The 240,385-nt window shown below is 43.5% G+C and overlaps 9 protein-coding genes and 1 long non-coding RNA gene across 27 annotated transcripts; 5 read left to right on the forward strand and 5 right to left on the reverse strand.

The window, feature by feature from the left end:
- Positions 1 to 30,675: 30,675 nt before the first annotated feature.
- On the forward strand, positions 30,676 to 38,475 carry NDUFA6 (NADH:ubiquinone oxidoreductase subunit A6). Its single transcript, XM_077339326.1, has 3 exons — positions 30,676 to 31,018; positions 35,638 to 35,753; positions 38,249 to 38,475. The coding sequence occupies exons 1-3, from the start codon at positions 30,781 to 30,783 to the stop codon at positions 38,378 to 38,380; spliced, it is 486 nt and encodes a 161-aa protein (XP_077195441.1). The 5' UTR covers positions 30,676 to 30,780; the 3' UTR covers positions 38,381 to 38,475.
- Positions 38,476 to 41,458: 2,983 nt separating this feature from the next.
- Positions 41,459 to 44,183, reverse strand: SMDT1 (single-pass membrane protein with aspartate rich tail 1). The gene is made up of 3 exons (XM_077339327.1): positions 43,931 to 44,183; positions 42,557 to 42,697; positions 41,459 to 41,727 (listed from the first exon to the last, which is right to left on the reverse strand). Exons 1-2 carry the CDS (start codon positions 44,072 to 44,074, stop codon positions 42,560 to 42,562), a joined length of 282 nt encoding a protein of 93 aa, XP_077195442.1. The 5' UTR covers positions 44,075 to 44,183; the 3' UTR covers positions 41,459 to 41,727; positions 42,557 to 42,559.
- A 2,634-nt stretch (positions 44,184 to 46,817) lies between these two features.
- On the reverse strand, positions 46,818 to 54,926 carry PHETA2 (PH domain containing endocytic trafficking adaptor 2). 2 transcript variants are annotated; one of them, XM_077339329.1, is made up of 3 exons: positions 54,227 to 54,926; positions 52,474 to 52,676; positions 46,818 to 51,844 (listed from the first exon to the last, which is right to left on the reverse strand). In XM_077339329.1, exon 3 carries the CDS (start codon positions 51,827 to 51,829, stop codon positions 51,038 to 51,040), a length of 792 nt encoding a protein of 263 aa, XP_077195444.1. In that variant the 5' UTR covers positions 51,830 to 51,844; positions 52,474 to 52,676; positions 54,227 to 54,926; the 3' UTR covers positions 46,818 to 51,037. The 2 variants fall into 2 exon arrangements, with proteins under 2 accessions (XP_077195444.1, XP_077195443.1); XM_077339328.1 differs by lacking the exon at positions 52,474 to 52,676 and having other exon boundaries at positions 46,819 to 51,844; positions 54,227 to 54,563.
- A 3,135-nt stretch (positions 54,927 to 58,061) lies between these two features.
- On the forward strand, positions 58,062 to 78,367 carry NAGA (alpha-N-acetylgalactosaminidase). 5 transcript variants are annotated; one of them, XM_077339333.1, is made up of 10 exons: positions 58,062 to 58,335; positions 60,795 to 60,932; positions 63,189 to 63,366; positions 65,060 to 65,234; positions 67,465 to 67,642; positions 69,794 to 69,888; positions 72,157 to 72,318; positions 73,942 to 74,139; positions 74,824 to 74,967; positions 76,279 to 78,367. In XM_077339333.1, exons 3-10 carry the CDS (start codon positions 63,212 to 63,214, stop codon positions 76,393 to 76,395), a joined length of 1,224 nt encoding a protein of 407 aa, XP_077195448.1. In that variant the 5' UTR covers positions 58,062 to 58,335; positions 60,795 to 60,932; positions 63,189 to 63,211; the 3' UTR covers positions 76,396 to 78,367. The 5 variants fall into 5 exon arrangements, with proteins under 5 accessions (XP_077195448.1, XP_077195449.1, XP_077195447.1 ...); XM_077339334.1 differs by having other exon boundaries at positions 63,192 to 63,366; XM_077339332.1 differs by lacking the exon at positions 60,795 to 60,932 and having other exon boundaries at positions 58,063 to 58,335.
- A 220-nt stretch (positions 78,368 to 78,587) lies between these two features.
- Positions 78,588 to 90,247, reverse strand: WBP2NL (WBP2 N-terminal like). 3 transcript variants are annotated; one of them, XM_077339336.1, is made up of 8 exons: positions 89,962 to 90,247; positions 87,488 to 87,596; positions 86,859 to 86,994; positions 85,737 to 85,829; positions 85,137 to 85,349; positions 83,496 to 83,606; positions 81,581 to 81,674; positions 78,588 to 80,178 (listed from the first exon to the last, which is right to left on the reverse strand). In XM_077339336.1, exons 1-8 carry the CDS (start codon positions 90,018 to 90,020, stop codon positions 80,079 to 80,081), a joined length of 915 nt encoding a protein of 304 aa, XP_077195451.1. In that variant the 5' UTR covers positions 90,021 to 90,247; the 3' UTR covers positions 78,588 to 80,078. The 3 variants fall into 3 exon arrangements, with proteins under 3 accessions (XP_077195451.1, XP_077195452.1, XP_077195453.1); XM_077339337.1 differs by having other exon boundaries at positions 81,598 to 81,674; positions 89,962 to 90,238; XM_077339338.1 differs by lacking the exon at positions 89,962 to 90,247 and adding an exon at positions 89,523 to 89,679.
- A 313-nt stretch (positions 90,248 to 90,560) lies between these two features.
- LOC143838270 (uncharacterized) lies at positions 90,561 to 91,003 on the forward strand. The gene is made up of 2 exons (XR_013231316.1): positions 90,561 to 90,676; positions 90,798 to 91,003. It is a non-coding gene; the product is annotated as an uncharacterized LOC143838270 (long non-coding RNA).
- Positions 91,004 to 92,854: 1,851 nt separating this feature from the next.
- SEPTIN3 (septin 3) lies at positions 92,855 to 119,235 on the reverse strand. 6 transcript variants are annotated; one of them, XM_077339341.1, is made up of 10 exons: positions 118,946 to 119,232; positions 110,608 to 110,799; positions 109,749 to 109,877; positions 108,755 to 108,836; positions 105,218 to 105,355; positions 103,483 to 103,600; positions 103,285 to 103,380; positions 102,402 to 102,498; positions 100,845 to 100,896; positions 92,855 to 98,717 (listed from the first exon to the last, which is right to left on the reverse strand). In XM_077339341.1, the coding sequence occupies exons 1-10, from the start codon at positions 119,148 to 119,150 to the stop codon at positions 98,582 to 98,584; spliced, it is 1,245 nt and encodes a 414-aa protein (XP_077195456.1). In that variant the 5' UTR covers positions 119,151 to 119,232; the 3' UTR covers positions 92,855 to 98,581. The 6 variants fall into 6 exon arrangements, with proteins under 6 accessions (XP_077195456.1, XP_077195454.1, XP_077195458.1 ...); XM_077339339.1 differs by having other exon boundaries at positions 102,402 to 102,501; positions 118,946 to 119,228; XM_077339343.1 differs by lacking the exon at positions 118,946 to 119,232 and adding an exon at positions 116,989 to 117,488 and having other exon boundaries at positions 102,402 to 102,501.
- Positions 119,236 to 127,916: 8,681 nt separating this feature from the next.
- On the reverse strand, positions 127,917 to 144,289 carry SMIM45 (small integral membrane protein 45). Of its 2 annotated transcripts, XM_077339346.1 has the most exons (3): positions 144,005 to 144,289; positions 137,729 to 137,798; positions 127,917 to 134,345 (listed from the first exon to the last, which is right to left on the reverse strand). In XM_077339346.1, the coding sequence occupies exon 3, from the start codon at positions 134,338 to 134,340 to the stop codon at positions 134,134 to 134,136; it is 207 nt and encodes a 68-aa protein (XP_077195461.1). In that variant the 5' UTR covers positions 134,341 to 134,345; positions 137,729 to 137,798; positions 144,005 to 144,289; the 3' UTR covers positions 127,917 to 134,133. The 2 variants fall into 2 exon arrangements, with proteins under 2 accessions (XP_077195461.1, XP_077195462.1); XM_077339347.1 differs by lacking the exon at positions 137,729 to 137,798.
- Positions 144,290 to 150,192: 5,903 nt separating this feature from the next.
- CENPM (centromere protein M) lies at positions 150,193 to 159,080 on the forward strand. Of its 5 annotated transcripts, XR_013231317.1 has the most exons (7): positions 150,206 to 150,458; positions 151,078 to 151,157; positions 152,318 to 152,416; positions 152,887 to 152,966; positions 153,336 to 153,427; positions 156,763 to 156,821; positions 158,333 to 158,406. XR_013231317.1 is itself a non-coding variant. In XM_077339351.1 (6 exons), the coding sequence occupies exons 1-6, from the start codon at positions 150,402 to 150,404 to the stop codon at positions 158,449 to 158,451; spliced, it is 516 nt and encodes a 171-aa protein (XP_077195466.1). In that variant the 5' UTR covers positions 150,193 to 150,401; the 3' UTR covers positions 158,452 to 159,080. The 5 variants fall into 5 exon arrangements, 4 of the variants coding, with proteins under 4 accessions (XP_077195466.1, XP_077195467.1, XP_077195463.1 ...); XM_077339351.1 differs by lacking the exon at positions 156,763 to 156,821 and having other exon boundaries at positions 150,193 to 150,458; positions 153,336 to 153,416; positions 158,333 to 159,080; XM_077339352.1 differs by lacking the exons at positions 156,763 to 156,821; positions 158,333 to 158,406 and adding an exon at positions 154,601 to 156,755 and having other exon boundaries at positions 150,197 to 150,458.
- A 27,034-nt stretch (positions 159,081 to 186,114) lies between these two features.
- Positions 186,115 to 196,298, forward strand: TNFRSF13C (TNF receptor superfamily member 13C). The gene is made up of 3 exons (XM_077340943.1): positions 186,115 to 186,297; positions 190,015 to 190,212; positions 191,841 to 196,298. The coding sequence occupies exons 1-3, from the start codon at positions 186,174 to 186,176 to the stop codon at positions 192,134 to 192,136; spliced, it is 618 nt and encodes a 205-aa protein (XP_077197058.1). The 5' UTR covers positions 186,115 to 186,173; the 3' UTR covers positions 192,137 to 196,298.
- Positions 196,299 to 240,385: the final 44,087 nt, after the last annotated feature.

The raw sequence follows: 240,385 nt of genomic DNA on the forward strand, positions 1-240,385 counted from the left end.
CTTGGCACAGGTGGTAGAACACTATCCAGGCTACTCTTGTGATTTGTGCCTCCATAGAGAGGGCACCCATGATCATGCCCAGATCCCTGGTGGAGTGAGCCACTGACAGAGGCACCCTATCCAGGCTGGGCAATCACTCTTCCTGCTTAGACCATTCCTGCCCAGCAATAGGACTTCTATCTTTGGAAGAGTTGAGCTTCAGGTGACTCAGCTTGAACCACCCTATCACTTCTTCAGATATCTGGCTAAAGATTCTGGGGGTGAATCTGGGCAGCCATCCATCAGGAGGAAGAGCTGGGTGTCATCTGCATATTGATAGCACCCAAGCCCGAACCTCCACATCAGTTGGGCAAGAGGGCGCATAAAGATGTTGAAGATGATTGGAGAGTGGACTGCTCCCTGTGGAACTCCACAATTTTTTGGTATCTTGTGGAACATACTCAGTTTCCATATATCTTGTTTATTATCATATTTATGCTAATTTGCTGCTGTTTAAATTTCTTTGGTGTTCTTTACTCTGCTCTGGTTCGGCCTCACTTGGAGTACTGTGTTCGGTTTTGCGCACCCCAGTTGAAGAGGGATGTAGACAAACTGGAGCGTGTCCAGACTGGGCAACAAAGATGGCGAGGGGTTTGGAAACCAAGACATATGAAGAAACGTTGGGGGAGCTTGATCTGTTTAGCTTGGAGAGGAGATGACTGAGAGGGGATTTGATAACCATCTTTAAGTATTTAAAAGGCTGCCATATAGAGGATGGAACAGAGTTGTTCTCTCTTGCTCCAGAGGGACGGACCAGATCCAATGGGATGAAATTAATTCAAAAGATTAATTCAATTCAAAACTTTAATTTAAAAGAAATTCTGTCTAAACATCAGGAAGAAATTCTTGACAGTTAGAGCAGTTTCTAAGTGGAACAGGCTTCCTCGGGAGGTGGTGGGTTCTCCATCTTTGGAAATTTTAAAACAGAAACTGGATAGCCACCTGACACAGAAGCTGATTCTGTGAAGGCTTAAGGGGGTGGCAGGTTACAGTGGACAAGCAATAGGGTTATGAGTGTCCTGCATAGTGCAGGGGGTTGGACTAGATGATCCACGAGTTCCCTTCCAACTCTATTATTCTATGATACTATGATTCTTACCAAATGTGCTATTCCAGTCTTAGCAGTATTTATTGCCTGCTTGCTTATGCATCTTTACAGGCCTTGGGGCTATCAAATGTCTGATTGTTAACTCTTGTTTTTGTATGTTGATTTATGGCCATTTACAACTGCCTCAATCCAGTCTCAGATATAATTGCCCTCTTAATTATTTCATCAGACTGGAGAGAGGTGAGTAGCGGGGTACCTCAGGGCTCGGTGCTCGGCCCGGTACTTTTTAACATATTTATTAATGATCTAGATGAGGGGGTGGAGGGACTACTCATCAAGTTTGCAGATGATACCAAATTGGGAGGACTGGCAAATACTCCGGAAAATAGAGACAGAGTTCAACGAGATCTGAACACAATGGAAAAATGGGCAAATGAGAACAAGATGCAATTTAATAAATATAAAAATGAAAAGCATGCCTACAGGATGGGGGATCCGCTTCTAGGTAACACTGTGTGTGAACGAGACCTTGGGGTACTTGTGGATTGTAAACTAAACATGAGCAGGCAGTGTGATGCAGCGGTAAAAAAGGCAAATGCCATTTTGGGCTGTATCAACAGGGGCATCACATCAAAATCACAAGATGTCATAGTCCCATTGTATACGGCACTGGTCAGACCACACCTGGAGTACTGTGTGCAGTTCTGGAGGCCTCACTTCAAGAAGGATGTAGATAAAATTGAAAGGGTACAGAGGAGAGCGACGAAGATGATCTGGGGCCAAGGGACCAAGCCCTATGAAGTTGAGGGACTTGGGAATGTTCATCCTGGAGAAAAGGAGGTTGAGAGGGGACATGATAGCCCTCTTTAAGTATTTGAAAGGTTGTCACTTGGAGGAGGGCAGGATGCTGTTTCAATTGGCTGCAGAGGAAATGACACACAGTAATGGGTTTAAACTTCAAGTACAACGATATAGGCTAGATATCAGGAAAAAAATTTCACAGTCAGAGTAGTTCAGCAGTGGAATAGGCTGCCTAAGAAGGTGGTGAGCTCCCCCTCACTGGCAGTCTTCAAGCAAAGGTTGGATACACACTTTTCTTGGATGCTTTAGTACAAGTGTATTTATTGCAGTAGATATATGTTGCCTTCCAGCCTCCATTTTACTTCACTCCCCATCCCTGTTAAAAGTCTGGGACCTGCTTTTCTTCTCCTTGTATTTGCCTGGTTTGATCCATTATTATAGCAAAATTAGGAGAGCCAACAGTATGAGTCAGATTATGATTAATCTCACCACACTTTAAACCAAGCCTTAACTAATTATCAACTATTACAAAAGATCCATCAGAGTGTTTTTAGTTATGAAAGGATCCTGATTTGGTAACACTCTGACAAAGAAAAAAACTATTTATTTATTTTATATTTATACGCCACCCCTATTGAGCTAGTCATCTTGGGGCGTCTGACAACAAATGTGTAATAAAACTATATAACATATAATTAAATTTTCAAAAAACAATATAATTAGTAGCACAATATTCATAGTAGCATTCCTCATGAACAGGTAAGACAATCCAGCTACTGCCCAGTTTCACATTTGGCGTTCCTGGGCAAGGCAGTTGAAAAGGTTGTAGCATTCTTGGATGAAACTTCGGCTCTTGACCCATATCAGTCTGACTTCCGTCCTGGCTACAGGGTGGAGACGGTGCTGGTTGCCCTGATGGATGACCTCTGTTGCCATAGGGATCGAGACGGGTCGGCCATGCTTGTTCTGTTAGATCTGTCAGCCACCTTTGATGTGGTCGACCATGAACTGCTGGCTCACTGCTTGCCAGGACAGGGATACAGGGCACAGCTCTTAGTTGGATATGCTCCTCTCTCCATAACCGAACCCCGAGGGTGGCTATGAGGAATGAGCTGTCACACTCCTATTGGCTCCCTTGTGGAGTTTCTCAGCTCTATCTCCTCATGGACAACCGCCTGTACTCCCCCCTGGACCCATTTGCCAGATGGTTGGAAGCCGCGGCTGAATAGTTTGAGCAGAGTCGTCTGAAAGTCGTCTCTGTCCCTTTAAGACAGAGGTCCTGTGGCTGGGAAATAGGAGGGAAGGGAAGGAAGTATGCTTATCCATCCTGACCAGGATGCAACTTATGGGCTGAACAATAAAAATAATGTAAAACTTGTTAATTATTTATTATAGTGCACAGTTAAAAACAGAATAAAAACATCTTAAAAACGATACCGGTCAAGCAACACATAGGACCAAATGCGTTTCAACCCTTCTGGGTCTTCCTCAGTGGTCAAAATTATACTAATACACTATATAGCACTCCCTATAATGTGTAGCTGAATGGTTTGAGTGGGGACTGTAACTTATGGCTCCAACCAATATGTATAAATTATATCCTTTTTGGAGACCAATTCCCATGTTATGTCCCTAAAGTCACCACTCTTCGCTATCATTAAGTTCTGTACTCAGTGTGTATTCTCATGTGCGTCAGAAAAAGCTTTTTCTGACACACATGAGAATACACTCTGAGTAGAGAACTTAATGATAGTGAAGAGTGGTGACTGAGGAAGACCCGGAAGGGTCGAAACGCATTTGGTCCTATGTGTTGTTAGTTCGGTATAGTTTTTAAGATGTTTTTATTCTGTTTTTAACTATGCACTATTAGAAATAATTAACAAGTTTTACATTATTTTTATTGTTCAGCTCAACTTTTGAGTTCCTACCTGTTAAGGTTGGGTTTTGTTCCTTTTTTGGTTTAGCACAGGATGCAACTTATGACCCTGCCCCAGGCCAGGAACCTGGGAATGACCATAGATGCCTCACTAACCTTACAGCCACAGGTCAAGAGGGTAGCCTGCCAGGCGTTTTTCCACCTTCACCAGGCTCAGCTACTAGCACCCTACCTGTCCTCTGAACACCTGGCCATGGTGATCCACGCAACGGTCACCTCCAGAATAGATTTCTGTAAATCGCTCTATATGGGCCTGCCCTTGTCCTTGACTTGGAAATTGCAGCTTCTGCAAAATGCGGCTGTTAGGGTCATCATAGGAACACCTTAGAGGGCCCACATCTAGCCTATGCTGAGGCAGCTACATTGGTTACCGGTTGCAGCCTGGATCCGGTTTAAGGTTTTGATCTTGATCTTCAAGGCCCTCTGCGGCCTGGAACCACATATCTAAGGGATTGTCTGTCACCCTATGCCCATCACAGAGCTCTGCGCTCTGTGGGTACCAATATGTTGGTCATTCCCAGCCCTAGAAAAGCTTGCCTTTTCAGTCCTGGCCCCTACCTGGTAGAATGAGCTCCCAGAAGTACTGCGGATCCTGTGGGAGCCTTCTGCATTCTGTAGGGCCTGCAAGATGGAGCTCTTCTGCCAGGTCTATGGTTGAGACCGAGGCCTGAGTGGAAGATCTGATTGGGCCTCCCTGGTGCTAAGCAATAGTATGCCAGGGTCCTCTATGGCAAGGGTTATGGCTTTCCTCTTCCATTTCCCCTATTAGACTGGATGTTGTTATGGGGGGGTTGGGTAGTGGATTATATCATGTCTTCTTATTCATATGTTGTAATTTTTATATCCTATTTTGATATTTTAATAGGGTTTTATTGGGTTTTTAAATTTTGGACTCTCTGCAACCTGCCATGAGCTTGTTCCAGGAGTGGCAGGTAATGAAAATCCAAAATAAATAAATAATGTAAATAAACAAATCTGAACTACCTACCACAATCCCAATTCAATAACAGCTTTCAACACACCCTTATGCATGTTCATGTGTGGGTTTAGGGACACAAAGGACACAAAATGGCATAAGAGGATAACAACATTTCTCCATGTTTAGATATCAGATGCATCTCCAAGGATGGTCCGCAGCTTCCTTTTTTGATTCTCAGTTTATGAACTTAAGCTTGGAAAATGAGTAGAAGTTCAGTCATATTGGCTGTCTCCCTTGAGAGCTTCAAACATTCCTAAACAATTTACTGTGCTGCTTAGTTTTTAGCATTCTTTTAGAATGCTAGAGAACCAAAGTTATGTATTTGGGGGCAACTGAAATCTCACATTTTGAAATGCTGGTAAGCAGATCTTTGAGCAAATGAGAAGTAGTGTTGAACTGCCTATCCTAAGGAATACAGATATGTAAGAGTTATACTCCAGTCAGGCAGTTATTATGCACGTGCATCTTATTGCAGATTTTGAGAGCAGTAAACCTTTTAAATCTTGACATCAGATTCTGTGCCTGCCTTACGCACCACTCTTTTTCCTCTGGTGTATTTATTCAGCATCTACAATTTTTAAAATGCACTTTTCTAAATTTGGGTGGAACATCACTTTGTGAAGAGTAGGGGATTGTGTCCAGTTTTTTAAAAAATGTATGCAATTCCCCAATTGTAACTGTACGGTAGTATCCAGCAAACACCTTCCATTTAAATACTGGTGGTTTGGGTTTTGTGCATGCATTTTAGAGTTAACTGAATGAAAGGAAACAGAAAGGAAGAGAGGGAACCCGATGTTGAAATTGACATTATTTTTCTTATTACCTTGCCAAGCAGCTGCAAAGCCTTTGTCTGTCACGAATCCTATTTGCCTCCCTAATGGCAACTTCTGATCTAAAGTATGATACTGGCTTGCTAGAAAACCTGCTGCTGCACTTCTTTCTTGCAGGATTACAGAGCGAAACTCTTAGGATCATTGCAGAGCCTTTTTTAAACGACAGCCAGGTGACAGATCATACATTATTTGAAAAGCTGGATTTGGTTGTCAGTTAAGAAAAAGAAGAACAAGAGAAATGGAGAAATGGGCAGAGACAGGGAAACAACCTGTTCTATGGCATTTGTTTGTAGAAGCACAGCATGGGACAAAAGCTGTCTCTTCATCTAAGACAGCCTTTCTCAACTTTTTCACCATCGGGAAACCCCTGAAACATCCTCCAGGCTTTCAGAAACCCCAGAAGTGATGTCAGCAGGTCACATCTCCCTGCCACACCCCAAGAAGTCATGTGTCACCAGAAGTGACATCACCTAGACCAGGGGTAGTCAAACTGCGGCCCTCCAGATGTCCATGGACTACAATTCCCATGAGCCCCTGCCAGCGTTTGCTGGTGGGGGCTCATGGGAATTGTAGTCCATGGACATCTGGAGGGCCGCAGTTTGACTACCCCTGACCTAGACTCTCCCACCAGATGTGACATCATACACCATTGCCCCCCTCCCCCCATACCTCCCCAATGCTGGAAACAGTCCAGCAGCTTACTGGAAAACAGCCAATCGTTGTTAATGGACATAAGAGAACTTAGCATTGAGATCTGCCAGCTCTCCGACATCGCCATTCCCCAGAATATCACATAGTTCTATCTTAAACTGGCAGTTGCATATAGACAAACATAAGAGGTATATGTGAAAAATGGAATTATAGGTGTGACAGGCTTTTGGGGAGAGCCAATTCAAATATCAGTGGACAAGTTTCTGATGCAAAAGAGAAGAAAGGCTATCATCATCATCATCATCATCATCATTATTATTATTATTATTTGATTTATTTCCCACCACTCCCTAGATAGGCTCATGGCGGGTAAAAGCAGTCTTAAACCCCAATTAAAACCCCTTAAAATACATTAAAAATTCCCAACATAGCGGCCACAATCCCATTCCAACCCCACTTACCAAGGCGATAGAGAAGGAGAGAGGTGATGTATGCTTCAGACCCCCCCCCCGGGGGGGCAACGTTCTACCTTGAGACCCCAGCCTCAACCATGGACCTGGCGGAAGAGCTCCATTTTACAGGCCCTGCAAAATGCTGACAAGTCCTGCAGGGCCCACAGCTCACCCAGGAGCTAATTCCACCAGGTAGGGACCAGGACAGAAAAAGCCCTGGCCCTGGTCGAGGCCAGGCGTGCTTCTCTAGGGCTGGGAACGACCAGTAGATCCCCCCCCCCCGCAGAGCACAAGGCACTGCAGGGGATATAGGGCAATAGGCGGTCCCTCAAGTATGTGGGTCCCAACCCACGTAAAGCCTTAAAGGTTAGAACCAAAACCTTGAACTGGATCCGGGCAGCAATTGGCAACCAGTGCAGCTGCCTCAGCATAGGCTGGATGTGGGTCCTCCAAGGTGTGCTGGTGAGGACCCTAGCAGCTGCATTTTGCACTAGCTGTAGTTTCCAGATCACAGACAAGGGTAGGCCCGCGTAGAGTGAGTTACAGAAATCTAGTCTGGAGTTGACCGTTGCATGGATCACTGTGGTCAAGTGATCAAAGGCCACCAACAGGTCTAAAAGGACCAACACAGCTGACCCGCCTCTATCCAGCTGGCAACAGAGGTCATCCAGCAGAGCGACTAACATCATCTCCACCCTGTGGCCAGGGTGGAAGCCCAACTGATTTGGATTGAGTGCCGCAGTTTCTTCCAAGAAGGCCAGGAGCTGGTCTGCCACGGCCCTTTCCACCACCTTACCCAGGAACGCTAAGTGCGACAGTAGGCAGTAGTTGGCAGGATCTCACAGATCCAGCGTAGATTTTTTCAAGAGAGGGCGAACCACTGCTTCCTTCAGCCTCTCAGGGAACTCCCCAGAACTCAAGGAGCAGTTAATAATGTCCCTGAGTTGGCCTCCTATCCCCTGGCCACCCCATTTGAGGAGCCAGAAAGGACAGAGGTCAAGGGGGCAGGTGGTCGCCCTAACCAACCCCAGCAACTTGTCCACTTTGGAAGAAGAGAGCTGCCTGAAACCATCAAACCTCACTGCCAAAGGCGGCCAACTGGCCTCCAGTTCATTTGCTCGCTAATACCTCACAGCCGAGTTCCAATTTACTAATATTCTGGCGCCCCTCAAGGGCGTTAAGGGGCAAAATACATTAAATATTAAATTGTCGCAATAGATATACATTGTGTACTGTCTCTTCAAGAGGCTGTCCCAGTAGTTGGGATGCCAGTCCCCAGAGTAAAGAGATCAGTTCCCCTGGAGAAAATGGCTGCTTTGGAGGGTGGACTCCATAGCATTATACTCCGCTGAGGTCCCTCCCCACCCCAGATGTTATAACCTCCCAGCTCCACCCCCAAAGTCTCTAGGTATTTCCCATCCCACAGCTGGTAACCCTACCCAGTAGCCCTCAGAGCAACCAGGAGAGAAGGAAGGATTTTGGGCTTGTCCTTTCAGACTCCCTCCTCGCAGCCTACCTGAAAGAGTACAGAACCCGATAAGAATCTGTTAAGAATATGGCCTAGAGCTCAGTTGTATTATTACAGCTGAGTTATTATTCTAACTAGGAGTGAAGTCCGCTTTAAAAGCAGGCTGGGAGCTGGTGGCAACCCCAATGCCAGATCTCATGGCATGAGGCTGGAGGGAGTGGAAAAAGTGGAACAAAGGATGTGGCAGCCCCCATCCAACCCACTGACAGGGAGCACATGATGAACAGTGGGGGCGTGTTCAGTGGAGGAGGCCCTGCCAGTGAGGGCCGTTTAGAGGTCCCCCAGTGCTTCTCAATGGTGCACCAACCCGTCTGAGTGGCCCCCCTTCAAGGGCCAATCAGAGGCCTGGTATGTTATTGGACGTATGCTTCATATTTTATGTGGTATAATAGCCATGTTACCTGCCCTACAGCTACTGTTAATAAAGAGGCCTTCAGCCAAACCAAACTGGGTGTTTGTTGTTTGCTCAACTACACTACACAAAAAATATCTTTTCAGGATCCAGGGTGATTCATAGTGATTCAAAAGGAGCACAGTAACAATTCCTAAATATGCTGGCTATAGCCATTAAAACTGCAGTCAGCAAACATTATCCAAAACAATACTAAATGAATGGTTGTAGGTTCTTATAAATAGTTCTTTAACAGAGTGAGTTCTTGATAAATTCCAAATGCTATTCTATAATTTTTGAGCCACTATTGAAAAAGTTCAAAACTCAGCAGTGGCAGAGTTATCCAACCTGTGTGAGAGGGTAGAAAGAATGAAATTATCCAGGGATCCAAGTATTTAATAATAGAGAGTTTAGACGGCTAAGCGTTTGATTTCATACTAGTACTAATATGAACAATATGGTTGCTTTGCTAGTGAATTGTTGGGGAGTTATTGTGAATATGCAGTTCTGTGTTCTCTTATTGCTGCTCCAATGTCTTCATTATTGTTGCCTTGCAAAAGGCTGGTGCTTCTAAGCTTCTCCAATTCCCAAGATCTGAAACCTTGTGCAGGAAAGTGTTCTACCAGTGTTGATTCACCCATATTAGGCCTCACTTTTATTCACCTGTGCTCTGGAATTATCGTCTCCCAGGTCTAGCTTCCCACCCCTAAGGAATGGAGGAGTCAGGGCTAGAAATGGAACTGATTGCAAACGAAGCAGTGCCATGGTCAAACCGCTATGCCCTAAAAACCCGGCTTCATATTCCATCCCCTTCTCTGATAGGCAGGTTTTTGCCCAACAGTGGAGGTTTATGGACTTAGAGGGATTCCTGAATGCTCTGTGGTAGCCAAGCCTCCTAATGACTCATTAGATGTGATGGTTGATGACTGGAAGAACCAGATGTCAAGAATCTTTGACAAGTTCTCTCCCCTCCCCAGTGTCCTCACCATTCCCGTCTCAAACCAGCTCCCTGGTATACAGAGGAGCTACATGAGAAAAAGAGGGAGCTGAGATGGCTAGAGCAAGGTTGGAGAAAGACTTGGGATGTAGCATTGAGAACATCTCCAAAATATGCTTACTTTACAGCTTTCATTGCATCTGCTAGCTCACACTCAGCAGAACTGATTTTATTGATTGATTGATTGATTGATTGATTGATTGATTGATTGGACTTGTATACTGCCACTCCCAGCAAGCTGTCTCTGTGATTGGTGGCTTATTGTGGAGTTGTTATGGGCACCGGTGCAGTTGTTATGCTCTCCACATCACATTGGAAGTGAACAATCACTTGCAGCAACCTCCCATCTTAAAACTAATATTCTAAAAAAATCTCCTCAAGGAATAGTGAGTTGCTGCTGGATGAGGAAAACTCACAAGTAAAATAGGTTTCAAAAGATACCACCAAGTTCGAAAAGGTTAAGTAACACTGCAGCATAATGTGGAATGAAACTCAGCCTTCAGTTTATCCAAAAAAAAGTACACACATGACTTTTTCATTCTTTCTTTTACAGTTTTTGTTCATCACACATACAAAGCTAAACTTCTAGAGTTCTCAAATCATGAGTTACACTGCATGGAAAGGCAGGATCAATCAGTAGGGGTGATATTAATTTGAGAGGCAGGGAAAACCAACAGAAAGAATTCTATCATAAATCCTGCTTCCCTTATCCCAAGCGATAGACTGGTTTGTGTGCCTGCGTGCGTGTGTGCGTGTGTGTATGTAGTTCCCTTGAAACTTGTCTAGTCTTGTGTTTTTGTTGCCATAATTTATACTTTGGATTAATTTAGATTTAATATAGACAAATTTTAGCTTTAGGCCTTTGATGTTGTCATATTTTTCTTGGCATTGTACAACAAGCATGCAACAATTACTCAGTGGCACAGGAGCTATATGTGGCTCTCTGACATGCCATCTAAGGGTCGGCTGAGCACTATTCCACAATGTGGCATGCACTCTATGTTCCAGGAAAATGCCTAAGGCTAGTGCCCTGTAGGGCTTCTGGTTTGCAGGTAGTTCACTCTTTGAAGCAGACAGTTTGGAGGGATTGGCGAATGAATAAGCTGCAAGCTTCCCTGAGCTGCTGGCTTTCTGCATTGGATACAAAAAATGTGCCCATCCTCCCCATCAGCCCCCTACCCTTCTATGCAGCCTCTGTACCTCTACTCCAAATCTGGGTGACAGAGAGATCACTACCATCACAAAAGTCACCCAGGAAAAATAACAAACCAGCCACAGAGAGGAGCTGGGGATTTTACTCCCCTTTCTCCAACGCTAGCTTATTCTACCCTGGATATCTTGACAATAACACTCCCTTGCCTGGCCTGCTGAATTTCATGCTGAGGAGAAAGCTGACAGGAAGCAAAGGAAGCTCTTCCCCCCACTTTGAGTTGACAACTTCAATGAGTGGCTGAAATTTCCTAGGATAACAATGGATCTCCAGGCAAAAGAGATTGATCCACCCTAAGAAGCCCCTCCTCATCCCAAACCCTACCATCCTCTGGCTTCGCCACAAAACCCTCCAGGGATTTCTGAACCCAGAGCTGGCAGCCCTACTCTCACTTCAGATAAACAAGGGCTAAAGTTTATTTATTTATTTTATTTATCTTTTCATTTCTATCCTGCTGCTCCCTCAAGGGCTCACGGCGGCTCACAATATAAAACCCCAATACATAAAATCCCAATGCCTAAAACCCCCAATAAAAACCAGTAATTAATCTAAACACAACAACCCAAGCACGGAGTAAAGCTCTGCAGGGGACATAGGGCGAAAGGCGGTCCCTAAGGTATATGGGTCCCAGACTGGAGAGGGCCTTGAAGGTAATAACCAGAACCTTAAACCGGATTCGGGCAGCAACCGGCAACCAATGCAGCTGCCTCAGCACCAGCTGGACGTGGGCCCTCCATGATGTCCTAGTGAGGACCCTAGCAGCTGCATTTTACACCAGCTGTAACTTCCGGATCAAGCCTAAGGGATCCTCAGGTGGCAACATTGGGTACCTCTCTGGCCTCCACCTGGTGGAAGAGCTCCATCTTGCAGGCCCTGTAGAAAGCTGACAACTCCGACAGGGTCCTTAGCTCTTCCAGGAGCTCATTCCACCACGTTGGGGCCAGGGCTGAAAAAACCCTGGGGAGCTGAGATAACCAGTATTCCGGGGAGCTGAGATAACCAGTAATTCATACCCGCAGAGCGAAAAGCCCTGCGGGGGGCATAAACAGATAAGCGGTCCCTCAGATAAAGCCTGTGTTTCATGGGGTGGGACACAGGGCATACAATAATCCTGTGGCTCATTTTATTGATGGTGTAAAATGTGGTTGTCTGTGAACCACCGAGTCTGAATTGTGTGACAGAAGAATGTGAATATTTGAAACAAAGGCTAATTTGTACAACATGATTTCCTAGTTATGATGTTCAAGAACTCATTCCATCTTGGGAATGCTGAACCCCTCATAGCTGAGGGGATTGAGTGGGGGGGAGGGAAGAAGGAGAGAGAGAGGGAACGCTAGAGGTAAAAGTTCAACCTTCTTCTCTGGAGAACTGCTGTGAGATAATGGAATTGTTGCTCTATAAGAATGTCATTTTGCATCTATCTATGTACTACCTGTGTATTTGTAAATGAATATTACAAGAAAAAATTGAAAGAAGGAAAGGTGCCAGCCAAACATGGAGGCAGGTGAGGGGGTGTTGCTATTTCATTACTTTGGAATTACATTGTAATGCAATCATAGAGAGAGAGACTAGATCTGAGCCTCAGATGGAGAAGCCCCTGGCTGGCTGCTCATTACTCTCAAAGAGTAGAGGACATACTTCACAGGATTCAAATCAGATTCTAATAAAAATATCTGTTGGAAATGCAGAACAAAGGTTGCTAACTACAAATATCTCTCATGAGTCAGCCCATACAGTCCCATTCCATACAGTGACCAGGGTGTAAACTGCATGGAGCTTTTATTCCAATCCCAGGTCGATTCAGTTCCTGCCGTCTACACAGAATGTGATTTCCATTTTGATTTTGGGCAATTTAAATTTTCCTTCTGCAACAAGCAGGATTGATCCAGAGTGACCCTACCTTTATTGTGTGATATCTTAGAGTGCTTTTAACCCTCAATATTTTAAGATTCAGATTGCGAAAGCAGGCTGTTTTGAATCTGGGCTCTGCTCCGTGGTAGAGAACCCCTGATTGGCCAAAGCTGCTCATGTGACAAGCTTGCCTTAAAGGAGACGCCCCTAATTTCTCTCAACTTCTGTCGGTCTTGTATTTTTTCTCCCTCCTCTGCCTTCTTTGATCCTCTCCCCCTCCCACACTTCAAGAAAAGAAAGAAAGAGGCTGTGCTTGGCTCCCCCTCCCCTTTTGAACTACCCTAACCACGTGCAGAACACTTTTCTGTTTCAGTGGGGAGGGGGGGGGAAGAGGAAGACCTGAATTCAAATCCATCTGAATTCGACAAGATTGACAATGGAATAAACAAAGTAAGTGCAGACTTTGCCCAGGGCCTCTTCTGCATGATGGATAAGCTGATGAAAACTCACTAAATACATTGTTGTTTTTCTGATCTCTGCACAGAAGAGTGAATTTACTCCACAAAACTGATTTTGCTTTGCATAGTGAACTGCCTCTTCGGTTCTTTAAGCGTTGTTTCTGACAGATGCTTTTCACCGATTCATTTGGCTCCGTGTAGAATACCTCCAGGTTTCACTTCCAGGAGAAGAAATAAGGAATTCTGGAGTTAATTTCCTCTTTGGCCACTGTAGGGGAAGACTATGTTGGAGCGGGAAATGGAATTTTGGAAAAATTGATGATTGGCTCCCTGTTTTGAATTAATGTAAACATGGTGGACCATTGTCATGCCATGTTCAAACATGTCATTACAAAGAAGGGACACATTTTGTCAGATGGAGGAGGTGGAGGCACTCCTGGACTTAGTCCCCCACCCTTTTCTCACCCCCTTAGCCAATAAGATCCTCCCTGTTGCACTCAAGCACACCATGAGCCACACATATTTTCCCTCCCACAAGGTGAATGGGTTGCTTCAGAAATAACAAAGTTAAGTTAAAGGTATCCCAAATACAAAACACTAACCCAGAATACTGAGTGTGGGCAGGAGGAAAGCTTGGGGGGGAGACAGGGATGGGGGGATGTGGTAGAGAGATACTGCAGAGAGGAGGGTGGACAGGAATATACAGGGGTGAACTGAGATGACAAAAATGAGTTGGGAACCACAGGCAGGGGAACATAGATATGAGGACAGAGATAGACACAGAAAGCAACAAATAGGAGGGGGGAAATATGAAAGAAGAAGTATTGACACCCTTTTGAGTGCATTCCTCTGTCTCTCCAGTTGCATGTCTGTAGATAATTCAGCAGGTGGCACCATGATGTTTCATCCTCCTCCCCTTCCACAGGTTTAGTATTCACTTGACAGGGAACAAGGAGGCACATGACATGGAAGGGTGAATGGCAAAGATGGAGAAGCCAAGGTTCAGATCATGGGGTGCTGTTGCTGTGGAGATTCACTGGTGCTACAAGGGCTATGGTGCGCTTAGCCTGCCTGGTTTGTAGAAGCCATCTCAAGCTGCTTGACATGAGACATGGCTGAAGATAGCATGACCTAAGATTTCTCCCACCACTCCTGTTTTTCCTTATACCCACATTTCTCTAGCACCATGCAAATTCCTAACAGTTAAGCTCCAAACCTAAAATTTTTTGTATGGTTAAATAGATGGAGAACCTAAAACGGACTATTGCATTAAGCGAATGTGAGTTATTGTGATGGGAAACTGTAAAACATACAAAATGTCAATTACTGAGATAAAATTGGTATAAAATGTTGTACAGATGGTATATAACACCAAAAATCATCAGTAAAGCATCTAAAGAACATGATTATAAATGCTGGAAATATGATAAGGTGTGTTATTTTTATCATATGTGGTAGAAAAAAAATCAGAAATTTTGGAGAAAAGTTCATAATATCTTAGAAGCAATGTTGAATATTAAATTTCCCATGTATCCTCATTATATGTTACTAAGTTTAATGCCAGATAATGTTCCCCAAAAAGCCAAGGACTTTTTTTCCCCATGCAATAACAGCAGCAAGAATAGTGATAGGAAAGCTCTGGAAACAACAGGTAATTCTGAAGGTAACAGACTGGTTAGATAAATTTGGAGAATTAGCCAAAAAGGCTAAGCTGACCAGTCTACTCAACAACAGGCCCAAAGAAATTTGGAGCGAGTGTACGGACTATATAGAAAGATAGCAAACAAATGTATTAGTTGAGCAGTAAGGCAACAATTATATAACCGCATCTTGTATAAGAGTATGCATTCTATTTTTTTTCCTGTTTAACTTTTTTTTAAAAACCAACTAAATAAAGCTGGTAACCCCAGCACCTTTAAAAAAAAAGCTAAAATTTTATGATATACCAGTAATCATGTTACTGCATAACAACGTTATTTCTCTCTCCCATTATTGATGAAATGTGTTGGTAAGGAGGCGATAGATAAAACCACCACCACCCAATTTCCCAAAGCTGTGGCAAAAACCTTTATAAGTTTATAAATTATAAAGTTCCGGAGGGCTTACAAGACTGGGCCTATGGTTGAGGCCAGCTTGGACAAGTGAATATACCAGCTGAAAGGCCTCCCTTGGTGTAAATCAGACAGCTGAATGACTCCATCCCAACTAATGTCCCTAGATGGTCCCCAGTTTTGCCTGACGAAGTAGAGGAACTAATTCTGAGCCTTAAGATAGGCAAAGCCCCAGGCCAGGATGCCCTATCAGCTGAACTTCTAAAAAACAACCCTAAATGGTGGGCTCCACCCTTGGCCAACTTATTTACCTTAATTGACTTACATGGGATTGTCCCAAGTTCTTGGTTGAATTCAATCGTTGTTCCCCTGTTTAAAAATGGTGACCATAACGACCCTAATAATTTTAGACCTATTAGTTTATAATCAATTATAGGTAAGATTTGCAATTTCTGCTCTGTGACAAAGACCCAGAGGTAACCATTTTAGTTGCCAGAGTTTTAACTAAGATGCTTTTATAATATGCTGCCTACCTTGTATTTTATCTTTTATAGTTTAATCATTTTATGATTAAATGGGGTTATGTAACCCCATGGCCTATTTTATTATTTTGTTGAAATTTTAAACCCGATTTTTATATGTCTTATACATATTTTATGCCAATAAAAGGTTACTGACTGACTGACTGAGAAAGGGAGGGAAGGTGCCGAACAAACACGATGGTGTGGGGAAAACCTATTTCATTAGGTTGGAATAGCATTGTAATGCAATCAGCCATTTTTTCTAAAGGGTGGGGGAAGGAAGGGAGCTTCACGATGGACATGATGCTACAGAGGGGGAGGAAACAATGATGGCCAAGACAGAGAAAGCCCAACAGCTATGCTTCTGCATTGGCCAGCCATAAAGTCAACTCCGTTAGACCCCACTTTAAAAAATGGAAACCGGTTTTCTGGGGATTCCTTTCCTATAGGGCAAGTAAGGAGGCAATTCAGGTTTGCACATGAAGAGGTGAATTTCAGTGCAGAAACTTGATTCTTTTAAAAAGCAAACCCTAATGATACCCCTAGTGTGAAAACAGTCTGTGTTGTTGGCCTCTGGCCAGGACTAAAAACAAGCACAGCTGGGAATTCTGCCAGCTCCAAAGCCGAAAAAAGGTCAAGTCCAGCCAGCATCTCCCGGCCTCCCTGGGGGACAGCCTGCAACTTTAGCCCAGCCAGGGAAAGGCCATCACAATATCTGAGTACCCTTTATGTCCCTTGAGGGGGACTGGGACACAATAATTGAAATGAAATGGATGTTGTTTTCCCACTTTTCTGAAGAACCAAATATTATTTTATTCTCAAGGCCAGTTACTTTCACTGGCCTTGAGAATAGAACATATCAGCCTTGGCAGGATACAGTCAAGAACAAGAACACGTTTCTGGGCCTTCTGTTACAAAACAGTCTGATACATTAAGCTTCTCTTTAAAGATTAAGGTAAAGGTAAAGGTATCCCCTGTGCAAGCACCAGGTCATGTCTGACCCTTGGGGTGACGCCCTCTAGCGTTTTCTTGGCAGACTCAATGCGGGGTGGTTTGCAAGTGCCTTCCCCAGTCATTACCGTTTTATGCCCCAGCAAGCTGGGTACTCATTTTATTGACCTCGGAAGGATGGAAGGCTGAGTCAACCTTGAGCCAGCTGCTGGGATCGAACTCCCAGCCTCATGGTCAAAGCTTCAGACAACATGTCGGCTGTCTTACCACCCTGCGCTGCAAAGCTTCTCTTTACAGAACAATAATTAAGAAAATATTATTTCACCCCCTTCTCCATCAAGTCTTTTAAGAAATTGTCATCCTGCACTACATAGTATGGTTTTAGGCAGCTTTACAGCAGCCAAGATTATTATTGACCATGGCAATTAAACTTAAACTATGCATCCACAAACTTAAACTATGTGTCCAATAGTTAAACTATTATTTTTAAAAAATCACCCAAACCCAGAAATGGTCCAGTTGAGACAGGAGACTAAAACACAATCCTTAAAAATAAGGGGGGGGGGAAATCTTTTTCTGAGTTCTGAATCCTGGAATGCTGGCTGCTTCCACACCCGGGTGGTTTTACACGGCATTCAGGTTGCTGACGGAAGTGTGTGTGTGAAATCAGTCTTCCAAAAGAGATTCTATCTAAATGGCAGGGGATAATCCATTTATCTTTATTGTTAGCCATAGTTTCCCTTCCATACCTGATGTACAATGCATCTGCCCACACATACACATTGTTTTCTCAGGTAACCCTCAAGATTCTCCACTTGCCCTGGGGGTTTTCTGTTCGTTGTTGTTTTCAAGGAGCATGGATTACACTGCATGGGAGTAATGCAATATACTGGAAACACAACAGAGTACAAGGGGCGGTATGCTACATGTTTTATGGACCAGAGTGGGCAGTTCATGGTTCTGAGAAAGCTTAGGGAGGAGTGGTATCTAGGCCAGGAGGAGGAGTATCTTGGACTAATCAGAGGAAAGGAGCTTAGATCTGTCGGAACATCTTTCTTTGAGAAATGCCAACGCAAGAGATTCTTTCTGTGCCACCGACGAATTACTAATGTTCTGATAGCCAGATAACTGAGCGTGGTGAAGCTTCTCACAGAGAAAGCCATTATATTCCAGTTAGGATGATGAAATTAGGCATGGTCTTGTTCCTGTGTTGTGGTAATACCCCAAAACAGTTTATTGGTTTAATGCAAGACAAAAATAAGTAAAGTTGGTATTGAAACTAGAGGGGTGTGTGTGTGTGTGAACATAAATGAAACCAGCTTTGTAACTGGCTTTTAGGGAAATGAAGATGAAAATATTCCCCCCACCCACTGCCTGACCTGTTGATGGGACCAGAATCGACCATGCACTTCTATTGACTTCACCTTCAATTGTCTATACAGAAGCTTCTTATGGAAGGATTTTATGTCTCTGCTTCTCTGTACATTTTCAAACTGTAGTGTAATGTAGCCTTTGTTTCTTCCTCTTTGAATTATTTGCTGCCCAAGCACCAGGACCGCTGGCCTGGGAATCAAACCTTCACTAAATGACCATGTATCTTTAGCCAGCTCAATCTTTATACCTGATGGACTTCTTCCCTTCTACCTGATGTTGAGTTACATGTTTGGAGTGACTGGTTCTTGATATGGGATTCTAGAACTGGATGTTACCATTGAATTCTTCTATTGATTTGAGTCCTTGAGATTATTAATTCCCCAGCCCAGACATTTGTATCAAAGTAATGTATTCTGATTGCTGCCTTCAGGAAGCCCTTAAGAAAAGATGTGAGGCACATCCACAGGTCTGGAAGATACACAAAGAGTATGGACAGGGTGTAATCAAAAATAAAGCTTCATGAGGGGATTATGTGCTACAGTACTTGTGTGCTATGAGCCTCTTGTGGCGCAGAGTGGTAAGGCAGCCACCTGAAAGCTTTGCTCATGAGGTTGGGAGTTCGATCCCAGCAGCCGGCTCAAGGTTGACTCAGCCTTCCATCCTTCCGAGGTCGGTAAAATGAGTACCCAGCTTGCTGCTGGGGGGTAAACGGTCATGACTGGGGAAGGCACTGGCAAACCACCCCGTATTGAGTCTGCCATGAAAACGCTAGAGGGCGTCACCCCAAGGGTCAGACATGACTCGGTGCTTGCACAGGGGATACCTTTACCTTTACCTTTACTTGTGTGCTACAGCAAATGGTGATTAATTCAGTTGTTGTCACATATCCTTTCTGCTGAAAGGATGTGGATTAGCATCCTAATCCACAAAATTAAACTGAGATCCAGTGGCACCTTAACATTAAAAAAACCCCTTTATTCCAGCATGTACTTTCATGAGTCAGAGCTGATTTCATTAACTGCACTAAGTGTATGTTACCCAAATTAGATATTAGATTGGGGAATGTAGCTAGCAAGAGGGTTAACAATGTGATTTCTACCTGTGTATACCAGGGTAATTCCCTTTTAGAAACTCCCAAAATGAACCAGTCCAGTTTAATGAAAGTAGTTTTATTTTCAAAGAATTTAGAAGTAATTTACAAACTTGCACACCACAGCAAATGAAACACACATACAAGAATTCAAACTAAGGAAAGCAAGGTTGAAAGGGAATACAAAAGGAAGCAGGGGAAGCTATAGTTACTGTCATAACATGAAGATGAATAATGCAATATCTTGAAAATAGAGCAGGGTACAAGATCCAAAAAAACAAGCAATATCTCAATGCAGAAATGGAATTAAAGAAATTAAATAATAATAATAATAATAATAATAAAGAATAACTGCCTACACACAAGCCCGCAGTGTATGTAAAATATCCAAGGAATACATACAGAGAGATGGATGCTAGATGTTCTACTTAAATAGGACATTTGTATCCTCAGGCTGCTATCTGGCACACTACCGCCTTCTGATGTTTTATTCCGGAATCCATATTTGCTGGTTAGTGTAATTGCAATACTAGTGCAATATCATTGAAGGGCATCTATGGGTTGATGACTAATGGCTACCCATCAAAGTGAGGAGGGGTTTGGCTACTAAACATGTACATTCACCAAGCAGATACATTTAAAGCTACTCTAATGGCCCCATCTACTTCCCTCCTCAGAAGCAATATTTTTCCTGTTTTTCTTTCCCTTTACTGACTAAGCCACCCTAGTAATATGTTTTCCTCTCTGCTGAAGAACTCTCAGGGCCATTCCGCAGTGTTAATGTTGCTGAAGTGTTACCATTGTGTAACACTATTTCTCGTTATCCACAACGTTGTACACAATCTGCAACACTCCTGCAACACTCCCACAAAAATTGCTTCGTTGTAGCGATTTTTGAGGAATCTACAAAAGTGGATTCCCCCTAAAAAAAAAAACCCGCTATACTCTTGAGAACAATCTGCAACACATCTGAAAATACATGTGCGTTCACAATACAGCATGTCCCTCCCTAAGCTCTCGCACCTGAGCTTCTGGCGTTGTGATCGCCATTTTCCCCCTTAAACCCACAAAACAACGAATAAGCGATGCTTCTTTGGCTGAAATCCCTCCACAAGCAATTGTCTGTAAAGCTTCCAAGCATAATACAGCCCCCCATTCGACACTGCTCATAATTTCAGCCAGAAATAGCACTGGGGGGAAGGTTTTTTTTTTTACTTTCAGAGCGTGTAAACAAATAAGCGCCAGCTCCTAAGCCAGAGAAAAAGGTCTTTCTGATACATCAAATGAACAAATATGCGTTGCTACTGGTGTTTTCATGTTTTTAAAAAACAGTTTTTAAAGGGAAGCACGAACACAACAGTTCATTGGCTGCTCTGTTTGATTGACGGCCAGGGGTGGGAGGAAGCGCGGAAATATATCGCCTCCTTTGTTGCGATTTTGGCAAGACAGGAAACTTGTGTGGTACGAGAACAGCACTAGTGGGAGAGCCTTTTTTTCCGATAGAACTGGCTGTGTGCGTTCCCGAGACCTGCCACTTTTGCTTGCAGCACTTTTCAATAGCACTCAGATTTAGCAACATTGCCCATTGTGCGGAATGGCCCTCACTGTCCCCTTTGTCACAGTATAATATTTTGGCTGTTGGCTCAGCCCAGGAACCTGAGAGATGAATCAGGAGCCACTTTTAATTTAAGTGATTTAAATGGCACACAAGGCATTTTGAAATTCAAAACTAATAAATAATTTTATCTTGGAGAGGCTTTTGTTCCAATGTGTTCCCAAACAGTCTAGTAAACATAGTTAGAGTATTCTCTGACTCTTTCAGTTTCCAGAAGGCTGGTACACTCTTTCCAGTACTCAAACCCCTTCTCGTGAAACACCAGTTCTTATCTTGAGTTTTTAACTGACTCAGAGTGTCTAAAGGCAGTTCCTAATAATACCAGATCAGGGATTTGAGAACTCTTCAGAGCTAAGTCCCTGTTTGACTGGGTAAAGAATTCTCTCTCTAGAAGATCTATCCCTTTTCTTGACCTGAATGGGCCTTTTCCTTGCCAACTTTCCCCCAGTTCTCCTGTCTGAGTTAAACTGCTCTCAATTAGGGCTGAATTCCAAAACTGTCAGCACTTGACTTTTCTTGGTTAGGGCTGAAATCAGACTGAATTCTCTCAGCATCCGATTCAGAAGTCTTTCTCTGCTCAGCTGATGCTAACAATCACATCTCTTGGAGCAGCCTATCACTCAAGGTTCTGGCTCTGTGAAAAATTAACCTTTCACAGTCCTTCAGTTGTTTATACAGTACTTCTTAGCCTCTTAAAAGTACATCCATCACAGCTACCATCAACAGGTGGGTGGGGAAAGGTGTTATGAAGCCAATACATCCAAGATCAAAGAGTAATTAATCCACTGATAATGTGTGTGGGACACTCCCACTGACAGATAGGCAAAGTGGGATTGTCATGAAATCTAATCCAGGAAAGTGCAGAATGAAACACAGGGAGTCAATCCAAGTAGGAAACTAGGGAGCATATAGCAATTTTGTTGAACTAATTAGCATCTGTAAATAGTGAATTATACTAAGATATTCATCTCTATAGCAAATGTGAAATTCCAAATTCTAATTCATGCCTGCAGTGGTGATAGTACTGATCTTTGTGATGAATCCTAATTTAGCATTTTCATGTTGGATTCTCACTTTGAACTTTTTTTGTACAGGTTTCCTTATTTCAGCAACAGGATACCTTGGAAGATTAAAATGTTCATCCACTGTTTTTTGAATATTGCAATATTTGTCAGATTTGTGTCCATACATTTTTGTATGTGCAGGAACTGACCTGTTTGTCAAAAGTAGAAAACCAAAAAGCATAGTTGACACATAATTACATATATTACATTGGGGAATGAACCCAGAATAGCACCGTCGATGGTACCAGGTCTTGTGGCTTGAGTGTACATGGTGACAAGTTGGCATCTTAATTTCCTGCAGGGTCTGTCTCTAAGGTTGGCATCTCTTGTCAGGTGTGGCACTCTCAGATCCTACAAACTATTCTCACACAAAACAAATTTCTGGATGCTGCTCAGACCTCAAGGGTCTGCTCTGATTATGACAATTTATATCCTGCTTTGCTTTCAGTCTAGAGGTCTCCTGTTCAATGAGACTTAAAACAACCTATTCAAAATCTTTTGCTAATTAGTATGGGTTCAAAATTCAAATTTGCCTGTATAACTGTATATAACTGTATATCCAAAAATGTTATTTATATCATTAAATATCAATTGGTCCACATGGGCATTTCATGCAGATGTTTAAAAGATTAGAATTAAGGAGCATATTTCCAAGATTTTGAACAAAATTAAGGAAGCACCAATTGTGGCACATTGGATTGAACAGAACCATTAATTAGAGAACTTAACTTTTTTGACATTCAAATCTTGGACAGTGGTCAATTTTGAGGCATTGATGTGTATCAATTAGTACAATGTGAATGTTATTACATCTTCAAATTGAATTTTGTTGTATCACATGGCTTGAACACTGCCTGGGGTCTATTGTGTTGTGAACATTCCTACATTAAGATGAAACTTTCTATGACATTTGCCTCTTTAATCTTCTTAGTTACACCTGTGTTGCTCCTGCTTGTTACCAGCAGACTTTGAAAGAGTGATGAGTAGGGTCACTGATTGGCTTTTAATAGAGGAGACTGTGAGAACTTTTGCCTATGTAATATTTGAAGGTATGTATAAATAATACAATTGTTTTGAATAGTAACTTTTTGAGAAGTAACTTTATTGTCCTATAAAAATGATGTAGACATTGTCACGTTTAGATATAGATTTGATTCAGTATGTTATACTTTCTGTTACAAATAATTGCTCATATTCTTAACTGAAGACTTTGCATAATAACCAATACTAAGGTATGTGGGATGTGAATAACACTATAATTTGGTTGAGTTTACATGAAAATAGATATTTTTATTATATATATTATATATAGGGGAAACCACTGAGGAAAGTTCCTATTGTGAAAACAAGAATTATACCTCAGAACTCATTCTGGTAATTCCTACTTGAAAAATAAATCAATAAAATATTGAAGATATTGACACTGTATATTGACTTTAATATTCAGCCATGTTGATTCTTATCTTTCCACTTCAATCTTGAAGAACTGGTTATTCTATTTTGTACTTCAAAAGTGCGCCAGTTATTGAAAAGCACATTAAATACTTTCAAAGGGGCTGCAATTTTGAGTTGATTCGCACAATTTTTCTTTTGCATGCCAGAGAATACTGCAAATGTTGAGAGAACATTTTCTTTAATGAACGCCCAGTAGATAGATGAAAGGAACAGATTTACCATTGAAGCGATAAAAGGTGTTCTGTTACTGCAAAATAACCTACATGACTATTCATGCTTTCAGTTATATAAACTGTACTTAGGGAGATATAATCTTACAGTAAATATACAGGTGGCACTTCATTATATGTATATAGGTACTGGTGTTGTAAGCATAGAAATGCTTAGTGATAGGTAGGGAGGGACATAAACCAAGAAAATGCGGTTCAGTCTGTGGTTCATGGCAGAACCATGAAACAAACCAGGAGGTTCGTTCAGCAAGTGTACTGGTTTGCAATACTGCAAATCCCATTGTAAAGAGACCACAGTCACTTTAAATGGGGTTTACAGAAAGCCCCCCAAAAAACTGAATACCGGGAGCAGCTTCTTCCCCAATACTCTGTTGCTTCAGGCTGTCTTCTACAGTCACTTTAAAGGGCTGCAATTCTGAGTTGCTTAAAATAGCACAATTTTAAAGGGATACCAAAAGATGCCATCTTTCACATGATGGATTAGGCCGCAATCACCGCTTGTTTATGTACGGGTCTAATTCCCACTTTCTCATGAAATCAGGGCCATCCTAGGTCTGGCCTGACTCAGGTCCGCGGTTGCCCCATTTTGTTGTGGCCCAAAACAGGATGTATGTTGGGCCTCGGCCATGCATAAGTGGTAAATTCGGGCTGTCTCCCACATAACGACCCTACAAAGGGAAACCTTTGCTGATTATGTATACATCCTTAACCATTCACCTGTTATCTTTTTTGTGTGTGCTTTCCAATTATACATGATTAATACCATGCTGCCAAGTCTGGTGGCCAGGCTGCAAGCATGTGGGGGAACTGGTGTTAAGAAGCGGTGTAAGACAGTGGTCCCCAACCTTTTTATCACCGGGGACCACTCAACGCCGGGGACCACTCACCGGGGACCACTCAATGCCTTTTACTGAGGCCCAGTGGGGGGGTAGTTTACTCCTCTACTCTCAACCACTGCCCTAACGCTCTCTGATCGCTATGGTAATGTTTAAACATCCCTTCAAAATAAGATACAGACACGCCACAACAATGAACATAAGGAACATTTTATTTTCATGGAAATTTTAACTCATGACAATGACAAATCAATGGGAACCCTGAGCTTGTTTCTCTGCAACGAGATAGTCCCAGCTGGGAGTGATGGGAGACAATGACGCCCGAAGTGTGTTGTAAAGGGCCGGGGGGGGGGGAGAAGGCGTCCTTCGGGGCCCACCTCCAATTAGTCGAAGGACCACATGTGGTCCGTGACCCACAGGTTGGGGATCGCTAGTGTAAGAGACCTTTCGATGAACATGGGTGTGAGTTTCCTCTACCCGGGACAGGAGGGATTTTGATTCAATAACACAGCAGCTTCAGAGACCGTCTCTCAAAAGAGCACTACGCTCTGCCACTGCTGGCCGCAAAGAAGCGAGTTGGTCCTCAACAAGGACCAAAGCTTTCTCTGTCCTGGCCCTCACCTGGTGGAACGAGCTCTCTGAAGAGATCAGGGAGATCAGGGCCCTGCCTGAATTTCCACAATTCTGCAGGGCCTGCAGAAGGGAGCTCCTCCACCAGGCATTTGCTTGAGTCTGACTGACCAAACAACATCAACTGCCCCCCCCCAGACACCCCATCCATGACTTGAACAGCCTGACCTCCCTGGGGTTTTGTCTAAGTTGTCATTCTTATTGTTAACTAAAGCCATTGAAATTCTGTAAATTTAGAACCACTGTTGGATTATTCTTTAGATATAAGGCCCATTTATAACTGCCCAGTTCATCTGCTTGGGCAGAGGCGGCCAGCAGCAGGACGCAAGGGAGGCCGAGGCCGAGGGTGCTCCCCGGTGCTAGGGAAGGGTGGTGGAAGTGTGCCGGGTGGCAGCGGCTCCGGTCGGTGGCAGGCAGTGGTGTGGGTAGGGCTGGGGGGCAGCGGGGGCGTGGGGGGACAAGGTGAACCATGCATGGTATTCAGCGCATACGTGATTTAGCGTAGTCGCGGTGGCAGGGGGTGGGGTGAGCGTGGCCAATGTAAACGACGCATGCTCTGAAGTCCACACATGTGTGGCTTAGTTGAGTGTCGTCGCGGAAGCCGTGCAAGTAGCGCGGCCTGTCTGCGGCGGTGGTAGGCCGCGGAGTGGCCGGGGGGGAAACAGGTCGACGTGCGGAAGGGTAAGTAGGGGCGCGAGGAAGGGTGGGTGGGTGAGTGGCTGGGCAAAGGTTCGGTTCAGGCTGGTTGGGGGGGAGCACAGTGGCATGGTTGGGGTTTGGTTGGGGGGTGGTTGGCCGGTGAAATGGGTGTGTCACGTGGCATGGGGCGTCGTCGGTTGGGGGTGGTGGGTAAGGAGCAGCGGAGAGGGAGATTTTGGGAAGGTCCCGGGGGTAGGAAGGTTTGGGGTAGGTGGGTGGGTTGGAGGTGGTTTGCGGCCGCCATCGCTTTACCTGGGTGGGTCCGGGGAGAGGTCGGCTGTGGAGGGGCGCAAGGTGCCCCTTCCCAGGCGGCGGGTCCAGTGGCTGTCGGGTCCAGGAGTCCAGCGCTCCTGGCATGGTCGTGGGAAGGCGTGGTGGGAGGTGGGGGATTCCTTCCCACCCTCCCCGGGCAAGTTGGGAGGCTGTGCGGCTGGAAAGGAGCAGGGCCGCCACGTCCTTTCCCCGCAGCGAGGCACAGAGTCTAGGATGGGGGAAGCAGGCCCTTGGTCCCCAAGTGAGTGACATTCAGATGGGCAAATCCGGGTTTTTATCACAGACGGCGCCCGACCCTTTTTCCTCCCAACTTGCCCGTAGCGCTTTATTTAATACCGCTCCGCAGGAGCAGTTACAGATGTTATTATATGTGTTATATGCTTAGACTGTTCTATGTATTACCCCTGTAATATTTTATGTGAACTGTTGAGCTGTATGGCTGGGTGGTATAAAAAATCTAATAGATATATAAATAAATAATAAAACACAACAAACTAATGGAAAAAAGACTCAAACAGCAAAGAACAAACAACAGTTAACTATTTACATTCCCACCAACCCCCACTCATTGCTCCTCCATCCTCCTCAGGGCCTCCTGGAGTTTTTCCAGTCTCAGGATTAGATGCTCTAACTCCTGCCATGATTTGCATTTGACCTGTGTGACTCCATCTTGGAATAATGTGTGCTGTTTTAGGAACCTTTGTATAACCCTGAGCTGTCTGCTTTGCTTTGATTTAGTCTCTGCACATATTTCTGTTAGGCTGTGTTTTATATAGGAGAGGAACTGTCTAACACCCAAGGCCACGATGGCCTCACTATCGTTTGGAATGGCGCCTGGGCTGGCACCTGTGGGAAGGGGGCTCCTACTCCCTGGAAACTGTGTAACTTTGGGCGGGAAAGGGAAAGAGTAAAAGTGCATGTTTGACATGTATTGAACAGAATCGACTATGATCGTTGAGGTGTGTTGAACTGCTATCAATAAAGCTTTCTATTAATCCAGATGCAAGTTGTTAGTCTGTCTGCCCTTGACATCCAGTTTGGAGGACAGGTCATGCTGTTGCCTGTCTATCCTGCTGTGCTGCTGCTCCAGGGAAGTAACCCTGTCATTCAGCCTGCAGACTGTGAAGGGAAAAAGAGGCTACAAACAACCACTGAGCTGCATATCATTATTGCCCCCCCATTGAACCCACATGAAAAACGGGTGAGCTGTTAGTGCGACTTTCACAGGACCATAAAGCAGGGTTTTAAAGGGAGTCCCTTTAAATTGCCCCTTTCTGCTCTCTTCACAAATCACATCAAATCACTCGTATAATTTCACAGACATTCACAACAGTGAACCCATCACAAATTTCTGTTTAATGTTTCAGTTTATGCCTGCTCCTAGCGATAGGTAAATTAGTATTGGGGGGGTGTCTTTTGTCATTTGCTTATTTTGTTATTTCTTTTCTGCTTCTGTAAAAATACGCCATTTCTATAAAAATAAGCAGTTATGTATATAAATTTATAACAATTTTTCTCTCTCTGTAAGCCCATTCCCATCCCATCTGCAATGGCTGGGTGAGTTATGCAACCTTCTTTCATTTGCCAACAAATAATTATTGTCTGGGCATCCATGAGACAAATCTTATTAGTGAGCAGTGTCCTCTTTTTGTCACTTGCAAATTCTGATAACCCTAGGCTGGAGTAAGGTTACCTGCTGTGTTCAAGATATGCTTGACTATGTTTTAACAAAGTCACAGCTAATAAAGTAACAAAAGAAAAACAATGCAGTTAATACGGCTATGTGATGCTTGACAAAATGAAACACTGGACAAAGTCATAATGGAAGAGTGCATAAAAGTATTACAGCCATGCACAGTAGAGCAGAACTCATACAGCTGAAGAAAATGGGGTAAAAAGTGAGACCTTGGCTGGCAAAACAGGGCAGGTGCCCTCCAGAAATCCCACTCCTTGTAGTTTTAAAGGAGTATTTATGTAGGGGGGGAGGGACACCCTCATAGCATAGCTAAACCAAAGAAAGTACCTTGTGCTCCCTGAGCCACAATCTTAAATTTAGCAAAGCTTGAGGCTCTTTGTTGTTATCCACATAACTCTTTTGGGGTATGGGGAAGGTAAAGCAGCTTAATCCTAACCTCTTTCATGCCTTGAATAAATCTTTTTTGGTCTTAAGTGTGCTGTTGGACTCAATTTTTGTTTTTCTCCCCCTTCACTGTTTACAGCTTGGCAATGCTGATGATTGGAGCTTTGGAACCCAAGCCTTGATGGTGAATGTGAGGGGAAGATAACAGCTTATACTCTTATAGCCTACCCCCAATAATCCCAACAGGAACCACACAGGCAATTACACTTAAACTGAAAAGTATCCATCCTTCTTCACAGGCAGAGTGGTGACTGTGCAAGTCTCATATAGACCGTTTACGCACTGGAGGTTTCATACCAGGCTGCAGGCTGGAGTTTTAGCTGTGGCAGTTTGCTCCACCTTTTCCTGCACCCACATGGGGGAACATTTGGCCCTGTGCACCTCATCCATCCCCAATTTGTGCTCCTGCACGGAAGCTGGGGCAGTGAAGTTCCCAGTGCATAAACGGTCATACTGAGGTTAGCTTACCCTCTTTCAAGAAGCTTGGAGTGGTCTGCATGGATCTGCCTCATCCTGTCTTCAAAACAGGCTGAGACATGGATAGACTAAAGCTATCCAATGAGCTTCACGGAAATGTAGGGATTTGAACCCAGATTTCTCAGGTCCTAATCTAATACCAATAAACTGCATGGACTTGTCCTTACTTTGTCTTCTTTTAGACGTTCCCTTCCCTTTTTACAGTCAATGAGGAAACTAAATTTAGCATATCTAAGTTATCTATATTGTTTCTGCTTTATGTGAACCGCCCTGAGCCTTCGGGGTAGGCAGTATATTAATGAATTAATTGGAGGACTCACTCTGCCAACTCTGCAAAAACCTTCCTCTTCTTGGCAACTAGCCCTCTTGTATGGCTTTCATGATTTAACCTGGCATGCAAGCAATGCATACACTGATACTTTGCATTGATTGTAGCACAGGGCAAACAAGATGCTGAACCCAAGCAACTACACAGGGAAGTGCTTAGAGTCTCCACAGCCTCGTGTTTAAATCACGTATCATAGGACCCCTGTTCTTGCTATGGTTAGACATCTGTTTGAATGAACTGTCCAGTTCTGAGCACTATACCATGGGACTCCTCCAAGGACCATATGATTCCTCTAGTGCCCTGTTCTTCAACTTCTCAGACACTGCCTTCTGCACTATGACCATGGCTTCCTTGGAAGAGGTTTCAGAGGCTCCTTCACTAGATCCCCTGTTGCAATATAGTGGTTGGTATGACTGGGGTTACTAAAAAAACAAAAGGATCTATACCTTTGTAAAGGTTTGGGAATGAACTGAAGTTGTTCAGCACGTTGAAGGGGAAATCATTCTTTCCACTCTTTCATTGCACACATCCCAAACAGGGCATCGTATCTGTGCTGGGTTTTAAGGGAGTTGAGATGCAAGAGCTGTATTTATCATGATTCATGCCAGCTTGATTTGATATGATGCAAGTGAGCTCTTTTTGCTCAACTATTGGGTACAGTTCCTGCCAGGTCTTAATTTACTGCACGATTCTTTCTGCTGAGGTTTGCGTTCCACTTTGGTTAGGGTGATACAGTGAGATAGACATTAAAGGGAGGGAAAGACCACACCTATTGAATCACATCCCTGGAAGAAGGCAGCCTGGGAAGAAGTGAGGCAATACCTCTACTACAAAGAGATATCCAGAGATTATTCAGTCCAGTAATTTCACCTGTGTCACTTTGTCATCATTAGTGGTTCATTTTGTTAGTTCATTTCGTCCACTAGTATGTCAGTTGTACATCATTTGCTTGCACACAGAATTTGTCCCAGCCTGTTTACGGTTCTGATTTACTCATGGGTCCAAGAATTCCTTGTTTTATCTCTCTGCACTGGCTGCTTGCTGATAACTGATGAAGTGTTCAGGCACACAAAAGCTTATAATGTTGCCACTTAACTAGATGCCGATTCTAAGCATCATGTTCCTTCATAAGATTATTATGCTCCAAGATGCAATTAGGATTAGACTCGATAGTCCTTTAGTCACAGGGCCAATGGAAGAAAATTTTGTTTTAAATTATACTATACATGTAGGCAAATGAGATAAGCAATGAGATTTAGCCCAAGATTTTTTGTTGTGAGTGGGAATTAAACTGTTCTTGCACAGGCAGGTACTCCATTCTAGATTCCAGATATACCACTCCATAAAATTCAGAGATTTTTTTTAACCTTCATTTTATAGTAAAGCATCGTTGGGTTTAAAACAACGTACGAGAAAAGGGTTTAATTTGCAAATATGCGTGACATATACGGATAAAACCAGGGTTGCCAACGTCCAGGTGTGGTCTTGAAATCTCCCAACACGCGTGAAATCGGTCTCGTGGAGAAAACGGAGGCTTTGGACAACACCCCCTAAGGTCACTCCCTCTCCCCAAATTCTACGCTCTCCAGGCTCCATCCCCCAAACCTCCAGGAATTGCCCAGCCCGGAGTCCGCAACCGCTAAACCTGCGCGGCCCCTTAGCCTTAGCGAAAGGCTCAGACCAGACGCTAGAGCCGATTCGCAGCCTAGATGCAACGGACGGCGGGCGCGCGACTGGCCCCCACTGCAGATTGCCGTGACTCTCCCGGCTTTAAGCCGCCCTCGAGCAGCGCGTCCTCAAGTCACCTCGTCAAGGAGAACCGCCGCGTCTGCCCGCATCTTCGACCAAGGCTCAATCGTGGGCTCGCCACTAATGAATGGCATTGCAACAACCAATACGAGACGAACAATCCTCAGAAATCCCGCCCAGCCCACATGGACAGCAACGGAAGTGCTAGGGAGCAGGGGGAGCAAAATGGCCGGCGCCGGGAAAGTGGCCGCCGCCGTCACTGGGACAGCGGTAAAGCCGATCTTCAGCCGGGACCTGGCCGAGGCTAAGCGGCGAGTGCGAGAACTGTACCGCGCTTGGTACCGAGAAATCCCAAATACAGGTAGAGGGGGCGCGAATAGGGCTGCGACCTCCGCGGCAAGGTCGCTTAAAGGGGCGGTGCCGCTGCTTTGGGGTCCGCCCGCGCCTGGTTGCGTCGGAAGGAAGCATCGCCCGCCGGCTTTGCGCTTCCGTTTCCCTTCAGTTCGCCGACCTTGGTCCCAAAGTTTGCTTTCCGCGCAGAAAGGGGGACAGGCACGCCTCTGGCTGAATTTCCGCTGCAGCTCGGCGCGCTTGCCGTGTTTCGAGGGCGGCAGCATAAGGGGGGGGGGGTGCTTTGTGGCCCTGGCGGCAAGCGTCCTTTCCGATTCTGGCAGGTATACGCCGTGGCAACCTACAGTGGGTTGTCATACCCATCAGTAGAAAACGGAGTAGTAGCAGCGGATTGGAATTCAGGAATACAAGAGTGCGATGCTGCCTGTATGATATAAATTTAAAAGAGTATTGCGGTAGTTCTAAAAGATAAACGGGCCTTTCCTGGAAAAGGTTTTTTTGCTTGCGTCACTGGATGGCATAATAAACCTGGCAGACTTTTGTTTACTTTGTTTATAGCCCACGTGTCTCATTGAGACTCAAGGTGGATTACAGTTAATAAAATGGATCAGGTAAATGAGCAAATAGAATTAGGATTGTAGAAATCTGAAACACGATATACTAAACAATGGTAAAATGGTATAACTTTGGTAAATGCAGTTTCGTAGGAGAAGGATAATTCGTACAGAGCAAACAGTACATAACTGCTCATAGTGGTTGAGCCCACAATTCTCTTCCCTTTATAAAAGCAACATTCTGAACCATTCCATTATAGTGTTAGGGGAGGGGCAGTATAAAACAGACATAATAAATATAGTTAAGAGTATAAAAAAATAATCAGTTCACGCCTAATAGTGGTGGATCCAGCATTAACCCCCCCCCCCAAGTAACAGGGAAAGGCCTGAGAATAGTTCTGCCTTACAGGCTCTGTGGAACTTAGGGAGGTCATTTCACCAGGATAGCACTAAAAAAAAAACAAAAAACACTCTCCCTGTTGAATACCAAGTGTATGACCAAGGGTTGGGCACCCCCAGTAGGTGGCAAGATAACAGATGTAAGTATGAAGGTCCCTGACCGTTTAGGGCTTTAAAGGCCAAAATCCGCCCCTTAAATTTGACCCAGAAACCAATAGGCAGCAAATGGAAGGCTGTATATGGAAAGACCAAGATGTTCCAGTCAGAAGTCTAGCAGCTGCATTTTGGACTACCTGAAGTCTCCAAAGGCAGCCCTGTCTAGAGTTAATTGCAGTCATCTATTCTGGAGGTCAAGGTTGACTCAGCCTTCCATCCTTCCGAGGTCGGTAAAATGAGTACCCAGCTTGCTGGGGGGTAAACGGTAATGACTGGGGAAGGCACTGGCAAACCACCCCGTATTGAGTCTGCCATGAAAACGCTAGAGGGCGTCACCCCAAGGGTCAGACATGACTCGGTGCTTGCACAGGGGATACCTTTACCTTTACCTTTATTCTGGAGGTGACCATAGTATGAATCACTGTGGATATATCTGACCAAGATAGATAGGGGGTCGGACATATATAGAAAAGAACCTTCTTTACAGTTGTTTGCCCAAATTGAGGTATCCAGCCAGACCCCCCAGGCTCTTCACAGTCCACTAATGAGAGCTGGACCCCATCCAAAGCTGGAATATGCAATCCCCACAGGCCCAGTCTTATCCAGCCATATTTAGTCTTGGATGGATTAAATTTCAATCAGCTCTGCTTCAACCATCCAAACATGGTTTCAGACACTGGATCCGATAAGAGGAGAACATTTTGAACATACATGATAAAATTACATTATAAAACATTTAAATCAAGCCCTTCCCAAAATGTATCATCAAAGTCAAAGTACATGCAAGACATACAAACAGCAATTAAAACATTGGTTAGGAAGGAGAAATCCTTCAGAAAATACCAAAGAAACAAAGTCTTCACCCTCTGTTAGATGGCAACCAAAGGGGATAAATGCCTCCTTCTCCATAACCTTCCCCATAACCAATCACCATCTCACTCTCTGTCATTCCTCTCCTTGACCCTACAACTCAACCACAACATATTCTTCTTCACATACTTTATTTTCTGACTCCGTATAGCAACCCTTCTCCATTCTGTAGTAGTTCTCCTTCAATTTCTTCCTCATCCTCTTCCCTTCCCATCAACCCTCAACTACCTATATGGAAATCCCATTTATTACCACCTACCTTTGTGTAGCTCTTTCCTTCCATCCTTCTCTCCTTCGGGCTCAAGATAACCCTCCCTCCTCTCAACGCACACCCCTCATTCCTTTAGCTTTTCACCCTCACCTTTCTTATTCCAGTCCAGGAATGCCACAGGTAGGAGGGAGAAATGGCAACACCATGACTTTGTCTCCATGTCCTGCTAGCACAGTCACTAGGTTCTTTTAGTTCTTAGGAACCAGTATCCTGTCTAGTGGAATGAACTCCCAAAAGGGATCAAGGCCCTGATGAAACTTACTAAGTTCGGCAGGGCCTGCAAGATGGAGCTATTCTGCCAGGTTTATTGTTAAGGCCAGTGGTAGCACAGATAACGGGTTGGGCCTCCCTCCCCTCTTCCTTTCTTTCCCCTATCTATATTGTCTTCTACTGAATGATTAACAACTGACCAGATTGTAACATTATTGGGGCTAGATTGGACAATTTAACTTTGCTCCAAGATGGTCTTTCAGGAAGGGCAATATAAAAATCGTTATAGATAAACAAATAAAATATCAGTATCTTTAACAGCCTGGAAGCTAATTGCGATCCAGTATAGAGGAAGGCTGGAATGATACGGTCCTTACAACTTACTCAGTTCACCAGCTAGGCTGTAACATATTGAACCACAGTTGAGGTTCCCAAGCAAAGAGTACATTACAGTAATCTAATCTAAACATGCACCACAGTGGCCAGCTATTTTCTGTCTAGGAAAGGCCACAACTGGCTAAGAGCAGAAGCTGGTTAAAAGGCACTCCTGACCACAGCTTCTACCTGCTTATCCAGCAGCAGGCCTGGTTACAAGAGCATCTAGACTACAAATCCGTTCCTTCAAGGCGAGTTCAATCCCATCCAGAATAAGTGACACCTTAAATCCCAAATCAGACCATCAGAAGCAATTCTGTCATGTTGGAATTATGCTTCAGTTTATTAGCCTGCTTCTGCTCCAAAACTACTTCCAGGCACTGCTTCGGAGTTTCTATAGCCTCCCTGGGTTAAGCTTGAAGTGGTAGAGCTGAGTGTCATCTACATATTGGTGACAACACAGCCCAAATCTCTGGATGACTTCACCTAGCAGTCCCCCAACACCCCCTTCCAGGTAGGACTAGAACCACCATACAATAGAGCTTCCACTCCCAGTCCTGCTAGGCAATCCAGAAGGATACGATGCTTGTGGATATCAAAAGCTGCTAAGAGGTCCATCAGCAATATTGTACTTCCTTTGTCCTTCTCCCAGTGCAAGTCATCAACCAGAGTGACCAAGGCTGTTTCAGTCCAGTAATCTGGCCTAAACCCAGTCTTGAAGAGATCTAAACCATTTCCTTCATCCAGGAAATATTGGAGTTTTTTAGCTACCAGCCATTCAATAACCTTGCTCAAGAACAGACTACTGATTGATAATTATTGAAATCTCCTGGAGTGTCAGTAGGCTTCCTTAGAAATGGGCGCATCACTGCCTGTTTCAAGGCTTGGACGAACACCTCATCTTTTAAGGAAGCATTAACTACCTCTCAATCCATGTCAGATTTAAGTAACCAGGAAGGGCAAGTGTCATAGAAGCAGGTGGTAGCCTTCAAACTTCCAAATTCCTTATCCACATCCTCAGACTAAAAAACCTGAGAAGTACCATCTGTTCTCATCACTGCTAACATGGAGTCCAAGTCAGAAGTGATGCGGGAGATCTTACCTGCAAGGTGCTGAGCAAAACGTTCTCAGTAAGCCACCTCCTCCTGGACGCCAGATCTCAACACACCTCTGATCACTCAGAACACCCCAATGGCCTGCACTGTGCCACACAATGGAGGTGGAAACGTGTTGTTTCTTTGTTGCCATCACTACCATGGACCGTGCTTTAAAAGCTTTGCACATGTCCTGTTGAATTTGGCCTGAGTCTTTCTTCGCTGGCACTCTAGGGGCTACCTAGGTTCTAACACCTAGGAATGGGTGGCTGGGAGCAATCAGGCCAGCTGCCTGATTCCTCATCTCCACATTTCAGAGGTCAGCCATGGCATCAACAGGAATACCATGCATATCAAAAGAAAAATCCCTTAGAGATCTTAGACAGTCATTTGGATCTATCAGTCTCTGGGGAGGGATCAGCTTAATAGAGCCCCTACCTCTGCAGAATCTTGGTATCCCTGCAACACTAACCTAAACGGGTGATCTCTCCATTGCGAAGGAACCATTATCAGTTCCTCCACCCTCAGCTCATTCCTCCTGCTCAGAACAAAATATCAAATAAAGAGGTGGACCTGCTCAATGAATAGGAACCCTTAATACCTGAGTTGTCATGGAGACTGTTAGGGTGGGCAATTGAAGCATGTTTGTGTCCTAATGTTCATTTTCTCACCTAAGGGGTTGTTGTTGTTCTTGATCTAGTGCACATGTACCAGCTGGACATCACGGTGAAACAGGGGCGTGACAAGGTCCGGGAGATGTTTATGAAGAACACCCATGTTACAGACCCCCGAATCATTGATATGCTAGTTATTAAGGTAAAACAAATAACACTTGTCTTATATCCACAGCAGGCATAGGTCAACTTCAAGATGCTTTCCTCCTTGTAAATCATCCTATATTGATGGATTTACTTTTCCTTTCCTCTTGTTCTGAATGTATACTGCTTTTATCTGTTCAATAGACATTTATATAAATGATCAAATTCAAAGGATTCTAGATGTGGCCAAGTATTTTGTATTCCAGATTAATTTGTCAATGGCATGTGCAGTACAAAAACGATCAATATTGCTAAATAATGATGTAAATGTTCTAGACTACAGAAACAAATGTTCAGGTATCAAAAGGAAGGAAGGAAGGGGCAAAATGTTAAAAAAAATTAATGGCTGCTTGTACATTTTCATATCCATAGATTGATTGCTAGTACTTGTCCCTGTCTACCCTTTCCAGCCCATTTCAATCTTTCATTTCCATTTGATCTCTGCTGCCTTTAGTCTCCTTCCTAAAATGTTTTCCTTTCCTCACCTGCTTTGCGTTCCCTCAAAATCTGCCTCCTTTCTCATAATCATTCACCAATCATCTCACTCTCTGTCATTCCTCTCGACTCTGCAATTCTTCATTTGCAACATGCTCTTCTTCACATGCTTTATTTTCTGACTCCCTATAGCAACCCTTCCTTCTTCATTCTGTACTAGTTCTCCTTTAATTTCTTCATCCTCTTCCTTTCCCATCACCCAACTACCTGTATGGAAATCCTGTTTATTACATCCCTTTGTGTTGCCCTTTCCCCCACAACTCCACCCCCTTCCATCCTTCAGGCTCGTTAACTCTCCTCTCAACACACAAACCTCATTCCTTTAGCTTTTCACCCTCACCTTTCCTATTCCAGCCAAGGGATTCCACAGGTACAAGGGGGAAATGGCAACATGACGATTGTCTTTGTCACCATGCCCTGCACAGCAGATTCGCTAGGTTCTTTGAGTTCTTGGGAACCACTTTTGATCGGATAGCTTACTTAGCTGGCTGGTTCCTAAAGCTGCTTCAGTAGTCCTCATGCACATGTTCAAATGATATTTCTCTGGATTCAAACCTGGCCTGCAGGACTTGTCCTGTTCTACTATATTTGTTATCTGCTTAGAGCCAGGACTCTGCAATTAGATATGGCAATGGATATAGCCGAGGATGGATACTGAAAGCAGATTTGGTTAGAAGATTGAGTGGAAAAATGATACAAAATTGACTTGCTAAGAAAATAGGGGCACTACAGAATCAGATGCTGCACAACTGTCTAAGTAGTAAGTCTAAGTTGTAAATGTTCTAAGCTTGTAAAACTGAAGTGACAGAACATTTGGAAACAGTTGCCCAATTTGATTACTTTTCATCTTCATAGAATCATAGAATCATAGAGTTGGAAGGGGCCATACAAGCCATCAACCCCCTGCTCAATGCAGGATCAGCCCTAAGCATCCTAAAGCATCCAAGAAAAGTGTGTATCCAACCTTTGCTTGAAGACTGCCAGTGAGGGGGAGCTCACCACCTCCTTAGGCAGCCTATTCCACTGCTGAACTACTCTGACTGTGAATTTTTTTTCCTGATATCTAGCCTATATCGTTGTACTTGTTGTTTAAACCCATTACTGCGTGTCCTCTCCTCTGCAGCCAACAGAAACAGCATCCTGCCCTCTTCCAAGTGACAACCATTCAAATACTTAAAGAGGGCTATCATGTCCCCTCTCAACCTCCTTTTCTCCAGGAATTCTATGAGGACATGGTCACTTCCCCCTAGGGTCCCCACCTCCTTCACCTCATCCACCAACTCTTGCCTGTTAAGTCCAGTATGGCTGAACCTCTTGTGAGTTCATCTACCATTTGATAAATGAAATTGTCAGCCAGGCAGGAAGTTGCATGACTGAGGACGCTTCGCAGAGTTTGTTTCCCAGCACCCATCTGGGAAATTGAAGTCACCGATGATGACAAGGTCCTGATGCTTGGATATTTTCTCAAGCTGCTCACAAAGTGCAGCATCCACATCCTCTCATTGGTCAGGCGGTCGGTAGCAGACACCAACCACCACACTGTTTGTTTTCCCCTCGCTTATTTTCACCCAGATGCTTTCCACTGTAGATATACTCTCCTTCACTAGAATTTCCTGACAGGTAAGCCCTTTCCTCACAGTGCCACTCCTCCACCTCTTTGATCTATTCTGTTTTTTCTGAACAGTTCATATCCATCTACCATTACATTCCAGTCATGAGAATCATTCCACCAATCTTCAAAAGCAACATGAGCTAGTGAAGGTGTGAGAATATATTTGGCATAGGAAGATCTTGCCTACAACTTATGATCTTTTGAGTGATCACATCTGACAAACTGGTATTTCACAGTGGACCCTAACTTGACAATTGATTGCTCAGAAGATACTCTGATTGCTATCACTGAATAAAATAGCCATGAATTTCTTACCCTGTATTACAGTAATGGATTGGAGCAGATGCCTGAGCATTTAAAATACTTTCCTCTTGTACCTGACACAGGGGAAAATGGAACTTCAGGAGACTATCCAAGTATGGAAACAGCGGACCCATATCATGAGGTACTTCCATGAGACAGAAACGCCACGGCCCAAGGATTTCCTATCCAAGTTTTATGCAGGTCATGATCCTTGAACCAAATAAACTTTGTAGAACCATAACTCTGTATTTCAGTTGCTTTTGTTGCAAATAAAGCACTGAATATTGAAGAGCCCTTCAGCCAGAAAGTATCCAACTGAGCACTATCTCTTCTGTACCGATTCTGAGATATACTCACCCCGATTCATCCTGTATACAACAAACTGGGTATATTCACTGCAGTTAATTCCTCAAGAAACTTCCTATTTGCATTGCAGTATGCCTTACTGAATACAATGGTACTTACAGATGAAGAAGAATTGTGCTGTAAATAGATGTTGGGGATTAGAAGTCTATGTGAGAGATTTTAACCAAACACAATCTGTTTTCTGCAAATAAGATGAGTGAAAATCACTCACTTTAGCAATAATGTCCATTTGACTGGAATTACATGCTTCATATCATCACACTGGCAATTCATTCACTTAAAAAAAAAACATTTTTAAGTGGTTTGGTTTCTGCACAATAACAGCCTTCACCATGAAGCAAATCAAAGCATGAAGCATGCAAGGTAGTTGCCATTGGCTCATCTACAGGATTGCAGGAAGCTGCACAAGAACAAAACATTTGTATTCCAATATAAAATTGTGATGAGCCTCTTGTGGCGCAGAGTGGTAAGGCAGCCGTCTGAAAGCTTTGCCCATGAGGTTGGGAGTTCGATCCCAGCAGCCGGCTCAAGGTCGACTCAGCCTTCCATCCTTCCGAGGTCGGTAAAATGAGTACCCAGCTTGCTGGGGGGTAAACAGTAATGACTGGGGAAGGCACTGGCAAACCACCCCGTATTGAGTCTGCCATGAAAACGCTAGAGGGCGTCACCCCAAGGGTCAGACATGACTCGGTGCTTGCACAGGGGATACCTTTACCTTTTCCTTTATAAAATTGTGATTAATACGCTCAGCTTTGGGCAGCAAAATAGTCAAGGCTAGAATATAGGAGACAAATGAAGCATCTTCTCTTCAATCAAAGCAAGCACCTCTTTTTATTCGAAGTCCTTCCCCCATCATATGTGTTGCAAAGAACCTCAGGGACAGCTCTAGGAAGGCAGTACAAAAGTACGTAACTGATATTTTTCACATACTACGTAGAATAATTTACACTTGAATTTTATTCAAACAGTTCACTTAGCAATTTATTTTAACAATGCTATGGATTCCATCAAATTAATATAAAGGATTCTTAAAATTTATTTATTATATTTATATACTTCCCTACCCTTGCAGCTTAGGTTGGTTTACAGAAAACTTGAGATATCATGATGCAGGTGAAAACATGGCTCAATAATACCAGCAGGATAACAACAATACTAACAGTAACATTTGGTGATAATGATTTTTCTTAATTAAAACATTAATATTAATAATTAACTGAATCCCATAAGTTGGTCAGTCCACGGTTGCCCTTTTCTTTGCTCCAGGGACACACAAGTGTGAGGGGGGTGTTCTCGGGGCCCCAGTGCGTCTTGTTTCTGTTGGATCTCAACAAGAGCTCCATTCGGCAGGCCCTGGGGAACTGTGGTAGCTGTGGTATATATATACAGGTATATCCTCCAGAAGCATTTTAGCTATATATAAAACCAGTTACCTAAAGTAATTTTTATTAGTATTGTTACGTAGATAGACATTTAATTGTAAATATCAAAGGATTTTTTGTCGTACACATTAAGCATCCACTTTATAGCCTAACTAAGCAGAGATGCACCCTTTTGATTTCATTAACTTCAATGGAGTTAAAGGATGTAACACCGTTGGGTTTGTCAGCTTCAGGTTTGGAAATATCTGGAGATCTTGGGGGGTAGAGCCTGAGAAGAGCAGGGTTTGGGGAGAGAAGGAACTTCAGCAGAGTATAATAGCACAGAGTCCCCCTTCCAAAGCAACCATTATATTCAGCTAAGCTGACCTTTGTTGTCTGGAGAACAAATGTAATAATAGATACCAGCTGGGAGCCGTACCCTATGGCCACCTGTAGACATGTTAACAGTTCTTACATGACAACAAACCCAGTTTCCTTTTAGTCATTGCATTCCATACCTCAAATTGGGATGTCCCTTTTATTTTGCCATGGTCATTGCTCCAGCATAATTCCCTTTTGTTCTCCTGCCTTGATTACTATCCTGTTGCTCCCAAATATAGACATTCTTGGGCTTTTTTCTTTCTATCACTAGTGTTATTAAGTTCTGCACTTCCTGGTGCCAAAAGGAAATTCACAAACTGGTCATTTGTGTCAAATTTGAAATGCATATATTTAACGAAACTGTACTGAAGAACTGATTGTATTTTGGTAGAATCTGCCAGGAGTCTCACCAAGAAAGGCAGGCCATAAATAAATACCAACTATGACGCATCAAGCTGTCAGATGCTACATACCACTTGTTGTTGTTGTCAGGTATGAAGTCATGTCCAACCCATCGCAACCCCATGGACAATGATCCTCGAGGCCTTCCTGTCCTCTACCATTCCCCAGAGTCCATTTACATACCGCTACATTACCAAAAGGAGCCTCTTGTGGTGCAGTGTGGTAAGGCAGCAGACATGAAGTTTGAAAGCTCTGCCCATGAGGCTGTGAGTTCAATCCCAGCAGCCGGCTCAAGGTTGACTCAGCCTTCTATCCTTCTGAGATTGGTAAAATGAGTACCCAGCTTGCTGGGGGGGGGTAAACAGTAATGACTGGGGAAGGCACTGGCAAACCACCCTGTATTGAGTCTGCCATGAAAACGCTAGAGGGCGTCACCCCAAGGGTCAGACATGACCCGGTGCTTGCACAGGGGATACCTTTACATTACCAAAATAGCTTTAACTTCAGTTCTCAAATGCAAATACTCAGCAAATATATTCTAGAAAGCAAAGCAGTTAAATTCTGGCTCAGATTAAATGAGGAACCTATATAATTTAAGCACAATTTTAACTTCCATAAACTGAAGATAAAACCCCAATTTGAGCTTTTCCCCTGCCCAATATTAACCGGTGTTGAGATTGTGTGCTTGCTTTCACTTTTGTTCATTTCAGTGAGTGAGCTTTGTTTGGCTAAGGAGCACATCAGTATTTATATTTCAATACTCAGTCAATGAAGAGACTTAACTCTTGATCTAGCTTTATTTGCAATCAAAGTACTTCCATATCCCCTGTATTCATTAGATCAGAAACTTCAAGCAGTCTTTTAAGATGATGTAAAGTGCAGGTGAATCAACATATATATCCACGCTAACCTCATTCTGACATGCACACACAGCACTTGCTGGAAAAACATGTTTTTCTGAACTGCCTTCTTTACAAAGTAAATAAAGGGCTTGTCCTTCAACAGAGTGGTATCAGAGTAAGTTATAACTATGTCGTTCTTCCAACACAATCCTATAACAAAACAAAAACAAGATTAGTTTATACTGTGGAAAGCTGGTTTTGCAGCTTAAAATGAGATAGCAGTACTACAACATGTATATCTTAAAAAACTTTTCTTTCCCATAGCTCATTCTCCTAAGAAACAAAGTTCACTGCGCCTTTAGCAAATATTCAGCAAGCAGTATACTTTGATTTGTATGCTGCAAAGCTGTCACTGTTGGAGACTTAAGTTGTGTCCTATTTTTCATTCACTTCTTGTTATACTTAAAATGGAGATACCAAAGATAATAACTAATATATTTTTGAAACTTGTCTTACAGGCAAGTTTATTTGTGCTTCAGAACTGGATAGAGAATAAAACTGGGAGGGAACAGAAATGGGTACTTATGATGGGGATGGTGAACAGAATTAAACATACTATGAGAAGGTGGACATGGGGAGTGCCAGACATACTAATAAGCTTCTTCTATTGGCTGCTGCAAAATCCAGCGTTGGCCAGTCCAGTGAGGAAATACTGTTAGGTGCATGCACCGCCTTATTGTTCCTAGACACATCCTGATCTTGCACTGCATCCACTATGCCTTGCTAAGTTTTACAGATTAAAGGATATATAATTTGACTACACATGCTCATTCATAAAGCTTTGTGGGGGAGGAGAGAAGGATGTCTTCTTATTTTGATGCTGTAGCAGGGCCCCCTATTTACAGGTCCCCCACTGAACAACTAAACAAATCCTTAATGGGAGGATTTGGCTACAAAATCCACTTTTGTTTAGGAGACTATTTCCCAAAAAGAATAGGAAAAATGGAATTGAAATATCCGCTTTTATCAGCGATCATACCTATTAATCATCATCATCATCATCCTCTGGCACGAAGATATCATGCTCCTCAAGCAAAGCTGCAAAGCTCTTGCTAATCTGCGTCCCGACATAGAGGAACGGAATTACAACGGAAAATACACGGAGAAGACCAAAGGGCATCTATAGGGATAAATATATGTTAGTATGTTTCAGACGACAAGTGTTGCCAAACAAGATAGCCATCAGCAATTTTCATGTAGTTGCTAAAATAAGTAAATCTAGAATTCATGGAAATGTTTAAATAGCATTCTACCAAGAGAGTCTGGGACTGGTATATCTACAAGACCGCATTTTCCCACTATGTTCCCCAAAGGTCATTAAGATCATCTGACCAGAACCTGCTCAGGGTCCCAGGCCCAGAGGAGGTGAGACTGGTCTCAACCAGTGACAGGGCCTTTTTGGCCTTGGCCCCGGCCTGGTGAACAGGACCTCAGCCAGTTCAGCAGGGCCTGCAAAACAGAACTATTCCACCACAGTCAAGGCCCTGATGTACCACAAAGAAGTGCTGGCCTCAGTCTGCATACTGAGATTATCTGGGGGGGGAACCAATTAGTTAGGGGCTACTGACATAGATTTTATTGAATGTATATATTATTTTATATTTTAGTTACTCTTAATCCATGTTATCATCTGCTTTGAGTGTGCACAAAAGCTTGCAATGATGACTTCAAGATAGCAAATTTATACCAATAAAATAAAGTCTAAAGATCAAATACATGATTCAATTTAGGATGATCCCACAGAAAACAAATCTGTACAATAGTAAGGAAGAAAGGCTACAGTACCGAATTTTCTGGGAAAAGGCATTTTGCTAATGTTTTAGTTATAGGACTCAGTACAGCATTGCACTCCATGGCCAGCAACACGTAGAAAACTCCAAGACTTTTAATATAGTATATCTGAACACAAGAATTGGACTGGGACCGGAGAGATTCCAATCGAACTATCCGCGAGGCGCATTGAGTCCATCATTCTCCCACAACATAGTCCACCGGATAAAACGTCGGCGGGAGTGACCACGACCTTGAGCTATAAACCGAACAAGGGGCAGCAATAAATGGAGAGGGGCCGTCCGAGCTTAAGCAGGGCCACTAGCAAAGCAGCCCGCCCCTCCCATTCATTTTCCCTACGAGAAACCCTTTCAAGGGGAGCTTCCGCATTCCGAGGTCTTCCCCTCGAGTTCTTTTTTTCATTGAGCCAACCTTCAGTCACTCAAACGCTAGTTCCGCCTTCCACGGTAACCTTATATTATTGGCCGGCAATACCAGCCAATAACACCAGACCGGCGGCGCGGATTGGTTAATACTCTCCCCGCCCCCGCTTCTCCTTTATGGCTTTCCCTCAGACACTCACTTTAACGGGCTTCGGCAAAATGGCGCCAGACGGGGTGGCGGTAACGCTGCGCGACGATGCCACGGTGCCGGAAGGGATTCGGTGGATCCTGGTGGGGTCCGCCCTCCTCCAAGGCCAACTCGCTGCTAGCAGGCGCCCGGCCATCTTCTTTCCGGAGCTGCTACCCTCGCGACGAGTATGGTCCCTACGTGCCCGGGGCTGCGAAAAGAGCAGGCGGTGCTTTCTTAAGTCTCGTGATACCGAGAAGGCGAGGGCACAGTGCGCATGCGGCTGACTTGCTGCTTTGGCGACGGGGTGAAGAGAAATTCGAGTGAGACGAGGGAATTTCCGTCATCGGAGGCTGGACTGGTTGGACAGACAGGTCTAATGGAGAGCCTGGGCCAGCCCTTCAGTTTACAGCATACCTACACCCACACAAAAATATGACAATAAAATGAGACTTATGAACTTATTTATCATACCGCATGTGTAGTGTAGCCAGGAAACCCAAGGATTGTCTGGCTCACAGGCAAATGATTTTCAGAGGTGGTTTGCCATTTCTTGAATCTGTGTCATTTCTCCCATCCAAATATTAGCTAGGGTCTGCGCTACTTGGCTTCCAAGATCTGACAGAATCAGGTTTGTCTGAGCTAGTCAGGTCAGGGTGACATATATAAATTAATATAGAAGTGGAAGTGTGAATTAGATTTAAACAAAGGTGGAGTAAAAATAAAACCTGGTGTAAGGAATATTAACAATTTGAGACAGGCAGATAACACTACCTTACAGGCAGAAAATAGTGAAGACAAAACGACTACTGATGAAAGTTAAAGCAAGAGGATTACAGCTTTTGTCAAGAAGAAAGGATTCTTAAATGTCAGGATGTGTCACTGGCAACCAAGATCAAGTTAATTCATGCCACAATTCCCTATTACTATGTCTGTGTGTAAAAGTTAAACAATGAAAAAAGCTGATGGGAACAAAGTATATTCCTTTGAAATATGGTGTTGGAGGAATTCTACGAATACTATTAGATCCGTGGGTTCAGAAACTAGGACACAGAGTTCATTTCAGCTCTTTTTTGTGACCCCAACTAGATAGTACAGGAAGCAAAAACTGAACTGAGAACCCACCAATAACCGCAACATATACAAATACATGTCAAAAGTTCTTCCCACCAGACCAGTGTGTGCTTTAGGTCAGTTTCACTTTAAGCTGATTGGATCTGGCAGACGGGATCCAAAGACATGCTGGCCAATTGCATTTACTGGATTACAATCTTGCCTTGGACCTCAAGCTCGGTCCTCTACAGACACAACAGATACTAGTAAAGGTAAAGGTATCCCTGTGCAAGCACTGGGTCATGTCTGACCCTTGGGGTGACGCCCTCTAGCGTTTTCATGGCTGACTGAATATGGGGAATATGGCCCTCAAGCATGCAAGACCTGAACAAGGTTGTTTTGGAGGTCATTGATCCATAGGTTTGCCAAAAGCCAGAAGCCACTTGATAGCACTTAACGAACATAACACAGTGCTGTGCAGTAATTTCATGGATTCAAAACTGAGATCTCCATTCTGAAATGGAAGCTTGCTGGGAACCAGCAACCTACAAGGTTGTGAGAATGCAGAATGCATGTCTGAAGGAGGCAACTTCAACTATTTCCCAGAACCTCAGTTTCTTTATGAAGTTATTTTATTTATCTATTTATTTATTTATTTGTAATCCATTTACATAATCCATTATTCATTACCATTCCTCTAACTAGAATATCTGTACGACTATGGAACCAAGCATTTTGTATGATTAGCTGGAGTGCGGTAATGACTGGGGAAGGCACTGGCAAACCACCCCATATTGAGTCTGCCATGAAAACGCTAGATGGCATCACCCCAAGGGTCAGACATGACCCGGTGCTTGCACAGGGGATACCTTTACCTTTACCTTTTTAGCTGGATAGCAATAGCTTTAGCTTGTATTCTGCAAGTGAATGCAGTACTTTATTTAGATGGAAGTAGAGTTCATTTGAAGGCAAGTTTTTTATATTCAGATATATAATAAAATATCAATAAAAGCAAACCTTGTGTGTCTAAATATTAAAAATCTTGCAAGTTGGGGGGGGGGGCAAAAAACACCCCAGAAAACACCATGTAACATTTTCTGTTGTGGTTAGATTATACAGGGGAGCAGAGGACACAGTTCTTTTGGGCCTGCAAAATTAAGACCGCTTTAGTCAGCTGGAGGAAAGAGCATGTGCCTGTTTTTGAAAATAGGTTGGTGAGGAGGTTGCTCTACCTTTGTTTCTCAGACAGACCAGAATGAATGGGATGAAATTAATTCAAAAGAAATTCCATCTAAACATCTGGAAGAAGTTCCTGACAGAGCGGTTTCTCAGTGGAACAGGCTTCCTCGGGAGGTGGTAGGTTCTCCATCTTTGGAAATTTTTAAACAGAGGCTAGATAGCCATCTGACAGAGAGGCTGATTCTGTGAAGGCAAAGGGGTGGCAGGTTACAGTAGATATGAGTGATAGGGATATGATTGTCCTGCTTAGTGCAGGGGTTGGACTAGATGACCCATGAGGTCCCTTCCAACTCTATTTTTCTATAATTCTAGATAGAGTTGGTTGTCCCTGATCTTCATTAACTAACCAAGATTTATTCAAGACGTGAGCTTTCGAGCGCAAGTACTCTTTGTCTGATGAAGAGTGCCCGCACTCGAAAGCTCACGCCTTGAATAAATCTTTGTTGGTTTAAAGGTGCTACTGGACTCTGATTTTATTATGCTACTTCAGACCAACACGGCTACTCATTTAAACATACACTAACCCTGAGAGTTTCAGAGTAGGCAGTGATGAATTTTACTTCACACAAGCTACAAGAGATTTTTTTAAAAATATTTTATTCAAATTAAGCATGAATAATAATGAAACATGAATGAAAAACATGAATAACTAATAACTGAAAAACAATACTAATTCCTTGTTCTATATGTAAAATTGCCCATGCAATTTTTTAAAAAGTAAGACTGTATTGTATACATTTCATGCAAAGTAAATTCAACATTGCAAGGGTGCTAAATCCCATTAAGTTCTGTATAAAGTTTGCAAATCTGTTAACTGCTGATATCAGTATTCCAGTCCAGCTGGAGGAAATGTTGTCTTTGGATTCTGATACAAAAGTTTAGTTTCATGTTATTCCATTTCTATCAGTTTCATAAGTGCTGCTTCACTTGCCTCAATGGCTTGATTTTTTTTTAAAGAATGATGATGCTTAGTTTTTCTTCAGTTAGAGCATTTACCCTATTTAGGTATTGCAATTGCCCCCATAAATAAACAGAAAAGATGTCTTATGGTTATCATCTGCATTAGCTTACACCTGATTGTTGTATATAATGGCTTTGTTGGCTCAATAGTTACAATTTAAAGTTATGTGCAAGTCCCGTAAAGAGATATCTGCAACTAAAAGATCAGAAGGCAATATTGGTATGCAAGAATTTGTATACAGCAAACAGCACCTCCAGCTCCTATTAACTCTTAACTAAACTATAGTTCTCTTATTTATAAAAGAAATCAAAACTCAGTGGTTGTGGTTGAGAAAAAATTAAAACCCATCTTCATTGGGTTTTTTTTTAACCACCTTTTATTGCTGCCTCGGTCCAGCCTGTGGGATAGTTTCATTCAAAAAATGAGAGTGGAATGGCAGTTCATATTGAATCCTTAGCTGTGCATATTTGAAACTGAGGGGTGTACGCAGTTGCAATATCAAAATAACCCACTTGAAATGTTGTTCTGAGCTTATTAGAAGTAACACAAATAGGTTACTTCTGCACAAAGGTGATTCACACAGGGATTTTCTCTTTACCGCTCACAGCAGCTATATTCCTCCCCCATCAAGGGCTTTTTACTTAAAAAAAAACAGTAGTAGGAATATTGCTAGTTTTAGGACATTATAGCAATATATTTAATATCAATATCAAAAGGCCTGCCAGGCTGAAGGAAACAGGACCAGAGGTGGGTAGGGCGTAGAAATGTATACCTTCTCACCTACACACTCAAAGCCCGCTCTGTCTTTCAGGAAAGATTATACCAAAGGAGAGCCAAGAAAAAAGCAAAAAGATAGGCAACAGTACAATGATGTCAAGTGGGAGGCTAAAAAAAAAAGTACTATCATAAAGGAAGCATGGAACAAGAGATCTATGAGAAAGTATCTTAGCCTTAAGCCTGACCTTGGAGTAAGGTTTTTTACTATGCTCATGTTCTGGCTGATTAAATGACATAGATAAGAAACTACCTTACATTGAGGCAGGCCATTGGTCAGTGTCAGTGTAACGGACTGTGCTATAAAAACTCCTAAATGCTGTGTAGCCATGTGAAGAGTTAATGCCTCACATAGACCGTTTATGCACTGGAGGTTTCATGCTGGGCTGCAGGCTGGAGTTTTAGTTGTGGCAGGTTGCCCCACCTCTTCCTGCACCCACATGGGGGAGCATTTGGCCTGGTGCACCCCATCCACCCCCGTTCTGTGCTCCTGACAGGGGGGTGGGACAGTGAAGGTCCCAGTGCATAAACGGTCATAGTCAAGAGAGCCTTGAGTGTCAGGCCACTCAAAGGGATTTGAATAGTTAGCATCAGTAGAGCAGAAGGAATTGGGAACTGACTGAAGATAAATCAGTTTAGCTCTGAGAATGAGAACAGTTTAGCCCTAACTAAAGAGTCTTTAGCAAAGTTTAACACTGACTGGGGACTGGGAAGCTTGGCAAGGAGGAATGGGAGAATTGATGAAGACCCCCATTCAGCCAGAAAAAAAGGAGAGATTGTCTAATTAAGAGAAGTGTTTCCTTGCCGAGTTGATAAGATAGCACAAAATTTGGAGTGATCACTGGTGCATTTAGAGAAAGAATTTGGGTAGTTGTAGCATATCCCAATCTTTTGAAACCTGGAGTCCATTAAACTCAAGAAGTGAACAGGATTGTTTAGAAAACACTGAAAAGCCTCTCATATCTAAGATTGCAAGGCTTTGTGAAAAGTTTTAAACTCTCACCTGCTGTAAACATATTAATGTGAAGTTGCTGTGATCTCAGAGTACATTATTGATTTACCTCAGACATTTTACCCTTGATTTCACCTGACCGTTACCTCTCCACATAACGTATTTCGTTTTTGAATTTTAAAAGGCCTCTTGCATGCTGCTTTGAGGGTGATCTTGTCTCTTGAGGAAGGAGACAAGAAGATCACCCTCAAAGCAGCATGCAAGAGGTCTTTTAAAAAGTTTCTGGACTTAGCCAGCATCAGACTATAATACTGAGACAAGGTGGGACAGCCATGAACCTTCACAAAAGAAGAAAATAGATAAAAAGAGCAGCTCATCCAGAAAGGATGTTAAATCTTGTATCTGAGTGAGGGAACAGAGCTAGGTCATCATATTTGGCTAAGAACTTCCTTGTTGAAATCTCACATTAGCTATGCACTCATTTGGTGGCATTATGAAAGCTACAATTCTCTCAGCTTTATTACAAGCTGCAGTATGGGGATTGTGCGGTATTGTATCATTTATTTCAAACTTTTTTGATTATTTGTTTCAAACTTTTTAAAATCCTGCACTCTGAACCAAAAGTATCTAAAATTTAAAATAGTATCCATAACCATAAAACATACTAACAATAAAGCAGTTAAATAAAATGTGCTTAAATAAAATCAAGGAACAAAAAGAAATGCAATTAAAAACAGATGAAGAAACTAGTGAAAAGCCTGAGTTTTTTTTTAAGTTTATCTTAGCACCTTAAGGCCTGTAGGTAATCTCAATAGGAAAGATCTTCTTGAGTGTTGGTGCCACAATAGAAAAGGCCCTGTTGCTGGTTCTTACCTACCACATCTCAGACTGAGGATACAGAGTAGAGGTTTTGATGACCTTTGTTGGCAGGCAGGCTCATATAGCTGAAGGCAATCCTTCAGGTACCCTAGTCTCAGGCCAGGTATGGGTTTATGAGGGATACCTGATTACTGTTGTATAAATGTATAAATGCTTTGAATATTTAATACATTCTATATAAAATTACTAAACATTTGTTTTAGTGAGTAGGAAAAGCATATATCTTACATGCTTTGTATTACTCTATCCAGCAGAAATACTAAAAACACTGAAATATACAGATTTAAATTTAAATGGGAGTAACAGTATTGTAGGAAGTCAGATATGATGCAACAGGGATATGTGCATTAAGAACCTGATAATTTGAGGAAACCTCTTTCAAGTCCTGTATCATATAGAGAACTTTCTCACTGGCCATTTAATCTGCATTCTGGCCTGCCCATTCAAAATGTATTCAACAATACAGGGCAAAAGCCCAGTGCAACTTATGACAGCTATAACATTTTAATCTTCAGCCACCAGAAGAAACCTGGTTAACAGCTGAGATGGAAGGAAATGCCTCTTCTCACACAATCCTGCCACCTACCATTGTGTAAATTCTTGCAAATCTTTTAATTCAATGTTTAAATTAACACATTGCTGGCAAAAAGTGCTGTCATGTCACATGGTGACCCTGTAGGGTTTTGAAGTCAAGAGACATTTAGAGGTGGTTTGCTGTTGCCTGCCTCTTGTCTTGAGCACCCAACTTTGACCCAACCCTAGAACTAAATTATGGAAGCCTGTTGTGGTTCTTGAGGTACATGTTGTTGAGTATAAGATTTGGGGACAGCAGCGCCATTTCTAGAGTCTCTGGGGATGCAAAGAACTGGTAGTCAGTATCCCAGCATATACACATGTAAGTCCTCTTTTGTGTGATAGTAAGAATGTTGCACTAGGATTGGGTAGACCTGGCTTCAAATACCCACTCAACTGCCCACTGGGTGCCCTTGGGCCAGGCGCTCTCCACAGACTATTTTCTATGGTTGCTGTGAGAAAAAGGTGGAGAAGAGGAGAATCATGTCCATTGGTCACTATGAGCTTTGCGGAGGAAGGGTGGAGTAAACTTTAAGAGATAGACTTGCAATCAGTCAAGGGGTTCCAGAAAGCAATATAGGCCATATTTGGTGATTCTCTTGGCTGAGAGATTAATCCAGAAAGTGCAGCAAGATCACTGTACATGTACTTGGCATGTATTGTTCTCTGCCTCTTAACAACCACTCTGTTCACATTTCCACTTTTTTCTGGCTTTCCAGCCATTCCCTCCTCACATCGGCAATCTCCTGGCCATACCAATCATGCAGCTTTGAGAAGCAGGCTGTCTCTGGAGACACAGGGCTTTCCTGCACAGCGGATGCAAAACCAGCAGTCAGCAGTCCACTGATGTTGCTGCCTGCTAGCCTTCGACGTGGTGGTAGGGGTGGAGGTTTTAAATATCCCCCATCGTGATCAAAAGGAGCTCCTCCGCCCACAGAAGAACTATCACCCCAGGTAGCATAGCCATTTTCCATGATGACAGGGTGCTCCTGGACAGGTATCATTGTGGGATTAGAGAAATGTCTCTTCCGGCCAGAAGATGGTTTCTTTGGAAATTTATGGCTGGCAACCAAGCTCTTCCGGGCCTCCTCCAGTTGTTTCTCTAGCTCCTTAACCACTAGCCTCATGTAATCAAAGCTGGCCCGTGAAAGTGCCTTCACCCAAGCTTCCATAGCCATTTGGCAGTCAGCAACCAGTACGTAGGCCTTGGCCCCAGCCCCGTCAAACCGGATGGCAAAGGCAAACTCCTCCGCAGCCTCGCATAGCTCCACAGTGCAGCCCTCTAACACAATGAGCCCCAGGGGGTCACGGCTCTCCCGCTCTTCAAAGCAGAACAGCAAGTTGCCCTTGAGGACAAACCAGCGGCGCTGGTAGGAGGCGGTGTGATGGTGGCGCTCCACACGCTTACATAAGAAGCCAGTGTGATCGGCTGGAGAGTTGCACGTGGCATAATGAGCCACACTGCGCTCATTCAGCTTCATAGTAATGCTGTCCCCCTGCAGAGAGAGAGAGAGAGGAAATGTTAGTGAATTATCCATTTGGCATAGACTGCTTAATTCAAATAACTAAATACAGGCCATTCCTGAGTCTTTTAAAATCTTCTGCAGCATCAGATCTCCCACTCCAGTCGGTGATACAAGGCTAAACCCTTACACCAGGGATAGTCAACCTGTGGTCCTCCAGATGTTCATGGACTACAATTCCCATGAGCCCCTGCCAGCGTTTGCTGGCAGGGGCTCATGGGAATTGTAGTCCATGGGCATCTGGAGGACCACAGGTTGACTACTCCTGCCTTACACCACTGAGATCCACTCTAAGGAATATTTATCAAACTATCCATAGCTAGGCCAGCCATTAGGTGTTACAGGAGCAAGAGGAGAGACTTCCATACTTAGTGACCTCAGCCTGCAGCAGCCAATAAATGAGGTGAGGTGTTAGACTAGGATCTGGGAGACCTAGGTTCCAATCCTCACTCTGCCATGGAAATTTCCTGGATGACCTTGGGCCAGACAAATTTTCTCAGCCTAACTATCCTCAGAGTTCTTGTGAGGACAAAATGGGAGGAGACAAGAACAATCTAACTGCTTTGGATGGGGGTATAAATAAAATTAATAAATACAATCACCTGCCCCTATTCATGGAGAAATGTGACTTTGACCTGGCCTCTGCAGTCATATAAATACATGTTTGGGTTAGAAGGCAGTGCTCTAGATGTTTCTCAGACCAAAACACTTGCTGGGCTTCATCTTTCTCCTTGCTACTGATGCCAATCAGTGCAAGGATGCTGAAGACAGGAATCCCAAATAGAAAATGATTCAACTGACATTTCTGCATAAACAGAACAGAACCAACAACTGTGAAGTATTGTAATCCTCCATGGTTTCTTGCCTTCAAAAGATTGTAGTATTCACAAAGGCAACATTTCACACATAAATACATTCAGCCTTTCTGGTTAGAAATTCTGTTAATGTTGATTCTTCTCCCATCCACACTGACAGCGCTGTTCCAGTGTCCTAGTGCATCAATAATATACACACCCATAAGCCTAGGGATTGCAACAGGCATCAGGCCAAATAAAGCACCAGAGAATGCAACTCATTCATAATTATTTTGCCACTGAAATGACTGTCGGCAATGAAAGTCCCAAGAAACTGGTGGAGGTTATAAGCTGTACTGCACAACCGCCCACAAAGCAGTGTGCCACAGAGAATGGGTCCAAGTGAGGCTACAAGCACAATAGCTGGGTGAGCTTTTGGTTTGTTTTTAAATTACAAGCTTAGATCAGACACAAATTCTTTACAGGTCCATCCCCTCTCCTTTATTTGCAACCACCATTCTCTCTCCCGTCTCCACTACGTCTCTGTCTTCTCCTAGCCCCTGTCACTAATAGAGTTGAGGAGACTTCCAGGTACAGATGATGCAAGTCCTTTCCTGACAGCCCCTGGGTATTCTGCACCTATTGCAGTCAAAGTGGCCCACTGACCTCCGTTCTCCCTGCGAAGTATTTATTATTTATTTATTTATTATATTTATATACCACCCTCACCTTGCAGCTCAGGGCGGTTTACAGAGAACTTTGAAGCCATGAGACAGGTACAATATGGGTTCAAAGACAGCATCAGGTAATACTAGTAGCAATAATAGTAATAATAACAACATGTAGTAATGATAACATCACTAATAATTGAAACTTTAACATATCAACTGCAACCCCATTGGTCAGTCAATGCAGAATTGCCCTTTGATGTGCTTAATGGGCACATCTGTATGGGAGGAGGGGTTCTGGGGCCCAGGAGCCAATGCTTATTCAGTTGACCTCAACCAAACGCCTGGCAGATTTTTGCAGGCCCTGTGGAACGGTGCTAGTTCCCGACATTTCACAAGGTGAGGGTCAGGACAGAGAATGATTTGGCCCTGGTTGAGGTCAAACATGCTTCCTTGGGGCCAGGGATCACCAGCCAGTTGGAGTTGACAGTGTAGTTGGCAGACGAGAAGTGCAGAAAACAACTGTTGAGTTTCAATGTAAAAGTTTTGCCCAGAAAAAAAGACCATTCCTTGAACATATTATTCATCTAACAGAACCACTAGTTCTCTTCTGATTCTGCCCTTGGGATGTATCCTTACCCCAGATGCACAAGACTGTTTTGCTACATTTGGAACCATGGATCTCCACGTTAAACATAACTGCCCTGTGGCCTACTTGAACTTGGTCCCTAGGGCCAAAAGCCTTCCAAGATACATTTATAACAAGAAAGGCGTTTGCAAAGCCCCACAGCGTCTGGGTATGTCTAAGTAAAATGCTTCGCCCGGTTAAAGGGATTTTTCGAAGTCAAGCCAAAAGCCTGCTCTAAAACGGAGGGGTAGATGATCCATCTTACCTCGTTTTAATTCAGGAATCAAATATCTGGGTCCTCTGTTACATCTGGCCGTTATCCCCACCCCGCTCCCTTTTTAAGAGCACTTTCCTCTTGGCGACCCTCTTCTTTTGTTAAACTCCGACTGCCACTCGTGCAGATTTCGCGGCGCAAAACCCGGAACGCACAATCCTCATTGCGGCACGAACTACGAGGATCGCCCGGGATAGCCCTCTGCAAGCCAGGTTTTCCAACAACCTCAAATCAATCCCGGAGAGGATGTTTCACTCTGTTTATTCCCCTATTCCTTTCTCTCCTTCCAGGTCCTGGAAGACACATATAAGAGAATTCCGAAATGTCCGCGACCATCGACGCTTCCTTTATTTTGCCATGGACATCCTTGCTGATTGAGGGTACATAAATGGTGTCCTTCATCTAATTACATGCAGCAAGCCAAGCATGTTCCTCTCAGAATGTGGAGGCAGCCACCCCCCACTCTCACACACGATTTGTCCCCTAAGATTTCATTGCTAATATTATTTTGTGAGAGTAGTTTATGCCAGCTGCTCTCATTTAGAATGTTCGTCGGATCTGATGCGGGAATGCTGCAGGCTGAATTCCTCCAGAAACCACCAACCTCGGTGCTCACGCACATTTTAAAATGCGTCCCATGCCATGAGCAAATCTCCACCTCCTGGGCAACTCCTGTACTATTCCTAGGATCTCCTTACCGAGGAAGAAATGGAGGATCACCCGAGGCTACAATATTAACAGGCGCTCTAAACATGATAGTGGGTGAAATTTGCACCGAGAAAAGTCAACGAGACGGCAGCGCCTGCAGGACCGCGCGAGGGCGCTCCGTTTCGAAAGCTGCGAAGGGGCCAAAACGAGTGCCGGGAGGAACCCTAATCACGTGGCCTGGGCCCAGGGCTTCGCAGAGTTCATATGAAACAAGAACAGAATACAAACCAGTCCAGATCTGATCGCTTCATTACGTCGGATTTTGGCAGCTAAGCAAAATCATCCGGGGGGGGGGCACCATGGACTACCAGGAGTGGGCAATGGCGAGCCACCTCTTTTGCCTTGACACCCATGCGGGTTGCCATAAATCAGCTGTGATTTGACCTTTTCCACATAATCACCAAATTAAACCAAATTAAAAACAGCAGAATTACCACAACAGAAAGTTAAAAACTGACTTTAACTGACACAGCTTTCACCAAAATGTTTGCAACTTCCAGAGTAATTTCAGGATTGCAGTCATCCAGTAAATGTTGACACACACTCGCCTGCAGAATTTCATCCACAGTCACTATCCCCTTGCTAAATAATTCTTCTAAAACTGCTTTGTTTCAGGGTCGTTGGCCTATGCTAAAAGCCCTCCTGGATAACTCAGTTTTGCATAGTTTGAGGGAAGACAGGAGGGTGGGAGCCTTCCAGACCTCCTTGAGCAGGCCATGCCACAAGATGGACACAACAGAGAATTCATTTGTATGGGCAGTTCCTGATTGTGCCTATTTGCAGTATGGCACCTACAGCAGATCTTGCTCCAATGAGCCAAATTGTTGTTGTGGAGCGGGAGGGGGGGGGCTCCCCACAGAGATGAGGGACTATGGCCATGAAGGGCTTTGCATATGATAGCCAATACCTTGAACTGACCCTTGTAACTGCAAAGTAGTAAATGGAGTGATAGCAAAATAGGAGTAACATGCATGCTCTTCCTAATTCCTGTGGTATGCTGATGAGACTACCCTCCAGTCAGAAACTAAGGAAGGCCTAGAACAGCTGATTACAAAGGTCAATGAAGTAAGTAAGAAATTTGGCCTTTTTGTAAACACTGAAAGACAAAAAAAATGATGCCCACTCCAAAAAAAAACAGACATGTCACAATAACAATTGATGGTGACAAGATTGAATGCATTCAATAATTCATTTTTCTTGTATCACAAATTTGAATGGCGATTGCAATTATGGAAATAAAACGTTGAATTACTCTGGGTTGCTCAGCAATGATGAGCTTGAACCGAACATGGAAAAGCAAGGACATTGCCCTAACTACCAAATGTAGATTAGTTAGATCTATCATATTTCCAATAGCCATTTATGGGCGTGAAAGTTGGACGATGAACAAATCAGACAAGAGAAGAGTCGATTTATTTGAACTCTGATGTTGGAGAAAGCTTCTGAGGGTTCTGTGGACAGCAAAAGTCACAAACAAGGAAATAATACCGTGCATAAAGTCTGATATATCTCTGGTAGGCAAAATCACAAAAATCGGGCTCACTTTGGCCATAACATGCAATCCAACTCAATGAAGAAAGTAATTATGCTAGGATTTGTCAGTGAAAAAAGGAAACCAGGCCAACAGAGGGTGTGGTGGTTGGATGTAATTGGAATGGAGATGGCCAGAACACTGTACAGCTGAGGGAGGTGGTGTAGGATCAAGGATCGTGGCAGTGGCTGTACCATAGGATCGCCAAGAGAAGAGTCGGACATGACTGAATGGCTGACAATAACAAGAAGTGTGCAAAGGATTGCAGCTTTTGGATCCTGTCACAGACCACTTTCAGGATGCAAGCCTACACACAGTTACTTGGGAATAAACCCTTACTGTGGCTTCTAAGTAAACTTGCATAGAATGGGACTGCAGGGCAACAAGCTTAAGTCCTTTCTTGAGGCAGTCAGACTGAAATCAATGAATGGGGCACTTACTGTTGCAGGGAGACAGCATGCTGCTCAACTCCTGCAGCTGGTATGAGCGCTATTAAATGTGGAGAAATTGTTTACTGCTGGAGCACACTAGACAATCTGTTGCATTTGAGATCCAATAGTATTCCAGAACGCCCCCCCCCCACCCCAATATAAAGTAATTCTTCACAGTGATCCAGGACGAGGCTCCATGGGAGAAGAATGCAGCTGTCTGGTTCTCAGTGCCTCATTCAAAGCAGAGGTGCAGAAGTGGCCAGAACTAAGCGTTGGAACACAGAATCTGGTCACGCCCCCACTTGTCTGTGGCATGTGACTCCCATTGCTGGAGTGAGGGGGCACCGGCAGGACAAAGGTGGGTGCCAAATCTCTTCGGCGCAGACTAGCCTGCGCCCGAAGCTATCCAGCCAGCCATGCACAAACGCAGCCAGGCTGGGACGAGCCTTGGGCTTCGCGGGTTTAAAAGGAGGGCCGGGACACATGCCAGGCCTCCTTTGCCTCCCACGCTGCCCAGGATTATTGCTGTCTTGCCACTCAGCGCAACTTTTGTGGCCTGCCTTTGTGTCATCTTCATGCCAAGCTAAACGCTATGTGTCTGTGCATCCTTTGGGTGCTGGTACTGTCCCTTCCCTACCCAGCAATGCATTTTTGGAAGGTGGGTCAACAGTTCAACCTGATCATTTCTCCAAAATAGTTTAGATGTTAAACTTGATAAGGCAAAAGCAGGCTGCACAGGAAGCTAAACACTCCCCATGAAAGTATTTTGCAAACCACAGCCAGACAGGTGTGAAAATGTATCTTCTTGGTTCTCCTACTTTTATGAAGGCATCAACTCACTTTAGGCAGGCGTGTAGATTGTAAACCCGTCTCTTAGACAATGAGGGCGGGGTGAGCAGAATGCGGAAGAATGTATATAAGGGGAAGATACATGTTCAGACTTTGAGCAGGCTTTGCTGACATGCTCCCATATATGATAAAGGAGCACTTGGCGTCCGACTCTGTCTCCAGCTACGGGGGTGTGGCCCTGGGATGCCAGGATCATTATTAAAATGCTCGGGCTGTCAGGCCGGAAAACGCGGGCTGGAAGCAGAGAGATCCCCCCCCCCCCTCGAGACTGAGCGGGGCCGCCCCGTCGACTGTCCTCGGCAGCCTGCACACAGCGGCGCGCTCCCTTCAGCCGTCTGAGTTCAAAGCGGCCAGCCTAGTCAGGTGACCGGGAGCAGGCGGGGAGCACGTGACTGGCCAAAGGGGGATTCCGGTTGCTATTTCCCCAATCCTAGCATTGCCTGCGGTTCTGCTGGGGGAGCGCGGCTTTTGCAGGCGCTCTGGTGGGGCCGCTACCCACCGGGGGTCTAGCAGGTTGTTTTGCGCAAAGCCTCCGAGAGGAACAGGAGACAGGAGACCAGCCGGGTGAGCTCCGCTCATTGGTGAGTTTTAGGAATGCAAGTCCGCTCGCTCCTTCAAATGCCGCCTTCACTGACGCCTGGAAAAGTTCTGCTAGCAATCGGGAGGTTGTTGAGCTGTTCCCTGTACTCTCTTAGGGTGCCTATATGGAGCTCACTCTGCATGTAGGACCCGATCTGGATAGGCCAGACATGGTCGGCCCTGGCTAGCCCTTGGAAGGGAGACTGCTAAGGAATACCAGGGTCGTGGCAGTCAGACAATGTTAGGATATCCCATCAGTATTACACACATGTCATTCGATAAATAAATAAATCTTCCTATAGGGTGACTATATAGGGAAATAGTCGCCTTTAGTCACCTGTTGTTGAAAGAGTGAAATAGTGCCTCTGGAAGATGGAAGATTTACATGTAATGTTACCCCACCCCTTTATTTTTGGTTGCCTTTCTCTCGAACGGTGGCATCCACCCATGATGCATCATGCTTTTATCCAGCAAACTGTTTGCTAACTTTTAGTTAGATATGGATTTTCAGGTAGGCTGCCTTGTTGCAATGGCAGCAGTCACTTCATGGAAGCCAGAGAAGCATGTTCTTTAGCTGGGTATCCATTTGCTTTGAATGGTGGCTGTAATTTGGTGAGTTATTCCAACACCCTGGAGAGTTCAGACAGTGTCACAGCCCCTGAGTGGAGTGGATCTCTGGTCTGTGCTTAGTCCCTCCCTGAAGGATGATAAAGTCAAATGTTTATGTTGAGGCACTTCATTCTCTCTCTCTCCCCCCCCCCCCCAGGACTCCTTCAGACATGCAGAATAAGCCAGTGTTTGTGTTTACTTCTAATTTGTTGTGTTAGTTTGTTTCTGGGGCACCTGGGTTCCTAGTCAAGAAAAAACTGTGGTTCAGAATCCTGATTACTAGGCAAGAATATCATCTCAGAGTATTAATGCAATTGGAGACCTGTCAGCAGCGTCAGAGAAGAAGTGTTTGCACCCAGCAAGTATCCTGGTCGCAACCAAATCTATTTTTGGTGTAAAGAGGCATGGGCTACTCTTTAGATTCCATCAAATTCCTAAGAATCCTGTTTCAGCAAGACGAGAGCATTCTAAGTAATAATGAGATCTCTTTCATCCCTTCCTGTTTTTAATAATTTCTGGCTAGTATTTCTTTCTAAAATAAATGTGTAAATGAAAATGTAAATAGGAAAAGCCCAGCTGGAGAAATGCATGGTTGGCAATTAATCGGAAAGATGCCCCTCCCACTAATTCTTTTTCCAAAACTGTTAAAAGTTCTGAGCCACCCATTTCAGAATGCACAGTGCAGGGGCTGGGTTAACAAAATACCTTTTGCTGGCAGGGAATGTAATGTTCTTGATAGTATTAAGATAAAGCTTACAAAAAAAAGATAATGTGGAAATCCCGTAGGCTGAAAACATTGCTCATATTCCTTCTTAGAATACTGATGGAACATACAGATTTTCCTAAGAAGCATATAAAGGTTTCCTCATTGTGTGCATTTTAAAGTGCATTCTCTGAGAAAGTAGCCATCATTCCATGTGCACATGTTGCTTGGAAGTGATTGGGCAAGGCAGATCCTGTACAGCAGGGGTAGTCAAACTGCAGCCCTCCAGATGTCCATGGACTACAATTCCCAGGAGCCCCTGCCAGCATTCGCTGGCAGGGGCTCCTGGGAATTGTAGTCCATGGACATCTGGAGGTCCACAGTTTGACTACCCCTGCTGTACACCATGGTGTAGAGCCACCTGGGATAAGCGTGGTGGCCTCTAATTGGAACCGGATTTAATTCCCCACTACTCCACCTGGAGCCAGTTGGGTGACCTTGGGCTAGTCACAGTTCTCTTAAGGCTGTTCTTGCAGAGCAGTTCTGTTAGAGCTCTCTCTGCCCCACCCACCTCACAGGGTCTATGCTATGGGGAGAGAAAGGGAAAGGGAATGTGTAAGCCACTTTGGGATTACTTTAGGTAGTGAAAAGCAGATTATTACAAAAAAACAGCTCTTGTTTATAATTTCCCTCCTTGCCCAATTGTATTATTTACCAAGATAGCAGAAGAAAGGACCATACTGTAAGGAAAGCTGGCTAATCTAAGCTGTCGGCAGTGAGGGAAAAATACATTCATGCCACCATTATGGTTATCTCTGCGGGAGGGCAGGTCACACATGCCAGAGTCTAGGCCCTCCTCACCATGAAACAAGCAGCCATCACTGAAGGAGAGAAGGCAGTGGCCATCACTGAAGGAGAGAAGGCACCCTTCCATCATACCTAGGCCCAAACCCAGTCAAAAAACCACATCCCCAGCATTAAATTGCCTGGAATGTAATTTAATTGCTGTTTACTACTTTGTGGCTGAAAGTCGGATGAACAATATAGCAAGCGTCTCTTTCCTACACCCTGGAAGTCTCTCTGTGTAGGTAAAAAGTACATGAAATGTTTGAATCCCTGATCTGTTGGTACTCAGCCACTTTTTTTCAGGATTTTGGATTTTGGCATCTGCTGTACTCACTGCTGTGAAAGTTGGACATTAAGGAAGGCCGAGCATCAAAGAACTGAGGCTTTTGAATTTTGGAGAAGACTCTTGCGAGTCCCTTGGACTGCAAGGCGAACAAACCGGTCAGTCCTAGAGGAGATCAGCCCTGACTGCTCCCTTAGAAGGCCAGAACCTGAAGATGAAACTCAAATACTTCGGCCACTTCATGAGAAGGAAGGACTCCCTGGAGAAGAGCCTAATGCTGGGAGCGATCGAGGGCAAAAGAAGAAGGGGACAACAGAGAATGAGGTGGCTGGATGGAGTCACTGAAGCAGTCGGTGCAAACTTAGATGGACTCCGGGGAATGGTAGAGGACAGGAAGGCCTGGAGGATCATTGTCCATGGGGTCACGATGGGTCGGACACGACTTCGCAGCTAACAAAAACATCGTACTCACTGCTGGTATCTTGGGAGGCATTTCCTTGGAGAAAGAGATCCTGGGTGACAGGGTCTTATGGCAGTGCTGTCAAAATGAAAGATGTTTGCCTGCACTGCTTGCTTTCCTGTGTCAATTGTAGGGATGAGATCAAGCCCAACTGCATAGGTGATCCAAGCACTTGCTTGAATCGACAGCATGTCTATCAAGTTGGGTGTCATATAAACTGTGTGCACGACGTTTCAGAGCATGCTGCAGCATAGCCTAAAAAATGTCTTATTTATTTATCTATTTATTTATTAATCTATTTATTTATTAATCTATTTATATATTTATTAATTTATTTATTTATTATATTTCTATACTGTCCTCCCCGGAGGCTCAGGGCGGTTTACATAAAACATATAAACAATACAATAAACAATCTATAACATATAAATGACTGTAACATTAATACTACGGAACTGTGGGAGTTCAGGCAGGGCTCTGATCTCTTTAGGGCGCTCATTCCACTAGGTGGGGGCCTGTACAGAGAAGGCTCTGGCCCTTGTTAAGGTCCGCCGTGCGTCTTTGGGGCCAAAAGCTGAGAATACACTTCCCCAGGCAGTGCTGGTGATGCTGATGAATCCACAGTGCCATAGGCCCTTGGATGAAAGCTCCTTCAGGCTCACAGGAGGGTCTCTCTTTGCCAGCATCAATAACAAGAAGAGAAGATCCATCACTGCACAAAAGCACGGCAACCAAATAAAGTGGTTTCAGTCCCTTGCTGATATTGGGAGTATTGGTCAGTTAGGGGAATTTGTCACCAAAGCGGCCTGGTTTGGGATGAAAAAAGAATGTAAAATGCCCTCATATCCACAATGGTAAATGCTGGCTTGCTTTGAGTATGTGCAGTGAGAAGGAGTTCCTATCTCTTGTTTTATGTTAGCTCAGTTCCTCAGCCCAGGCTTGAAACTGGTCTCCTTGTGCCTAATCACCTCTAAAGAGTAAGGATTGCCTTTATGTAACCAGGCAGAAGAAGCTTTTCTAAGAGCATACTTCTTAGGCCATAAATGACCAATTCTGGTATTGGAGAGAGCAGGAGGGTTAGTAAGCATGCTGTGGCCCAGTAACTTTGGTGTGTGTTTGTATCACTACCTGCATCCCGAGCCATCCCACTGCAGAGCACAAGTCACGAGCGAACTTGGGCACCTGGTCCACTTGGAGGTGTCTATTGAAAACACTTCCAAGTAACAGTGTCCACATACATTCAGAAGCCTGATGTAGCATTCTGAAATCAGGGTTACATTAGGCAGCAGCGAAGTTGCTTTGCTCCATTCCCACAACCTTTCTGAGCTCTCTCAGGACTGATGTCAAGAAAGGTACAGCGTGAGACAGATGGAAAGGAGATATCTGATGGAAAGGAGATATCCAGAGCAATGGTGGCCAACCTTTTGGGCAAGTGTGCCATTCTTACGCATGTTAGGCAACCCCTCTGCCTTGAAGTGGAATTGCCCATTCTCTGCCAAGGGAAGGAAAAGGCAGCTGTGCAGCTCAGGGTAGGCAGGCAGAAGAGTAAGTCTGCTTTTATGCTTCTGCTACTCCTGCAGACTAGCCTGCTCCTCCTGTTCAAATGGGCCATAAACACCTGTTGCCTGTGCCCACATTTTAGGCTGCCCATCCGTCCTACTGAGTTTCTGCAGTGTTTGCCTCTGTTACCTGTACGGAGATTAAAAATGGGAGAGGAGGAAGACTTAAGTATAGTGCCAAAAAATGGTGGTGGCAAGTGATGCCACTCTGATAGGAATTGAGTCCCTGGTTTCCGAATGCAATTTTGAAAAGTACTGAACAAAAGACTGGGCAGTGCAAGGGACTATGGAAGTGAATGGAAATAATGCCTAGCTTGTTACTTGAGTTATAGACAAGGCACGCTGGGAGATGGATCTCTTACTGGAAGGTACAGTTTTGTCACCTCTGTCTTCAGCAGCTATCCATCACTCTGTGGCCATGAAGCTGGTAGCCTCCGTCTTCGTACTGGCTCTAGCCTCCTTCTGCCAGGCTCTAGAGAATGGGCTCATGAGAACACCCCCAATGGGTTGGCTTGCATGGGAGCGATTTCGTTGTAATATTGACTGCAAGGATGATCCTCAGAATTGCATCAGGTAAGTAAAAGAATGATGAAGACAATGCAGCTCAAGCAAGTTCAGCTCTGTTGTGTGGAATGCTCAGTGTTACCTTTTCTCCTGCCAGGGGCTACAGGTCGGCTTTTCGCTTTTGAACTATCTGAATATCCTCCAGCTGTTTTCCATTCCTCAGAATGTTTTTTCTTCACAGCCCACTGCAGCTTCTCCTGCACAAAAATATCCTGGCCACAGTGAGCCATACTGTTGTAACATCTGGGCTGGATTGCTACAATGTACCCTTGAAAATTGTTCAGAAATGTCAACTGGTTGAGAATGTGGCCCCTAGATTACTAACGAGAGCATGTCAGTTTGTTTGCATCATACCAGGGTAAAAGATCTGCACTGACTGGCAGTACCTTCCCAAGTACAATTCAAGAAACAGATTTTGACCTGTGGAGCCTCAAAGGTCTTGGGGCCTCAGCAGTGGCAATTCACGTGACTTTGCTGATTAGAATCATAGAGTTGGAAGGGGCCATGCAGGCCATCTAGTCCAACCCCCTGCTCAACGCAGGATCAGCCCTAAGCATCCTAAAGCATCCAACAAAAGTGTGTATCCAACCTTTGCTTGAAGACTGCCAGATTGAGACCACTGCTGCCCCTTCTCCACCCAGGAAGACAGAAAAGCTAATGCTTGTTGCCTCTTCATTTCTCCCCAAGCCTTTCTAAAACCAGCATGCACGAGCTGGCTAAGATTCACAAGAAGAAGGGATCACACAAGATTTTGGGAAGCCCTAAAGAGGTTGCTGTGCTGCCGAGACACTGGGGGCGGGGGGAGATTGGGAGTTAGTTCTTTCAGCTCCTAGTGCAGAGGCAGCAGCAAGGTAGGTACAAGGAACAGAGGGGTAGGGAAGAGGTTGCAGTCCCCCAAAATATCACCTCATGGATGAGCTGACTTGGACCACAGCACTTGAGGAGCCATCTTCTTTCTTGGATACTTCTCAGCCCGCTAAGATCTAGCTCGCAGCAATCAGTAGGAGGACTTTCCAAGCGGTGGTGCCCTCTTTCTTTTTTCCCTCCTTGAACAGCAGATCCTAAAAGGCAGTTTTTTGCTTCTTGTTGGGTTGCAGAATGCCTGGCTATGGAATGAGGGGGTGCCAAAATGGGCCCTTGCCTGGAACGTTCTGCACTAGGATCTTATAGCTGAGATCAGCAATTGCTGTTTGGGCCACTTCGTTCAGTTTTTAGCATGAACCTATATCGTTTGCACAAACATAATAGTATGTGTACCAGTACATGGGACATAGGTTATATGCACTGTTGTATACGCAAGGCAGATACAGGGTAGTTCTCAAATAATCATAGCTCCCTCTGGTTTGTTTCTGTACCAAAAGGTCTATGGATTTGCAGTGAAGCAGCCCCTAGTTAATGATTTCATTCCCTTATTAGTGCCATTGCTTAAACAAATGGGAACTTCTTGTGAATTTGCAGTGAGGGGGTTTCTGTGGGGAGGGAGGGAAAACAATTTCTAGGACACTTGGAAGCAGACTGCACTGGAAGGAGATAGGCTTGCCATCTTGAGGGAGAACTGGCAATAGCAAGTACCCGAAGTATATTTCAATACAGTGGGAAGCTCTGTAGGATCGCTGGGGTTGAACCTCTCATGTTTCATATTGCCTCAAATAGTTTAAGGTGACTTCAGCTTTAAAAACAAAAAAAACCTTTCTGTTTTCAGTGAAAAGCTGTTCATAGAAATGGCCAACTGCCTGGTGACCGATGGCTGGAAGGATTTGGGCTATGTGTATGTGAACATAGACGACTGCTGGATGGCAAAAGAGCGGGATGCCAAAGGACAACTGGTTCCAGATCCTGAGAGGTTTCCTAGTGGGATCAAAGCCTTAGCGGATTACGTGAGTGGACTCTTCTAGTGGAGAAGCCAGGTCTAGGTGGCCTCATCTTTGTGTGTGTGTTTTTAAAGTCTCTGTTGAGGCATGAGCCGGTGGGAGGATTAAGCAGTGCAAACACTGGGCTCCTAAAGAATGACTCCTTAAAGGATTAAGGGCTATAAGATACTTAATCCTTTAAGGAGTCATGCTTTAGGAGCCCAGTGTTTGCACTGCTATAAGGTATAAGGAATCACTGATTGGTTCAAAATTGAGAAAGGAGTTCGGCAAGGCTGTATACTGTCGCCTTGCCTATTTAACTTGTATGCAGAGCACATCATGAGAAAGGCGGGATTAGAGGAGTCACAAATTGGGATCAAGATTGCAGGGAGAAATATCAACAACCTCAGATATGCAGATGATACCACTCTAATGGCAGAAAGTGAAGAGGAACTAAAGAGCCTGTTGATGCGGGTGAAGGAGGAGAGTGCAAACGTTGGCATGAAACTCAACATCAAGAAAACAAAGATCATGGCATCCAGCCCTCTCAATTCCTGGCAAATAGATGGGGAAGAAATGGAGGTAGTGACAGATTTTATTTTCCTGGGCTCCAAGATCACTGCAGCTGGGGACTGCAGCAAAGAAATTAAAAGACGCTTGCTCCTGGGGAGGAAAGCTATGGCAAATCTAGACAGCATCCTAAAAAGCAGAGACATCACCCTGCCAACAAAAGTGCGTTTAGTCAAGGCTATGGTATTCCAAGTTGCAATGTATGGCTGCGAAAGTTGGACCATAAGGAAGGCCGAGCGTCAAAGAATTGAGGCTTTTGAACTCTGGTGCTGGAGAAGACTCTTGCGAGTCCCTTGGACTGCAAAGTGAACAAACCAGTCAGTTCTAGAGGAGATCAGCCCGGACTGCTCCTTAGAAGGCCAGATCCTGAAGATGAAACTCAAATACTTTGGCCACCTCATGAGAAGGAAGGACTCCCTGGAGAAGAGCCTAATGCTGGGAGCGATTGAGGGCAAAAGAAGTAGGGGACGACAGAGAATGAGGTGGCTGGATGGAGTCACTGAAGCAGTAGGTGCAAACTTAAATGGACTCCGGGGAATGGTAGAGGACAGGAAGGCCTGGGGGATCATTGTCCATGGGGTCGCGATGGGTCGGACACGATTTTGCACCTAACAACAACAACAACAAAGGTATAAGGTACTTAATTTGGAGTCTGAGCCAGTGGGTTGCTTGTGGAAAATTGACAAAGTGATTTCCTTTGCTTCGCCTCCATGTCCTCTACTGCTGCTCCAGGTGAGCTGGGGTCAGAGTCAACAATAGCACAGGAGGAAAAGGTAGACATTGTAGGAAGGTCTGGGAGGATTATTGGAGCTCGGTGGAGTTTTGGGGAATGGAGAGATATCCTCCACAAGGCAGGATTTTCGAAGTAAAGGAAACCACTCAAACCCATGTGCTCTCCTTCTGGAATTCAAGGCAAGAGTATTGGAGAAAGCGGACATCAAATGTCAGTTGTGTATTCGACAGTAGCCATGTAGTAGAAACATGGCTTGTATGAGAAAAAGTGTGCTTGGAATGGCAAATGAATTTTGGCCATTGGTAGGATGAGGCAGTTTGCCGTGCATGACCTGGGCTAGACAGTGTTTAGGGTTAGTGGCTGTGACAAACAGCATGACATCTGCATGTGTCCCATGCAACTAACCTTCAGAAATCATTGCTGATATAGTTCTGAAAGTGTGTATTATCCTGGATTGAAATCAACAAGATCGTTAAGATCTGGGTCCCAGAAAGGAGATAAAGCCCCACTGAGACCGGGTTCGTACGCAACATTTTTCCTTACACATAAGCACATGTAAAGAGAAGCAGAATGTAACAATGGCAGTAAAGCAGTACAATCAACAGAAATGCCCGTGACAATTAAAAAAATCAACAAAAATGCCATTGACTGAAAAGGACTGTCACATCTGTGGGCCCCTGGTTCTTTATTGTTTTTCCCCCACATAATTCTGGCAGCACACACCTTGTCTGCTTGTGAGCAAGATAAAAAGTCCTATGTGAACTTACTCTTGGAGAGCATTAGTTGTGTGGCTCATGAAGTATAAACCTGTGCCATGAACTTCCCCTCTTAGAAATGGACAAAAGTGCTTGGCATGTAATCTCAAGGATGGCAAAGTGTTGCCAAGTGTGGCTTAGTTATTCTTCTTGCCTTTGCAAATTGCTCTATCTCAGAAGTCACAATTTATTTTGGCAGGTGCACTCACTGGGGCTGAAGCTTGGCATTTATGGTGACCTGGGTACCCACACTTGTAGTGGGTACCCTGGCACTACATTGGATCAGATCGAACAGGATGCTTTAACGTTTGCAGAATGGGGGGTGGACATGCTGAAGCTAGACGGCTGCTATTCATCAGCAAAAGACCAGGCGAGGGGTAAGAGCCACGGCTTCCTGCTTGCTCCGGTGCATCCTCGTCTCTCACATTCTTCCATCCTGTTCTTCTCCCTCACCTCATCGTGGTCAAGTTGAATTACAATCTAGACAGTATAAACTACAAGCAAAGAAGTTGTTTTTAAAGATCAGATCTTTTATTTAAATTATTATAGTAACTGTTTAATAATGGTTTAAAATCAAATCTAAATTCCATCACACGTATAAATGAGCATGTCAACCTCAGTAGGTAAAACTGAATTATGATATGTTTATCATATGGTATGTGTGTTATGCAGCCAGGAGATCCTAAGATTGTCTGATGGTCAGGCAAGAGATGTTCAGGGGTGGTTTGCCATTGCCTCCCCATGCCACAACCCCGGTATTCTTTGGAGGTAGCCCTTCCAAGTGCTAGCCAGGGCCAACCTTGCTTAACTTCCGAAAACTGATGAGATTGGACTTTCCTGGCCTATCCAGGTTGAGTATAAACTAAGCTTGTTATTCCGGTTTGGTCCTTGAATCTGTTAAACATCTTACATTGTATACTAATTTGCTAGTCACCCTTCCATTTCTGTGTATCTAGTGAAGCCTGTGCACTAGGGCTGCCAGGTTCCACCTGGCCAATGACAGAGGATGCGGGGGGGGGGGGGGGCAGTAGGTTTGCCAGATCCAGATTGGGAGACTCCTGGAGATTTGGGGGTGGAGCCTGGAGAGTATGGTTCAGTGCCACAGAGTAAACCCTTCAAAGCATCCATTTTTTTGCATGGGAACTGATGTCTGTATTTTCAAGATGAGCTGTAATTCCATGGGACCCCCAGGTCCCACCTAAAGGTGGACATCCCTGTTGTACCAACAAAAGTGTATACTTTGAATAAAATTTTGTTGGTCTTAAAGGTGCCACAGGACTCAACATGGCTACCCACCAGAATCTATCTTCATAGGAATATAAAATGTCATAAAATCTGAACATGCAGTATTTAATAAAAAGCCACCATTGGTTAATATTTTTCTACTCATGCAGAGGGCTTTCCCTGTGCTGAAATCCTTTTGTATTAGAAACCAGAGTGGAAACCAGTTTGGTTTGTATCTGAAGTAACTGGTGGTGATTGTGTCCCTCTTTGATGCCGTAAAACCAATTAGAGTTTTTAGAATAAAGCTGCTGGTTCCCAGCAACCAGTCAGTGCATTTTCTGGCTAGTAGTCTGAGGTGAGGCATAAGCTATGTGCATTTCAAAGCTCCTAACTTTTGAAAGAGAGGGAAGTCTATTCTCTTTCCTTCCCCTGAGAGTCACTACCCCCTTTCCTAGACAACTGAGAAGGCTTTTATTTTACATTAACTAGACGAGATGGTATGAGAAAAGGACTATCTCCATCCTTAGGACTTGCAGTCACAGGACCTCCATTTGAGAATCCTTGTAGATTTAGACCAGGGTTTCCCAACCATGGTACTGAGATACCATATGGTACCATGTTAGCCCCTCAATGGCACTGTGCCATGGGGATTTTTAGAACGGCAGCTGTGAAGAGCCCTCCCACTCTGTGAAATTTTTAAAAATTCTATCTTTATTTGGGCAAGTTAACCTGCCCCCTCCCAAAGTGGCCAATGATGGGCCTGTAAGAGATAGGAAGGGGAGGGGCCCCAGCCATTTAAAACTTTGCAGCCTGAAGCTCCACTCACTTTGGCAGGGAGCATGTCAGGGAAGCATGGCCAGCTGACATCACTTCCTGGCACCTCGAAGCCTGAAAAGAATTTCAGCAGTACATCCATGGTCAAAAGGTAGAAAAAGACTGTTCTAGACTGTAAATCTTGGAAGGGAGGAGGTGGGTCTAGCTAAGAAGTGAAGCTGTCCCATAAACTGTTAGGGAGTTGTGACCTAGGGAGGGAGGAACTGTTATGAAACTTCTTCCTTTTAAAATACCAGATGTCCAGCAAAATGAATTAGTTTTGTACAAATATATGGTAGTGCATGCTATTGTTACTGGGAAAGTACTAGTAATGGAGATAGATTCTAGCCTTGGGTTAGAGAAGTACTCATGGGGTGAACAATGCCTTTGTTCTTATCACCATGCGCCCATCCTCCAGACGTCTATAAAGATCCCACAGCAACATACTTTGACAATTCTTTTAATGCTTTATCACTCTTTGTCCATAAAAGGTTATCCTCGAATGACCAAGGCTCTGAATACAACAGGCCGCCTTATTGCCTATTCCTGTAGTTGGCCGGCATATCAAGGGGGGCTTCCACCTCAGGTGAGGTATCACTGAGAAGGTATTTGGGTTGTATTTTCCCCCCTCAGTTTAAACTATGCTGCGCAGTGCTCTGTTGAATCATGTTCTGAATTCTGAACTGAAGCTTCTCAACCTACATTTTGATGATTGGGGCAGGGAATGAGCAGCAATATGGCAAGCATGTCCTTTTATATGGCAATTAGCAACGGTTCCTCTCTGATCTTGTACCAGCCGTTGGAAACCCTCAGAAGGCCATGAGATGTCTCATTGCCTCTGAATGTCTCTGAAGGTTGGCATTGTTTCAGAGACAATGCCTCCCCTTTCGTCTGTGTCAGTGATGGCAGACCTCTCAGTGTAAATCTTCAGAGCCCCTGAGCCTCCGGGGAGGGCGGTATATAAATATAAATAAATAAATAAAATAAAAAGTGAACACAAAAAAAATCGAGGAGGTAAATTATGGTACTGCTTTTTCTATAGCATTACTCCAGAAAAACACTCGCAGTCAATCACATTTGTCCTCTTCCACTCTACCACCTGGGATTAGTCCCTATAATCTCTCCTCTAATATCATTTTTTCTGAGGCTATCATACATTACTTTGGTCACGTTACAAGAAGACGACTGGAAAAGTCAATAATGCAGGAAACATTAAAGGCATCAGAATAAGAGGAAGACCCAACATGAGATGGATTGACTCTATAAAGGAATCTGTTTGCAAGACCTGAGCAAGGGTGTTCACAATAGGACATGCTGGAGGTCATTAAGTTACAGGGTTGCCATTAGTCAGAAGTGGCTGGACAGCACTTAACAGAAACATCTTTTCTTTCTTATTGGCACAGCTTTTTCCTAATGCCTTGGGCACAACGCCTTGTTTGTAATCTTCTAAGTGTTGGAATTTCCAGGTGCAAGTTCCTCAGGGCAAGGCTTGATCATCTGGGACTCTCTCTATACAGTGCCATAAAGGTAAAGGTATCCCCTGTGCAAGCACTGAGTTATGTCTGACCCTTGGGGTGACGCCATCTAGCGTTTTCATGGCAGACTCAATACGGGGTGGTTTGCCAGTGCCTTCCCCAGTCATTACCATTTTACCCCCCAGCAAGCTGAGTACTCATTTTACCAACCTCGGAAGGATGGAAGGCTGAGTCAACCTTGAGCCGGCCGCTGGGATTGAACTCCAAGCCTCATGGGCAGAGCTTTCAGACTGCATGTCTGCTGCCTTACCACTCTGCGCCACAAGAGGCTCTATATCAGGGGTAGTCAAACTGCGGCCCTCCAGATGTCCATGGACTACAATTCCCAGGAGCCCCCTGCCAGCATTCGCTGGCAGGGGGCTCCTGGGAATTGTAGTCCATGGACATCTGGAGGGCCGCAGTTTGACTACCCCTGCTCTATATAATAAAACATTCTCTAGAAGGTGGACCTCTCCATCATGTGTTTCTTTCAGGAGTATCCACGAGTGCTAGAATTATTGATTCGCTTGCCTGATGCAGCAGTGCTTTTCTTATCCATAGGATGGGAGCATAGTGCCAATCTGTTGAGTGCTGTAGCTTGTCTCATACCCCTTTTATAAATAACAGCTCAGGGGACACCATCACCCAATGAAATACATTTCCCCAAACTCTGTAATATTTATGCCTTGCAGAATCCCACAGTGTCTGGTATTTTAGCATAATCTCAAAGTTTATTTATTTATATTCCTTTGATTTATATGCCGCCCCTCATTGTGACATCTCAGGGCAGTACTGAAGTTGCTGTTCTGACACGCATGTTTCTCTTTGCCTTGGTGGCACTCTTTGGTCACCTTTCAAGTAGGATAGCCAAACCCATAAACTAAAAATTAAGCCTTTTTGGAGTGGTTTCCCAGGGCGGAGACTGGAGTCACCAAACTGAGGATCCCGCCCTACTTTTTTAACGATTAGGACCTCCGGGTTAACTTCGCCTAGGGTCATCTATATAAGGCCCAAAGGCAAGGAACAGCAGGATCGGGATTTAGGAGGGTTAAGGAATTGATTATGCCACCGTCAATTGGTATAAAGGTTTTATGTGTTTTTATCTATAATTTTATTGGTTTTATATTCTGTAAACTGCCACGAGAGTGGCGTTCTAGAAATCTATAAATAAATAAATTTGCTTCTCAGGAGCTAAATTAGCTGGTGATAAAGTGTTCTTCTCTGGTTTGCCGGGAGGGCAGTCTATAAATCAGATAAATAAACTGCTTCTTTAACCACATCATCTTAATGGGGCAAACAGTTCATCTCTGGAACATACCGTCTTACAAATCCTTATCCAGGTCAACTACACCCTCCTAACAGACATCTGCAATCTATGGCGAAACTACGGTGATATTCAAGACTCTTGGGATAGCGTCCTGTCCATTGTGGATTGGTTTGCAGAGAATCAGGATGTGCTTCAGCCACACGCCGGCCCTGGCCACTGGAATGATCCAGACATGGTAATGTTGAACCAAGGATGTTGAAATGAAAACTAGGACTTAACCGGGGAGGTTTCAAAGACAAAAAAAATGCAATTATATAGAATACAACAGGGTGCATGACTAAGTGAAATGACCTTCCTGGCACAGTCCTCGTGGGTATGGTTTTTAAAAATCATGCTGCTGCTGCAGCAGCTTTCTGAATCCAAGCAGGTCGCTTCTTGGATAGGAGAATTTTGGGAATTCTGTGTTGGGGTAGTGGTATAAATGTACAAGCATAAATAAATTGTAGTTTTTGAAAGGCCCATCCTTCTGTATAACCTGTATTTGAAAGAACAACAGCAATGTGTGCTGGTCTGTCTCAACTTTTTTACTGTTGAGAAGAAGACGAGTTGGCTCTTACATGCTGCTTTTCTCTACCCGAAGGAGGCTCAAAGCGGCTTACAATCGCCTTTCCTTTCCTCTCCCCACAACAGACACCCTGTGAGGTGGGTGAGGCTGAGAGAGCCCTGATATCACTGCTCAGTCAGATCAGTTTCATCAATGCTGTGGCAAGCCCAAGGTCACCCAGCTGGCTGCATGTGGGGGAGCGGGAAATCAAACCCGGCTCACCAGATTAGAAGTCGGTGCTCCTAACCACAACACCTAGCTGACCCCTGAAACATTCTTCAGGCTTTGAGAAACCCTAGAAGTGGTGTGATCATGCAGAACATGTTTGGGAAGCATAGGGCATACTCACCTGGCCCCCCTCCCTTTCCCACCTCCTCCAGGCCCTTCATTGGCCATGGAGGAGGGGGTCAACATGACCATATATGGTCATATCACCCAATATGTTTAACAAATTAAAAAATATATTATAGTTAATTAAGTTCCACCTATTTGGGAAAGCCTTCCAAGACTAGTTGAGAAAGCCTGATGTGTGTGCCATCAAAGCATTGCACCAAGAACCTGCTTTCAGTCACCTGCATGCAGATATGTTTATTGTGCTTTGAGTAGGTTTAGGTTAGCTGCTTAGAAAACAAGCTGTGATCCAGAAGGTCCTTTGTTCAGATCTTGCTTCTGATCTACCGTGGCCTTGGGCAAGCTGTTCTCCCTCACCCCCACATCAGTCAATGAGAAAAGTGCTGGCCTAAACAGGATTGTTGTAATCATTACAAGATGTTTGCGAAACACTGTCTGAATTATGAGCTGCTATTTAATTCAATGGTTTCTGTGGAGAGACAAAGGATATAGGAAACAAAGAGTGCCCCCCCCAAACACTGAAATGCAACTTATTCTCTCAAACATAACCTTTTCTATTTTCTGAAACTTCTTTGGGCTTGAAAAAAAACAGAGGATGTCTCTTTTTTCTTTATTTTTTGAGAGTTTAAGGATTAGGAGCTTGTATTTTAAATGAAAAAGTTGAGATACCTTGGATGCTGCACCTAGTGCTATTTTCTGTACTGGCAAGATGTGATCTAGGAATACACCCAATACTAATAAATACCTTCATAGAACGACACATCTTGGTTCTAGACATCCCAACCCCAGCGCAGTAAACTAACTTGTCCGTTTTCCATGTGATGCAGCTAGAGAGATCTCCAAGCTCAGCCACTTCTTCTGACTTTGTATCTTGCTTTTTTGCTTTCTACCTGTGTCCTTCAGCTAATCATTGGAAACTTTGGTCTCAGTGAAGAACAATCCCGGTCCCAGATGGCTTTATGGACAATCCTTGCTGCTCCTCTTTTACTATCCGCAGACCTCCGCACAATTTCACAAAGTTCCCAGGAGATTCTGCAGAACAAACTGATGATTAAAATCAACCAAGATCCCCTGGGGATCCAAGGACGCAGAATCCTTAAGGTAAGAGTGGCCTGGATCCTGTGACTGGCTGAGCAAGTTATGTGACTCCTTGGAGCCCAAATTTATATTCCTTCCCTAAGATTTTTTAACCTTAGAGGTTTCCTAGAGCAACCATTCTCAACGGGGATCATATGGCCCTCTGGGGGACTCTGGCACATTTGAAAGGGGTTACAGACTGGAAAATGTGAGAAGGGAAATCCAAAGGGTTTATGGGGGGCACGTAACTGAACCCATAAAATACCCTTTTTGTCACATATGGCATTATTAATTGCTAGAAAGTTCAACCTCTTCAACCTCTGTCAGGGGAAAGAAAAGGAAATAATGTAATCTATTCCTTTGTGTGTGCTTGAATTAATGTATTCAAGAAAAAAAAGAATGCACATACTTCTCTTGGCTGAATGTTCTAGAAATATGTCATATATACCTATATATACCTATACATACATACATACATACATATATGAATATGATGAGGTATGTTGAGTATAGTTAGTCCTCTTTTTTAGCCTAACTCATTTTGCAAGCAGCCAGTCTGCTGCAGGAACCAGAGATCTCCTAAAAGGGCTGTGCCCCCAAAATGGCTGTCCTAGGGGATTCAAAGGCCCCAGGCAAGTGGAGGGTATAGTGGAAGTGTGTGTTTATTGGGGGGACAGCATTTTTGCTAGTGACACATTGTTTTCCTAGGAGAAGTCTCTCATACACGTGTTCTTGAGGCCACTTTCCAACTCAGCCAGTGCGCTGGTTTTCTTCAGCCGGAGGACAGACATGCCTTATCGCTACACCACCTCCCTCGCCAACCTCAATTATACACAAAATGCCATATATGAGGTAAGGAAAAGACCCTTTGCATCTCTTAGCAGCTGCCATTCTAGCATGCTGGCTGTCAGGGTGGCTGCCCACTGTGGAATGAAGCCTCCAAGAACTCATGCTGTGTATACTGGGGATGCCATCTCAAAGGAGCCATCTGTGCATGTAGTGCTGCATTCTTAACATTATTCTTGGGGGAAATCTCCTTTCCACATCCCATTTATTGCCTTCAGACAGATTCTTGGCTTTGTGCTTTTTCTAGTTACCTTGCCTCAGATTCAGTGACTGCAGCTGAGCAAAAGTGTAGTAGGAACTTTAAATGAAGCCATGTTGGGTGCGTGCTTGGGATGATAATGGGGGAAATATGAGACAGAAAAGCCTTTAATTCAACTAAACATCTGTTAAATTCAGAGACAGAAAGAAAAGGGGCAGATCTAGCTAATTCAATAATATAGAACTTAGGCAATGCAATGAAAAAACAATCGAACACATATTGAATACAATGGAGAACAATTAAACAGTTGGTCACACATGACGTATGTACATGTGATGTGCCCTAAAGGAGGCAGGGAAAAAAGGAAGGATTGCAGATTGAAGAGGTAGGATAGGGCCTTAAGTAGAGTGCAGTGGCTAAGAGGAGAGGGAATATAATGCCCAGGAGCTAACAGGGAACAGAATCAAAAGGAAGGGTGCTGATGGGAGAAAAGGAGGAGTCAGAGAGCCCAGAAGGCAAGAATGCACTGGGAGTGAGGACAACAGGGGGCAAGATAGATGAGGGGAGATCTGCACTTTGGTTCATACTGAAGTATGAGCATAAGTTAAATTATGGGGGTGGCAGGATTTGGCCATGGGTGAAAGTGAAAAGAACTGTATCAAGAGTCACCATGATGAAGGCGAGCCCAAAATGCAAGAATAAAGTTGGGTCTACACACACTACACTTGATCTTAGCCAAAAAGCTAAGAAGCGAATTGGGTCTGTTTATATCCATATTCATTCCTTTTACTTACAATAATGGGAACAAGACAGAAAACAGGTGTTAGCCTGCTGATTTAAGGTTCACAAGGAAGGCCTACGATGTTTCTTGAGTGGAGTGGAATGTAAGCACAACTTGTTCCTTCTGGCCTGGATAAGGAGTAGCCCTTGGCAATGCACAAAACTTTGATACATGGCATAATAGCTTCCCTGAAAACCTGGCCGTCTCGTTGTAAGTTGGCATCTTATTACAGTCAGTTCCTCTCATGAGCCTCTGATTTGATTACTCTGATTTGAATCTGCTGGAACCTGAGAGGACAGGCGGACTGGGGCTGATGCTGCTTCTTTGTTTTTGGCAGGTGCAAGATGTCTACACTGATGAAATAATCAGTGGGTTGAAGATTGCTGACAATTTCACAGTAGTCATTAACCCCTCTGGGGTAGTAATGTGGTACGTCTACCCAACGACATACTAGACCAGCCATTCAGTTTATAAATTTGAAACCAAGAAGTTCCATCCTTCCCTATCAGGATATCAGAAGACCAAACGAATCCTGAGATGGTACAGCATCTTAGCTAACTTGGTGTAGCTGATAGTACCTACACTGAAAATAATCTATTTGTGGAATTTGGTATTTACGCATTGCTTCTAGGTATTAATGGAATCAATGTACATCTACCTCAATGGGCTGAGGGAAAGTTAATTACTGGGAGAATCACTGCCTTAATGATTGCCTGATGTTTCATCATGTATATATTAAAATATTCACAGTGTTATTTGGATAGCCTTAAACAGGAAATTTTAAAATCTTTGTACAATTCTGAATCAACTGCCCGGAGTTTTAATAACCAATGGGGAATATCTTCTCAGATCTGCTTGGTGTGGTGGCTAGGACCATAGACTTCTAATCTAAACCAATTTGATTCCTTGTCCCCCCCCCCCCCCACATGCAACTAGCTGGGTGGCCTTGGGCTTGCCGCAACACTGAGAAAGCTGTTCTGACCGAGCAGTGATATCAGGGCTCTCTCAGCCTCACCCACCCCACAGGGTGTCTGTTGTGGGGAGAGGAAAGGGAAGGCGATTGCAAGCCTCTTTGAGACTCCTTCGGGTAGAGAAAAGTGGCACATAAGAACCAACTTTTCTACTAGGGCTATATGCAAATTTTTCAAATGTGCAATAGTAGTGGGGAAATTACTTTTAATAGGCAGGCATGTTGGGGAAATGGCCCAATATGCTTTCTTCCACCTCTGTTCTATAAATCTGTTTGGGGGAGGCTGAATGATATTTTCAAATGCAGCATTGTACCAGACCAAAGGTCCTTCTGGTCTACTAGCAGCCTGTCATATTCCACTTGCAAGGTATCCCTATTTGTCCCCAAGATCAGGAATTTAAGGAGACAAAAATCCATGTTCAAAAATTGCGTCAAGCAGAAATCATGAGTATGATTTATACTGCTCACATTAAACTGTGATTGGCTGGAGTTCCCGACTGCAAATGTACATGGACAAGACTAGCCTATTGTAATCTAGGATCAGGGTTTAAATCTCACCAGAGAATCTTTTCTCCAGTGCAAGAGGTTTTCCCAAGTCAATATGAGCCTATTTGCCACATAGCACTTTCCCCCTCTTGTACCAGGGTGGCTGTTTGGCACAAGGAGAAAGCACCATTTCTAATGAAGCAGAGGGGCAGGAGCATTCCACAAGCAGGCCAGTATGGAAACAAATTTCCACACCTCAGGGAATCTCATTCACATGTTGTCCTGCAACTTAGTTTACTTGTCAATTGTTGAAACAGATGTGGAATAAAAGGATTGTTCTAGAAACTATCACAATCCAAAAGGTTCAGAATAGAAACCTGGAAGCCCAGCACGCCAGGCAGGAGGATGCATTTCAGGATGCTGTTGCACTAGAAAAGGCATGTCAACTTTGTTACTATCAAGGTTTCTATTCTTTGAACAGCAATAATAAATTACTAATATACCAGAATGTTTTTTAGAACACATGTTCTGCCTCTTAATGGAGGAGACCTCATTTTCACGTTCTAACTTTATAAGTTACCTTTCAAGTAGTAGCTTCTGGGGAATATATGTACCACCTTTGTTGCTATGAGGGGACAACAGTAACTCTAGATCCAAATGAACACACAACCCATTAACTCTGTTAGGATGCACTGCCATATAACAGGAGAACAGCTATGAATGTCACCAGGGAGTGGGGGAAATTTCAGTAGTGAAACAGTAGGGCAGAACTTTGTTAATGCTGTATGATACAGATGTTAGTAACAAATTGGTACAAACTGAGCATGTGCAAGCCAAAATCAAGATTAACTGTTATTGGAAGATGCTGGTATTTGTCAACCATTTGGTGCTACTTTTTGCTTGTTTTCTTGTAACTTTTATGCATTTGTTCTACATTTGTCTACAGAATAAAAAATAATGTGAGACACTCCTCTGTTTGCATTGATGACTACTGAGCTAAAGGTATCTTCCAACCCCTATCAAAGACTCACAGAAGCCAAAAAGATTGGTGGTACTTGTTGATGTACAAGCAGTGCAGTATTGTTGTTACTATAGACAGTTCCCACAACCAAGAAGTAATTCTCTCCCTCCCCCTCCAGCAACCATCTCTGCACCAAGTACATTGAGCAGTCAACATATCAAAGCAGACAAAAGATTTCAATACTTCTGTATTAAAGTGCAATCCAAAAATATTACAAACATGGCTAAATATTGTATTGTGGAAAGCTGTAAGCATCTTGGATTCTGGTTAAAAGGTTTTATTAGAAAAAGTTCCTCCCACATCTGTAACACTGAGCAACATGCTCGACTACTAGCAGGGGAAATTGATACCACAGTGTATCTTGCACTCTCGTGGAAAAAATAAGTTCTTGTCTGCTTAAGAAAATTCTCCAATTCCCCCCCCCCCACCAAAAGGAGCAAGAGTTCTTTTTAGCACTACATAAGTCAAGTTGCAGCTAAACCGGACTCCTCTTAGCGATAGCTCTGTTAAGAAAGGCATTCTAACATAGGTTTCCAGAAAGTAGCACAAAGCTAAAAAAATATTTTAAAAATCACAGTTCTTGCCTTCCTTACTCAAAGTTAAGCTAGTTCATCCAGTACTGTCCCTTGCTCACATAGTTGTGCAATGCTTCTCATTACATTCACGCCCAGCTCAGCCTGCACAAAGGCCAAGCTGGAGAAATGGCTTCAAGTGTTCATCTCTGACAAGACACCTGGCTGCTATTGTGGACAAAGGAATGCTGAGCAAGGAGGGGACTGGTTCCCAGAAGACTTTCTGCAAAGCTCCCAATTGCAGGATGTCAGAGTTTATTCTACACCCTCGGCTTCATTATGTTTTGCTCTATTCACCAGGCTTCTAGTTCCTCAATGCTGTCACTTGGTTCCAGTCCACAGAAACAGATCTTCTGTCTGCCAGAACTTGGCCTCATTGAGATTTGAGACCACTTACTATGTCCCACGTTCTGCAAAAAACAGGATATGCTTGAGATGCAGAGTCATAAGGAAAGCAACTGAGAATTCTAGTATATGGAATCTCTTAACATCTCAATACTTCTCTTTTACGAGTAATGAGAATCCAAAGAGCAAACAAAGCCTGTGTGTGATTTTGTGTGATTTCCCTCATGTAATTGAAGGTACAAGTAACAGCTACTGGTTATTTTCCTGTCTTTCCTTCCCCATCCACACCAATCCTGGCCTCTGTTCTAACTATCATGGCAGACTCCCCCCCCCCTTCCCAAGTCTACCAATGCCACCTACCCAGTAAGAAGCCTCCAACTTATTTTACAGGATTCCCTCTCATGCATTACACTGCACAGAATTAATATTTTTAAAACGCACTGCAATGATGCCAGTAGGCATAAGACTTCTTTTATATTCTTATCTGTGCATTGTTTCAAAAGTGTTCTGCTTCCTGCAGAGTGAGCAATTCACTACTCCTTCAAACTAAAAGGCTGAAACAGTCACAGCATCCCTATCCTGGCCCCAGGAGAAAACCCAAAACAGTCAGGAAAATGTTGCTAACACTGTCATTTTGTATTGCCATGACAAGAGTCTAAGAGCTGTTGATGTTAAATCATCCAACATGGGAAATGTTATTGACACGGTATGATCTAGTAACGGAGAGCCAGAGGTGGTCGCAATTATGTCTTCAAGGGCAAAAACACACGAGGGAGGATTGTTACTGGGTCCCCGCTAGTTGTTTTTTTTCTCGCCAGGTGGAGAATAAGGAGGCGGCTGATCCTAAAAAGCAAAGAAAACAAAACTGCATCATCTCATTTTAGGCCCAGAATATTTGAGGTTAGTCTGTTCTCATTCCTTCTGTCCTGGCTGCTATTTATTGAAATTATTTTCTGGCAATGTCCTTTGTGAGAGTCCTTCGTTACAGTTCCTTATTATGCTCCAAGACAGACAAAACATATCAAGGTGAGAGTACTGGAATCATAAAGTATCTTGCTATTTCCACATTATGCAAAAGTAGTCCAGTATTGCCCAGAAAAATGCTGCCAGAAAAAAACACCTGCTTTTTTTTACCCCAGTTTTCACTACCCAAAGGAGCCCTAAAGCAGTTTACAAACACCTTTTCTTTCTCCGCAACAGACACCGTTCTGACAGAAGTGCTATGCGAGAAGAGCTCTAAGAGAACTGTGTCTAGCCCAAGATTGGCCAGCTGGTTGCATGTGGAGAACTGGGGAATCAAACCCAGTTCTCCAGATTAGAGTTCACCACTCTAACCACCATACCACGCTGGCTCATTCAGGCCACATTACGCAATTTTATGTAATCTGTGTATGCTTGTTTTGAGAGTTCCAGTGTTATGTCTTAACATACCTCCTTCCTTTAAAGGGGGGAGGAATACATGGGAATACATCATTCAACTGCCAAGGGACTGTTTTTAAAACATACCCTAATGTTCTCAAGTTCTCTCACTCTTTGCACTAAGCGCCAATATCAGGTTGGCTTACAGCACTGTAAAAAGTTGGCTTGTATAACTTAACCATTTGTGCATTAGGCTCACCTTAGAAATATGAAAGGCTGGAAATGAAAGGGATTTTTCCTCTACAATTTAGGCATAAACAGGATTTTCAAGATACTTTTTGTTCAGATGTAAATTATTTGGCAATCAAAATGTATTCATGAACACACTGTGTTATCAGAGTCCTATAGTTGAGCTTAATATCCAACATGCAAGCTGTTTCTGTCTAAATAGTAAACTTTTTTAAAACTACAGCATTTGTTTTCTACCTTCAACTGTTCCCCCTTCCTCTCGGATGGCAGAAAATTAAAGATACATGTGCAATGGTAATACAGGGTGTAGAAGTTTACAACTCTTCTTTAAAATATTGGATACACTTGCAATTTTTCTTATAGAAAATTTATTTATATTTTTAAATTGTATAGATATGCCAAAATGTGCAATGTTTATAGGCTGTTTAGATTATAAGCAATGCATTTTATGTGTTCAATTAGTTTTGGATTCAATAGGAAATTTCCCCTGAGCAGGAGAACAGAAAGTGTGTTTCTCCCTTAGACTGCAAAATTTCCAGATATTTTGCATGTCTAGTTCAGGTGCTTATGAGGGCAATCAGAAACCTAGCTCTTTTGATGGCATTGTTTTCCCCACCTTCTCCACCCCAAAGCTTACCTCCAGAGATTCCTTACCATAGGCATGTAGACATTATGGGGATTGGCAGGGTTATAATATGCACTAGAAGTCTCAGGTGTTGCTTTGTTGCCACCTACAAAGTAAGGGAAGAATCAAGCAGAACATGTTCACAACTACATACACAGTTGAGACTCTTTGGTCTGTTTTGGCATCTTTTTCTGGATAAGACAAGAGAGGGCAGGTTCCTGCATTCTCTGTAGGAAGGAAACACAGCAAGTCTAGGCAGCCAGCACCATCAGAAGTTTGATTCTTAAACTGTGGTGACTTTGAGGGGCCGATAGGAGACTCTACAATGATCACAAGGTCCAAATGACATCAAGAAGCATGTTAACAAAGTGGTAGGAATCCACACACAAGCACACACAGTTCCAATGCAACCCTTCTCCAAGATGAGGTAGCTACAAGGACTGCAACCAAAGTCGCCATTCTTGTTAGCAAATATTATACATTTGATAACATTTTGAGATTGTGACCAGTCTTTTCCTCCACAATTCCTCAGAATTAGTTATATTTTTTTATTATTATTACTATTGATTAAATTTACATTTATATATGTCAAACCCTGCCATAAGGTCAAGTAACACAAGCAGCACTGACCCACCCCGATCCAACTGGCACCAGAGGTCATCCACCAGAGGTCATCCACCAGGGCAACCAGCACCGTTTCCATCCCATGGCCAAGCTGGAAGCCAGAATGGATCTAGGACTGAAGCTTCATCTAAGAAGGCTAGTAATTGGTCCACGGCAGCCCTTTCAACCACTTCATTCATTCATTCGATTTATTTCCTGCCATTCTCAGCTAGCCGGATTGTGGCAGGTTCCATGATAAAACCCCCATACAAAAAAACTCCCACTAAAACCCCCAATAAAATTAACAAAAACAGTAAATAACTGCATGGTGGTAAAGTAAGCCCACCTCTAGCCCAACCAATTTCCTGGAGGGTGCTGAAGACAAGATGCGCTGCCCCCATGGGTAATGGATCAACATAGTGGTACATCTTCCTCAGAAATGCAAGATGTGAGATGGGACAGTAGTTGGCTGGGTCACACAGATCCAATGATGGTTTCTTCAGTACTAGCCAGACCACTACCTCCTTCAGCTTACATATGAAACTGCCTTATACCAGGTCAGAGCACTGGTCCATCGAGTTTCATATTGTCTATTGAGACCACTAGTGGCTCTTCAGGTTCTCAGGTAGAGTTATTTCTCAAAATCGGACAGTTTGAATTATTTAAACAGAAGATGCCAAGGACCTTCCACATGCAAAGCATCTTCTCCAGTACTGAACTACAGTCCCTGCCCTTTATTGCTAGAGTAACGGGCTGAAAACATCACTGAGGAAATCAGAAGACTATATGTGGACAGTCCTTAACATATTCCCCTCCCAGCCCTTCCAGCCCTAAAAAGGTAAAGGTATCCCCTGTGCAAGCACCGAGTCATGTCTGACCCTTGGGGTGACGCCCTCCAGCGTTTTCATGGCAGACTCAATGCAGGGTGGTTTGCCAGTGCCTTCCCCAGTCATTACCGTTTACCCCCCAGCAAGCTGGGTACTCATTTTACCGACCTCGGAAGGATGGAAGGCTGAGTCAACCTTGAGCCGGCTGCTGGGATTGAACTCCCAGCCTCATGGGCAAAGCTTACAGACAGGTGCCTTACCACTCTGCGCCACAAGAGGCTCTTCCAGCCCTATTCCACCTCTTATTGAAGATTAGCAGAATGCAGTACAAGAATTGTAGGAAATATGACAGAACAGAAGACAATTACTTATTCTCAACAGCTTACTGCATATACCTCTTCAACTGAGCACTTCTTGCTCAAAATCTAGGAAATGGTATGTAGGCAAAACCTGATGTTAATTTTAAACAAAAAAAAAGCCCTCAAGGTTTGTCTTACCTGGCATTCCAGGCTCTGTCCAGGTTGTAGGAGCTGAAGGGCCTGCGGCAGAAGGGTTAGGGTATGGGGGAGGAGGTGCCATATACATCCCACCTGGTGGTGGATACATGCCTGAAGAAAGAAGATATTGGGTGCCACATCAGTCAACATAAATATTAAAGCAGTATGCAACTGGTAGCAATTCTACATTAAATGTTATTCACTTTCTCTTCCAGCAATAAGTCACCTTTTCCTAGAGCTGGAAGACCATTATACAAGATGCAAAGCCTACCCCAGTTCTGTCATTGTTTCCACTTAACTATAAAGCATGTGCAAAGTGAAGCATCCTGTACTGGTATACTGTGGGAAATGATACAGTAAATCAAAGCATTCTATAGCATAAAGGTTATATGGACAAGCCTTTGTAACTGCCACTGGAACCCTTTTTACTGTTCTTAGGATATATTAATGATATAGTTTTGTGTTTTTTTTTTACAAAACACAAATATTATTTTTCTATTTTCTAAATTTCTACTAGTAGCAAAACACTGAAAACAAACTTCTCATAATAAAATAATTTCAAAGGAAGACTTTTGACAACACAATAATAAAATTGTTATTTGTAAAATACTTCAGGAAAGAGTGAAATCAGAAGTTACCACTACAGCATTGGGACAACTAGCTATACTTGAACAAATAAGTCCATTGTATATTTTATACTGTTATTATTGCAGTGTTCTTTACTCTTGTAATCTAAGCTTTATTGCACTGTATTACTGTAATGTTGTATGTATTATACTGTTTTACTGCATCATTTTCCAGTTTTGCACTCCTGTCTTAGTGTGTTCTGCATTGTTTTTAATTATGTAACTCACCCCTTTAAATAATCCATCATCTCAGCAGGAAAGGTAAACTATAGAATGAATAAATGTTACTTGTCTGAATGAGAGTAAATCGTGTGATAATGTAAAACAAAGAAGTGTTCATTATTTATTTATTTATATTTAATATAATGTGGATTGGTTTTAATAGGTGTGGATTGGTTTTAACTATGGGTTTTATTGCAATTTTATCTTGCAAACTGCTGTGAGCCTAAGAGAACGGCGGCATAAAAGTTTAATAAAATAAGTATTATTTATATTTAATATTATTTATATTTAATATTTATTATTGCTTGCAATAGGATATTTGAGGGTAAAGACTATTCCTTTTGTAACTGTTAGTCAGCCTTCTTTTCATGATTTGTATTTCTATAAGATTTATATTATGAAAAGATAATAATTATTTGAAGTATAAGTAAGTAATTGTGTCAGTCATTTCCACTTCCAGGAATTTCTTTTTCTGTTTCCTCTCACTGGGGTGGGGTCATCCAATTACACTGAATGGGAGCAGGCAAAAGGAAGCACTTCTTACATCATGAAATTGGTTTACAGAATTCAATGAAAGTGGCTATGGGAGCTTAAAAGATGATAAGAAAATGGGATGCCCAGAAGCACAAGACTAGCGTTATACTAGATGCTAATATAGTTGCAGTCTTAGCTTAACCCAAGACTTAGCTTACATTTTTACATATTTTTCATACACTTCTACAGTAAACACTGGGGGGGGGTATAATATTGCCTGTATCAACATGATACTAAGAAGTCAGCTAAAAGCACTCACCCGGAGGAGGTGCATACGGATATCCCATAGGTTGTGGAGCAGGTCCATATCCATTCATCTGTGCATGCATATAAGGGTATGGTCCAGCAGGTGGTGGTGGATGAACGTAAGTCCCTGGTACGTAACCTCCGGGAACAGGTGGATGAGGGATGTAACCCCCAGCTATATAGGCAAACCCGAAGCCAAAGGTCTGGAATGGCACCCCTCTGGAAGCTAAACAGGATATGAAAGCAAGAATTAGAGGGGAAAATGTTTCCATTACATTTTGATAAGCAGTATGACTGTATCCATCATATTTGTCAGCTTAAGTCCTGAAATGGTTGCATAAACACCATATAACATATCAATTATTGTTGATTTTATGAAACCCCCACTACGTTGACAGATGTTTGTCATCAGTACTGCACCTGCTGCAAGAATAGAACTTGAACAGAACTTGAGAATGAGAAGAAATAAGTCAAAGAGTGCAAAAAACATAAGCATGAAGTGGTGCAGAGTTTGGTTCTATTGCAAGACTATTTAGAGCACAGGTGTCAATGTCTGCTACTTACACCAGAGAGCAGCTACCAAACAATTAGGATTAGAGGAAAAGAGTTTTACCATCACTGGCCCGTTTGAACATGGCTTGCCCAAATTCGATGGCACCACCACCGCAGAAGCTCATCTTAAATGATGCTTGACCTTCCCATCCACCTAAGGGATATAATTGTGAGTCACTCAAGACATACCGGAATATAATACATTTAATAAATAAATTTAAATCAAGGAAGGTTCTCAAGATAAATACTAGGATTGAATCTTCATGTTTCTTGACAAAACATTTAAAAGTGAGATAATTATGAAATTCAAATTTACAACTGGCGACGAACTACAATGTAAGCTCCAATGCACCCCAATGTCAAGTGTTGCTCCCACAAAACTAAGTTTCAATGAGATTTGTGCAAGGGCAGCACTTGGCCAATTGCTCTCCTCTTCTCCCAGCATCCAAAAAGTGCTCTCATAGACGCTGCTTCTTTGAAGAAGAAACTCAAAATGCTTATGCAGTGATAACCCATACCTCATCTGGAAAGACCTAGATGAGTAGCTACAGTCAAAGCCAGGTGTTTCCCACTTTTAAAAAACTTAATCAGAATCTGAAACTAACCACTGCGAGCAAAATATTTAATCCTATTTCAGCATGAAGCCAGGTGCAACGGAATGGCATAGGCCTGCTCTGGCCCTATTTCTGGCATTGGTGTGGGCATGGAAGCAACGGAGCAGCACAGACCTACCCCAGCCCCATTTCTGCAGGCTCCCTTTGGTGAATAAGAGCAAAAAAGTTCCCAGAGTACCAGTATAGTTCTGTTCACAAGTTATCTGAAAATATTCTGAGCTGTCACTTCCTGTGCTATAGGAGTGATGTCACATCTGGTGGGAGTGTCTGGGTGATGTCACTTATGGTGACATGTAACTTCCAGGGACATGGCATGAAGGTATGTTCTGCTGACATAACTTCCAGGTTTCTTGAAGCCTGAAGAATGTTTCAGGGGTTTCTCAAGAGTAAAAAGGTTTGCTAAACAGTCAATAAAAGCCTAGAGCAGGATGAAAGCTTTACAAGGAAATTCTCTCTCAAAGCCAAAGAGATTCTACTATATATTATCTGCGGAATCTGTTGTTGAAAAACTTAGTCCTCCAACAGGATATATACATACCTAGTACAATCATGCTTAAATGGTAACATACCTCCTGGTTCTGCTTGTATCACTCCTTTGATATAATTAGCAGAAAATACTGGCTGTTCAATAGAGCATCCTTTCATTAAGGTGAATGGCATCTGGAAGGACATCATTGGGTCTTTGCCCTTGGACAAAAAGATGACCTACAAGACAATACAAAACGGCACCTCAGTCAAAGAACTCATTGTGGAGAGGGACCTCAGTAAAGGAAAGATGCTACTATCCAAGGTATTCAAGGCCCAACCTTGTAGAAGATTTACAGGAAGTCATTTAGGAAATTGCTGCAAGTGCAGACTGAGAAAAAAACTGCTAAAATGTTCCCTTCTATACAAGTATTCAAGAGCATTATCCTCCATTGCACCTGGAAGAAAAGTCTCAGGTTGCAGATTAAAGGTGGGTATACAGCCTGAACATTTTGAAGACTATTAAGAACAAAGACTCAAGGTTAAAGGGGCAGAGATTACTAGCACCAAGCCCTTCATACCCCCCAGCTGATAAAAACACCATTGGCTACCTGCACGTATCAAACCAACGCTGGATCCAAGAGAGCTCATTTAGTCTTTCGAAGAATGAGTACTTAATAGTGCCTGGAGAAAAATAATAGATCGTATCCAGGCCAACCAGGCCAAGACTTACCCTGTAAGGGGTAAGCAACACCATCCCTTTCTTGGTGCCTTTGAAGATATCAGGTTTGCTGGTCACATCAGAGAAAGTCAATTCCACATCTTTACACTGCTTGATGATACTTTAAGAGAAGATAACAAAATACAGGTCTCAATTAGCATATTTCAGTGCAAATGGCACCAGAATAGAGCCACCTTTACAATATGAATAAAAAAAAAGAAATGCAAATAACAGATAATGCACTCCAATAAATGCCTTTAGGCATGAAACTGGAAATGCAATCCCCTGAGCACTAATCTCTAAAACTAATGATGGCAGGCCCTCATAGCATTTCTCATCAAATAACACTAGGAACTGACTGAAAAATTATCAAGCCCTGTGCCTCTACTGGACACATACTACTGGACATACATACACACACTACTGTTGCAGAATTTACTTAAATGAAATCCATCCAGACAACCAACTAACAGGATGGCATTTTAAGGTGAGGCACCTAGGCTAACACTTTCTTTTTGTGACACAAGTAATTTAGACGCGTTCTCCATCATTATACATTAAACCTTTTGTGCTTCTGAGGCTGTAGCTGCGGTCTTACACTTACTTAGGAGTAAGCTTTTGTTAAGCTCAAAACCTGCTTCTTAATAAACATGTAAGGCAAACAGCTATCCAGCCAACCTAAAAAAAGAAGAACAAATTCCTGTCTTAGAAATGTCTATTTCAATGAGATTTACTCCCAAGACAGTGTTCTTAGGAGCATGCCATTAATCTGCTGCCTGACACCTCTTAACCTTTGCAACCTGATTTCACTGTGCATCCCTCTAAATGAATCAAAAGGCCACATGAATCATTTTGCTTCATATTAACTTCCTATTTTTAAAGAATACTAAAAATCCATTAACAGCCAAGCCATCAGCTAGGTAACTCACTCTTTTTGCAAAGAGTTCTGAATATTCTCACCAGAACATTCCTATTTTTGCTTGAGGAAGTTTTACCAGTGATGTTCTGTTCAAAAATGTGCTACAAAAGAAGCATAATGCAGTCTGGTTCATCTCGCTCACCAACCAAACAGATATCACGTGACACCAGTTTAACTCTTCACATCCCGTCTCAATCCATATCAGCAAGTGAATGTTTTCTGGATCAACAGGCTCACCTACAACTAACTAGGAGGCTAAATCAAATGGAACTGATGTAGCATCAGATAATCAACATAGCTGAAACTTAAACTAGCTAAGAATTAAACTAAAGTGACTAAATAAATAGCTGATGCAATGCAAGAGGACAGGCTGCAGCAACACCTCCTATGTTTCCAATATGATTTATATTGCAAAAAATATAATTTCTAACACCCAGAGCAGAAAAGGTAATAAAGGTGATGCTGGCATAATAAACTGTATAAGAAATAACAAAGACAGAGTCCCCAGGACATCGCTGTCAGCAACCTTGAAGAACAAAAACAGGCTTAGTAGCAGACACTCTGTGATGGCCAATCTATTTCCAAATCACCCCTTATTTTGCAAATCCTGCTTGAAACATATAAAACCTGCAGCTCACATCTTCAGAAAAAAACTTTTAAGACCCTGTTCACTCACAAAAGCAGTGCATGTATGGCCATGTGAAATCATACAACTTTATTTATGGCGATATCTTTCCTACACAATTATGCCAATTTTCACTATTACTGATTTTTAAATGCACACATGGGGAACTACTTCAAATAAGGACAGCAATACGGATCAGGCCAGAACATCCTACTTTTAATTTAACTCCTGAGCTCATTAGAATAATGATGACAAAGGCTTTAATCTAGCAGAGTTCTCCACTCATGACGAAATGGGAAACCTCCCTAACCAGGACAAGATGAACTACAACCCCAAATCCTGCTGGCCATGCTGAGCCACTCAAAAAAAAAAATGCAACCTGGACAATTTTATAAATGCTTAGATTTTTGTCAGAGGCATGGGACCGGCCTGCCAGGGAAACATTAAGAGGTTTCTTATCCCGCACTGAATCCCCCATCCTCCTCTCCAGAAAGGGATTTTACCCGGGCAAAGCCTGATCCTTGTGTACTTCGGTGCCTGACTCATGACAGAAAGTGCAAGCCGTGGATTAGGGTCACGCTGCGGGAAAGGGTCGCCATAACTGGGCTGTGGGCCGAGAAGGCTCGTTCACGGGCGGGACTCGCTTCCCAGTCTCCGCTCCAAGAACGGGGAAGGGGACCAGAGCCTACAATGGCCGGGGGGGGGGGCACCCAGAGTGGGCCGTTCAGACGCGTCACAATCCCGCTGCAGGGACGGGCGGAGGGCTCGGGCGTCCTTCTCCGCCGAGAAACGGGGCGACTTTGCGAGGGGCCTCTCGAGGCTCACTAGACGAGTCGGCACACAACGCGCTCCCCAGTCGCTGCGGGCGGACCCCGCGGCCATCGCGGGCTCCCGTCCCCACACACTGTCCTCTCCCCCGCCGCCGCCGCCGCCCACGGTTACCATTCCCCGGGGGGCAAGACCACCCCGCCGCCCTCGGAGTGGTTCCTGTTCAGCGCCATCTTCGCGGCCAGCGACTCCGACTGGGGCGGTCCTCTTCTCGCATCCTTCCCCACTTCCCGCGAAGCCGCCCCGAAGGAGCCGAGACCTCACCGCGCTCCGGGCCGCCTCTTCGCGGGGCGGAGCAAGCGGCAGATTGGCCGGGAGGGGCCTCGGAGGCGGGGTCTCGCTTGTCACGTGAGGGGGCGGGGCCAGGCGGAGCGCGGCTGATTGGGCCAATGTGGAGGCCGGAGTAGCCCTTTCTGCGGCTCCGGCACCGGGAGCCCGTCTGCGTGGGAGGAGGCCGTGACGCCACATCGACGGCGGGAATCCGCCCCCTCCCTCCCCCCCGGAGAGAAAAGGAATTTGGGGGAATCCCACGTCTGCCGCTGTCAAGGCCATAATTATTGCGATGTTTTCCTTACAGGCATGGGCTGACTTTCGCGTTAGGGCTCAGGGCGTATTACCGAGGAAGAGCGCTTGCACTCGGAAGCTCACGCCTTGAATAAATCTTTGTTGGTCTTAAAGGTGCCACTAGACTCTGATTTTGTTGTGCTACTTCAGGCCAACACGGCCAACACGGCTACCCACTTGAACTCCACTTACTTGCTTCGGGTTCACGCATGTGCTGTAATTCAGCCCATTATCGTGATCCATGTGGAAGTAAAGTCCTTGCAAGGTAGGCTAGTTTCTCGTCTGGCACTCACTTGTTGGCCTGCAATGAGTTCTGAGGTCCCGGTCTTCACCGCCTCTGCAGCATTCTCTGGCTCCTCTGATTCACCTTCCGCTTTCTCTTCCAGTTGAACAACTGGCTGTTTCTGGGCAGTGACCACATCCATTGGCTCTGGACAATTCACCAGCAGCTGCTTGCTGTTGCCATCTCCCTCCAGTTGCTTCTTTGTCTGCATCACTATGATTGTAGTAATTTGGTTAGTTGTTGGGTCTAGAATTCTGCATCCCTTACTCTCTGGAGAATAGCCTATTAAAGATGCCTTCTTCAGCTCTGGGTTCTAGTTTGGATCTCTTTTCTTTTGGTATATTATGAGCATAGGCCTTGGCTATGAACATAATGTGTTCAACGCTTGGCTTTTTATTACACCATAATTTATAAGGAGTTTTCTCTGTGGTTTTGGTTGGCTGTCTGTCTTGCAAGTAAACTGCAGTCATTGTAGCTTCTCCCCAGTACCCGCGGGAAAGGCCTGAGTCAATTAACATGCATCTGACCATGTCCATTGTAGAGCAATTCTTGTGCTTAGGAACCTCATTCTGCTCTGGTGTGTGGGATACAGGAAGTCTGTGCTGGGCTGCTGCCTCTGGCAGGATGGTGACCAGTTACTGCAGCCGGCTGGGGTTCCTACCTGAGCTGTGCTAGGCAAGAGCATGGTCATGGGAGCCAAGTCAAAGCCAAAAGACTCCAAGCAAGCAGATAAGACAAATCCAGAAGCATAGTTTGAAAGTTTTAGGGAGATTTCCAACACAGAAGACTGACAGGAATCAGGCACAGCATCATGGCTGGATGTACAGTTGCTTCCAAACTGGCTTAGAGCTGTGTTTAAATAAGGCATCTTCTGCTAGTTCAGTCCTCATTACAAGAAGACTCATTTTTCTTGAAGCAACCAATGATGGGCTAAAAGCCATGTGCGCTGTGTCTTTTAGTTGTCAACTCCCTCTGAAGACCCTGCCTGTGATGACCTGCAGCTGTCTCTGGGGAGCTGTCAGTCTGATGCGATACAGCTGGTCTCAGCCAGTGCTGGCAGCTGGTCTGAGGAGCTTCTGCAGGCACTGCTAGCTCCGGGTCCTGAGCAGCCTTCTCTTCTGCTGGGCAGACAGGGCAGGCTGTTGTGTTTCTGCCGGAGAGTTCTGAGCTGCCTGCTCTTCCAACTACTCATGTTGGGGCTCTGACTATCTCCCTTCAGCACAGTTTACGCTCTGAGGCTGGCTCATGACATTGGATTTCATGCTCTGTTAGGAATGCCTAACTGATCTAGATGTATTCACTGTAGAGTTGCCAGACACACACTCGGGGGTGGAGGCAGGGATCTCCCACTGCCAGCCCCCCTCTCCCTGCTGCCAATCAGCTGGCCAGCAGGGGGGGAACTTACCCTGAAAAAGTGAAATCTATCCAACATGCAGCAACATGTCTACATCACTGGCCAAATGATGTGGAGGTGATGTTATCACATCTGAGATCTCAGTGCAATACTCTGGTATTTGGGCAAAAACTCTGTGGTAGAAGGCAAATTTATCAGAGTTTTTACCCAAATACCAGTGTCACCCCATCATGATGACATCACTTCTTGGTCACGTGAGCAGTGCTGTGGACATGTATCTGTATGTCAGATGGGCCTCCCTGCTGCTCCTGGTAAGCCCCCCCTCATCTCCCACCAGTTGCCAAGTCATACCTGGCAATACTAACAAAAATAATAATAAAAGAAGAGGTCAGAGGGCAGCTCCCAGGTTAGGACTAAGAGAGGCATTCAAAGTATGTATACCCCTTATGACTGTAGCATACCCTGATATCCAGGCATGCTGAATCACTCAGTCCAGCGCTAGCTTGGTGTCATAGTTATGACTGGCAGCCTCTGATCTGGTGAACCAGAATTTATTTCTCCTCCACACCCAGACTAACCTTGGGTTAGTCACAGTTCCCAGAGCTCTTTCACCCGCACCTACCACACAGGGTGTCTGTTGTGGGGAGAGGAAGGGAAGACGATTGTAAGTCGTGTTGAGACTCCAAGTAGTGAAAAGCAGGGTATAAAAACTAACTCTTCTCCAACAGTTCCATATGTTAACTCGGACCCAATGAAGAATTTATAGAAGACTGATGAAACAACTGACCAAATAAAGTAACGCACCATTTGTTCAAATGACACTCTGTTTAATCAGACAACAGAACACAATAGAAAGTTAAGTCTACTAACAAATCACTGGCATATGTCATTTTTTTCCTTAGGGCTAGACAGTTAACAAAGAACTTCAATAGGATTCTTTCGTGGGCTGGAGCTATCAGGAGGATCTAGGCTTCATTCATTCCTTCATGCTTGCAGATCTTGCTCTAAATTACCTTACAATAATCTACCAGTGTGCCCACGAAGGGTCTAGATTTCCAAAATGCTTGAGTATATCTTGATATGCACAATGAAAATGTGGAACTTACAGAGACCACAAGAGGATTCTACTGATACGTTCTAAATTGGCACTCTTTACCTCTCTTTATGGCCTCTTGCCCCTGTATTATCATACAGATCCATGCGTAGCATCAAAGACAGAAAAAAGGACAACCAAAATATTACCTTTCTAACATCACAATGTCGGCACTGCATAATGGTTGTAACACCAGTCATCCAAGAGACTGTTGTTTAGTCAGTTAAGTGTTGATGTTGGGGGGGGGGGAGAGATGGGAATAGAAAATAAGCATTTTCCTGGCTGCTGCAAAAGACTATGAACACCTGGAGATCCCATTGTTGGTTCCTGAAAGGCAAAGGTCTGTCCTGACAGTGGGTGCATGCAGATCACTGCTTTCCCCCACAATGGACTGCACTGACAGTAATCTTATATTGAGTATAACATAAACAGGACATTCTCTAGACTTGCTCAGTTTAGCATGAGAATAAGTTTCTAAATCTGATCTTATTACATTGCAAGTAAAGTAGCAAACAATTTTTTTTTGGGGGGGGGGTAATTTTTAGAGCAGGCAAGAAACCCATCAAGACTTCTCCCATTTGGGATGCCCAGGTCAGTCCAATCCAGACTTCTTTCATCAAAGAGAACAATTTCCATTCCCCAAATGCACTGCTGCCATATAGAATGGAAACAAAACATAGGCATGCAGTGCTAATTAGAGTTACAGCAAAAGGAAAAGTATGAGTGTCAGTGCCCTGTATATCTTACTGTGGGGAGAAGTTGGCTTTTGGTTATGATCATATCACTTCTTGCTTGTTTGTGCCAAAAGGACAGTGGCTTAAATAGATGGGTACTGCAACTTTGAAGATAAATCTTGCATTAGGACTGTGAATAAACTAGCGAGCATGTTGCAGCCAGTAAGTGGAGACTGACCTGCTTTAAACTGTTCCATATTACAGCATGGTGAGCTGTTTGTGTGTTGCAGTTCACAAAATGGATGGACTGCTTTTCTCCACAATGTACATTGCTTGAAAAAAGCTCTGTAGTGACATGGAGGGAAACAACGCTGGTCCCCTTAATAGCTGGTTGACAGATTGCACCCAAAGGGTTTGTCTCTTGTGGCTCTTCCCTGCATACCCAGGGAATTGCTGATCGCCACTGTGGGATGGGGGATGAATTTCCTCCAGGCTAGGCTGGATTCTGGAGATTGGGGGTGGGATCACTAGGACATGAAATTGGGGTCACTATGGGTAGGCAGGTAGTTGTGAATTCCTGCATTGTGCAGGGGGTTGGACTAGATGACCCTGGAGGCACCTTCCAACTATGATTCTGTGAAATCATGGGGCACAAACAATTCACCCTATGGAGGTTGCCATCTAGGGACGTGACAAATGCACCTTACTTTAATGGCCATCCTCATCAGGAGAGAGACAGTGCAATCCTTTTGCTTCTACAGGACCTCTCAATAGTTTTCAGTAGCACCAGCCATAATATCCTGGATTGGCTAACTGAAATGAGGTTTCAGGGACAAAACACTTTGGTGATTCCATTCCTGCTGGCTCACAGCTTCCAAAAGGTGGTGCTGTTGGACTGTTGCTCAACTACACTGCACTAGGGTAAGCTTTCTCAACTTTTTTTTACCATTGAGAAATCCCTGAAACATTCTTCGGCCTTTGAGAAGCCCCAGAAATGGCTTCTCATTTGGGACTATGGTTGGGAAGCATGGCTGTGTATACGCCCACCCAGGACCCCTTCCCACCGTCTCCACGCCCATCATTGAGCATGGGGGGGGGTGTTTCCCAACATGACCATATATGGTCATATCACCCAGTAAACGTTTTAACAAATTAAAAAAATATATTTAAATATATTTAAAATTAACTTCTACCCATTCAGGAAACCCTTCCACGGCCATCAAGAAACTCCAGGGTTTCATGAAACCTGGGTGTAAACTGCACGGAGCTTTTATTCCAACCCCAGATCGATTCAGTCCCAGCCCTCTACACAGAATGCGATTTCCGTTTGGATTTTGGGCAATTTAAATTTTCCTTCTGCAGCAAGAAGGATTGATCCAGAGTGACCCAACCTTTATTGTGCGATATCTTGGAGTGCTTTTAATGCTCAATATATTTTAAAATCTGGATTAGGAAACCAAGCTCCATGGTAGAGAACGTCTGATAGGCCACACCTGGTCATGTGACAAGCTTGCCTTAAAGGAGAAGCCCCTAATTTCTGTCGGTCCTGCATTTTTCCTCCCTCCTGGCTCTTCTCCCCCCCCCCCTTCAAGAAAAGAAAGAAAGTGGCTTGGCTCCCCCACCCCTTCTGAACTACCCTAATCACGTGCAGAAGACTTTCCTGTTTCAATGGGGGGGGGGGAGGAAGACCAGAGTTCAAAGCGATCTGAATTCAACAGGATTGACAATGGAATAAAGAAAGTAAGTGCAGACTCTGCCCTGGTTAAGAAAGTGTGCGCTAGGGAGTCCTGCAAACTTCCGTGCTGTGCCCCAAACCATTTGCCTATAATTGCTGGGAGAGGCTGCATTGTGATTTGGGAGTAAGCATCATAATGCCAGTGACGCAGTATTTTACTGCTCCTTTTCAGCCGAGCCTGAAGATATAGCCAATATTCTGAACAGGTGTATGGAGGCAGCAATGACAGGACTGAGGTGCTGATGCCTGATAATATGGCTAATAGGGGAGTAGTGATACAATTTATTCTGGAATGGGGATGCACTCCTCAAGAGTTGACCACTTGATAATGCCATTAGATAACATGCCTCAAAACTGATGTTCCAGGTTGCTCTGTGGCATATAGCATCTTTAACCAACTTCAATTAGTGCAGTGGTTATAGCCTTCCTTCAGCAGCAAGATCTGACCATAGCTATCCATGATCTGCTCTCATCTAGGTTAAGGGGGCTCCAGTACAGGCTGCCTTGGAGTTGCAATTAGACACTTTACTTGGTTCAAAGTGCAGCAACAAGATTGTAGTTGATGTCGATTTCAAGGAACACATCTCTTCAGCCTTGAGCGCTCCACTGCTTGCCTATTCATTTCACTCTGTCCTTAGCAGCCATGTGCCCAGCACTAGTGGAGGGAGATTCTTTTCCCAGGAATTTGGGGCTTAATATTGAAAGTGGTTGATTATAACTCTTTTAACTTAATCTTTAAAAAAATCAGTATGTTTTATTGCTGACTGTTGTTCTGCTTTATCGTTTAGAATTTCTTTGGCTTCTTGGCAATAGCAATTGTTATAATTTAGTTTGATGTTATTAAATGGTTAGTGTACCAGACTAGGACTGGGGAGACCGATCTTCGAAGCCCCAGCTCACTGGGTATTCTTGGGCCAACCACAGTCAGCCTAGCCTTCCATAGAGGAAATGTAGAGCAGGGAAAACCATATACACCACCTCCACTCTCAATTCCTTGGAGGAAGAATGGGATAAAAAGTGTAGCATTATAATGTTAGTTCTGTGCTGTGGCTTTATGCTGTAGCTTCATTGTTAATTTTTGCTACTGTTAATTTTTTAAAATTTATTTTAAAAACAAAATCTTCAAAAACTGCCTTGAATATGTTTTAGCAGGCTATGAAATTGTTTTAAATACATTTTAAAAGTAGTTGCTCTCTTGTGGAGAACAGCTTCTTGTATAAGTCTTCTCACATTGATTGAAAAGGGCTTACCTTGCCAGTTTGTAAACTGACACAGAATACACAATGGAGGTTTCTTTGTGACTCCCTGGCTCTATGGAATGTCCTACCTGCAGAGGCATTCCCCTGGCCAGATTAGATTAGGACATTATGGAAAGCGTTCTTTTATACTTTCTTTTTTAAGAATCTGTGTATTGACGTCAGACTTTTTCCTGTTGTTTACAACTGTGTATACCTTATGCAATTGTTAAGCTACCTTGGTTCCAACTAGAGATAGACTGGGAGTAATTTTTAAATAAATAACTATTGGGCAGAAGGGAATATTGAAGATATATCTATGTGCTGACATCTGAAAATGATCAAAGGCTGCTTATTCTTCTGAAAGATGGGGCAAAACTGATCTATATTTATGGCACTTTGGGAGGCAGTGTGAAACCGTGATGACAGAGGAGGGTTAATATGGAACCCATACAGTGTAATGCTGACCTCTTGACCATTGGAAGTTCTACCCTCATCCTAAACCTTCAGCAGGGACCACCGACACACTGTAGTATCTCTTCTCCATAGCCATGAGGGCCAGGCACTTGTTCTTTGTTTTAAAAAATACATGCTGGAATTTTGAGGACCAGCATGGAGCTGCCAGATTCCATTTTGGGATGTTAGCAACTGGCAGGTATCTGGATCAAGAGACCCAGGCCCTGAAAAATCTATAATGAGCACAGATCAGGGCAAGGAAGCCACCCAATGGAATCAAAAAAGAACATGCCCTTGCTAGTTATACTGGTCCTTCAAAGATTCTTTATGTTGATTTACACATTCTGGGGAATATTCCCAGCATAAGAGGACCTTTGCTTAGCAGAGAGTTCCCCTTCCATAGCCAAGGGATCAGCTGGAAGAAAGGCACAAGTGAGCCATGTTGCGCTTTTGCTGTTTTCAGTGAATGCAGCAATCCAAAGAGGATTGTTGTGATCATGAGTCTGTTAAAACATCTTGAATGCAAAATAACAAGAACGATCAATACAACGGAAGCATAACAGCGATTTAGGAGTGGCTTTTATACCCATGTCAAAAAAATTATTTGCATCATGATTGAAAAGAGATTCGTTTTTGAAAAATGCTGTCCCCCATCAAGAACTGTACTACTTCTGAATTAATTCTCAATTCTACTTTTCTCTCTACAAATGTACCTCCTTCCAAAGGAAACGAAATAACCCAAAGCCTGTCCATCTTCCCTATTCTGACACCTTGATTCTCTGTGAATTTAACTTGGTAATAAGTCCCTCTCCTTGATTTTACTGGAACTTACTTCCAAATGTTAGTTTTTCCTGCTTCCACACCAAGAAGTAGGCCTATAGAACAAGCCACCCAACACAACTGCATAGCAGCCCAATCTCTTCCAGCCCTATGTAACTCACGTCCAAAGTATGGCTCTGTAGTTCCTGTAGTGCGTTCAACATCTTTACACCAGTCTCACTTTTCCCTTGTAGACATTCCAAGTGACCCCAGAGATCAAATCACTTCCTTTCAATATTTCCCACAATCATGATGCCCAGTCGAAAATCTTGGAACATGTGACAACGGAAGACTAGTGTCTGCTGTGCAAAATACAAAATTCATATAATAAAAAACAGAACCAAATTGGGACATTTGGGGAAAGCTGGGGGCTGTGCTCCCGGTTCTTTCCTCATATGCACAACATAAAGGATATTTATTCCACATGCTTCAAAGAGAGGCCTGAATTCAAACCAAGGGTAAGGGTGGTATGGTGATTATAATTCAGAAACAGCAGAAGATAGCAAACCAGGATGGCTCATTCACAGATTGCTTTCGTGATTTTCTTCTATCTCTACGGTCACTGGCGGAAGCCCCCCATTGTCATTCAGTCGTTTAGCCCTGTAGGTTTCGTAGTGGATGTTGTGTGTTACCTCCTTTAGGTCTTGAAGGTGGGTCCTGAAGAATATATGTGAAAAGAGAAAGAAGAAACTTCACTATGGAAGTCATGTCATGTTCAAGTAGATATTTGCATTAAAGGACAACTACTACCCAACAGTGGTAGTTGGCCATTTTACCGCATTTTCATTTATTCATATGTTTTTCTCTCAAGGTTGCAGGTTTCCCCTCTGTTTTGAAATCCCAACAACTGGCATTCTGAAAAAGGAGGCTCCATTTAGGTAGCAGGGCATCCTCCATAAATGTAACCTTTTAAATTTACTTTTTATTGTCTGTGATCATAACCATATCTTATGGCAGTGGGTTCCAGAAGTGTATGCCCCAAGCAAATTCGTGAAAACAGTAAATCAGATTCACTGATGCACAAACAGTGCAATCCTTAACAGAGTTATACCCCTTTAAACCCATTGACTTCAATTGATGTAGAAGGATGTAACTGTGTAGGAGAGCATTGTGAATTCTGGTGTTGCGAAGCAAGGAGAAAAAACTTTCCATCAACTTTCTCTGCACAATTCATATTTTAATCAACTTTTCATGCCCTCCCTTTGGCTGTCATTTTTACTAAAAATTAAACATTGCTGAATATTTTATCCTTTTCAGACCAGTATGGTGTGCAAACCACTTAATCATTTTAACTGCTATTTTAGAACATTTTCACAGCTCAATAATATCTTTTATGCTACACCAAATCTATATGCAGTATTTGTGCAACTGTACCATAGATAGATATAATAACAAAATTATGCAGGTTGCTTTATTTTTCATTTTTTCCTAATACTTGCCCTTTTCACTGTCACTGGACTAATAAACTGATCCCTGTAGTGCATATGTGTTACATTAACTTAGGAAGTTTGACCCTCACATGTAATTACATTAATCTTATCTACCAGTTTCCCCTGATTTTTACCAAGTTTGGAAAGTTGCATAACATTGTCTTCCTAAATACATTGGTGTTATTCAAAAATACACAAATAGCTATTTTGCTCATTCTTGATTCCAAATTATTAATATTAAATAGCATTAGTCCTAATATAGACTGTAGGGGGCTCGCAATTTATTTCATTCAATTGGGAGTACTTTCTAAAGGTGATATGCATTTAACTAAGCACAAAAAAAGTTCTTGTAATGATTTCTAGTCTTTTAATATCTGATATTTTAACCTATCATTCTATTCTTGATATTCATTGTCCATAAAGATGTTGCCTTTGGTAAATAATTATGTTTCAAACAGACTGTCTTCTATAAGAAAGATCATCATTTGGATAAATGATTTCTGTACAATATGCAAATGTATGCTCTCTGTTTGATTTACCTCTAAGGTAGATGGAAAAGCAAATGAAGGATATTCTACTCAGAAACCTACTGAAGTATATTCAATGAGGCTTACTCCCAGTAAAGTGTTCTTAGGATTAAACTGTAACTTCACTGGACCAATAATGCAATAGGTCACTTATAGAACCATTCTTCACAGAGTTATATCCTTCTGAATCTATTGTCTTAAGTTGACAGAAGGATGTAACTTTACTTAGGGCAGCAGTGTTATAATGTTAGATTGGAACACCTCTGATGTCAATTCTGTTTTAGATCTTATTATTATTGTTATTGTTGTTGTTATTATTATCATTATTTTATTAATATTATTTCGATTTATTTCCCGCCACTCCCAAATGGCTCGTGGCGGCTTACAGTGTCTTAAAACCCCATTAAGAGTCCCATTAAAAGACTTTAAAATGTCACAACATGGCGGCACAATAATAAGATCCCCTTCCTACCCCCCTTCCTTAAAAAGGCAGGGTAGAGGAGAAGGAGGTCAACGATGTTCAAGAAGAAGCCCAGGGGAGAGCAGTCGATGTACCCCAGCAGCCCCAGCCTCAACCATAGACCTGGCGGAAGAGCTCCGTCTTGCAGGCCCTGCAGAACGTTGAAAGGTCCCAAAGGGCCCACAGCTCTCCCGGGAGCTCATTCCACCAGGTGGGGGCCAGGACCGAAAAGGCCCTGGCCCTGGTCGAGGCTAGGCTTGCTTCCCTAGGGCCGGGAACGACCAGAAGATTCTCACTCGCAGAGCGCAGATTAATTTTTCTTCATCTCAGTAGGCAATATTCTTTACTTCAGAACAAACAGACTTACCTAATGACAAAATCACGAAGTAGGGCAAATTCACAGTGATTGAGATTTTCCACTGTAAAGTAAGCAAAATATGTTAATCATGTTTGAATGTGGAATAAGACGTGAAAGAAATCCATCTAGCCCATCCCCTGTCTCAATCAGCATTGATGAAAGTAGGTATAATCTTTTTCTAGAACACCTATATAGTCGGATTGGTATTCTCTGATGGTTTTATTTTTTTCTTCAAAACTCCATTATATTTTGCTTATACTTCCTAGAAATTCTGATGTACTACCAAGCTCCTCAGCTGGCTGTCATGTGAAGGGACCAGAATATGCCGCCTATGTTCAGCAATATTTCATTACATTTATTGCATGTGGAAATGCCCTTAAAAATCCCCTCCCCTCCGTTTTTACCTTCTTGTACTTTAGGCTGATATGGTGCTTAACCTCAACATTTAGTATAAATTGTCCTTTTTTCTAATATTCCTTAGAACATGTGAAAACTGTCAACATATTTTACATTTACTTTTGTGATTTGCCTTATACATTATTTTTAAAAACCTCAATACTCTCTTCTGTCTCTTTTCCAATTTGTATGCTGTTTCCAGAAGAAAACAGCATTCCAGTCAAGTTTTTGCCAGTGCAGAGTAGCTCTATCACTTATAACAAATCTTCTGATTATAACAGCAAATAGTATGGTCCTGCTTTGACAAAACATTAGTTCCTAGAATTTCCTGGAATTATTATTATTATTAATCTAATTTATATACTGTTCCTCCCCACAATGGGCTTGGGGTGGTTCACAGCAATAAAAGCACATTCACAATAAAATACAATAATTAAAATGCACATTCACAATAAAATACAATAATTAAAATGCAGTAATAAGATACATTAAAATCAATCCTCCCTCCCAATCTCTCTATTCCCCCTGCCAGCTACCCAGACTGGGGATGGTATAAATAAAATAAATAGATGGGGAGCCAAGGAGAAGGAGGGAGGCCAGTGTAATTTCAAACAGCCCTGGTCTCAACCATGGGCCTGGCAGAAGACTGCTCTTTTATAGGCCCTGTGGAACTTTGACAGCTCCATTAGTGCTCAGATCTCAGCTGGCAACTTGTTCCACCAGGTTGGAGCCAGGTATTGAATATAATTATTAAAATCTCCAAATCCTTTCAGAAGTAGTACAAGCTAACAAGTTACTGTATGCCTACTGTCAAATATATGAAGTTCATTCTTCCTTTTTGTGATGTGATATTTCTTCATATGGTTTTCCATATTTTGCCTGGTCCCTAATATATAAGTAATCCATTCCAATTTTGCACCATTAGCAACTCTGGTAAACACATTCCTTGCTTCATGGAAATCATTAATGTTATCTCTTATCCCTCAATTAAAGGAGGGATAAGAAACAACAATGCCAATGGGACAAAGGCAACAGGAAAGTCTTCTTCCCAGGAACCTTCCTGGTACCATTTTAACATTTGCTGCTGGTATCAATGCTTTTGCCATTTTGCTATCTGCCTCTTACTGGTATTTATAAGTGAGACTCAAAAATAAAACAGCCACCGTTTACCTTCAATGACTCCCCAGGGTGTTTTCCTGCCCAGGACCCTTTTCCCATTCACTTGATATTCCTTGTCACTGCCCACCACTGCAAATGGCATACTTTCCTGCTGAGATCAGATAAATAGAGTTTAAATTAAGCTTGATCTTCCGTGCAACAGGTATTCCCACCTGGAAAGCTTCTTTCTGTCCTGATCATCACCACTGTCTCTTACTATATATTTATTTGCAGACCATGCTACAATTGCTAGCCAAAATATACCCATGTTCTCTTTAGGTCTTTCATATTCCTTTATCTCACTGAAATATTTTCATATTTTCTGTGCATTTTGTAGCTACCTGAAGGAACTCTCTTTGTTACATTAATACTTGCTTTATTTGGCCAGTTGCTTTCCAACTATGCACAAAATTCTCATATAAGGATTGAGAGACAAACCAAAAGTCATTTGAAGACATCAACTGTATTTAACACAGTGAGCTTGTTTACTTTACAGTTGTAATGTGGACTAGTTCCAAATGAAGTTGACTTAATAATGTACAGCTGGCCAAGAGTGTCCATGCTGAAAACTTCTGTAAATCCATTGTAAAGTGGAATTCAGTTAAAGATGTTTCAAGAGAAATGAATTTCCCTATGAGAATCTGTAAAATGCAAACGTGTGTAGACAGGAAGCCATATAAACTCTTGATTCAGCTACCAAAACATAAAGTCTAAATTTTCAGCTGAAGAACTGCTAAAAATAAATGCTTAGGAGCTGTATTCATAATAACTCATAACTTACTTCATATACAACTCTGTCCAGGTGAAGCAAAAAGTATGTACTTCATACTAATGCTTCCACTTTTTGCAGAATTGAACTCTCTTCAACAGTCAATCACAATCATGAGCATCCTACCCTAATTTTGTCATTTTCTGTCTTATCCTCAAGGTCTTCATCAAACTCTTTCTGGGGATAAAATTCAATTCCATGGACTTCTAGTTCTTTGCGGACCTGGATAGGAAAAACATTTCAAAATAAAAAGATACATGCAGAGAGAGTGTTCCTGTCACACAACACCAAAGTTTGTTTTTCCAGAAATAAGGAGACACTTACCCTCTGTTTGAACTCAATCTTCTCCTCCATAGTCATGGTGTCTGCTTTGGCAATAACTGGAATGATGTTTACTACTTTGCTCAAGTGCTTCATAAACTCTAGATCCAAGGGTCGCAAGCTATAGCCCAGGAGGAAGAATAAAGATAAAGGTAAAGGTGCAAGCACCGAGTCATGACTGACCCTTGGGGTGACGCCCTCTAGCATTTTCTTGGCTGACTCAATACAGGGTGGTTTGCCATTCCCTTCCCCAGTCATTACCATTTTACCCCCCAGCAAGCTGGGTACTCATTTTACCAACCTCAGAAGGATGGAAGGCTGAGTCAACCTTGAGCTGGCTGCTGGGATTGAACTCCCAGCCTCGTGATCAGAGCTTCAGACAGCATGTCGGCTGCCTTACAAGCAATCAACTGGACCCCCACAATGGGAGGGAAAGAAATAAAGAAGTAATAGGGAGACTGTAAAATCAACTACCAGAGGGGATAAGAAAGCATGTAGGAATACTGGTTGCCATACTACAATGTAGGAAAAGCACACAAGTGTTTGTTTTGCCAAGTGTACACTTGTTGGAAATCTATATCCTGTGGCAGGTTCCCACAAAGTGTACAGCTGGCATAGTAGTTTTTCTCTCATGACAAGCGACACGAGCTCACACAAATTCTTTCTTTTCTGAAACTCTGTACTCTAGGGCTGCCAGGCTGCAGCTAGCAACTACTGGGAGGAATTGGGGGCATTTCACTGCTGAAGCACCGGCAGGAGGGAATGGGGGTGGGAAAACAGCTTCGTGTAGTGGTTAAGAGTGGCAGCCTCTAATCTGTAGAACCATGTTTGATTCCCCACTCCTCTACATGTAGCCAGCAGGGTGACCCTGGGTCGCTCGGTTCTCTCAGAGCTCTATCAGCCTCACAGGGTGTCTGTTGTGGGGAGAGGAAGATAAGGTGATTGTAAGCAGCTGTGAGACTCCTTCAAGTAGTAAAAAGCAAGCACAAACCAACAGCTCCTCTTGTCATCACATGTTGGCATCATGCTGGCAAGCTGATATCATTTTCTGTAACAACCAGAAGTGATGTCATTAAATACTGTAGAATTTACAAAAACTATGGTTTTACCATAGAGGTTTGGTAAATTCTGCAGCGTCTACAATGATACTCCTAGTTTTTACTGGAAGGGGTGTCAGTGACTCAGCATGATGGCAACATGTATTCCACCACCACCACCACCACCCTTTTCCTCCTACCAGTATCTCAACAGCAGGATGCCTGGAGGTCTCTCACTATAATAGGTGGACAGGCATCCCTGGTATGTACCCATATATGAAGAACATTATGTGTAAAATAGCCTGAACAATATGCCACTATAGCAACTTCCTTCCATGAATGAAAGTGGGAAGGAATGAGCAGGCACTAACCACTATCAAAATAACACAGAACTCTAGAACACAAGTTTAACTCATATTTATCCCTAAGCTTAGAAGGTTTCTGGATGGGCGTGCAATTTATTATGCTTCTTGTACTCATACTGGGTCATTTTTGCACTTTGTTCTGAGGCAGGCTTTGCTACCTGTACTAGTGCTTAGGTCCCCTGGTCTGCCATGCAACTTACTGGGTGATTTATGTGCACTGCACATGGCTACCAAGCGGCTGGTGAGCATCATGCATCTATGATTCTTTTCTCAACTAGCTCAGCAGTGCTGCCCCCATCAGACTATCATACTCTAGGTCTACGGAGAGATACATACGAGTGACCTGTGGGAGAGATAAAGTAGATGCAACAGTGGACTCTTGTGTCCGGGATTCGTTTCTTTCTTGCAATATTCACTTCCTCCTTCAGAAATTTCTCATATTGCTCATTGATGTATTTCTCAATGGGCTCCCAGCTAAGAGACCAAGGAAGGAAGAAAGAGAGGAGAAAAAGAAGCAGATAAAATCTAGGAGATTCTGCAGGGGACAGTTGTGCTGGTACTGGTGTGTTAGGGCTGCCAACCTCCAGATAGGGCCTGGAGATCCTCCAGAATTACAACTGACCTCCAGGCAGCGTAGATCAGATTCCCAGGGGGAAAGGGCTGCTTTGGTGGGTGGACTCTGTGGCATTATACACTGCTGAGGCCCCTTCTCAAACTACGGCCTCCTGAAGCTCTTCTTCACAAATCTCCAGGAATTTTTCAACCTGGAACTGGCAACCCTAGCAACACGGTATGTCACTCCCAACACAAAAGCAGAAGTGAGGCCATCATGCCATGCCAACACACTTAAGATTGTGCCCAATGTTCCATGACATTTCCTCCAGTTGTGAGGAATAATCCCAGAAAGTCCCCCACTATATTCCCCCTGCACCAATTTGAGTAGTGAGGAAACAGATTAAGGAATTGTTAAAAGACCACTCTTTATTCTGTTCTACTGGATACCACAGATGCTTTAATATGTTCTGTCCTAGTGGATACTGTTAATCACTTCACCGCTCATGGAGATTCACATTCGCAGTTACCATCAGCTCAATAAGCTTTATTTACATCCATCCCTGGCATGAGGCCTGCACCTCAGGGAGGCTGGCAGCTTTCCTGTTTCTTTAGCAGCAGCTATTTCAAGGTGGAAGCCATCTGCCGACCACAGTCCCCACAAAGCAAGCTCCTTGCCCACTTTCCTGAAACCCACAATGAGTGCTACAGGAATGTCAACCTCTAGCTAATGGCTGAAGATTTCTTGAGATTACATCTGATATCCACAGCTCCAGTGGGGGAAAAATGGCCATTTTGGAAGCTTGCCTCTATGGCATTATACTGTGTTAAAGTCCCTGTCCTCCCCAAACCCTATCCCCAGGTTTCACTGCCCAAATATCCAGGTATTTTCCAATTGGAGCTGGCAATCCTACTGAAGGACTGTGTTCAGAAGTAGAGTTGCCAACTCTGGGTTTGGAAATCCCTGGGAATTTGGGGGTGGGACTGGGGAGGGTAGAATTTGAGGAGGAGAGGAACCTCAGCTGGATATAATGCCATACAGTCCATCCTCCAAAGCAGCCATTTTCTCCAGGGGTTCTCTGTATTTTGGAAATGAGCTGTAATTCTGGGAGATCTGCAGATCTCACCTGGAGGTTTGCAACTCTAAAGATAAAAACCGTAGGTGTCATGATTGCCAGCATCCAATTGGGGCCTGGAGATTTTCCAGAATTACAGAGATCAGTTACCCTGGAGAAAACGGCTAATTTGGAGGTTGGATTCAGAGACCTTCTCTTCCCTAAACACCATCCTCCCAAGGTTCCTCCCCCAAATCATCCCAGTTGCTAAACCCAAATATTTTATATGAAGATGAGTTTATTAATTGCATTTATTACCACCCAGTCATAGTACAAAATAAAGTAGTTGAACTGTTTCTGACATGACCTGAGTTTGACATAATCTACATTTTAGGTTGAGCCAGTGAATGCCCAGTGCTTAATAAGAATCCAGGAACTGTAAGACAAATAGATGACAGATTGACTATAAGTGTACAAGTAGGGTATTTGAAAGGACTTGGAAGGCATCTCTTAAAGCTACAAGCATTGTTGTAGGAAGGAGTTAATCCCCTGATTTTTTTTAATACCTGGGACTTCCTTAAATTTGTAAAAAAATTCATCCTTTCTGTCCCTAGCTCCATTTTGCAGGTCTATTGATCCTTTTTGCCCCGTTTGGTTGTATAATTGGTTGAATGGTTGTATAATTTGGAAAATTGACTCATGTTTTTGTGATGTTGAGGGATATATGTGACAAATATCTAATATTTGCAAGGTAGGTAATAACTGCCTCACTGAGGGAGGTGTAAACATGGCTGCTTTGAATGAAACAGTTGTGAGACCCTCTTGAAGGATTCCTTGACCTGAATAATCTAAATCATAACCAACCAGGGTCTAATATTCCATTACTGTTAAAGGGGGCCCTGCAGGGATTCATCTTATTCCCCATGCTATTTAACATTTATATGAAAAATAGATCATTGAGAGATTTGGACTGAGGTATCACCAAGAGCAGATGATACCCATTTCTACTTCTCTTTGAGTCAGGTGGATCTGTGGAAATCCTTAAGATTGGACTTCCACTAAACCAAAACTCAGTCCAAATAAGATTAAGGTATACTTGGTCAGTGAAGAAGCCTACCAAAGATTAAGAATGCCTGGAGAGGATTGTTCTGCCCCTGACTGAGCATGTTCATTGTTTGAGGAGATTTCTAGATCCTGGAACCCTGAGGTTGGAGGCTGAACAGGAGTGTCCTCCTAAATACATGTGTGTCTGAAACATATGTAGTCCTCTTGCCTACCACCTCTTGGCATAGTCACCCAGCTCACTGCCCCTGTGATTCATACTCAAGGTTGCTGTGATCCACTAGAAGATTTCACCTATGGGAACTTCTGGGCTACAGGAACCTTTACTGTTGTTGTTGCTAGGTGCGAAGTCGTGTCTGACCCATCGCGACCCCATGGACAATGATCCTCCAGGCCTTCCTGTCCTCTACCACTCCCCGGAGTCCGTTTAAGCTCACACCAACTGATTCAGTGACTCCATCCAGCCACCTCATTCTCTGTTGTCCCCTTCTTCTTTTGCCCTCGATCACTCCCAGCATTAGGCTCTTCTCCAGGGAGTCCTTCCTTCTCACGAGGTGGGCAAAGTATTTAAGTTTCATTTTCAGGATCTAGCCTTCTAAAGAGCTGTCAGGGCTGATCTCTTCTAGGACTGACCAGTTTGTTAGCCTTGCAGCCCAAGGGACTCAAAAGAGTCTTCTCCAGCACCAAAGTTCAAAAGCCTCAATTCTTTGATGCTCGGCCTTCCTTATGGTCCAACTTTCGCAGCCATACATTGCAACTGGGAATACCGTAGCCTTGACTAAACGCGCTTTTGTTGGCAGGGTGATGTCTTTGCTTTTTAGGATGCTGTCTAGATTTGCCATAGCTTTCCTGCCCAGGAGCAAGCGTCTTTTAATTTCTTTGCTGTAGTCCCCATCTGCACATGCGGTCAAAATGGCATTTTTATATATCATTTTAACCCTCATGCACTGAATATCCTTGATCAGCTCTCAAGTTAACTGTTCATTAATGCCATACTAATATCAACCTTGTAGTGCTAAATAACTGGACTTATGGGGCATATCATGTCTTTTACCATCCTTTGAGAGAGGACCCTTAGCGTAAGACAATTCTGATTCCTGGCTATATTAAGCACATGCAGTTCTGGCCATTGTGCTGATCATTCAGGAGATTTGGGGGGGGGGCAGGTGGAACAGAGAATCAGCGAAAGAAACAAAACACTCACCAGTTTTCATTGTTGATTTGGTCACCAAATCCAGGGGTATCAATAACTGTCAATTTCATTTTGACACCACCTTCTTCAATCACTAGGGGAGAAATGTTGCCATTATCAAAGACTCTTTTGTATGAAGCCCTTTCCCATCATTAAGCAGAAAAGGAAAACTCCCCTCCCGAATTAGAAGTCCCTGTGGCTCTTCTAGAAATAGTTATTCTTGTCCAGGGCAGAAATCACTTGTGTTTTATGAATATTGGAATGTAAGTATAAATCAAGCTTCCTGCATGACTATCAATTAAAAAAAAAAACTTATACAAGCATATTTAACACTCTGTTTTTTCATGTGTATATCATCTGCAGAGAGATGGTCAGAAAACACTTTCATGACAAATGTAAATTTGGCCTAAGACTTTATAGAATGGTCAATGTTGGATCCTTCACAAATGTTTAGGAGCATGAAACAATTTCCATCTTATTATGTCCTATAGATTCATGGCACTTCATCATCACTATATAAGTGAGTCTTCGGTTTTTAGGAAATATGTTATGTACCTGGGGGGGGGGCCGAGAAGGAGCAAATAATCTATAGGGAAAGGCCAAGGCGCAGGGCAGGGCCGAGCTCTAATGTGGCAAGTAGTGTGATCTTGGTTGAGGGGGGGGGAGAATTAGGTGCTGTGACCATCTTCCCTTCCCTATTCTGAGGCTTCGGGAGATCTGCCAGCAAGACAGCTGGGTGAATGAGTGCAGCTGGAGAGGGAGGAACCTCACAAAGCAGTCCACCACAGACTGCTATTTGAAGGCATGGTATGCAGTGCTCTTTCATGCAGTTCCTGTTACCTCCTTGCTGTGAGAGTCACACTGTGCAGATCTCACTGTTACTCATGGACCCTGGAGGGAGTGGTTTAAGAGCCTAATTTTATGCCCATAGGCATTGGTACAGTATTTGAGGACCTAGAAGGAAATTCAAACAACATGGATTGAGAATTACTGTCTTAAAACCTACCATGTCCAATTGCCTTGATTTCAACTGTTTTGGGGATCTTCTCTTCACGGCTCCAACCTGAAGATTTGCGGCTCACTTGAGATTTGAACAGAGTGTTCACGAGTGTTGATTTTCCCAGTCCACTTTGGCCTGGAAGGAGAAATGTATAGAATTGGCCACATCCTTTCTGTGGTGAGTCAGGAGAATCATTTATATCCTGATGGCTGGAAAGACATAAGGCACTGAGCTCATCAGGATTATGATTTTCTTTATTCCTCCCCCAACAATACACAGCTAGGTGTGCAAGCAAGGTCTGGAGAGATGCAGGGACATTTGTTTCCAGAGACACCCTTGTGAAGTATTCCCAATAATCCAAAACAATCAAGGACTTGTGTGACCTTGCTTTTCTTCTTAAAGACGATAAACCTTGGGCAAGTTTTCCCTGAGATGGTAAACCAATAACTGGACTGAACTGCTTCAGACTGCAGGTGGGAGTATGTGTCTAAACATTCCTGCACACACAGACACAAAACATATGTTCCCTATATACAAAAACACAATCCTAGCAGGGCAATGGTGAAGGTAGAACATTTCTTCCTGTCTTTCTTCTTTTCTGTGTGGAAAGGCTTTATCTATAGACTGATGCAGCCCAGACAGTTCCAACATCTCTGTGAGAACTAGCCCTATGAGTTGCACACAAGCACTAAAGCCTGGAACAGAAATCTTGACATTAATCCAGTTTCAACTCTGTATCCAGTCCTGGCATCCTGACCTTATTTTTCCCCACACACATATGACACCCAAAATGGCACTGTTGTCAGACTCTGGTTTTATAGCTGAACCTTGCTGCACAAGTCCCTTGGCCCTGACTCCTTCCTACCTACAACCATAATGTTGAAGTCAAATCCAGTTTTCATAGTCTTCTTGCGCATTTGCTCTATGATGGTATCAATCCCAATGTAGCCCAGCAGGTTAGAGTTAATACCAACGGGTTTCATTGGCACCACTGGTTTTGGCCGGGGCTCTGGCACCAGCTCAGACATGGCTGTTTCAGGCTTAATATCTGCTGGACCTACAAGAGTAGGAGAGAAATAAACAATTAACACAAGCAGTTCAACCACAGTTCTGTGAGCTGAAATTTTAAATCGCTCCACTGCTGTTTCAGTTTACACTGAAAAAGGGGGGAAGTAGTGACAAATTAAGACAAATTCTCTTTTTTGCAATGCTCTTTCTCCCAAGGCCAGTTTAAAACATACTGAGTCCCTCAGCCAGACTCAGTTCTGAGTCTGGGGGCACCTTTGGAATTCTGACACAGGTTGATGGACACAATCACAAAATGGCTGCCACAGGAGGCAGAGCCTACCCCCAAAAAAATTTCAGAAGGAGATGGTGCATAACGCTAGTAGTAAATCTTCAACATTTTACACAGACACTCTGTTTAACAGAGTATATATATTTTTAAATGATCATATAGTTCTAAAATATTTTCTTGCATATACACAGTTTACTTTCAGTGGCAGCTGCTGCCACAGCAATATTTTTGGAAATCTGCACAGCCAATCAGATCTCCGAGTGCCAATCCTGGGCAAAAGCCTCATCTGGCCCCTCCTACTTTCTAAAAATACTTGGTAGGCACAAGGAACGATGGCACACAAGGATAACTCATTGGGACCATTGCCCTAAGCTGTGTCAAGTTTCAGAGGCCCCAGAGCATTATAAAAATGTGTATCAAATAGGCTTGTCAACCTCTAGGTGGTAGCTGGAGATCTCCTGAGATTACAAGTCATCACCAAGCAACAGTGATCAATTCACTTGGAGTAAATGGCAGCTTTGGAAGGTGGACTCTATGGCATTAAACCCAAGTCGCTCCCCTTCCCAAACCTTGCCATCCTCAGGCTCCACCCCCAAAATCTCCAGATATTTCCCAACATGGAGCTGGCAACCCTGGTAACAAACAACTTGAAAATACTATTGTTGGAGACAGGATGTGCTGCATGGAATAGTTGCTTCATAATAGAGTAAGTTTGAATTGTCAAGTAATTAAAAGCATGCTGTTATCAGAACAGCTGAAATGGAACTTTGCAAATCTTGATAACAACATTCAGTTGACTGTAAGAACACACCCATTGGACCTGATGTTTGAGATAGATGTGTGGCCTGAAAATGGCCTCTCCAATATTATAATAACAAAATCATAAAGGAGTGATGGAATGCCAGCACAGAATGGTAATGAGTTCTTGAACTTCCCTATCTATGAGCTACCGAAGACATTGTTGGTCAAAGCAGTGGTCTTGAAATTGTTCCTGAAAATAAACTGGAAGCCAGTGGAGAGCTTTTATCACTGACAAAATATCTAGAGATATAGATTAATCTCTGTAATTATTCAGGATGATTTCAGGCGGCAATTTAGTAGCTATCAGACTAGGGTTGCCAACTTCTAGCGGAAAATTCCTGGAGTTTGGGATGTAGTGCCTGGGGAGGGCAGGATTTGGGCAGTGGAGGGAAACTTGTCTGAGTTGTTTCTGTAGTCCATATGCTAGACATCAGTTGACATTAATTTACCATTGAGGTGGCTGGAAGATAATAGGTAAAGGTAAAGGTATCCCCTGTGCAAGCACCGAGTCATGTCTGACCCTTGTGGTGACGCCCTCTAGCGTTTTCATGGCAGACTCAATACGGGGTGGTTTGCCAGTGCCTTCCCCAGTCATTACCGTTTACCCCCCAGCAGCAAGCTGGGTACTCATTTTACCGACCTTGGAAGGATGGAAGGCTGAGTCAACCTTGAGCCGGCTGCTGGGATTGAACTCCCAGCCTCATGGGCAAAACTTTCAGACAGCTGCCTTACCACTCTGCGCCACAAGAGGCTCTTGGAAGATAATAAGACAAATATAAATCCCTTCTTCCTGGTTCAAATGCTCTTCCCGGGAAGTGCTTACAGAGAGATCTGCTGCTACTAGCCAAGAAACCCAGACTATCTGACAAACCTTGCCTAGCAGCCAGCTCCCCAGTTCCTCTTGCTCATGCCTCCTCATTTTCCTTTTCCACTGTATTCTCCACAGTAGCTCAACTGGATTCTGCTCTAGGATAGCCCTGACACATATAGTCATTTATTATTTTTTATTTATTTAAATTTATATTGCTCCCTATCTCCACAGACTCAGGGCAGATTACAACCAGGATAAAATTATATATATAATATTCCAAATACAACAATAGAAATTTGAATTAACTTAAATTACATTTAAAAATGCAATAAAACAAATAATTAAATACAAAAAATGCCCATAGTGCTCTTGTCTCTCATGGGGGGGGGGTATACAGAGTGACCCTCACAAGGAGCTTTAGCTTGGTGGAATTCTCACAGAGAGGTCAGTGGATTCAGCTGTTACTTCAGGACTCAACCATAGGACTGGCAGAACACCTTCAACTTGCAAGCTCTGCGGAACTGTTTAAGGTCTTGCAGGGCTCTGATATAATTTTATATTATTAAGAAATTCAATCATTGTGAACCACTCCTTACAAAACATTGTGGGTGAATTTCATCCTTCATGCTGGTGCCTAGAACACAGCTCTTTGTTCTCCAGCTGTAGCATATCTTGGGTGAACAGATAACCCTTTAAGCTAGAAGAAGACTTATTTTGCATAACTGTTTTGTGCATCAATATAACTGGCCTCCCTATGCTCAAATGGACATATACAGATGGACATATTCAATAACATCTAGCTGCCACAGAAAAACGCCTTAACATTTTATCCCACACACACACACACACACTTTCTGAGAAAGGGAGGTCTGCTCCTCCTATGCTTCAATCAATAGCACCTGTAATATGTTGGTTTTAATAATTTAAATAATTTCAATTGAATTTCATGACTATGTCTTAACCACCCCTGGGAAAAGACAGTATAGAAATATCATTAATAAATAGCCATCTACAATTCTAGTCTATTTTATTTCAGCCATGATTTTTAACTTTGTCTCAAGGAATGCCTGGCCAAATATCTCCCCCTGCCCTAGAGTCAAAGGGGTATAAGGCAGCTCACTGCCACCTTCCATGCCTTCTTCCTTTTCAGTCAAAGGGCATCTTCCCCACTGCCCTGTGAAGCTACCCTAGCATTACAGTATGATTTGGCAGATAAAGAAAAAGTGAGGGGATCAGGGGAGTTCGGGCCTGTGGAAATGTATGTGGCAAAACTGCTGTCACCCTTGCTTTTGCACAGATGTGATGTAGAAAGGGGAGGAATGGGGATCGGGATGGCCGCAGCAGAGTAGGAACAGGGCCTACCTGCTAGTTGCTACTACCACTGAGGAGGGTCACATTTTCAGCACCCTTCTGGAAGCAGCCTTCAGCAAAGCAACGTATGAGCTGCAGGAGGCAACTACAGTGAGTTTCCTCCGTGAAAACCTCGAGTAGGGCCTGGCAAGGATGCGAACTCAACCATCTGGCAACAAATGACTGAACTGAGAGTTTTATGAAACGTATCCGTGCCTTGACATACTTCCAAATGTAAATCAGGGTAGTGCTGGCCATACTGTTAGACAGAGTGAAGCCTCCTGCCTCAAGGGGCTTCTTTGAGGTAAAAAGCCAATTTGATTACGTTTCCAAGAACTGAACAAGAGGAGTCTTCACAAACTGCAAATGTTAGAGAACTTAGAAAAAATTAGGGAGTGAGTCTTCACCGCTGACTGCTGCTGTGAATGGTCTCTGTCCTATATTACATTTGAATTTCACACAATTAAGATTCATCCTGTACTTCTTGAGTTACATGGCCCTTTAACTATGCCATCAGGCATTTCTGATACTATATTTTTGCCTATCCTCACCTGTGACCTGAACACATGGAGCTGCCTTCTATTGATTCACACCATCAGTCAATCATTGTCAGTGACTGGGAGTAGCTCTCCAGAGTCCCAGGCAGATGTTTCAGGGGGTAGCTGTATTGATCTGCAGTAGAACAGCTGGATTCAAGTCCAGAAGCACCTTAGAGACCAACAGGATTTGGGGGGGGGTATCAGCTGAGACTCAAAGTTCCCTTCATCGTATCTGATAAAGGGAACTTTGGCTCTCAAAGCTTATACCCCCAAAATCCTGTTGGTCTCTAAGGTGCTTCTGGACTTGAGTCTAGCTGATCAGGTAGATTCCTTACATATTACTGCTATCTGTTCCCTTTAAACTGGAGGCACCGGGACTGAACTTGTAGCCCCCTGCGTGCAAAGCAGATTCTCTGGGACTGTCACAATCCCCTCCCAGCATGTTTGGATTTTCTGCCCTTGGCACCCAAATAATCTTTTTCTGAAATTAAGTCACTTTTTTAATGAATCAAGCTGCAGCCTATGGGTGAAAATTGCCCTCTAAATGCTAAATTGGTGGTTACAATGTCATTTAGTAGATTATGAGATTTATTATCCATCTGATTGGTCACATTTTTTCATCCCAACCAGCTTCTTAAACCTTCAACCAGAGACCACCCTACAGCCAAATTAAATTCAGTATTTCATTTTATTTATCTGTTTTCACTTTCACAGATTGACATAAAGGGCCCTTTTTCTCTTTGCCTTCCAATTCTTTGTTTGAATATCATCATGGGGAGGGGGGGAGTGGGATGAATGAGTGAGCCTGAAACATTTAACTACACAGATGCCTCCCTTTGTTCACAAACTAATAATATACTGTAATAGGCAAGCAGTCAGTTCTCATTCAATACATCTCAAGTTTTACTGGATGCATCCTGCCATTCAGAGTCAAGTAAGATCCCACTTTAAACTAGTATTAGTGCTCACATTACACCAGTGTCTCAGAATAAAATACATTGAACATCAGATGTGGTAGTTGTGCTGTTGTTATGAAAATAGATTCCAAGTATCTTTTAAATTATTATTTTTTCTTTTTTAAAAGTGTACTAGGAAAATAAAGAGCAATAAAGGACAGATGCTGCTTCTAGAGCTGGGAACCTTTGCTCCAGGACATATTTATAATATTACACAGAAGTATATATTTCAGAAACAGCATCTATATCTTGTTTTACTTTATTTTGAGCCAAAACTCCCCAGACGTCAGACCTCAAATCAGACTTGAAGACCAAGCCTCCATTTTGCAATTGTGAAGACATAATAAAGAAGTACTTCTGAGCATGTGCAGTGTCTTGCCTTCAGAGGAAAATCACAGCCAGAATTCACATTTCTGGAATTTAATATTACATTATTAATATATATATAAAAAAATAATAAAATATGACTTTCAAGCAGGTTGGGATCCTAATTCCAAGGATGGACAGGCACAGTTTGGGGCTATCACAGGTCACGCCTAGCCCGCTTCACAATAGACTCTACAGCAGAGAGATCTATTTCAGCATCTTCCCCAACTATGGTGGGATTGTTTCTCCTCTGGAGTGCATTCATATTCAACACTAAATTGGAACGCTTCACCTGGGACGTGGAAAGCACTTGGCTTGACTCCCTGTATCTGATGAAGAAACTGTGTGCTACAAAAGCTTGCAATTTTTCTTTCAAATAACTAGAACAATCAATCCAAAAATAGCAGCATCTAACATGTGTCAGTCCTATACCCCGTTCTGACAGTTCCCTCCCAGCAACACTTCCCCCTTGTACTGCGCCCATTCATTCTGCCCTCCCATGCTACCCTGCCCCCTTTTCAGTTCACCACCTCCTGTGCCTGCTACCCCTCCCCCACTGAATCACACCCCCTCCTTCTCCTTTACCCCTTAACCTACATGAAACCAGACACAGTGTTCTTGCTGCACACCATCACAACAAAGCGTCGCACAGCCTGAGGCCCACCGACAATGGCATCCATCGCTCTCCTGCCCACTCAGGATTCCCTCCCCACCTCTGCCCTGCTCTGCCTCTCTCCAGAGCTCCTGGATTCATGTCACCAAACGAGAGCAGACTCTGCTCAGCGGCAGGCGAGCCAGTTGCAAAGCAGCTCACGCCCCTGGCCAGCAGCTGGGATTCTTCCTCTCCTTCCACACACGCCTTAGTGTGCAGCCACGGCCGCACAACTGTCCCGCTGCTTCCTTGACAGCAGATGGGAAAGAGGGGCGGGAAACGCCTCTTCCCTCGAGCACAGGCTGCCCTGGCCAGGCTCAGGCACACGCCAGTCTCCATTCCAGATGTCCATGTCCATGAACGGGGTGCTGAGCCCAGAACGGGCGCATTAGCATCCTTCTTGCACCTCTGAGCCGAGGGCAGCCTCCCCCCCCCCCCCGTGAGAGGGCAGACGCATCCGCGCAGACCACTTACCTTTGAACATGAATCTTTCTTTGTCTTTGGATGTGATTCTTCAGGGTGGGTTTCCTCCTTATTCTGCTCTGCCCCAAAGGTTGTCTAATGAGATTCTGGTTCTCCGTCTCTCTGCCCCCCCCCCACCTCTCTCTCTCCCTTTCTCTCCCTTTCTCTCTCTCTCTCTCTCTTCTTTTTCTTCTTCAATGGATATTTCAGATAAGCAGGGATGCTGCTGCCGCCACCGCTGCCATGGTCACATGACCTGAATATTAAACATCCCTGCAAAATCTCCCCCCACTCTGCTTCTTTCTCTCTGTTCCTTCCTAGCATTTAGGGCTATACCATTCAAGCATCTGGGAGACCTTGGCAGGATTGGTGGATCTGAAAATGTATGCTGGCTACTGGAGGGAGGTGTTGTGATCAATAGAAGAAATAAGATGGAGCCAGGAAATGTCCCCTCCCCATCACACAGACACAGTCTTTCTCCCTCGTCTCTCTGCCCTCCTTTCCTCTCTGCTCCCAGGCAGCTTTCATATGCTACTGTCTGCTGAGCATCTCTAGAGACAGCAGCTACTCATTAATGCAAAAGTATTCTTAACTCTTTCATCAGCCCCATTGACTAATAAAGAAGGAAATTATGGGTCTGCAGGTAACTGTTCTAGAATTTGGCCTTTATGCCTCCTTTCAGTCTTATTTGCCCTGGTGAACCTCAGGAGCTGATCTATTAACGCCCGTATGGTCTTTATGGGTGTGACTATGGCTTCACCAGCAGATTTCCATTTAAAATCTTCATTCTGAGTTTTTAGAAACTGCAAGAAGCAATAAAGCACTGTAGGGAAAAGACACAGAGTGTCTGCCAGCAATGGCCAAGGCAAAGAGAAATCTGCCTTTGTGTCAGTGTGCATAGTGTGTACATGGTGTTCTCTCATGTGCCTGTAGGCATCTACATCTGTGTGTGTCTTTCCACATTTATCAGAGCAAGTGCACATGCCTTGGAGAAGTGAGAACTAGAGGAGCATCTCCTTTGGAAGCACTTGCCTTGACGAATATGCAGAGACAGACCGTAGGCAAGATGTAAATTGAAAGCTAAAGCATGAAAACCATGTATAGACTGCATATATGGCAGCAACATACAAGAGACTTGCACTGTAAGTAATTTGACCCCATGCAGTGAAACTCACACTTAGGCAGTCTTCACATATTATGAATTGCACACGAGCTGCTTAACAGAGCTGCTTTCCAAATGCAAAATGGATACTGTCTGAACAAGTAGGATGGCAGTAAAGATTCCCCAAATAGTCTCACTCTAATATTGAATAGACTATGTTCAAAATCATGATGGTAGAGCACCACAAACATTGTGCCTATAGTCTCTACGTAGACAAGTGGAATGCACATAGTGTTGTCAAGAAGAGATCATTTGCATGTGTGTACATGTGGAGGCAATGTGAACAAGGGACATGCAATACAAAAGGGCAAGAGCAGGGCTGGCAGGCATAGTCCCACTCCTCCACAAACAAACACAGGGGTCATTGGCACAGCACTTTAAAAAGAGAGGTTGCACAGGACTTTTGTACAACACATCATTTGGACTATGCCATCATCCCCGGGTTTGTCTTTTGAACAGTAGACAGTACTGGGCAAGAAGGGGTGAATGTCTGGTTCCATAAGCCATCTTGATATAGTCACTAGTTCACCAGATTTTCTCTATGTGGTCCTGTTTACATGATGGATTACAGGTCAATAAACTAGTATGAACAGATGTTAACTGACCAAATTCTGGCAGAGCTTTTGGTAGAGTGACATTCACCAAGAGAAAGAACATGCAATCAGAGTGTTATCTCATGAACCATGAAATCTCAGGCTATCTCCTGCATGTTGCTCCATACTATTCAAAAGAGAAGTGTTTCCTCTCTCACACACACGCATGCACACATGCACACACATCTTGGCAAGCGCTCGTTTTTGGACTTACTTTCAGACATAGCTGTATTTTTCACAGAAGACATTGTGGAATCTGACATGAAAGGATGATTTGGGTCAGGCCACTCCTGTGGAAAAGAACGTAACAGCTTTCTATCTTCAGCTAAGTCCTCAGGTATGTTTATGGCCTCTGGGATGGCACATCTGTCATTGGAAGCAGGGTCCTCCTTGACAGCAATCTCCAGGGATGAATTCATGGGGTCTTTTTCTATTATTAGAGAATGTGGATGACGAGGTGGTGATGGAGAACTAGCAGGAGCCAAGTTTTCCTTAGAATCTGGCATTTCTGTATCTGATGTATGATTTTCACCCTCATGGCAAGGAATGGCCTGTGTATCTACACAGCTTTCAGCTACATTCTGGTGCAAGGTTTGTATTCCATTTGGTGATAGAGGGCTTGGTAGAAGTCCATGTCCTCCCCTCCCTTGTGCTTCTCTTTTTAGGGGCACTTTCTGGAATTCTTTCCTTGTCATAGAGTATGAGAGAAGCTTCCGACCAGATGTAGGGTTATTATTGTTCCGGCGGAAAGTAAATGAGAGAGAGCTTAAATTCTGTGGTGCCAAGCCATTGACTGTGGTCCACTGAAGAGACTGAGATGTAGAAGAAAGAGGACATGATGGGAGGAGTTCATGTCTACGCGTCTCTTTAGGTGGGCCTAGCCTGGAATTAGATCTGGGAATCCCTCTGGTCCTTGCCAAAGGTATTTGTTTGGTTGAGTCCTGCACAAAAGAGTCAAGACAGGCTTCTTTTTTAAAGATGGGGTTGAGAGCTGCCAGTCCACCAGCTCCAAGAGAGCGAGTTGAGAGTCCCGGGATGTGACTAGAGTTGGAAGAGGCCCTCAAGGTTGGAATGCATCTTCTGCTCCTATTTGGAGAAGGAGCAAAATCCTTATCCATCATGGTCTCTTGGTCTCTTTATTTCTCCTGGAGTAACAAAACCAGTGGAAGGATTAAAGCAAACTTGTCATCATCACTCAGTGCCAATAATACTGGTCCTGGATATTTTTTCTAGATAGCGCAATTTCCATTTCTTATGAGGAATGCAAAAGGACACTATATTTCCTCCATATATTATGAAGGCCTCTAAGTACTTCAAAAAGAATTGTATAATCACTACCTGAATACACCAAATGCCACCTCTAAAATACTAAAATACTATTCAATCTGTCCTAATGAAAAGAAACACACATGTGCTCCACTGAGCCTCCGGGGAGGGCGCTATATAAATAAATAAATAAATAAATAAATAAATAAATAAATAAATAAATAAATAAATAAATAAATAAATAAGTATATTTAAAAAAATGAACTGAAAGCTAAAAACTCCCCCACAGCACTCTTAACCATTGACAGAACTGTACAGTCTGAGAAAAAAAATGTGGTGCATCATTAGATATAACATTTTAAATTGTATGTTCATTAAGAAGGGGATGAGCCTGAACTGACAGAGACAGACAACAGGTTATTTTTAAAAGCTGAACATTGAAAGAGGAATAATTTATTTGTGATGTGTACACTAATTCTACGCATAATTCTTTACATAGAGAGTAATTAAAATGTGGGATTTGCAAGCAGTGGATGTAGTGGTGGCAGAGGAGTAGGTAGCTTAAAAGCTTTAGATAGCTCCATGGAGGATAGGTATCATCGCTACTAGCCATGGTAACTGGGAGGAACCTCCACACACAGAGGCACTAAACCACTAAAAGCCAGAAGACAACATCGGGGGAAGATCCTGACCTGTGTGCTGTGCTTTGGACCCTCCAGAGGAATTGGTTGGCCTTTGTGTGAGACTGGATGCCAGTCTAGATGGATCACTGGTCTGATCCAGCAGGGCTCTTCTTATGTTTTTATATTCTCAAAAAATGTCTCTCTCAAACAATTTTTATCTCTCTTAAAAAAACAAACTATTGTCCGTCTCTGGCTGACAGTGCTTCAAGAAAGAATGGGCTAATTGAGGTTTGGCTTTTTCTGATTGTTTGGCTTTCCTTTTAATAGCATATTTTTACATTGCAAGAAAGAGTTAAGACTTACCTACAAGAATTCAGGTGAGAAGTAGCCAGATTTCCCTTGTGAACAAAATTCTGAAGCCCTAAAGCCTGCGGCTGGTGAACAATCCAGATCTTTCCAAGGGCAGCCAGGCACCACCATGACCCCTCTCCTGGACTGCAGATTATCAAGCCAAAAGTTTCATCTTCACTTAGGAAGAACATTAACCACAAAATGACATCCAGACTTCATGGAGCTCATGGCGAATGGGTCAGACCCCTTAATCCTCTACCCGTTCTCTTTAGGTCCGTAATGTTTTCCCATCCTGCTCAAGAAATGAAGTGGGAGAGAGCGTTTGGGAGAACTTGAAGCTGAACACAGCTGGATGAAGACACAAAGAAGGAGTGGGTAGTGATTGAATGGGAGCACTCATACAGTGCCGTGATCAGGAAATGGAAAACAAGGACAAGTGGATCCAAAAGTTCACAGCGCGTAAGTGAATAACAACAACTAAAACATTGTACAATATTCCTTCCTAAGCACTTTACAGATAACAAATACCAAGTACTACAGAGAAACCTGATTATGGGAGACTAAGAAGAGTGCTCAGGGCACAGACATAGGGCTTTTATGCACTGCTGTTTCATTTGGTTTCACTGTGCATTCTTATCAGGATTATTTTTAAAATTCTGCTTTTCACCCTGCTCTCCCTGTGCACATGCATTAGGTTTATTTTTCATTCTGCATGGAGTGTCCTCCTTTCAGCACTCTGTTCACTTTCCCTTTGCCATTTGGGGGGGGGGTAGCATTGATAGTCCTTTTGCTATAGTTTTCCCCCTCTCTTAGCTTCCATCTCAAATTAATTCAAAAACATAAAGGTTCATTAATAGTTTTTCCTCCCCACACCCTTGCTTGTCCCTAGTGGGCCACCCCATTCCTCTGCCACCCACACTGAGATAGTTTATCTACTGCCCTGCAGTGGTCTCACAACATATGTCTCAGTCATCAGAGCAGCCTATTTGCAAGATCTGAAATGGTGGAGGCAAAGGAAGGGGGGGGGGTCAAGACCACCATCATTTCCATTCTATTGCTAAACAAATCCACAGCGATAAGTGTGGCAGTGGGTGCCCCATAGTATTCACTCTGGGTGTCTGCATTTGTGTGCATGTGTGTGCATGTGTCTGTTTGCAAAATAGTACAGAAAGCACTTTACTACACACACTATGTGTAGGCAGGCGTTTCTTTGCTGCAGCATGGGGTTTGAGATGATGGGCATCCCCGGTGTAGGCACCATGCCGTACCCTCCCCTCACTCGGCTACCCCTCTGCATGCTCTCAGGAACCCAAGTGGGGAACCCTGCCCAGAAGCCCCCCAGGATGGTGGCCGAGGCTAATCGTCACCATATCATGTCATTGCCCTGCAGAGCCAGCACAGTTGAGGGGTCTGTTGAGCGGGGGGAGGGAGAGAGAGAGAGGGGGGGGGGAGAGAGAGAGAGAGAGAGAGAGAGAGAGAGAGAGAGAGAGAGAGAGAGAGTGCAATAAAAGAGTGTCCCCCCACCCATATCCGAGGGCAGGGTACCTGGTACACTTTAGGATGGAGGATCAAGCACTCTGGTAGCCTAACAGCCCGCCCCTTCCACTCACAGCATGGTGAGTGGGCCATGAGGCTGTTGGGCCACTCAAGCACAGCTAATCCTACACAATTTTGTTGATAAAAATTGGATAAACAAAAAACATGCAGAAAGCATGCACAGCATTTGACTTAAAGCATTCCAATTCAAAGTCAGTGTTAACTGAGACTAAGCTATCCATGGAGAAAGGATCATAGGCAGAAAGAGAAAATTATGAAAATAACCATCCCTATACCTATCATAAAAGGTAAAGGTAAAGGTATCCCCTGTGCAAGCACCGGGTCATGTTTGACCCTTGGGGTGACGCCATCTAGCGTTTTCATGGCAGACTAAATACGGGGTGGTTTGCCAGTGCCTTCCTCAGTCATTACCGTTTACCCCCCAGCAAGCTGGGTACTCATTTTATTGACCTCGGAAGGATGGAAGGCTGAGTCAACCTTAAGCCAGCTGCTGGGATTGAACTCCCAGCCTCATGGGCAAAGCTTTCAGATGGCTGCCTTACCACTCTGCACCACAAGAGGCTCTACCTATCATACAGAGTAGCTATACACACCAGCCACTTCCCTCCTCAGGGCAAAAATTTATCTCCCTTTTTCTTTCCTTTTCTGATTGAGCAGTCCTAGTGGTCTGTTCTCTTCTTTCCTGAAGCATTTGTCAGTCCCACCCTGTGCCAGTATATTTTATTGTTGGTTTACTCCAGGAAGCCAAGGGAACGATCTAGATCAGTGGTCCCCAACCACCGGTCCAGAGACTGGGCCCAGTCTGTGGATCAGTCAGTACCAGGCCGCGGCACTTCCTTGTCCTCCTCCAAGGCTGCTGCCTCGGGGGCTGCCCTGCCACTCTGCCGCTGGCTCACCTTTGGTGCTCTCTGGCGGCTGCCATGGCTGGGGCTCCCCCTCGGTGTGGCACTGTGCAGCTGCTGCTAGCAGTGCCCCCCAGCGGGCAACGGGAAGTCAGGGGCGCCGGCGGGAAAGCAAGTGGAGTAGGGGCTCAGGCAGCAGTGGCAACGTCCCTCAGCAAAAGACTACCCCCTGGGCTTTCGTAAAATTGTCAAGCGTTGACTGGTCCCCAGTGATAAAAAGGTTGGGGACCACTGGTCTAGATCACCCTTTTACTTAAACAAATTAAATGGCACACAAGGCATTTTGAAAATCAAAAATAATAAAATATTTTATTTAAATGAGAAAGTAAAGGTAAGGTGAAATCAGAGGATGAAAATTTCTGAGATAATTCAATATAGATAACACTGAGGTAAGATCAGTACATGTTTCAGACTAATGAGAGTTTCTTAAGCTGTTCATAGTTACTTAAATCTTTATGTTAACAGACTTTTGTTTTAGTGTTTTCCCAAATACTCTAGTACACTTTATTTGAGTATTTTCTGACTCCTGTGGTTTCCAGAATGCTGGTACATTCTTTCCAGCATTTGTTACCTAAATCCCTTCTCTTGAAACACCAGTACTAGTCTTGAGTTTTTAACTGACTCCGAAGGTCTCTAAAGGCAGTTTCTAATCAAATCCGACAAGGGATCTCTACACTCGTCAGAGCTAACCCATGTATAACTAGGTAGGGAGATTCTTCTTTTACTAGAACATCTGTCCCCTTACTTTGACCTAAATTGGATCTAATTACCCACTCATCCTTGCCAACTTTCCCCAGTTCTCCTGTCTGTGTTAAACTGCTCTCAGTCAGAGATGAATTACAAAGGTGTCAGTACTTGACTTTTCTCAGCTAGAGCTGAAATCAGACTAAATTGTTCTCCTCAGCATTCAGTTGTAAAGTCTTTCTCTGCTCAACTGATATGAACTAATCAGATTGCTTGGAACAGCCTGTCACTCAAGGCTCTCTGTTTCTGTGATGAATTAACCCTTCAAAGCCCTTTAGCTGTTTATACAGCAATTCTTATTTTTTTTAATTGCAGTTTGTCACAGCAGCTGTTAATAGGATCAAATTATAACCCAATATGCCACTTCCTCCCCATGCTGCTAAATCTGCTTGGTGTCACTGGACAAGTTCCAAGAAAGATTATTCTGTTCCCAAAGGAAATCCTCACAATCAGCCCTTATGATTAACTAAGGGATCGGAGTAAATAATTTATAATGTACCAGAACACATAAATAAAACTTGAAAATCAATTTGGGAGCCATGGTGAGCTTTTTATTCAAACAAATAGAATAGAAGTGTATTTCATTTCACAAGGTTTGCTACTGAGCTGCCTCTCCGCACTGGGACTTGAGGGCACCATGACATTAGTTTTTTGGGGTATCAGAAGGTAGCACTGGGGGATTCCTGTTCTGTCCCATGACCACTGATCTGTGGTTCCTCTCGGTTCACTCTTATCCCTCATGCTATTTAATATCTGCATGAAGCTTCTGTGGTATATTGGCAATATTGGTATATTGCCAATATGTAGATGATACCCAGCTCTATCTTTCTTCCCCACCTAATTTCAAGGAAGTTGTTGATGTTCTGGAGTCAGTAATGTGCTGGATGAGGGTGAGCAAACTGAAACTTAGTTCTGACAAGACAGAGGTTCTCTGGGTTAGCTGAAAAGCAGACCAGGAAACTGAGATGTCTCCTGTCTTGAATGTGGTACACTCCTCTTGAAGAGCCAGGTTTGTACTTTGGGGGTAGTACTCAATTCAGCAGTCACCTCTGAAAACCATGTGGCTGCAGTGAGTGATTTGGAGTATCTTTGCTCAGCTTTAGCTGGTGTACCAATTGCACCCATTCCTGAGTCAATCAGATCTAGCCACAATGACTCATGCCTTAAGTTACATCTAGACTAGACTATTGCAATGTGCTTTACTTGGGGCTACCAGTGAAGAGAGTTCAGAAGGTGTGAGTACTGCAGAATTCTGCAGGTAGACTACTGATCAAGGTCAGCTATAAGGATAAGTGTGGGGGCTTCCGGAACTTCCACTCCAGCTGGCTGGCTCCGAATCAGCCGAGCTTCTTTGTGTTGGGGAATGTAGATAAAAACTTTTTAACCTGCAAATTAGAATTCTCCAGTACAAAGGAGAAATGCCAGAGGATCTCCAGTGCCTGATGAAAGTGAAAGCTGTGAAGGAGAAGCAGTTGTTGTGACTGTAACTTGAGAGCAGCGTCTCACCACAGCAGGAGAAAAAGAACTCCCTATCAACATGAAAGACCTTGAGGTCTTTCTAGATGTGATTTTTGACCATTAACAATCCTCTATGATTTGGGACCAGCATATCTGAAGGACCATCTTCTCACTCATGTTTCCGCTCAAGCATTAAGGGCTTCCTGACTGTCCCTTCAATCCAACAAGCTCATTTGGTGGGGGCTTTTTCAGTGGTAGCATCACAATTACATGGTCCTAAAGAAAACCATCTTCAACTACCTTTCAAAGATCAAAAGTGATGGGGCCAGGTGGGTCTCCCTGGGATACAGATATACTTGTGTTGTGATGTAATTTGGACAGATCTGAAGTTTCTGAAATTTGCTTCTAGCTTGTACAGAAAAACGATTTGAGTTTAATATCTTTTTTAAATCTTAAGGGAACCACTTAAGTGGTACATACTATTTCTATCAGTTCTGGTGGCATGCCTGACTGAAGAGCTGGATTAGCTATTAGAAAAATATACCTCCCCTTACACCAAGGAAAACGTATTGTTAATTTAAGCATACTTTATCATATAATATCTCACTTCCAAATAGCTACAACTGTTTAAAAATAATGTTAACAGTATATCTAATATATGCTATAAAATCAGAGAGGTCTTTGTTAAGTAAAATGGAGTATGTGGCACCAGTCCATTAGGTAAGCATTAGTATTCATTTCAAGTTGAATTCACCCCATCGTCTTGTATCAAGTAAAAATAAATAGCTATGTGAAGTATATGGAAGAGTAGATTACATTGGTCATAGACTTGATAGAGTATGTCTGAGGTTTCCAAATGCATTTATATATGTGTGTATGTGATAGTCTGCAGCTATTCAGAGGAGCATTCCCTAAAAAGTCAACTAACTACTAGCACAATAGGAAAAACAGGGTCAGGAGAAGAAATAGGACTCTAGTAGTTCCAGAACAGCCATATATCTGAACACCTGAAACTGCTTTACACAGAACCAGATCATCTGTCAAGGTCAATACTGTCTACTCTGACTGACAACTGCTAACCAGGTGGGGTATTTCATGTCACCTACCACCCCATTAAAAAAACCCAACAACAACCTCTCACCTTGTTGGCTCTAACTGGGTAGAAAGGCAGGACACAAAGGTTTTACATAAATATATAAATAAAACTGGAGAAGCCAGGGTTTAAATCTGGGACCTTCTACATACAAAGCAGGTGTTCTTGAGTCACTATTTCCCCTATATTCTCAGAACTAGAAGTACCTCTTCAGTGAAATACTTCCTGTTGTGGACCTTAGCTTTAATATTTTAGTTCCTCTCAAGATATTTTCCTGTAGCTTCACATTTTAAGTATGCATCATTGGAATGCTTTGGACTATCCAAAGTTTCTGACCTACTTACATTTATATATGGAGAGAACTATCCAGTCATCCTGCTTTCCCCCACCCTCATCTAGTGTTTGTTTACAGGGCACAAGAGTAGAAGGGGATGGAACAATACGCTTTCTGTCAAAGCCCTGAAGAGACTGGAATCCTAACATTACATCCATTCCGGACCTTTGACCCAATCACATTCTTGCCAGTCTAACCCTGTCATTCCTGGACAATACTGTAGTGCAACCCATAAGATTTTTTGACTCACCGCAGGCATCTCCTTGGCTAACTGCAGCACAGGAAGTCACAACAAGCCAGGCCAGGGTGGCCCTTCCACTGCTACACATATCCAGGCTGACACAGCACACTTTCCCATGGGTCTTAGTGGGTGGCCTAATAGCACAGCTGCATTCATAACAAGGTATCCAGCTATTTGTTCACCAATCCTCCCAGGTATCGTATGATTTTATTACTCTGTGGGTTTGAGCACCTTTTCTTCTTCATAGGTTCCTCTTTGAATTTTTATAGATTTGTATATGTTTGTATTAAATTGTGCATACTGTCTGATTACAATCAATGCAACATATTGGCAACTGGGAGTTTTTTGTGAATTAAACTCTGTTATTTGTTTTCATGTGAGAGGTTTGTGTGACACAGACCACATGAACAAGCTAATTATGTGAAAAAGTTCACCCAGGTGACCTTGCAATTCTACTTGTGACCTGTCATGCAATGGGAATTCATGCAGCTCATTTAGGACATGAAAAATCCTACAAGGACACAAACAAAACCCAACCCCAACAGCAGTTACATGAATTACCTCTTAGAAACATAACTTGCAAATATCTAGCACAATAACACACAAGGAAGCTTAGTTTGCATTAATAATTTATTTTTTTTCAAACCTATTTATAAGAAAGCAATAAATTACCATAGACATGGATTTAAAAAAAATCAGGAACAGTAGCAGCTACAATTGATCAGTGCAAAATATACAACAACAACAGACTCTGGAAAACATCATGTGAGGCTGGGGTTACTCTTCATTTTTCCTTAGCTCCTGGGGCAGATGAATTAAATGTACTATGCAGACAGATGGCAGAAAGGGGAAAGAGCCATATGTGAAGGAAGCTAAGGTCACAGCTTATTCACCCCTCTGTCCATATAAATATGTTCCCTACTACAACATGTACTACAATATTTTGTCCAGTCTAATACCTTCGTTGCTCAATATCAGAACGATACCATCCAATTCATGAGTGGATGCTCTCAAGATGATGTGACACTAAAGTGGCAGAGGAGACAGAAGGCGCTCCACTTGAGATGAAGAGCATTATCACCCCAAGACATTAACAGCATGGATATATGTCACCACATGGATATATGTCCCATTCTAGTCAGCAGGATGACTCTGGTTTCTTGAACTTGCCAGAGCACAAGATTTGTGTTCTATAAAATCACACAATCAATGTATTCAGAAAGAGCAAAATGTCATGGATCTCAATGCAAAGGATTGTGAACAAAAGTCAGGGCACACCTAGCCACCTGCAGTGCGCACAGGTTTCACACAACCATCAAGTCCGGAGTGTAAACCAGCTCACAGCTTCATGCACATGAGGTGGCTGCTGGGGAAAGAGGGGCTGGGCTTCAGTGAGCATTCCACTCAGCATTGTGGGAAGCTCCTTGAGGCCTCTTGGTTTCAAACTCTTCTCTGACCATGCCAGAGCAAGAGCCTAGAACATGTGGCTTCAGCCAACTTCAAAACTCAGCAGCTCAAAAATTTCAGATTATCGGATCCTAAAAGACACTTCTGACCATAATAGTTTGAAATATCAACATTTTACATTTCTAAAAATTGAATGGGCTTAAGATTTTGACATTTGTTTCACATTAGCCAGATTCTAAGTCAACTGTAAAAGAAACATTGTCTTGCAAAAGCCTGATGACATGAAGTAAGCAGCCGGATATTTCTGTCAACTCTGTATGGGTGAAAAGCCACGATTGGAACCATACAAGATTCTTATGACAGTTGCATGATGAAGACTTCAGGAGCAAGCCACAACAAACTTTAAAATGGCTAAAGTTCTGTTGATTATCCAAATGTAAATCACGCACACACGAAATTATTTATCAGTCGCAAGTTGTAAGCACTGAGATACATAGGATGGGGTAGATCAGAATGTCTGAGACATGCACACATCACAGCACCAGCCAGGAAGAGGGCTCTAGGCCTGGAGAGAAGGTGGGCAGGCCAGTGGTTATATTAATCCCTATATGTAGATGAATTAATCCCTATATTTAATCCCTTTTAGAAAATTCCAGCTCACTGCTGAAGAATGGGATCTGTCTGAGCAAAGCCAAGTTCAAATAAAGGACTAGCTTTTCTTCATGAAACAGTTTTGGCACACAAGTCACTTATTTATTGTTTTGTCTTATTCGTTTATTTTATAAAACTGTTTTATGCTGGTGATACTGGGGAAAAGGTGGTATTTTGTGTTGATGGCATGTGTAGAGATGACATTCCCCTTTCCCTCATGATAGAAACAGAAAGGTGCTAGTTTCCTTAACAGAACTGTTACTGATCAAATGCCAATGTAAATCAGTTCTGGATAGGGAAAAACATTAAAAGAGGGTTGACAAGCCTTTGTGGATGGACGTAATTTTTAATGTTCCTCTTGAAATTATTAGACATATCATCTTGGATGGCTAATCTCATGGCCAATGATTCTTAGATGGCAAGTTACAAACTGCATTTCTTTATCATATATACCAATACTAAGGATTGTATTTTTACTAAGGATTGTATTGATATATTTATCATATATACCAATACTAATCAATGACAGTGCATATCCATATAATTAATGCACCCATGGAAAGCAAAAGTAGCCACTGAATGATTCCCAGTAGAGATTCTGTTGACTTAAAGCAACTTTGTAAAAACACACATATGAAGCATGATCACAGCAAGGACACATGGTGCACATACTACAAAGTACAAACTCATTTTTTCTGTGTGTCCCATGAAGCAGGCCTGAGAATAGAGAGCTAGATCAGGAGGGTTTCTGCAGAATAAGTTTTATAAGATCACACAAACACACACCACAACCCCCTAAAATATAGTGCATTAGCAGTAAGGGAATGATACAGCATGTGCCTAGAGCTCCTGGCCTATAACAAAAGGATTCTTATTGCTGCCCCATTGCTCAGCCTGGGGTCCATGGATTTCCATTGGTAACCTAGCCTTTACAAAGAGAATCAAGGCGCAGAAAACAGGTCTCCAAAGGACTATGGCTTGGAGACTATGGCTATACTACTAGTAGTAACTCATTGGTCATGGATATAAGAAGGTGGCCATTTATTTACATTCATGTTGAAGATCAGAATGATGTTTTAGGAATAGGGATGGGTGTGAACCAGTTTATGACCCAAAATTCATCATGAATTTGGCCTGGTTCATGCCCCCAAAATGAGGTTCAGGGAGGAACCTCTCCTGAACATTTCGCAGACGTTTGTCAAGTTCAGTTTTGGGGGTTCTGTCTATTTAAACCTAGCAGCTGAGCACTGTCAGATGTTAGGTTTAAATGGTGCGAGCAATTTAAACCCTCTGTTTTTCTCCCCCTACTTCCAAGCAGGAGGAAATGAAATGGACCACCAAAATGGCTGGGAACCATTTCATCTATTGGTTTCACTTCTCCATGCTTAAAAGTAAAGTGGAATGAAATCAATGGCTAAAATAGCCTGTCAGCTTTTAGAAGCCATTTAAACTATCCACTTCATTCCCCCCCCTCTTTGAAGGGGGGAAAGCGAAATGGATTTCTGAAATGGTTGGCATTTAAACCTAACAGCTGATGGGCAGACTTAACTAGCTGCTAGGTTTAAATGGCTGGCAGTCATTTCAGCAATTGATTTTGAACCCCCTTCCCTGCTTCAAAGTGGAGGAACAAAACCAAACCATCAAATGAATGGATCCACCAGATTGTAAGGTTTACAATCGTATGAATAGACGTGGAGGGAAATCAAACAGATCACTGACATGGCTGCAAGCCATTTAAACCATCGTATGACACGTGTGTTATGTAGCCATGAAATCCTGAGATTGTCTGGCTGCCAGGCAAGATCATAGAATCATAGAGTTGGAAGGGACCTCCAGGGTAATCTAGTCCAACCCCCTCACAGTGCAGAAACTCACAACTATCTGCCTACCCACAATGACCTCAAGTTCACGCCCAAGTGATCCTCTCACCAAAAATCAAAAATCTTCAGAATCCGGCTTGGCCTGGAGGAAATTCACCTACCATCCCACAGTAGCGATCAGCAGTTCCTTGGGTATGCAAGGAAGGGCCATAAGAGACAAACACTGACATATCCCTTCCTGCTCACCCATTCACAATCTGCCTACGTTCATAAAACCAGCATTTCTGTTAGATGACTATCTAGCAGAAATGTTCAGAGATGTTCAGAGATGGTTTGCCATTACCTGCCCCTGTATCCCAACCCTGGTATTCCTTGGAGGTCACCCTACTACGTGCTAGCCTGGGACTACCCTGCTTTGCTTTCAAGACTGAGCTTGCCTGGGCTTTCTACACTGGGGCTACACAATAGCATGGCTAACTACTTTTTAAAAAACAGTCAAAGCCCATGCATGTTTGCTTAACAATATGTTCACATCAACATATATAGAGGGGAGGGGAATCACAGATTTCACAAATATGAGCAATACTTGGGATACCTAAAATGATACATGCGATTAGTCAAAATTCCTGGTGTAATACACATGACCCCACACCAAGATGCCATTCTGCTTTTTTTTTTCAACCTCATGAAATTGACAGTAAAACAAATCCCAGAGAAATTTTTGTGCAGGTGATAAGAACGTTATGTCTTTACAGCTGCACAGCTGAATGACTTGATAAGAGTTTCAGACATTCGTACAAAACTCATTTTACTCCCTCTATTATCATCACCAACATTAAGAGCGTCCTCAGATAGCCAGTCACAAGCTGCTCAAATTCAGCAGCTGATTAAAAATAAAAAACAAAGCCCACATCATTCATTTTAGGTGAAATTCATCACTGGCTGTGTGTTTTCATCCCAGAGGCAATTTGCTAAGAACTTCTTCAAAAATTATCTTTGCAACATGGTTTGGGTTCCTACTGTGCTAGACAGTTGTCATGGATCAGGACACTGAATAATACAATGGAAACTGTGGAATGTATTGAAATAGGTATGAAAAGGCATATGAGGTTGCTTTGGGACGGAGAGAAGAACTGTGCATTGTAAAGTGGCAGTAAATGCATTCTAATGTGGCATGGAATGTGCAGGCATGTCTTGGTAGCAGAAGACTGCTTGGGGATTGATGTGAAATGAAAAGCAGATAATTGTATGACGATAAGGTGCAGTCAGCAGTGGCTGAGCTACCTTAAAGTGGAATGTACACATGTGACCACAGTGCAGAAGTAGTATCACTTGTCCCTAGTATGGAATGTAAAAATATGGAACAAATGGATCACAGGACTGGAACTTCACAATTGCATAACAACAGCTGTATGCTTGCACAGAATTTGAGAATAACACTGAACAAAGGCATAAAACCTCCTCTGCCCCAATGAAATTCAGAGAGAATGAGGCATTAACTATGGGAATTGTTGTTATGCCACTAGTGTCAGATCCTGCCAATATTATTCATGTGCAATCAGCACACTACTAGCTATGAAGGCAGAGATGGGTAAAAACAATCCCAGGGCCCCATGCAGTTACATTTTCATACAGTATCTTGGTAACAAATCAGCCCTAGAGGGAGTGAAGACCTGACTGCAAACCACTCTGTATGTATAAAGGTAAAGGTAAAGGTATCCCCTGTGCAAGCACCGAGTCATGTCTGACCCTTGGGGTGACGCCCTCCAGCGTTTTCATGGCAGACTCAATACGGGGTGGTTTGCCAGTGCCTTCCCCAGTCATTACCGTTTACCCCCCAGCAAGCTGGGTACTCATTTTACCGACCTCAGAAGGATGGAAGGCTGAGTCAACCTTGAGCCGGCTGCTGGGATTGAACTCCCAGCCTCATGGGCAAAGCTTTCAGATGGCTGCCTTACCACTCTGCGCCACAAGAGGCTCGGTTCTGTATGTATACAGACCATATATACTGCATACTCACATACAGTGGACAGCCTAAAGAAAGCCTAGCCACTGGAGCTGCAGAATCACAGACTGTTCTGCTCAGAAGCAGGAAAGCAGAAGTGTGAAAGCATTTCACAGTTTGAAGAGCATCACCAGGTAGTGCATTCTGAATAGGCCTACTTCAAAGGACAGCAGAGGACTGAAGATGTGCCATTCCTCTCAACATAAGGGATCCCAGATGTTCTGAAAATCCTATCCCTAGTGACAAATTCTCCATTGACATTACTTCTCAGTGATTAATCTACATTGATTCTATGATTCTATGACTTTTTAGAATGAATTTTTCTTGACTGCATTTAGAGTTAGACAGATGCCTCTCAATATCAAATCTACTTGAAGTTCCGTAATGGCCACTTGAGGATCCTTCGTGCATGTGAGCTTGGCATTGGATGTAAGAAGGAAACATAGTCTGTGCAATCCATGTGGTTTCTGCCTCAGCAAAGAGGCTCTAAACAAAGTAACTCAATAATGTAATTAGTAAACTTTTCAAGAAGGCCACTTGTCCAAGAGGCACTGGACCAAATATTCAGGTCACATTTGTAGGGGGGGGGGAATCTATATGTCATTAAGAATCCAAACTGTACAGCCATACTCTTGTAGAAGCCTAAAGCTCATATACAGGTATAAGAAATCTCAGGAGGCTATTGAAGATCTCAGTAAATCCCAGCTGGCAATAATGAAGAAATGCCTTAGAATCAGGAGCTCTGAGCTGACAGCGTCCCACAAGCCTTGCTTTTAGAACTGGACAACAGGAGATGTTTCACCAACAGAGATCCTTGTTCTCAAAGATGAAATTATGGACTAATCATGTTACTTGAAGCCAGAAACTGACCTAAAACAGAGCATTTTGTTACTTCAACCAGAAAAGTGATTTTGTTCTGGGCACTTTCACAGGTCTGACTGAGCAGAGTATTAGACTTCAGGGACACCAAATGCCAGGTTGTCTCGTATCATCAAGGTTTTCCGGAGGTCTCGATCCATGATTGGCCTTTGGGTTCGCCATTTGTGTGCTTCCTGTAGTCCTGGCTCAAAGTAGTATATGCAGGCTCCAAAGCCCACCAAGATGAGAATGGAGATCATCAGATACACCGGCACGAACCAGTCCAAAAAATGAGGCATGTTTGCTGGAAAGAGGGAAAAAAATATTTTGTACTGGTTGAAAAGAAGAAAAATCATGATCAAGCTTCTTTTTATAAATATATAAAAGCCCTCACCTTCAGAAAATGTTTTTTAATATTTAAGGCACTTCTTTTAGTCCTTGGCCCATTCCGCACACATAAGGTAATGCACTTTCAGTGTGCTTTGGCAGCTGGATTTTCCTGTGCGGAACAGGAAAATCTACTTCTAAAGTGTATCTATTGTGGGCAGAATAGGCCCTTGTCTCTAAAGCTGCAGTAAACAAGTTGGGGCCCTCTTCAACACATCTATCTTTTACGTAGTTAAACAGAGCTGTCATATCATCCCTTGCCCTCCTCTTCTCCAAGCTCCACATACCCAACTTCCTCAACCTTTCCTCATAAGGCATGGATTCAAACCCCTCAACCATCCTAGTTGCCCTTCTGTGAACACATTCCAACTTGTCAATATCCTTCTTGAACTGCGGCCCCCAGAACTGGACATAATATTCCAGCTGAGATCTAACCAATGCAGACTAGCTCCCCTTACTCTAGATCAGGCTTTCTCAACCAGGGTTTCACGAAACCCTGGAGTTTCTTGACAGTCCTGGAAGGGTTTCCCAAATGGGTGGGAATTAATAAATGTTTATATATTTTTAAAATTTGTTAAACGTTTATTGGTGATATGGCCATATATGCTCATGTCGACCCCCCCATTATCAACAATGGGCCTGGAGGAGGTGGGGTAGGGTGGGGCCCCAGGTAAGCATGTACACAGCTATGCTTTCCAACCATAATGCTCATGCCATTTCTGGGGTTTCTTGAAACCTCAAGAATGTTTCAGGGGGTTCTCAATGGTTAAAAAGTTGAGAAAAGCTGCTCTAGATTCTATGGTTCTAGCAATGCAGCCTAATATTGTATTAGCCTTCGTAGCTACCATATTGCACTGTGGGCTCATATTCAATATTTTCCACCAGAACTCCTAAATCCCTTTCACATGTACTACTACCAAGCCAGGAATCTCCCATCTTATAGTTATGTAGTAAAGGGACTGGGTGTTTTTATCCAGTCCTGTTAGCAACCCTACCTCAGATGCAGGTAGATGGATGTTTAACGATGTGTGTATATGACCCATACTTTGTTATTTACTACAAGGAACACTGTTATTTGCTACAAGGAACACAGCAAACACATTTGTTATGTTAAAAATTAAGCTGTCCATGTTTGGAAAATCTCTTGTGCCCTTATTTATGATGCTCTTATAGCCTTATTCAGACATTCTTAAAGTGATTAAAATAAATTTGCATGGGAGAGTAATTATAGAATTTACAATTTAGAGATATTCCTTTAATTTAGTAACATTAAAGCAACTACAATTTGTAGACTGACTTTTTTTTTAGCTTAGTTTGTCAGGACAAGACATAGAAACCACTGTAGATGATGTGTTAGATACTGTTCATATTAAACTTTAGTCATTCTTCATTCTGTTAGTCTCTCTGTGGACCCAAACAGAAGTAGAGATGGAAGACTGCACTAGATTAAACTGAAAGCCATTTGTTTGCTAGACCAAAAGGTGAAGGAGGCAGGTGAGCCACACCCAAAGAAAGGGAGTGTAAGTACTAGTGGCAAACAGAAGGAACCTAAGTAAACTTGGATATGTTACAACTACTCAGGCTGCAGTTATCAAGGGATATTGCAGATAAGTGGAGAGAAATAGGCATAGGTTTGATGTCTTTGGCAGTTGTAGTATTAGAGGAGAAGGATGCTGTTGTTTTGGATATGTATTTATATGACTGTAAACTCTGAGAGCAGCAGTTATATAAATCCAAACATAAATAAAATAAATAAATAAATGCTAAATTAAAAACCACAATTTTTATCTTTGTTGCTAGAGAAGAGGCCTTGGGCATCTTCTTTATATAATAATTGAGTGCACACACTATCCAACAACATGCTGATCCCCTGATTGGCTCTCACTGAGGGACATGTCCCCAGTGGAGAGAGGGCACTCCATCACTGAGAGCCAGTCAGAGGCTCTTCCCTACCCCTGCTGTCGCCCTCCTCCTCTTCCACCTTCTCCTCCTCTGTGCTGCTTTCTGGCACTCGGAAGAGCCGGCAGGAGGTCAGCTGGAGAGCTGGGGGATGCCGTCTGGAAGCGCTCCACTGCGGATGCCCTGTGGTCCCACACCTCCTGGCTGTTAAGAGAGTGGGGGAGGCAGGTGCACACCATACTCCCATGCCTCTTGGCTGCCGGGAGAGCAGGGGAGGCCATCATGGTGCGCTCTGCTGCACCAGCACAGGCAGCCCAAGTTGCTGGCTGGTCTGCTCTGCAGGAGCCCATTTGCCCCCCCCCCCCCCTCTGTCTTTCCTCCTTGTTTGTTATAATTTAGGGGCTGCAGAAGGTGACAATACAAATCTAAAAGTAATAATAAGCATGTATGAAGAATACGTCATACCTAAGAAGAACAAAATTTGTGAAGGAAATTGGTTTTCACATGCATGTGAAAACTGATGAAGCTATACATTATAGAATTAAGAAGGCCAAGTACAAATTGTTCCTCTGGTGCCTTGAGAGAGTCTATGGTCAGGGACATAATTGTCTGTTGTATGAGTGACATTAGTGCATGATAAGACTGCCAGATCCAAGTTGAGAAACTCCTGGAGATTTAGGGATAGAGCCTGAGGAGGACAAGGACCTCAGCGGAGTCCATCCACCAGAGCATCCATGTTATCCAGGGATTTGATCTCTGTGTCTACGAATGAGCTGTAATTCCGGGGAATCACCAGGTCCCAGCTGGAGGCATCCCTAGTGCATAATGAACACATTATGTTTTCATTATGGATTTTAAATATGTATGATTTTATTTTAGTTATTTTTCTTTGCATAGAATTTAAGGGAGAGTTGATTAGATTTTCAGTGTGCATACAAAGTATATACACAGAGACCCTGTATCTGGACATTTCTCTTGGGTAGTTTCTGTACTAATAATTTGTACATGTGCAAGCTCTGTGCAAAGTCCTCTCTCCCATTCACACATTTATAACCAGTTGTTAAAAGTCTGCACAGAGTTTTTGCATTTAGCATTTCTTAGCCTTGTTTATCACCACCAGTCTCTTTCCTCTGGGCCTTTTTCTAATCTTTCAGCAATCAAAGATAACAGCTGTCAGAGGACAGGAACAAAGAATTACATTTATGGTTGAAGGTTTTGCTGTTGAATTGTTCTTATTGATTTGCTCATGATTGTAACTTTTGATTTTGACTTCCCCCCCCCCCTTTCCACTTTAATCTCTGCCTCTATTTTAAGAGGTTTTATCTGTTGGAATGTATGTATTTAATAGTTCTAAGGCTGTCAAAAATAATCTATAGCTGTTACTTTCTAGCAATGGCTTACCTTTAACAATTGATCTTTTTGTCTCTTGGACTGTGTATTACAAACTTCTTTTTCAAGTAACTATATATTCCTAGAAGGAGAAATATTTTTTAAAGTAAGACTTTACAGCAGAATAACTAGAACAAATTAGCATATTTTCCTTTAATTCATTTGAAGATCATTTTACTTTGAGCCAGTTCAGGCTTTTAGTTGCTCCTCTTTTATTCTATTCCCTTTCCCTAACTATTGACATACCTCTGGAACTCCAGAAAAAAGTTTCAGAGTACCTGGAATATAGGTATGCCAGCCTACAGCTGGGACCTGGGGTTCCCCTGGAATTACAGCTCATCTCCAGGCTACAGAGATCAGTTTCCTTGAAGAAAAGGGATGCTTTGGAGGGTAGACTCTACAGCATAATGCCCAACTGAGGTCCCTGTCCTCCCCAGGCTCCATTTTCATTTCCTATTTTGGATCTGGCCACCCTACCCATCATCTCCTATTTGTGGCCAGAGGGGCCTGGCAATGCTACTGGGCTGGAAAATTCCTGGAGGTCTGGGAGTGCAACCTGGATTTGGGAAGGCTCCTTTGGGTATAATGCTTCCTCCAAAGCAGCTATTTCTTCCAGGGGAACTGATCTCTGTAGTCTGGGGATCAATTATAATTTCAGGAGATCTCCAAGCCCCACCTGGAGATTAGCAAAATAATACTGAAAATGAAACTGAACACTTGGCTGCACTTATAACACTTTAATCTTCTTTTTCCAAAGTCTTGTCAAAACAAGCACCGGTTTGAACAATGTTTTCACCAATGCTTCTTCAATGACAAAACTATTAATAATAAATATGTTTTAACACAAAAACCTCCTGCCACCACGCAGCCATTTAATGAAGAGAACAGAGAATGCATTTTGGGAGAATTACCCCACATGGACATTGTATTGTTGCTTTAATTAGTATGTTGTAGGCACTACCCAAGGGGAGTATAATGTAACTATAATGTTATTATATTTTGATTGTTTTACAACTTTGTTACTCTTCATTGCTTGTCTTTAAAGAAGCTCCTGTAATGATTTGGAGGAAAGTTTGTCTTTATAACTGTAATTTCACATAAATTCCTAAAAGAACAATATACACTATTCATTTAATTTATAAACTTTGTTAATACATATTCATTCTTAATAGCCTTGCCACTGAAGAAACATGGGTGAACAATTACAGAATCTCTCCTCCCAAGCAGCCTTTTTTCCCTGGAGACCAGATCCTTATAGTCCGGTGATGAGCTGTAATTCTGGGAAATCTCCTTTAGGTTGCCAACCACAGGACTGGAAATACTCCTTGAGATCTGAAGGTGAGGCCTCAAAATGGCACACTGCCTCAAAGCCCCCCCTCAAAGCAGCCATTTTCACCTGAGAAGTGGGGGTAGGGTATCATGGCTGTGTCCCATCTGGGCAATAGCTTCTGGCCAGGCATTCACACCAACTGCTACCTGGAACCCATTCTCTTTTGCACACCATCAAACTAATAGCTAGCACTCATTGCATTTCAGCATGCAATGGCTTTCCTACTGGCAATGCCATAAAGTCCACTCCCCAAAGTAGCCATTTCCTCCAGGGAAACTGATCTCTGCAGTCTGGAGATCAATTGTCATTCTGGAGGATCTCTAGATCTCACTAGGAGATTGGTAACCCCAATGAAGACAGATATGGTGCCATAATCACATGTCTGAAGATTATTTAAAAAATTTTCTTAGTTGAGTGGTAAACCAGAGGTAATCTCTGCATTACTTTTTCTTCAGATGTTCATTTACAACACAGCGATCTTCATTTCTGAACTCTGTATTTTAAACATTTCTTTAAAAAATTAACTGGCAGCCAATACATTTGTGGGCCATATGGAAGTTTACTCTTTTGAATTTGAACAAAACATAAAGCCAAGGTAAGCCGGAAAGAAGGAAGGCATCCCATGTGACAGGAAGCAAAACTCAGGCTGTGGTCAGAAGGGTGACACAGGAGTGCTCTTACAGAGGATTTCATCATGTGGGCTGTGAGGAGTGCCATGTTCAGAGTTCCCAGAGTTTCTTTTTTTAATCACTATCATCATCACATGAAAGTTTTCTAAACGAGGCAATAACAGCTCCCTATGGCTATCTTGGATCAGGAAAATGACTCAAGCTCACACATTCCTTGTCCTTGCACTTTGGCCCTGATCCAAACCAGGCCACTGCATTGCTTGGTAAGTGATTTAACAAAATAAATCACTAGGAGCCTATAACATAAAAATCCCAGTGTGCTCTCTGGCAGTATCACACTTCTTTGTTTAGTAAATCTGTTTAGTAAATCCCAGGTTGATTCAGTCCCTGGGTGATTTAAATTTTTCATCTGCAATAAGCATGATTCATCCGGAGTGACCCTACCTTTCCCCCGCAATATCCTGGAGGGGATATAACCCTTGATATTTGAAAAATCAGCATGAGTAAAGGTGCAACTCTCTGCTTTTCCTGAACTAACTTGTTGCCTCCAGCCTCCAAGGCTGTAGGAAAGCCCTGATTGGCCAGAGCATCAATTCAAAGGCTTCCTTGTTCCCAGGTTGCAAGGCTTCCCTTAAAGGGGAAGCCCTAACTTCTCTCAGCAGAAGCTCCAGAAGCCCTATCTTCTCTTGGCAGAGATTTGCCTCTTGGATTTATTCCCCCTCCTCTGCTGTTTCCAATCCTCTCCCCTGCCCCTTCAAGAAAAGAGATTCCTGCTGCACTTGGCTCCCCCCCCCCTCTTTCTGAGCTTCCCTAATCATGTGCAGAACACTTGTCTGTTTCAGTTGGGGGGGGATAGAGGAAGACCTGAGTTCAAATTGATGTGAATTGAGCAGGATCCACAATGGGATAAATAAAGTAAGTGCAGAATCAGTCCAGTTATGGAGATAGGCATGCAGAGGCCGCTGTCCTTAGAATAGGAGCTTAGGTATCAGTGAATACCATGGAAATACTGGCAAATGATATCCAAGAAACTATGGACACTGGTGTTCCACATAAACCAGATGGAAGAAGGCAACTTCCAGATTCCTTCAGCTGACACATCCAGGAAAAGTAGGGAAGAGATACCACGTATCTAGAACTCTTCCTCCCATTTTTTATTAGAAACAATATGACAACAGTGTGATGTAGTAACTCTGTTACTATACAGTAAGACTACACAGAAATGATGGACAGCTATCACAAAAGCATAAATGACAACAATGGGATCTCTGTTTTTCGATGTGCAAAAAACCAATTTGATTCTTTAGTCATTGTCCAGTTTCTTTAACACCAGAAATGAAGGTGATCCACCTGAAAGTCATTTCCATTGCTTTCAGATTGAAATGATCAGGGACTGATCCTGATCATAACCTACATCTCCTTGGCAGAAAAGCATAGGGGAGATGTAACAAGTTTGGTGTGGTCATTTTTTATTTTACCTTTCCCAGGATCTGCTCTTGGGGGTGAGAGTGAGAGAATCTATTTTTTGAGAGTGGGGGAAAGGGAGCTACATCCTGAACCTCACTGTGCTGTAGTCCTTTCAGCATCCAAGTTTCCTACTGGGCTGTGCGTGTGTGTGAGGTGCTGTCAAGTTGTTTCTGACTTATAGTGACCTATGAATTAATATCCTCCAAAACATCCTGTTGTTGACAGCCTTTCTCAGAACTTCCAGAGTAAGGGCTGTGGCTTTCTCTATTGAGTCAATCCACTTCATGTTGGGTCTTCCTCTTTTCCTGCGGCCTTCAACTTTTCCCAGCATTATTGTTGTTTCTTGTGACTCTTGGCCAAAATTACAATTGCTACAGTTTGGTCATTTTAGTTTCTTGTTTGTTGTTTTGGTGGTCCACAGCAGTGGTCCCCAACCTTTTTCCGGCTGGGGACCGGCGGGGCAATTGCCCCGCCTGCGCAGCGCGCATGCGCAGCCAAGCCATGCATGCGTGCTGCGCGGCCCCGATTCCCTCTCCCCCCCTCCCACAGTAATAAGCTTCCCGGGCCGCAAGCTTGCGGCCCGGGGAAGGTTTTTACTGCGGAGGGGGGCGGGGAGAGGGAACCGCGGCCCGGCACCCTGGCCTTCGAGGCCCAGCAACGGGCCGCGGACCGCAGGTTGGGTACCACTGGTCCACAGTACCCATAAAACTCTCCTCTAGCACCGCATTTCAAATGAATCAACTTTCTTCCTGTCAGCTTTCCTCAGTGTCCAACTTTCACACCCTGATGTAGTAATGTAGTATGAATTACCTTGATCCTGGTCACCCTGTCCTTAAACTTAAGGATCTTACATCTTACATACCAGATGTAGCTGCTGAAATGTACCAAAAATAATATCTGGCACTTGTTTTCAGTCAACAAATCTAAGTCCAGAAACACCCTAAGCTTCAAAACTGCACTATTAGATGAACTAGGGGTGATCTAGCCATATAACATGCAGGGAAATTTTCCAGTAATCTGCTACTTTGGAGGGTCATGGGCTGCAAGCAGCAGAAAGAGCCAAGCCTCAGCTGCCTGGATCCTTCAGCAGTGACAACAATCACCATTAACTCCCCTCCTACATGACTGACAGTTTGCAGGAAATGGATGAGCCAGTGCCACAGAGACCACTCAACTTGGCTTTCCCCAAGGCTATTTTCACTTCCTTGTTCACCTCGGGATGAACAGATATGTCATCAAAATCCTGGGAAACTGGTCTCCCTAAGGCTCCTCATCAGCATCAATTCCATCCTCTCCAAATGCATTTTTAGCCTGTTCCTCCTTACACTAGACTACTTTGGTCTCCAGACACTGGCGTAGGATTGAGTTAGCAGCTCAAACAATATAGAACTGGGCTTCATCTGCATATTAAGGAATCTATTCCAAATCTCTGGACTATCTCCCTGCATTAGAGGCATACAAGTGGGGAGCAAGGAAAGACTTGCATGAGGTCTACTGTGAGGTAGATTATGCTGAAACTGTGTAACTGACCCATGCTCACCCAATGAGATGCCATGGCAGAATGGGGCTTGGAACCCAGTTCTCCCATATCATAATCTGAAACTCTAACTACTGCATCACACAGGCTGTCATGAGGTGGCTGCTGGGGAACAGCAGCAAGCAATCAACTTTGGTGAGTCATGCAAGACATGTATCAAGTCACCTGGTGGTTAATGCCAGCCATGGCCCCAATGAATCCTCCCTCTAATGCCAAAACAGCCCCAGAAAAAGGCCCTGTGCACTCTTAATCTTTCTTATTAAGAGAAACCAAGGTTGAAGGCTGGCATTATTGTTCTGGTCACCAAGGAATCCTCATAACTGCCACTGAAAGAGCAATTGTTTCTTAAAGCTAGAGGTGTTGCTTCTATTATTTTGGGAGTCTATCCCCCCCCCCATATTGTTGTTTTAAGATTTTTTGGGGTGGTGGTGGTGGTAGGTTTTTTGTTTGTTTTTGCAAATCTGAGCTTTTTTTCAGGTTTGTAGGAAGATCTGTCTGTCCATAGCTCCAATCTCTGGATTTCAGTATCCACAAATTTGGCCATGTTAAAAATTAGATATATTGATAAATGTAAGACAGTACAGATGTTAATGCTGACAGCAGAAAACCTCATGACAGTGTCTCTGGTTCAGAAACCCAGCATCTCCTAAATTCACACTCTAGCTAGGCTCAGAAAAGATTATCCCACAAATGCCAACAGGATTTGCCAACTGTTGCAATAGAATCCACAATGATAAATGCCTCTGAAAGATTTTTTTTAAGTTGTTATTCCTCTCGGTTGCCATCTGAAGACCTGGAAGTCACCCCAATGGTCCACATTTACAAGCCTTGGTCAACAAGGGCCTGGTTTTCATGAGGCGGCCCTAGGCATCCCCAAGGTGTGCTGTCTGAAAGCAACCTAAGCTTATACAACAGTTACATTTCAGGCCAGAGCAGACCATCAGATCCAAATAATTATATTTGTATCTCCTGTAAAGGCAACATAAACACTACTGTGCAAAAACCTGCCCAGTCCCTTCTGTTTTTTTGAGGTATTGAACATAGCTCTCTGGAAAGGGGACTAGGTCATTTTGAGCATCCAGCGGCACACTTAAAAAAAACAAATAAAAACACTTATCTCCTGTATCTTTCCTCAAAATCATATTTGGAGGCTTTCTGAATCAAGATTGGTCCTATGAATTGTTTTAGGTTGGCTGGGTTCCCGTCTGCGATTTGCAAAAGGCCTGGATCGTCCTAGCATGTGACAGCAGCTGGCCCAAGACCTGCAAGGGACACCAGTGCCAGACGCTGCTGCAAAGCAACACTACCAAGGATGCCTCACCTACCTTGATCCACATGTGTGCTTCATGCAGACTGCTGCTACTGCTGGACACTCAGTGGTGGTGGCCCAAGGTGGATGTGGGGGACTCCGGTGCCTTTCTGCTGGTGTGATGCTGCTGTCTACTGTATGTTTGGCTGGCAGCCCCAGGGCATCAAAGTGCTCAATGAGGCGAGATGCAGGAGAGGAGAGCGTCCCACTCTGCTCTGCTGGGAAGAGTGCTCATGGGGCAGGCAACCAGGCTGGATGCCTCAGCTGCTGCCGCCGAGTACAGCCCCCCCATCCTCTTTGAATTCTCTCCTCCTGCTCTACCCCCCCCCCCTTTGTCACCCTCAGTAAAGAGGCGAGACCGTCCCTGGCCAATCAGATGCCACAGCGGATGAGGACTATCAGCGGTTGTTATAGCAACAAGCCCAAAGAGCTCTTCGATGCACGTGGTGCAAAAAAAAGAGCAAGAGGAAGGGGGGGAGCAGAAACTGGGATGCAGTATCAGCGCTGGAAGTCTGTTTCCTCTTGGGTGACTGTGACTGTAACTGCTTCTTGTTACAAGCACCGATTAAATATTAACACATCCCCCCTCCCCCCCAATAGACTGAGCTAGAGGGTGGCCACATTTGGATCCAGGCGTTGTCAGAATCCATAAGCAGGTGCTCTCTAGTTGCATCTTCTTGTTTCCAGTAGGATGGGCATCTCAAGGGGCATCCCATCACAGTCCTGGTACAATTAGTCATGCATGAACGCCTTCTCAAAGGGTGATTAGAGTGAGCTGGGGCAAATAATAAGAGTTAGTATTTATACCCCGCTTTTCACTACCCAAAGGAGTCTCAAAGCAGCTTACAATCATCTTCCCTTCCCTCTCCCCACAGCAGACACCCTGTGAGGGAGGTGAGGCTGAGAGAGCCCTGATATTACTGTTTGGTCAGAACAGCTCTATCAGTGACCGTTTACGCACTGGAGGTTTCATGCAGGGCTGCAGACTGGAGTTTTAGTTGTGGCAGGTTAGCCACCTCTTCCTGCACCCATATGGGGGAGTATTTGGCCCAGTGCATCTCATCCGCCCCCAATCCGTGCTCCTGCGTGGGAAGTGGGGCAGTGAAGTTCCCAGTGCATAAACGGTCAGTGTGTGGAGAGTCCAAGGTCACTCAGCTGGCTGTATGTGGAGGAGGAGTGGGGAATACAGCTTGCCAGATAAGAACCATTATAGATATGACCTGCAGGCTCCTCCTGGAGGAACAGAAAACAAGTGAAAATGTAGGGATGGAGGGGAAAGGGCTGGAATGGAAAGGACTGGCTAGATCTGGAAGTGCCTCCTCCTTTTCCTTGACTGGTGTCAGACATGAAGTTCAAATATAGGGAGGGAGTTGTGGGCATGAAGCCTGTGGTGAGCTGCAGCAGGGCAAAGGAGAGGAGCAAATGGGTCCCTCCTGATATTACCTACCACGGGCCACACACACAGTTGTAAACATGAAGGCAAGACAAAAAGATTAAGGTGTTTGGTATTTAAAGTGTCATAAGCTTCACACTAGATGAGATGCTTTGACTATGGTCATCTCACAGTCACCTCTTACCTGCAGGAAATACATTTCCCAAACACTCCTGGACCCAGTTCAGACTGGAGTGTCAGTCTTAGTTGTTGGGATGTAGAAGCAAAATTATGAAAATCGTCACATGTTGTATGGAACAGATTTGCACATGCAATATGTGTCCCAGTCCCCTTTCCATTTTCCTGATATGGAGGTCTAGGATACTGCTGAAACTGAACAATAATCAGTATGCTGTTTGGATCAAGACCCATGTGTATAGGATAGAAAATGAAAGTTATAATTGTTTGAAAGGAAGAGGCCTGTTTCCATTAGAAAAGAGTAGTAAATTATGAATCTTGCAAACCCTGACAAATATTTAGATGATGGTTGTGAATTAAATTGGAATTAACTGTTCTCTTTAGCCAATGAAGACAGGAGACTGAACTTCATATATCAATAAATATGAATCTACTATGCAACCATATTTAAGCTGAAGGAGGAAAAATGCATGTTAAATGGAGGGAAGAATAATTTGGAGAGTGTGTTGAAGGGCAATAAATGATACCATGATAATTCCCACTTAAATCATTTCCAGGTTAGATTGCTGCAATTCACTCTGGGGCCAAACAAAATGCAGCAGAGATTTCTGGCTGACACAAATGTTAGGGAGTGTATCTTGCCGTCTTAAAAGAACTGAGCTGACAGCTATTTTGTTTTGGGGCTCACTTCACACTGCTGGTTATCAACAATGACTATAATGAATAGGCAAGCTTGTTTGGCAGCAGGCCAACACACTAGTCCCAAACACACTACTCCTAGATAGTTTAGGGTTTGAATACTGCAGTCCTGAGCAGAGTAACACTTTCCTATGTTCATTCAAGTCAACACAAGAGAATTTCTTGCCAGTATCTCTGTTAAACTATATAGACTTCCCATAAGCCAGTTTGGTGTAGTGGTTAGGAGTGCGGACTTCTAATCTGGCAAGGTGGGTTTCAATCTGCGCTCCCCCACATGCAGCTAGTTGGGTGACCTTGGGCACACCACAGCACTGATAAAGCTGTTCTGATCAAGCAGGAATATCAGGGCTTTCTCAACCTCACCCACCTCACAGGGTGTCTGTTGTGGGGAGAGGAAAGGGAAGGTGATTGCAAGCTACTTTGAGACTCATTCGGGTAGAGAAAAGTGGTATATAAGAACTAACTCCTCCTCCTCCTCCTCCTCCTCCTTCTTCATAATAACCTTCTGTAATAATGAATGGGTGGCCAATTTACAGGAATAATCCAGATAATCCAGTCATTATACAATAGCCATACATGCCTTCACTTTCTGACAACTCAGGTAGGCTACATTAAGTTGATGAAATGGATTCTTAATCCTGTATCCAGCAAAGCAGCAAGATGGATAGATCCATGTGACCTTCTTGCATCCCAAGCTTGTTGATGGGTGCATATATGGTGCCTCACTTGGCACCTATGTGGAACTCATGCTACTCCAAACTTCTTAAGTGCTTCACGTGAAAAAGAAATACATGTCATTGGGAAATACGTTCAAATGATTGATGAGTTTTTCCAGATGTTAGTCATGTTTCTGAAAATGGTATCAGAAAGCAATGTTCTCCATTATGTAGCATAAAAAGAACACAGAGAAGGTGAGTGATAGTGGCCTGAAACTGGGGGAAAGGGTTTTCTTTCCTGTTAGAAGCATGATTGTGTTATCTTTTCTTATGTCTTCATATCTCCAAAATATTTGTAACAGCTTCTCACTTCATTTTCACATCTAACAATTTCAACACCATTTTTCATTCTCATATCCCAGCACATGCTTATTTTGGATTCAGTCCCACAAGCACTGACTGAACCTGATGGGAGGCATAATGATTTCTAATTTCTTCTGCTTCAGCTGCTATTTGTCCCATGCTGGCCATGAACAGAGCTGTCTCTCTTTGTTAGGATCAAAGGATAAAGAATGATGTCAGACTACATTAACACTCACACACACAGAGTGCATTGCTCATGATTGCGGTTCTCAGAAAGAAGAAAACACAGGAAGGAAGCATCAAGGAAAGGGTTACTGTCCACAGTGCTGCCCATATTTTGTGTTAAACCATGAAATCATCCTGGAGCCTTCTCTTTCTCTCCTCTGTGTAACATACTATTATTAACAAAAACACATTCAAGCCCAGAAAGAATAATCTGGTCACAAGATTAAAACGGCTGTTAGACTGTGCTTTGTAGTCAGGCAGCAAACAGAACCAGATTTTGCCTGTCCTTGAAGCCAAGTGATTGGTTCTTGAAGGCATTGCTCCTCAGCTTTAGTATTTATTAGCCCATGACCTTTGCTGCTGTATAAACATTTATAATAATCAAATCAAATCAAATAAAGCACTTTAGCTCAGGCATAAGACAAAGAGAAGGGAGGATGCTTCAGGGGAAGAAAATAATCAGAATGTACAGGTTTTCATTTTTACACTTGCTTTTAAATGTTCATATATGTTCTGTGGGTAACTTCATAACTTCTAGGAGTAGATCCAAATCTCTCTGTAGATTACTTTTTGTCAGAAACCTAAGACCTATATCCAAAGTCTTGGATAAATTTAAATTATTTAAAGGGGTTAGACAGGGATGTCCCCATCTCAGACAGACAGACCAGGCAGACAGACATTTGTATAGGATATTAAACTTCTATTCATGTATGAGGGGACAAAACTCTAAGGCTAAAATTCTGCTTTATGCAGATTATGCTGTTTTTACAGTATAACTACAAAATCCACAGACATCTTTAGTGGCATTATTATTAAAATAAATAAATCTAAATCTAAGTTGCTAGGTTTCAGTCTGGATGAAAAAGAAAATACCCTTAACATAACATCCAGTTTCTCAGTGGTTGGATATTTAGGTATAGAGGCTTTAGATAATCTTACGGTTATTTTCCATTATAATCTGAATGAAATCATTAATAAAACTGAGTCAGATTTTAAAAGATGGACAAAGTGGAAGATCTCATGGCAAGAAAGGATTGCAATTTTAAAACTAAAATCTTAGGCTCACTTTTCTGTTTCAAAGATTCAAAGATTATTTGACAGATTTATTTAGAGGCAAAGAAAACCTAGTGTAAGAAGATGCATTATACAGGAGAAAAGTGGTTGAGCCACTACAAATATACAACATTATTATATGGCCTCTCATTTTAAATATTTATTAGAATGGTTTAGAAAGAAGGAAAATAGGATGGGTTGACAATAATGGGATGAATGTTCCTAGAGGCAATTCTAAGTGTTTGGGGAAAGCTTTGCTGTTCTTGCCACTGATGCCTGTTATTGACAAGCTTTTTTTTTTAACAGCTAGACTTCTGACTTGGCTGGGCAATGTATTTAATAAATGTACAGATTTCTGTGAAAATTGTGAGATGAAAACCTGAAGCAAAGTGAGTAAGATAGCAGGTTCTGAAATGATATGAAAATTCCAGTATGTGCAATTAAACTTTATTTGGTATATGAAAAGAGGGTAGAAAGATGGCATGGTAGAGGCTGATCTAGGATGCTAAGCAGGGTCCATAGAGAAAGTCTCCATAGCGGAAGGCAATGGCAAACAATGTTCTCACTTGCCTTGAAAGCCCCTTGATAGGTTGCTGTAAGTTGGTTGCAACTTGATACCCTTTACACACACATACAAACACATAGAAAATACATAGAGTATATTTAGACCTTTAAATAATTTAGAAATGTCGGTATATGAACCAATAAACCAACAAGCATCATTATGCAAACTATATAGTATGTTCAAGGAATGGGAAATAATAAATGAGGGATACAAAACGAGATAGAAAATAGATTTAAAGAGAGAAATAACCCCAAATAAATGGAATAGAAGTTTTAAAGGTTTTAAGAAGAAGAATGGTGGAATAGGAGAAAAGAACCTGAAATTATTTCGGATGGTACATGTGGCAGATCTTCAATACTTGCAGGTGGCATCTTATTTCTCCCTCCACAAATTTCCTCATCCCCTTTCCTGAAAGCCCCCATAGTCTCTTCCCTTTTCCTGCTTCCTTCCCATCCACCATTTTATGTCATAAAATTTTCCTGTAACTTTGGTGATTTTTGGAAATCTAGGCCAAGATCTTTGCTACATATAATTTATGTGTGGGCATTAATAACCCACAGCAGAAACAGCCACCCCCCCTATCTTTCAGCCCAGCTGTCCACATAGATTTGATATTACATGTGTGTGTGATTCTCAAGAAAGCAGAATGTTCCTTTTAACCCTGATCTGAATTTCCACTTTAAAAACAAATATAGACAGCAGTTTCTGGGGTCTAAACAGGTGGCCACGAATGTCCCTAACCCTTTCTTAACATGAGGGCAGCAGAATCCATGTATGAAATGAAACTGTGGCATGTCTCAAATACTGCTTCAAGGTGTTAAACACCTTAAAATAACAGAGCCCAGCCCTTTGGAAACTGGGTCATGATGGGGAGGATTTTATTCATAGGAGACCCGACTTCCGACACCTACGTCCATACACGCACTCACAAGCGCATCAGCAAGAAGCGGCAACTGCGCGCGCAACTTTCGGGTTTTTAAAAAATGAGGTACAAATGTGATCATAGAGATAAGCAAGCACCGTCGACGTCTTAATTGTACCGTCTTAAAGACTAATTAGCTTATTGCAGCACAAGTTCTCGTGAGCCACATCTAATTACTCACTCTCCTCGGGCGGCTTGTCCTATAGGAGCCTAGGCTCAAAACCCGCATGCGCAATAGGAACCGCAGTGACCTGCCCCTCCAGGATTCTAGAGGCCACGCCTCCCGTGTGACGTAAACGCGACGCGCCGAATGAGTGGCGGCAGTTTGAATCCGAGAGTGCGTCTTTTTAGGCCTTCAAGATGTCGACGTTGACGGCTTTTGGCAGACTCCCGACGTTGAATTCTGCTACCATTTTGGTATGTACTGGCGGACGGGCGGCGCCAACCGGCCTTTCCCCTGAGCGTCTTGCCCACGTCCCCCGCTCCTTTGGGGGTTCTGCTCTGGTACTTTGCTCAACAAAGGTGGGCGTCGACAGGACACTAGGCATGTAGCCCGCCTTCCCACCGCTCTGATTGGTTGCTACGTCCCGTCCTTGCTTTGCTATTTGCTCGCTAGGAATTTGGCGTGACGCTTGGCTTCTCGGGGCGGGGGGCGGGATTTGCGCTTGTTTTCGACTGGCGGCTCTCTCTTGAGGGAATGACGGCGCCCCTCTGAGCTTTTGACCCTAACGATTAGGAGTTTTTTAAAGAGACATAATGTTGTTAGAAATTGTATATGTGGGTACATTGACTCACCACCACCAATATTAAATTTGTACTAGTTTGAAATCGGGGAGTTTTAGAGTCTAAATTTTAGACCGACCAGAGGAGAGAGAGGAGCCGAGCTCGCTAATAAAGGAGAAATGAGGGTAGAGGGACCAGCTAAGAGGCAGGTCAGGAGAAGTGGATTTCTGAAAACCTTTACTAGTTTCATTCATCATCTCCCCTGACCCCCGTGTAGCGATTGGCCTAATTAGTTGTTGTTTTTCTTTAATAGTTGGTGGGCACAAATGAAATTTTCCAGCAGCAGTTTGCGGAGGCAATCCTCAAGGAAACGAAAGATTTAAAAATAAACATGTAAGTGAAAGAGAGCAGCCTTTCTCTTCTCAGTTTATATTGGAATATTATCTGAAATAATCAGCTATAGTTTTATTGTCTGTTTTCTCCAGCGCTTTAAAGTAATGAGCATTTTAATGTTATAAGGCTGTTTCATTCTGGGATAAAGGGTAAAAATGAGGAACATGCTATGTATCCTAGTTAATGTTATTTATAATCTGCCTTTTTCACTGAGACCCCTGACTTGGATAGTCCCTGGGTAGCCCAATACCATCTCAGATCTCAGAAGCTAAGCAGGGATGGTCTTGGCACTTGGAGCAGTGACCTCCAAGGAATACCAGGGTCATGATGTGGAGGCAGGCAATGGCAAACCACCTCTGAACATGTCTTGCCTGGCAGCCAGACAATCTTAGGATCTCCTGGCTATATTACATGCATGCCATACAATAAATAAATCTCATCGAGCCTCAAGGTGAATCGCAATCAATAGAGCAGGATGTCCAGAAGGCAATACAATAGGCATAGCATGAATATTAACATGATGAGATGTTTCTTAAAAAGCAAAACTTACATAGTGGGAGCTTGCCTACAGCAACAGACAGTACAAGTTCTACACAGTGGTATAGTCCACAGTCTCCCAGGCCTCTTTGAGCCACAAAATTATAGTGCAGCCATATTACATGTCCAAAAGGTAAACCCTTTTACTTGGCAATTTTCTTATAGTTCACTGTAGTTTTATGTGAAGAAAGCAGTGGAGCAATTCTGTAAGCATGGATTTGACTGTGCAGAGGGGTCTTGGCTCAGTGGTAGGGCATCTGATTTGCAAAGTTCCAGGTTCAATGGTATCTCCAGTTAAAAGTATCAATATAGGAGTAATATGAAGGACCTTGGAGAGCTGCTGCCTGTCTGAGTAGGTGGTACTGACCTTGATAATTCAGCGGCCTGATTCAGTGTATGGCAACTTTATATATGTATATATTTAGTAGTACTGCATTGGCCATGTTTCACCAGTGAAGAACAAACATTCATAGACGTAGTCAGTTAAAACTGAGAAATGAAGTTAAGTTCATTGTTCCTGATCTTCAAACCAACGTTCTGTTACAAGCCTGCTTTCATTGTTGTTCCCTTTTTTGCTAGTTTCTGAACTCTTGAGTAAACGTGTGTATTGGTTTGTCTTTCAGTCACTTGGCAGACTGTCTCCCTTTACCTCCAGAAAGAGATCACATTCGGCCTCGGATTGACTTGATTGTTTTTATGGTTAACATGCAAAGCAAGCACAGGTAAGGGTGGTGACTGTAAGTAAAAATAAGTTCATGCCAGTATAGCAACGCTGGGTTAAGACTCGAAAGAAAATATTTAGCAGGTAACTGAGTCTGTTGCCTTTGTTAAGGCAGATCATGCCATCTTGCTGAGCCAGGTGAAGACAGAAGTGCCAGAGGGCTTTGATGCTTTATTAAAGCCATTTACTTTGAGAGCCCTGGACTCAAGTTATGGTCTACACTTGGATTCATTTCAGTTTAAGGAATTATAATTTCCTGATCAAAATTTTAAAACGAGTCTTTGGCCTCAACTATTTAACTACCATTGAATTAATTAATGTACAGCTCTAATTATATAGAAAACTTGTGTGCATGAGTAGCATTACAATTTTTGATATGCCTTTTGATAGGTTGTAAAGCAGGTCTGACAATCAAATAATAACTCTCAGCCTTTTCTAACTAAGCTGTGTACTTTCTTCTTTTTTTACTAGTTACAGCAACATTGAAGCTTCTTTGGTCCATGTAGATGCCAACTTTTTTCTTGGGAAAGTGTGCTTTCTGGCTACAGGTGGTATGTATTAGGCATCTGTTCCTACCAATATACCTTATTCATTAGTAAATGCCTCGATGGTTACCATTGACATGAGACAGAGCATGGTGTAGTGGTTAGGATGTTGGGTTGATAGATGAAAAGCCCACAAAATTCACTGGGTGACTAGTCACACAGATTTGCCTAACCCTTCTCACAGGGTTGTTTTGAGGGGAGAACAATGTTGTCAGCCTCTTTGGGGAGAAAATGAGGTACAAATATTCAAATAAATAAAGTAGCAGCAAGTGTGTGGGGTACTAGGGATGTGGCCTGGGAACTAAGGGGGTGGGCACCCATAAAGGTTTGGAACCACTGATGTAAAGAGTTCTTTTCTGCTTTGTCTTTTTATAGCTGGTAGGTTAAATCAAATCAGCGTGGAAGTGAATGCTGTCTTAAAGCTGGCCGATCTTTACTGCAGCCCTGTTTTATTCTGTGAGTTGGAAGTAAGTGTCTCAACCTTTTAATGGAACATAGCCTGGTATCAGCCTATCCCCTTTGCCCCTGCATCAATAATACAAGAGCCCTTTTGCAATTGATGTCTTGGCACTGATATATTCAAATTACTAAAGCAAAATCATACCTAGACTTTTGTTCTATTTGGCTTTAAAAGGGGGTGGTGGGGATAACTAGAAAGTTATTAAACCATGGATCAGGATTACTCACATAGTTTGCTACTCTGGTATCTGAGCAGTAGGTTTAAAAGCCAGTTTTCATTCTTCTTTTTCTTTCTCCAGATTATATTTAAAGGTAAAGGTATCCCCCTGTGCAAGCACTGGGTCATGTCTGACCCTTGGGGTGACGCTCTCTAGCGTTTTCATGGCAGACTCAGTACGGGGTGGTTTGCCAGTGCCTTCCCCAGTCATTATCGTTTACCCCCCAGCAAGCTGGGTACTCATTTTACCGACCTCAGAAGGATGGAAGGCTGAGTCAACCTTGAGCCGGTTGCTGGGATTGAACTCCCAGCCTCATGGGCAGAACTTTCAGACTGCATGTCTGCTGCCTTTCCACTCTGCACTACAAGAAGCTCTTAGATTATATTTATGTATTAGTAAATTATTTATTTGTCCATTGGGTTTTCATGGCAAAGATACGGGAATGGTTTGCCATTTCCTTCTCCAGTCGATCACCTTTGATCAGAGCTCTCAGCTATGACCTGTCCGTCTTGGGTGGCCCTGCACAGCATAGTGAATGTTCAAAAATGTTTTATGTAAACCGCCCAGAGCCGTAGGGAAGGGCAGTATAAAAATATAAATTAAATAAATAAATAAATAAAATAGCTCATAGCTATGCAAGCCCCCTTGCCACGGCAAGGCAGCGATCCTTGAAGGGGCAAGGCAGCGATCCTTTGCTAGCAAAGTTATACTCAAAATTTTACAAGCTAGGCTCCAGCAATATGTGGATCGAGAACTTCCACAAGCAGGATTTCGAAGAGGCAGAGGAACTAGAGATCAAATTGCCAACATACGGTGGATCATGGAGAAAGCTAGGGAGTTCCAGAAGAACATCTACTTCTGCTTCATTGACTATGCTAAAGCCTTTGATTGTGTGGAGCACAACAAATTGTGGCAAGTTCTTAAAGAGATGGGAATACCAGAGCATGTTATTTGTCTCTTGAGAAACTTATATGCAGGTCAAGAAGCAACAGTGAGAAGTGAACATGGAATCACTGATTGGTTCAAAATTGAGAAAGGAGTTCAGCAAGGCTGTATGCTGTCGCCTTGCCTATTTAACTTGTATGCGGAGCACATCATGAGAAAGGTGGGATTAGAGGAGTCACAAATTGGGATCAAGATTGCAGGGAGAAATATCAACAACCTCAGATATGCAGATGATACCACTCTAATGGCAGAAAGTGAAGAGGAACTAAATATCCTGTTGATGCGGGTGAAGGAGGAGAGTGCAAAAGTTGGCTTGAAACTCAACATCAAGAAAACGAAGATCATATAGCTTAAGCGATGGGAATTGAGTACGTACTTTTCAAGATAAGAATGGATTGTGTTTTTATATAGATTAATGATTACTCTGCCAGCTGGCTGTTTCCTTTTTTTCTCTCTATTTTTCTGTAAACTTAAGAATGACAGCAGTAACTGTTAGGTTAGGACTAATATGCAATGGGAACTGACTACATATCGCTTGAGATAATATCAGACTATACTATGTATGGTATACATGCATAAACGATGTATAGACTATGTATTAATAATTACTTATTAGCTGGTAGTTTTTTTTCCTTTCTTTTTTACTTTTCTGTAAATGCTTTATATAACAATAAAGAATAAAATTTCATAATAAAAAAAAGAAAGAAAACGAAGATCATGGCATCCGACCCTCTCAATTCCTGGCAAATAGATGGGGAAGAAATGGAGATAGTAACAGATTTTATTTTCCTGGGCTCCAAGATCACTGCAGATGGGGACTGCAACAAAGAAATTAAAAGACGCTCCTGAGGAGGAACGCTATGGCAAATCTAGACAGCATCCTAAAAAGCAGAGACATCACCCTGCCAACAAAAGTGCGTTTAGTCAAGGCTATGGTATTCCCAGTTGCAATGTATGGCTGCAAAAGTTGGACCATAAGGAAGGCCGAGCATCAAAGAATTGAGGCTTTTGAACTCTGGTGCTGGAGAAGACTCTTGCGAGTCCCTTGGACTGCAAGGCGAACAAACCAGTCAGTCCTAGAGGAGATCAGCCCTGACTGCTCCTTAGAAGACCAGATCCTGAGGATGAAACTCAAATACTTTGGCCACCTCATGAGAAGGAAGGACTCCCTGGAGAAGAGCCTAATGCTGGGAGTGATCGAGGGCAAAAGAAGAACGGGACGACAGAGAATGAGGTGGCTGGATGGAGTCACTGAAGCAGTAGGTGCAAACTTAAATGGACTCCGGGGAATGGTAGAGGACAGGAAGGCCTGGAGGATCATTGTCCATGGGGTCGCGATGGGTCGGACACGACTTCGCACCTAACAAAATTATTTATTTATTGTATTTCTATACCGCCCTCCTGTAAGGCTCAGGATGGTTTACATAAAACATAGGGATATACATTGTAATCATAATAGCAATAATCATAACAGTAAGAACCAATATTGAGTAATGATATTATAACAGTTAAACAATACAATAGAACTTGGTAAACAGAACATGTAGGGAGGTCAGTTGGGTTCATTATGTGCAGGGATGTCTGGAGGGCCAACAGATGGTGTTAAGTCAGCCTCAACCAAATGCCTGGTGGAGGTGCTCCCTCTTACAGGCCCTGTGACATTTTTTTTGGGGGGGGGGGGCTGTTCTTACGTCAGTTGTTTTTAGGAGCCATGATGGGCATGGATCTAGTGGGCAAGTGTTTGGCCTTGTTGCTGTTAGCATTCTGTCCATTTCAGCTAATGAGAGTTGTCTGAAGTAATTAAATGTTCTCTTCAGAGATGGCCAAGGAGCTTCTAGTTCACTTTCTATGTCCAAGCTTGGGGGGAGGTCATGGTAGAGCGTCGAGATTTTGTTTGTGAAATGACTCATAAATGCCTCACAGCTAATATCTAATTGACTATTGTTTTAGTGCCTTTCATTGAGGGCAGTGAGGGACCGAACTATCCTAAATAATTGTGCTGGGCGTGAGTGTGCAGCCACAATGGAAGTCAAGTAAAAGTTGTGTTTTACTGACTTCACTGCTATCCCATAGGCTTTCATCTGCATTCTATAATATGTTCTCGATTCTTCGTCACAAGTCTTCCTCCAGACTTGCTGTAGTTATCTCAGTTCCCATTTCTTATTGCCCCTCAAATACAGTTATGAACTCAGCATTTGCAGATGTGAATTCATGGCTTCAGTCAACTTGTTCAATGCTAGTAAGTAGCGTGCAAGAACATTGCAAAGGAGATTTGGTTCAGGAATGGAAAGCTGGTTTTGTATGTATGGTTTCCAAGGCTTCAATCCATGAGATCTCCAGCTAAATAATTTTAAGTAGCAAATGTCATCATGGTCTGTATTGCAATAGCTAAAGCACTGATGATATCTCTGCATTGGATAAAGGTTAGTGGGAGTGAGGCCTGATCAAGACTTAGTGACATGGTTAGAAAAGGCCATGGGATGTATATTTTCTGACATTATATTACATGTAAAAATATGTAAAAAATAGGGATCAGGATCAATTTTTGGGTTAGGGTTAGCATTAGCTAAGGCATGGTTCAGGTTGGTTAGTTTTAAGGTTTAGAGCTGGGGAAGATTTAGTGATATGGTTAGGAAAGGCAGTGGGATGTATAAATATTTTTGACGTTATTTTACATGAAAAATATGTTAAAATAGGGATTTATATTTAGGCAAATTCACAGGTTAGGGTTAGCTTAGGTATGTTTTGGGTTGGGGTGTTTTTAGGTTTAATGGGAGAGTTAGGGCTGGGCAAGACTTAGGGATGTGGTTAGGGAAGGCCATGGGATGTATAAATATTTTTGACATTATTTTACATGTAAAAATATGTAAAAATAGGGATTAAGAGTGATCTTAGTCATAGTTCAGGTTGGGGAGTTTTTAGATTACTGAGAGTGTTAGGCCTGGGGAAGACTCAGTGGCATTGTTAGGAAAGGCCATGGGATGTATAATTTTTAAAATATTATTTTACATGTTAAAATATTTTTAAAAATAGGGATTTAGATCAGGGGTAAATGTTAGGGTTAGGGTGAGCTTAAGCATGGTCCAGGTTGGTGAGTTTTAGGTTTATTTGGAGCATTAGGACTAGGGAAGATTTAATAATCTGGCTTGGAAAGTCCATGGGATTTATAAATATATTTTTACATTGTTTTACATGTAAGAAACATGTCAACAAATATGAATATGAAATTTAGGGTTACTGTTAATTTAGGTATGTGTCAGGTTGGTGAGTTTTTAGGTTTAGAGTAGGGATTCCCAGTGTGGATAGTTTACCCCATCCCTCCCCCTCCCCCCCCCTGCCGGAACAGTGGAAGAATCCAGGGGGACAGTGAGAAATTTGGGGCAGTGAGGAATTTGGGAGTTGTACGGGACAACAGTCTGAATCTTCCTGCTGCAGCTGCCTTTTCCTAGCCTGAGACATTCCAAAGAGGCTTGCCATTGCCTCCCTCCAGGTAGTAATGATACTGGACATCCTTGGTAGTCTCCCATCCCATTGCTGACCAGGTGGCTTTTACAATAAATGGCTTTTTTCAGACTAAAAAAAATGGCCACTGCGCAACAATAAAAAACAAAATTTAGGCAGTACATTGTGTCAAACCAAAACTATTTGGGAACTACTGCTCTAAATGATCTTTTAATTCCTACCATGCAACACCTAGCATTTTGAAATCCTTTCTTTAACACTAATAGAACTTTTGCTCTCCTCTTCCAGTGCGAGAAGATCAGGACCGCCACTGCTCAACGACTGCTCCGGATGTTGCAAATATGTGCTGGTCACGTGTCAGGGGTTTCTGCCCTCTCCTTCAGTTCCTTAATGAAAAGCTCCATTGATGACTCCAGTTTCCTGGCATAGAAACTTTCCCTTTTTCAGTTTTGCTGTTAGTGTTTTTTTTGGGGGGGGGGGGAGGTAGGGGAAGAAGATGCAACATCACTCTTTCAGAAATGTATGCCTCATTTCCAAGCAAATGAACCAATGAGTCAAGAAAGTTCTGTTTATCCATCATGGTAACAGAATGAACTGAAATTTCAGGCTCCCCTGGCAGTTTGGTTTGCAGAGTTCTAGGAGGACAGGGGGGAGTGACCATCCTCTCTAAAGCCAGCACTGCCACTCCAGCCAGCCTGCCTTGCCAGCTCCTTTCCTAGTGCTCCCAACTCCCAAGTGCCAGTCACGGCCTGTGACGTCTTGCTGCTTGTCATCTTAGAGGTGCAACCATGATATCTGCCTTTGTGCCTCTGCTGAAAATGCTGTCCACAATGGATGGAAAAAAGAAGTGATGGTGAAACATATATTTCCCATGGAAATAAGAGGGAGAGTAATAACAATGGACATATGTAATGACTATGATAAAAACAAAATAAACTTTTAAAATTAATTCTAAGAGGGGGGAGTTTGTAATGCCACTGCCTTTTCGTGTGTGTGTGTGTAAATACATTTTAAATAAATGTTTTTTTAATAAGGAGTACGGGATAAATTTCTTCAAAACATTGTAATCGGTCTAAGATCATTTCTTGGCTTTTGGAGAGGGTGTCTTCTGGCCCTGTGTGCTTGACAATAATGGGAGGCCTCTAATGTCCTGCGTTCTGAAATTAAAGGCCTCCGCTGTACAGCAAGAATTCAGATGGCCATGATTTTGGGAGAGATTTTCCAGGATTGTCTATAATCTCATTCACTAGTTGAAGTAGATGTGGAGAGACAACATGACTCATCTTCTTGTAATATATTGCACTCAGTCCGTCCGGCCCTGGGGCTTTCTGGGCTTTTGTTGTCATTATTGCATCGTTTATTTCTTGCATTGTAATTCTTTGATTAAGAATTTTTCTGTGATGGTCTGTGAATTTGCTCATTGATATTTTTTGACAAAATGTTCCGGGGTCTATATTTTGTTCCTTTTTCGTAAATATGTTCTGGAAGAATTGGGTAAGACATGAGTGAATTTCTACTTCATTATTATAGTTCTGGCCTTCATGTGATAGCTTTGTGATGCTATGCTTCTGATAGCTCTTCCGCAGTCTTTGAGCCAGCCATCTCCCCGGTTTATCTGCCCATTCAAAGTTTTTTTGTTTGAGATAGTCGAGTTTCTTTCTCATTTCCTCCACCTCTAGGTTGTCTCTCTGTATTCTTAGTAATTTTATTTGTTTTGCTAATCCTCTAGTTTGATGTTCTTGATGTTGCTTTTCTGTCTGTTGCAATTTTTCTTTTATTTCACTCAGAGTCTTTTCTTTTCTTTTTCTTATTGTAGTATTAAGTCGTAAGAGTATGCCTCTCATATATGCTTTACTGGCATCCCACACCGTGGCCGATGAGGAGTCTGGAGTGACATTTAGTTTGAAGAACTCTTGTAGACTTGCTTCGCAGGTCTGCTGAACCTTTGGGTCCTCCAGAAGATAATTATTCATTTTCCACCTTCTTATTCCGACTCTTTTCACACAAAGCTCTATTTGTAATGGGTTGTGGTCTGCGAAGGTGTTTGGTAGTATCTCTGAAGTTCTCAGTTTGTGTAACATTTGTTTTGACGTCCAGCATTGATCCAGTCTTGAGTAGGCATCATGTCTGTTTGAATAGAAGGTATATTGGCGCAATTTTGGATGGTGTTCTCTCCATACGTCCACTAGAGCCAGGTGCTTAAAATTAGATCTTGCAGAAGGTGGAAATGTTGAACCTGATTTCCTTGAAGATTTATCCCAGTATGAATCTTGGACTGCATTAAAGTCTCCGATTATCATTACCTCATTTTCCAATGAGTCCGAGTTGGACAGGAAGAAATCCCTATAAAATGTCTCTTTGGCGTTGTTTGGCGCGTAAAGGTTCACCAAGACAAAGTTTTGCCCGTCAGGAAGCTTAATCCTAAGGATAGAAAAGCGTCCATCTGGGTCCTCGGATATAATCTTCGCATTTATATTGGGGTTTACAATATATGTCACCACCCCTCTTTTCTTTTCCTTTGCTGATGCAATCCATTCTTTTCCTAGGCTTTTGTTTTTTAATAGTTTTTGGTGTCTTTTTGCAATATGGGTTTCTTGTAGACATATTATATCACATTTTAGTTTTCGTAGTTGATTGAAAACTTTCGATCTTTTGTTCGGTGAATTTAATCCATTAATATTAACAGAAACTATCTTCAGAAGCTCCATTTTTACTTTCTGGTCCCAGCACCTTTTCTTGCTACTCCCTTGTGTTCTTGCTGGCTTGTCTGTTTTCTCTGTTCTTCTGCCAGGGCAGAGCCTTCGGCTAGGGTATCCGCTAATTCTTGTGCTTGTTGTAGTGTTTTTATGATCCTTCTTCCAGTTGGTAATATAACTTCCAATGCGAATGGAATTTTCCAGAAGTATCTGATGTTTTGTCCAATCAAAATTTGCCGTAGGAAGTGAAATTGTGCCCTTTTTTGTAATATCTCTGGTGGCAAGTCTTGAAAGATCTTAACTTCTTGGTCTTCCAGGGTGAATGGATCTTCTCTATGCTTTCCTTGGAGTGCGTTCTTTGCTGACTTAGATTCAAAGCCGACGAGAATGTCTCTTGGCTGGTTGTTTCTCTTGGCTGCTCTGGAATTTACTCTGTAAGCTTTCTCGATTTTCACCTCTTCTTCCTCCATGTATGAAGCGATCGCCTCAGTGAGTTCTTTCTTTAAATCTTCCTTGCCAAAAGATTCCGGGGCCCCTCTGATTTTCACGTTCCTACTTCTCACTTCTGTTTGCAGGATTTCAAACTTGTCATCTGCTCCTACTCTCCAGCCTTCCAGTTTTTCAATTTTAACGTTGTGTTCTTTTAGTTGTTTTGTATTTCCTTCTACAAGTGTTTTTATTCCATCTATACTATCTGTGAGTTCCTTCTTGATGTCTTGTATTTCTTTGGAAAGTTCTTTAGATTGTTTTTTTAATGCTTCATCCGTATAGGCTTTTATCTCTTTGCTATGTTTCTCTAGAAGGCGGGCTATTTTTTCCATATCTAAGCTTTCTTCTTCTGAGCTTTCTTCCAGTTCTTCTTGGTCTTGTTGTTGTCGTTTCAGTCTTTCTAGTTCTTTTTCTTTTTCCTTAATTTTCTTTGCCTTGGCAGCTGTTGACATATCCTTCTTTCTTCTCCAAAAGGCTGTCACATCAACCTTTAATTTCTTTTTTGGTGATCTATCAGCTTTGGGGAGTTGTCTATCTTTTTTTCCAGACATACATTGAATACAAGTTATATTAATCAACAAGTGGTTATATCACCTGGTATATGTCGCTCTTTGAACTCTATTATTACAGGACACTATTAAATCAGCATATATACCGGTATACCCAATATACTTTGTAGCCAAATTATAAAAAATAGTTACACCAATGTTCTACCCTCCGATCCTGCAGTGCCTCCTTGATGTCCTGGGTTCACTCTGCTTCGCTTCTTCAACCCTTCTTATCTACAGCATCTCAACAGATGGGAAGCTTATCCCGGTTATATGCACCTGCACCTTAGCCTGTCAGGCACCTTGTTTGTAGGCTCGATCTGATGTCTGCCAGTTGTTTTCACTCCGGAGTTGTGATGGGTCAAAAGTCTTGCAAGGAAGAATCCAATTAGCTTTGAAGATTAAAGTAGAGGCTGTGTAGATTGCAGAGTTGTAGAAAAGGACGAGAATTTTAAGATGGCGAACGGCTCTTGCTGGACCCTGTGCACACTGAGCTTGCGTTCCAGGGAATATTAAATCCCCTGCGGAACAGAAAGGCCCCAGAAATTCACAGGGAATTCCTGAGTTGGTGGTAGGTGAGTTTGCGTACTCAAAACCCGATTATTGTCAATCACAGCAGTGATTGACCCTCAGTGGTACCCAAAGTAAGGCAGATAAAGGCAAGGGTATGCAGTGTTTGGAGAACTAATTAAATTACTTGCCCTACTAATCTCAGAACAGAGCTGCCACTGCATGTTTGCAATCTATGGCCTTGTAGTAATATATTAAAAAGTGGAAGTCTCTCTCCCTTCCCAACTCTATAATTAAGGCTTTGTTGAATAAAGCAGAGCCTTATGTCAAGCCAGGCAAGGAGAAAAGATAATTAGACCAGAGAAGATTGTTCATAGCCTGTTCAGTGGATAGATGCAAAAAACACTTCAAGAAGACTTTCAGCTGTTCAGGACATTTTTATGCTAGTTAAAAATGTGTCTGCAGAATTGAGCCCAGTCAGCAAAAGGACCACAAAATTGCCTCTAGGATCAGAGTACAGCAGAACTTGAGAGTTAAGAGATGTGTGTTAAACTAGACAAAAAAAAAGTGGGTAGCTGCTTTGGTCCATAGCAAAATCTACAGATTTTTAGTAGGACCAACCAACCTGATGCCATTTGGCTTGGAAATGTTTGAGTTCTCCAGGACTCTTCATCATGTTGGTTGCTAAAAACGTGAAACTATCAATAAAGCTGCATGTTGCTTTACTTGTCATGGTACTTAGAAATTTCGTTCCTCAGAGCAAGGTGTTGGAATTCGCAGCATATCTTTACAGTATGATACCTCTGAGAGATCCTGCAACTTGCAGGAATACTAACTTATACAGTTTCTGTCTAAAGTAGTACAGTACAATAAAATAAATGGACCCAGACTATCTATGTTTTCTACTAATACTGTGTCAGTTATTATTCTTTCTTTGAAAACCAAGAGGCAGCCATCCTGTTTCAGTTGCGATTTCTCCCCCACCCCATGCAACCCACAAAGGGCACTTTATGCAGGAAATAACTAACATGTGGTGCATCCCCCAGGGCTGTTTTACACACTACAGTAGAAATGGGTATCTGTCTTTAAGATACACCTTAAAGGTTGACAACCAGCAGTCCACGTGCCCAATCTGTATATCGGGGACTTCCACAGAGCCTCTAGCAATATTCTTGACCTGCTAGTCTCATCATTGCCTGTGTGTCTTAATTGGAAAACAGGTAGGTTGCTTCTCCACATGCTTGCGGTGGCTAACAAAACAAGTCAATACAATGAAATCATAGCAGGAATCGCTATTACCACAAGATGGTGCCACTGTTTGTATCTCTGTATATTCTGTATTGCAGTTTTTTGCCATATCCACAAGGTGGTGGCAGCACCTTTAGAAACTCTTGGTCTTTATTTTCAGCTGCAGCTTTCTAATGCTATTCATATATCAATATATATAAGCAGCATAAATGATCCAGGAAATGGAATTCTAACTGGATTTACAGTAAAATAGCAATTCAACAGCATGCGGGGCTTTTTTGGCAAAGTCGCTGCTTAAAGTAGCAACTTTTTTGCTTTGTAAGGGGAGCCTTGGAAATGGGGAGCAATAGCAGCTAGCTGAGACTTCTCAACTATTCTGTCCAAAACGGCAGAAACAAGGGGAATGATGCACTGGCCAGTGATCTGAGGACCACTGCGAAGTTGCACCTCTCCCAGGAGAACAGCAGCATAAGGGAGATCAGCTTGGATGCAGAAAGATATAAATGCTCACTGTCCTGGCAATGTCAGTCTGATAACACTCCGTTCACCTTCTTTGTGTTTATAGGCCTGAATCTCTCGTTTGACATGACTTTAGGAGACACATTTCCAGAAAGTAGGAAATATTACTATGCATGTTTATAGTTATAGTTCCTGCTGTCTATCCTAAAAGCATCCTTTCAAAATGGTGGAAGGTGATGGTTGCTTCCATCAGTCAAATGGAACACAGAAAGACAAAAGGGGGAGGGGCTTACTCATTTGAAATTCTGCCTTGTCTACAGCTGCTCTTTTGGCGGAGGTATCTGAAAGAAAATAACGGATGGAGTTTTGTGGCTTGCTTTGATGCTCCTGAGGTCCTCCCATAGAAATCACTAGGGTTGGGTGTTTCGGCGCCCAAAGTAGCCTGTCTCTCCCAGCGCAGTGAGCACCGCACTGTGGGGGGGAGGCGAGGCGGGTCACTTTAGGCGCCGAAGCACACAACCCTAGAAATCACAGCATCAGACATAGTCTTTTTACCACAGCAAGTGATACTAAGTATCCTATAATATGCTCTTGACACCTCATCAAAAGTCGTCTTCCAAACTCATTCTAGCCATCTCAACTCCTACTTCTTCTCATGCAACTCCACGGTACACCAGGGTGCCAGCCTGAAATGGAGTTTCATGAGTGTAGGGATGTGATCTCATCAGTGGCAGTTGATTGTCACTGTGGCCAGTCATCAACTAATTCATTGAGTGAACCACCAGGAGGCACTGGGTCCCAGAGCATTCAGGAAACTAACTGAATCCATACGTTTCCACAGTTGGGCATAAATACACTCACTGTCTATACAGGACAGAGGTGATGTGCAAAGCCAAGCCTTCATGGCACTCTTTATCTCCATCCACTCCCAAACCAAAGATCAAGTCAAGGGTATGTCCTGCTTGGTGGGTAGAACCAATAATAAATTGTGAGAACCCTAGTGCTGCCATGGAAGACACTAGGTCCAGATTCTGACTGGAGGCAGGCTTATCTGCACAGACACTGAAGTCCCCTAGAATAAGTATCCTGGGGTACTGCAGTATCTAGGCAGCAACCACCTCCAGTGATTTGGCAGCGTACCTGCTGGTGTGATAGGCAGCCAGTACACCAGGGAGATACACACCAGTACAGCATCTCAGACCCACACATTCAATGACTGGGACTGTTGGGGTAGGGAGTACCCAGTATAAGAAAGACTTCCAGAACTGTTGGAGGCCCAAGAAACCTGATAGGGCTGATTCTTTCAGGGCCACAGTTTCACCCTCCCTCGCCCAGGTCTCAGTCATGAATGCCCCGTGTACATTATGCTGTTCAAAATAATTCTGCACAGTCATGGTCTTATTATTAATAGACCTGACATTGCATAGCATCAATGTTGGAGCCAGGTTATTTCCTTTAGCCTCACTCTCTGTATTTCTCTGGATGGAATGAAGGATTGACGGGGTCCAAACATTCTTGTGGCTCTCTTCTCCCACCACCTATGTCCTATGTCCCTGAATTGTTGGAATACCCAGCCCTCCCTTGGCTTCCTCCCACTTCTGCTCATTCTTACCCATCTCAGTATCAATAACACCAGAACTCTCCCCTCCTATCACCATCCATGAAAGTAGTCCTTATGGTGTCTGGGTAACTTAATCAACCCCCCCCCACCATCAGTGGGAGCTCTAAATGGCCCAGGTTCTTACAATTGCACTTTAGGTTACAATACCTCTGCCATATAGAGGAATAGATGATCTGGAGAAGCAGTGGCCCCAGCAATAATCCACAGGGCCCTATAGACTTCCAGAAAGTCATTGGGGGAGATCCTACAGAAGGTCCAAAGGCCAGCCTCTGACAGAATGGCAAGCAAGCAGCTAAAAGGAAGATGGAGGCTGGCACTCCTTGGGTCACCTGGAGTCTTATGTTGTTCCCTGAGGTTGTCTAAGCCACAGACTGCCAAGGCCACTTGGATCACATCCCATCAAAGCTGCCTTGATCACTTAAGGCTGCCTGGTGGTGTTTGGTTAGGACACCCAAGTATGTTCCCCCAAACCCAGCCCAGGTAGAATTAGGCTACCTTGCAGGGTAAGATCCATCTTAATCTCTCCATTTGACAAGAAAGTCTAGGCTCTGATATTAGCAATCCCAAGTCCTTTTCTTGGCCAGCTGACATCCACTAGAAGATCCAGAGACTGCTGACTTCGGCCCAGTGGCAGTTGAGCTGGATTTCAAAATTGACTGGACAATCATCTGGATTGGTTTGTCTTAGGAAGTCCCCACTCTCCTGTGGCTGCCCAAGACTGTCTAGTCCACAAGACACAGAGTCACCCAGGAGACACCCAGCTGTGTCACCAAGCAAGTGCCCCACAACTCCAGAACCACCACCAACCCAGTCACCCAGGGCCGTCCAGGCCCTCCAATCATGGTGCTCAGCATCAGAAATGTTGGGAAAAATCTGGATCCCCTGAGGAGGTTTGCACAGTGCCTGCAGTCTCCAGGTAATGTCGGCAGCCTCCAAGCAATGTCAGGTCTGGATGAAACCATCCAAAGATGCCCAAAGAATCTGAGTTGGAGCAACCAGGAAGTACTGTAGGATACGATTCTGGGACCAGAGTGCTGTGTGCTTTATGGGAGGTAATTATAACAATGTTCTAATGAAGTGGTGTTCACAGCATTGCTATTTCTTACATATAAGTGACTGGCTGATCACCAGCTGGCTCACTCCAATAGGATCCCATGCTGGACAATCCCAGAAGGCCTCTCCAGGGCACTTTCTGAGTCAAGCCTTCCATTCAGGGGAGCTCTATCCACCTTCTCCGTTGGCCACACAGGTCCTGCTGGGGTCTTATTCCTTAGCCATATACGTCTTCTATAGATCCTTGACATGGTTAAAAGTTGACTGCTTTGCCTGTGGCAGCACTGTGTCCCTTCTGGGTGGGCCACTCATGCCACAAAGCTGTTATCCAGTTGCCCTCCTGTACATCTGATAACAAGAATTGCCCCTTGGACAAAGAGTGGCATAAGGAAACAGCTGTGTATGAAAAGGTGTTACTGTCAGTTTTTATCCTGACCTTCCTCCAAGGCACTCAGGGCAGCATATGTGATCCTTCCCTCGTCTATTAGGCTGGGAGCACATTGCTGGCCCAAGGACACCTAATGAGATCCACAGCAGGACAGAGATTTGAAACTGAGTCTTAGTCCAGCCCTGTATTTGATATTCCACACTGGCTCTGAAAAAATGCTCTGAAAACAAGCTCTCCATATGTTCTGCCTCACATTCTGTGAGCCTCTAAGGTTTGCATACTTCTTCTGCCCCATAGTAGCTTCAAGCAAACTGCTCACCACCCACATCTTAAAATCCTCTTCATGAGGGATGGGTGAATCCCATTTCCTGTGTGAGGATCCTTCCTCTTTTTTTCCCTTTTACACCAAGCTCCCTCCTTGATCCCACAGGAATGGCAGATGAATGCCAACTCTTCTTCTTCTTTTATCCATAGTACCACTGCCCTTGCTTTCTAATAGAAGGGGCACATGTCCTCAGGAGGGGAACTTCTTCAGTATTAGGCTGCTCTCTATCCAGGCTGCTGAAGATAGCAAATTATGTCAAGGGTGGTGGTGGTATTTAAGCACCATACAGTGTGGCTGGAAGGAGTCCAACCCCTGAGGTTGAAGGAGATAGCAAGAACCAGCCAGCGAAAGGTCAGCTCCCAAATAAGTAAGTGAATGTTCTGGTTAGCAGCAGGTAGAATTCCTCCTAGCAAGTGATAATGGCAGGTGGGAAAGGGGCAGAATATCCTAAGGGAGCTGAGTAGAATTAAAGCTGTTCAAAACTGGACTTGACAGAGCCCTGGAGAACAATCTGCAGAGAATAATTTTGCACATTAGCTGGAGGAGATTGCACAGGGGGTAAAATAAGATGTGACCTACTCAGCTAGACTGATTCTCCCCTCGATTAATCCCTTTGATTTTTTTTAAAGATGTTGCTTAACATAATAGCACAGGGTAGTTAGTCACCTCCTTCCCAAGGGTACACAAGGAGATTAATTAGCCAGTGCCTGTGTAGTGCTTTGAAGATGAAAAATGTTAGGCACGAGCCATGCTGCGTGAGTTGAGCTTGCTAGAGGATGGAAATCTGTTCTTTTTGCATTTTGTGTGCTCAGTTTTAAAAGTGAAATAGGAAAATAACTGGGGACTTGAGTGGGTTCCAGAAAATTAGACTAATGGTGGGGCTGGAGCCTATGGTTCCCTTCTACTGCTGGTGCTGATTTCCTCTGGCCGGTCAACATTGCCAGAGGCTCTTCCACCTGCTGTGGTGGTAGAAGCCGGTGTTAGAAAGGATCCACAGCATCCGGGCTATGATTGCCATTTTGTCAACTTCAGTGGGGGGTGGAGTAGAAGGAATAATCCCAATTGGGACACTTCATTCGTTTGTGATACAGAAACAGATGCAGACAATCAATACCGGGCAAGACATTTATCACACTAGATTGAATCGTATCATAGAATCATAGAATCATAGAGTTGGAAGGGGCATGCAGGCCATCTAGTCCAACCCCCTGCTCAACGCAGGATCAGCCCTAAGCCCTAATTGAGTTGAGGGCAGAATATACACGAGGGATGGGAGCAGTTCCCATCAAAGGATTTCACTGGCAGAGGATTTAACAGAGCCCTCTGTACAATCCCCCCTTCCCAGCTGGCCCTCAGGGATTCATATACTTCAGGGCTCCAGCCTTTGCCCCAAATAGAAGGTGCTACAGAAGGTGCTACAACCACCCAGCCCTGCCTTTTCTCCTCTTCAGGGTTCTGGCTCACAAGTTTCTCAACCACACAGTCCCAGCAATTCCTAGGCTGAGGGCCTGGGAAGAAGAAAGATGGCTAGCTGGATACCCAGGAGGTGCACGTGGACCTCCAGTTGTGAGTAATGTCTGGGATGTGTGTCCGAAGGAGGACGGCAAAGAGGGAGAGAAGGAAGAAACGCTACTGAGTCCTGCGCCAATTCCCTCCCACATGCACAGCTGTGACTGTGGGGGATGGATTGTGTAGCAACTTTTTAAAAAATGGCGAAAGGAAAACAGCTCCTCTTTATTCTTGAGCTTGAAGTAGAGGAGGGCTTTCATGGTAAGAAAATGAGGGCTTTGAGAAACAGAAACAATGTTATTTTGACAGTTAGCATGTACCCTTTTAGCATTTTACAAGGGAAAATATACAAAATGTTAGCCTATTTACAATGTATGCTGAAAGAGCCCCTGAGACAGGGGGAAAATAGCTGCTTTAAACTTTTTTTAAAATGGTAATACTTGCCTCTCTGTTCTGGTCAGATTTTGTCTTATTCTAAAACGAATCCCAGAAAAATGAGCCATTTATTTGTTTGCTTATGTATTTGAAACATTTATTAGCTGCCCATTTCCCAAATGGAGCCCAAGGCAGTTTGCAATGCAGATAAAATACATAAAATATATAAATGTATTTTAAAATCAAAATTTGAAAACACCATTTAGGTGTTTAATCGAATGCAGTCCTAAATGAAACCATCTTCTGCTGCACCTTTCTAGGGAGATTTCCATAATCCTGGGGCTGCCAGACACCAAATGAGCTGCTTTGATTGAAGGGCCAGTCAGGAGAATCTCCTCCTATGATCCTAGCTCCTGGGCAGGAATAGATGGGGAAAGATATCCTTTAGATACTCTGGTTCCAAGCCATGTAGGGCTATAAAGGTCAAAACCAACATCTGAAATTGAGCATGGGAGCAGATCAGTAGACATAAGATTGGGGCTATGTGCTCCCACTCGCTAGTCCTAACCAGGGCAGAGTCTGCACTTACTTTCTTTATTCCATTGTCAATCCTGTTGAATTCAGATCGCTTTGAACTCAGGTCTTCTTCTCCCCTCCTCTCCCCTCCCCATTGAAACAGGAAAGTCTTCTGCATGTGGTTAGGGTAGTTCAGAAGGTGGGGGGGAGCCAAGCCTCTTTCTTTCTTTTCTTGAAGGGGGGGGGGGAGAAGAGCCAGGCAGGGGGCCTCTTTCTTTTCTTGGAGGGATGGGGGAGAGGATCGAAAAAGGCAGAGGAGGGAGGAAAAATCCAGGACCGATAGAAGTTGAGAGAAATTAGGGGCTTCTCCTTTAAGGCAAGCATGTCAAATGACCAGGTGTAGCCTATCAGAGGTTCTCTACCACGGAGCTTTCTTTCCCAATCTGGATATTGAGCATTAAAAGCACTCCAAGATATCGCACAATAAAGGTAGGGTCACTCCGGATCAATCCTTCTAGTTGCAGAAGGAAAATTTAAATCGGCCAAAATCCAAATGGAAATCGCATTCTGTGTAGAGGGCAGGGACTGAATCGATCTGGGGTTGGAATAAAAGCTCCGTGCAGTTTACACCCAGCAGTCTAGTCACTTCACTCTATACTAGCTGCAAGTTCTGAACATTTTTCAAGGGTTGTCCCAAGTACAGTGCATTGCAATAGCCCAGTCTAGATGTGAGAAAGGCATGGCTCTCCATGGCTAGATTTGGCTTAACAAGGAATGGTGAATACATCGGAAATCCTTTCTTCTTCACTGATAGAACTCTTACTATGACACAGCACACAGCATGGTGGACACTGGTGCCACACAAGGGCTGGTGCAGGAGATGGAGTCAGCTGCAAAATGGCTGCCACAGCTTACTCTTAGTCATACAGTGATGATCCTTGTGCTGTGACAGCAACTGCTACCAAATGAGTGATTTCTGGGAATTGATTTAACCTTCACACTGGCAGTCACCAAATATCCAGGAGCCACCTACATGCACAATTACAGAGGTTACTTGAGGGAGCTGAGATTCTGCAGATTTTCATGAATCTTCCTCATAGGAGATTCATGGCATTGTGTGAAGGCCAGAGAACAAAGAATTTGGATCACTGGTTCACTGTGTGCATGAGGCAGTGTTCAGGCATAATGTATGCTTATCCACATGGGAAGTTGTGGTCGTGCATTTTGTCTGCTTCTGCATTTTGTCTGCTTCTGCCCATGTTGGCAGAGAGGTGCAAATGAGATTTTAGAACGGTTAGATGTATTGCCTTTGTACGAAGGGTACACACTAGGAGTATAAATGGTTTGCAGCAGCCCCCAACCTTTTTCGGGCCGGGGACCAGTCCACAAGGGGGGGAGAGGGTGGCCCAGGCACCGGCGGGCGCAAACGTACATGTGCGGAGCTGCCGCACAAACCCGCAGGTGCGGAGCTGCTGCGCCTGCACATTTGGGATCACAGATATCGAGGAATTAATGGGTGATGTGCTAAAATAAAGTGAAAGCAAAACCAGCTGTCCTGATTAATTGCCACCTGTTTGATTTGGGGGAAGTGACCTGATAATAATAATAGGTGATGGTTACCTTCGGTACACAGAAGTCTGTGGTGCTTGGAATGAAACGCAAGCTCTTGCAACTCTGAGCTACACAGTAGGGCTACATTTTGCTGGAATTCTCTGTTGGAGGTGTTGGGAAGCAGGGTAATTGGTTTACGTTCAAACAATCTCTGATAGTCTTGAAACCTCTTTGGCTGGCAAATCACTCTTTGATGTAAGGTGGCCAAGCCAGTGACATCACCAATGATGTCTGTCATTTCAAGAAGACTACAGTGATGTGAGAGCTGAGGGGAAACCAAGATATATGTACATACAGTAAAACATTATGTTTTCTGGTGTGTTTGCTATCCTCCCAGTTTAGTATCATCTGCAAATTTAATAAGCACCCCCTCTATTCCTTCACCCAAATAATTTATAAATATGTCGAACAATACAGGGCCCAGGACAGATCCCTGAGGCTCTCCGCTCTTTACTCCTCTCCAAGGGGATGGTAAACTATTAAAAAGCACCCTTAAGGTGCGATCTGTCAATCAGTTATCGATCCACCTAACAGTAATAGGATCCATACCACATTTTATCCACTTGTCAACAAGTATATTATGTGAACCTTTACCAAAAGCTTTACTGAAACTGAGATAAACTATGTCCCACAGCATTCCCCGGAACAAAGGTGGGTTTTCTTGTGCATTTTCTACCTTCTCCTTCAAGCACTTTCTCCTCTGACATGAGTCACCAAGAGCTGTGTCATTTGGAGACCGCAGTTGCCCCTGCCAAATACCACTTATCCAAATATGTGATTGCGAGCTCACTTGTTGTCTCTTGCAAACACAGCCCACTGCTCTGAAGAGTCCTGAAATGACCAGAAGGGGCTCTCCCAGGAAAGGGAGTAGTCTTTTTTGCTTCTTCATTTACTGTAAGGTTAGATGATGAGTAAAGTTTGATACCGGAGGGAGCTCAGTCTCTCACTAGCACAGTTAGCATCACCATCCATTCAACCAGAGATAAGGTATCTTGGATTTCAGTATGGGGATTTCAAACAAGAATGTGGATTTACATGACTTGTGGGGTGGGGTGGGGGGTTACATTAGCAATGTATACTGCCAAGTTGCAATGAAATAAATTATCAGTATAGCACATACTCCAAATAAGAGATTTATCACCAAGGGACAACCAGCAGTTGCTGTTTGCCAAAGGCTGTGTCAGGCAGCAAAACAAAGGGGCTTTGTGTGCTGTGGAAAAGGGATGTTGGAGTGGCCAGTGTTGCGGCATGGTGATCTAAGTGGCTAGTGCTGCATGGGGTTTGCTGCCTTTGGCACTAGCTTCCAAAACGGATCCCTTCCCCCAGTGTTGGAAGTCAAAGGTGTCTGCAGACCATATTACAAAGTCAGAACGGCAATACTGACTCTGCGATAGCCCAGAGGTGCTTTACTCTTGGTAATGGATGATATCAGGGCAGGAGCTAAACCCTGAACCGAAAGTAACAAAAATCACAAAGCCCCTCATTAGTACTTGCGTTATAGCATTGTGACAATCTATTGCGATGATCTGTTTGTTCCTCTGAATTCCCAGCTTTGATTTAAAACAAGACTGTCTAGCCCTCTTCATTGCAGACATATAAGGGAAAAGGGCTAGTGATAAGATGCCAGACATTTTGTGATTGGAGCTCCCTGTGTTGGTGGGTTTTTTAAATTTTAAAATTCATTGGGCCTGCAGATAGGGGAAGTTTGAACCTTCTACCCCATTCTGTTTCTCCACCCAGAAAGTGGACCAGTGACCTGGTATTTGTTTGTTTGTTTGTTTATTTATTTATTTGGATTTTTATACCACCCGTTCTTTACAGCTCTGAGCAGTTTACATAGAACATTATGAAATTTTACATGGAACATTATAATAATATTAATCTATAACATACAGTTTCAATACAACATCATAACAACCAAGTAACAATTTATAACACAACATAAATAACAACAACACTGGGGAGATCAAATTTGTTCAGTCATGGAAGTCATTTGTGCCACCATTTCCCATAATTCTTCGCAGCAGAGCATTAAATAGAACAAAGTTGACACAGAGAGAAAAACAGGTGATGTTAGGCATGATGGGAAAGTAGGTCTGCATGCAGAGAGAGCACATGAAGTGTTAGGCAGACTTAATTAGGTCAAGTCATGGTAGGTGCACAAAAGCACTCGCATTGCCACTGGGACAGAGATGCAATGGCAACCCACTCTTTGAACATCTAAAAACCAGGAAGAATGCCGATCTCACTCCAGCACTAGCATAACTTTGGGTAACAATCTGCTGCCCGGGGGGAGGGGGGGGTTGTCTTTCTTACAATCTGATCTAGAGTTTTAGTGAGCTTGAAAGCTTTCAGACGGTCCTAAATGTAAAGCTGTATTTGGATAGGCAATACAGAATTGTGGGCCAGCATAATTACTTACATAGTTGTACCTTAGGTGCATGGATCGTTCTTCCGTTCAGCCACCTTCACAATGCTTTCCATCAAATCACACAGCTGGATGCTCCCCAGCTGCCCATTTGATAAGAAATGACCAGGGAGTTTCTTCATGTGTGAAAGCACCGGAGTCTTTTGAAAGTGTGGGGGTTGCGTTCAATTTTTTTGCAATCAAACAGGAGACTTGTGGCACCTTCAGGAATAACAGATTTTTATTGTAGCATATTCTAGAGCCAACTTCATCAGGTACACAAAGTGAGGTCTCAGCTGACACCGATATAAATGAACAGAGAATAAAAATTGCACACAATGGGTTCAAAGGCAGACAAAAACCAAGGGGTGGAGCTTGTGAAGTTTCTACGCAAAACTCAAAAGTACATTAGATAAGCCAGGGGTAGTCAAACTGCGACCCTCCAGATGTCCATGGACTCCAATTCCCAGGTGCCCCTGAAATCTGTAGCTGACAACTGCCAATATTCCATGTTGTTGTTGTGGTTGTTGCTATTCCTGTATGGTCCCTCCCCATAGGGTGGTTCCCAATGAAAGACTAAGAAAGGCTGTCTCTAACCAACCTGCTGACTGAGAATTTTCTCAATTTTTCTGACAAACATATATATTTTTTAATTTGCCCTACTTTTCTCCTGTTCTGTGGGACTCAAAGCACCGTAAATTAGAAAAGTCAACAAACACAATTTACTACAGAGGTACATAGGAATACATAAAGCTTCATAAAATCAGCCCTTCTAATTACTCTAAAGCATAATTATCTCATAGTCGGGAATCATCAAAAGCACATTTAAATGGTTCACTTTGCATAATTTCCAGAACCTGTGCAGGGTGGGTGTTTTTTTTAACCTTCAGAGAAGCCTTTCCACAATACAGAAGTGGCTCATAGAAACATTAAAACAGTCCTGGACGGCGCTATAATCAGAGCAAACAGCAAAGATCAGAGTTGCCAAATAGGTAGGCAGAGATGGTTCTTCAGATGTGAGAGCCCCAGGTTATGAAGTACTTTAAAATTTAATACAGGCCCCCACGAGCAAATTGGGACCAGGTGTAAAGATTTTTATTGCAGCATGTGCTTTCCTGAGCTAAAGCCCATTTCATAAAATGCTTAACCCCTGTTAAGAAGCAGGCTGCCACATTCTGATCCAATGGAAGCCTTCTGTACCAACTGAAATCTTCAAGGGCAGCCCTGCAGAGAGCGTGCTGCAGTAGCCCAGTCTTGAGGATACCATATCATTGTTAAGCAAAGCTAGATTCAGTTGGGTAGTTGTGCTGGCCTGAAGCAGCAGAGCAAAGTTTGAGTTCTTTATGTAATTTCTAGGCCACTCCTCCCTCCAGGCTCAAGGTGGCGTACAATAAAAATATAGCATAAAATAATACAATAATCAGTAGTGGTTAGTGCTACCAGAGAGGTGTAGAGCTCCCATAATTAAGGCCATTAAATTATTTTAAAAGCTGATTTTCCCTACTAGGGAAGGGGAGAGGAGGGAAGGGAGGGGGGGGGCATTTCAGTGTTCTGTTGCTCATTTTGGCCTCACCCATATGCCTGGTGGAAGAGGCCCTTCAGAACTTTTAGAACAACAAAGATCTTTTTCAAGGTATAAGCTTGCACATGTTGGTTTGAAGGTACGGTGACCAGATTGTCCCACTTTTGAAGGGACATCTGGGGGTACCTGGCAAACTGTACTTATGTTGAAATTAAAAATATATATATTGCAATACTATTTTTGCATTCTGTGCATTCTATGAACCTTTTTGTTACTCCATATAGACCAGATTTTTAATCAAGAACCCCCCAGGTCAATGGTATCCCACTTTACCAATGTTAAAATCTGGTCACCTTATTTGAAGGGTACCATGGGACTCAAGCAAAGACAGATTAGCTATGGCTTTAAAAGAGTGCAGTTTCCATACCAAATGATGAAGTGATCTGAAAACTTATGCTTTAGTACAGTGGTCCCCAACCTGCGGGCCGCGGGCCGGTGCCGGGCCGCGAAGGCCATGGCGCCGAGCCGCGGTTCCCTCTCCCCGCCCCCCCCTGCAGTAAAAAACTTCCCGCAAGCTTGCGGCCCGAGAAGCTTCTTACTGCGGGAGGGGGGAGAGGGAATCATGGCCGCGCCCGCGCATTACGCACACATGGCTGGGCCGCGCATGCGCACATGTGCCATGTGCGGCCGAAATCGCACATGCGCGCAAGTGCCATGCATGCGTGCATGTGCGCAAGGGCTGTGCATGCACGATTTCGGCCACGCATGGCGCATGCGCAATGCGCTGGTGCGTCCGTGCTGGTGCGGTGCACGGGCGGGGCAGTTGCCCTGCCGGTCCCCAGCCTATAAAAGGTTGGGGACCACTGCTTTAGTAAATCTGCCAGGAATCTTGTAACACCTTAAAGATCTTTGTTGTTTTCTCAAATGGCTAGGCAGAGAAGAGACGGGGTGCTAGCAGGCAAAAGGAGCAATGAATCAGTTGCTTTTGAAAAGTGCAAAGGGAAACCTCTCCAGAGTTCCAGGAGCCAGTTTATCCAAGTTGGGTGGCAGCAAGAGCACCAGAGCAGCTTCAGGTTAGCAAACCTCTCTTACCATTTTTTCCAAATGATTTTGTATAGCCCTTCTTCCATACCATTTCAATCCAATCACACACTACAACAATTATGACTGAACAGTCCCCATCATGCCCAGAAGTCTTCCTTTCTCCCCATCCTTGTTTTGTTTAACGTCCATCCTGAAACTACAGTTGCCAATATCTCCTGGAATCACAACTGACCTCCAGACCAGGGAGATTCATTTTCCTGGAGGAAATGGACTCATGGACTGATATCCCACCAAGATCCCTCCCCTCTTCAGCATCTAACCCCAAATCTTCAGGAATTTCCCAACCAGAGTTTGTTTGTGTATTTATTATTTTATTTATATCCCTCCACTTCCAAAACATGGCTAGTGGCAGGTCACAATCATAAATATACAGTAAAATACCGCTAAAACAATAATAAAATCCCTATAAAAATCCACTCCCCAGGCAGCAAAAGATCCCTCCCCCCAATATAACAGTTGGCAACATGATGAGTTTGCGAGGACTTGATGCTTTGTGACATTTTAATAAGATAGTCCTAATAAAAGCACAGTCTTCCTGTTCTTTTTTGTATCTCTTGCTATAAATTTCTGTTCTGACAATGCTTAGCACACACACCTCCCTAGATGTCAGGATTTTTCATACTGCTGAGTTTTAAAACTAACATGTCGGTTGAACTTCCTGTTGTTGTTGTGCCTGGGAATTATTACAAAGCTTATCTTGCATACTATTTTGAACAACCTTAACTGAGTGATGATTAAACGGGAGAGCAGGCAGGGGCTGGTATGAAGTTTTGACGTGTTCCAGCAGCTTTGTTATTACCAAGAGATCCTAACAAAGCACATTTGACAAAGTGGGTTCCAGCCCACAGACAATACATTTGTGAAGCCTTAAGGTGCCACGTGACTCTGTTGTTTTGGAAGATTTGCTTGCTTGTTATAATTGCCAGTGAACATAAATTATACCCTGAGCAAGTACGGCCCAATCGTGATGGGGAAAATGGGTAACTCTACTAGAATCCAGCTGTAGTATCCATGACCATGATGTGATCTCCTCATGACATTTCATAAGCAAAACAGAAATGTTTCATGCATGACTCATGAGAATGTTTGCGTGAAGTGGGATCATATGGGCAAGTTTATACAACCTAAGCCTTTTAATGCTGTTCACACCATCTCATATTGAATATTATCGGTTGTTTTGATTGTAGATTGTTTATGTGTTTGTATGTGTAGGAAGCCAAACAGGGTCCACCCCGGTTAGTATTTGGATGCTACACAGAGGCAGGCAATGACAAGCCGCCTCTGTATGTCTCTTGCCTTAAAGCCCCTAAGGCAGGGGTAGTCAAACTGCAGCCCTCCAGATGTCCATGGACCACAATTCCCAGAAGCCCCTGCCAGCAAATGCTGGCAGGGGCTTCTGGGAATTGTAGTCCATGGACATCTGGAGGGCCGCAGTTTGACTACCCCTGCCCTAAGGGGTTGCCATAAGGCAGCTGTAACTTGACAGCACTCCCCATTTTAGCTCTATTTCAAATTGTTTTAATGGTATGTCTTATAGGTTTTAGATGTTTTTAGGATGTAGTTGTATTGTGCGTATTTTTTAATTTGTTAGCTGCTCAGTGGAGTATGCAATTTGTAAAATAAATAACTAGCCACCACAGTGTATTTTGGGTGTCAAGGCCACTTTTTTTGGGAGGGGGGGCATATTTGACCGGCCCAGTCTGTAGCAGACAGGAAGGAAGCTGAGGTAGTTTTCAGTCACACACTCTCTGCATGCTACCTAGGGCAGCTGCTCAAGGCATGGGAGCAAGACTATCAAAGAGCCAACAGTCCTCACAGCAGCTCTTGCTCCCCCTTCAAACGCCCACTTGCTCATTTCGTCTCCTTCCTACCCCACAAGAAGTCTTGCTTTAGCAGTCGCAGGATTAGGACAACAGTATCCTCCTTGGACCAGCCTCTTCTGCTGCTAAAGATCTGTGTGCAGATGCTCCCTATAATGCCAGAATGGACTTGGGGGAAAGTAAATTTCTGTTTTCTGAGGAGATGTTTCTGATGCAATGAAGCCATGCCTATCTCCAGTATGCATCTCCAAACACCGGTATTTTCTGACTCTTGGAAAAGTCACCCACTTCTCCCATTTTCTGTGAGAGAAGCCACATCCTTAAGAAGAAACCTTGGAATATGTCCTTCTCCCGTGTCTGTTTCAAAAAATATTATATACTGTTCAGAAGTGGACAATGAACAACATTTGTTATCAGAATTATAACATGGTTGCTTTGAGCATTATATGTTTCATTGGCCATATTCGTCCTTGTTTTGAAAATTAAAAGAAAAGTAATTCTTATCAACTTAGGGTGCTGTGTAAAGAAAGGCATCTTAAACAGATTCTAAGATGTCTTTCTCTGTTTAGATGCCCCCCACAAGCCTAGTTAAGCATTAGATTGTTATATAATCCCTTCTCCAAGGCCCTCTATAAGGTATAGGATACTCATGTTGTTTAATATTGAATACAAGAACATGTGCATTTAAGGATATTTCACTTTTATCCCTTTTATAATAAAAAAAAAATTGCTTAATTGGACCGAGGCAGCAAATAGGCACTTAACAACCCTTACAACAAAGAACTGGCTAAAGCCACTGAGAGAGATTTGTCTATGATTGGAAAGGCACCTATCATTCATATACAACATACTTTATTGCCTTGCCAAGCATTGCTGAATTTTTAAAATGAATGGGTACAGCCTGAGACAGTTCTGGCTAAGAACAGGAGAATTATCTCCCCACGGTCTCTGTATCATTATTCTCAATTCCTAGTTTAGTGGTAAGGATAATATACAGCCTTATGTACCCCACTAGGTGTTCAGGAAATTAGAAATGTTGGAGAAGAGTTACTGGGATGAGGGGATAGATTCAAATGGGTAGCCGTGTTGGTCTGAAGTAGCACAATAAGATCAGAGTCCAGTAGCACCTTTAAGACCAACAAAGATTTATTCAGGGCGTGAGCTTTCGAGTACTTTGTTGGTCTTAAAGGTGCTACTGGACTCTGATCTTATTGGGATGGGGGGGAGTGCTTGTCAATGAATGCATTAAGAAATTTATTTGAAACAGAGTTGGGAGAGATTCAGGTCTGTACAAAGATGGTGGTTGACTGGCTAACTATCCTTTCAAATGCTAACACAGGCCCTAGATTCAAGGGTGATCAATTGATATTTCCTCAGTGGGAGCAAGATCCCACAGGGGAATTCCTTCGGTGGAAATCTTCAGGGACCCCCGCTCTTCTGCCGACCTCCTCCTCTCCCACAATACTGTTCTAAGGGCTCATCTTCAATTTAGAGAGCATTTCAAGCTGCTGCTGGATAAAAACAGAAAAATTAACTAAACTCCACGGACAGAACTTCCTTTGGTTTATGTAAATTTTCCATGACTTCCAACCTGAAGCCAGATAATAGCTGTAGTTTTTATGTTTAGTGCTGGGGGGAAATGGCAGTGCTCCAGCCAAGGGAGAAGGCAGAAAAAAGGTTAGTCATTTTTTTGGTGTTTGAATTAAGGGGAGAGAAAAAGAACATGGTGCAGGGAGCTGTGTATTACCTGCGGAGAAAGCACCATGCTGCTTGCTGTAGGAAAGCCTGCTTGCTACTTCTGTGTTCTGCTTGGATATTTATAATTTCTATTTAAAAAAACAAATGGTTGTGTCCAATACATTCTGCTTCTAAAGGGTAAAGAAAGGCTTTTTTGGAGGGTGGACTCAATGGCATTGCACTCTGCAGAGACCACTCCCTTCCCCTAAACCCTTCCATCTCCAGGCTCCAGCCCCCAAATCTCCAGATGTTTCCGAATCCAGGGCTAGCAACCCGACCACAGAGGAGGGGGCCAGAGTTGAGCCCAGCATTGTTCTATTTTCCATCATTAATGGAGCTCTCCTGCTCAGGCAGACCTTGTTTGCAGCTAGCGGTTGGACCTCTTTGGGTGAATGAGAAGCAGAATGAGATCAGTTTGACCATTTATGCACTGGAGGTTTCATGCCGGGCTGCAGTCTGGAGTTTTAGTTATGTCAGGTTGCCCCACCTCTTCCTGCACCCACATGGGGGAACATTTGGCCCGGTGCATCTCATCCACCCCCAATTTGTGTTCTTGCATGGAAGCTGGGGCAGTGAAGTTCCCAGTGCATAAATAGTCTATGAGATGCATAGATGTTTTCCATGAAGCTTTATTTCATTTAAAGGATCCTTTCCTGGAACTCTCTGTCTGTTCCCTACTGGGTCAAGAATCCACAGGCACAGAGCAAAGTCCTTCCCGAAGGAGCCAAAGGGCCACAAGTGCAAGAGACTTAATAGGATCCCACCAAGGCTCTGGACAGTCTTGCACAAATGCAGCAAATTCTGGGTTTCATTTATTCTTGAAATTATTTTGAGGCATTTCTGCACCCCCAGCAATAAAACATATTTTACATTGCTGCTTTCATATTCATATTTCATAGTCTTGCTACTTTATTTGCTAAAAAAAAGTCCACTTGATGACCCCCCAGCCAAGAGCTACCAAGGTTTCCGTTTTCTCATAAATAACATTTTAAATGTTACTTTCCTTCCCAGAATTCTGACTCCATTAATTTGTTTTTGTCGTGTTAATAGCTGTCTCTTATGTAACAGGTTTTCATTTTCAAATATTTCCTAGACTGACATTACTTGTTTAAAATGGGGCGATGGTTCCTTTCTGTAGATGTAGATCTGTGTCCTCCTTTGCCCCCACTGGAATGCTGGGCCAGTTAGATTGATCTGATCCTAGACACTATATTAGAATGCAGGGATTTCTCCAACAACTTGGATCAAATGGCCAAATAAATTGGCATTCTGCACCTACCAACGGCCATTAGATGCAGCAGGAAAGCTTACAAACAGCACATAATGCATGCCAGGGATAGCCAAACTGTGGTTCTCCAGATGTCCGTGGAATACAATTACCATGAGCTGCTGTCAGCATGATAAGTGTGGACCATGGACATCTGGAGAGCCATAATTTGGCCACCCTAAACTCCTCAGTCATGTGCTTTGCTGTACAAGGTAGCTGATTAAAGCTTTCTTTCAGTGGTCTATGGGCTGAGGATCCTTCTGCGAGGAAGGACTGTCTGTAGCACAGCTGCGGCAAAGATGGAAGTGTCAAGCTGCAGAAATCTTCCAGGTGTTGAATAGCTGTGTGAACTCTATCTGTTTGCACCCAGAAGCTGAATCACCTTGACATCGCTGTGATGACCTTGTCATTTGTTTCACAGACAAAATAGTTTTCTTTGGTTTCACCTAGGATAATTTTTATCATTTTAAAAAAGTTTTGTAGTCTGTCTTGAGTCATAGCATGAAATAAAATAAAGGCTGGATGTCACACACATGTTTGCTGTGGGAAACATGGATATAACCCCAGTATACCCAACCTGGATAGCCCAGGCAAAGTCAGTCCCATCAGATCTCAGAAGCTATGCAGGGTCGGCCCTGGCTAGCACTTGGAAGGTGACCTCCAAGGAATACCTGGGTCGTGACATGGGGGCAAGCAATGGCAAATCACTTGCAAATGTCTCTTGCTGGAAGCCAGACTATCTTAGAGTCTCCTGGCTATATTACATATGCACTATACGATAAATAATAATAAAGACTTTGTTATATTCTACATGGTGCTGCCTTGAGACACTCTTCATGGCAACCAAAAAGCACTTTCCAGCTTCTCTTGTTCTAATCATGTGGTTAATATGCAATAATATACATAAGCTGATCAAACATGCATTCTAGCAACTGTATTTGTATTATAGGTCAAGCTAAGCCAATGCCATGTGTGAAAATGTTCTTGAGGAGTCAGGGATTCAGATCCTTTTCATTTGTGATGTTGAATTTGCCTCTGAGTTTTTCTCCCATTATTTATATTAATGTCTGATCACTGCTGGTGTGGAAGAGAAAGCAGAGGGAGGGTATTTGTAATGCAAATGAGCATCCTAGCTAATGTACGCCTCACATTCACATTCCAGTTCTTAAGCAAGGACCATTCAAGCTTCATGTGTGAAAAGATGCTCAGTCTCCTGCCCTGCTTTCCTCCCTTTCAGATTAGTTTCTGCCGACATTGCCAAACAATGTGCAGTGATGCTTGGGTGTGTGTGCAAGCAACCCTTTGTTCGTTGGGTGCTTTTTTATCCTCATAGTGCATGACAGCATTGAAAAGCTGGATCCTTTGGAAAGGCAGAGTTTCATATGTACAGAAATCTGCAATTATTCAATTCATTCAAAAGGGTGAATTTTCACATTACCTTTCCTCCCCAATCCAGACAGTTGTTTCATTTCTCAAGTTTTTAGAACAGAATTTCACACTTTCATGCAATATTTTGATATGAGGATCTTGACAAAACGAAGGATCCTTGCAGGTAACTGCAGGACTTCTGCTGAGTAGTCACATGTTGGGGCCTCCTTGTCATCTTCATGAGACCTTACCTACCAGGAACATTTAAAAAGTAGTTTAGAGACAAAAACTGAAGTGGAAAAGAAGCTACAAGCAAGAAAGGGTAAATAAAAGGCTTCAAAAACAAGAGCATTGCAGTAACCCTTGAGGAAAGGAACGACATGTGAAATCTGTGTGAGGTAATGAAAACTGGCTGTCTGCCACCCTATGGCACATACATTTTCAGAAGGCTGTTCTGTGATAAGCATTGTAGCCGATCATTACATATGGGGTGCTGCCTGCTGATCTGACTCATGGTAGCATTCCAAACAAGTGCCTCAGGAGCACAACGACTAAGGAACAGTATGTACTAAGTGGCATCACCTCTAAAATGGCAGCAATTGTCATGGATCAGGCCAAAGTACCGTCTTGGCTTCTGCCTCCAAGGAGGGAGTGGGGACAGCTCAGTTAGTAGGACAGGAAAGAACAGATTACAAGAGACAGCTGGAGAGAAAATGGAAGGCAGCCGACCTGGTTGGCTCCATTCTCTGGAACAGCAAGTTACTGAGGCTGGACTGTTATTAGCAGTATTCATTTTCAAAAACGGCTCCAGCAGAAGCTTTGTTGTTTTTTTACTGGAAGCTACTGAGCAAACAGAAAATGTGCCAGTTGTTCCTCTTTCTTCTGTTTGCTATCAACTGTGCTTTGTGCTGGCGCCAGTTCGTTCCCGCACAGGTACTTCATCAGTAAACTATGTTATTAGCTTCCCTTCCCCCTTCCATAATAGGGATTAAAGCAAGGAGGTGGTGGTATATGAAGTATACTTCTGTTCCAGTAATGTTCCCACAAAATGTTCTTAGATTAGGGCCATTTCTACCCCTTCCTGGGAGAATGATAAAGTATTCCCCCCCCCCCAGTGCACACAGAAGAGAATTCTGGGTTATCTCCAAATGACTTTAATAAGCATGATTCTTCCTGTAGAGTTAAGTTATAGCTTGGCCTTGTACCTATAAGCAATTCAAAAGTAAGGCCTATACACAAACTACCTATATTCATGTGCATGTGCCAAGAACTTCCACAAAAGATAAGGTCGGAGGGAGGAGAAAAAAACAAAATAGATAGACCTCCACAACAGCAAAATAAACCTCCAAAGAAAGAAGTACTCATATACCAGAGCCATAGCACACATAAAAAACAGGCAAGGTCTAAAAAGGATTACGTATTTGACACAATGTTATATAAATGTCAATACTTACATAACTGCAAAAATGGTTAAGCACAAAATACAACATACAAACAAAAATACAGCCATGTTTTCAGTAAATTATGTAAAGGTTGCACATGAACGCACATGAAGTTGCCTTATACGGAATCAGACCCCTGGTCTATCAAGGTCATTATTGTCTACTCAGACTAACAACATTTTCCAAGGTCTCAAGAAGAGGTCTGGACTGATTCTGCACTTACTTTGTTTATTCCGTTGTGGATCCTGCTGAATTCAGATCGATTTGAACTTGGGTCTTCCTCTATTCCCCCCCCCCTCCTTGAAACAGAAATGTATTCTGCATGTGATTAGGAAAGCTCAGAAGGAGGGGGGGAGCCAAGTGCAGCAGGAGCCTCTTTCTTTGAACATGGGGAGAGGAGAGGATTGGAAACAGCAGAGGAGAGGAAATAAATCCAAGGGGAATATCTTTGCTGAGAGAAGTTAGGGCTTCTGGAGTTTCTGCCAAGAGGAGTTAGGGCTTCCCCTTTAAGGGAAGCCTTGCAACCTGGGATTTTCTACACCGTTGGAGCCTCGCCAGCAAGTTATTTCAGGGAAAGTAGACAGTTGCACACTTACTCGTGCTGATTTTTCAGATATCGAGGCTCCTGGAGTGGATATGTAGGGGAAAGGTAGGGTCTTTCCAGATCAATCATGCTTGTTGCAGATGGAAAATTTAAATTGGCCAAAATGGAAATGGAAATTGCATTCAGTGTAGACAGCAGGGTCTGAATCGACCTGGGCTTGGAATAAAAGCTCTGTGCAGATTCAGTCCTGGTGTCCTATGGTTAGGGTTGCCAACCCTAGGTTGGAAACTTCCTAGAGATTGGGGGATGGTTCCTGGGGAAGACAGAGTTTGGGGCTGGGAGGGATCTCAGTGGGGTACAATGTCACAGAGTCCATCCTCCAAAGCATCCATTTTTTCCAGGAGAACTGATCTATGTAATTTGAAGGGCAGTTGTAATTCCAAGAGATCTCCAGACAATATCTGTAAGTTGACAACCCTAGCCACTGTAGTGGTTAATATTGGAATAGACCTGGAGAATATCCGCAACTATCATGAAGATCACAATCAACAAGTGAATCTGACAGCACAAGTAGGCAGCAATGCACACTGGGATATGCTCAATTTGATGGGAAATGGGACAGCGGGAGAGCATGTTTTCCCTCCTCTCATCCTGGCCCTATCCAAACTTAGAAATTAGACTTTGGGGCAGATTATATAGCAGATTATATAGCAGGTGACAATGCAACTCCTCTTCTGAAAACCATAATTTATTAAATACATTTGAGTCAAAAACTGAGAGTTCCAATAGCCAATGGCATAAAGGTGATCTGGAAACCACTCTGGGTAAAGTCTAGGAATGAAAGAAAGAGAGTGAGAATATGACAAGAACCTCCCATAAATCCTCACAGATTTGTGTGATTTGTGTAATGCCTTTAGTATCAGTGACTTCCTTCTTGGGAGCTTACAGCTGCAGGGAATGGCACACTGAAAGCGTCACAGACTCAGCACAATAGAGCCTTCTCACAGAGAAAGTGAAAACCAGCAGGATCTAATCAAACTGCCTTGTACTGAATCAGATCCCTGTCCTATCTAGCTCAATTGATTTTCTCCAGCGTCTGCTTCCTAAGATCCTTTAAATCAGGGGTAGTCAACCTGTGGTGCTCCAGATGTTCATGGACTACAATTCCCATGAGCCCCTGCCAGTTTGCTGGCAGGGGCTCATGGGAATTGTAGTCCATGAACATCTGGAGCACCACAGGTTGACTACCCCTGCAATGAATGGAGATGCTACAAACTGGAACTGGGGCCTTCTGCATGCAGTGCCCATTCTCTTCCACTGATCTCCTACTTGAGTGGGGTATGTTCACGTGGTTTTTAATAGCAAAAAGGGTCTGATGCAGAATACAAAAGAAGTTCTAGAATGGAAGAAATTGCTTGGTCACATGTCTCCCTCCTCCCCTTGAAAAAGGGCCTCTTAGAGGAAGTGAGCCCTTTAAGCTTCAGTGATTTCTCATTTGGGCAGCATTTGTATAACTAGCTGGGTAGCTCAGTCTCAAGAATATGATTGAGACACACAGGACCAAAACATTATGAACAACAAAACCAGCCCGTTGGGCATCAGTCCCACTTGCTCCACTCATCACCTGTGCTACGACTCTCTCATCAGACAATGTGTGAGCTGCAACATGCTGAACAGAGTTCACAAGGAAACAAGTAAGAAAGACAAGCAGCTCCATGGGATGGTGGGGGGTGGGTGGGCGGGAGGGATGGTCAGGGGTAGACTGGAATCTGATCCTGTTCTAGGAGGAAGAGATGGGAACGAAAAGAGTGAGAACGCAATAAAGTGAGAAAACGCTTTTACCCAAGGAAAAATTTGGGAGGACTCCAGGGCTGGTCCTGGGAGGCTCATGTCATTATGCTGGCTACTAGCTCTGTAAAATGGGGGTTATCTGGATTGACCTGACTATGCTGTTGGGAGTTTAGCTTTGTTGGTCTGCAGGAGAATGGCTAGATTTGAATCCAGTAGCACCTTAGAGACCAGCTATATTTTGACCGTTTGTGCACTGGAGGTTTCATGCCAGGCTGCAGGCTGTAGTTTCAGTCATGGCAGGTTGCCCCACCTCTTCCTGCACCCACATGGGGGAGCATTTGGCCTGGTGCACCTCATCCACTCCCGATTTGTGCTCCTGCACGGGAGCTGAGGCAGTGAAGTTCCCAGTGCATAAACGGTCTTTCAGAGTATTTTGAGAGTCAAAGCTCTGCATCTGACAAATGGACAAACAGAATGTTGACTCTCAGAAGCTGATGTCCCTGAAATCTTGTTGGTCTCTTCAGCGTTATGATACTCAAATCAAGGTTCTTGTGAGACTCAAAGAAATCAGAAAGGATGATGGAAACTTCCCATACATTGTGGTGCTTTGTGCAAAAGTGGAAGTATAGGAAGAAGCCCTAGTAAAAAGACATAGCAAAAGAGAGTATATTCTCAAGCAAGGGCTACACATTCATGTGTGTATCATTTGTGATTCCTACATTTCCAGTGCTGGTAGGCATTTGTATTTATTGTGCAGAAAGGTATGAGGACCAGTAAGATGCAGTGCCCAGAATGCTAGACTGGGACTGGGAGATGCAAGTCCAGTTCCCCACTTAATCCCAAACCTTGCTGAGTGACTTTGGGCCAGTCATTCTCTCCCTTAACCTGATCTGCCTCTCCATGGGTTGCTGCAAGGGTAAAAATGGAGGGGGAGAAGTTAGCACATAAAGGATTTTAACCATTGCTCTTTAAAATTCTGACATATCAGAAAGAGTAATAGACAATAGTTGTTACTTTTTAAAAAAAGAAAATTTGTGGATAGTAAGTATAGCAATACTAGTCAGTTATTACGGGGGATGGCTTAACCCAAACTAAATTAAATTAAGTACCAAAAAGTTAAAGAGATATGAATGTCTAAGCCCAATGAGTCTGTTAGTCAATTAAAATTAATAAATATTGACAGATATATAGAAATATACACATATTTGTTATGAAGTAAATTAAAAATAGATATTGGCTCATGTCACTGTTGGCTCCTGGTTTCACCAAGTTCTTCCTGACCAAGTGAGAAAATAAGGGGGAAAAATTAGGTACACAATTGAATCATTGCTATAGGAAAGTGTATCTGACCATGAGAGCAAACTCATGAGAATAAGGCTTCTGATTAACATCTTTGCCTTTGGCCACAGACAATAATTATTTAAAAACTTCAACTTGGTCAATTTGTAAGAAATGACTGCTGTATTGTAATGTCATCTATTTGGCCACTGAGGAAGGCCGATAGGCCAAAACACGTTTGCTCATGGTCAATTAGGGTCATTCCTGATTGTCATTGTACATTTTGATTCTTAATTGCGGCTATCGTGGGGGCCAAAAGCAGTTTTAAATTGCCTTTGTAACAAACACGTAAAATTTCTGTATATCTATAAGTATTAATTTTCAATTTGACTAACAGAATCATTAGGCCTAGACATTCATATCTTCTTAAGCTATTGGTGCTTAATCCATCCAAAGGTTCACAAACTACGGAGAAAGGATAGGAGCAATGGAGTTGCCAGTGAAGACGGTTATTAAAACCTTGACGTATCTGAATAAGACCCTGCCAGAGCCAGAATCCTCTGTTCGATAACCCGTTAGGTCCAAGGCCTTCCTATTCCTGCTATTATTATATGGTTAACATTTTCATTAATTTCAGCATTTAGTATTGTTGGAGTAAGAAAGAACTCCATTTTACAGACTGACTTGCAGCCCACAGGACACCTGTTTTCCCCAAAGAACTGCAAGTAGTTCTACATCTGGGTAATTTGCCTCAGGAAAAGCACACAAGAGTTATATCTCCTCCCTCTGAAACATACCCTCACATCTGCTATTAAAGCCGTAAATAGTCTAGGACTAGTGTACCTGCAGGACCACTTCTCCCACTTGGCCCCCCAACTTACACTATAGTCCGCAGACCAAAACCTGTTCAGTGTCCCTAGTCTCAAAGAGGAGAAACTGGCCTCCACCAGGGCCAGGGTATTTTCTGGCCCTGGCCCTGGCCTGGTGGAATGCTCTGCCAACTGATATCAGGCCCCTGCAGGACCTTAGTCAGTTCCACAGGGCCTGTAAGACAGCTATTCCACCAGGCCTATGGTTGAGACTGGGAATACAATACCTAATAACATCTAATTGGCTGGCCTCCCCGAGGAAACACCTGCTGAGAGAAGAACTGTTTCCGCATTAGGAGATGTATGTTGTTTTAGTCTCACTTTGGATTTCCTTTGGATGCTGTGAGTCAACTCTAGCCCTTCCGCATTTGGGCTCCCCCCCTTATTTTCCAGGCTGAAATTTGTGACATGCTTTCCAATTGAGTCTGATGGAGGCTGCTTCCCATCATGCTCTTCTCCTTTTCAAAAAATGTGGGTTGTACAAAATGGTGCCAGCTTTGTTTTCATTGTGTCCCTTAGTCCCACCATTCAGTGCCCTTTATCACCTCCTCCTTCCCCTTAGTGTCCTGAATAATTTTTTTGAAAAGAACCTGAGTTATAACATTATAATGTTACAACATTATAACACTGCTATGTAAGACTGCAAGGCTGCTGTTGTAAAACTTAGAAACAGCATTGTAACATGATCACACCTTTTTTTTTAAAAAAGGCAGATTTTTCAGAAGGGAGGGAGGGAGGGAGGAGGAAGGACGTCAATGAGGAAAAACGTGTTCCTAAACCACTCAAAATGGTGGGCACAGGGGAAAACCCTATCGCATGCATTTCTGCATTTCACAGCCCTGAATTAGACTCTGGACATTTGCCTCAGGAAATGGACAAAAAATGCAAATCCAAACAATATCCCTAATGTGGAAATAGTCAAGATATACCATCCAGAGAATGAAACCCTCTCATATTTAAAGTAATTGGCAGATGTACTGTGCTAATTGTGAACTGTTTCTAGCTTAACATGATTTTTATGTTATTTATATGATAGTATCTATCTAATGTTACCTGCCCTGAGTCTCTCAGGAAGGATGGCTTATAAGAATAAAGTAGTAGTCATTGTTATTAATATTATCATCTCTTCAAAGACATGCTTTGATCAAAGATCTCCCACTGCCATATCAAGTTGGCCTAAAACCTCCTATTTCATTCACTGAAAAAGATCCTCATCCAGCATCTGTTTTGATGGTTCCCCACCCCCTTAGCACTTTCCTGTGTTCTTGCAGCCCCATTGTGTCCTTCGCTTATCCCAGCCCCACAACTGCATGTGCTTGTAAAGTGCCGTCAAATTGCAGCCAACATTTCATACTCCTGAACATTTGCACCCCAATGCTAAGATCACCCGTACTCCAATAGAAGATGTTTTCAGAAAGTTAATTCCAAACTCTCTGGCATAACTCAACTGTCAGTCCCTGTTTTCCTCCACAGCTGCCGTCCCCAGAGTCGCCTCTACTACAAGCCAAGAAATAACACCTCCTGCTGTAGTCCTGAAGTGCCCAGCATTGATCTCAGTTGCCTTTGCATGTGCAGGGCTAGTTCTGGCTATGGCTGCAGTGCTATGGTTTGTCATCCAAAAACAAAAGAGAAGGACAAGGAAGAGAGAACTTGATGAGGAGGACCCTGAAAGTACGTATCATCAAGCCTTTGGAGTATCTTTCACCTAGTCCAATGCTGTAAATACTGCGGGCCACACCTTTGCTTGGTGTTGCCTGTGAAAGTCAAAGCAGAAGACTTTTCCTTTGGCTTTGCCCATTGAAGGTGGTGTGCAAGTGCCAATGGCTTCCCCGCTTTCCGAACTCTTCTTTTTTACTTGCCAGATCAACCTGCTTTCCTTCTTTTACCAATTATCGGGCTTACTAGATGAGCTCCTTCACTGGCGGTCTCTATGCAATGGCTGGACAGATACTTATCTTGGATGCTTGAGGCTGATCTTGCATTGAGCAGGGGGCTGGACTAGATGGCCTTTATGGCCCTTTCCAACTCTACAATTCTTTGATTTTACAGTGCTGCAAATTTCTTTTGCTTTCACATGGAATGGATCCAGATGGAACTGTTGCATGGTAAAGCCCATCAGTTTTCTGTATGCTCACATTACATATTTTTCTTCTCCCAGTTACCTTAGAAAATGTAGCTGTATCTAGAGGTCTTTCTCAATAGTTCATCATGAGGGAAGGGTGGCATAGAAATCTAGCCGGTGTGGTGTAGTAGTTAAGAATGGTGGTTTCTAATCTAGCTAGCCAGGTTTGATTTACTGCTGTTCCACATGCAGCTAGGTGGGTGACCTTGGGCTCATCACAGCACTGACAGAGCTGTTGTGACTGAGCAGTTCTGTCAGAGCTCTCTCAGCCTCACCTGCCTCACAGCATGTCTGTTATGGAGGGAGAAAGGGAAGATGATTGTAAGCTGCTTTGAGACTCTTTCAGGCAGTGAAAAGTGGGGTATAGAAAACAACTCTTCTTCTAATAAATATAAATGAAATCAAATTACAGTTCTGATAATTTGAGGGACAGGAAGCCTTGAAGGTTTAAAGTGGTAAAGTGTTTATACTACAGAAGGTCTTTTTTCGCAGTCTATCTCATATGAGCCTAACACCTGAAAATACCTTTCTTCTATTGTGCTTTATATTTCACTCCAGGTATTTAGCAGATCAGAGGATCCCAAGGCACATCCCAAGGCAATTTACTTGGGGACTGCACTTTGGGATTATCCTTCTCCCATCCACTGGCGTACACATGACTAAAACCAAGATTTCCTTGTAGCCTGTCCAAAGGTTGTAGCCTGGGATAGTCAGGAAAAAAATAAGGAGGGAGTTTTACAATCAATAAGCATATATTCTTCCCAAACAAGACTCAGAACATGTGGAAACGTTGGATAAATAATATAAGAAAGGGAATAGGCAAAGTTTCCTTTAATCTGGAAGTCAACTTCTAGAGATTTGCCTGGACCATTTAGGACTCAGCTATAGCCCAGTAAATCTTGGCCTGTTTTTTTCCCCTTTTAATCCAGAAGAGTCAAGATTTTGGTCTTCTCACATCAGACTCAAGTGGAAAAATTACAAATGAATTTGCTAGGAAGGGAAATGTTCCCAAATTCAGATAGATCCCAGGCAAGCATATATTCTAGGATTTCTTCAGATTTTTCATTGCCTCATGTCTCACAAAAAATCAAGAAAGGAAAATGAACAGAGGGGTAACTGTTGTATCCTTAGCATCTTTCTTGACTTTACTCATTAAGCGTTTTTGTTTTTCATTTAGAAACTGAAAACTGCAGCATTCCTTTTGAAAGCCAAGTTCACAAAGAACCATACCTGCCAAAAGAAGACAATTCTGATGCACTAAAATGCCTTCCTTTAAATGATTATTCACAAGGAATAACATTAAAAGATGATAGCTCAAAGATGGCAGGAAGTGATGTCACTGAGGTGGCTTCTTTTTCTTCCTGTGAAAAAGGCAATCACACCATTCCCTTGCCAGCCACTGAGCTTGGGTCAACTGTGCTGGTGACCACCAAGACAACTCAGGAAAACTTCATCAAGGAGGAGCTGCTGTGACAATGTGTTTTAAAAAGCTGAGAGTGACTATGGATCCTCATAAATGATGTAAATACCCCTGATCATAAAAGAAGAATGATGGATGGGTGGTTTGCTTTCCAGTAACTGGAGGTCAATTTATTTCCCATTTGAAAGGGGATAGAGCAGAAAATACTGAGTTGCTGTTTAAAGGATAAAAGAGAACTATTTTAACAACAGATATTTTATCATGACATAGGAAGAATGCACATTTTCATTAGGTGTAGTGTACTATAATCTAGTCGTGCCCTTAAAAGGACAAGTGGCTCTTTTCTGTGAATATTCTTGCTGATGTGAGCTGTAAACATTTTGAATCCGGTGTTGAACCTGTAGTATCTTGGAGAAACTGAGCTTCTTCCTTGCCACTTTTCTGACCATTACAATGTTTTAAATCATATTTGTTGTTGTTAAAGTTTGAAGCGTGATGAAACTCATGGGTTGTAGAGGAAAGTGTCTACGCAGATGACCTCACAATTGTTTGTGCATGAGTCTTGCTGTGCTGTACCTTTTGCTCATTCCCTGGCTAGGAATCAGAAATAGCAGGAAACAGACTCGCAGATTATGGGAAGAAAATGGTTAGATGCGTCCGGTTGGACTTTGAGCCATGCAGGACCATGGACAGAGATCAGAGCTTCTTGGCATGTCTACTGCCATACTATACTGTAACTGTCTAAATAAGTCCGGAGCTGTTTTAAATTTACTATATATTGTAAGGTGTCCATTTCATAGCAAAACTTAGCAGGGTGCAGTCAATGTGACCAGGTACAGAAGGGAGGTGTGTGAAGCTTATAAATAGAAATGCATATCCTGTGGCAGTCATCACTATCCTCAAAGGGGAAGTTTCTGAGTAGATATGCAAAGCATCTACGAGCCTAAGCATTGCTTTAGATCAGACAGAGTCCATCTAGTCACACATTCTTTTCCCAACAGCAGCCAGCCATCAGTCAAGACCTGCTGTATGTCTCTTTTCATAGAATCCTAGAATCCTAGAATCCTAGAATCATAGAGTTGGAAGGGACCTCATGGGTCATCTAGTCCAACCCCCTGCACTATGCAGGACACTCACATCCCAATCGCTTATCTACTGTAACCTGCCACCCCTTTGCCTTCACAGAATCAGCCTCTCTGTCAGATGGCTATCCAGCCTCTGTTTAAAAATCTCCAAAGATGGAGAACCCACCACCTCCCGAGAAAGTCTGTTTGCCAATACTTTCCCTGAATCTGCCCTGACCTGGATAGCCCTGGCACACCTGATCTCATCAGATCTCAGAAGTTAAGCAGGGTCTACCTTGGATGGTATTAAGATGGGGGAGACCTCCAAGGAAAACTAGGGGTCATGATGTGGAGGCAGGCAATGACAAAGCACCTCTGAATGTCTCTTACCTGGCTGCCAGACAATCCTACAATCATAGGATCTCCTGGCTGTATTACACACACACCCTATGATAAATAAATAAAGAAATCCCTGAATCTTACTTCCTGCTATTTCCAGCACTTTTGGAGGGCCCTTGGGAAAATACTGTGTCAGAAGCAATAAGGGATTAACATTCGAGAGGGGCATGACCTGTGGACAAAAGACTACACAGGGGTGACTGGAACATACTTAGTCTGATATATGAAGTGAAGTTAGAAATGTCTAAGTCTATCAAACAGTTTCTAACTCTGTTTGGGAAGGCACTAAGTGTGGTAGGCCCACTTTGGTATATTTGGATATTGGCAAATGTTTGGTTGGACCTTCGTGCTTTGAGGATCTTTGAGTTCCGTCTCAGACAGCTTGGTGTAGTGGTTAGGAGTCTGGCGAGCCGGATTTAAATCTGCACTCTCCCACATGCAACCAGCTGGGTGACTTCAGGCTCGCCACAGCACTGATAAAGCTGTTCTGAGCAAGCAGAAATATTAGGGCTCTTTCAGCCACACCCACCTCCCAGGTGTCTGTTGTGGGGAGAGGAAAGGGAAGGCGAATGTAAGCCATTTTGAGACTCCTTCAGGTACAGAAAAGAGGCATATAAGAGCCAACTCTCCTTCTTCTTCTTCTTCTTAACTGACACCCATGAAAAATGCTCTGATGCTGTTTTCTCACCATCCTGCCAACGTGCTTCTCAATCTGCCCATGGAATGTGTGTGTTTGTATTGCTTAAGGTAAAGGAGATGAATGTGATGACAGCTATTCTCACTTCTTGTATGTGAGTTTCCACAAGCCTTTTTTCAGTTCCCCTACATGAGTGAGAAAAGGACCTTTTCACCCCCAACTTTCAAGAGAGAGTCATCAGTATTTGTTCCAGTGGTCTAGCTGTGAGTCCATTGCAGCAAACACAAAAGGGAGTCAGATATATTGAAATGTAAGTTTTCCTCGGTTACAGCTTACTTTTATCAGATTCAGTATCTGACAAAATGGCCTCCAGGCAACAAACCATATTCTTGAATAAATTTGTTAGTCCTTAAGGTGCCACAAGACTCCTTCATGTTCTTATTGTTGTGGGGATTGATTTTTTCGAAACTAAGCTTTGAAGCAGATGTGAGAAGTGTTCACCTGGTAGTTTCACTCACAGCACAATGAATGTCTGGGAAAATTCCAGTGATGCATTATTTTTTTAAAAAGCATTCAAAGGAAAAAGTAAAATCCAGTATCACTGAAACAGAAAGCAAAACTCTCAGATTCTGAGCAGAGTACTTCTTTTAAGACCGAGGAACTAGTCTTCTCTAGAACTTTGAAAATGTGATTCCAAATGAATGTCTCTCTTGAGGGGGTGGAGGAAGCATAGGGATAGTAAGCGGCAACACATAAATCTGGCAACTATACTACTTAGGGAGGCTTCACACCAGGAATTGGAGAGGGGAGGGGAAAACAATACAGGAGTCTAAATTGTGTTAGAAATTTTAACTTAGTAACTAGATTTTATATTGTGTTTTAGAATGAAAGATCCTTTTACTTATGTTGTGATCCATTCTGCTGAGAGAAAGTGGAATAAAAGTTGAATAATAAGATTAAGAATTAAAAGAACAGCCCTCAAAAGTCTCTCATGGTGCCTTCAGTCTGACTTGCCAGCAAAATATCTGGCTACAGACTGAATAATTTGTTCTTTTTCGTTCTTGATTGTGGTTTATTAGGGAATAACCTGCAAATCTGCTTCACCACAGAAGAGTGTTTGAAGAAATAAGGTTGTGTGAAGGCTCCATGCTGCAAGAGATGGGGATATCCTCCTGCCACCAGGTGGCACTCTTCTACCACAGGCATAACTAAAGGAAAGGGTTGGCTCAAAGATGCATAGCTGGGGTCACTACCTGGTGGGATTTTGATTGCTCTGCCTAATTTTTAAGCTGTACTTCCAAGCCATACATAAACCTGGGTGACCCAAGTTTGTGAGAGGACCGACTTCTTAGCCTAAATGTGGGTGCCTGACTCTCAAAACCCTAAATGGTGAATTCCATGAATAATTTTCCCCACTGGAAACTGGTCAAGTCAGTCTATTGAAAGAAGAAAAATTGGTTCTTATATGCCACTTTTCTCTACCCGAAGGAGGCTCAAAGTGGCTTACAGTCGCCTTCCCTTTCCTCTCCCCACAACAGACACCCTTTGAGGAAGGTGAGGCTAAGAGAGAGCCCTGATATTCCTGCTCTGTCAGAACAGCTTTCTCAGTGCCGTGGTGAGCCCAAGGTCACCCAGCTGGTTGGGGGGAGTGCAGAATCGAACCTGGCTCACCAGATTAGAAGTTCGCACTCCTAACCACTACACCAAAGAAGGAGAAGCAGCTGGGCAGAGGTCTCCTGTAATACTGAAAAGGCAAGAGGGTTCAGAATGCGTAAAATGGACACTCTAGAGTAAGAATGCTGGATAGGGAGGGAAATTTTTCCTCTGGAAACCTCCTTTATATGCCCTCTCTAAAGTTGTCACAATTGATGGATAATCCTTGTCCATCACGCATGAAGCTGAATGGAAACTAGGTAATGGAATACTGCATATCACCCCTAAATGTTTATTACATTTTAGTTGTCACTGCTGTACTTTTTTGTGCATATTTTGGGGTATTGTGTTTGTGGATAACCAAAATTATCTTCCGACTTTTCCACCTCTGACTATGCCTGTCAGACTCCTCCGACTCCGAGGATATGTGCTTCAGATTAGTGTTATGTTATTTTGGTTAATAAAGGGTCTTGCATGGCTTCTGTTTTTAGATTTTGCTACGGACATCATGTTCATTACCCCTTCAGTAGTACATTCTGGGTGATTAGACAGAATAGGAACATTTGTCAGTACCTCTTGCGCAGAGCTGGGATTTAATCTCAGTTGGCAATTATGAGTTCGGGACAGGACAAGGGTTCTGTGCTGCAAGCCATAACCTATTCAAAGCCTTGAAAATTTAATCTCTGGCCAGTATTTTCTACCCAAAGCTGTCCATACTGACACAAATTGGCAGATTCATCATGGCTTTCCATCATGCATCTGATCCTTGCAGTCTGCATCATGGCAATTGCAAGCCACAAAATCCAAACAGCCAGCTGAACAATGGGATCCAGTGCTATTTAGAAACAACCTGGGCACAAATCAAGCCGTGGAGTTTCTCAGCCATTCTGTGTTATTTAGGATGAGTGCTGTTTAATTTGCACAATGGTCTGGAGTCAGAGGTGAGCAATGAATGGCTGCAGATAACACCAAACCACAGAGAATGGTAAGAACCAAGCCAAAGTACTAAGAAAGGAGACTGAATGGTCAACAAGCAAATCAGGGTCAGCATAGATAAATGCAAACTGATGCATACTGGGACAAAAAATCCACGTGATATATATACTGAAGGGGTCCAAAAGGATAGAGATTTATCAGGAAAGAAATCTTAGGGATATGACAGAGTTGGATGAAAAATATCAGTGCAGTGTGCTTCAGCAATAATACAGATTTATATTACATGTGAGAGAGCATCAGGAAATGGATTAAAATTAAAACAGCCAAGACTGGTAATCCTTTATGTAAGTCTGTGGTGCAGCCACAGCTGCAATCCTGTGTCAAATTCTGGCTGTTCCACCTCAGATCTAGAAAATGTACAGAAAGTACAACAAAAATGAGCAAGAGATTGGAGTTCTTACTCTGTGACAAAAGGCTAAATAACCTGGAACCTTTTGTTTTATAAAATGATAAAAAAGTATATATAAGAAACTTTTCTTCTTTTCCCATAATATTTGGACTCCCACACTAAAGATAATGAGCAGGGCAGACAATCCAAAATACATTTTCTTGCAAAGTTGGCTGAAATCATGGAACTCTCTTTAAAAGAGCTAAAACATCCCCGGAGCAAACAGTAGCCCTGGTAGCTTTAGGAAAACTCCAGGGGCAGACCGTCTCTGAAGCTCTGAGCTAAAGCTTCGGCCCTTCTCATCTCAAAACACAGAAGAGCAATCAGCATTCTTAACTCTTCTGAGTAGTTACCCATGAGTAGTTACTAACAATGCCAACAAGCCAGCTAGGTCCTGGAGGTCTCCTGATATTACACTTGATTCCCAGACCATAAAGATCAGTTTCCCCAGAGAAAAGAGGGTGGACTCCATGGCATTATACCCTAATGAGGTCTTTCTCCTTCACAAGCCCTGCCTTTCCAGGCACCACCCCCAAATCACCAGGAATTTTCCAACCCTAATACCAGCTCAGGCTGTCCACTGCCCACCAACCACCATTGAGGCCAGGGGAGTGGACTCTGCCCTCTGCTGCACTGCTCTTTGAAGAACCCTGCCCACCTGCAGTCCTCACCAGCTCATGCTTACTCCAAAGTGAATGCCAATGGGGCTTCCTCCCAAGTACGTGCATGACTGTCTACTATATAAACCCACATACATACCCCAAAGAGAAAAAAGATTTGTAAAGAAAATGAACTTCAGGATGTGATCAGAAGCAGAGAAAGATGGACCCACCAGGAGTTCTTAACCCTTATCTCACATGGTATTTCCCCCACTGTACCCCCCCTCCAATCTGGAGTGGAGATTCAAAGGCATATTTACCCTTGGGGGAGTTGTAGGAGGGACAAGCCAGCAGGGAAAAGGTTAAGCCCTCCTTAACTGTTCCTCATCCCTTCTTCATCCCCCTTTCAATCCAACTTTCTTTAGAAAAGGAGGCCATTGGTGCTTTTGTGCAGAATCTCTCTTGGAGCACATCATTCTGCCATAAGTGTACAGAGCATAAGCCTGTGGATTTAATGCTATGTCCTGCCACTGGGCTCCTTAGCTGGCAAGCTAAAACAAAGGGCTGAGCAGAGCAGAATAATGTATTTTAGCATCTTTTGGTGTGTCTGTTTTCTTGCAAAGACTGCAGTAGTTTATTCAGTGTCGGGCTGGGGGAAGGGGATGACTTCATTCCTAGAAATAATTTTCTCACCTCCACTGCTCATGGATATACGATACACGCCCCACTCAATTAATTCCAAGCTCCTTTTTACGTAGAGAATTTAGCATTCCTCATTATTCCTTGCTATATTCAGCACTGTTACCATAAACAAAAAACCTTTCACTCTCTCCTTTTGAATATTAACTTGCTTCTTCACCCATAGAATTGTCTGGCCTGCCAGTTTCACTTATCAGTCTAATTCTAAAAAATCCTCACTCCCCTCATCACCAAGCATTCATAATTCTTAAATGGATATCCCTAGATTCCTGCCCCACTCCTTACATGGCTGTAGGGAAGAAGTTGACTGGTTCTGCATGTGGCATCTATAGGGAGACTGGGCCTTCCTGGTATCTCTCCTCAGCATCCGTCCGTAATCACTACCCACCGTGTAATGACAGTAATTAGGAAGAGCAAAAATGCCTCAGGACTAGAAGAGCTGACAGAGTTAGGGGAGCCAGATGGTGTTTGCACTTAAGGGAGGAGTGGGGAAGGGGGGGGGGTGTCCTGTAGTTAAATCTGCTTTGGTTTCCTTTATTGAGTGTCAAGATCAGTTTGGTCAAACAAAGCATACAAAAGGACTTGGCAGGTTCTTCAGGTCAACACACAGCATGTCGACTCGATGCACAAGTCTCACATTCACCCACCCTGTGGGGGGTTATTTAGTATTCCACAGCCTGTTCCAATAGGCCAGTGTGCTGAGATGGCAGCTCATAGGCTATGCGTGGGACATGAGGGCTACAAACCGTGATGGGAGCTATCGTTCATTTTTTGACTCAGACACTGGAACTGGCCCAAACCTGTCCCTGGAAGTTTGGGCAACAGAAGCCAGAAGAACATGAGAGGAGAGATCAGAACAGAGATCTATCTAGTCCAGTTTCCTGCTTCACGTACTGACCCACCAGTTGTGACCCACTGTGCCAAAAGGGGAGGGGGGAGGGGAGGCACACAGGCTATACCCTTCCTGTGAAGGTGACTGATGTGGAGGCCCCACCTCAGTGTTCTTTCTCCGCCCTCCGCACCAAACTCAAGAAGGAGCGAGGCTACAGCAAGTTAAAATATAAATAAATATATTTTACAGTTGAATAGATTTATCTGTTGCATATGTTCCAAGCCACTCCTCCACGGAGCTCAGGACAATGAAAATGGTTCTTCCTTCTCCCATTTTGCCCTCACAGCAACCCCATGAGGCACCATGGGCTGGGCGAAAGTTACTGATCTGAGGTTGATTCAGATGTATGAACACAGACAAAAGAAATGGGGGGGGAGCTTGATTTCTTACTCTGCAAGGAGTTTTGGTACTACAGCAACTTGACCTTCTAGGACAGGTAGTATCCTCAAAACGGTTGGAATATGCAAGATCTGCAGTGTGCATGACTGAACAGAATATGAGGAATGCCCTACAGGGGGCATCAGAGGAGATGTGTATTTAGCATAGTTAGAATCAGGAGTTTCCTGATATTTTTCAAATAATCTCCAGTGTCCTGATTGACTCATTTGGAGTCTTCCTACTCCCTTGAGCACATTTCCTCACTGCTTACCTCCAGGGCACAACAGCCCGGATGGATGCAGAACAACAGTTAGTTAATTAGGATTCTCGCTCCTCTCTTGTTTACAAAATTGTTTCTCTTCACAATAAAACGATTTGCATAGTTAAACTCTGCCAACAAAAATAAGATCACAAAATAGTCTGATAGCCATTTGTGATGGACTAGAAATGCTCCACAGTGACACATTTTCCCCTCACAAGAAGCAAAACCGGTACTAGGTGAGCAACAATTGTTCCTGTAAGGAACAAGCTTTATCTCCCTTTTTCTCCCTCCCACCCCCACCCTCGCCCAATCCTCGGTATAGTTAGCCCTGGACTCCCAAGGGAATGTGGGACTGACAACACAGTCTCTAACCTGCTATAAATACCTTGCCTACTTCCCATGTCTGAAACTTGTGGGATATTAAAAGAGACCCTAAGAACAATAGCAAAGAGAGAGAGGCCTGGGAGAGGCTGGCTGGCTGACTGGTGGGGGTGGAGCTAGATTGTCACCCCAGACCCATAATTAGCAGGCTGTGTCATTTGACTCCAGAGTAAGAAAAGATTGTATCTTACTTAGTTATTACTCGGAAAATGGTTTTTGGAAACTATGGTGTGTCACACCACTGAACCCACCACCACACTGCTGCTCTTAGGCAGCAGAAAAGAGGAAGAAAAGATGCAGCCGTTGTCTGATTCATCGTGTCCTACAGGTTCTGTGGAAAGGAGCCTGCAGTTGGTAGACAGAGTGCCACAGGCATTGTGGTGCCAACTGGCAGCAACTGGGATTCCCAAGGCTCCAGCTACAAAGAAACCCCTTAGGTCTGGCTTTGGAAACCCTGCAGCTTCCTGGTGGCTGCTTCCAGCATTGGTGTGGTTCAAAATACTACATTGGCCAGATCTATTAGGTTAGGATGAGGCGGGTAGATAGCACAGGGACTAACCTGCTGCCTGTCACTTTCAAATCTCATTTGGCCTAAGTAGCAGCAGTTTTATTGTATCGTGTTTGTGGCAGAGAAAGGATATGGGTCAGCAGGAGAAGAGAGAGCCAGGCAGTGCATGAAAGTGTGACTTAGTCACAGCTGTCCCTATAGCAAAACTACACAAAGTACATGCCACTGAGTTCTGTGAGGCTTCCTTCCTTCTAAGTAACTCTGCCAAGGGGGCCCTTGAGCAGCTCTTTCTCTGTAGGGAGGAAAAGAAGTAGGAGCTGTCTCTCTGTCAGTCCATCCAGTCTGCAGTCCTTTCCCAGAGAGGTTTGGGCAGGGGGTATAGAAGTCCAATGTAATGCTTTGGCCCCAAATTTTTGTGCTGAAAATGTGTTACCTGTTTGTTTGTTTTTTGTAACAGACTGCCTTGAAAAAATGAGAGCATGCCAGTTGGTGTTTTCTTTTAAGTACCAACACTCTTACTTTTGTTCTCCCAGTAAATAATGGGGATTAGGAAGATCACAACTGCAAGCTCAAGGGAGCTCTTAATTTAAAACTACAAAATGGGGGGAATTAATTTTTAAAACTTGCCTTCCCCCCAAAGAACTACTTGATGTTAAAACAAAGGCTTGACGATTTCTCTGAATGGAAGAGAAGGAGGCAATTTTCCATTGTTCCTGTTCCCTGCTGCAGACCTCAGGCTCCTCCCCCAGATTGTTCCTGGGAGTGCCGTGTCTGTTCCTCCCAGAGCCCAACTTCAGAGGAATTTGGGGCTGCAGCAGCAGAGGAGGAGGAGATCTTATTCTGCTGATGGAAATCCCACCAGTGGAAGTGACTGCTGGATCCAAGCAAAAAGTGATGGTTTCAGTAGGACATGAAAACAGGGTTTAGGGAATCCTCTTCTCTTGCCAGGTAGGAAGACTAATGGAGTGAAAATTCAAGATACAAATGTCATGATAATGCCATGGTGGAATTTCTGTCTCTGAACAATGGTAGATTTGGTGACTCTCAAAAACAAACAGCAAATTTCTCTATTTTAGTAAAAATATATTCCAGTGAAATACTGAGAAGCAGCTGAATTGGCTCTACCAGATATTCCACTCAGTCTCACCCAGTTCCCTTCCTTAGGAACCAGGGATTCCCAACCAGGATTCCCTGGGGCTCCCTGAGATCTCCACAGGGGCTCCCCAGCATTTCTCCTCTATCCCGCCTTAATGGACTTGGCCACAAGCTATTCCTGGTATTGCCATGAAAGCAGGGAACTGGCCACTTCCATTGACCTGGCAATGTCACATGGTTGTCACATGGTTATCATGCCTGGGAAAGGGGGTTCTCCTGCCTCAAACCACCTCCTTTCTCCCCCTCTGCCCCCCCCCCAGGTATGGCAGGGAGATGTGGCCAGCTGACATAACTTCCAACTCTTTCAGGGGCTTCTCCAAGGTTAAAAGATTGAAAAGGGCTGCTATAGATCCTATCCTATGTGACCTTTGTACAAACAGTTCCCATCCTTTACCAGCTATAGCTTGTCAGCAGACTTCAGTGGAAAGCCCACAGAGAGAGCATTGCAGTTATCTAATCTAGTGGCAAGATTCCTCCTCCCAAAGGTCCATGGCTGGCTCATGAACCAAAGCGCGTGAAGGCACCCTTGGATATGCCTGCTACCTGTCCACCCAACAGAAGGCCTGGGTTAAGGAGTACCCCCTAAACAACAAATCTGCTGCTTCAGCATCCCCATCGAGAACAGGAGAAGAAGAGTTGGTTCTTATATGCCGCTTTTCCCTACCAAGAGACTCAAAGTGACTTACAATCTCCTCCCCTTTCCTCTCCCCACAACAGACACCCTGTGAGGTAGGTGAGGCTGAGAGATCCCTAATATCACTGCTCAGTCAGAATGGCTTTATTAGTGCTGTGGTGAGCCCAAGATCTCCCAGCTGGATGCATGTGGAGGAACAAGGAATCAAACACGGCTTGCCAGATTAGAAGCCGCCGCTCTTAAGCCCTACACCAAGCTGACTCTCCCAGTTTGGTGCAGTGGAAGATATCCCATTTCTTTTGCTCCACCATTAGCACACCCATTTAGTTGAGATGATGTTTCAGTTTGTTAATCTTCATCCATTCCACTTGGAGCCATTTCAGATAGGCAAAATGGAGTAGGGGGAAACTAAGGCCCCTTCTCCCCCTGTGCCCCAGTCACATTTGGGAAATGAATTCTCATTGGCTATCTCATGAGTGGCATCCTAATAGAGTGATTGGGGAACTCAGACACACAACCTGTGAAAAATTGTAATGTCTCGTTTCATGCTTTAAAAAGAATAGGAAACAAAGGGTAGAAATAAAAGGATAGTGACCACTCTATAGGGCTCTTACAATTTTGGTGGCATATCAACATTAATAGACAGGCTCATTTACCTTTGCCTCCAAGGTAAAGCATTCAGCAGCTTATAACTCCATACCCTCATGCAGCTCCGTTAGGCCAAGAGACAGAGTACTGTAGGTTTTGTCATTATCCTGTGGACTCTGTGGTCAATGTGGCCTTGCTCCCTACCTAACCACCAATGCAGTTGTTGGATCCACCTCTGGTAATGCCAAACTATGTAGCCTAAATATATTCTTTGGCACTGTATCTTGGAACTGCATAAAGGAGGACTTGGGTCCAGGCTCCAGATGTTCCCCAGGAAGGAAAGATTGTGCCCATGCTCTGCACATTCTGTTGATTCAACCCAGTATATTATTTTGGATTGTCAGCTTCACACAACCCCTCGCAGTGAACTTTTTTCTTCCCTATTCTTCTCTAAGGAATTGGCAAACGAAGAAGTTACACTTCAATTTCTGCTAAATGATCATTCGGCACAGACCGCACTGTGTGTAGCTGAATTTTTAATGGCTGTATATTGAGCTAGATCCAAGATATTTTAAATCAATTTTTAAATTCACTTTGTTTGGTTGCATCTGTCTCTCACTTGTGCTATGCTAATAAAGGTATCATTATCATAGTCAGATGCTTTGAAACATTCCAGTGAATTATTTAACTCCTTGTTTTTATTTAATAATAGTAGCAAAGCCCATTTCGAAAATAGGCCACAGAAGAGCAGGAGGGTGAAAGGTGTGAGGACTTCTGCAAAGCAGGGTACCCAAGTTTGCTAGCTGGGCTATTGTGTTCTGCAGGAGACCCCCCCCCCCCTTTGCCCTTCCACCTTTGTTCCTGTATAGCCCAGATGTCCAGCTAGCAAGCTGACCCCACCCCCTGAATTCTCCCAGTGGCAAGAAGGCCAAGTAGTGAGAGGAGGCCTCTGTGGAGTGCAATTGGGTGGACCTCCCTGCCCTTCTGGCAGCCATGAATTTGGTGATTGTGGTGCAGCCACAGCGCAGGATGGTGGAGCATGACTGGACAGCCATTCCCAGCTCCCTGTCTTACTTCTTGCTGGCTCTTCTTCCTCACACAAAGTGCCAAGAAGCGGCACAGAGGAGGAGAAGGAATGTGGTGAATGGGGAAGAGCCTCATTGGCTGTCAGTGGGACCCTATTGGGGGGATGTCCCCACTGAGGTGCAATCAGAGGCTCGACCTGTCGGAAGGATGGTCATTTTTTTATGTCATATGATGTAATCTTATTTGGAGTACAAGCAAGAAAATAGTTATTATAAATAATGAAAGAAATGTAAGTACAGATAAACAGGATTCTTTTCTATTGCCAAACACTCATCTCTGATTTTTTTTAATTCCCCTCCAAAATCCACTCCAAGAGATGTGGCAGATGCACTGATTGTTCAGTCCACAGGGTAATTGGTCTATTGATCCAGCCTAATTTGATTCTCTCTTAGAATTACAGACTGAGCAGGCACACAAGGAGGCAAGTCTATGGGGTGATGCAAATTAATATCTTTTGGCAAATTAAGCCATTCAAGAAGAAAGTGGCTCTTATGAAATGTTATCTGCACTTCATTTATTGACCAGGAAATTAGTGCAGGAAAGGGGGCTGGGGGTGGGGGAGTGAGAGTCAGCAAACACTATCAGCAATGCTCAGTTTCAAGTCATTAGCTCTGTAATTGAAGTAGGAATATTAACATCAACTGAGAAGGCACTTTGAACTCTTCATCATCTACAGGAAGACTCCAGCTTAATACATTCATGAACCAGTAGTAGATAGTGACACTGAATTTGGGAATTAGTGTCAGGATGCATTGGTGTATAATGTGGAGGCCTTCATTGTTTCAATAGAGCTCTTTTTCCTCTCCAACCTTACCAACAAACCATACATGCACATAAAAATGCACACACACCCTCTCAGTCAGAGATTATTCCCATTTCCTGACTGCTCAGAAACCACCTGGTTGAGTTGCCAGATCTAAATTCTGAAGGTGCATTTGCCAGGTTTCACAAGATATGACTTTCCCACCACAGTGTTGCCACACCTGGTAGATGGCATCCCTGCAACCAAGTTGTCATTGGCAAGAGCAGCCTATTTTTCAGGATACATCCCACTGACTCCTTTGGCAGTGGCAAGTGGAAATGGGTATTGTTCTAAGTCAGCAGCAGACCTGGCATGTCAGGGTACCGCTGGCTGTCAAAGATAACAAAGGTTTGAATATAAGCGGACGGTGAATAAAGGAATGAAAACTATTTTTAGGATCATTCAGGCTGGAGTAAAGAACCCCATAATTGGTTGTTGGGGGGTGACTGGTAAGGAGAGATGATAAGAGCTAAGTGTTGAATGTTGTATTGCCTTGAACAAAATGGCAAAAGGAAAGGAGAGTGGAGGAAAGGATCATGAAATGGGAAGGTCTTGAAGGAATAAATGCTTTTAAAAGAAATTTATCCGGAGGCTCCAGAAAGGCAAGTTAAGATGGAAACTTGGAAAAGTTTGAAGTAGAATGCCTGAAAATATTTGATACCTACCAAATACAAATTTTAGTCTTGCAGGCTACCTAATATAAATTGGGTAGCCTGCAAGACCAAAACAACCTGGAAGAATGTATGGCAGAATTCTGTGGGTCACAAAAGTACAGTTCCATTGCCTTGGTTATACACAGACATCACAATTCTGTAGGTGTGTGATCTGTGATTAGAGCTTTAGGTTGCTTATTCAAACACAGCAGGTTTTTACCAGCAGTGCTTCTGTACATTGAACTGTAGAATTAGGGTTACCATATTTTGAAAAGCAAAAAAGAGGACATATTTCCCAACTGACTAATTCAAACAAATGATCAGCATGACAAACTTATTTTTAAATACCCCTATTATTTAAAATGTGATAATTGCTACTAATTAGGAATATTCCTAACCTTCCAAGCCAAAAAGAGCAGGTTTTCATTTATTCTTTTAAAAATCCCCCCTCCCCCCAAGACAGAAACCAAAATAGAGGGCATGCTTTCCAAAAGCCAGCTTGGTATCGTGGTTAGGAGTATGGATTTCTAATCTGGCAAGCCGGGTTTGATTCCCTATTCCCCCACATGCAGCCAGCTGGGTGACCTTGGGCTTGTCACAGCTCTGATAAAGCTGTTCTGACTGAGCAGGAATATCAGGGCTCTCTCAGCCTCACATACCTCACAGGGTGTCTGTTGTGGGGAAAGGAAAGGGAAGGTGAATGTAAGACGCTTTGAGACTCTTTCTGGTAGAGAAAAGCGGCATATAAGAACCAACTCTTTTTCTTCTAAAAAAAAGGGGGACATCTGGTAACTCGAATTGAATGGCATGCCAAAATTCTATTTGGGAAACTTTCTCCTACACTGCATCCACTAACACAGAAGCATCACGTCATGAAAAAGAAATGACCGCTCCTACCAGTATCCTTCACAAATATTATCCCCTTTTCATATGAGACTGGTGATCTTTAGCATTAGGGAAGATGTTCAGCTGAGTAGACTTGGGTTACCTTCACAGACAATGAATGGAGAAGCTATTATTGTATTGAGATCACCTAAAAAGTTCCAGCTTCAAAACTTTCTGTGGGGGAGTGAATGCCAGAGCCAAAGCATGGCTGTAAGATTATGGAAGATACTTCCATGTGAAATCCATGTACACTCTCTAGAATTAACTCTTAAAAGGAAACCCAGAACTCAAATACATGAACTTTTACTGTTGATGGTTTTGATGTTTTTGTTGGACCTATTATGCACGGCCGCTGAAACGGCGGCATGGAGAACGCGAAGGAGACGGGACGCAACGGCGGCAAAACCCAGAGTATCTGATTATGCACGTGGCAACTCTGGAGTCGCTTCTGGTTGCGCTCTGGTCCCAGAAAGCTCCACTTTCTTCTGCATCTTGCTAACACAGTTTTTTTGGCAGCATACGTTGATTCTGCGCCCAGTTGCCGCCTGCAGCGTGCATAATTGGTGATTTTAGCCGCCGCCATTCCACCCCAAATGCGGACCTTCCACTCCGTGCATAATGGGCCTTGTTGAGCACTTTACCTCTTTTATTAGTTACTGGTTTAAACCAGATCTTAGGGGGTTGATTTCATGGATCTTGGAAATAATTTGGAACATAGAAAGGAAGTGGGGTAAATTCCAGAATAGTATCCCTATTCATGGTTTGCAACCAAATGGACAGAACTCTGCAAAGTCTGAAGGCTCCAATCCTATGCATGCTTAATTAGGAGGAAGTCCCAATGAATTTTTGATGGATACATATGCATAAGATCAGAAAGCATGACTCACAAATAATAGGGCAAGGTTTTTGCAAAATAAACTGACTTTGTTAGGTTTATCTGCACTAAGGAAAACAGATGGGTTTGAAATCTGGAACAGACATTTCTAAGGAAACTTTAAGCTGTCCTTTGAGTGTTAAAAGGTTTTTTAAGAGACTGCACCATCAGCTCATTTGTCAGTTCATTTCTTTGTCTCCTTTGTCCTTTGAGAAGAAACAATCCATCACTGTAATGTAGGATGATGTGAAAATCAGAAATAATCTGGGTCTGGAGGAAGGGAGAGATCAGCCTATCAACATATAGGACTGTCTCATTTTCTTGGTGATATTAAGCACTCCCCCTTTAATCAAGCCATCAATTAATTAACTCAGAGAGAAGCTTATTGATGCAATGTACAGGGGGGGTTGCAGTAAGTTATAGCACAATAGACCCAAAAGGACCCAAAAAGATCTTTCAAGAGGGTCAAAGAGGATTCTCCATGTAAGCAGACAAATTACAATACAGTGCTAGGGTCCTTTATTGTGGTACATAGAAATGACTAGAATTTATCTGTCACTGAAAGTATACCACAAGGGACCCAAAATATAGGCTAAAACAACCTGGGGATGCCCTGCTTGTATAAGGAGCCAGGTACAAGCATTGGCTTTTGTTTTTATTATAGTTTTTTTAATGGTTCAGATTTTCAATGTAATTAGAGTTCCATTGGCTTCAATAACTAACACATTTCCACCTGTCACTTTCCCCCTCTCCCAACCATTTGGGTTAAATTCTCATGCATTGTGTCCCTCACCCCACATAGCCTCCCTACCAAACTGCAAGCATATAGGTGAGATTACTTCCAGGCAATTAACACTAACAAGTAAGGCTGACACTGCTGTATGAATGAATTTTCTTCCTTCCCTGGAATCCTCAAGTGAGGGAGGGAAGAGGTCTCTTTTGGGAGGGAGTTTCATGCTTCTCCTCTTCATTCAAATTTCATTTTCCATTTTCATATAACATTACAAACATGAGTCCCGTGTTGTACTACAGAAATCTACTGAAAGCAGAAAACATGCCCATTAACAAACGGCTGGCAGATTAAGAGATGATTTCTTTGAAGGAGATAATTGATGGTTTGTATAGAATATCATGTGACAACTTTTTTAGTTAGCACTTGAACAAAGAGCCAATGTCTGAGGCTAGTATTCTAGGGGAACAGAAGCTTTTGTTAGCAAAAGGATACTATTTTTAAACAAAAATAGAGCATGCAGTCAGAAGGAGCTAACCCCTTCCAACTTCTGTTTCCTTGCTTTACCTCACTGTACTTGGTTAACCTCATCCTGTTCCTAGGACAGCTAAAGGTACAGCAAGATGATACCCTGAGAGTTCCAAGTCAGAAATTCCCACACACCAGGACCTGTTGGCCAAACCATGGTACAATGAGCTTCTCACTCATCTCACTTTCCCCATCTAAAGGACCCCATGGGCCCTCTGTTTGCCTGACTGGGTAACCTCATGAGTACAGCTAAGGTTGCCAGCCTCCAGGTGGGGCCTGGGGAACTCCCCAAATTACAACATGCTAGCAGACTATAGAGATTGGTTCCCTTGGATAAAATTTCTGCCTTGGATGGTGGACTCCATGGCATCACATCTCTGCTGAGCCCTCCCTCCCCACTCTGCTCACCCCAGGCTCTACTCCTAAATCTCAAGGAGTTTCCCAGTAGGGACCTGACCACCCTAAACAAGTCGAGATGCCCTGGAACTGCAACTGACCTCCAGGCTACAGAGATCAGTTCCTCTGGGGAAAATGGCTGCTTTGGGGGGTGGACTCTATAGTATTATATTCTACTGAGGTCCCTCCCCCTTCAAGTACTGCCCACCCCAAATCTTCATGAATTTCCCAAAGTGGAGTTGGCAGCCCTAGCTGATAGTAGTATGCATACAATATCCAAACAATGCAGATGGTGACTCCCCAGAGACATTTTTGATCTGGAAATGGTGCACGGAGGCAGGGTCTTAAACTCTCTTTTCCATCCCTCCCCCCAAACCATGGTCCCCCACCCCCAACCTACATCTATATTTAATTACTTTTAAAACATTTTGAAAGCTCTTGACAAAGAACCACCAACGAATGGTCTGATTCTTGTATTGGAGATCGGTTCCCCTGGAGAAAACGGCCACTTCAGAGGGCAAATGGTTTATGGTTGAGGCCGGGGCTGATAATAGATCTATGCCTCCCCCGGGGACTCGGGTTCTGGACCCGAAGCAAAACATCATCAGGACCTCCTCTCCACCCGCTAGTAGTGGGAGGGGGGGGGGGAGTTGAGCTGCCATTCTTGCCATGCCGGCAATATTGGCAATGTTATTATTGTTTTATGGGGTTTTAATGGGGAATTGCGATATTGTTACCCGCCACGAGCCGCAAGGGACTGGCGGGCTATAAATCTAATTAAAAAAAAAAACAAGGTAATTCTAGGTGAAATCCCTCCCCAGATTGGTTCCTCCACAAGTTCCACTCCCACAATCCCCAGGCCCTTCCCCAGCCAGACTTGTCAATTCAGCTGGGTGCTGCAGTGAATTCTTGTGCAATCACTTAAGCTGCGATCCTAAAGCTACTTCCTTTGTCCTTAAAACAGATCACCCCTTTTTATTTCAAGAGGAGTCCCCTGCTTGCAGTATGCCTATGCCTTAGAAGAGCAAAATGATAGCATCCCCTTATTTGAGGGAAATCTTGTTTGCTTAGGATGGCCCGTGATGATCAGGGTTCCAAAGCAGATACATGAAAAACAATGACGTTTTGAATTTTTAAAAAGGAATTCCTTTGTATCATCCATTCATTTCTTTCTACCCTCTTTATCATTCTGAGAACAAGAATATCCTGCCACCTTGTGAGACAAGGTAGAAGGGGGGTGGGGGCTGGATCTGAGAGTGACACAAATGATTCCTGACTCCTGAGCAGAGCCAAGGTGACAGACAAAGTGCAGCAGGAGTGTGTTTGGTTGGTGTCCGTGTGTTCCCTTGACAGACCCCTTTGCACCAGGGGCATCTTAGGTTGCTGCCCAGGAGCAGCAAAATCAGCTCTTCCTGCTTGGCGTTAAGAGGGTCTTCCCTTCTCCTTTCATTTTGAATAGGCAAGATTGATCTGCGTATTACAGGATGACACATTCAGTGTCTGGGGGCTGGACGTCCCTGCTGTGGGGGACAGAATGCTGAACTAAGTGGCGAGAAAGACTTGTCACCGGGCAGCACAAGCCACTGGTCTCTTTCCGCACGTCAGCTGCTGTGTTGATGCTGAAGGAAAACTGGGCGAAAAGGCAGAGTGTGCACTCCTGGCTTCTTTCCTCTCCTGGGCTGACAAAGGTAGCAAAATAATGAGGAACAGCTCTGGCGTCGATAAACAGTCTCTGACAACTGAAGTCCTGCCTTATCTCAGAAGGGGCCCCATGATCTGCATAAGGCAAAAAAAAAAAAAAAAAAAAAAGCAGAGAAGGAGAAAAGTACCTGGTTTAGAAAGTTAGAAAGCACAATCCTATATAGAGTGACTCTGGTTTAAGCCCACGGAAATAAACTATTAGTGTTTTAGCTTACTGCCTTTAATATCCCTCAAAGAACCATTGTTTTAAAAAGTGTGTCAACTGCTGATTCCATGGTTAGAATCCTAGAGTTGGAAGGGACCTCCAGGGTCATCTAGTCTAACCCCATGCACACTGCAGGAACTTACAACTACCTGCCCACCCATGGTTGCCCCAATTTCATGCCCAAGTGACCCCTGAACCAAAAATCTCCAGAATCCAGCCAGGCCTTAAGGAAAGTCACCTACCATTCCACAGCGGCAATTGGCAATTCCCTGGGTATGCAAGGAAGGACCACAAAAGACAAACACTGGCAGATCCCTTCCTGCCCACCCACTCACAATCCACGTAAGTTCATAAAACCAGCCTTTCTGTCAGATGACTATCTATCCTCTCCTTAAAATCTTCCAAAGAAAGAGAACCCACCACCTCCTGAGGAAACCTGTTCCACTGAGGAACCACTACAATTGCCAGGAACTTCCTCCAGACGTGTAGCTGAAAATTCTTTTGAAATAATTTTAATTTGTTGGTTCTGATCTGCCCCTCTGCTCCACCTTCTATATACGACAGCCCTTCAAGTGTTTGAAGATGGTTATCATATCACCTCTTAGTCATCTTCTCTGTTGGACCCTATTTCATTTCTGTATTTATTGTCTCTGTGATTTACAAACATTGAAAGAGAAGTGACTATCCATAGAATCGTTTTTGGATTCTGAAGAGCAGTACAAAGATGTACTGGACATTTCTTTCCAGAAAATGGAGGCAGCCTTTCTGCAAGCCAGTGCTCTTTAAAATGAAGAACTCTCAAGCTGAAGTGGGCATAATGGAAGGAGCTACCACAGGCACTGCCCAATAGATGCTCTGCCACCTCCACATTTCACCGAGTGCTTGGAGTAGGAATCGATTTGCTTGTGGGGGGAAAGGCTGCATTTTCTCAGTGATTAAATATTGTGGTCTGAGTGCAAAGAAAATATGACCTTGCTGCAGCAGCCTTTGCAACTAAGGAATAAGTGAGGTGAGCAGCTATTGCCTGAAAACAGAATTGTGTGGGAAAGTTCCCAAGGAACAGGGGCAGGCGGCGTCCTTCACAGCGGCAGTGACTGGCCTATCTTGCCGGCTCTGATGTTTACTAGCAGCCATTCAAGGGATGTTCTTGAATCCCTGAAGCTATTTTAAGGCTCAATCAATGCGCCGGGCAGGACTTCGTTTTCAGTAATAAGGCATGGAAGAGGAGACTGCCAGGACTAGCATGGGAACTTGCAAAGGGGAATGCGGATATCACAATTGATTCTGCAGCCTTCTAAGTACCAAAGGATAAAAGGAATAGTTGAGCAAGGAGCTGGGTTAGACTCATTCCAGCAGGACCGCAAGATACCCCCTGTGATATTTGACACCACACTTAGCATTTGCAGTTGTGGAAAGAAAGAGAGGGACACGAGCAAGGAGTCAAATAGGTTACCACAAGTGTCTTTTGTGACAATGGAGCAACAAGGGAAAACAAAGAGCAGGCAAAGGGCAGACATGTTCATGGTTAAACTTAGAGCTGATTCATCATCAACATTGCAATACAAAGGGATTCCAGAGACACAGATGCATTATTCCTCTCTATAGAGCTAGTATGGTCGGGGACAGTTGCTGATGTGGAAGGAATTGGGTTACTTCTTGGGAAAATGGGGATTTTCAGGGAAGTGGGGAGAATGGGTGACCCTAGCGAGACCCCAGAGGAAAACAATCAGATCCCCTTGTCAAGGATGGGGGGGGGCTTGTGTGAAAGAAGGAAACAGCGGTCAAGCAGTTGGGGTTTCCCTGGGGAACTGCCTCAAGGGTTGGGGCTGCTGTTGCTTTAGCTTCCTCATGGGTGACACTTGCTCTTATATCTATTATCAGGAGTTATTTCCTGCAAGACAGAATTCTGTGTCCTGCTTCAGTTTCCAAAACGATGACAAGACAGAACTGCTGGAGGCAGCAAAGAATAACAGAAAATATACTTCTTTAAAAAAAACTGATAGCAAGGAAATAATTTTACAAAAGGTTGTTGGGAGCATCCACTCTGAAAACATAATTTACGATAGAAGAAGAATTGGTTTTAATACCTCACTTTCAACTACCCAAAGGATTCTCAAAGCAGCTTACAATTGCCTTCTCTTCCTCTCCCCACAACTAAGGCCCTGTGAGGTAGGTGGGGTTGAAAGAGCTCTGACAGAACTGCTCTACAAGAACATCTCTAACTGAACTGTTACTAGCCCAAGGTCACCCAGCTGCCTATCTGTGGAGAAGTGGGGAATCAAACCGGGTTCCCCAGATTAGAGGCTACCGCTCTTACCCACAACACCAAGGTGGCTCTCAAAAGAAAACAGGAGCCTGCAATGATCATTCAGCCAAGTTTCCCCCAGCATGGAACCCCTGAGTTCCATTGTACCCACAACCATTTCCACAGGCAACCAGCGAGCTTTTCGGAAAGCAGGCAGGGCTCACAGAAATTCCTGGACATCTGGGTGAAAAATCACATTGGAGGGGATATAATTTGGGGAGGAGAGGGAGCATTCTCTCCAAAGGGCTATAGAGATTTGTAAATGGTTTCATGACATTCTGTTCCCCTGATAACATCTTGCTATAATATTATACTTTATTTCTATGAAGAGATTTGAGAGAATCTGTATATTCCAAGTGGACAAGGTTTTGAGAATGATTTATAAAATGTATGTCACTGAAGAAAAGGAATTTTGAAAGTGTGATTGTAACCACATTGTGACATTTTCACTAATCTTCTGGATTTCTGCATACAACCTGAATTAAAGGATATTCTTGAGTTCTTTGAATATTCGTGTAGCTTCTCTGTCAGCCTTCTCAGCTTCCTGCCTCCTCCTGGAGGTAGGCAACCCTAGCTGGGGTACTGCAAGTCACTGTTACTGGCTGCCTTCATCCAAATGAAAAGATTTTCCACAAGTGCAGTCACTAGAGTAGGGAAGTATTGTGTTTGACTCCAGCTCCTGTGACAGCCATTTTACGTTTGGTTTGGATTCCTGTCACAGTCACTTTGAAGTGAGGCTCACAAACCCCTCTCAACATTCTGAAAAGCTCTTGCAGCCTCGAAAAAAAGTTAAGGATCCCTGCAGAAGGCCATAGAAATATAGTATGCAATGCCATTTCTCTTAAAATGATGGAATTTGATGCCAGTTGCTGGAGCCAATGAATTTCTTTTAAGTTTGATTGAATGGCATGCTCCCCTCAAGGTTGCCAGTGTATTTTGCCTCACTCCATAATTTGCAAGGTTCCAAAGTCACAATCCTAAAGACTGCCTGCCCAAGGGCTTGCTACTGTGCACTCCCAGTATATTTGTACATAAAATCATCCTTGCTTCTAAAGCTGTCAGTTCCCAAGCTGTTCTGTAAAAGCTGTTCTGAACTTGCCATCACTCAATAAGGAGCAGAGCACAACATAGTTGTCCTTCCATATGAAGCATGGCCTGGGAGCTGCGTATTGTTACGTGCTGTTGTGCAATGTTGGCATTTTACACTTGCATATTGTCTCCTTGTAGATGTGTTATTTGTTCATTGTGCTTCTGTTAAGATTGTTGCAAGTAAGTTCCCACATGGTAAGAAAGACAGGGATACAGTTTTTAACATTCATTTAAAAATGTATCTGTTTATAACAAAACAAGTCAATCATGTACCTCCATCAAAGCAATGCTCTGAGCCAGGCTCCCGCTGTGATTCTCTCGCACGTATTAGGGGACTGGCACTATTCTTCCTTCCTGGCAGGTGTCACTAGATGAGCAAGTAGCAAGCACATTGCTTAGTGGCTCTTTCTGGCTGGCTGATTCCAACAGCACAACCCTCCACATGCTTATGGGTCAGTTTAGAACATGCCTGCATGCGCATGCAGCCTGTGTGCGCACATCCTCCTCCTGCCACAGGCGACGTTGGAAATTGTCTCCAGTGACTTGGAAAGGAGTCACACGTCCGCTGGGAGGATTTCTCCAGGAGCCAGCAACAGCCCTGCCTCTGCCCCCCTCAGTCTCCCTGGCATGCCTGCCCAAGTTCTTGTCCAAACAAGAAACAGACTCAAGATCCAAAATGGCAAGTGAAAAAAAAAAGGGAGGGGGGCGAGGACCCACCTCTTCTCACAGAAACCCTGGGTCTCCGGGAGCACCTAACTGGCTATGACAGCTCACTGAGAAGAGACATTCAGTTGCTTAGTAACCGCAGCAGGGTCACAGTAGCCAATGAGAAAACAGGAGTCGCTGCATCCCTCTCTCTGAGTGTCCCATCCAGACAATGTTGGCTTTATAAGGGATATAGGACAAGCCCACCCTGCAATCTGTTCTATGTGCCGGGTTGCATCATGCTTAGCCATTTCAGGAGTTAGGGGTGCAAAGCAGGAACAAGCCAGAAAATAAACACGCTTAACATCTTCTGACAATAATACTGTACTTAGCACTGCATCTATATACCCACCATGCTAAGTAATCTTCCCATATCTTACATGGGAAATTGTCTACTTTTCTACACGTTCTGCACAATGTGTACCACATGGTAAGTGCTGCTAAGATTGGAAGAGGGAAGGCAGGAGCGCATGCAGCAACCTCTGTAGTGCCAGCTTTCGAGACCAATTCAAAGTTCTAGTCAAAATCATTAAAGCACTTCTCACGTACTCACAGGCTAGATTGTCTGGGCCACCCAATTTAGTTCTTTCTCATTGTTTCATCACTCAATGAGGTCATCAACCTCAGCAAGAAGCTGGACTTTTTCAATGACTGGCTATGGGGAAGGCTCCTCCAGACAGTCCTTGATGGCTTTCAGAAAGTACTTATGAGGGTGAGGGGCAGCTGAGGTCACGTATGCCATAAACCAGGCAGGGCCAAACTGTGACTCTCCAGATGCCATGGACTACAATTCCCAGGAGCCCCTGCCAGCATGTTGTAGTTCGTGGACATCTGAAGAGCCACAGTTTGGCCACCTCAGAACATATTGCATTTTGGTTGTTTATTATTTGGCTACATTGCAATTTTTAACTGTTTTATGCCACCTTGAATGTAGAATGATGCAGGACATAAATCTTTTTTATATATAAACTGAAGCAAAGCTCCCTTTCACAAACATGTATATTTGCTGAAAGCTTATTTTGTCATCCCAACTTGCCCCCTCCAGCTCCTTCCTTCCAAGCATTTGGACAACTCCAGATTGCCCACAGATAGAAAGCATGATAGTCGTACACCTTCATTTGTTGGTTATGATTTTAAGAACCTCATATAGAGCAACTACAATAAAGGCACAACTGTTCTATTCAAACTGTGCTCAATTTCTAAGAGCCAAAATATCCAGACTCAAGCCTGCCAGGCATTCAGATGGCCTTTCCCCCTAGAAACGTGAACAAACAATGTTCTGTCCTGTTCATAAATAGAGGTTTAATGTGTGAAAATGATTAGTCAAAGCTTTTTGTGGCATGGAGGTTAGGGAAGTCAGTCCCCAGGTGGCACATGGGGATCCCCCTTAATTCAGCTCATCTCCAGACTAAAGAGATCAGTTCCCTGGAGAAAATGGCTACTTTGGAGGCTAGACTCCATAGCGTTATAGTCTACTGAAGTCCCTCCCCGCCCCAAATTTGCCCATTCCCAGCTTCATCCGCAGAGTCTGCAGGTATTTCCCAAACCAGAGCTAGCAACCCCAATGGAGGTTCATAAAATTGCTTAGTATATAACATTGAATTAAACCACTATTTAAGAGACATTTTCTCCAGGCCAGCTGTCAGCCCTACAGTCAATGTGTGGTTGTCTGGTTGTGTTTGCTTCATGGTGAACAAAATAACAATTGATGTTATAATCATCTCTTAACATAAAAGAGGTCCAGAGAGACTAAACTTTCCAGATCTGTGACTCAGACCATCCTTTCAATGGAGAAGTGTTTCCTTTTCCTGCCTGTATTCCGTCAAGCCTATAAGATGGCCCATGACCTTGATCTGGCCATCTGCTGGACTCAAGCCACAGTAACATCGAGCCTAGGCTACTGTAACATAGATTGGTCTCTCCTTAAAATCCATTCAGAAACTCCAGCAGCTGCAGAATGCCACAGCTTGGCTACTATCAGGAGCTAGAGAGAGCCTAAATATGACTCCCAGTCTGCATCCACCACAGCACAGTGGAGACGGGAAATGGCCAGACATTGCCTGGTTATCCTGAATGGATGAAGGGTAGGGCTTCCTACTGAAGTCAAGCATGCTCTGCTTTTGGGATTAATGCTTGCCAGGAATTCACAGGAACTCTGCATTTTGATCGATGTCCATAAACTCTTGCAGATTGGAATGAAGAGGCAGTTCAGCAAACAGAGTACTTTATGTTAGAATAAGAACACATTGGCAGTCAGGGCTGGAGCATCTTGGTTGGGCAGCAGAAAGATGACCAACCTTATCATGAAGCAACACGAAGAAGCAGTGTAAAGAGGCAGATTACACAAGCGTACCACTGTCTTTTCTCTAATATCTGTCCTTATGTATTACTTTAAAAAAATCAGTCCAAGGAGGGGTGCGTCGTTATTATTTTTTGCTTTATTTGTGGAGACGTCTCAGCTGAACACTGCACTCCCAGCAATGCACTCCTGCACATGCGTGTGCACACAGAGCAGTATTATGGACAACACTGTAAGACCTCCCCTCAGGCCCTTCCCGCTCCCGACATCTTTCTATGACCCTTCTGGGAAGACTGTGTGGAGACAGCCCCGACCTGGTCCAGCAGCCACCTGTTCTGTAACTAAACCAGGAACAGATCCTGAGAACAAATGCTCAAGTTCCCCTGTGGGTGGACTGGCCCTGGGAGTGTGCGTCGGCTGCATTGATCACAGGACTGGATTGCTCTCATGTTGCTTTAATCATAGTTCTTCTGGCAAATCAATCTCTGGCCTTGGGAGAGTTCATTCTGCTCCAAGCCAGAGTTTCTGTGTCTCTTAAAGAGATAAAAGACATTAATAGGTTTGCTTCCCTGTCTCGTCATCGCAGTGCTGTAGGGGGCAAGGGGGCTGCTCCTGAAATAGTAAGCATGGTATTACACCCTACAGGGATTCTCTGTCTGACTTTGGTATTTATAACAACCTAATACACCATGATAACTAATAAAGCCTAATTTGGTCCACAGGAGCAATTCGTTCATGAAATGCGCAACAGAGAAAGGAATATTGCATCTGAGAAGTAATACTTTGTTATCCAGATACTGTCAAGGATAAAAAAGGCAAGATATAGAGCTGTTGGACAGAAACATATCCTGGATGGGGGATGACCACGTGACTGTAGCCTGCGTTTAGAACTGATGGGCTTTGGTAACAGCACTTGTGGCTTATTTAAGAATGGAACATGGGAAGTCAAGGTGTTGGCACAGGCATTCTCCCCTTTTGAATTCCATTTTCACAAGCTAAAACAGCCCCAAGAACGGAATTACCTGTCCCATTTTGGAGACATGTTCCATGAGTGTGCAAGATGATGCAAGTCCCCCTAGGAACGTTTCAGCTCTGGGATTAAGCATAGAGCTTTGCCCTGGTGCCAGAGCACCCCCAGCATTGCCAGTGAAGCACTAAAGTGACTCAGCATGTTTTGCTGGCAAGGGATCCTGACCCATGTTGGTGGCAACTAAGTGGAGTCTCTAGATGGCAATGCAGATACAGATTCTAGGTATGCAAATCTGGCTAGCAGCAGATGCTGGGGACAGCAGTTACTACCCAGTTTGATTCTGGTACCTCCTCCACTGGGACTAAGGGAGAGGAATCATGTCACCAAGTAGAGACCTGGAATGACCACAGAGTTTTCCAGCCTTCCAGGGCCTGAGGGAGTGGGGCTTGTCCTTATTGCCTGTGCGGACATGCTTCTCTGTCTTCCTGCACTCCTGATTTCTGAACCTTGGCTTTCTCTGTGATCTTGGATCCAGCCTGACAACTTGGTAGCCTTGGATTCTGCTTCCCCAGGACTAGCCTCTAAGTTTCTTGGTAACCCTGGTTCCTCTGGGATAATTTGTTTAATTAATTTATTTCATTTATATACTGTGCTCCCCTGAGGCTCTCTGTGGTCTGGAATTGTTCTGAGAGTCAGCTTGGTGCAGTGGTTAAGAGCAGCAGCTTCTAATCTGGAGAGCCAGGTTTGATTCCCCACTCCTCCAGATGCAGCCAGCTGGGTGACCTTGGGCTCGTCAGTTTTGTTAGAGCTGTTCTCACATAGCAATTCTGCCAGAGCTCTCTCAGCCTCACTTACTTCACAGGGTACCTGTTGTGGGAAGAAGAAGGGAAGGTGATTGTAAGCCACTTTGAAATTCCTTCGAGTAGGAAAAAGTGAGGTATAAAAAATCAGCTTTTCCCTCTTCTTCTTCCTTCAGTCTCACCTTGGGTTACTAATATCCTCTCCTTGACTCAGCCTTTCCGCACCCATAATCCTGGCCTTGAAACCAAAGAGGGTTGAGCTGGCTTGCCCAAAACCAGAACTGTGTAAGGCTTTCAGCACAAGCCTTCATGATTTTAGTCTAACACTCTACACTACACCATCCATGTTATGCATGTGAACAGGTAGGCTTGCATGTCAGAATGCCCATAGCATTAGATATTAATTGTACCCACCTGTTTCCTTGCATTACTGAATGCCACCCTGTGCCTGCTGTACAAGTCTGGCTTTACTCGCACATAAAATGGAAAGCTGCCCTCCTATCTGCCTGAAATTTGACAGGTAAGATCATTTGAGGGAGGAGTTATATTCCTGAGAATTTCATCTCAGTCGGATAGGGGCAGGAATGCAGCTGGAAATATGTTTCCTGTTGAAATAAATTGATACTAATAAGGAAAACAATAAAGAAAATGAGCATGTGTGATAATGAAAATACAGACAAAAATGTTTAAAAAATGAAACTAAAATGAACTGAAAATGAAAGGGACTTCTTGGCATGCACATCCCTGGTGTAGCTTTGAAGACAAGCAGGAACCAACAAGGAAGGCATGCTTTGCCAGGAGTCTCATAATAATTTTGTCAGTACCTTGCAAAGAAGTGTTTAAAATGGTTTGCCAAGGCTCCAAAATATTTTGCCCATATTTCATAGCTGTCTGTTCCTGCCAACTTTTACTGCTGCTCTGATGCATGTTTGGAAGGACATCTTTTCACCACTGAAAAGATCTTCAGTCCCAGATGCAAAAAGGTCATCCAAGCCAAAAAGGTTTGTACATGCTCTACATCAGCGGTCCCCAACCCCTGGTCCGAGTCCGTGGTCCGTGGACCAGTCGGTACCGGGCTGCGGCTCCTCCTCGTTCTCCTCCCCGGCTGCTGCCTTGGGGGCTGCCCTGCCACTCTGCCGCCGGCTCAGCTTTGGTGTTCTCTGGCGGCCGCCATGGCTGGGGCTCCCCCTTGCCATGGCACTGTGCAGCTGCTGCTGGCAGTGCCCCCCAGTGGTCAGCAGGAAGTCAGGGGCACTGGCGGGAAAGCAAGTGGATCATGGGCTCAAGTGGCGGTGGCGATGTCCCTCGGCAAAAGACAACCCCCCCCCCCGGCCTCAATAAAATTGTCAAGGGTTGGCTGGTTCCCAGTGATTAAAAGGTCAGGGACCACTGCTCTACAGAGTGAAGTGGTCAGCTCAATTTTGGGTAGATCTATCGCCCCAGCTCCTAGCAGAGAGGGAAAGGGAAACCAGATGTAGCTTTGCATTTGAGTATATATGGCCATCTAAGAGACCTATAAGATCCAGAAATGAATTACCAGCTGTACCCCTGGCTCCATATCTGTACAGCAGCTAACAAATACACTGGACAGCCACTGATACATGTATATGCTCCTCCAACATGCCATTGGAAAAGTCAGGGGGAGAATCTGTCATTATGGTACTACTGAGAGCAAACTGTGAGCTTTCAAGAAGTTGAACACTTGATTGCAGAACAAAAGCAAATAGTATTTCTGGGCCCCAATATAAGTGGCTGGTTTTTCAACATGCCAAGTTCATGCAGTCTCTTAGAACTGTTCTGGAAGTCATCAGCCAAAAGCAACACAGGAAACAAGAACTGTACATGTACTTGTTCCGCCCAGTAAGCAAGTACAAATTAGGCATTTGGAAAAGCAGACCCCACAAGATTCCTCAGCCCTTGCAGCCGCATACCTTCAGAGGACCCTTCCCAGTCAAAAAGAATGGAATGCAGTCTGTCTGTCCTTCACAATTTCATCACTAATCTGTTGAGTCACTTGGTGCAGGCGATGAGACAACACAAGGCAGCATTCTTAAAACAAGGTCTTATCCTGTCTTGCTTACAGCCCCACTTCTACTCTTTCTTAGAATCATAGAATCATAGAATTGAAGGGGCCTCTAGGGTCATCTAGTCCAACCCCCTGCACAGTGCAGGAACTCACAACTATCCCCCCACCCACAGTGACCCCAATTTCATGCCCAAGTGATCCCTCCCACCAAAAATCTCCACTATCCAGCCTGACCTGGAGGAAATTCCCCCACAGTGGCAATTTGCAATTCTCTGGGTATGCAAGGAAGGGCCACAAGAGACAAACACCGGCACATCCCTTCCTGCCCACCCACTCACAATCTGCCTAAGTTCTTCTGTCTTTCCTTCCCACTCCTACTCTGACCTTTTCCTTTCAGTATCAAAGAGTCTACTCTGTCCAGCAAGGGACTGCCACCTTCCTAATAGGACAAACTTCTTAACATCAAAAATGAAACAAACTCCAGCAACTGAAACGCAACAGCCAATCAGCTACCAAAGTGGGATCCTGAGGTCAGAGGTTCCCTTCTGTCACAGGACTTGGGGAATCAGGCTGCAGTCTAGGGATGTGTGCTTTGGCGTGGCACAGCCACCTCGATGATCACTGAAGCACGAGGCGGCGTGTAGGAGGCCAGCGCCATGGCGCAGAGAGGAGGGGCAGTGCCCCTCCTCTCTGTGCCATGGCTCTGGCCTCCTATGCACCACTTTGGGCTTCAGTGATTGCCGAGGTGGCCACCCTGTGCCAAAGCGCACATCCGTACTTGTAGTCCTAAGCACACTTCCCAAGACTTAAGCCCCATGAATGCTATAGGGCAGCCTTTCTCAGCCAGGGTTTTGGGAAACATTTGCTGGGTGGTAGGACCGTATGTGGCCATGTCAACCTGACCCCTCCTCCCAAAGTGGTGAGTGATGGGCCTGGAAGGGGTGGGAAGGGGAGGAGCATGGACACAGCTATGCTTCCCTACCATATTCTGCCCACTTCTGGGGTTTCTCAGAGCCTGGAGAATATTTCAAGGGTTTCTCAATGGAAAAAAACTGAGCAAGGTGCTATAGGGTTTCACTTTTCTTTTTTATTGAGCAAACATGATAAGAATGAGTGCAGAATGAGACATGACTGTATCAGCTCCAAACCAGCCCAATTGAGGCAGAGGACGGTGTTGAGGGTCCAGTATTAAAAGCAAAAGAGGGATGCAGTTGAGAACTGTCAAACTTGCCTACTAGTTTTGGCTTCTCCTCTTCCACACCCTCTCTCCAGGCTTATTTCTCTCAACCTTAATTTATATCTTTATTTGAAATATTTATATGCCTCCTTATCTCTACAAACTTCAGGCCAGTGACACATCTACAAGGCACATCCTACATGTCCAACAAGTTTGTTTGTTTGTGTTTATATTTATATACCGCTGCTCTCATATGTCTCACAGAGGTTTACAAGCTCAATAAAATACAATAAATTCACCTAAAATACCCCATTAATACAATATAACATAGCCAATACACCATTAAAAAGCCAATGCACACAGTTAAAACATACAGCCAAAACAGTCTTCCCTCCACTAAATGCCCTTGGAAACAGAACACATTTTCCTCAATGTGGAAGGAAAAGTGCTTGTTGCACCCACCATGGATGGTAGATCATTCCAGAGGAACAGACCTACCCCAGACAATGCCCATGATCAAATGGATCATCCTGGGTAAGGGCACCACCAGGAGAAGGCTGGCTGAGGAGTATATCTGGCACATGGGAGTATACCTGAAGCGGGAAATCTAGGGAAAGGGCCTGAGCAGAATGTATATCCCAGAAGAGTGAAGGGAATAATGCCTCCCACAATTCCCAGCTGATCTTCTCAGCGCTCATCATCCTGATGGATTGTTGTAGGTTTTGACAAGTGCCTCAGGTGGATCCATGTAGGTCTAGGTCAGCCTGTGGCTTCTGAACCTCCCCTCCCCATTTTGTGCTGACCTGTTTCTGTTCAAGGCCTAGAGAATCAGTCATCCTTCAAGCGTGGGCAATGACATTATTGGTTACCCAGACTAGGGCGCATTGAGGGTATGACAGTTAAAAATAGCAACCCCCTTTCTGCCCTCATGAGGATCAGTCTTTTGTCTGTGTTCCTCAGCCACAATCCATCTTGCAGATGACGCCCAATATTGTAGGGAAGAAAACCAAACTGAATAGTGACCTTGGCAGATTAGAGCAAGTGAGAGAGAGAAAGGGTGGGGTGGGGGCTGCTGAGATCAAGGGGAGAGTTGGTTTGTAATAAACATGACATTTCATCCCCTGGGAGAACAGCTAAGCAGCAAAAGAGCAGAGGGACAAACTGAGGGGTGGGAGGTGGAAGTGGGGGACGTATAGCTGGGTGTCCATCCTCTTCACATTAAAGAGAGTTCATTTTCATCTTGTCTCCATAAATCTGCCCTAATGTTGCATTTTCCTGTCAGCCAGCAGTACGGTTGCCTTAGGGAAGATGAGAAGTTGGGCTTGGATTGGCTGGTTGGGAGATGTCCACAAGAGAAGACCTGCGTTGAGAAGTGACACAGAAACAGCATGCAAATATAATGCCAGATGTAACAGCACGCAAATATAATGCTGGGCACTCACATGCCTGCACGCTGGCTGCAGCTTGGGATACAGACCCTCAATCTAGCACTGCAAGTCTCCACTTTTCTGGGAAATGGCTCTCCGTACCCTTTAAACAACTGCCCAGTGCCCCCAAAGTTGAGCACGAAGCCATGACCGGTCTCCATTGCCTTTCATGGAGCAAATGCAAACAAGTCCAGCCCTAAAAATCTGGTCTCATTGAGATCACTAATGCCTTTAGAATACTGAGGCTGGAATAACTTGTCTTAGTCTTTAGATTGGACTCTTGTTTAATTTTGTTGCAACAGACCAACATAGCTGTCTCTCTGGAACAACTGTACTAAATGTTGCTCTTGGGAGAAAGCCCCATAAGTCTCTGTGCGGTTTACTGGGTAAACTGGCAGAATACTCTGTTACCTAGGGCAGTGGTCCCCAACATTTTTATCACCAGGGACCAGTCAACGCTTGACAATTTTACTGAGGCCCGGGGGATGGGGGTAGTCTTTTGACAAGGGATGTCGCCGCCTGAGCCCCTGCTTTGCTTCCTTTCCCACCAGCGCCCTTGACTTCCTGCCGCCCACTGGGGGATGCTGCCAGCAGCAGCTGCATAGTGCCACGCCAAGGGGGAGCTCCAGCCATGATGGCTGCTGGAGAGCACCAAAGGTGAGCAGGCGGCAGAGTGGCAGGGCAGCCCCCGAGGCAGCAGCCAGGAAGGAGGACGAGGAGGAACCAGAGCCAGGTACTGACTGATCCACAGACCGGTACCCGTCCCTGGACCGGAGGTTGGGAACCACTGACCTAGGGGAGGAGGAAAGGTGGCATTAAAATGTCTCAAATAAATAAATAAGAAATAACCGAACAGACAGGGCAGGAATGGAAGGCAGGTGGGCCTGACATCTCTCATGAGATAACTCACCTTCCCCATGAATTTTCTCTTTTCAGTATATGGCGTCACAACACACCCATCTCCTTGGTTGCAAGTAACAACCCCTGAGACAACATGAGTATCTCTCTTTCTCTCGGCTCACATTTCTGACTTGCAAAGAAAAGATGAGCTTGACATGAGCCAAACGTGCTCCCTTCCCTGTCTCACTCCTTTCCTTCTACTTTCTGAGGCTCTTTTCAACATATCCCTCTCACACAGCTCCTCCACTAAAAAAATCACACAATGACCAGTCCCCGCTCAGCATTTCTTTTACCAAGTCCCCCCCCCCCCCCCCGTGCTTAGATTAACCCCAGGCCCTGCAGTTCCAGGCTACAGCTACCTTTTCTTAATGTAAAAAACATTCCTAAATGCACATCCGTGCACATTCACAGCCCTCCATCTCAGCCTTGTCTCCAAACTACAGCATAGTCAAGATCCCTCCAGAACCCCACTGCTACGAAGCCGTGCTTGAGAACCACAAGGCATTTGCTCCAAAAAGCCTCCTCGTGCCATCTGGGGTCAGCAGCATTTCTCTGGCTCTGTGAGCATTTGCTGTCTATTTGCTATCCAAGGGCATTGGATTTCATTTTTCAGATTTGATAGCTGACATGCACCAGTATTCATAATCTGATCCCTGGCAATTTAGCCAATTGCATGTCAGCTTGCAAACACTGAAAGGATGCCAAAACGTCTAGCCCAGCATTAGAGTTTGGAGTAAAATGAACATTGAGGTTCAGTGCTGAAATTCTACGTTCAGCAGTGGGTGGCTTATGAAATGCCAGCAAAATCAGACCACTGGCAAATATTCCTTTAAATTCAGCCATGCAATGAGTGACTGAAATAAGAATCTCTTGGGGACTATAATACCAGAGGTGTGTGCGTTTGAGAAAGACACTAGTTCCTTTTCTCCATTTGGGCTTTCTCACTTCCCCCTTTTCTTGGTCTGTCTATCCTGTCTGCGTGTTTTCTGGTTTTTTTGAGAGGGGAATAACTTTGGTGCTAAAAGGGTTTGATGAAATGTGAGACAGCCTGCTACGCAGCAACACGTATCCAGAATAATTTAGAGCAATCAGCTTTGTGAGTTAATTCGCAGGTTAATTATACAGCTCAAGCGGCTCCTAACCGCTGTAGAAAAGATTATTCTTTAAATAGTGATTATGGGGATTTAAAGCCTCAGCCATAGCTCCAACCGGCTGGGGGAGGTGAAACCGGACAGTTTTCTTTGAGTTCTCTCTTCTTCCATGTATGCTAAGCAACCAGGGGCTCCTTCCCGGTCTTCCTCAAATCTCTGCTGTTTGTGGGGAGCAGGAGCCATGAGATGCTCCATCCTTAAAGCTCTGTTCTTCTTACATTATTTCTCTGGGTAGCTAATTCAGCTATATGGACAGATGCTGGGGCCCTGGGACCAAAGCCGTTTTCACCACCTATGCAGGAAAGGGATGCTTCTGATCCCATTTTGTTCTCACCATCCTCACAGGCTCCAAGGCTTGAACGGGGGAAGCAGGGCAAAAATGTCTAAATAAATACATACATTTTCACCAGACACGCCAAAGACTGTCAATCTATTTGGCATATTTTTTTTAATCCAAGCCTTTTTCCATTCTCACCAACTCTATGTTATCCTCACAACAATCCTCTGGTGTAGGTTAGGCTGAGAGGTGGGAGGTGGGAGGGAAGAAAGCGAAACTGAACCGTGTCAGTTTTAGGACTGAGCAGGGTATCCGGGGGGCCTGGGCTGGCATTCCTCTGAGCACTAGAATGAGAGCAGGGCGGTCTGACCTGCAAAACAAGGCATGTAAATGGAAGACAAGGTCCCACGCCCTCACACATCAAGGCCCCCGGGTCTGAAAGATATATCTCACACAGTTCTGAAAGAGACATCTAACTCTGGGCTTTTCTGCATGCAATAAATATAGTGAAATGCTCACCTTGTGAAGACGCTATATTCTAGCCGCTCTGCATGACGTCACCAACCTCCCGCATCTGGCCAGCAAACTGCTCGCTACATCTGCCATTTTAAAGCGCTAGTTGGGGAATCGCATAAAGTGGATTCACCAAACTAAAAGCGCTTTTCCCCAGCGGACAACCAGCAAAAGAAAGGCATGGAGGCAAAAAAAAAAGCACTACATCCACCTCCTTATTATGTATTATGTCCTGCGCTTACACCCCCCTCCGTCTCCCTTCTTCTGAGGATGGGAAGTGCTTTATAAAAATGGAGAACCGCCTGGATCAACGAATAGGCAGACATGAGCCTCAGCTGAGATTGTCTGTGCCTCTATGAATAAGTGGAGAGGCATTTGAATGAATAAGTATTTTTTTTAAGCGATCTTTGGAAGTTCACAAAATCAGTCATGCCAGGAGGGCATTAGCTGGCCAAAGTGATTGCCACTGGTAGGCAGGCCAAAGCACAACAACACTAAAGTAGGAAAAGCAGCCAGAAACATGCAAAATAGCTCGAGAAGTGTGGAATGCCAGTGAGTCACGATTATTTCTCACACGTTTCAATACAGCAGATTTCACGCTATAGTGCCCAATGTGCAGAAAAGCCCTTAAAGTTCATATTCCAGCAGCATGCGGACTTTGTAACTAAGACAGAAAGATTCACTGTACAGTACTAGTTGGGAGAATTTGTTCAAAATTAGTAACTCGTTGCAGCTTTGCTCACAGTAAAATGTGGGGGCATTAGAAACAATGGCATGATTTTTCAACACTTCCTTGTGCTCCTACAGTTCAGGGAGCCATTCAAGTTCTTCAAAAGTGCTCTAAAGCTGCCATTAAGTACCCCCCTGGCAAATGCAGACAGATGCTGCAGACGAGTCATCATATGCAGAGATGATTAACCCAAAGAGCAAGTTTCTAGTCCTCATGCTGCAATATTTGCCTCCTCTTTCAAAGAGACTGCCGCATAGATCTTTAGCTGGCATGTGGGCCCGGTGTTTCCCTCCATCTTTTCTTCTCTCATTATTTTTAACAAGTAGACTGGCTACTCTGAAAATTGTCTTCTTTGTCAATGCAATAGGCAGAAGTTCAATATTCCTTGGCTTCTTTGGAGCACTGCTAGGCTTTATCCTACTATATAGATGTTAATGGGACTTTCCGTGGGTGGGGAAACAGAGAAGGAAAGAAGGAATACAGGAACGGCTAACCCCAAATTCCACAGACTGAACAGACTGTTCACATAACTTAACTGTGGAAAAAGAGTCTTCATCAGGGGAGAAGCACATTGTGGCAGCAAATTCTGCCCTGTTGTCAACACATTTGCTTTGAGATATGTGAAGATCTTATACATATTGGGCTATCTCCCCATAACTGGAAAGTCTGCTTTTCATGCACACTTGCACTGGAATGCATGCATTCCTGCTGCAATAGACCCATTCAGTCTCCATGGACATATTGTAGGGGAAGTCAAGGCCACTAGAGGAGGGCACTGGGTGGGGTGGTCTGGGGCTGTGGTTGTCCTGGGGGCTCAGATGGGCCAGCCAAGTGATTTAATTTCATAGGATATTCATTGGTTGTGGAACATGGTCCCAGAGGGGATCTTTGTTTGGGAGGGGCACAGTGGAACTATGAATCTGGCTGACATTTCTTCCTCTCTCTCTCAGCCTCCTCAGCCTGGGGTGGGAGAGAAGCCCATGGGGGTCCGTTGAGAGGGAACAGAATGGAATCTGATGGAAACCGTATAATGTGAACTGCTGTGTGCTGGATCAGGTGATTAGGCTAATAATAGTTTGCCCCTTTCATTTTCTGCCCTCTCACTTGTTCCCCTGAACTTATAGAGGAAATGTTTCGCTTAAGTATCCCCGTGCTATTTTTTGATAGGCAACTTCTCACTTCCTTAGCCACAGCAGAAGGCATCCAACTTTATGGTCTTATCTGCAGGGTGCACAATCAGAAGAAAGGGGGGAGTTGTTGTTTACAAAGCCCCAAGGGAAGGTAATTAGGAGTAATGGGGTGAGACTCAGGCTGAATATCAGGAAACATTTCTGAAGTGTGAGGTTTATCAGACTGTGGAAGACTCTTTCCCAAAGGAACTAACCCCATTGCTTGAGCACACTAAAGAAGAAGAACTGGTTTCTGCATTATATGGACCAGTCCTCATTTTACCCACAAAGGCTTCTTTAACAGTTTTGCTCTGTGATGTCTTGCCATCCCTTGGATAATGCTAATATTATATAAGAGCCCAAGGAGTATGTTTAGCGTTCACACCTGAGTGCATCAAGCGAGTGCTATGGTGCATCACAGCTCCCAGAGCAAGGCCTGAGAAAAGGCTCACAGGACAAGAAAACAAAAGATGTGTCAGATGTTCTAGTCAAGGCAGGACACCGACCTTTTTAATAAACCAGGGTTTTTTCCTTCTCTCTCCTGCTGTCTGAATTAAAAGCCTGGGTGTGGCAAGGAGATGAACACTGCGGGAGTGCCTGATCTTTCTCACTGGTGATCAGATGTGGGGTGTTTGATCTGCTGCCCTGTCAGAATCCCCCTTTGATTTGTTCTGCTTGGATAGTTATAACTTAGTTATAACAGGAGTACAACTAGATATATCACTTATGGAGGGAGGCCCTGGGGATGTTGCTGATTATATTTCTCAAGTTTCCAATATAAAATGTGTTTTTAAAAAAAGTTCTCAAATAATACTAAAATCAGTTTTGCTGAATCTGTGCCAATGGCTGTGCATGTGGCCAATTCCAAAAGCTGTGGGTCTACCCAGACAGCCCTGATTCTTGGGTTGCTTTGACAGTTATAGTGTTCTCTATGGGTATTAATAATACTGACCTTAAGTAAGTGAGCTTAACATTGTTATTCAGCAGCAATTATAGCAGCACATTAGAGTTCTGCAAAAAAAAAAAAAAAAAGGCAATGGCCAATAACTCCTCCATTTCTGCACAAGAATTTGCCCCTGGATAGCCTCTAGTCATTGGTGGGTTTTAGTGCTGCTTCCATATAATGTCAGCAAACTGAGGCTGTGCAGGGGCTGGGGCAAGTTTCTGCCAGATTTACCTCATGCTGATGGAAATCACCAAAACTGGATTTGCTACTCCTTATTGTGTCTCACAACCATAGGCAAGCCCATGTGGAGGGAGAAATGTGCAACAGTCTTGCCAGTGTTGTCCCAACTTCGCACCTCCCCTCCCCTCTCCATTTCCTGCTTGTGAGAATTTATTTAAAAAATAGAGCAGTTCATATTGCTGCAGGATGACAAAGGCACATTCCCCAAGTTAAAATAAAATGTTCTGTTCATTGTCCTCATCTGTTTTCGGATCGGGCAGCCAAGACACCATCCCCGTTTGTGTTTTCTGGTATTTGGTTTTAACAGGGAAAGAGTGTGTGTGTGATGAAGCAGCCCTCTCCTGATCAGCTAGGCATCCATGTTCCTCGTTTTTAAGCCTTATTTTTCACACAAAATTACTCATCAGAGTCCAGTAACCATGGCCAACCTCTCATAAATCTACCCGAACATAGAGACCAAAACACCAAGAATCTTCAAAGGGATTTATTATTGCTTGATGTTGATGCTTCATTGTTGTGGCATTTCTCCATAGCAACACTGAAGTGTTAATTTTAAATAAATGCTTATATGTTGGGGTGTAACTGCAAAACAAAACGGAAGTGCTATTTTTAGAAGTGCTATTTTTAGAGCTGTTTTCTAGACTATATAGGATAAGTCTCGTTTGTTCATTGTCCCTTCTTGGGTTTTGTGCCTTGGCTCTTAGCCTAAAGCTTGTTGCCAGCAACCCTGAATGAGTTAAACCCTTGGGTCCAGAGCTTATCCAGGATGTGGATACTGTGCTGTTTTTGTTTGTTTGTTTGTTTTGTTTTTTTCTTTCCAGCCTGATGAGGAGGGCTGGAAAATGCAAAAACTTGAACACTGTATTATAATATTTTGGTAAGGCATCACATGATTTTTACAGAGGTCACAAGTCATTTTCTATAACCATGATAAATCAATGAACAAATTCAAAGTTCAAAGTTCAAAGTTCAAGGTGGATATTACAAGAAGCAATCCATTGTAGGAGTTCAAGCAAGCATTTTAGCGTACTACTGCCTAGGAAAAAAGTGAATCTGATTTTACTTTACCTACTAAACCCAACAAAGGGTTGGCAAGCACCATCATCTTTAGAAGAAGAAATGGGCATGGGATGTGAAAAGGGGTTTGTTTGTTTGTTTGTTTGTTTATATGCCGCCCTCCCCGAAGGCTCAGGGACATTTACAAAGGAACAAAGAACAGTACATAAAACAGTCTATAAACGGATAATCTGATCTAGATACAAGTCCTCAGCCTGAATGAAGGGTGCTAAGACCCAAGACACATCCTTACAGTGCTTTATCAGGCTCTTTTCAACCAACTCTGTGTCACAAACACATCACCATGTCCAGATAAGTTTATGATGATTCCATTTCAGTTATTCCTTTGATAATTTACTAGTTCTTCCTAATTATACCCACAAGTAACACATTAAAGAATCATGCTCCATTTTTTAAAATGTTTGCATCCTCTAGATATTTGTTCATTGCCATCGCTTATCATCTGTTTTAATCTTTTTTTCATAAGCCAGATTTTCCAACCTTCTTAAGTGCCAATATAGCTATTGGGGGTATAGTGGTGCGGGAAAGGGGGTGATGGGTAACACAATACAGCCTGCTAGTGCCATGAAGAGTGCAAAAGTTGGCTTGAAACTCAACATCAAGAAAACAAAGATCATGGCAGCCGGCCCTCTCAATTCCTGGCAAATAGATGGGGAAGAAATGGAGATAGTGACAGATTTTATTTTCCTCGGCTCCAAGATCACTGCAGATGGGGACTGCAGCAAAGAAATTAAAAGACGCTTGCTCCTAGGGAGGAAAGCTATGGCAAATCTAGACAGCATCCTAAAAAGCAGAGACATCACCCTGCCAACAAAAGTGCGTTTAGTCAAGGCTATGGTATTCCCAGTTGCAATGTATGGCTGCGAAAGTTGGACCATAAGGAAGGCCGAGCGTCAAAGAATTGAGGCTTTTGAACTCTGGTGCTGGAGAAGACTCTTGCGAGTCCCTTGGACTGCAAGGCGAACAAAGTGGTCAGTCCTAGAGGAGATCAGCCCTGACTGCTCTTTAGAAGGCCAGATCCTGAAGATGAAACTGAAATACTTTGGCCACCTCATGAGAAGGAAGGACTCCCTGGAGAAGAGCCTAATGCTGGGAGTGATCGAGGGCAAAAGAAGAAGGGGACGACAGAGAATGAGGTGGATGGATGGATGGAGTCACTGAAGCAGTAGGTGCAAACTTAAAAGGACTCCAGGGAATAGTAGAGGACAGGAAGGCCTGGAGGATCATTGTCCATGGGGTCGCGATGGGTCGGACACGACTTCGCACATAACAACAACAACAAAGTGCCATGAAGAGACTGAAAGGGGTGACTTTTGCTCCATGGATGTGCCAAGAATGCATGATGTATACACAAAGGCCTGTAACATTCTATGATCATAGAATCATAGAGTTAGAAGGGGCCATACAGGCCATCTAGTCCAATCCCCTGCTCAACATAGGATCAGTCCAAAGCATCCTAAAGCATCCAAGAAAAGTGTGTATCCAACCTTTGCTTGAAGACTGCCAGTGAGGGGGAGCTCACCACCTCCTTAGGCAGCCTATTCCACTACTGAACTACTCTGACTGTGAAATTTGTCCCCCTGATATCTAGCCTATATCGTTGTGCTTGTAGTTTAAACCCATTACCGTGTGTCCTTTCCTCTGCAGCCAATGGGAACATCATCCTGCCCTCTTCCAAATGACAACCTTTCAAATACTTAAAGAGGGCTATCATGTCCCCTCTAAACCTCCTTTTCTCCAGGCTGAACATTCCCACGTCCCTCCACCTATCTTCATAGGGCTTGGTCCCTTGGCCCCAGATCATCCTTGTCGCTCTCCTCTGTAGCCTTTCAATTTTATCTACGTCCTTCTTGAAGTGAGGCCTCCAGAACTGCACACAGTTCTGCACACAGTACACTGGTGTGGTCTGACCAGTTCCGTATGTAATGGGACATCTTGTGATTTCGATGTAATGCCCCTGTTGATACAGCCCAAAATGGCATTCGCCTTTTTTACCGCTGCATCACACTGCCTGCTCATGTTTAGTTTACAATCCACAAGTACCCCAAGATCTCATTCACACACAGTGTTACCTAGAAGCATATCCCCCATCCAGTAGGTATGCTTTTCATTTTTCTGACCCAGATGCAGAACTTTACACTTAACTTTATTAAATTGCATCTTGTTCTCATTTGCCCATTTTTCCATTGTGTTCAGATCTCGTTGAACTCTGTCTCTATCTTCTGTCTCTATTTGGTGTCTACTTGATGAGTAGTCCCTCCATCCCCTCATCTAGATCATTAATAAATATGTTAAAAAGTACCGGACCAAGCACCGAGCCCTGAGGTACCCCGCTACTCACCTCCCTCCAGTCTGATGAAACACCATTGACAACAACTCTTTGAGTGCAGTTCTCTAACCAATTCCCTATCCACCTAACTATCTGAAAATCCAGATTGCAGTCCTTCAATTTATCCATCAGAACATCATGGGGAACCTTATCAAAAGCTTTACTAAAATCCAAGTAAATGACATCAACCGAATTTCCACGATCCAGCAAACCTGTCACTTGGTCAAAAAAGGAAACCAGGTTGGTCTGCCAGAACCTGTTGGAGACAAATCCATGCTGACTTCCTTGGATCACCAAATTGTCCTCCAGATGTCTGCAGATCGCTCCCTTTAATATCTGCTCCATTATCTTCCCCACAACAGAGGTCAGACTCACTGGTCTGTAGTTTCCCGGGTCATCCTTCCTCCCTTTTGTGAAGATCAGAATAATGTTTGCTCTCTTCCAGTCCTCCGGGACATCTCCAGTCCTTAAAGAGGTCCCGAAGATGATGGACAAGGTCCCGAAGATGATGGACATCTTCTAAAAGTTTCCCACCCAATGTGTAGAGGGAACAAACCAAACCTGGTTACCATAGCATCCTGTTTTTATTTCTTTTCAGTACTGAAGCACTCAGAACTGGATCAATGGCAAACTCACCTAAGCCATAACGAGCTGCTGAATCAGAAGAAGAATGACGCAAACAGCTGAGCTTCCTGAGCACGCCTGGTGATCCTCATATGATTGGGACTGGAAGGTGCTGGGTGGGCCGTCCCTGGTGCAGAAGATGTCACATTAGTCCAAATTTAGAGAACTCATTACGTAGCTACATCTTTATTGCCTCATTACTTTCAAACAGATAACACACAATTGACCAACCCACAATTGACCAAGCCATACAAATCCTGCCAGTAAATCGGCATTTTAAACTATCACCAATATATTTGAGCTCCTGTTGTAGAAGGACACAGCAATAGTATCCATTATGAAATATACAAAATCCTAACCTGCTGGGCTTCAGGGAGGCTTGTGAGATGTGGTATCCCGTCTGGTCATTCAGTAAAACCAGGATATTGCAAACCATTGGTCAGATCCAGCAGGGCTTTTCTTATATGAGTTTCTGATGGGTGGGCTTTAATTGTCATTGTTCTGTTTTTTTCTGAATTGTGATTGCTATTTTAATTTATGTTGTTATAAGTTCTGTTTTTTTTTTTGGGGGGGGAGCAGGATAGAATTGTTTTAAATAGATAATATCTAGCCCCAAGGGGTAGCAAGGGCAGGAAAAGCAATACAGGTTGGTGGCTCTTTTTGGTGTCTTAATAGTGCAGTCTTATGCATGGTTACTTAGAGGGCAGTACCTGTGCACAGGATTTCCCTGCAAATACCCACCTGCAGACATAAATACTAGCTTGAGTGTATATCTTTATGCACCTGGTGATCCAAGCAAGGTGCTTTCAAGGTAAGTTTGAAGCAAAGGTAGTTTTGCCATTGCATTCCTTTGATTTCGAATTATGGTGTTGGAGACAAATGCTGCAAACACCATGGACAGCCAAAGTTACCAACAAGATAGTTTTAGAGAGGAGCAAACTAACAATGTTGTTAGAAGCAAGATATTATGGCTGAAGCCCACTTACTTTGGATACATCATGCGATCAAATTCACTAGAAAAATCATTAATGCTCGGCATGTTCAGTGGCATAAGGAACCGTGGTTGCCAAAGGATCCGCTGGCTCAATATGATCAAAGCCAGTACAGGGATGAACATGAACCAACTAAAAGAAGCAGTCATTGACAGAAACGTATGGCAAAAACTTTCCTATAGAATCGCCGAGGGTCGGACACGACTGAATGGATAACATCATCATCATCCTTTGCAGAGTCTTCTTTGGTGCTTTTCCATCCAAGTACTTCGTTTCTATGATGAGGCAGATTCAGGCTACGCCATGCCACCTTCCATCTGCATGTATCATAATTTATGACTTATTTTTGCTGAACCCAAGAAGTAGTAAGAAGCTCCGGCTGTGTTTGAGAACCCTGCATCTGTATGATTTTAAATTCAGGCCCAACTTATTTTGGTCATTCCAATAAGGATCCAGAAGAATGGGCTCTGCCATTCAAATCCACCTATACACAGCTTGCTTTTGCTCTTTCTGGCATGAGAGATGCTGCTCACGGTTTCCAAAGTGGCAAAAGAACTAGGCAAAACGTGGAGAGAGAGAAAATCTCTCTCTGTGAAATACTTACACTACTCACTAATTTTAGAACTGGTTTTCACTTCAAAGCATATATTTAAATCTCTTCCTCAGTTATAACAATTATCGTATTGAATATTCCTGCCATCTAAGTAGTGTTGAAGGATAAGGGATATTCCCCCCCCCCCCCCCAGAACTAGACAGCAGCACTAATTAACAAGTCAGATTAACGCACCCAGCTTTATGAAAAGAATTCAGGAGAGAACAATGAAAACTTAAGACTGAAAATTGCCCTTCATGGGCACAGAGCAGAAAAATTTACATTAAATTACTGTATCCACTGATCTGGGCATCTGTCACCCCTGCTTTCCTTTGCTGGTGACCTGCTGTGCTCCAGTTTCAGGAATGAGGATTCCAAAGCTCAGCTCCAAAGCTTTATTATACATTCCAACTTTTTGACATAGATCCAATATTTGTTTATGTGATTAGCCACGGAAGATTGCCATTCCTGGTGTAAATATCTGGCTTCTGCCAAGCAGACCCAGCTGCAGAAGGAGGCAAGCTGATATGGCGACCTCAGCAGATTTTGAAAGGTGGTGCCCTCCTGCCCACGGCCAGCCTCCTCATGCCCACCTGCCTACTCCCTATCTTTGACCACACCACTGCTGCACCTCCCAGCAGCCAGATGATTGCATTCTTCTTCCCCAGGCCGTGTTAAGAAGAGCAAGGCAAGATGCACAGAACAATTCCCAGACTTTTAGAAGATTCAGTTCTCTCATATGAGGCCAGCCACCATTTCTGGTTGCCCGTAGGTAGGGTAACCCAAGTGCTGGTTGAACTCTTTCAAGAGAATGGCATCTTGCAAGCATTCAAAAAGATATATCAAGCATGCACAGCTTGCTGCACTATTTCTAAGGAAGGTCTCAAAGATTATCCCCTCCTGGAGTGGCAACAACAGCAGCAAGGTGTACATCCCTTGGTAAGAGGGCAGCAACCGCAGCCTCAGGTAATGAAAGATATTGAGGTGCCACAGCTCCTGAGAAAACAACAAAGTGTTTTATTTGTTTATGTATTTTATTTATTATATTTATATACCACCCTCCCCGGAGGCTCAGGGTGGTTTACATAGGAACAAAGAACAATACATAAAACAGTCTATAAGCAAGTGAATACCTTACTACTGTTGGCAGTGAATACTACTGTTGGCAGTAGGTTCTCCCTCTCCCTTCTCCAAACAAGGAAAAGTTGTTGCCCCAAGCATGTCCTGCTTGTAACTCTTCCAGGGGTGTTTGGATTGCCTCTGGGTACTGGATTAGACAGGCAAGGGACTTGCCCCAAACCACAGGTCAGCAGCCGGAACCTCGACATAACACAAAAGGTTCATGATCAGATTTCCAATCACAGTATTTTGTTTCATTAATTAACCCCCCCACACACACACACATGACAGGAGAAGTAGAGCTGGTGGAGGAGGAGTTTGATCCCTTTTTCTGGCCCGCTTCCCCCCAGCTACGTCTTTCCTGCAAAAATGGCAGGAAACTCATAACTCATAAACTCAGTGCTGCACCTGGACTCTCACCTGCATCTGAATGAATTTTATTTGCACTCTAGCCCTTATCCCAAAATATGCAACCGAGTTTCTGAAATACTAGTGTGCCTCCCCCCCCCCAACCTTCTAATTGTTATGGCACACTGTGGTGTGCTTTTTTCTGGATTACAGTTGGAGGCATACCTAACCCTGCATATAGGCTGTAAAGAGGAACGCGTAGAGCGACAAAGCTTACACCGAGAGGACAGCCTTCTTCTGAGGTGGATGATCCTGTCTATCGGTTGCAACAGGGACTCAGTCAGTCCAAGACAGAGATGCAGCGTAATCACCTGCCTCCTTCCAATCTGAGCCTCACTGAACACAACCAGAGCTTTAATTGATTTCTCACAGCTTCCAGGAGATACGTGCAATTCGCACTACTGTGTCTGGCATCCAGTTTTGTAACTGGTTGCATTAAAGAGTTAGCACCTTTCTGTATCTAGAGGAGAATCAGTGACTTTTCTCTGCTCCCCCTTTCATGGAAGTCCAGCCACAAGACCAGGCTAATCTAACAAAAGAGATCAGCTCATCTTACCACTCATCCATCTCTGCTTGCAAGCAAACTGAGTGTCATTATAAACCCACCCAGTCCATGAACATGTTCAGGCTTTAATAAAGGTAATTCCATGCCAATGTGGCCATGAACATACTGAAACGGAATAGGCTTGGCACAGCCTTTTCATCTGAAGAGAAGCTTTGCTCACCGCTGCCGGTCTACCACAGAGCAGGCACACCACATCCTGACTCAAGCCATATGGCCTTTGCAAAGCAGCCTATTCTGACAGACAAAAGCTGGCAAGGAAATATCAAAATAACACACATTTCAGGCTGGAAGCAGGCTGGAAGCAGCACGAAGACAGTCATAGTTTACCTTGCGACCCTCTTCCTCCATTACCTTTTTAATTGTTAAGGTTATTCACTGATTCAAGTTCTTTTAAAAGTGATTATCATCTACCTTTTAGCCGGATTAATTCATTAAATGCAAGCACACTTGCCTGCTACCAGACTCACCATAACAAGCACCCTCAGTGCCTTTATTTCATGGCAGGGCACACAATGTTCACAATGAGGAGAGGTCCTCATTTGATCCATGAGCCACAAATCTACACAGGCTTCAACTGTCCTGGTTTGTGTCCATCCCTTGTGTGCAGCCCTTTTCAGTGTTGTCATTTGGACACTATATTCATAACAAAAGACCTGCCAACATTTTGGCTGTAATTTCTGCTACAAAGCAGAGCAAAATATTAAAGAATTACTCACAGAGATTGATGAATAGGCAATTCAAAATGTTCTTATTTAAGAATTGCAAAACACTGTGATGACTGAAGGCATGGGCTGTAGTCCAACGTTTACACTGGAACAAAACGTTGCTAATTTTAAGGTGCCACAAGACTCCCGTTTGTTTATGCCGACATAAATGACTTTGACTCCATTTTCAAGGGCAGCAATGCATGCTGTTCTGTCTCATTCGACAGAGAGAGGTAACCAATCAAAATACTACAAAAATCACTTTTGTCACTGTTAAAATTGCCCTACAAGAGAAACAGATTGTTTTGTTAGAACTGGCAGAGGTTTGATTTCAACAAAACCATACTGTGTGGTAAGAAAACCTTCTGTTTAAAAATCGTAAAAAATATATAAAATAAGCCCACATATTCACAGTATTTTAGCCCAAAGACACTGAAACGTGGCAAGGCAACCTAGCACCAAAATATGATGGGACTGAAGGAGAAAAGGTTAGAGTAGCTTCTGGATCAGGAAGACAAAGAAAAGATATTCATAGGCAGTTAGATGAATATTCAGCAAGCCTTCAGCAAGATAAGTTGCAGGGTTGGGAGTGTGCACGAAGAAACAAAGAGCAGATCACCAAACTGACAAATCTGAGCTGATCTTGGCACAAGATAAGATTAGTAAGATTATTCATCAACCCCTATTCTGCATTGCACCATGGCTGCCACATAACAGTGTTCCCAGCAAAGGGAAGTGAAGAATAACATATCTTACTCAAAACTGGCTGGGGAATGTTTGGTCAGCAGAATGTAATGAAACAGGAGCTATTAATCCCGACGCTTTGGGGTATAAGCTGATTACCAGCTGGAATCAGAAAGAAATGTGCCCCTGTGGTATAATGTCATACAGTGAAGCGTTTGTTTCTTCCACTAAAACTTCAGGGCCTAATAGGGAGAGAGACAGGGTAACAAAACTAATGGGCCATTGATCCATAGAACTGCATCAGAACCTCTGTTTAATGGCCCAACTAAAATTTAGGAAGGTCATAGGGAACTGACATGTGTATTTCTAGCTTTAGAGCAGGAAACACATGCCTACTTGTATATTAGTAGCCCAAATAGATTTCTATTTAATATGAAAGATTCTTGCCTTGAGAAAGAAAATAAATTAAATGTGAGTTTTCAAAGGAAACAAGAAAAAATATAGAATGGTAGCTGCAGAACTCTTGTATGTATATAATTCACATATACTACTTCAGTGCTCATGGTTCTTTCTGCCACGGCTGGTCTGCATATGTGATAGTCTGCAGAGCTGTTTAAATGCCATTGCATCAATTATTAAATCAACTGATGGATTTATAGGAAGGCAGATTAGTGATCATATCCTAACTTTCTATGCTTTTTTTTGGTATCACCCATGAACAGTTCTGCTCAATCTGAAGCACATTTGTAATTCTTCACCCACCAATTATTCTGTGCTGTTGCACTCCCTTAGGAATGAAATCTTCACATTTTGACCTCATGTCTCCCTTGCTTTTGAAAGTGGGCAGGGCCTCGCCCTGTGGGTTTAACCCATGCAGATTTAGTCTACCATCCCCCTTCTCCATTCTCTGGTGAAAGAGGCAAGTAGAAACCTGCCTCCCTTGGCTCTCTGGTAAAAAAGATATCTTTGACTGTTCAGGTCGGTTTCACTGAACTTGGAAATTACTCCCCCATCCCTTTTCCCTGCCTCCCTTGCAGCTTCCGCTCCAGAGAAGGGAAGAAAAGATTTTTGTTCCTTCAAAAGGCTTATAGAAATACTTATTTTTTAATAGGAAGGAAGGATTCGATAGAATTTGCAATGCTTCCTCTTTATCTTGTCAGTTTGTGCCTGGGGAATTAAAGGATGCCCTTAAGGTTTGCATCCAAGTGTAGCCACTGGACAATAGGAGCTTGCACCAAGGTGAAGCAACTCAGGGGATGTCTGTTTCTAGAGAAGCCGGAACTAGGGGCTCCAAACACGGTCCCTGTGTGAGTTATAGCACCCACTAGCACCTTTCCTGGTACTCTCCAACTCTTCTGGAAAGTGGGTGGGGCCAGGGGAGGCTCTTACCC

This window comes from Paroedura picta, chromosome 5, assembly GCF_049243985.1.
Source record: "Paroedura picta isolate Pp20150507F chromosome 5, Ppicta_v3.0, whole genome shotgun sequence".
In the NCBI taxonomy this organism is placed as follows: domain Eukaryota; kingdom Metazoa; phylum Chordata; class Lepidosauria; order Squamata; family Gekkonidae; genus Paroedura; species Paroedura picta.

Coding starts and splice junctions, on each gene's coding strand:
- NDUFA6 (XM_077339326.1), top strand. CDS start 30,781: ATGAATGGCATTGCAACAACCAATACGAGACGAACAATCCTCAGAAAT. Junction 31,019..35,637: donor CCGAGAAATCCCAAATACAG/GTAGAGGGGGCG, acceptor TTCTTGATCTAG/TGCACATGTACCAGCTGGAC. Junction 35,754..38,248: donor TTGATATGCTAGTTATTAAG/GTAAAACAAATA, acceptor TACCTGACACAG/GGGAAAATGGAACTTCAGGA.
- SMDT1 (XM_077339327.1), bottom strand. CDS start 44,074: ATGGCCGGGCGCCTGCTAGCAGCGAGTTGGCCTTGGAGGAGGGCGGAC. Junction 42,698..43,930: donor TTTTGCCGAAGCCCGTTAAA/GTGAGTGTCTGA, acceptor TTATCCCTATAG/ATGCCCTTTGGTCTTCTCCG.
- PHETA2 (XM_077339329.1), bottom strand. CDS start 51,829: ATGAAGCTGAATGAGCGCAGTGTGGCTCATTATGCCACGTGCAACTCT.
- NAGA (XM_077339333.1), top strand. CDS start 63,212: ATGAAGCTGGTAGCCTCCGTCTTCGTACTGGCTCTAGCCTCCTTCTGC. Junction 65,235..67,464: donor TCAAAGCCTTAGCGGATTAC/GTGAGTGGACTC, acceptor TTATTTTGGCAG/GTGCACTCACTGGGGCTGAA. Junction 69,889..72,156: donor AAGGGGGGCTTCCACCTCAG/GTGAGGTATCAC, acceptor ATCCTTATCCAG/GTCAACTACACCCTCCTAAC.
- WBP2NL (XM_077339336.1), bottom strand. CDS start 90,020: ATGGCGCTGAACAGGAACCACTCCGAGGGCGGCGGGGTGGTCTTGCCC. Junction 83,607..85,136: donor TCCGTATGCACCTCCTCCGG/GTGAGTGCTTTT, acceptor TTCTTTCTTCAG/GCATGTATCCACCACCAGGT. Junction 80,179..81,580: donor ATGGTAAGGAATCTCTGGAG/GTAAGCTTTGGG, acceptor TTTGCTTTTTAG/GATCAGCCGCCTCCTTATTC.
- SEPTIN3 (XM_077339339.1), bottom strand. CDS start 119,150: ATGAATTCATCCCTGGAGATTGCTGTCAAGGAGGACCCTGCTTCCAAT. Junction 105,356..108,754: donor CAAATCAACAATGAAAACTG/GTGAGTGTTTTG, acceptor TTGGTCTCTTAG/CTGGGAGCCCATTGAGAAAT. Junction 103,601..105,217: donor ATCTCTCCCACAGGTCACTC/GTATGTATCTCT, acceptor CCTGGGCTATAG/CTTGCGACCCTTGGATCTAG.
- SMIM45 (XM_077339347.1), bottom strand. CDS start 134,340: ATGCCTCATTTTTTGGACTGGTTCGTGCCGGTGTATCTGATGATCTCC.
- CENPM (XM_077339348.1), top strand. CDS start 150,402: ATGTCGACGTTGACGGCTTTTGGCAGACTCCCGACGTTGAATTCTGCT. Junction 151,158..152,317: donor AAAGATTTAAAAATAAACAT/GTAAGTGAAAGA, acceptor TTTGTCTTTCAG/TCACTTGGCAGACTGTCTCC. Junction 152,417..152,886: donor AACATGCAAAGCAAGCACAG/GTAAGGGTGGTG, acceptor TTTTTTTACTAG/TTACAGCAACATTGAAGCTT.
- TNFRSF13C (XM_077340943.1), top strand. CDS start 186,174: ATGAACAACAAAACCAGCCCGTTGGGCATCAGTCCCACTTGCTCCACT. Junction 186,298..190,014: donor CAGAGTTCACAAGGAAACAA/GTAAGAAAGACA, acceptor TTTCCTCCACAG/CTGCCGTCCCCAGAGTCGCC. Junction 190,213..191,840: donor TGATGAGGAGGACCCTGAAA/GTACGTATCATC, acceptor TTTTTCATTTAG/AAACTGAAAACTGCAGCATT.